At 43.4% G+C, this 288,358-nt stretch overlaps 4 protein-coding genes across 4 annotated transcripts; all 4 read right to left on the minus strand.

Annotated features, from left to right (window-relative positions):
• Positions 1-111,213: 111,213 nt before the first annotated feature.
• On the minus strand, positions 111,214-225,376 carry col12a1b (collagen, type XII, alpha 1b; the record flags this gene model as incomplete). Its single annotated transcript, XM_084150766.1, has 81 exons — positions 111,214-112,095; positions 113,574-113,744; positions 115,263-115,331; positions 116,292-116,477; positions 116,598-116,664; positions 116,768-116,803; positions 116,925-116,996; positions 119,089-119,142; positions 119,254-119,307; positions 120,611-120,664; positions 121,213-121,308; positions 121,726-121,779; positions 122,233-122,319; positions 123,970-124,047; positions 124,349-124,507; positions 130,690-130,799; positions 131,396-131,538; positions 134,900-135,038; positions 135,293-135,331; positions 135,466-135,630; positions 135,795-135,938; positions 136,269-136,392; positions 136,574-136,713; positions 137,516-137,590; positions 137,691-137,843; positions 139,064-139,180; positions 139,359-139,511; positions 139,935-140,054; positions 145,463-145,592; positions 146,359-146,501; positions 148,398-148,527; positions 150,006-150,148; positions 156,440-156,569; positions 156,978-157,117; positions 157,239-157,368; positions 157,545-157,684; positions 157,920-158,049; positions 158,169-158,308; positions 158,681-158,810; positions 159,012-159,151; positions 161,147-161,276; positions 162,073-162,212; positions 165,578-165,707; positions 165,825-165,967; positions 166,322-166,451; positions 166,578-166,720; positions 167,014-167,137; positions 167,334-167,473; positions 167,973-168,102; positions 168,337-168,476; positions 168,685-168,814; positions 177,488-177,627; positions 178,260-178,280; positions 178,426-178,558; positions 178,878-179,017; positions 181,200-181,329; positions 184,737-184,873; positions 185,056-185,185; positions 189,720-189,865; positions 191,720-191,852; positions 192,907-193,049; positions 194,116-194,262; positions 195,382-195,546; positions 195,821-195,940; positions 196,111-196,260; positions 199,103-199,227; positions 199,361-199,553; positions 199,971-200,237; positions 201,687-201,956; positions 207,003-207,275; positions 208,451-208,726; positions 208,836-209,114; positions 210,789-211,391; positions 211,515-211,805; positions 211,958-212,131; positions 217,163-217,327; positions 217,516-217,779; positions 219,507-219,566; positions 220,234-220,377; positions 220,633-220,749; positions 225,307-225,376. The coding sequence occupies 81 exons, from the start codon at positions 225,374-225,376 to the stop codon at positions 112,019-112,021; spliced, it is 11,448 nt and encodes a 3,815-aa protein (XP_084006892.1). The 3' UTR covers positions 111,214-112,018.
• Positions 225,377-235,145: 9,769 nt separating this feature from the next.
• LOC311108301 (cytochrome c oxidase subunit 7A2, mitochondrial-like) lies at positions 235,146-237,132 on the minus strand. The gene is made up of 4 exons (XM_084150928.1): positions 237,064-237,132; positions 236,627-236,716; positions 235,526-235,610; positions 235,146-235,376 (listed from the first exon to the last, which is right to left on the minus strand). The coding sequence occupies exons 1-4, from the start codon at positions 237,079-237,081 to the stop codon at positions 235,318-235,320; spliced, it is 252 nt and encodes an 83-aa protein (XP_084007054.1). The 5' UTR covers positions 237,082-237,132; the 3' UTR covers positions 235,146-235,317.
• Positions 237,133-237,374: 242 nt separating this feature from the next.
• LOC311108777 (cell cycle control protein 50A-like) lies at positions 237,375-241,734 on the minus strand. The gene is made up of 7 exons (XM_084151521.1): positions 241,256-241,734; positions 240,371-240,490; positions 239,885-239,992; positions 239,594-239,681; positions 239,364-239,507; positions 239,040-239,246; positions 237,375-238,561 (listed from the first exon to the last, which is right to left on the minus strand). The coding sequence occupies exons 1-7, from the start codon at positions 241,487-241,489 to the stop codon at positions 238,368-238,370; spliced, it is 1,095 nt and encodes a 364-aa protein (XP_084007647.1). The 5' UTR covers positions 241,490-241,734; the 3' UTR covers positions 237,375-238,367.
• Positions 241,735-255,574: 13,840 nt separating this feature from the next.
• On the minus strand, positions 255,575-272,580 carry LOC311108594 (filamin-A-interacting protein 1-like; the record flags this gene model as incomplete). Its single annotated transcript, XM_084151249.1, has 5 exons — positions 255,575-257,545; positions 258,622-261,460; positions 270,333-270,511; positions 270,810-270,986; positions 272,266-272,580. 5 exons carry the CDS (start codon positions 272,578-272,580, stop codon positions 257,345-257,347), a joined length of 3,711 nt encoding a protein of 1,236 aa, XP_084007375.1. The 3' UTR covers positions 255,575-257,344.
• Between the last annotated feature and the right edge of the window lie 15,778 nt (positions 272,581-288,358).

Here is a 288,358-nt window from a genome sequence, read left to right on the forward strand (position 1 = left end):
CTTGGGACATTTTGAGTATCTGGTTATGCCTTTTGGTTTGTCTAATGCCCCTGCTGTTTTTCAGGCACTAGTGAATGATGTCCTTCGGGACATGTTGAATCGTTTTGTTTATCTGGATGATATCCTGATTTACTCAAAGTCCTCCCAGGAACATGAACTGCATGTGCGCCAGGTGTTGCAAAGGTTGTTGGAAAACAAACTATTTGTGAAGATGGAGAAATGTGAATTTCATGTGTCTGAAACCTCTTTTTTGGGTTACATAATAGCTCAGGGGGAGTTGCGGATGGACCCAGCTAAGATCTCTGCTGTCACGGACTGGCCAGCCCCCTCCACCCGCAAACAACTTCAACGATTCCTGGGGTTTGCGAACTTCTACAGGAGGTTCATCAAAGACTACAGCCGCATTGCTGCGCCACTCACCGCTCTCACCTCCATCTCACTACCGTTCGCTTGGAATGAAGGGGCCGAATCAGCGTTCAAAGAGCTGAAACATCACTTTGCCTCGGCTCCCATTCTGATGCAGCCTGACCCTGACCGCCAGTTTGTCATGGAGGTGGACGCATCCGACACTGGGGTAGGTGCGGTGTTGTCACTACGTTCACCTGAAGATAACAAACTGCATCCCTGTGCTTTTCTTTCACGAAAACTTTCTCAGGCAGAGAGGAATTATGATGTTTGCAATCGTGAACTGCTCGCCGTTAAGCTGGCTCTCGAGGAGTGGCAGCATTGGTTGGAGGGGGCGGAACAACCCTTCATCGTTTGGACGGATCATAAAAATCTTGCATACATCCAGTCAGCGAAGCAGCTCAATCCCCGTCAAGCCAGGTGGGCACTATTTTTTGGTAGATTCAATTTTTCCCTGTCTTACCGTCCTGGGTCACGCAACGTCAAGCCTGACGCCCTGTCTCGTGTTCATTCTGCTGTTGATACTGGTAGTAACCCTGAAACCATCTTGCCTCCTACCTGGAGTATTGCTGCCATTACATGTGACATCGAAGGGATTGTTAGACAGGCTCAACATCTACAAGCTGACCCTGGGAGCGGTCCTCCTAACCGGTTGTTTGTCCCTGAGTCTGTTCGCTCCCAGGTACTTCAGTGGGCTCACTCGTCTCCCCTTATCTGTCACCCTGGAGTTACTCGGACCCTTGACTTTTTGCGACGGAAGTTCTGGTGGCCCAGGATGGAGGCGGACACTCGAGCCTTCATTGCTGCTTGTACGGTATGTGCACGAAGTAAGAACTCCACCCAGGCCAGCGCTGGTCATCTACAACCTCTGCTAATACCCAGCCGTCCCTGGTCCCACATTGCATTGGATTTTGTCACTGGACTTCCCCCCTCGTCTGGAAAGACTGTCATTCTTACTGTAATTGATCGTTTTTCTAAGTTTGCTCATTTTTTGGCCCTACCTAAACTGCCCACTGCCAGAGAAACTGCTGATATTTTGGTTGAATATGTGTTCCGCTCTCATGGTCTACCCACTGATATTGTCTCTGACAGGGGTCCCCAGTTTGTCTCCCAGGTATGGAAAGCTTTCTGTAAAGCTTTGGGCATCACATCCAGCCTGTCCTCTGTATATCACCCCCAGACCAACGGGCAAGCCGAGAGAGCGAACCAGGAGATGGAGACCGCTCTCCGCTGTGTCACAGGGTCTAACCCTGGGTCATGGAGCTCCATGCTCCCCTGGGTGGAATATGCTCATAACACCTTGACTAACGCTTCCTCTGGTTTGTCTCCCTTTCTGTGTGCTCTTGTTTATCAACCTCCCCTGTTCCCTTCTCAAGAGAGGGAACTGGAGGTACCCTCGGTGCAGTCCCACATGCGCCGCTGCTTCAAGGTCTGGAGGAAGGCCAGGGTAGCTCTGTCCCGAGCTTCGTCGTACATGCAGAGGCAAGCCAACCGTCACCGGTCCCAGGCTCCCGGTTACTCTCCTGGTCAAGAGGTATGGCTTAAGTCACGTGATCTTCCATTAAAAGTGGAATCTAAGAAGATGGCGCCGCGTTTTATAGGACCGTTTAAAATACTGTCTATTGTTAACCCCTGCGCGGTTAAACTACAGCTTCCTGCCTCCCTACGGGTTCATTCCACTTTTCATGTGTCCCAGATTAAGCCTGTGTCTGTTAGCCCTCTGTGCCCGCCCTCTCGTCCCCCTCCTCCGCCCAGGGTCGTGGGTGGGGGTCCTGTCTACACTGTCCGGCGACTTCTGGATGTTCGCCGTCGTGGTTTCCAGTACCTGGTGGATTGGGAGGGTTATGGTCCTGAGGAACGTTCCTGGGTTCCCAGGAGCTTCATTGTGGATCCTGCTCTGGTCCGTGATTTTCATCGGTTACATCCTGATAAACCCTGTCGGCCTTCGGGTGGCGTCCGTAGAGGGGGGGGGGTACTGTTAGGCCTACTGCTGCTAGGTAGCTCTCTCTCTCTGCTCTCCCCCTCCCCTCTGTCTGTTCTTAATTGCAGGAGTGAAGTCTGGTGTGCGGGAGTCAGGGTTCCAGCTGTAGCTCATTCACCATAATCACCTCAGCCTTAAAGACCCGGTCAAACTTGCCACTCATCGTCAGATCATAGTCAAGACGACCATGTTAGTCTCGCTGCTGACTCAACCTGCTTGTTTTCACTTTTTGGCCGGTTCTATTTATATTTCTCCTGTGCCACAGATTATTGGAACCTGACTCCTGCCTCCGCTTCACTCCTGCCACCACCATCCTGCTTTCCACTACTGGACCTGACATTTGGACTCACCACGGACACTAGGACGTTACGGTACCACTCCTGCTCAGAACCCTGGATCTGTTACCCTCCCTGTAGACCTGGACTTGCTCTTCCCCTATTTTTGGAAACCTGGACAATTTAACTTTGAAATAAACCTTCTCTGGCTCGGTGTAGTTGTCTGCATTTGGGTTCATATTCAGTTTAAATCGTGACAGATTTAACATCAAAGTCCTCTAACCTAATCTTTTATAATGTCTATCAAACACTAAGGGACTCCAACCCACTTCCTTTTATGATGATTTAACGCCAAAGGCCTTTAACCTAATCTTTTATAATGCCTATCAAGCATTAAGAGCCTCAAACCCACTCATTCATCCTCTGTTGTTTTTTGAATCACAGCACCATTTTTTTCCTTCTAATTTGATATTCTCCTTACATCCCTTTACATAACTCAATACCACTCATCTTTCCCCCTCAAAAAATATTGAATTTTAATGTTATTTTCAGCTCAGCTTTACCACAGATAAGCAGATTTTAACACAATCCGGAAAATAAAGTCTGCTTACCTGTTGGTTCGGCCGTCAACTGTATCCTGTTCGTTAGATGCCAATTGTTATGATGAGTTCTCTGGTATCAAGGAATTCAGGATGCAAGAAGATAATTAAACACTTATAATACTGTATGATATGCCATTTAGCAGACGCTTTTATCCAAAGCGACTTAGTGTGTTCGATCCCCGGGACCACCCATACGTAAAAATGTATGCACACATTACTATGTGTGCATACATTTTTGCGCATGGGTGGTCCCGGGGATCGAACCCACTACCCTGGCGTTACAAGCGCTATGCTCTACCAATTGAGCTACAGAGGACCACTTAGATGGAGAGTTGATACAATGTATTTAATAATACGGTACCGGATTCAACATAGCGAGCTGCACGTGAGTTTCCGAATGCTAGACAAAAAACATCTCTCTGTTTATATACTTCATGTTAAACAAGTCTTCACCAACATCTGATAACCATCATTGTACACTCCCCACCCTGATGGTATCAGCTTGTACCCCAGGCAGGACATTCCATCAGGTACTTATTCTAAGATGAACACCAGTGGGTCCCCCAGACCTCCTGGCATCCAGACTCTGTGGCACCAAGAGTGACCTATACTAATGGATTGACCTCGTTCCTACAACCCTGTAGAAACACGTCATATCAATCAGTTACCTTTGCATTCTTGGGTACAGGAACAATGGTGGCCATCTTGAAGCATGTGGGCACAGCAGACTGGGATAGGGAGAGATTGAATATGTCCGTAAACACACCAGCCAGCTGCTCTGAGGACGCAGCTAGGAATGTCGTCTGGGCCGGCAGCCTTGCGAGGTTAACACGTTTAAATGTCTTACTCACGTCGGCCATGTTTTTACAAACAGCGCCGGAGAAGATGGCTGCCGTTTTACAGCCCTCTAACCATTTGTACTATTATGTGTGTTTTTCCGCGTTATTTGTAATATATTTTGTACATAATGTTTCTGCCATCGTCTCTTAAAACCAAAAAGAGCTTCTGGATATCAGGACAGCGATTACTCACCTCGTATTGGACGAAGATTTTTTCTTCAACGAGGCGGCCGCGAAGGATATCATACAGACACCCGACAAGGCCCAAATCCCTGTCATTCGCGTGAGGAAGAGACGGAGATATCGTGGACGTAGATCGGGGTGCCTTGTAAGGATCCGACGGCGAGCGAGTAAACTGCCTCTTCCATCAATCCTATTAGCCAATCTTCAATCACTGGATAACAAATTGGATGACCTAAGATTACGGTTATCCTACCAACGGGACATTAAAAACTGTAATATCCTATGTTTCACCGAGTCGTGGCTGAACGACGACAATGATAACATACAGCTAGCGGGCTATACGCTACATCGGCAGGATAGAACGGCTGACTCCGGTAAGACAAGGGGTGGCGGTCTGTGTATATTTGTAAACAACAGCTGGTGCACAAAATCAAATACTAAGGAAGTCTCGAGGTTTTGCTCGCCTGAGGTAGAGTATCTTATGATAAGCTGTAGACCACATTATTTACCAAGAGAGTTTTCATCTATATTTTTCATAGCTGTCTATTTACCACCACAAACCAATGCTGGCATTAAGATTGCACTGAATGAGTTGTACAAGGCCATAAATCAACAGGAAAACGCTCATCCAGATGCAGCGCTCCTAGTGGCCGGGGACTTTAATGCAGGGAAACTTAAATCCGTTCTACCTAAATGTTAAATGTGCAACCAGAAGAAAAAAAACTCTAGACCACCTTTACTCCACACACAGAGACGCATACAAAGCTCTCCCTCGCCCTCCATTTGGCAAATCTGACCATAACTCTATCCTCCTGATTCCTGCTTATAAGCAAAAACTAAAGCAGGAAGCACTAGCGACTCGGTTAATAAAAAAGTGGTCAGATGACGCAGATGCTAAGCTACAGGACTGTTTTGCTAGCACAGACTGGAACATGTTCCAGGATTCATCAGACAGCATTGAGGAGTACACCACATCAGTCACTGACTTCATCAATAAGTGCATCGATGATGTCATCCCCACAGTGACCGTACGTACATACCCCAACCAGAAGCCATGGATTACAGGAAACATCCGCACTGAGCTAAAGGGTAGAGCTGCCGCTTTCAAGGAATGGGACTCTAACCCGGACGCTTATAAGAAATCCCGCTATGCCCTCCGACGAACCATCAAACAGGCAAAGAGTCAATACAGGGCTAAGATTGAATCGTACTACACTGGCTCTGACGCTCGTCGGATGTGGCAGGGCTTGAAAACTATTACAGACTACAAAGGGAAGCACAGCCGCGAGCTGCCCAGTGACACAAGCCTACCAGACGAGCTAAACCACTTCTATGCTCGCTTCGAGGCAAGCAACACTGAAGCATGCATGAGAGCACCAGCTGTTCCGGATGACTATGTGATCACGCTCTCCGTAGCCGATATGAGTAAGACTTTTAAGCAGGTCAACATTCACAAGGCCGCAGGGCCAGACGGATTACCAGGACGTGTACTCCGAGCATGTGCTGACCAACTGGCAAGTGTCTTCACTGACATTTTCAACATGTCCCTGACTGAGTCTGTAATACCAACATGTTTCAAGCAGACCACCATAGTCCCCGTGCCCAAGGACTCTAAGATAACCTGCCTAAATGACTACCGACCCGTAGCACTGACGTCTGTAGCCTGAAGTGCTTTGAAAGGCTGGTCATGGCTCACATCAACAGCATTATCCCAGAAACCCTAGACCCACTCCAATTTGCATACCGCCCCAACAGATCCACAGATGATGCAATCTCTATTGCACTCCACACTGCCCTTTCCCACCTGGACAAGAGGAACACCTACGTGAGAATTCTATTCATTGACTACAGCTCAGCATTCAACACCATATTGCCCTCTAAGCTCATCACTAAGCTAAGGATCCTGAGACTAAACACCTCCCTCTGCAACTGGATCCTGGACTTCCTGACGGGCCGCCCCCAGGTGGTAAGGGTAGGTAACAACACATCTGCCACACTGATCCTCAACACGGGGGCCCCTCAGGGGTGCGTGCTCAGTCCCCTCCTGTACTCTCTGTTCACCCATGACTGCATGGCCAGGCACGACTCCAACACCATCATTAAGTTTGCCGACGACACAACAGTGGTAGGCCTGATCACCGACAACGATGAGACAGCCTATAGGGAGGAGGTCAGAGACCTGGCCGTGTGGTGCCAGGACAACAACCTCTCCCTCAACGTGACCAAGACAAAGGAGATGATTGTGGACTACAGGAAAAAAAAGAGGACTGAGCACGCCCCCATTCTCATCGACGGGGCTGTAGTGGAACAGGTTGAGAGCTTCAAGTTCCTTGGTGTCCACATCACCAACGAACTATCATGGTCCAAACACACCAAGACAGTCGTGAAGAGGGCACGACAAAGCCTATTCCCCCTCAGGAGACTAAAAAGATTTGGCATGGGTCCTCAGATCCTCAAAAAATTCTACAGCTGCACCATCGAGAGCATCCTGACTGGTTGCATCACCGCCTGGTATGGCAACTGCTTGGCCTCCGACCGCAAGGCACTACAGAGGGTAGTGCGTACGGCCCAGTACATCACTGGGGCCAAGCTTCCTGCCATCCAGGACCTCTATACCAGGCGGTGTCAGAGGAAGGCCCTCAAAATTGTCAAAGACTCCAGCCACCCTAGTCATAGACTGTTCTCCCTGCTACCGCACGGCAAGCGGTACCGGAGTGCCAAGTCTAGGTCCAAAAGACTTCTCAACAGCTTCTACCCCCAAGCCATAAGACTCCTGAACAGCTAATCATGGCTACCCGGACTATTTGCACTGCCCCCCCACCCCATCCTTTTTACGCTGCTGCTACTCTGTTAATTATTTATGCATAGTCACTTTAACTCTACCCACATGTACATATTACTTCAACTATCTCAACTAGCCGGTGCCCCCACACATTGACTCTGCTCCGGTACCCCCCTGTATATATAGCCTCCCTACTGTTATTTTATTTTACTTCTGCTCTTTTTTTCTCAACACTTTTTTAGTTGTTGTTTTTATTTTTTTGTTAAAAATAAAAGCACTGTTGGTTAGGGGCTGTAAGTAAGCATTTCACTGTAATGTCTGCACCTGTTGTATTCGGCGCATGTGACCAATACAATTTGATTTGATTTGAGAAGGAGAGCCCACAGTTCTTGGTAGCTGGCCGCGTCGGTGGCACTGTGTTATCCTCAAAGCGGGCAAAGACCTTGTTTAGCTTGTCTGGCAGCAAGACGTCGGTGACCGCGACGTGGCTGGTTTTCCTATTGTAGTCCGTGATTGTCTGTAGACCCTGTAGACCCGTCTCGTGTCTGAGCCGTTGAATTGCGACTCCACTTTGTCTCTATACTGATGTTTTGCCTGTTTTTTTTGCCTTGCGGAGGGAACGATCACTCTGTTTGTATTCTGCCTTATTCCCCGTCACTTTGCCATGGTTAAATGCGGTGGTTCGTGCTGTCAGTCGTGCTGTCATACATGCCCCTTTAGATCAAGACCATTACATGTCTTGAGGTAATGTAACACTTCATAAATGACTTGAACATTGACCTATTACAGAAGCTTTGAAAGAGAACCCTCTCCATGAGGTAATATCTGATGAATGAACGTGACTGATATGGCTGATTCTAAGTCGCAGTTAAAATCTCTCATCTGGAAGGACTTCAAATGATTCACTTTCAAAATCTGCTTTTCATGATCATTTTAAGTGGCATAGGTTGAAAAATGAAATTATTTTCAAAGTGAAGAATATTACAGCATTTATGCAAAAACATTTAGTTGCATTACTCTACCCGTGACCCCAGAATAGTTAACTCTGGCATCCAAAGATATGCCATAACATCATGCCACACTGAAATGCAGCTGTTAAATGAGTTCAAATGAACGTGGATAGTCATGGAATAACATAATCAGTAATGGGAGTCTGCCTTCCCTACAGCATAATCATTTTTCCTCAGCAGTGGTGGAAAACACATTTATTGTAAACATTTAAATTACAACAAATTAGTAAGAAGTGAAACATGACAACAATACTCCCACAATCATATGATTAGACAGGTAGACAAATGTGCAATGCATGTACACACAAAGCAGGCATTTTATTACCCTAGGACCTTGTAGTGTTTGATGCCAGCTACATCTACATTTGGGGTTTTCCAATTGCTATAGAGCCTTGGAATACTTTCCAACCCAGCTACGTAAACATTGCTCAATTCTATTTTCCACTCATTAAAAGCATTATAACTTTAGTGTCACTGCAAATCTACACATGATGGTACACTAGAGATAAAGTTCACACAGGGACGATAGATTGTAAACTACCGTCAACTGCCGTGAGCATGTCCATCCATGTGTTTTATAATTAGGTGAATGTGTCCTTTGGGGTTTCATAAAACTGAGTCCTATTTCATGCTATGATAGATGTATGTATTTGAGCAGTAACAGTTCCTCACTTTTGGTGTATTAAACTCAGCAGGTAGTGGGCTGATACACAGAAGGTTCAGAGGCATGTTCACAAACCCACAAGTCTAGAATATTATGGTGTAACTGTTCAACCATGTTGTATCCAGCTGTCCTGATTTTCTTTTGCATATCTACAATTCTCCGTCAACAGGATTATATTGCCATATAGGAATACCCCCAGAACCTTTGGACTGTAAATGACCCGGGGAAATACACACTTAGGCTGAATCTAGACTGCACCGTGATTATTAGCCTAGCCCTAGGGCTAGCAAGTAATTCCATTCTTGTTTCTCAAAAGGTAAACCATAACAAAATGTCTCCCAGATGTGCGCTAGAATTCAGAGACAAATAAAAGCCTGCTCACATGGCCGTGGATATAGCATGCTAGCTCATTGTTGTCATTGTATACATTAGGACAGATTGATAGCAGCCACAGCCCGTTCACAGTAAAAGGCACGGCACAGTGAGAGTGTGTAAAGCTTTCTCTACAGTTTCGTCAGAGATATAAATGAGGACTGGAATGTCTGAGACTGTGGGTGGTCTATAACCTTGGAAGCTCCTCTACATTATCTTTCCCATTCAGCATGCACAACTTTATATAAAAGGATCATACATTTCTTTGCGGCTTAAATGTTCCCAAAACTTGGCTTGGAGATTTATCCCTCATCCCAGACTCAGTATTCCCATTGAGTGTGTAGTGGTAATGAATTTCCAGACAATGACTGCTACTTTATGGCAGGAATGTGAGGGGCTATGTCGAGAGTGAAGGACAAATGGAAAGATGCAGAAAATATTAAACCAAACACCGAAATATTACAGAACATTCACTGACAAACATAATTTCACATGACACGGATAGGAAACTGTCAAATAAATCTATATGACGACTAGCCTATAGCTATATTGTGGCTAATGTTACCGTGAATGCACCCCTGGAGGACATTTGAATTGTGTGTCATGGGAAAGATGTAGACTTGGGTTCAAATACTGTTGAAAACTCAAAAACTATTTTGCTTTATCCTGCCTGGAGTGCGAGATGGGCGGGGTGTTGTGTGACTATTTTATTGGTTCACCAATCAATCAATCAATCAATCAATCAATCAATCAAGCCCAACTAAAGTATTTGAAATTATTTTGAATAGTATTTGAACTGATGTCTGTGTAAAGTGCTGTGTAAAGGTTAGCGTATGTTTCAAGTGTGCCTATCTGAGTAGATTGAGGTGTATGAGCCTTTAGCTCAGTACGGATGTTGCCTGTAATCCATGGCTTCTGTTTAGGATATGTACATACGGTCACTGTGGAGGACGACGTCGTTGATGCACTTTATAATGAAGCCGGTGACTGATGTGGTAAACTCCTCAACGCCATCGGAAGAATCCCGGAACATATTCCAGTCTGTGCTAGCAAAACAGTCCTGTAGCTTAGCATCCGCTTCCGGATTGAGCGTGTCACTGGTACTTCCTGTTTGAATTTTTCCTTGTAAGCAGGAATCAGAAGGATAGAGTTATGGTCAGATTGGCAGAGGGCGAGGGAGAGCTTAGTATGTGTCTCTGTGTGTGGAGTTGACCATGACAATTTACAGTCTAAGGTGACACCAAGAAGTTTAGTCTCCTCAATTGCTCAACAGCCACACCATTCATTACCAGATTCAGCTGAGGTCTAGAACTTAGTGAATGATTTGTACCATATTCAATGCTTTTAGTTTTAGATATGTTCAGGACTAGTTTATTACTAACCACCCATTCCAAGACTGACTGCAACTCTTTGTTTAGGGTTCCGGTGATTTCACTAGCTGTGGTTGCTGACGTGTATAATGTTGAATCATCAGCGTACATAGACACACAGGCTTTGTTTAATGCTAGTTGTAGATCATTAGTAAAAATAGAAAACAGTAAAGGTCCAAGAGACCTGCCTTGCGTAATACCACATTTTACATGTTTTACATTAGAGAATTTTCTATTAAAGAAAACTCTGTGTTCGATTGGCTAGATAGCTCTCAACCCATGATATGGCAGAGGATGTAAAACCATACACATACATTTAGCCAATAACAGATTATTGTCAATAATATCAAAGGCTGCACTGAAGTCTAACAATACAGCTACCACAATCTTCTTATTATCCATTTCTTTCTTCCAATCATCAGTCATTTGTGTCAGTGCAGTACATGTTGAGTGCCCTTCTCTATAAGCATGCTGAAAGTCTGTTGTTAATTTATTCACAGAAAAAAAGCATTGTATCTGGTCAAACACACATTTTTGCTAAGAGCCAGCAGTAAGCTGATTGGTCGGCTGTTAGAACCTTTACCATTCTTGGGTAGCAGAATGACTTTAGCTTCCCTCCAGGTCTGAGGACAAACACTTTCCTCCAGACTCAGATTAAAGATATGACAAACAGGAGTGAAAATATAGTCCCCTACAATCCTCAGTAGCTTTCCATCTAAATTGTCAGTACCAGGTGGTTTCTCATTACTGATGGACAGCAAAACATTTTCCACCTCTCCCACACTAACTTTACAGAATAAAAAATTACAATGCTTTTCTTTCATTATTAGGTATTTTATGCATGATGGCTCACAGTTTGTTGTTGGCATTTCATGCCTGAGTTTGCTAATGTTGGCAATGAAATAGTCATACAAATAATTTGCAATAGCATTTTTGGGGGGAGGGTATGATATTTGTGCGTCTGTAACTTTCTCACTCATCATTATTCACGATTCATTCAGGACTATCCGTAATCATGGTAGCATCCACATTAATGTAGAAATGTTTAGAAACATATTCTATTCTTATTTATAATAAAAGTGACTCCAAAATGACACAATTAATTATTTACCATTCATTTCTATTGGGCATAAAATAATCTGAAACACAACCAAAACAAACAGCAAATGCATCCAACAAGTTTGTAGAGTCACAAGCTTGAAGTAATCATTGCATGCTAGAGATATAGGACCAAATAGTAAACGTTTGACTACTCTAATACACAAACATACTGTACACTGTAGATTCACAGACAGTGCTGATGTTGTTTATCGTGGACTTACAGTTACTTGTCATCTTTTTGCAGTCCTGTTTCATGACATCAAGCTCTCCCTGGGAGAAATGCAAACTGTTCTTAAGGTCATAGACATCTATGGTGAGATCGTCCATTCTTTTGTTTGTTGTATCCACAAATATTTGGACAAAGCTCTTGAAGCTATTCTCCTGCTGTTGTAACAGCTCCTTATATTTTTGTTGGTGTGAAAGATCTTTCACCAGTGCTAGAGAAACACTGTCCTCTGCAGCTTTAGGTAGCATGGTAGCAGCGTCGGCTGGTCCATGTTAGGCAGTACGCAGCAGGAAATACAGCATCATGCCTGGGACACTTCCGCAGTCCCAGGTTGGTCCCAGCCACAAGGGCTGTGTTCAAGCTGTTTGTGGAAAACCCTACTAGCTTGATAGCTACCAACTAGGCTAGTAGCTAGCTACGCCAAATATCTTCAGACGTTTTGGTCTGGCAGGATCCCGGGACAGATAGTAGCAGTCACAGCAACTGAGGCTAACCGCGTCGCAGGATCCAAAATCAACAAGCATATCAAACAAACTTTGCGAGGAAACACTGTCACAACTTTACATAAACAACAAACCAAGCTCTCTCGTTCAGCGTTTTGTCGTTCTGTGTGGTTCTGGTTCATGGCATACATAGGAGGACAGCAACAGTACTGACAGAACTGTGTGTGTGATGTGTGTGTGTGTAGACACATATTAATCTTGACAGAGATGTAGATACTGTACAGATGTAGGATCTTAATTTGATCATTCTTTTGGGTATTACTTTATTTGGATAGTCCATCTATAGATGCTCTACAGACTATCAGTAACATTTCAACTAACTATCTGCTAACCCTAACCCTAGCCCTAACCCTAACCTTAACCCTTATCTTAACCCTAAACTCAACCCTTACCCTAGCCCTAACCCTAACCCTAACCTTAACCCTAACCCTAACCCTAACCCTAACCTTTATTCTAAACCTAACCCTAACCCTTACCGTAACCTTACCAACAGTTTCTTATAAACAGATAGTTTGATGATGGTATGACCATCTACAGATGGACTATCCAGACTATCCAAATAAAGTGTGACCCTCTTTTGATGCTGAGAATTTTCCTGCACAGGAAATGCAAACTTGTATTGAAGGTTTAAAAAGTTTGTAATTTCCACTTTAAATTATCAGACTTGATTTGCCCTAATGAAAAATTGATCAACCCCTACACAAAATGTTCATTAATTATAATCCACATAATAATTCACATTTCCTGTTGCTGCAGGATTATTTTCCTGCTGTAGCAAACTGGCTCAAATTAAAGATCCTATATCTGTATGCATAACTCTATAACTGTTTGAAGAACTATGGCCATGAAGAACTATCGGCTCAGCTCTGCTCTGCAGTCTCATCAGGAAGGGACGAACTCTGAGGCTCGGGGTCAAACTAGAGGAGGAGACTGCTTGGAAGAGCTTAACGGCACAATTCATGACCGGATCACAGATGTTCAGTTTATCAAAACCCCCAAAAGAAGCTGGAATTGTGAGAGAGCAAACTATTTTATGAGGCAAGTATTGTAGTAGTGAAGGAAAATTATTCATACAAGTAAATGGGGTAAATATGAGAAATTACTGAATACAATCAATTACAGATACTCCATTATTGTGAGCATACTGCTGGTCTGGTGGCATTACCGGCAGGATAACCTGTGTAGAAAGCTACTATCTGATTCAGCTACGTGGCAGAACAGAACACACAGAGGAAGGAGGAGCAGGGCTGGTTTATAAACCCTCAGGAATGTGGAGTATGCTGGGGGGAAAACAGGCAGTGGTGACTAGACCGAAGCATGGTCAGAAGGGAGGGTTTGGGTAACTTCAGCCATTAGAGTTTTTGGCCTTATTTGTACCCTAACGCCTCAACATGTTTGCAAAGTTCAGAGATCAGAAAGGTCACCCGGTTTGCTAGGTCTCACACAAATGGATTGGGACTGGATGTGTCAAATGAACTACAAAAAAACTTTTTTGGCTTTATATGACATGAATGATTAAAGATCAACAAACAATCTGGGTAAACCTTTTTTTGCTGGGATTTTCTGCTGGGATTATGCAGGAATTACAGTATAATTGGTTACTTGTACTGTTATTACATTCATATTACAGATGTATAAGGGTTAGACTAGTGTGAGATAAACCAGGGCCTGTGTTCATAAAGCATCTCAGAGTAGGAGTCCTGATCTAGGATCAGGTCCTCTATGTTCGTGTAATCATGTGATCCCAGATCAGCAATCCTACTCTGAGATTCTTTGTGACTACGGACCATGATCCTATTCCTTTTTCATAGTTCAGTTCTGTAGTAACTACAACATGCACAGAGCCTGTAGTAGAATGCAGTGCGTCTCAGATGCTTTATGTGCTTAAACCCTCCAATCATGGCAGTCAGAGGAAGAATGCTGATTGAGATGTGTCTCTGTCACTCTAGTGTCTTCCGCTCAGAGCTACCTGTAGGTGTCAGTATAGCTCTCTGCTGGGGCTCCTTTAGTTGCGATGAGGGTTTGCGATAGAGCTGCTAAATATTGCTTTAACACATGATATAATTTCAAGGCTTTTTCTTTTTCCCCCCTCTCAGCCCTACTTCCCAGATCCCACTCCTCCCCACTCTCTTGGTCCACAATGCAGAACATTTTGACAGGCACACAGACGAGAGGAGGATATTTTTCCACTACCACATTTCACCTCAGGGCGACCGCGTCTGGAAACACAATATCCCCAAAGAGGTAATCTGTCAGAACGAGCAACATGCGCCCAACACCGCTGCAGTGCCAGTGATCCCAGTCTGGAGTGCACCTATGCTGCTAAAAACAGGCGCTAAGCACATTACTGAAGTGGCGGCAGAATGAACTCCGGCACCAGGATGTCTTTGTGTCTGTAACAGTGTCTCGTGAATCTGTGTGTGTGTGTGTGTGTGTGTGTGTGTAATCTAAACATCTCTTTCTGATCTGTTACAGATGATAGCTATATATTTGAATTACAGACATTTTCCATACCTTTCCATGAAAAAGGTCTAGAAATAACCTAGGATTGTCCATGTGAAAATTACTACTGTTTTGTTGTATCATTTCCTATACGGAAAAGGGTGGCACTGGAAAAAGGTGGAGGGTATGAAAGATTAAATACTTCACACAATGTGTAACCTCATGGAAAAAGCATTTTGGATGGATGGGTTATGGTGGTGATATAAAGGATTTGTTTTAATCATTTGCATACTTTCAGGGATATGCAAATGATTAAACAATTCTCACTATTTCTTTTAATGTGGAAATGCTTCCATTGGTAGTTAAGATTACTGCTCCAAATGCGTCACTGGTCTCTTCCCCTGAGAAGCCCAGCCAAATACACCTCCTTCCCGCCCACCCGGCTGACAGACACACACACGTTCGCGCATCCAAGCACGCGCGCACGCACACAGAATATGTGGAAACTTGTATTGAACTGACAAGCTCAATTTGTTCTTTATTTTCCACTGCTGTGGGGCACAGTGGGAAGGTAGGTCAGGATGATTAATGGGGTTTGTGACAGTGGCTCATCTCATTGCCCTCTCAACAGCAGCATGGATCCACAGGCAGGCATATCTGGGAGTTGCGCCCAAAACTTGAACTAAATGAATTTAGAACCGATAACATATTTTTTCTTGTAGTGAAGCTCAAGCTTGTTTCTTACCTGACACACTTATCCAGGAGGCATTATTAAGGCAACATCAGATAACTGAGTTACTGACACGGTGACTCTTGCCCCAAAGGGAGTTATTTGTTATTAAGTTTACTAATAGATTACATAGCCGCAGGAAGATGTGTTATCATTGAGGATTTTCACGTGGTTAAATTGTCATGGCGTGATTTACTTTACCCTCCTTAAGGCTACTGTTCTCAGCGTGATGAAAGAAAATATTCATAGAGAAGCTTGGGCATCTGTAGACACAACAACGCATGCCTTTAAACAACCACACATAAAACTGGGATCCTGAGCTGGTTTATGTTAGTGGAGGCATAAGACTGTCTTGCACACTAAGTTGGAACTGTGCCCCAAATAGCACCCTATTGCCTATAGTGCACTACTTTTGACCAGAGCTCAATGGACCATAGCCGCGGGAAATATAATTAATAATAATTAAAAAATATATGTTAACAAATTCACAAAAGTAGTACACTGGGCCTTTACTAGTCCTTTATTAGCAGACCGATATAGCCGTCGGTAGCGATATAGCCGTCTGTAGCGATACAGCCGTCTGTAGCGATATAGCCGTCTGTAGCAATATAGCCGTCTGTAGCGACGATATAGCCGTCTGTAGCAATATAGCCGTCTGTAGCAATATAGCCGTTTTTTCGCAGCACCATCCCCCGCAAACTACTTCCTGCGGCTATGCAATGGACCCTGGTCAAAAGTAGTGCACTACATAGGTAATAGGATGCCATTTGGGATGCATACACTGCTTTGGACCACCACTGTGAACCCACCTCATGGGCTGGGCTCATCAAAGGAGCATCAGACATTTCCCCTCCCCACAACACTCTTTCTTCCATGCTCCCCACAACACTCTTTCCATCATGCTCCCCACAACACTCTTTCCTCCATGCTCCCCACTACACTCTTTTTTCCATTCTCCACAGGCTGGAAGTCAGCACTTCTTCCTTTGTGAACATTTGTTACAAAGTGTTCCTGGGGGCTGTTTTCCTCCTGCTGTTCCCAATGCACAACAACCCCAATTAACTTAGTTGTTTCATTGTTTCCTTCCCTTTACTTCACCCCTCGTGTCTTTTGTTACACCATCTGCAGAGTGATTTGGGGTAACTGCTCCCCCACATCCTAACTGGCAACTTCATTAGCTTCCCCTCTTCATTTAGCATGTGCTAACAATTTCCTTTTCTGGCATTATGGATTTTCAAACCCATTTGTTCCTGTGGTGTTTTGTTTTCAAAATGAGTTGACTTAATTTTAATCTTAATCTGAAGCCTTTTAAAAGGGTTCTCAAGTGAAGTGCATTGTCTTTAGTTTTTTGTTGTTGCTATAAGGCAGAATTGTGGAAATCTGTGAATGAGATTTAGTTTTGTTGGCACCATAGTATAACACTATACAGAACCAGTAATATATGGTACAACACATACATAAGGATGGTCAACCCCTACCACAGTCTTCTCCTCAGTCACAGGCCGATTCTGGAGATTTCAAGACAACATATTGGTGAATGGTGTAAGAACGGTACTTCTTGCTTGGTGTTCTCTTTTACCTTTTTAACAAGATTTTCAATCAACTTTATCATTCCATTAAATAAACCCATAGTAAACATTCTACTAAACTAGCAACAAACACATGATAAATATTAGCCTGAAGTTTTTTACATGATTCAGACTAGCCTCCCATGATGTCACTACCCCTATTAAAGACCATCGAGTCACAGAGATAATTGCTTTTCAATTTGGGTGAGAAACATTTCCAATAAGACAGTTTACAGCATTCTTTTATTTGAGTGTGATAGTTATTTTAAGATTTTGTGGTAAATACGTCATCTACAGTGATTAACATAGACCTTGTATACAACCACTTCATACAAGGCTAATTACTATTTTGAAAGACACTGGAACCTTGATAGGAGAAACCTACCTCAGACGCCAAATGTCTGTTAGGTCAATGTTCTTGACGAAGATAATTATGATTTGACTTGACCTCCTCTAACCTCAGAGGTGCTCTTTCTAACTGGAGGGGCAGTTTGAGGAGGATCTCATAACCCCAGGCAGATACACACACTTCATCATGCTCTGGCGTATGTATGGCAAGTTATTAACACCACCAACACCTGCAGGTCCCTGGAGGCTGGCTTCGGCTGACCTCTTAGCCGTGATTTCGGGGCTGCTACTGCAGAGAGAGAGCCTCTATTGATGCTCAGAGCATGGAAACTGGGAAAGTGGATCTGATGGTAGCATCTGCATCTGCCCTCTCTCAACAACCTCCCTCTCTGGCCAAATGGGCTTTCTTGGAACACTACACATTTTAATGTTATAATGAAATTTTACTGAGGGCCTGCTGAGGGCTTGGACAATTGGGGATAATTAGTGATAGTTAGCGGAGTAAAGGTTTATGTGAACAATGATGTCATTCCTCACTTGAAATAACAACATGAGACTATCAGGGTCAAAGGTAGTGCACTATATAGGGAATAGAGTGCCATTTGGGATGCATCCAGAGTAAAGGGGCACTGATATTTGTTGAGGCTGGAAAACAGAATAAGCAGGCTAATGTGAGCTCTTTGCTAGATTCTTTGCCCAGAGGGAGACGAGATAAAGCCAAAGTCCTAAACTCATTGAGACAATTATCCTGACAGCTACTTAATTTCTTTCTAATTATCCTCTTTATATTAATAATTTATTCAAATATCGCTACTTACTGTCAATGTCTGCTTTGTTTAGTCTAAGATGTTGTATATATCATACCGATACTTTTTGAATTAATGAGAACAATAAAATGTCTGTCTGTCTGTCTGTCTGTCTTGACTTCAATCATACAAACTAAAGTTGGCCTCATTCCATATGTATTGCTGTCAAGAAGCACCTGTGGATTCCACTTAATTTATCTTACTAAGTGAATTATGCTGTGGTTGAGGAGTTCCTTTCAGTAGCCATCAACTAGATTGATGGTCATTACAAATTATGTGTTTGTGATCCAGTGTTCCCATGCAGCATGTGGTTCACACCTGGGGGCAGTAAAGGCCATATCCACTTAAACCTCTTACAGTGGCTTGCGAAAGTATTCACCCCCCTTGGCATTTTTCCTATTTTGTTGCCTTACAACCTGGAATTAAAATGGATTTTGGGGGGGGGTTGTATAATTTGATTTACGCAACATGCCTACCACTTTGAAGATGCAAAATATGTTTTCTTGTGAAACAAACAAGAAATAATACAAAAAAACAGAAAATTTGAGCGTGCATAACTATTTACCTAGCTTTACAGCTCCTTCAGGGTTATCTTTGGTCTCTTTGTTGCCTCTCTGATTAATGCCCTCCTTGCCTGGTCCGTGAATTTGGTGGGCAGCCCTCTCTTGGCAGGTTTGTTGTGGTGCTATATTCTTTAAATTTTTTAATAATGGATTTAATGGTGCTCTGTGGGATGTTCAAAGTTTCAGATATTTTTTTATAACCCAACCCTGATCTGTACTTCTCCACAACTTTGTCCCTGACCTGTTTGGAGAACTCCTTGGTCTTCATGGTGCCGCTTGCTTGGTGGTGCCCCTTGCTTAGTGGTGTTGCAGACTCTGGGGCCTTTCAGAACAGGTGTATATATACTGAGATCATGTGACAGATCATGTGACACTTAGATTGCACACAGATGGACTTTATTTAACTAATTATGTGACTTCTGAAGGTAATTGGTTGCACCAGATCTTATTTAGGGGCTTCATAGCAAACGGGGTGAATACATATGCACACACCACTTTTCCGTTATAAATTTTTTAGAATTTTTTGAAACAAGTTATTTTTTTCATTTCACTTCACCAGTTTGGACTATTTTGTGTATGTCCATTACATGAAATCCAAATAAAAATCAATTTCAATTACAGGTTGTAATGCAACAAAATAGGAAAAACGCCAAGGGGGATGAATACTTTTAATTGAGCTGTTCCTGGCTAATATGTTTCTAGTGTTTCTAGTGTTTTCATGATAATTACATGTCCATGTTATTGATGATAGCAAGACTGTGGCTTCATGGTCATTTTAACAGTAGGAATGCTTTAGATTTGAAAGGTCATGCATGTACATAATTACTCTTGTACATAAACGATCAAACAAAAGCACATATTTTGGGTATATATCATTCACTGATCGCATGAACACATTTGATCAATTAAATTAAACTGTTTTGATGGATAAAAGCAAGATGTTAGCACAAGATGTTAACACAAGATGTTTGCACAAACTCGTTTGCCCTTTGAAGTGTTTTCACAGATTTGTCTTGCCTCAAGATGGGTGTGTTACAACATACTAGCCACACCACGTAGACATAAATAGCCCAAAAGTCCTGTAAGAGCAGTCAGTTGACAGTTAACCATAGTAGTTGTGCAGTTATACACTGAGTATACCAAACATTAGGAACACCTTCCTAATATTGCGTTGCACCCCCTTTTGCCCTCAGAACATCCTCAATTCGTCGGGGCATGGACTCTACAAGGTGTCGAAAGTGTTCCACAGGGATGCTGTCCCATGTTGACTCCAATGCTTCCCACAGTTGTGTCAAGTTGGCTGGATGTCCTTTGGGTGGTAGACCATTCTTGATACACACAGGAAACTGTTGAGCGTGAAAAACCCAGCAGTGCTGCAGTTCTTGACACAAACCGGTGCACCTGGCACCTACTACCATAGCCCGTTCAAAGGCACTTAAATCTTTGTCTTCCCCATTCACCCTCTGAATGGCACACATACACAATGTCTGAATTGTCTCAAGGCTTACAAATCCTTATTTAGAGACAATACAAGGCAGTATCCACTGTTTGAAGGTGACACAGGGCTGAGAGGAGAGACTTTCCTGTAAATGCTTAGCTCAGTGGCGGGAAAAGGAGTGGAGATGAACTCATGGCCTCACTTCACATCACAAATGGCCTACTTTTGACCAGGGCCCACAGGGAATAGGGTGTCATTTGTGACACACACATACTAGTGCTGTTAGGAGTGATCCACATGCACACTAGCCTTCAGTACCGTTCCCATTCCCTGTCAAATGGAGAACCTTAGCTGTGGGGTCTTTCATCTTTAGCAAATCAACAATTGTTTATGTGAAATAATACATAAACAGAGTTCAGAGACACTTGACCATTACTTATCTATTATATGTTGTACATGGTATTCTATTTTAATCAATGAATAGGCATACACACAGTTTCTGATGGTTCAAGGGGCTTTGGTCATGTGGCCTCGTCAACTAACAGATAAACTGATCTTCTCTTTCTCTTCCTTGTGTAGTTCTCAATTTTGACCCAGCTTTTTGGATCTGGGTTTTCACAACTCAGCACGTACAGCATATGTCTCTATTTCAAATCAAATCAAATTATATTTGTCACATGCACCGAATACAACAGGTGTAGGTAGACCTTACAGTGAAATGTTTACTTACAAGCCCTTAACCAACAATGCAGTTTTAAGAAAGAATACCTAAAAAATAAAAAATAAATAAAAATATGTAACATTTACCTTGGCTATGAGAATTCCTGTCTGCAATAAAGACATGAGACATTCAAGTCCAGATAGTAGTAATAATAATAATAATAATATGCCATTTAGCAGACGCTTTTATCCAAAGCGACTTACAGTCATGTGTGCATACATTTTTACGTATGGGTGGTCCCGGGGATCGAACCCACTACCCTGGCGTTACAAGCGCCATGCTCTACCAATTGAGCTACAGAGGACCACGGATATGCACACACACTCCTCCAAAACCGCCCAGCTGACACTAGCGTTGAGGTAAAAAACCTCCCTGCAGATTATAGAGATGTCTTACACCAGAGAGGTTTTCAATATATCAACCAGTTATATTACTGTATACAAGACAACGTTCTCTACAGGATAACAACAGGAACTATGGAAGATGATTCCCTGCATGAATGATTTCCCATTTCAGGCAGAATACGAAATGTGGGGCCGATGTTATTTGTCGTAAAATGTATGTTGTAAAAATAATCTCTGTATGACAGGTTGGACAAATGCCTTGTTCCACTGACAGACTTCAGGTTATTAAGTAAAAGTTATTACAGTTTATATCAATAACATTGGTCTGTCTATTTGATGGACAGATTATTTCATAGACCAGACAGTGTGTAGTCATCCGAGTCAAGTTTCCACAGCCTCTTCCCGACTTGGGTATTTCTTATTTTGATCAAGAAGCTTAATCTCTTCAATACTTGCTCTATGCTTGTGCCAGCTAGCAGGATTGCATCCACCCCCTTCGTTTTTTTATTCTTTACAGAATGTTTTCAATGGAGTTTAATGAAGAGGGATCAGTGATTCATATGACTGCTGACTGATTATAGCATCTGTTACGCTTCAGGTATCATGGTGTGCGTTAACAGGGTGTGTGATAGCAGGGTGTGTGATAACATGGTGTGCGTTAACAGGGTGTGCGTTAGCAGGGTGTGTGATAGCAGGGTGTGTGATAACAGGGTGTGCGTTAACAGGGTGTGCGTTAGCAGGGTGTGTGATAGCAGGGTGTGTGATAACAGGGTGTGTAATAACATGGTGTGTGATAACAGAGTGTGTGATAACAGGGTGTGTGATAACAGGGTGTGTGATATCAGGGTGTGTGAGCAATCCTCATCAGAACCTATATACACTACGTAATGTATTGACCTGCTAACACTAAACTCTACTGGACATCAACGTAAACAACCATTTGTTCAGAGAAATCAGGATTGATGTACTACTTTTGTGTTCTCTGTATGTCAATAGCAGCTGAGACAAGGTACAATAATTTCCCCCAACAATTAACACGTTGTTTACAGACTGTTGGCCTCCATGAAGGTCTCTTACTAATCAGTAATTATAGTGTAAACATAAACGCTAGTAAGAATTCTGGGACCGGGTCTAATTGATCTTGAATGTCAAGGAGTGGAGATGAGCTGAAGCAGATTAACTCATGGCCTCACATCACATCACAAATGGCAACCTATTCTCTATATAGTGCACTACTTTTGACCAGGGCCCATAGGGAATAGGGTGCCATTTGGGACACAAACATACTAGTGTTGCTGTCTGGCCCTTCCCTCCTAGCCCTTGGACATCCCCATGCTTTAAGAGCAGCTGTAACATGCGCACACGCATGCACACACACACACACGCACACATACACACGCACACACACACATATGTACGCACACACACACATGCACGTATGCACATGCACACACATGCACACACGTATGCACACGCACACACGCGCACACACACACACACACACACACACACACACACACACACACACTGCAGGATCTCCCCAAGGGTATCCTCCACCACCGTACTAGCGCAGTTTGGTGCTTCAGCTGTCATCACTTATTCTGTTAAACACAATGGGCTAAATGAGAGGAAAGGGAGGAAAGTGAGTGCACCCCATGCTGTTTTCCCCCTTTGGTGTGTGAAATATAATTTGTTCTCCTCCTTTCATCTCACCAGATGTGAGAGGAGAAGGTTCAAGTGGGGTAAGGAAGACTGCATTGCTGCGGAATTTGGTGTTTTGTGGAAAGGCTATACACCTGTGTGTTTTTTAGGTGTGTTTGCGTTCAAGCACAAACAAGCACAGAAGTGCCACACAGAAAAGCTTAACTGAGCTTCATGCAGCACGGACTATCTCAATGATCCATTTCACTGTCAACACGAAAGTTAACCGAAGTAGAGAAAATGGAAGAGTTGGGGGCTTACAAAACAAAAGGCTTAAGATTTGCAGAGGAACAGAGGGAATGAAACATTGAGCAGTAAAAAACACAGTATAAAAAAATACTATTTCATTGCTGATGGAAAATGTTTATTATATTTTAATATAGTGACATGCAAAAGGAATGCAGAGGCCTCCTGTATGACAAATGGAAATACTTGGTTTGAATCAATAATGAAGCATAATTGAAAGGGTTACCCATTAAACAGATTGATATATTGGTGTTGTGGAGACCACAGTGGATTTTTAGAGGAGCGATCAATGGGGTTAACAATGACAGAGCTGTTGTTGCCAGAATGAGTGACTGTGGAAAGTTCTACACAGCCCATAATTAGAGGGGGGTCCTCCTTTTACCTGGGTCACATCCAATGTAAACACTGCAGCCTAACATCACTCACTCCATAAGCACATTGACTACTGCATTTTGGTCATTGAGGGAGGAAAAAGGACTGTGTTTTCGTCAGGTTAAACTGCAACTTTGAGGTACTATGTCTGTCAGCAGCATACATGTTTCATATAGAAGTAAAGAATGTCTCCATCTTTTTCATGACTGTACTTTAGTGAATGTTTTGCCCTTGACTCCTGTGAAATGTCTGTTTCCTTGCGTTATTTGAAATGTTAGAACTTCATTGAATTCAAAATGAATGTAATTCAGGTGTAATCTACACCTAACAATTGTAGTGTCTTCAGCAAGAGGCTTTACAGAAGCTTAACACAAATGATTAAATGTTACATAATATGTATACACAGATCCCACTTGGCACAGAAGTCAGTTCAACGTCTAGTTTTGATTTACATTTTGTTGAGTTGTCAACTATTGTGAATTCAACGTGAAATCAACAAAAAATCTCACCATATGATGATCGTGGACTTCAGGAAACAGCAGAGGGTGCTGCAGTGGAGAAGGTGGAAAGCTTCAAGTTCCTTGGCGTACACATCACTGACTAACTGAAATGGTCCACCCACACAGACAGTGTGGTGAAGAAGGCGCAACAGAGCCTCTTCAACCGCAGGGGGCTGAAGAAATGTGTCTTGGCACCTAAAACCCTCACAAACCTTTACAGATGCACAATTGAGAGCCTCCAGTCAGGCTGTATCACCGCCTGGTACGGCAACTGCACCGCCCGCAACCGCAGGGCTCTCCAACACATTACAACACCCGATGTCACAGGAAGGCCAAAAAGATAACCAAGGACATCAACCACCCGAGACAATGCCTGTTCAACCCGTTATCCTCCAGAAGGCAAGGTCAGTACAGGTGCATCAAAGCTGGGACCGAGAGACTGAAAAACAGCTTCTATTTCATCAGACTGTTAAATAGTCATCACTAGGACATTAAAGGCTGCTTCCTATAGACATAGACTAGAAATCAATGGCCACTTTAAGAAATGGAACACTAGTCACTTTAATAATGTTTACATATCTTGCATTACTCATCTCATATGTATATACTGTATTCTATACTATTCTACTGTATATTAGTCCATTCCGCTCAGTCATTGCTCATCCATATATGTATATATTCTTAATTCCATTCCTTACTTAGATTTGTGTGTATTGGGTATATGTTGTGAAATTGTTAGATATTACTTGTTAGATATTACTGCACTGTCGGAGCTAGAAGCACAAGCATTTTGCTACACTCACAATTATATCTGCTAAACACGTGTATGTGACCAATAAAATTTGATTTCATTTGATTTAGGTGAAATGTTAAGTGAAAAAAATACGAAATGCCCTTAAGTTGATTTTCCCGGACTCTTGGAAACAATGTTGATTCAACCAGTATTTGCCCAGTGGGATATTATATATGTTATGGCAGAAAGAGAGGAGATTGTATAGTATAGTATAGGCATGTTAAGATAACTTTTCAAATGTCGCTGTATGTATGTATGTAAGTATGTACAGTGAGGGAAAAAAGTATTTGATCCCCTGTTGATTTTGTACGTTTGCCCACTGACAAAGAAATGATCAGTCTATAATTTTAATGATTTTTGAACAATGAGAGACAAAATAACAACAAAAAAATCCAGAAAAACGCATGTCAAAAATGTTACAAATTGATTTGTATTTTAATGAGGGAAATAAGTATTTGACCCCCTCTCAATCAGAAAGATTTCTGGCTCCCAGGTGTCTTTTAGACAGGTAACGAGCTGAGATTAGGAGCACACTCTTAAAGGGAGTGCTCCTAATCTCAGCTTGTTACCTGTATAAAAGATACCTGTCCACAGAAGCAATCAATCAATCAGATTCCAAACTCTCCATCATGGCCAACACCAAAGAGCTCTCCAAGGATGTGAGGGACAAGATTGTAGACCTACACAAGGCTGGAATGGGCTACAAGACCATCGCCAAGCAGCTTGGTGAGAAGGTGACAACAGTTGTTGCAATTATTCGCAAATGGAAGAAACACAAAATAACTGTCAATCTCCCTCGGCCTGGGGCTCCATGCAAGATCTCACCTCGTGGAGTTGCAATGATCATGAGGTTAAGTTCCTTTCCTGAGGATGGCTCACCCCTCACAGTTCTGGGTGACTTTAACCTCCCTACGTCTACCTTTGACTAATTTCTCTCTGCCTCCTTCTTTCCACTCCTCTCCTCTTTTGACCTCACCCTCTCACCGTCCCCCCCTACTCACAAGGCAGGCAATACGCATGACCTCATCTTTACTAGATGCTGTTCTTCTACTAATCTCACTGCAACTCCCCTCCATGTCTCTGACCACTACTTTGTATCCTTTTCTCTCTCGCTTTGCTCCAACACTACTCACTCTGCCTCTACTCAGATGGTAATCCGCTGTCGCAACCTTCGCTCTCTCTCTCCCGCTACTCTCTCCTCTTCCATCCTATCATCTCTTCCCTCTGCTCAATCCTTCTCCCTCCAATCTCCTGATTCTGCCTCCTCAACCCTCCTCTCCTCCCTTTCTGCATCCTTTGACTCTCTATGTCCCCTATCCTCCCGGCCGGCTCGGTCCTCCCCTCCTGCTCCGTGGCTTGACGACTCATTGCGAGCTCACAGAACAGGGCTCCGGAACTGGAGGAAAACTAGACTCCATGCGGACCTGGCATCTTTTCACTCCCTCCTCTCTACATTTTCTTCATCTGTTTCTGCTGCTAAAGCCACTTTCTACCACTCTAAATTCCAAGCATCTGCCTCTAACCCTAGGAAGCTCTTTGCCACCTTCTCCTCCCTGCTGAATCCTCCTCCCCCTCCCCCCTCCTCCCTCTCTGTGGATGACTTCATCAACCATTTTGAATAGAAGGTTGACGACATCCGATCCTCGTTTGTCAAGTCAAATGACACTGCTGGTCCTGCTCACACTGTCCTACCCTATGCTTTGACTTCTTTCTCCCCTCTCTCTCCAGATGAAATCTTACGACTTGTGACGGCCGGCCGCCCAACAACCTGCCCGCTTGACCCTATCCCCTCCTCTCTTCTCCAGACCATTTCCGGTGACCTTCTCCCTTACCTCACCTCGCTCATCAACTCATCCTTGACCGCTGGCTATGTCCCTTCCGTCTTCAAGAGAGCGAGAGTTGCACCCCTTCTCAAAAAACCTACACTCGATCCCTCCGATGTCAACAACTACAGACCAGTATCCCTTCTTTCTTTTCTCTCCAAAACTCTTGAACGTGCCGTCTTTAGCCAACTCTCTTGCTATCTCTCTCAGAATTACCTTCTTGATCCAAACCAGTCAGGTTTCAAGACTGGTCATTCAACTGAGACTGCACTTCTCTGTGTCACGGAGGCTCTCCGCACTGCTAAAGCTAACTCTCTCTCCTCTGCTCTTGTCCTTCTAGACCTGTCTGCTGCATTTGATACTGTGAACCATCAGATCCTCCTCTCCACCCTCTCCGAGTTGGGCATCTCCGGCGCGGCTCACTCCTGGATTGCGTCCTACCTGACAGGCCGCTACCAAGTGGCGTGGCGAGAATCTGTCTCCGCACCACGTGCTCTCACCACTGGTGTCCCCCAGGGCTCAGTTCTAGGCCCTCTCCTATTCTCGCTATACACCAAGTCACTTGGCTCTGTCATATCCTCACATGGCCTCTCCTATCATTGCTACGCAGACGACACACAACTAATCTTCTCCTTTCCCCCTTCTGATAACCAGGTGGCGAATCGCATCTCTGCATGTCTGGCAGACATATCAGTGTGGATGAGGGATCACCACCTCAAGCTGAACCTCGGCAAGACGGAGCTGCTCTTCCTCCCGGGGAAGGAATGCCCGTTCCATGATCTCGCCATCACGGTTGACAACTCCGTTGTGTCCTCCTCCCAGAGTGCAAAGAGCCTTGGTGTGACCCTGAACAACACCCTGTCGTTCTCCGCTAACATCAAGGCGGTGACCCGATCCTGCAGGTTCATGCTCTACAACATTCGGAGAGTACGACCCTGCCTTACACAGGAAGCGGCACAGGTCCTAATCTAGGCACTTGTCATCTCCCGTCTGGATTACTGCAACTCGCTGTTGGCTGGGCTCCCTGCCTGTGCCAATAAACCCCTACAACTCATCCAGAATGCCGCAGCCCGTCTGGTGTTCAAACTTCCCAAGTTCTCTCACGTCACCCCGCTCCTCCGCACACTCCACTGGCTTCCAGTTGAAGCTCGCATCTGCTACAAGACCATGGCGCTTGCCTACGGAGCTGTGAGGGGAATGGCACCTCCTTACCTTCAGGTTCTGATCAGTCCCTACACCGAAACGAGGGCATTGCGTTCATCCACCTCTGGCCTGCTGGCCCCCCTACCTCCGCGGAAGCACAGTTCCCGCTCAGCCCAGTCAAAACTGTTCCACTCACCACCTTCTGGAGACACTTGAAACCCCACCTCTTTAAGGAATACCTGGGATAGGATAAAGTAATCCTTCTACCCCCCCCCCCCCCCCCTTACCCCACCCCTAAAAAAATATATATATACAGTGGGGAGAACAAGTATTTGATACACTGCCGATTTTGCAGGTTTTCCTACTTACAAAGCATGTAGAGGTCTGTAATTTTGATCATAGGTACACTTCAACTGTAAGAGACGGAATCTAAAACAAAAATCCAGAAAATCACATTGTATGATTTTTAAGTAATTAATTTGCATTTTATTGCATGACATAAGTATTTGATACATCAGAAAAGCAGAACTTAATATTTGGTACAGAAACCTTTGTTTGCAATTACAGAGATCATACGTTTCCTGTAGGTCTTGACCAGGTTTGCACACACTGCAGCAGGGATTTTGGCCCACTCCTCCATACAGACCTTCTCCAGATCCTTCAGGTTTCGGGGCTGTCGCTGGGCAATACGGACTTTCAGCTCCCTCCAAAGATTTTCTATTGGGTTCAGGTCTGGAGACTGGCTAGGCCACTCCAGGACCTTGAGATGCTTCTTACGGAGCCACTCCTTAGTTGCCCTGGCTGTGTGTTTCGGGTCGTTGTTATGCTGGAAGACCCAGCCATGACCCATCTTCAATGCTCTTACTGAGGGAAGGAGGTTGTTGGCCAAGATCTCGCGATACATGGCCCCATCCATCCTCCCCTCAATACGGTGCAGTCGTCCTGTCCCCTTTGCAGAAAAGCATCCCCAAAGAATGCTGTTTCCACCTCCATGCTTCACGGTTGGGATGGTGTTCTTGGGGTTGTACTCATCCTTCTTCTTCCTCCAAACACGGCGAGTGGAGTTTAGACCAAAAAGCTCTATTTTTGTCTCATCAGACCACATGACCTTCTCCCATTCCTCCTCTGGATCATCCAGATGGTCATTGGCAAACTTCAGACGGGCCTGGACATGCGCTGGCTTGAGCAGGGGGACCTTGCGTGCGCTGCAGGATTTTAATCCATGACGGCGAAGTGTGTTACTAATGGTTTTCTTTGAGACTGTGGTCCCAGCTCTCTTCAGGTCATTGACCAGGTCCTGCCGTGTAGTTCTGGGCTGATCCCTCACCTTCCTCATGATCATTGATGCCCCACGAGGTGAGATCTTGCATGGAGCCCCAGACCGAGGGTGATTGACCGTCATCTTGAACTTCTTCCATTTTCGAATAATTGCACCAACAGTTGTTGCCTTCTCACCAAGCTGCTTGCCTATTGTCCTGTAGCCCATCTCAGCCTTGTGCAGGTCTACAATTTTATCCCTGATGTCCTTACACAGCTCTCTGGTCTTGGCCATTGTGGAGAGGTTGGAGTCTGTTTGATTGAGTGTGTGGACAGGTGTCTTTTATACAGGTAACGAGTTCAAACAGGTGCAGTTAATACAGGTAATGAGTGGAGAACAGGAGGGCTTCTTAAACAAAAACTAACAGGTCTGTGAGAGCCGGAATTCTTACTGGTTGGTAGGTGATCAAATACTTATGTCATGCAATAAAATGCAAATTAATTACTTAAAAATCATACAATGTGATTTTCTGGATTTTTGTTTTAGATTCCGTCTCTCACAGTTGAAGTGTACCTATGATCAAAATTACAGTCCTCTACATGCTTTGTAAGTAGGAAAACCTGCAAAATCGGCAGTGTATCAAATACTTGTTCTCCCCACTGTATATATATATATATATATATATATATATATATATATATATATATATATATATATATATATATTGTAAAGTGGTTATCCCACTGGCTATGAGGTGAATGCACCAATTTGTAAGTCGCTCTGGATAAGAGCGTCTGCTAAATTATGTAAATGTAATGAGAACGGTGAGGAATCAGCCCAGAACTACACGGGAGGATCTTGTCAATGATCTCAAGGCAGCTGGGACCATAGTCACCAAGAAAACAATTGATAACACACTACGCCGTGAAGGACTGAAATCCTGCAGCGCCCGCAAGGTTCCCCTGCTCAAGAAAGCACATATACAGGCCCGTCTGAAGTTTGCCATCTGAATGATTCAGAGGAGAACTGGGTGAAGGTGTTATGGTCAGATGAGACCAAAATCAACTCAACTCGCCATGTTTGGAGGAGGAGGAATACTGCCTATGACCCCAAGAACACCATCCCCACCGTCAAACATGGAGGTGGAAATATTATGCTTTGGGGGGGGGGGGGGGGGGGGGTTTCTGCTAAGGGGACAGGACAACTTCACCGCATCAAAGGGACGATGGACGGGGCCATGTACCGTCAAATCTTGGGTGAGAACCTCCTTCCCTCAGCCAGGGCATTGAAAATGGGTCGTGGATGGGTATTCCAGCATGACAATGACCCAAAACACACGACCAAGGCAACAAAGGAGTAGCTCAAGAAGAAGCACATTCAGGTCCTGGAGTGGCCTAGCCAGTCTGCAGACCTTAATCCCATAGAAAATCTGTGGAGGAAGCTGAAGGTTAGAGTTGCCAAACGTCAGCCTCGAAACCTTAATGACTTGGAGAAGATCTACAAAGAGGAGTGGGACAAAATCCCTCCTGAGATGTGTGCAAACCTGGTGGCCAACTACAAGAAACGTCTGACCTCTGTGATTGCCAACAAGGGTTTTGCCACCAAGTACTAAGTCATGTTTTGCAGAGGGGTCAAATACTTATTTCCCTCATTAAAATGCAAATCAATTTATAACATTTTTTACATGCGTTTTTCTGGATTTTGTTGTTGTTATTCTGTCTCTCACTGTTCAAATAAACCTACCATTAAAATTATAGACTGATCATGTCTTTGTCAGTGGGCAAACGTACAAAATCAGCAGGGGATCAAATACTTTTTTCCCTCACTGTATGTATATTTGTATGTAGTATCTGGCTGACATGGGTGGCACACCATCTGGACCTGTGGGGTTGAAGAGGTAATGGAAACAGGGCTAATGTCAGTACAGGGGGAGAGCTGCCTGCTGAAGCCCATGTCCCAATCAAGAGAAATGTAACCCAAAGAAAAAAGACCAAGCCATAAGGGATCCATTAAGCTTTATGTGCTTGTTTGTATAATTTCAAGAAGTGAACAAACAGAAGAATGTGAAGAATTCATTACCCCGGCTTGTTAAACAAAGATAATCTAATGCTTTGTACAGGTAGTACTATTCACAATCGACCACAATGCCTTGGGCCGCGAGCTGACGATGTCCAATCAGAGATTGGGATTGGTGATGTCATACCACAAAGAGTGGTCTGTCACGCTCCCATCAAGCCACAGGCTCTCTTGGTTGGTTATTCAAGCGCTTATTTAATGAACTCATCAACCTGATTGCTGGATGACTTGTCATTGGTTACATTCATTTAGCTGTCCATGGTATTAAAAGGATGCCTGTGAAACCACTGCTGGCAGTGCAATATTGCATGAAGTCGCGGTAATGTTTGGAGTTGAGCAGCCTCCTCCAGCACGAGCCTGGAGACAATGTTGTAGATGTGGTTCTCCACTTTTCTGATATTCATCTTGGGAGGGCATGCTCTATACATCCATTAACCTTTTACTGTAGTGGGCTAAATCAGGGTCACAGAGAGTGTTTCTTGGTAGTCTTAAACAAATCTACTTTGGAACAAAAGTGTACACCTCGCACACATGGTTATGGGCTTAAAAAAAACGAAGGCGCCTGTACCAGATATAGAGTTGAAATGTATTACATTTTGAGTTTGCATTCCATTATTACACTTTATATACACAGAACACAATAACATAACAAAACTGTTTGACATAGAAACACTGGATTTTCAGTGTTTAAAAAATACAATTGTTTATTAATCATGAAATTATGAAAAATATCATTCCATCCATGAGGCCACTAGAGGGCGATTTGGTCATTTGACTGCAGGAAAGTGCTACTAGGCTAGTATCACATTTCCATATAAACCTGTATCAGACCTGAATCACATACATCTGAAGTCCATCACAGTATCATTCTCTGAAGTAATGTACAATAAACTTTATCTGATGGTGATAGCACAACAAAGCCCATGCCCCAGCATTCAAGACAAAGGAATATGTTGAATATTGAGTTGTCTTTTTTTTTCAACAAAGACCTCAGTCTTTCTTACATTTGCATCAGCATTAATCTTTTGAGGTTTCAAACTCCATTATAGCCAACAGCATTAGCACAGACATAGTTGACACCTGTCAAATGTGTAGCCAATGTATTAAGACATTTTACATTTTAAAGAGGAACTGTTATAATGGCATACCTCCTATGTGTCTGCTTTGCTTTGTTGTAGTACATCCCAGTTGCCACATAACAAGTTATTCCTGAACAATGAACCCATCAGTCTGACTGTCTGCCTATTCCAGTCATTCTCTTTTGAATGTTTTGGCTCTGAGAACAATTGAACAAAACAAAACATGCCGTCAAAATTCATACTTAAAGCCATGTTACCTCAAATTGAATTTACACCAACCGGAGGATGCTGTTGTTGCCACATTCTTACTTCATAATGCTCAGTAGTTGGGTTTTTCATTACAATGTGCATTGTCTCAATGGAAATGAATCAGCATGAAGCTGGCAGAATCCAAACTGTTTTAATATATAATTTAAAATTAGAGAATAGGTTTCCTTTTGTAACAGCTAGTAAATCGGGATGGTCTTTCTTTAAGTGCCAGACGTCGAACTCAAAACAGACTGTACACCTTGTTCCAGACGCTCTTGTGCAATGTTTGTTTTTGTTTGTTTGTTTGCTACCTTATTTACGGTGGTTCAACTTATGATAGCCAGTGGGACAACCACCTTTTCTTTTTTTTTCTTTTTTTTTTTATGGGGGGTGGGGGAAGAAGGATTACTTTATACTATTCCAGGTATTCCTTAAAGAGGTAGGGTTTCAAGTGTCTCCGGAAGGTGGTCAGTGACTCCGCTGTCCTGGCGTAGTGGGGGAGCTTGTTCCACCATCGGGGTGCCAGAGCAGCGAATAGCTTTGACTGGGCTGAGCGAGAACTGTGCTTCCGTAGAGGTAGGGGAGCTAGCAGGCCAGAGGTGGATGAACGTAGTGCCCTCGTTTGGGTGTAGGGTCTGATCAGAGCCTCAAGGTAAGGAGGTGCCGTTCCCCTCACAGCTCCGTAGGCAAGCACCATGGTCTTGTAGTAGATGCGAGCCTCAACTGGAAGCCAGTGGAGTGTGCGGAGGAGCGGGGTGATGTGAGAGAACTTGGGAAGGTTGAACACCAGACGGGCTGCAGCGTTCTGGATAAGTTGTAGGGGTTTAATGGCACAGGCAGGGAGCCCAGCCAACAGCGAGTTGCAGTAATCCAGATGGGAGAAGCCTGGATTAGGACCTGTGCCGCTTTCTGTGTAAGGTAGGGTCGTACTCTGCAAATGTTGTAGAGCATGAACCTGCAGGATCGGGTCACCGCTTTGATGTTATCAGAGAACGACAGGGTGTTGTCCAGGGTCAAGCCAAGGTTCTTTGCACTCTGGGAGGAGGACACAATGGAGTTGTCAACCCTGATGGCGAGATCATGGAGCGGGCAGTCCTTCCCCGGGAGGAAGAGCAGCTCCGTCTTGCCGAGGTTCAGCTTGAGGTGGTGATCCGACATCCACACTGATATGTCTGCCAGACATGCAGAGATGCGATTCGCCACCTGTTTATCAGAAGAAAATTAATTGTGTGTCGTCTGCGTAGCAATGATAGGAAATCAATCAATTAATCAGCCACCTGTAGCTAACATGCATTTGGAATATGGGGAAAAACATATTTGGAAGAAAAAAAAACTCTCAGCTTGTGTCTTCTACCTTTCTAGAATGACAAAACATAAAAGGAAATATATATATATATATATATATATAGTGGCGTACCGCAGGTTAGCCACCAGGGGGAGACTCGTCGAGGCCTGGTGTCAGACAGAGTCTACATCACGCAGCGATGGCTCCCTCTGCTGGACATGGCTCTCCGGCCAGGACTAATTGGGGCTGATTATGGTTGGTGAGTAATCAAGGGGCTGATTGCTCACCAGCTGGACGAGTTCCATAAATCTGCCAGAAGGGCAGCACACTGGGTTGGGGACTGGGGAAGAGAAGTTACTCCCGTATAGACATACTCAGTACAAGAGACAACAGGGGGAGCTCGGTTTTGTTCCCCACAGGATACAACAAGACCCCGGAGCCCAGAAGATGACATGGAGGAGACCTACAGTAAGGGAAAAAAGTATTTGATCCCCTGCTGATTTTGTACGTTTGCCCACTGACAAAGAAATGATCAGTCTATAATTTTAATGGTAGGTTTATTTGAACAGTTAGAGACATAATAACAACAAAAAAATCCAGAAAAAACGCATGTAAAAAATGTTATAAATTGGTTTGCATTTGAATGAGGGAAATAACTATTTGACCCCCTCTCAATCAGAAAGATTTCTGGCTCCCAGATGTCTTTTATACAGGTAACGAGCTGAGATTAGGAGCACACTCTTAAAGGGAGTGCTCCTAATCTCAGTTTGTTACCTGTATAAAAGACACCTGTCCACAGAAGCAATCAATCAATCAGATTCCAAACTCTCCACCATGGCCAAGACCAAAGAGCTCTCCAAGGATGTCAGGGACAAGATTGTAGACCTACACAAGGCTGGAATGGGCTACAAGACCATCGCCGTGAAGGACTGAAATCCTGCAGCGCCCGCAAGGTCCCCCTGCTCAAGAAAGCACATATACATGCCCGTCTGAAGTTTGCCAATGAACATCTGAATGATTCAGAGGAGAACTGGGTGAAAGTGTTGTGTCAGATGAGACCAAAATGGAGCTCTTTGGCATCAACTCAACTCGCAGTGTTTGGAGGAGGATGAATGCTACCTATGACCCAAAGAACACCATCCCCACCGTCAAACATGGAGGTGGAAACATTATGCGTTGGGGGTGTTTTTCTGCTAAGGGGACAGGACAAATTCACTGCATCAAAGGGACGATGGACAGGGCCATGTACCGTCAAATCTTGGGTGAGAACCTCCTTCCCTCAGCCAGGGCATTGAAAATGGGTCGTGGATGGGTATTCCAGCATGACAATGACCCAAAACACACGGCCAAGGCAACAAAGGAGTGGCTCAAGAAGAAGCACATTCAGGTCCTGGAGTGGCCTAGCCAGTCTCCAGACCTTAATCCCATAGAAAATCTGTGGAGGGAGCTGAAGGTTAGAGTTGCCAAACGTCAGCCTCGACACCGTAATGACTTGGAGAAGATCTGCAAAGAGGAGTGGGACAAAATCCCTCCTGAGATGTGTGCAAACCTGGTGGCCAACTACAAGAAACGTCTGACCTCTGTGATTGCCAACAAGGGTTTTGCCACCAAGTACTAAGTCATGTTTTGCAGAGGGGTCAAATACTTATTTCCCTCATTAAAATGCAAATCAATTTATAACATTTTTGACATGCGTTTTTCTGGATTTGTTTGTTGTTATTCTGTCTTTCACTGTTCAAATAAACTTCCCATTAAAATTATAGACTGATCAAGTCTTTGTCAGTGGGCAAATGTACAAAATCAGCAGGGGATCAAATACTTTTTTCCCTCACTGTATTATTTTCTCTTTGTTTATTATTTAAATAAACACCTTTGAAACCAAGCTAATACAATCCTGTCCATGTCTGATCTGTGTAAACGTCAAGACCAAACCCCCTGGTCTGCCACAAGTGGTGGAGAATGCGGGAATTCTGATAATAACGTGGTCAGATCAGAGTTGACATTCACGCAGCATCAGCATGGACGAGTTGATAGCTCAGTTCGTCCGGGCCCAAATAGCACAACAGTTGGTTCAGGAACGAACACTGGAGGAACAGCTGCTACAAAATGTCAGCCTCGTTGAGGAAATCAGGATGCTACAAGGAGTAGCGCCTACTGAATCACATCCAAACCAGTTTTTAATCAAGCTAACGGAGGACGACATCGAAACACACCTCTGCACGTTTGAACGGAAAGCGCTACGGGAAGGTTGGCCAAAGCCGAAGTGGGCAAGTCTGCTGGCCCCGTTCCTGTCTGAGAACGCCCAAAAGGCGTATTGGGACCTTAACGACAAACAGGCGGCTAACTACGATGGTCTCAAACAGGAGATATTCAGCCTCTGCGGGTATAGCCTGGCCCATCGGGCCCAACTGGTCCACGACTTGAGGTTCGTGGCCGACGCCTCCCCCCGAGCCCAGATGAGCGACCTACTATGCATCACCATGGCATGGCTCCTAACAGACGTATCCACCCTCTCCATCATAGACAAAGTGGTCATGGATTGCTTCTTACGGGCGCTACCCCACGACATCAAGAGGGCAGCGAGTCTACGAGCACCCCAGACCTTGGAGGACCAAGTCGGGGACCCATTCGAGGGGACGGAAGGACACCTCCACCACCATATACACCGAACAGACAGTCAGCGGGGCCAAAGGGCTGCAAACCCCAGGAGAGACGGCTGGGGGAGAGCCGACCCGCCGCCGCCGACCCCAGGTAGATGGAGACCAAAGGAGGTGTTTTGAGTGTGGTGCCCGGGGGCACCTTGCATGGATTTGCCTGGCTCGAGAGGAGTCGATGCCATCAGCGAGTCCCAGAGGTGAGGTGGGCCACGCACTGAACTACGTCACACACCACAAACCCTCGGCAACCATGGTCCAGGTGAAAGTCGACGGACACGACACTGAAGCTCCATTGGACTGTGGGAGTGTGGTTACGTCCATAGCCACGAGCCTGCTGGCCCAGGGGACTGAACGTGGTGGGGAGATGTCCGTTTCCTGTGTCCACTGTGACACCAAGTGGTATCCGACCGTACAGGCCAACATCGTGATGCCACAAGGGAGCTGCCAGATGATGGTGGGTGCCGTACTGGAGTTGTCGGTACCCCTCCTCGTGGGACGAGATTGTCCACTGTTCGCGGCACTGTGGAGGCATGAGCTGAGAAAAAAGGTACGAGCCGGCGGGAGACGAGAGCGAGGACGACCTGTCGCCTGCGCGGCCCGGAAGCAAGTGGTTGACGAATCTGTATCTATGGGTCCGGAGTCGGAGTCCAAGGGGGCGCCGGAACCTGACCCCCCCCCCCCTGGTGAACAACTGGAGGAGGAGCCCATCCTCCCTCTCATCGATTTCGAGGGACCAGACGAGACACCCGCCATGGGCCAACTGAGAGGACAGTTTGGACTTGAAAGCCGCCGCAGCCCAAGTGATAGTGGTGGATGGCCAGCTACTTCCGGGGGTGAGTGACTGGCGATACCCCCATTTCCAAATCAAGAATTACCTTTTGTATCAGGTGTCGCGCCAACAGGGGTAACTTCGAGAGGTACTATTGCTGCCCCGACGGTATGTGGGAACCGTTCTTCAGCTGGCCCACACCCATCTGTTGGGGGCGCACCTGGGAATGGAGAAGACCCGGGAACGGATCACCGCCCAGTTCCACCGGCTCGGGATGAGGAGGGCCGTGGAAGACTATTGTCGCAGCTGCCCGGAGTGTCAAATCACTGCCCCAAAAGCACACTTCCAAAACCCGCTGGTCCCCCTACCGATCATCGGGGTGCCCTTTGAATTCATTGCCATGGACATAGTGGGACCTCTGGTAAAAACGGCACGAGGATACCGGTACATCCTGGTAATAGTAGATTATGCCACCCGGTATCCCGAGGCCATTCCCCTAAGGGCAGCGGTCTCAAAGGGAATCGCCCGGGAGCTGTTCCACCTCTTTAGCCGGGTGGTCATCCCGAACGAGATCCTGACCGACGAAGGTACCGAGTTTATGTCCCTCTTAATAAAAGATTTGTGTGCTCTCCTGCAGATCAAGCAGATCCGGACCTCTGTCTTTCACCCGCAGACAGATGGGCTCGTCGAGCGGTTTAATAAAATGCTCAAACAAATGCTGCGGAAAGTTATAGAGCAGGACGGGAAGAACTGGTACCAGCTACTACCCCACCTAATGTTCTCTGTCCAAGAAGTGCCCCAGTCATCCACCGGGTTTCCCCTTTCGAACTCCTCTATGGGAGGAGGTCATGCGGCCTACTGGACCTCACCAGGAGGTGTGGGAAGCCCAGCCGACCCACTTACGCAGCGTGGTAGAACACGTGGAGGCGATGAGGGAGCGGATGACAGCCATATGGCCAGTGGTAAGGGAACATATGGAGAAGGCCCAACGCGCCCAAGCCCAGGTCTACAATCGGGGAACCCAGCCCCGAGAATTCGAGGTGGGAGACAAGATGCTGGTCTTAATCCCCATGGCAAAAGGTAAGTTCCTGGCAACATGGCACAGGCCGTACAAGGTGATAGAGAAGCGGGGACACGTCAATTAACGCATAAGGCAGCCGGGGAGATGGAAACCCCAACAGATTTACCACATTAACCTATTGAAGAGGTGGCGCAAGAGGACAGCCTTTGCCGTTTTATGGTCGGGACCCAGGACGCCAACGGTACCAGTGGAGGTCCCGAGCAATGAGGACCTCGACCCGGCCCAGAAGCAAACGCTCCGGGAGCTCATCAATCAGAACACGGCGGTGTTCTCCGAGAAGCCGGGCCGCATGACCCTCATTGAACACCACGTCCGCACCCGGCCCGGAGAAACGATACGAAAGAGGAAGGAAGCCTGTGAAGCAGGAAGTGGAGGATATGCTGAGGATGGGGGTCATCGAAGAGTCATGGAGCAGCCCCATTGTGTTGGTGCCCAAACCGGACAGTAGCCTGCGCTTCTGTAATGACTTCCAGGCTGTGAACGACATTAGCTTGTTTAACGCCTACCCCATGCCGAGGGTGGACGAGCTCATCGACCGATTTGGAAAGGCCCAGTACATCAGCACCCTCGACCTGACCAAAGGATATTGGCAGGTACCGTTGGCAGCCTCCTCCTGGGAGAGGATGGCGTTTTCGACACCGGACAGCTTATATCAGTACCAGGTGCTCCCATTCGGTCTCCACGGAGCCCCACCCACGTTCCAGCACCTGATGGACTGAGTCCTCTGACCCCACCAACAGTACGCAGCGGCCTATTTGGATGACATCATCCACAGGCAAGGTTGGGAAGAGCACCTGACGCGCCTCCAGGCGGTGCTGGACGCGCTCAGGCAAGCTGGGTTGACAGCGAACCCCAAGAAATGGAAGCTAGCATTCGAGGAGGTGGAGTACCTGGGGTATTTGATCGGATGAGAGAACGTCAAGCCCCAGGAGAGGAAGGTCCACGCGGTACGTGACTGGCCCGTTCCACGCACCAAGACACAGGTCAAGTCCTTCCTGGGACTGGCAGGATACTACAGCTGGTTTATCCCCAACTTTGCGGCTATAGCCTCTCCCCTTACCGATCTAACCAGGGCCTGCCACCCGAAAAAAGTTAAATGGATGGGCGAGACCGAAGCGGCGTTCAGGTGCCTGAAGGAAGCGCTGGGCTCCCATCCGATTCTCGTAACGCCTGATTTCCAGGTACCGATGTTGGTCCAGATGGACGCATCGACACGGGACTAGGGGCCCTCCTGTCCACGGTACACGATGGAGAGGAGCACCCCATCATGTACATAAGCCTAAAGCTGATACCCAGAGAAAAAAAGTACTTGATTGTTGAGAAAGAGTGTCTAGCGGTGAAGTGGGCACTAGACACTCTCAAGTATTACCTGTTGGTCACGCACTTCACCCTGGTCACGGACCATGCTCCCCTGGTCTGGATGGCCAGGGGAAGGGACACGATCGGTTCACGAGGTGGTTCTTGTCCCTTCAACGCTTCTCTTTTTCTGTTGTGCACAGGTCAGGGGTGAAGCATGAGAACGCGGATGCCCTATCGAGAAGGGAGAAATACGTCGCACTGACGACAGCCCCCTCCCCGACAGAGCTGCGGGTGTGGCGTACTGCAGGTTAGCCACCAGGGAGAGACTCATCTAGGCCTGGTGACAGACGGAGTCTACATCACGCAGCGATGGCTCCCTCTGCTGGACGTGGCTCTCCGGCCAGGACTAATTGGGGCTGATTATGGTTGGTGAGTAATCAAGGGGCTGATTGCTCACCAGCTGGACGAGTCCCATAAATCTGCCAGAAGGGCAGCACACGGGGTTGGGGACTGGGGAAGAGAGGTTACTCCCGTATAGTCGTGCGCAGTACCAGAGATAACGGAGGGAGCTCGGTTTTGTTCCCAACAGGATACAGCAAGACCCCGGAGCCCAGAAGACGGTATCCCGGAGGAGGTCTCCTGGAGGAGACCTATTCTTTTCTCTTTGTTTATTATTTAAATAAACACCCTTGAAACCAAGCTAATACAATTCTGTCCGTGTCTGATCTGTGTAAACGTCTTGACCAAACCCCATGGTCTGCCAAAATATATATATTTAATCAATTTTACATCTAAAAGCATGGTTTCAATCAAGGATTGGGGAGTTGCTTACAGAACTAGACACAGCATCTCCAATATTTGTGAATCAGAGAATGGCTTATACGTAACTCTTAACTTATACAGCGTATACAGTAGGCCCTATGTGTTGAATACGTTGCATTGAATTAATTCCATGTCATCAAAGGCTATATGCTTTGTCAAGACTGCAACATCAGCTCACCCAGTTTGCTAACAGACATCTGTGCTTAGTGAAAAATAACCTTGGCAACCTGGCAGCATCTAACTCAACGAGAGATAAACAGTACCGTATGGAAGGACAGAGACACATAAAAGACTTCTCTCTGTTATTTTCTTTAAATGTAGCATCAGAGTATTATATTATATAATAATATAATAATATACAGTATTATTATCATAATTAGGATGGACAGTCTCTTTTACCAGCTTTCAAACTATGCCAGGATCAATTAATTAAAGGTATATCTCTTTGGCATCAAGCTATTTTTTTCTGTCGGACAGCGGAGGACCTATCCTTGAAAAGCTGCCAGTATCAACTGCTCTCAGAGTGCTCTTCAGCTACAGATGTAGGATCTTAATTTGATCACCCGGTTGCAGGATAACTTTCATGGAATGCAGGAAATGTACAAGTTGTAGTGTATTTGAGGTTTAAAAAGTATTTTGAAGTTTGTAATTTCTACTTTGAAATTTCCGACTTGATTTTCCCTTACGGAAAATGTATCAACCCCTACAAAAATGTCCATTAATTATAATCCACTTAATAATTCACATTTCCTGTTACTGCAGGATTATTTTCCTGCTGTAGCAAACTGGCTCAAATTAATATCCTACATCTGTAATGCGGATGCACAGCACTATTGCGGTATCCTCGACCTTTAGCGTCACTCACTACCTGAACCTGCTCACTCACCCATTCTCTCACACACATTCAAGATATTACTACACACTTGTGGCCGTCAGTCTAACTCTTATCTGTTTCATCTCCTTCAGTACCTCTCTGTCAATCAGGTCTGCTCAGGTTATTCATACACATGTCCCATGGTAGACATTTGCAACATAAGACCTGTCTCACACTGACATCTGGAATCCATGTACAGGCTCTTTATGCCAGAGAACATATGCAATACAATTCTCCTCCTACTTAATGTATTTTTATTTGCATAAGACAACTGAAAAAAATATGACTGAAGTGCAATGAAAGTTAGCCGACCATAAAATACATGAATTTCCCCAAGACAATAAGTATTTTGATTAAATTGTACTTCTCCGGTATTCTTAATGTAAGACTATCATATAGTTCTGAGTTTGGAGATTTGACATGTAAAAACTGACAGCACATCTGTAAACCCTTTCTATGGTAAGAAAAACAGCTTTGTTTCACCCTGAAGGAATGTGACCATTTTCCCCTCTTCTTCCTCTAACGCTGTCAGCCATTTAAAGAATCTTCGCCCCGTCTGATGCCGCTTACTGAAGAGTGAAGGGCTCATTATCAGAATGCAGGCCTATTTAGTGCACTATTTTTGACCAGGGTCCATATGGCTCTGGTCAAAAGTAGTGCACTTTATAGGAAATAGGGTGCCATTTGGGACGTGTCCTAAGAGTACAGGAAATTGTGCTGGACTGGTCCATGACTTGGCATCATTTCACAACCATGACAGGGCAAACCTTCCTGTCTCTCCCTGACGGGGGCAGCTACAGGGCGTCAAGGCTGAAGGTGTTTCCTCTGATCGGGGTCAGAACAGGCCACCCTGTCACTGCACTGGAGTCAGTTGAACAGTAATCAGTCAGACTGTGTCCCAAACTGGTCAAAAGTAGTGCACCATATTGGGAAGAGGGTGCCATTTAGGAAGCACTCTCAGACTGACGTGTCCGCTCCATCATAGACACATGTGGCTCCTACCATATGTAACCTCACGACAGGGTTTAGAAGTGGCGGGAGACAGAATAAGATGTCTACGGGGTGATTAATAACTCGATCTCTCAGACTCTGTAAAGCTGTCTGCAGCCTTATGGAGCCAGTGCAATCTGATTTGCATCAATATCAAGTTGGACCTTGTAGGTTTTTTGAAAGCTCTTCAGTGTTCTGGTAGGTGGAGGGCTGAGTAGGATGCAGGAGGTAGGAGATAGGAGGTACAGTATGACTTGTGATGCAGTGGGTAGGAAATCAGTAGGTGGTGCAATTTCCTTTGCTTTACGGTATCCACTAGAGTGGAGTATCATTGTAACAAACCTATCAAAGGTCTCTTTGATTAATTAATAATATTTATGCGAGACCCTAGACAGAATATTTTCCTTGGCATTGTAGTAGATTATTAATCAATGATAAATCAGATTTTTATCCCAGTGCTTAATGTCATAAATATGCATCATGTCATGAATATGAATTTTCCACTTTCCACACAAATCACACGTCGATTAAAAAAGTAACTTATTTTGGAAACCACACACTTTTGTAGCTAGAATGTATTTCAAGGTGTAACTTCCATACAGAAAAGCACCTTATCGTGATTGGTATGATTTTGGAAAGGTTTTACAATCATTCATTGAATCTGACAATCCATAAGGAATGATTTATGTTGATGAGAGCGCCTGGAGCAAATAAGCTGCTTCCTTTGGAGATATAATATGTATTCATATGACCATGTAACTATATTATAAACCCTCCAAACCAATCCACAACATCGAACAGCCTTGCGTGGGGACATTGTTAACAACAGTACCAGTTACCAGTTCTCTGCCGGAGCATGGCAGTAAAAGCTACCTCTCTCTCTCTCTCTCTCTCTCTCTCTCTCTCTCTCTCTCTCTCTCTCTCTCTCTCTCTCTCTCTCTCTCTCTCTCTCTCTCTCTCTCTCTCTCTCTCTCTCTGTCTCTCTGTCTCTCTCTCTCTCTCTCTCTCCATTATAATGTATGTACATGGGAAGGCACTACCCATTTGGCAAATGTGCTGAAATAATGGCCATAAAATGTTGTTTTCAATTACGTTTCAATCAAAGAACACAAATATTCAGCTAAACATGCAATAAAAATGCAGACATAGGTGCTGTCAGACAGAAGCATTATAAATAGAAACATAAACTTAAAGTCTTGTGTTATAAAAAAAACCTGGAGTTATTAGAGGCTAAAACTTAGTTAAATATAGAAGTCTCACATGAGGAGACCCACTGAATAGGGATGTAGACTGGGTATGGTTTCTCTCCAGGGGTTGAGACTGAGAAATAGCCATTTGTAGACCCAGATGCGTGTGTTTACAACCTCATTAGGAATACTTTTGAAGGCAACATTTCTTTACAGACTAAAGACAATACAAACCACAGGCTGCTGTTTTCCACTGACAAAATCAGAAAAATATTTATCTCTATTGAGTAGTCCATTAATTAGTTTCCTATATTCAAAGAACAATGTCACTGTGCAGCTGTTGGTAGTCTGCAAACAGAATGTAATTTGATGTATTAGTAGAGGTACTTCATACCCATGTTATAGGTTGTACACAGATCTGTCTGCTATGACGGTCCCATTGAAATCAGATAAAATGAGACCATGACCATGACAGTGTAAGGTTTAGTTAAGGAAATGTGTACCAATGTTGTACAAGAGCTGTGAAGTTGTGTAAACACGACAGCTGTTCTGCAAATGAGAACCGTACGTCTCATCTCTTGATCCCGACCCTGTGCTCACCACATTAAAGGGGGAGGTGTATCTGCAGAGCCTGAATCTCTCAGTGCACCCAGTGTCCCTCTGACATGAATTACCTTCCCTTGATTAAGTGTTGTGTCAAAGTCATTACCACAACTATCCAGCAATCAATTTCTCAACAGGATGAAATGTGGCCACTGTTGTGCAGAGCAGACACGGTTTAGAGGAACACATGCAGAACACAGCTCACCAACAGGCGCAATGAAGGTCTGGTAACCTTTTGTTTGTAACTTTACACCCTAATTATGCATGTAGAGGCTGGAATGGTAGGCCTGTGAACTATAAAGTATGCCATGAAGTACACTTTTGAGCCCCATAGGTAGGTAACATGATGCTGTTCCTGGTCTGAAAAGTCCTAGCCTCGGGTTAGTGGGCTAATTTAATTTCCATCCTTGCAGACAATATAGAAAAAACACAACTCAATTTGTATTCAAAACCTACAGGCTGGTAAACCATGAGTAACCTGTGACATTCGCAAGGGGTTATGTCACTCTCTCCAGCATAATGGCTAAGTCAGGAGACTTGTTTTGGGTCTGGGGGCGCTCTGCTGAACAGAGACAAAATAAATGGTGACAAATGTGTTCATCTTCAAACCCAGACCACATGTAGACTTACCTTTGACTGTTACAGTACCCCCCAAACTGCAGGGATCTGCTCTCAAAGGCAACCTAAGTCACCTTTATTCCCACATCTGCACTCTCCCCAATGGCTCAAATCAAATTATATCAAATCAAAGTTTATTGGTCACATACACAGATTAGCAGGTGTTATAGCGGGTGCTGCAAAATGCTTATGTTACTAGCTCCTAACAATGCAGTAAAATGTCAGTCGGGGTGGCAATCCATACCAGGTGGTGTCTGGATCCATAGTATTTTACTGGTGGTGTCTGGATCCATAGTATTTTACTGGTGGTGTCTGGATCCATAGTATTTTACTGCTATAAATCTGAATCAACACGTCAATGTGTCCATGGCCCTGTGACCTGTCACCTGACACATTGCCATCAAAGCTTTGGATAAAAAAGTGGCTGTGGGTTACACATCATGGGAGGAAATACACTGATACTCATAAACCATCTTCTTCTCTTCCAAAGCTTTACCTGCCTGTGGCCTCCAAAATCTCTTACTTGCTTTGTAACCTTATACCTTTTGAGGATTGATTTCCAAACTTTGTTCAAATGTGTGGCAGTCGTTTTGCTATATGTCCAATGATTTAACATTTAATTTAAGAGCAAGCATAGTATGTATCATAAGTTTATATGGCAGATATATGATGTATAGAATGTATTAGCAATCTAAATCTCAGTCAGACTATGCTGGCTATACTGGAATCCATATAAATGTGAACATTTGCGTATAGCTTATCTGCACATTTTATTCACTTCTCCGTAATTATTCCAATATAGGTGTGATGTATGCAAACATGAGGAAGCTTCTGTGCTGTTGAACTTACTGCATGTGGTACTTCAGACATCAATACTCATACACTTGACAACACTTCACATGCCAAAAAAAGATTTAAAGATTTGTCAAATACACAGCGTGACAGCATAACTGCTCCAGGCATTATCTGACCTTATCTGGGTGGAGGGTTAGATCTGAGGCCTAGTGCAGCCTCGCCCATTAGCCTAGTCAAACCACCACTGCGCCTCCCGAGTGGCGCAGTGGTCTAAGGCACTGCATCGCAGCGCTAGCTGTGCCACTAGAGATCCTGGTTCGTCCAGGGTATGGGAGGGAATGGCCGGCAGGGATGTAGCTCAGTTGGTAGAGCATGGCGTTTGCAACGCCAGGGTTGTGGGTTCGATTCCCACGGGGGGCCAGTATAAAAAACGTAATAATAATAATAATGTATGCACTCACTAACTGTAAGTCGCTCTGGATAAGAGTGTCTGCTAAATATGTAAAATGTAAATAATGTTGACTGTGGAAAACATATATACAAATACAAACTACCTCTAATAAAACAGTAATTCCTTTAAACAAAGACAACACTTTCCTTTTATGAACATTTGTTCATTTAATTTCATATTTATTTGTTGTGGGTACCTCTGGCTCAGACACTTGTTTTATGTGGAAAATTATCCATTCCGCTTTTCACAACTTTCATCAAAACTCATTTTTATTTCCCCCTTCATTATCCAGGATTGACTTTAACTACGCCAGGTGGCTGGGACAGCCTGCGATTGTGGACTGGAAGGACCAAACCTCAACCACCACGGCTCAAAATACAGTATCTTTCATTTGCATATCACTGACCTAATCCACTTTCGAAGTCAAAGCAATGAGTAGGATCAATTTCGAGTCTGTCAAATTTAGTTGCTTACAGTATATGGCGTATGTACAGTACCAGTCAAAAGTTTGGACACACCTACTCATTCCAGGGTTTTTCTTTATTTTTACTATTTTCTACATTATAGAATAATAGTGAAGACATCAAAACTATGAAATAACACATATGGAATCATGTAGTAACCAAAAAAGTGTTAAACAAATCAAAATATACTTTACATTTGAGATTCTTCAAAGTAACCACCCTTTGCCTTGATGACAGCTTTGCACACTCTTGGCATTTCTCTCAACCAGCTTCATGAGGTAGTCACCTGGAATGCATTTCAATTGACAGGTGTGCCTTGTTAAAAGTTAATTTGTGGAATTTCTTTCATTCTTAATGCGTTTGAGCCAATCAGTTGTGTTGTGACAAGGTGGGGGTGGTATACAGAAGATAGCCCTATTTGGTAAAAGACCATGTCCATATTATGGCAAGAACAGCTCAAATAAGCAAAGAGAAACGACAGTCCATCATTACTTTAAGACATGAAGGTCAGTCAATCCGGAAAATGTCAAGAACTTTGTGAAAGTTTCTTCAAGTGCAGTCGCAAAAACCATCAAGCGCTATGATGAAACTGGCTCTCATGAGGACCGCCACAGGAAAGGAAGACCCAGAGTTACCTCTGCTGCAGAGGAGAAGTTCATTAGAGTTACCAGCCTCAGATTGCAGCACAAATAAATAGACACATCTCAACATCAACTGTTCAGAGGAGACTGCGTGAATCAGGCCTTCATCGTCGAATTGCTGCAAAGAAACCACTACTAAAGGACACCAATAAGAAGAAGAGACTGGCTTGGGCCAAGAAACATGAGCAATGGACATTAGCCCGATGGAAATCTGTCATTTGGTCTGTTGAGTCCAAATTTGAGATTTCTGGTTCCAACCATCGTGTCTTTGTGAGTCGCAGAGTAGGTGAACGGATGATCTCTGCATTTGTGGTTCCCATCCTGAAGCATGGAGGAGGAGGTGTGATGGTGTGGGGGTGCTTTGCTGGTGACACTGTCAGGGATTTATTTAGAATTCAAGGCACACTTAACCAGCATGGCTACCATAGCATTCTGCAGCGAATGAGATGGTTTGGGATGAGTTGGACCGCAGAGTGAAGGAAAACCAGCCAACAAGTACTCAGCACATGTGGGAACTCCTTCAAGACTGTTGGAAAAGCATTCCTCATGAAGCTGTTTGAGAGAATGCCAAGAGTGTGCAAAGCTGTCATCAAGGCAAAGGGTGGCTACTTTGAAGAATCTCAAATATAAAATATATTTTGATTTGTTTAACACTTTTTTGGTTACTACATGATTCCATATGTGTTATTTCATAGTTTTGATGTATTCGCTATTATTCTACAAAGTAGAAAATAGTAAACATTTAAGAAAAACCCTGGAATGAGTAGGTGTGTCCAAACTTTTGACTGGTACTGTAAAAACAATATATATTTGGATTAAATCAGTTTTACAGTATCTTTATAAACTTATAATATTGTGCTTAACATTTACATAATACATTTGAGGAATTTAACAGACGCTCTTATCCAGAGCGACTTATCATTAGTGCATTCACCTCAAGATAGCTAGGTGAGACAACTGCATATCAAAGTCATAGCAAGTACATTTTCATTTTCCTTCAATAAAGTACTTAGCAAAGTCAGTGTTAGATGTCCTTCAAACCATGCTGCTGTAGGTGTTAAACCTAGAGATATCCCTTAAAGGACAGATTTGTGTATAAAAATGTTTCTGAGACGCCATAATTCAATTCTGACATGCTATAAAAATGTAAAAGTACTCCTAAGTATGAGTTATTTAATGTTTGGGTAATTGTCTTGACATTTAAATTGGAATGGGAATTTTCTAGTTACGCAATTACATACGTGCCAATTAAATCAGTCCATCTCTATGCAACAGGCAGAAACAAACACTGATTAGGCCAATGAACTCAATAGATTGTCAATGCTGATTTATGGTCACAGATCATTTCATAAGCTCTCATTTCCAATGCTCCTTCTGTTACAGAGCTTGTATAGTGTCATATATCCATTGGAGCGACTTTTCAGTTATTTTGTAAAACTAATCTATCATGTCGGATTGATATGAACAATGTGTTAGTTCTGTAGAATACAGCTAATGAGAAAAACTGACCTCATCCTTTAGTCAACGGCTCATATGGAAGTGGAAAGGGTGTAAATAAAATATGGGACATGAAGCTGGTCTTGTGTCCTATCATACCTGCCATAAATCTGTCTAAGCTTAAGAGTAATTATACAGTAATACAAGCAGATAAACATTTTTTTATCTTTGGAAAATGCTAGTTAACCTCTATAACGTTCCTGTTTAATGTACCGAAGTTACATGATCCTTACCTCACTCCACTTAAACGTCTCAGGACACAGGCGCTGAGTTGAACTGTCCCTACAGGTCTGTTTAGAAACTCTCCTCCTACAGGTCAAAGGAGATTCAAATATTAAAGTATACGTTCCCTAAGGCCTTTTCTTATTGCCTGGAGATGGTGTTGATAAGAGGTGTCCATCCTCATTAGACATGAACCATTCCAAAGTCACCTCTGGCTCGGTTGAGACCTCTGCTGTTGTTAAGTTAAAGAAAAGTGTTTAGGTTTTCTTTTGCTGTTAAAGAATACTGAGGGCTTGTCTGGGCAGCCTGGAAACTGACTTCCTATTAAACACTTGAAGACATTTCAAACATCAATATACTGTACCCCTTGCATGGTTCCGAAAGCTGATAATATAATGGATAGTGAACTTGCTGTACATATTTGATTCATAGACTGCCATAAATTTAACTATGGCTGCTCTGTTCAAATCAACTATGGCAGCCATGAAAAACTAAGATAAAGAATCACTGTATAGTATACTCCAGTATATATTTTGTTTTATATTTCATACTCAAGTAAAAGTCTGATGAAAGGCATTATTTTATTTATTTTATGCATGTAAAAGTCCTGACCGGTATTTGTGGGTAGATGCAAGTAGGGGTACAGTAAACATTTTAAAAAGTCATCAACCTTTAGCTTATTCAATCTGTCCTTGAAGCATTAATTACAAGTCCTTGAGGAGAGAATTTAGCTGACGAAGCAGTCAACTGGAAAGTCCATGATTATATATTTTATATCTTGACATTGTACTAAAAGCCTGTGGATCTCTATACCAAACTTAAGTAAGTTACAGTATATACTTGTATTTCAGTTCTGAATTGGCATGAAAATACCCAAAATAGCAGCAAAGGATACATTAGAATTTTAGCTGGTAAAGTTCTTAAAGGTCAAGGTCCTATACAGTAAAGCCACATAATGAGGTTTGGAGGAGCACCTTGATAGATCTTTGGTGGATTAAAACATTGTGCGTATATTGTACTATGGAAATGTCTCCATGTCTTCCTGTCTTTGATGTTACAGGCAATAAAAGGATGCCTGGGAAAGGGGAAATAAAGTTTGATGGACCATGTTGACTCTTTGAGGACCTCTCAACCACTGTGAAGAATATTGGCAGTTCACATGAGGAAGAGCTCAAATTGGATTTCATTCATTTTAGAGATCGACCAGGAAAGGCTGGATTTGTTCAAAAACTAAAATAATTGGTACATGTGAAAAACCAGCAGCTGGACAAAATGTAAACATTCTGTCCTGAATGCAAATAAGCATCCCATTGGCTGACAAAGAGATGTCTGTTAAAAGAAATGATGAGAAAAAGTGACAGCAAATCAGATGTCCGTTTGAGAGAGTTCAGTTTGAGAAAGTTTTGTAGATTCCAGCGATAATCAGATCATGGATGCTAATTCTAAAACTATAAGTAGTTATAAGACTTCTCAAACAGGTGAAGTCAGTAAGCTTCACCACGAGCCCCGTATTATTGTGGCCTATGGTGACATCCAGGGCACATTCCAGTTCATCTTTATTGCAGTCATGTTGCGCAGACTATCAGACCTCACAGATCTATCTAAGCAGAGAGATTTAATTGTCCACAGGTGCAATTGAAAAAAAAACAATGTATTGTGGCCTACATGCAAGCTCCAAGTCCTAGGCAACTGATTTCCTTCCATTTCCACTCTGGTTGTTGATTATCTATAATTATTGTTTGGTCTGGGAAGTTTGCGAAATTTCCTGACAATGGTTAGGGCAGAATGACCAGACACGTCAGTCTAACCAAACCAATGGCGTGCTCCATGCAAGTCTCTATTTGCCTTTGAAGCTGATTCATTCAAGAGATTGGTTAACATGATTCTTAGTAAGCAAATCCAAAACAAAAGTGTCTAGTCTGTACTTGATACATTTTCCATGGCAGTCACATGGCATGAGAAATAACAGTCATACGGCGTCCATATTACAACAGCCTGAGACTAAGGCTGTCCAAATATGGACACTGTACAGCCCTAAGCTTTGCTTTTGTTTTATATTTTTCCAAAACCTCACAGGATTTAATTATAAAATTGCTCCCTTACATTTCCTGACCACTTATATTTTAAACTTGACAGATAATCATCTTTAAAGGTGCAGACTGTATAACATTTCCAACTGCAATGCACTTCCGTCCTTGTTTTTTTTACATACTTATGTACTTATATGCAGTTGTCATCCCCTACACATGCTGCAGCAATCTACAGCTAGATGTTAAAATAAATAACAATGTACATGTGTCTGCCAAAACCATATTAGAATGTCCAATAACAGTGGTGAGTCACGTGGCATTCAGTCAACAAAGGATATGAGAAAATTGTGAATTGGATGTGAGAATTACGTAATGACAGATACAGTTTGAAGCATGTAATGGTTTTAAATTCTACCTTACATATTGGCACGGTTGCACCTGTTGAATTCTGATCACTTTCAAGTTTTAAGAAAGATGTCCTTTGGACAGGCACCCAATTCATACATGTAATTATTTTTCTTATGTTGAAACACACACACACACACACACACATGCACGTATGCACACGCAAACACACACACACACGCACACACGCACACACACTGCAGGATCTCCCCAAGGGTATCCTCCACCACCGTACTAGCGCAGTTTGGTGCTTCAGCTGTCATCACTTATTCTGTTAAACACAATGGGCTAAATGAGAGGAAAGGGAGGAAAGTGAGTGCACCCCTATTATGTTATTGCACAGCATGCTCTGTGATGCCCCCTTTGCACATCATGAGAGACAGAGCTCTAAGCCTACATCTTGTTTGAATATACGGTACCTTTGATCTGATCTTCCTTGATGTTTCTAATCATGATTTAAAATGGAATCTTTGCAATGTGTGATTGACAGTGTCCATGTACAGTACATGTGGGATGTTTCACTGAAAAATTGAACAAAATGAGATTTCTTCAGTAAAAACTAATATTAAAACCAACTTCAAACTGCCAGACAACTGTTATACTTGACAGGTGGTACTGTGACATCAAACTTGGAAATGGTGTCAAAACATGACTGAAATTACATTGCCTACTGTTGGATCTGTGTACAAAAAAGTTTATATTTTTCTTTCCTTCTCTGGCACCACTGCATATGAAGTGCTTTCTGTCTCCTGAGTGTTAATGAAGGCTTCAGAGCCTCCAGGGGTTCAGTGGAGGGGGGAAGTCTAACACTATTGTGGTCTTCCAAGCGGCAGTGCTTAACTGAACCTGAGAATTTACCTCCATATCGTTGTCTAGACAGGAGCAGGAAGTAGAAATGTGAGTGTGTTCTAGAAGAGACCATTATTTATGAGGCATCTGTTCCGCCTCATACCCATATTCAGTTGAGAAAACAGTTCAGTGTATGAAAAGCATCCATGTTCCAGAAAGGAACAGAACAAAGTAGTTTTGATGTGTCATACCCACCCAGACTACCCTGAAGTATAGATTCATTCACATTTTAATGGTAAACAAATTAGCTTGTAATTCCATACACTTGGTCGGACGTATGCCAATCAGGGTAGATATACGGAAGTCCAAAAAAGTCTCCATAATTCTGTGTTAATAATCCTTGTCCTTTTTCTATGGCTGATATTTGTGTGATGATGTCATTCGCGTTGTTGCATCTACATGCTAAATAAGGTTAAGAATGGTGTAGAACGGAAAAACATGAATGGCGACTGAATCATAGCAATGGCTGAACATTCATATCCCCTTCATTAGGGAATGTGACCCTTCCTTCTGCTGCTGTTGAAGAGTTAGTCACTCTGTTCCATAGGCTTCCTCTTCGCCACATATGCTCAGAATTAGTGAGCTGGCAAGACCCCCAATCTGAAATCTTCCCTCTGATGGATGCGGCCAGGAAGACTTTTACTCATCCACTGCTGACAGATTTTAGTGGAAAATCTGTGTCCTGTTATGTAGTAAAAAATACTCACATCAAACCTGGACCTCTTTTTCTGCTTCACACTAAAATAAGTTGGTCCCCAGTCACAACAATCACAGTGTGCCTGAAATGTGGGCATTCATCCCTGTAGTACTAGTTATCTCACAGGTGATAATGGGATTATTGTGTGTGTGTGTCTGTGTGTGTGTGTGTGTGTGTGTGTGTGTGTGTGTGTGTGTGTGTGTGTGTGTGTGTGTCATTCTAACTCAGTAAGGCTTGAATGAAAGTAGTTCCCCACTTTGCTCTGAGTTTGCACTGGTCACTTCATGAGCTCCTCCAACACTTGTTCCAAGTCTAGTAAACGGAGGACTACTAGACTTTTTTTGGGAAACGAGTGCTGTACATCATCCAGGTATTACATTTACATTTACATTTACGTCATTTAGCAGACGCTCTTATCCAGAGCGACTTAGGTATGGCAGTGTATCATTCACAAGACCCCCCAGACATCTCTGTATGAGCCAGTGTAATTTTTCTGGTGCGTTATAGAGCCCAAAGGACATTCTTTCAAACTCAAACAAACCTAGAGGTGTGGTAAAGGCGGTTTTCGCCCGGTCTTTGGACCCCACTTCCACCTGGCAGTATCGACTAGCATCATCTAATACGGAGTACCACTGGGATGGTTTGAGGCAGGTAAGTGATTCCTCCATTCGGAAGGCGCCAAGCTGACAACACGGGCAGTCCCTCGTAAAGTATGATCGCTAGTTCATGCAAGTTCTTGCCATATCAATTAATTAAATCACTGCAATAAAATGTTCACAGCACATTGTACAATGGTGAAGATGGAGATGCAATATGATGTCATACACTGTAGAGACTAGAGCAGGGCTCTCCAGCCCTGTTCCTGGAGAGCTACCGTCCTGTAGGTTTTCGCTCCAGCCCTGTTCCTGGAGAGCTACCGTCCTGTAGGTTTTCGCTCCAAAACCTAATCTAGTGCACCTGATTCTAATGATTAGCTTGTTGATAAACTGAATTAGGTTAGTTACAACTGGAGTTTGATTGAAAACCTACTGGAGGGTAGCTCTCCAGGAACAGGGTTGGAGAGCCCTGGGCCTCGTTTCCCAGTTGCGATGTAACTTAAGCATTATGATGATCGTACCAGATGCATCGCTATATATGAGCCAACTTCTTAAGAGTGTTTCCCAAACAAGCACATACAGAGAATGTTCACTAAATGCGTCGTTAGAAACTACAGTATGTGTTGATATGAATAGGATCAAAAGAAAAGCAGTGCTGCTCTCAGATCAGCTTTCTCCATTCAAATCTTACCTTAACATTATAATTACAATTATTCCACAATACTGACGATGGATCAGCTACTAGATAGATATTACCACTTATGGCTGCAAACAGGCTACTGAGGCGGCTTATAATGCCTCTGTAGCTCAGCTGGTAGAGCACGGCGCTTGTAACGCTAAGGTAGTGGGTTCGATCCCCGGGACCACCCATACACAAAGAAAAATGTATGCACGCATGACTGTAAGTCGCTTTGGATAAAAGCATCTGCTAAATGGCATATTATATTATTATTATATTATAAAGCACTGAATCACAGATTGGGCATATCGTTGCGTACATGTTGTCACACATCATGAAACACATTGAGGCAAAAATTACAGACAGTAGCCTAGTTGCAAAATAGAACATTATTATTTTTAATTTTTTTATATGATTGAAATAGCTTATATAGGCCCATGTTTATTATGGACCCTTAAAATAAAGTGTTACCTGTATCTTTTAATGCAGTCATCTCGGTTTTCATTTGAAGCATCATTTTATCCTTCTCTTGTTTGTAACAATTGTAAATACTTTGGCAACTTTGTACTTGTAGTGAACTTCGTTTTAAAGTTATCCGCAGTCACAGTCAGACAGATTGCCTAAACATCTTAATCCTATGTTTAGCGGAGATCTTCTGTGAATAAAGTGACGCGGAAGGGCAAAAAAGCATCTAACGATGCACTTTGGCTGCTCTAAGAGTGGTCTGGATCATTTGTAGGTGTGCAAAGGTTTTTAAGAGCCACGTTTCTAACGAAGGCTCTGGGAAACACCTCGGCTACTAAAGATACATCGTAAGAAGGTTCTAACGATGATCTTAACACTACGAAGGTTCTGGGAAACGAGGTCCTGGACTAGAGACTACACCTTCTTAGGCATTAGGACTATATGCCTTGAGCTGTAATCTACATCTTTAATAGAGTAGTATCATGTATGCACTTATGTGTTCATCAAAATGGTAACATAGCAACAGCTATGGAATATCTGGTGGAATAATTTTATTGAGCTCTGTATGAGTTTGTTGCAGTTGTCCAACACCTCTCACATTTCAGAATAATCATATAAAGAGTATCTAACTGTGTCTAAATTATCATATAAAGAGTCTCTAACTGTGTGGTCAAATAGAATGGCAAAACACTAATGTGATTTTGCAATATAGAAAGTGGGAACAATCTTCCAAGGTAGAACTAGATTGGAAGTATATTAGTCATGCAGCGTTTAACAGCGTTTAACAGGTAACATGGTTTTCGGGTTTATTTGGGAAGTTTGGTTTCTATGGAAAGTTTACTTTTATTGAAGCTGTTCTCCAAAAGGGCACGTGGATGGATGTGTTCTGTGCCTGGATTTATGTCGCTGTTTATGTGGAACTTCGATCCTGCTGTTAAAAACCTGATCCAATTATTCCGTCACTCCAAGCAGCAGCACCAACCATGCTGTATATTTGCTCAGCAATTGTGTAGACTTCACATGCATACATACAGTACAGTAGTTAAATAATCAGTAGTTAAATAGTGACGAGTCGATGACTACTACTGCACAGTATATTGAAAGTAAGAGGTCGTAAGAAAAATAAAATGTTATTCCATGAATGCTCCAGCTTTCCAGGGTTAAGGGGAGGTGAATAAAACCATCTCTCATTGTTTTATAGATCTGAGCAAAAGAAAGGGTAGGGGATTTTCAGTACCTCCAGGATTCTAATAGGGGGGAGGCAATTAATCTGGTGGAATGTCCCCCAAGTGCAGACCTCATAAAAGTATGTCATAAAAACAACATCAATATGAAATGTCTTAAAACGTATAGTTGGATGCACGACTACAGGACATGATGTTTGGCACACCGTAAAGCAACACTTTTTTCCATAGAAGCAAAGGAGAAAGAGCTTGAACTTCTAATACTCTAACTGTCTGGGTTTGCCATGGAAACTAACTAGGAATTGATTTTATGACCCCAATGTTTCCTGATTAATTATTCTTAACTACTAGTGGTTCAATTGACCTGTAGCTCTAGGTATATACACTGAGTATACTAAACATTTTCCCATGACAGACTGACCAGGTGAATCCAGGTAAAAGTTACGATCCCTTATTGATATCATTTGTAAAATCCACTTATTTTGAATTTGAATATGACTGTCGATATTGTGTCAGTGACTTCCATTATCCCTAAATCAGTACAGTATATCCAGTTATACTGTACTCTGAATTGTGGTGCCTTTAATTACATAATATTTTCCCATATCATAACTACAGTGGCAGGATATAATTTAGACTGATTAGCCACAGTGTTGTTTTTGTTTTATGACCTGTGTTAAGAGTCAGCTTGTTCAAGTTCTCGATCAAAATCCATTAAAATATATGGCATGGTACATTAGAACATTTTACAGCTCGTAAAAACATATTTTGTGTTTTCCAGTACGTTAAATCTTTGTGTTACCAACACTTTTGTAAATGAAATTAGCCTTTTTTTTAAACGGGAGGATTTTCTTCAGCATCTTATACTATTGACGTTTTGGCTTCTGTGCATATGTAAGTGTGATCCTGTCACTACATTAATCCTAACAATGGTCGAATAAAACACTGCCAGATGGCTTAACAGAAACCATTAGGCATAGTTTGGACGTGGAATCTATGGTGATCAGTTGCTTTTGGAAGTTGGTTGATAACCAACATTTAAATCCCTCTAGATCAAGTCAACTGTTACAAGGTTGATTGAGTTTAAATATATCACAGGAATTGACACCATGAGTGCAGACTCGTGCCCCAAGGGACCTGTCCGTCAATCCCAATGACATCAACAAGAGATCCTCTTAAACTTCAATCTAGATCATCCTGGAGCAGTGGGGCTTGACTGACACCTTGTCAGACTCTTCATCTCTTCATGACATCCTTGTAGCTCATCCGTCTAGGTTTGCTACGTGACAGTAATCACTCGTGGACAGAGATTGATGTAAAAATACCGTAGAATCTGTCGGGAATGGAATGGGATGCGTGGGAGAACATGTAGCAATAGTTCCAGTGTTTGGGTTTTTTGTCACTGGTTATTTGGACATATCATGATTTCGCCGGTGTTAGCATCTTTCGAATTTCGTCAGGGTAGTGGACATTCAGCCCGTAACTTGCAAAGAGAGAGGGTGGAGCTCCTCGTTCTGGTTCCACTCCTTGTCCTAGCATCTCTTAATCCCTTCTCTAAAACAAGTATGGACGAAGGTGAGACTTTAGTTCCGGGTTGAGATTACATGACAGAGACTACTTGTTTGCACTTTATCTATAGCATCAAGGCTAAAGTTGTGTCCCAAATAGCACCCTAATCCCTATTTAGTGCACTTATTTTTACCAATGAAACAAGTGGAGAGAAACCACAGTGGTGTAGCTAGTCCTCAGTAAGTGCTCACCACCCACCAGGCAGTCTACCCCCCAGCCTGGACCCCAGTGGAAAAGTAGGAATTGATAAGCACTTTCAGAGGCCACAGGACACAGGCACCACACAGAGCATAGAGCTCTTTTATGACCCCTCTGACACGACACACAGACGCCAGGGCTGTTAGTAAATTTGACGCCTTAGCTAGTAAACACTAACCCCAAAAATGATCTCACAGTAAAATGTGCCTTATTAGATTCATTGGATATGACAAAGGCAATTAATGAAAAGTGTCTCCAGATTTAAAGAAAAATGTGGTTTAATTAACAGTGGTGACAATTATGTGTGAGGAGGAACCTGTTGTTATTGAGCTAATTCAGAAGTGGTGGACCACGAGTAAGAGGCGTATTTGTTAACCTCAAAATTCCAAAGAAATTATAGCCTAAATCTGCAAACGATCTCCCAAGTAACTCTTGTGCTAAACACATGTTGAAGGCATTTGGCAAACCTGCCGTTGAATAGCTCCTATTAAACAAATTGTGAAATCCAGTGTTAGTCCCAATTTAAACCATAACGGGAGCCACAGTTTAACCCCTGCCCTCGCCAGGCTTTGTTAAAAAAACGTTGGTCTGAATTATTCTTCAACTGTTTTATTCCATCTAAATAAATGCAAGGGTGAGACAAATGTCCTTTAATTTGTAATGGTTTCCCACAAATGATGGGCAAAGAATGGCAGCGGCATATGCATTACCTGCATCAGACACAATACGCCCCGAGCATTAAGTCATTCAGTCTGGCTTCTCTGCATCAATCCTAACAAAGGCAAAGACATCTGCTTTGCTGTATTGAAATCAGTTGGAAAGACCAGGCAGCGTGATGGGGGATTCCATCTCTCAGAGCAGTCTATTCATTACAGAAGTAAATATTTCCACTGACATCATGTCCACTTTCAACACAGAAAGACATCATATCCACTTTCAATGCAGAAAGACATCATATCCACTTTCAACGCAGAAAGACATCATGTCCACTTTCAACACAGAAAAACATCATATCCACTTTCAACGCAGAAAGACATCATGTCCACTTTCAACACAGAAAGACATCATGTCCACTTTCAACGCAGAAAGACATCATGTCCACTTTCAACACAGAAAGACATCATGTCCACTTTCAACACAGAAAGACATCATATCCACTTTCAACGCAGAAAGACATCATGTCCACTTTCAACACAGAAAGACATCATGTCCACTTTCAACACAGAAAGCGTAAAGCTGATGGATTTGCTCCTGTTCCATGGCACGGAGATCTCGCCTGATCGGGGTCACTTACGGCCTCAATCACAACCAGCTGTTGGGCTGTGGGCACACAATGCAGAAAGTTACCTTTGCCATACTTGTACCTTGTCCCCCAAATAACACCATCCCTCTACCACATGGAAACTGCTTTTAATTCATTGCTCATCATACACTCTTGGCACTTTTTAGTAGCCAAGTTTTTACACACACCAATGTCGTCTTTCATAGTGATAGTGTTAACCTTTTTTACTGCAGTGGACTAAATCAGGGTTACACAGAGTGTTTCTTGGTAGTCTTCAATAAATCTACTTTGAAACAAAAGTATACACCTCACACATATGGTTATGGAATTTCAAAAAAATAAAACACCCATACTATGTCATATAGAGTTGAAATGTATTACATTTTGAGTTTGCATCCCATTATTACACTTTATATACACAGAACACAAAAATATAATAAAACTGTTTAACATAGAAACACCTTATATAGACAGGTGTGTGCCTTTCCAAATCATGTCCAATCAATTGAATTTACTACTAGTGAACTACAATCAAGTTGTAGAAACATTGCAAGGATGATCAACATCTCAAGGATGAGCTCAATTTCGAGTCTCATAGCAAAGGGTCTGAATACTTATGTAAATAAGGTTTCTATTTTTAATACATTTGCAAAAATTTCTAAAAACCTGTTTTCGCTTTGTCATTATGGAGTATTGTGAGTAGATTGATGAAAAAAATAATTTAATCAATTTTAGAATAAGGCTGTGATGTAACAAAATGTGGAAAAAGTCAACAGATTTGAATACTTTCCGAATGCACTGTAAATGTCTCTACCAGGGACAACATTGTATTCATTTGATGCTAAAGCTGATTAAGTGACCATCAGCAAAACCTATGATGGCTACCCATCCACATCGCTCCAGCCAAATGCCACGCCCACTAATGTTTCTTCTCCACAATGAGTCTGGATTTGATATCCTTCCTGATGACTTCTCGAATGCGAACACATTCAAACCGTTCTGATTGGTCCCAGAATTCGATGGGTTGGGCCAGAGCCTGAACACACGTGGGTAAAGCGCGTTTCGGAAATAGTCATTGGCTTTGATATGCTGATTGGGTAGATACAGTGGGGGAAAAAAGTATTTAGTCAGCCACCAATTGTGAAAGTTCTCCCACTTAAAAAGATGAGAGAGGCCTGTAATTTTCATCATAGGTACACGTCAACTATGACAGACAAATTTAGAATTTTTTTCTCCAGAAAATCACATTGTAGGATTTTTTATGAATTTATTTGCAAATGATAGTGGAAAATAAGTATTTGGTCACCTACAAACAAGCAAGATTTCTGGCTCTCACAGACCTGTAACTTCTTCTTTAAGAGGCTCCTCTGTCCTCCACTCGTTACCTGTATTAATGGCACCTGTTTGAACTTATTATCAGTATAAAAGACACCTGTCCACAACCTCAAACAGTCACACTCCAAACTCCACTATGGCAAAGACCAAAGAGCTGTCAAAATGACACCAGAAACAAAATTGTAGACCTGCACCAGGCTGGGAAGACTGAATCTGCAATAGGTAAGCAGCTTGGTTTGAAGAAATCAACTGTGGGAGCAATTATTAGGAAATGGAAGACATACAAGACCACTGATAATCTCCCTCGATCTGGGGCTCCACGCAAGATCTCACCTCGTGGGGTCAAAATGATCACAAGAACGGTGAGCAAAAATCCCAGAACCACACAGGGGGACCTAGTGAATGACCTGCAGAGAGCTGGGACCAAAGTAACAAAGCCTACCATCAGTAACACACTACGCCGCCAGGGACTCAAATCCTGCAGTGCCAGACGTGTCCCCCTGCTTAAGCCAGTACATGTCCAGGCCCGTCTGAAGTTTGCTAGAGTGCATTTGGATGATCCAGAAGAGGATTGGGAGAATGTCATATGGTCAGATGAAACCAAAATATAACTTTTTGGTAAAAACTCAACTCGTCGTGTTTGGAGGACAAAGAATGCTGAGTTGCATCCAAAGAACACCATACCTACTGTGAAGCATGGGGTGGAAACATCATGCTTTGGGGCTGTTTTTCTGCGAAGGGACCAGGACGATTGCTCCGTGTAAAGGAAAGAATGAATGGGGCCATGTATCGTGAGATTTTGAGTGAAAACCTCCTTCCATCAGCAAGGGCATTGAAGAGGAAACGTGGCTGGGTCTTTCAGCATGACAATGATCCCAAACACACCGCCCGGGCAACGAAGGAGTGGCTTCGTAAGAAGCATTTCAAGGTCCTGGAGTGGCCTAGCCAGTCTCCAGATCTCAACCCCATAGAAAATCTTTGGAGGGAGTTGAAAGTCCGTGTTGCCCAGCGACAGCCCCAAAACATCACTGCTCTAGAGGAGATCTGCATGGAGGAATGGGCCAAAATACCAGCAACAGTGTGTGAAAACCTTGTGAAGACTTACAGAAAACGTTTGACCTGTGTCATTGCCAACAAAGGGTATATAACAAAGTATTGAGAAACTTTTGTTATTGACCAAATACTTATTTTCCACCATAATTTGCAAATAAATTCATTAAAAATTCTACAATGTGGTTTTCTGGATTTTTTCCCCTCATTTTGTCTGTCATAGTTGACGTGTATCTATGATGAAAATTACAGGCCTCTCTCATCTTTTTAAGTGGGAGAACTTGCACAATGGGTGGCTGACTAAATACTTTTTTTCCCCACTGTATGATCCAGTTGCTGATGACTTATTTTGTACAATGCCCTTCACTTTGACTTCAGCAGAAACAACTTCTATGATGGCAGTCTGACTGAATGTAAGGTATGTAGCTAGAGATTGATCGAGCAGTGGAGTTAAATGCAGCATGCAGGGCCTACTCAATAATTACAGGATGCCTACTAGAGCTTGAAATCTGAGTGAAAATTAATTCCTGTCCCGTTTTGTTTTGTCAATTTTTTCCGCGTACTATCCAGATCCCGCAACAGTTCTATAACCCCAACAACTTTCCTGTCCATCCTGAAAAAAACACTCCCGTCCTGTGGTCCTTTTAACTTCCTCTGTTAGCTGCTAGTCTGTCTGTCCCCCTTCCCTGCACTCTGCTGCATGTGAGTTTCCATAGCAATGGCCACGTTTTGGGCTAGCTACTTTTTGTTGCCTGCCCAGCTAATAGAGGTAATATAATTGTTTAAGTAGTGATTGAAGACTGAAGAACGTGTTGCTGTTGGGAGGAGCAGCAGGGGCGAAAAAACATTCCAAACCAAGTCCTTCTAAAACTGCTTATAACACAAAAACGACTCAGTTTTAAATAATTCCTGTACTGCCTGTTCCTGTGGACTGATGATCCTCCTGTCCCGTTCCTGTCCTGGACTTGACTCTAGAACTTGTACTCCAGTTCCTGCAGAAATCCTGTGGGACCCGCAAGACACACAGGAGTCCTATTCCCATCAACCTCTAATGTCTACACTTGACCCTATTATGTACGTACATTTTATCTACTTCAGTTTGACCTATAAAAATGATGACAACATGCAGCTCTAGTCAAACTGCATGAAGTCACCTCATTCCACTTTATAAATGGCGGACGGAAAGCGTTAACACTACCTACTCAAACCTGACAGGTGTGAAGGTGCAACAAACTGAACAATGTCAGACATCAGTGTGTGTGTGTGTGCGTGCATGTGTTTGTGTGCACGTGTGTGTTCAAACAAGTTCAGACCAGACCAAAATAGTCACGTTTGGCTCTCACCAGCTAGCGGTCTGCATCTCTTTGACTCATCTGGCTGATAGTGATGAGGATGTTTATTCTCTGTGTAAATAACAAAGGATAATAATTAATTTCATTGTGTGAACACACAGGTCTTCTAAATAGAGCCATCTGCCTCTAAAACAACAGTTGACCATTTGCTGTGTTTTCTCTGAGAAATACTGGTAACAACAAGCAGATAGACCAGAGCAACAGGTAGGTTTCTAATGACAATAACATTTAGGCTAGACAATCCAAGTAAAATCTGTTACTACATGTAACAATTTTATGCCATGTTCAAGACTGTTGTGCGTCCCAGATGGCACCCTATACCCTATACAGTGCAGTACTCTTGATCAGACCCTATGGGCGCTGGTCAAAAGTAGTGCACTATTTGGGGAACAGGGTGCCATTTGGGATACAACCTAGAAGTTTCACGCCCATTAAAAGAAGATGCACAATGCCTCTGTTCAAGACCATCTTCAAATTAAAACATTAAAAACCAATTTTGGGGTGTAAACCTAGTCGATGGTAAACGGTGAATGTAACTGCAGCACACAGTGCAGTGCCATGCTCTAAATCCGCTCCAGAGATTCCAGTTGCTAACAGGCTAGGCTAGCTAACAGGCTAGGCTAACAGGCAAGCTAACGGGTTATACTACCCAAAAGGCTAGCTAACAGGCTAGCTAGCTAACAGACAAGCTAACAGAATGGGCTAGCTAACAGGTAAGCTAACAGGTGTTTTCCTGGGACTAGGAGACTAGTTGGGATCGAGGGAAAGAAGAACGGAGCAAAGTACAGAGAGATCTTTGATGAAAACCTGCTCCAGAGCGAACAGGACCAACAAGACAGCAACCCTAAACACACAGCCAAGACAATGCAGGAGTGGCTTCGGGACAAGTCTCTGAATGTCTTTGAGTAGCCCAGCCAGAGCCCCAACTTGAACCCGATCGAACATCTCTGGAGAGACCTGAAAATAGCTGTGTAGTGATGCTCCCATCCAACCTGACAGAACTTGAGAGGATCTGCAGAGAAGAATGGGAGAAACTCCCCAAATACAGGTGTGCCAAGCTTGTAGCGTCATGCCCAAGAAGACTCGAGGCTGTAATCTCAGCCAAAGGTGCTTCAACAAAGTACTGAGTAAAGGGTCTGAATACTTATGCAAATGTGATATTTCCGTTTTTTGGGGGATATAAATCTGACAAAAAATGTTTTTCTTTTTTTTCTTCAATATGGGGTATTGTGTGTAGATTGATGAGGGAATAAAACTATTTAATCAATTTTAGAATAAGGCTGTAAAGCAGGGTTCTTCAATTCCGGTCCTGGAGGGCCGAAACACTTCTGTTTTTTATTTCTACCTGGTAGTTAATTGCACTCACCTGGTGTCCCAGGTCTGAATTAGCCCCTGATTAGAAGGAGAGGATGAAAAACAGAGGTGTTTCGGCCCTCCAGGACCGGAATTGAAGAACCCTGCTGTAAAGTAACAAAATGTGGAAAAAGTCAAGGGGTCTGAATAATTTCTGAATGCGCTGTACGTATGTATACCGGGAGAATTTACACAAGATCAGCTTAGAATGATATACAGCAGTAGATATATTAGAGTAAGCTATGTCAAGTGTATAAATACATATGTGGTGTGTACAGTATAAACAGTATAACTCAAATACAATGCAAAATAGTAGAAATATGATGAGCTACGTCGGTGATGCAGTATTTAAATACACAGCGTGAAACAGGAAGTGACCAGTGGTTCAATGTCTCTATAGCATGGGATGGCAGTGTTGGCTGGGTGTGTGTGTGAGTGTGTATAAGAGTGTAATAGATTGTGTGTGTGTTTTGTGTGAGTGTGCTTCACCTGGTAGTCAGCCAGTGATGTTCAACAGTCTGATGGCCTGGTAATAGAACCTGTTCAACAGTCTGATGGCCTGGTAATAGAAGCTGTTCAACATTCTGATGGCCTGGTAATAAAAGCTGTTCAACAGTCTGATGGCCTGGTATTAGAAGATGTTCAACAGTCTGATGGCCTGGTAATAGAACCTGTTCAACAGTCTGATGGCCTGGTAATAGAGCTGTTCAACATTCTGATGGCCTGGTAATAGAAGCTGTTCAACAGTCTGATGGCCTGGTAATAGAAGCTGTTCAACAGTCTGATGGCCTGGTAATATAAGCTGTTCAACAGTCTAATGGCCTGGTAATATAACCTGTTCAACAGTCTGATGGCCTGGTTATAGAACCTGTTGAACAGTCTGATGGCCTGGTAATAGAAGCTGTTGAACAGACGGATGGCCTGGTAATAGAAGCTGTTCAACAGTCTGATGGCCTGGTAATAGAAGCTGTTCAACAGTCTGATGGCCTGGTAATAGAAGCTGTTCAACAGTCTGATGGTCTGGTAATAGAAGCTGTTCAACAGTCTGATGGCCTGGTAATAGAAGCTGTTCAACAGTCTGATGGTCTGGTAGTAGAACCTGTTCAACAGTGTGATGGCCTGGTAATAGAGCTGTTCAACAGTCTGATGGCCTGGTAATAGAACCTGTTGAACAGTCTGATGGTCTGGTAATAAAAGCTGTTCAACAAGTCTGATGGCCTGGTGTTAGAAGCTGTTCAACAGTCTGATGGCTTGGTAATAGAAGCTGTTCAACAGTCTGATGGCCTTGTAATATAAGCTGTTCAACAGTCTGATGGCCTGGTGATAGAAGCTGTTCAACAGTCTGATGGCTTGGTAATAGAAGCTGTTCAACAGTCTGATGGCCTTGTAATATAAGCTGTTCCCAACAGTCTGATGGCCTGTTTATAGAACCTGTTCAGCAGTCTGATGGCCTGGTAGTAGAAGCTGTTCAACAGTCTGATGGCCTGGCAATAGAAGCTGTTGAACAGTCTGATGGCTTGGTAATAGAAGCTGTTCAACAGTCTGATGGCCTGGTAGTAGAAGCTGTTCAACAGTCTGATGGCCTGGTAATAGAGCTGTTCAACATTCTGATGGCCTGGTAATAGAACCTGTTGAACAGTCTGATGGTCTGGTAATAAAAGCTGTTCAACAGTCTAATGGCCTGGTAATATAACCTGTTCAACAGTCTGATGGCCTGGTAATTGAAGCTGTTCAACAGTCTGATGGCCTGGTAATAGAACCTGTTCAACAGTCTGATGGCCTTGTAATATAAGCTGTTCAACAGTCTGATGGCCTGGTGATAGAAGCTGTTCAACAGTCTGATGGCTTGGTAATAGAAGCTGTTCAACAGTCTGATGGCCTTGTAATATAAGCTGTTCCCAACAGTCTGATGGCCTGGTTATAGAACCTGTTCAGCAGTCTGATGGCCTGGTAGTAGAAGCTGTTGAACAGTCTGATGGCCTGGCAATAGAAGCTGTTGAACAGTTTGATGGTCTGGTAGTAGAAGCTGTTCAACAGTCTGATGGCCTGGCAATAGTCAACAGTCTGATGGCCTGGTAATATAAGCTTTTCAACAGTCTGATGGCCTGGTAATATAAGCTGTTCAACAGTCTGATTGCCTGGTAATAGAAGCTGTTCAACAGTCTGATTTACATTTTAGTCATTTAGCAGACGCTCTTATCCAGTGAATGCATACATGTTCTTTTTATTTAATTTTTTATACTGGCCCCCCGTGGGAAACGAACCCACATCCCTGCCGGCCAAACCCTCCCCACCTTGGACGATGCTGGACCAATTGTGCACCGCCCATGGATCTCCCGGTCGCGGCCGGCTGCGACAGAGCCTGTCACACTGGTATTTACTATTGGTCTGTGTCAGCAAAGTTCAAAGCCATATAAAACTGAAAATGCTGTACTAATCAATACTTTGTAGAGCCACCTTTTGCAGCAATTACAGCTGCAAGTCTCCTGGGGTATGTCTCTATAAGCTTGGCACATCTGGCCACTGGGATTTTTGCCCATTCTCCAAGGCAAAACTGCTCCAGCTCCTTCAAGATGGATGGGTTCCGCTGGTGTACAGCAATCTTTAAGTCATACCACAGATTCTCAATCAGATTGAAGTCTGGGCTTTGACTAGGCCATTCCAAGACATGTAAATGTTTCCCCTTAAACCATTCAGTGTTGTTTTAGCAGTATGCTTAGGGTCATTTTCCTGCTGGAAGGTGAACCTCCGTCCCAGTCTCAAATCTCTGGAAGACTGAAACATGTTTCCCTCAAGAATTTCCCTGTATTTAGTGCCATCCATCATTCCTTCAATTCTGACCAGTTTCCCAGTCCCTGCCGATGAAAAACATCCCCACAGCATGATGCTGCCACCACCATGCTTCACTGTGGGGATGGTGTTCTCGGGTTGATGAGAGGTGTTGGGTTTGCGCCAGACATAGCGTTTTCCTTGATGGCCAAAAAGCTCAATTTTAGTCTCATTTGACCATAGTACCTTCTTCCATATATTTGGGGAGTCTCCCATATGCCTTTTGGCAAACACCAAACGTGTTTGCTTATTTTTTTCTTTAAGCAATGGCTTTTTTCTGGCCACTCTTCCGTAAAGCCCAGCTCTGTGGAGTGTATGGCTTAAAGTGGTCCTATGGACAGATACTCCAATCTCCATTGTGGAGCTTTGCAGCTCCTTCAGGGTTATCTTTGGTCTCTTTGTTGCCTCTCTGATTAATGCCCTCCTTGCCTGGTCCGTGAGTTTTGGTGGGCGGCCCTCTCTTGGCAGGTTTGTTGTGGTGCCATATTCGTTAATTTTTTAAATAATGGATTTAATGGTGCTCCGTGGGATATTCAAAGTTTCTGATATTTTTTTATAACCCAACCCTGATCTGTACTTCTCCACAACTTTGTCCCTGACCTGTTTGGAGAGCTCCTTGGTCTTTGTGGTGCCGCTTGCTTGGTGGTGCCACTTGCTTAGTGGTGTTGCAGACTCTGGGACCTTTCAGAACAGGTGTATATATACTGAGATCATGTGACACTTAGATTGCACACAGGTGGACTTTATTTAAATAATTATGTGACTTCTGAAGGTAATTGGTTGCACCAGATCTTATTTAGGGGCTTCATAGCAAAGGGGGTGAATACATATGCACGCACCACTTTTCCGTTATTTATTTTTTAGAATTTTTTGAAACAAGTAATTGTTTTCATTTCAATTCACCAATTTGGACTATTTTGTGTATGTCCATTACATGAAATCCAAATAGAAATCCATTTAAATTACAGGTTGTAATGCAACAAAATAGGAATAATACCAAGGGGGATGAATACTTTTGCAAGGCACTGGCTATAAGGTGAATGCACCTATTTGTAAGTCGCTCTGGATAAGAGCGTCTGCTAAATGACGTAAATGTAAATGTAAATGATATAAGTGAAAGAAGTCACTACTTCATTATCGATGATGTATCATGTTTGTAGTCTTTTTTTGTAACCTTTTAAATGCATGTTACCGCTTTTGGTACGCTTTTGGTATTTGTAAAGTACAATAAAAATGCATTTTGACCAAATATATTGTAGTGGCAGCAGCCTATTAGAATACTTGGAGCTGTGGCTTGTTAGGGCCGTGGCTTTGTATTAGTGGTTTTTGGCCTCCCATGACATTATGTTGTGTGCTTTGACTAAAGGTTAAGCTTGTACACAGCTTGTTCTGCAGTCTAAATGATACTGACATAAGTGCATGTGATACCAAAGAGCCTACTAACGTTTTTTGTTAAGACAGTAACCATTTTGTTACAATATGATATGGCAATTTTTTTTTATTTTTGCCAAACATTTTAATTAAACAACATATTTCTTACAAATGAAAATGCATGTTGGAATATATTTCACAAATATATTGGTAAATACATATATTGAAATATATCCTAAAACGGTTCTTAAATGTATTTTTTCCCTGATGCATTTAATATATTGTGATATACATTTTACATAAATGTCTGTATCTAAAATAAATTATGCATTATTTGGCCAATTTTATATATTTCACATGTATCCTAAAAAATGTATCAAAACATATATTGTAAATGTATTTATTTTTCATATGGGAAGTCATGTATGTGGATGATTATAATTTTTGAAAGGAAATTAAGTTAATGGCAAAGAGATGAGGATCTGTGATGTCTATATCTTGTAGTTCTTAGACATATTTTGACATCTTAAGTTCCCTCATATTTAGTTTTAAGTTGCAGAATGGCCAGGTGAAACAAAATATTAAACATTTGCCAAATGATGTTTTTTTAAATGTGTTTTATACATTTTAAATACATTCCAACATAATTCCGGAATGTAATTAAAACGTATCTATAAAGTTATGTAAAATGTACAGGTAACTGCCAAAATAATGGAAACACTTGGGTGAATTAGTGATACAAAATATATATTGAAAACAGGTGCTTCCACAAAGGTGTGGTTCCTGAAGTAATCAAGCAATTAACATCCCATCATGCTTAGTGTCATGTATAAAAATGCTGGGCATGGGCATTATTTTGGCTATCATGGCTATGCCCCCATCGGATGACAATGCCCCCATCCACAGGGCACAACTGGTCACTGAATGGTTTGATGAGCATGAAAATGATGTAACCCATATGCCATGGTCTCAGTCACGAGATCTCAACCCAATTGAACACTTATGGGAGATTCTGGAGCAGCGCCTGAGAGTGTTTTCCCCCACCATCAACAGAACACCAAATTATGAAATTTGTCGTGGAAGAATGGTTTCGTATCCCTCCAATAGAGTTCCAGACACTTGTAGAATCTATGCATACTGTAGGTGCATTGAAGCTGTTCTGGCTCGGGGTGGCCCAACACCCTATTAAGACACTTTATGTTGGTGTTTCCTTTAAATACATTCTGAAATACATTAAAGAATCTATTATAGAATTAAAAAAATTGCACTAACATGCATTTCAATGAATCAATCAAATCAATCAAATTGTATTTGTAACATACTTCGTAAACAGGTGTAAACTAAGAGTGAAATGCTTACTTATGGGTCTTTTCCCAACAATACAGAGTTAAAGATAAAGATACAACAAAAATAGAAGTAGTGACATCAGGAATAAATACACAGTGAATAACGAATAACAATCACGAGTAAAAATACAGGGAGAACCAGTACCAAGTCGATGTGCAGGGTTATGAGGTAATTGAGGTATAATATGTAGGGGTAAAGTGACTTGGCAACAGGATAGGTAATAGACAGAAGCAGCAGCGTATGTGGTGAGTGTGAAAGTGTGTGTGTGAGTGTGTACCTGGCATCAGTATGCATGTTATGTGTGTGTGGGAGTATGTAGTGTGTGTGTGGGCGTATGTAGTGTGTGTGTATGTGTTGGGGTGTCAGTGTACAGTGCATTCGGAAAGTATTCAGACCACTTGACTTTTTCCACATTTTGTTACGTCATAGCCTTATTCTAAAATTGATTAAATAGTTTTTTTCCCCTCATCAATCTACACACAATACCCCATAATGAAAAGCAAAAACAGGTTTATCACATTTACATAAGTATTCAGACCCTTTACTCGTTGAAGCACCTTTGGCAGCGATTACAGCCTTGAGTCGTCTTGGGTACGATGCTACAAGCTTGTCACACTTGTATTTGGGGAGTTTCTTCCATTCTTCTCTGCAGATCCTCTCAAGCTCTGTCAGGTTGGATGGGGAGCGTCGCTGCACAGCTTTTTTCAGGTTTCTCCAGAGATGTTCGATCGGGTTCAAGTCCAGACTCTGGCTGGGCCACTCAAAGACATCTCCTGAAGCCACTCCTGCGTTGTCTTGGCTGTGTGCTTAGGGTCGTTGTCCTGTTGGATGGTGAACCTTCGCCCCAGTATGAGGTCCTGAGCGCTCTGGAGCAGGTTTTCATCAAGGAGCTCTCTGTACTTTGCTCCGTTCATCTTTCCCTCGATCCTGACTAGTCTCCCACTCCCTGCCGCTGAAAAACATCCCCACAGCATGATGCTGGCACCACAAAGCTTCCCAGTAGGGATGGTGTCAGGTTTCGTCCAGACGTGACGCTTGGCATTCAGGCCAAAGAGTTCAATCTTGGTTTCATCTGACCAGAGAATCTTGTTTCTCATGGTCTGAGAGTCCTTTATGTGACTTTTGGCAAACTCCAAGCGGGCTGCCATGTGCATTTTACTGAGGAGTGGCTTCCGTCTGGTCACTCTACCATAAAGGCCTGATTGGTGGAGTGCTGCAGAGATGGTTGTCCTTCTGGAAGGTTCTCCCATCTCCACAGAGGAACTCTGGACTCAGTTAGAGTGACCAGCGGGTTCTTGGTCACCTCCCTAACCAAGGCCCTTCCCCGCCGATTGCTCAGTTTGGCCGGGCGGCCAGCTCTAGGAATAGTCTTGGTGGTTCCAAACTTCTTCCAATTAAGAATGATGGAGGCCACTGTGTTCTTGGGGACCTTCAATGCTGCATAAATGTTTTGGTACCCTTCCCCAGATCTGTGCCTCGACACAATCCTGTCTTGGAGCTCTACAGACAATTCCTTCGACCTCATGGCTTGGTTTTTGCTCTGACATGCACTGTCAACTGTGGGATCTTATAAAGACAGGTGTGTGCCTTTCCAAATAATGTCCAATCAATTGAATTTACCACAAGTGTAACTCCAATCAAGTTGTAGAAACATCTTAAGGATGATCAATGGAAACAGGATGCACCTGAGCTCAATTTCGTGTCTCATAGCAAAGGGTCTGAATACTTATGTAAATAAGGTATTTCTGTTTTTTATTTTTAATACATTTGCTAACATTTCTAAAAAACTGTTTTCGCTTTGTCATTATGGGGTATTGTGTGTAGACTGATGAGGAAAAATTCAATTTTAGAATAAGGCTGTAACGTAACAAAGTGGAAAAAGTGAAGGGGTCTGAATACTCTCTGATTGTACTGTGTGTACAGCTCCTTCAGAAAGTATTCATACACCTTGACCTGCTCCACATTTTGTTATGCAGCCTGAATTCAAAATGTATTAAATATATATTTTTTTCTCACTAATCTATACACAATACCCCATAATGACAAAGTGAAAACTAGTCCACTCAGGAACATTCAATGTCATCTTGTTAAGCAACTCCAGTGTATATTTGGCCTTGTGTTTTAGGTTATTGTCTTGCTGAAAGGTATATTTGTCTCCCAGTGTCTGTTGGAAAGCAGACTGAACCAGGTTTTCCTCTAGGATATTAACAGTGCTTAGCTCTATTCCATTGATTTTTATATTTTAAAAAAACTCCCTAGTCCTTGACAAGCATACCTATGACATGATGCAACCACCACCATGCTTGAAAATATGAAGAGTGGTACTCATTGATGTATTTTGTTGGATTTTCCTGAAACATAATGCTTTCTATTCAGGACATAATGTTCATTACTATGCCAAATTCTTTGCCGTTTTACTTCAGTACCTTACTGTAAAAAGGATGCATGTTTTGGAATATTTGTATTCTGTACAGGCTTCTTTCTTTTCACTCTGTCAATTAGGTTAGTATTGTGGAGTAACTACAATGTTGTTGATCCATCCTCAGTTTTCTCCTATCACAGCCATTAAACTCTGTAACTGTTTTAAAGTCACCATTGGCCTCATGGTGAAATCCCTGAGCGGTTTCCTTCCTCTCCGGCAACTGAGTTAGTGACTGGTGTATTGATATGCCATACAATGTGTCATTAATAACTTCACCATCCTCCAAAGGAGATGTAATGTCTGCTTTTTTTTTTTTACCCATCTACCAATAGGTGGCCTTCTTTGCGAGGCATTGGAAAACCTACCTGGTCTTCATGGTTGAATCTGTGTTTGAAATTCCCTGCGAGAGACCTTACAGATAATTGTATGCATGGGGTACAGAGATTAGGTAGTCATTCAAAAAGAATGTTAAAGACTATTATTGCACACAGAGTCCATGCAACTTATTATGTGACTTGTTAAGCACATTTTTACTCCTGAACTTATTTAGGCATGCCATAACAAAGAGATTATTGACTCAAGACATTTCAGATTTTCATTTTTAATTCATTTGCAAAAATGTCTAAAAACATAAACATAAAACTTTGACATTAATGGGTATTGTGTGTAGGCCAGTGACACAAAATCTCAATTTAATCAATTTTAAATTCAGTCTTTAACACAACCAAATTTAACACAATTGCAGGTAGTCCGGGTAGCCATTTGATTAGCTATTTAGCAGTCTTTTTTATGCATTTAAATGACTACAAAAATGACTACAAACATAATACATTATCGGAAATGTAGTGACTCCATGTCTTCCATGTGCATACAGTGTCTTCGGAAAGTATTCAGACCCCTTGACTTTTTCCACATTTTGTTACGTTACAGCCTTATTCTAAAATGGATTTTAAAAGAAAATCCTAAGCAATCTACACACAATACCCCTTAATGACAAAGCGAAAACAGGTTTTTAGAAATTTTTGCAAATTTGTTACAAATGAAAAACAGCAATACATTATTTACATAAGTATTCAGACCCTTTGCTATGAGACTCGAAATTGAGCACAGGTGCATCCTGTTTCCATTGATCATCATTTCTACAACTTGATTGGCCGTCAATGTAAATAAGAATTTGTTCTTAACTGACTTACCTAGTTAAATAAAGGTGAAATAAAAAATAAAAAATTGGAGTCCACCTGTGGTAAATTCAATTGATTGGACATGATTTGGAAAGGCACACACCTGTCTATATAAGGTCCCACAGTTGACAGTGCATCAGAGCAAAAGCCAAGCCATGAGGTCGAAGCAATTGTCCGTAGAGCACAGGATTGTACCGGGGCACAGGAAGGGTACCAAAAGATGTCTACAGCAAAAGGTCCCCAAGAGTACAGTGGCCTCCATCATTCTTAAATGGAAGAAGTTTGGAACCACCAAGACTCTTCCTGGAGCTGGCTGCCCGGCCAAACTGAGCAATCGGGGGAGAAGGGCCTTGGTCAGGGAGGTGACCAAGAACCCGCTGGTCACTCTAACTGAGTCCAGAGTTCCTCTGTGGAGATGGGAGAACCTTCCAGAAGGACAACCATCTCTGCAGCACTCCACCAATCAGGCCTTTATGGTAGAGTGACCAGACTGGGGCGATGGTTCACCTTCCAACAGGACAACAACTCTAAGCACACAGCCAAGACAACGCAGAAGTGGCTTCGGGACAAGTCTCTGAATGTCCTTGAGTGGCCCAGCCAGAGCCCGGACTTGAACCCGATCGAACATCTCTGGAGCTGTGCAGCAACGCTCCCCATCCAACCTGACAGAGCTTGAGAGGATCTGCAGAGAAGAATGGGAGAAACTCCCCAAATACAGGTGTGCCAAGCTTGTAGCATCATACCCAAGAAGACTCAATGCTGTAATCACTGCCAAAGGTGCTTCAACAAAGTACTGAGTAAAGGGTCTGAATACTGAATACTTTTTAAATTTATAAATTAGTGAAAATGTATATTAACCTGTTTTTTGCTTTGTCATTATGGGGTATTGTTTGTAGATTGATGAGGGAAAAAATGTTTTAGAATAAGGCTGTAACGTAACAAAATGTGGAAAAAGTAAAGGGGTCTGAATACTTCCCGAAGGCACTGTATGACAAATAAACAAACAAACTTGACGAGAGCATTGCAACCAATGTCCAATGGGCAGAACATCATTTGTGCTGGGTCGTTCCACGAAATGCGTGCCTTTTTTCGTCCTCTTGATTTGTTAAGTAGAAAGTATGCATCAATATTCAATTTTAAGTATGTTATATGAAATGAAGTGCCCGTTAATATAGACCACATGGAGAAATCAATAAATCTGATTTTCTATTTGAATAAAGACTTGCTAAAGTACCAAAATTCTGCATTTTGACATGTGCGTCCGTGTACCCTATGTGACTTCTAGAAAGATTTTAACCCACTAACCATGAAAAACACTCCAAGTTGTCATAATCATTGTAAAGCCCTAGTTATTTCATTGCTTTGACAAAGTTATTTCTGAAGATTGTTATTTATTTCATGTGAGTAGTGATTCATTTACATTTCTCCCTCATTTTAAGGTCAACCCTGTTACATGAACTGAACTCTTGTTTCAATATGGAAAAACTATTCCTTTTTAAATATTTATTTCAATAGAAACATTGAACATCTAATAGTCAAATCATAGTGTAAAAGCAGGTGAGCTGGTTTTATTCCTTTTGGCCATTTTCTGGTGTTTTGTGGCGAACAACTGAGCGGGTCGAGCATAACACGTCAATCTGTGCTCATAGATAGACAGGCTAGAATTTTTTTGTGAATCTTGCATTCAATTGCCTCCCCTGTTGCACACAACACGTTTCCATTCCCCTGTCACAAAGGGATTCATAGCTGATTTAATTAGTAATTACCAGTTGGAGGGTCGTTCAAGTGGATTCTTTCCTGATGTGGTAAATTGTCCCTTGGTTACGAACATATCCTAACACCGCTAACATCCACTTTAGAGCAGTATAATTGGAACTCATTGGAAGCACAATACGCAGACCTACACTTTGACATATTGTGGAGCGTTATACGATCTATAGCTTTTGTTTAAATTGCTAAAATGAGAATAAGAATAAAAACAGTTTTTCATTATTTTATTATGCTGAAGAGAGGCACTGTTTTGTAACCTCTTGAGATGGGAAAACTAGTTTTTTATTATTTAACATGTGCTCTTTATGACAGAATGTAAACATTTTGTGAAATCCAAAAAATTAAATACTCACCATCACAATTTAAAGCTACAATATGTAACTTTTTGGGCGACCCGACCAAATTCACATAGAAATGTGAGTTATAGATATTTAATTCCCATTGAAAGCAACTCTAAGAAGTGTTAGATCTGTTCTATGTGTGCTATTTCTATGCTTCCCGTTCTGAAGTTTAGTTTTTGCGGTTTTGTACACCAGCTTCAAACAGCTGAATATACAATATTTTTGCTTATCGAAAATATATTTCACAGCAGTTTAGATGGTGCAATGATTCTCTACACAATGACTGCTTGTTTTGTCACATAAACTGAAATTAGGCGAACTATTCGAATATCAGCAACCAGGAAATGGCGGAGCAATTTCTACATAGTGCATCTTTAAATTATATCCCTGCCAAAGTTTTGGCTTGGTGGCCCAAAAAATGATCTCCATTGATCAATACGTAAAGAGTAATTTAAGAAGCCGAATTAGTGTCACAACTTCTCCTTGTTCGGGCAGGCTTCGGCGCTCGTCGTCACCGGCCTTCTAGCCACTACCGCTCCTCATCTCATCATTCCATTTGTTTTGTCTTGTTTTTACACACACCTGGTTCATATCCCCTCATCAGTACCTGTATAAGTATTCCCTCTGCCCCGTCACGAATGTCGGTGGAATGCGGTAGGCCAGAGTCAAGCGCAGGACACAGAATGAGATGAAGAACCACTTTACTGAGTAGTAAAGAAATACAAGCAAAAACCTCCAACAACAAGGGAGGAGCAAACCCGCTCACAAAATGACACTCGTACAAGCAAATAAACACACACCACACAGTGGACGGGAACAGGTTAAACAGGGAAGACAAACTAACATAATGGGGAACAGGTGTGCAACAACAGACAACAATCAAATGAACATAGAAACATATAACATAGAGCGGCAGCATCTAGTACTCCGGTGACGACGAACACCGAAGCCTGCCTGAGCCAGAAGGAAGGGCAGTCTCTGCAGAATCCGTGACAGCCCCCCATGTCTTTGTGTGTGATTGTTTATTGTGGAGGTGACGATAGCGCGGTGGAGCTTTATATATTTGTATCATCGGGATATTCACCCGTGTGCTTTGTTTTCTCAAGTGCGCCGTTATACCGCACTGTAGTGTTTTACACATTGCTGAGTACCACTGTACTTGCCGAATAAACCATTTATTCTGTGAATTACCCTCCTGCGCCAGACTCCATCCAAATCACCCGCTACAATTAGGAACCACATTGGTCACCATGTAGACTAGATGTCATAGCCATGCATTTCTGGAATATTGTCAGGCATTACCTGCATTTGAGCAAAGATGCAAATGTATCTACATGTATTTGAAATATATTTTACGTGACGTTAAATATATTGAAATGTATTTTCTTCTCGTATGGGACCATTGAAACATGTGCCCTCTTGGAGTTCACTACCTCCATCCTGTCACGATCGTCGGATATAGAGGACCAAGGCGCAGCGTGGAAGGTGAACATACTTATTTATTAAATGATACACGAACAAAACAACAAATCGATACGTGACGTCCACAGGTGCAAAACACAAACCAACACGGAACAAGATCCCACCAACACTGTGGGAAAACCACCTGACTAAATATGGTCCCAATCAGAGACAACCAGCAACAGCTGATACTCGTTGCCTCTGATTGAGAACCACTCTGGCCAACATAGATATACAAAACTAGACTAGACACAACGAGCACAAAACATAAACTCTACACACCCTGGCTCAACTTAAAAGAGTCCCTAGAGCCAGGGCGTGACACATCCTCTCCCAAGTTAATAGCTGATCTGACAAGATTGGATAGGTGAAAGTGTTTAGTTGGAAACCATTCTTTTTCTGGGCCAATTCCATCAGATCAGTGATCACTTAAGGGAATGAAGGATATCGGCCCATTGCGTTTTCAAAGTATTCAAAGAGGGCCATAATTTCAGATATGACACCTTTTGAAGAATAACTCAACCATAACTTAAGCTTTAATACAGAATGGTAACATCTGTTATTTCTTTCTGACTCTTACAACCCTTCTAAATTAGCATCCTGTAGCTGCTTTCAAACAGCTGTGATTTTTCCACTGCTATGAAAACTTAACAAAGACGTTGGCCATGAAAACATAGCGGTGAAGGTTGTCAAACCAAAGACAACAAACCCACAAACTTTTCCCAACCGTTTCAGTCCTTGCATGGAACCAATAAATAATGGAATACCAGGAGGTTATCATATTCTGAGCTCACAGCAGCTGTCTGCTCACCACCACTAGAGGATAAATCTGCCACTCTAGGGAGGTCTGAAGCCTTTGGCAGGAAAGGAAATGTGGATTATGATGAACCATTGTTGTTGTTTGTTTTCTCAGAGACACCATATATAGTAGCAAGAAAAGCTTTTTAATAGCAAAAAATGCTTTCAGTTGCGAAGCACACAGCCAAAACATTCTGTACCGATGAATGCTATCTTCCCAGAAATGTTTTGTGAACAGCAGGTCATGACATGAAATTAACACTTGTGATGTTCTATCGATTCCTGGGGTCATTTAATATGTATCTGAGCTATATGCCGTTCTAGCAGACAGAAATACAGCCTGTATTATGAGATTTGTATTTCTGCCTGCTTGAATTTACGAATAGTTCAGATACACATGAAAACATGTAATGACTCTGGGAATTGATAGAACATCGCTTAGAGATGCACAAAAACAATATAACATTCAAAATGGGTGAATCTTTCCTTTAATTAGGCCTACTGTTAACTTCATGTCATGACCTGCTGCTCACAAAACATCTCTTGGAGGATGGCATGCATCAGTAGAGAATGTTTTGGCTGTGGGCTTGTGGGTCTTGTAGTAAACAAATATTGATCAAGAGACTTCATTCTCTTTATAAACTCAATTCAGTCTTATATTCAGTCCTCAATATCAAACTGAATCCCTCTTTTGGGTGTGGCAAGGTTTCGCTGGGAGGCAGTGTAGTTCTCCCTACAGTGTGTGCTTTTATGTCAGGCCTCATATCATGGACCAAACCCAACTGTTGAGAGCCAGGCGATCCTAATACTCAATTGATGTCCGCTGACTCATTGGATGAAGCCTTACAACTGTTTGACTGGTACATGACCTGTGTGCTTTGAAAAAAGAACATTGAGTCATTGATTGACATTATCATTAATCTGTGATGACTGTATTAGGCCACATTTTGTTACTGCAGACATACACAAAAACAACTGAAATCAAAGCAGCTCTGTGTCTCCAAACCCTGTGGGCACAGTGGGAGGGAAGGTGCTTTTGGTCCGCAAAAAGCAGAAAAAAGTTGTCTTTAAACCCTCAACTTGTCACTTTGGAGCTTAAGACACCTTACAGTATCAACATGTCCAAGGAACGTGTGGGTCCTGCTCCCACCGAGGAGATTAAGCACGAGCCACTGTCTAATGGGTCTTGACCTCTGAAGTTCCTCAGCACAGTGACCTACTTGTTGTGTGTATGTACTGACACGTATGTGTAACTGATAGATGCACACACACACACACACACACACACACACACACACACACACACACACACACACACACACACACACACACACACACACACACACACACACACTACATGTTAATGTTTTTAAATGCATGTAAATTGTAAAGTATTTTGTCTGTAATGTCTTGTTCGTTATGTGTCGGACTCCAGTAAGACTAACTGTCACCATTGGCACTGGCGAATGGGGATCCTGATAAAATAAAATCCAAAACAGTAACTGTGGGGTAACTGTGGGGCTGGGTAAGGAAAACTATTTTCTAAGACAACATCATTATATTATATTCTAGAATACCAAGCATCGAATGGTTTATTTATTGTTTCGTTTTCATTAGCATCGTCAGAATGTATGGAAATACATAGCTGTGGGTCATTAATATGATGCGTTGTATTGGGCAAGAGGACAGATCTGATCCAGTAATTGGACATTCATGCGAAGAGTGTAAGTAGAAACAGAGCTAGAGATGCTGTGAGGTGAAACTGTGCCATTTCTGTTCTAATCTGAGATGTTGTTCACTGTGAGCCTGGAGGGTCAAATGAAAAGTTGGGATGAAACCAAAGACATCTGCTGAAACCTGGCTCTGCATCATCATCGAGTCACTACAGTGAACTTCTAAATGTGGACCACATGGCCATCAGTGTGTGTAGGTGAGTGGGTAAACATGGCAGAGACGGAAGGTGGGTGGGAGATGAGAAAGATGGACTGCCAACGCAAATAAACCACAGTACAATATTCACTGTGCTCCACTTTATAAATGAAAGAACTATTGAAATTGACGATGCAGTGATGAAGGCCTACTCTATACAGGGGGAAAAAATCAGTTTGGTACAGTATTTCAGACATTAGCTGAAGGGCAAGTGAGTGTGAGCATTCCAATGACCCTGAAGAACCTTGAAATCCTCACTCAACAAAGACCCTGCCAAGAGTGGAGAAAAGGGACAAGTACCTCTCAGGGACTGTGGTGTGTCAAATGAAGTCCTCACCTACCAATGAAGACATTGGAAATACCCTCTAGGTATTTAATGGTAATTAAAATTATATTTAACACTAAAATTCCATGAAAATGATAGAATGACAAACTCAGTGGTGTAAAGTACTTAAATAAAAATACTTTAAAGTAGTTTTTTGGGGTATCTGTACTTTACTTTACTATTAATATTTTTGACAACTTTTACTTTTACTTCACTACATTCGTATAGAAAATTATGTACTTTTTACTCAATAAATTTTCCCTGACACCCAAAAGTACTCGTTACATTTTGAATGCTTAGCAAGATAGAACATGGTCCAATTCACACACTTATCAAGAGGACATCCCTGGTCATCCCTACTGCCTCTGATCTGGCGGACTCACTAAACACAAATGCTTCATTTGTAAATTATGTCTGAGTGTTGGAAATTATGCCTACTGGTTTGCTTAATATATGTCATTAGAAATGACTTATACTTTTACTTTTACTTTTGATACTTAAGTACATTTTAGTAATTACAATTACTTTTGATACTTAAGTATATTTAAAACCAAATACCTTTAGACTTTTACTCAAGTTGTCACGATTTCCGCCGAGGCTGCCTCCCCTCCTTGTTCGGGCAGGCTTCGGCGTTCGTCGTCACCGGCTTACTAGCCACTGCCGCTCCATTATTCATCATTCCATTTGTCTTGTCTTGTCAATCACACACACCTGGTTCTTATCCCCTCATTAGTCCGTGTATAAGTGTTCCCTCTGCCCCCCTTGTCCTTGTGGGTGATGAGCGACTAAATGACCACCTCATTGGGCGGGGGATTGCGCGATAAACCTTTGGGTAGACGCTGTACCTCCCAGGAGTCATGTGTACCCACTGTCGCAGGCTGAAACGGAGGCTATGGAAACATACGTCACCGAGTCCCTGGGCCAGGGGTATATACATCCCTCCACTTCACCCGCCTCCTCAAGTTTCTTCTTTGTGAAGAAGCAAGACGGCGGTCTGCACCCGTGCATTGATTATTGATCACTGAACAAGGAAACAATAAGATTTAGTTATCCTCTCCCCCTCATTCCTTCAGTGATTGAGTCAATGCATGGGGCGCGCTTCTTCACTAAACTAAACTAGATCTCAGCAGTGCATACAACCTGGTGCGCGTTCGGGAGGGGGATGAGTGGAAGACAGCATTCAGCACAACCACGGGGCATTATGAATACCTGGTGATGCCCTACGGTTTGATGAATACTCCATCCGTCTTCCAGTCCTTTGTGAACGAGGTGTTTCGGGACATGCTTGGTCGCGGTGTGGTGGTCTACATCGATGACATCCTGGTGTATTCCACTACGCGTGCTGAGCATGTGTCCCTGGTTCGCAAAGTGCTGGCCCGACTGTTGAAAAAATGACCTTTATGCCAAGGCAGAGCTCCCGATCACCAACGTCGTAGTTCTGCTCCGCCGGGCTGAGCTTCTTAGTGAAGAAGGCACTGTATGTTTTTCCAGCAGTCCGTCTCCTTCCTCGGATACCGCATTACCACCTCAGGTGTGGAGATGGAGGGAGATCGCATTTCAGCCGTGCGTAATTGGCCGACTCCAACCACGGTTAAGGAGGTGCAGCGATTCCTTGGCTTTGCCAACTACCATCGGAGGTTTATCCGGGGCTTTGGCAAGGTCGCAGCTCCCATTACATCCCTGTTGAAGGGTGGGCCGTCCCGGCTCCTTTGGTCTGCTGAGGCTGACCTGGCCTTCAGGAGACTGCGGGGTCTGTTCACCTCAGCACCAGTACTGGCTCACCCCGATCCATCACTACCGTTTGTAGTGGAGGTGGATGCGTCCGAGGTAGTGATAGGCGCTGTCCTATCCCAACGCTCGGGCACGCCACCCAATCTCCGCCCCTGTGCCTTCTTCACTAAGAAGCTCAGCCCAGCGGAGCAGAACTACGACGTTGGTGATCGGGAGCTGTTGGCTGTTGTCCGAGCTTTGACCGTGTGGAGGCATTGGCTCGAAGGGGCGAAACACCCTTTCCTTGTCTGGACGGACCACCGTAACCTGGAGTACATCCGGGCAGCAAAGAGGCTGAATCCTCGCCAGGCCAGGTGGGCCCTATTCTTCACCCGGTTTGATTTTAGACTGTCATACATTCAGGGTACGAAGAAGGGTACGCAGCTGGGCTGCGGTTCGTGCCTGCTCTTATCCGTGATTGTCTGATCTTCTGGACACACATGTCACCCTCCTCTGGTCACCCAGGTATCGGTCGTACAGTGCGCTGCCTGATCGGAAAGTACTGGTGGCCTACCTTGGCTAAGGACGTGAGGGTGTACGTCTCCTCCTGCTCGGTGTGCGCCCAGAGTAAGGCACCTAGGCACCTCCCTGTGGGTAAGTTACAACCTTTACCAGTTCCACAACGACCATGGTCTCACCTTAGTGTTGATTTCTTGACTGATCTTCCCCACTCCCAAGGTAACACCACCATCCTGGTCGTTGTGGACCGCTTTTCCAAGTCCTGCCGCCTCCTTCCTCTGCCCGGTCTCCCCACAGCCCTGCAGACTGCGGAGGCCCTGTTTACTCACGTCTTCCGGCACTACGGGGTGCCAGAGGATATAGTGTCCGACCGAGGTCCCCAGTTCACGTCCAAGGTTTGGAAGGCATTCATGGATCGTCTGGAGGTCTCGGTCAGCCTGACCTCTGGGTTCCACCCCGTGTCAAATGGGCAGGTGGAACAGATAAATCAGGATGTGGGTAGGTTCCTGCGGTCCTACTGCCAGGACCGGCCGGGGGAGTGGTCAGTGTTCTTGCCATGGGCAGAATATGCCCAGAACTCTCTCCGCCACTCCTCTACTAACCTAACGCCATTCCAATGTGTTTTAGGTTACCAACCGGTTCTGGCACCATGGCACCAGAGCCAGACCGAGGCTCTTGTGGTGGATGACTGGTTTCGGCACGCGGAGGAGACGTGGGACGCTGCCCACGTTCACCTCCAGCATGCAGTGCATCGTCAGAAGGCCAACGCTGACCGTCACCGCAGTGAGGACCCAGTCTTTGTACCGGGGGATCGGGTCTGGCTCTCGACCTGGAACCTGCCCCTCCGCCTGCCCTGCCAGAAGCTGAGCCCGCAGTTTGTGGGGCCATTCAAAGTCCTGAGGAGAATCAACGAGGTCACTTATAGGTTATTACTTCCCCCTGATTACCATATTAACCCCTCGTTTCATGTGTCTCTCCTCAGGCCGGTGGTGGTTGGTCCACTCCAGGAGTCTGAGGTGCGGGAGGTTCCTCCACCTCCTCTGGACATTGAGGGGGCCCCGGCGTACTCTGTCCGTTCCATCCTGGATTCGAGGTGTCGGGTGGGGGGGCTTCAGTACCTCGTGGAGTGGGAAGGGTACGGTCCGGAGGAATGGTGCTGGGTTCCGGTGAGGGATATCCGTGATCCCTCCCTGTTGGGGGATTTCCACCGTCGCCATCCGGCTCGCCCTGCTCCGCGTCCTCCTGGCCGTCCCGGACGTATAAGTGTTCCCTCTGCCCCCCTTGTCCTTGTGGGTAATTGTTTATTTGTAAGAGTAGTGTAGCTCGGTGGAGCTACTTGTACTTTGTTATTGCCGGGGTAGATATTTCCCCTGTGCCTGTTATTGTTGGAGCTACCGTTACCTTGTATTGCCAGGGTAGATTTTCCCCTGTGCCTGTTTTGTTTGTCGCTATCCAGCGCTATTTGTGTACAACGGAATAAACTCTGCATTCGGTGATTACCCTCCTGCGCCTGACTCCTTCAATCACACTCATCACACAAGTAGTATTCTACTGGGTGACTTTCACTTTTACTTGAGTCATTTTCTATTAAGGTATCTTTACTTTTACTTAAGTATGACAATTGTGTACTTTTTCCACCACTGGACAAACTAAATAAATATGTAGGCTATAGCAGCCTATACATGTACAGTTGAAGTCGGAAGTTTACATACACTTAAGTTGGAGTCATTAAAACTAGTTTTTCAACCACTCCACAAATGTCTTGTTAACAAACTATAGTTCTGGCAAGTCTGTTAGGACATCTACTTTGTGTATGACACAAGTAATTTTTCCAACAATTGTTTACAGACAGATTATTTCACTTATAATTCACTGTATCACAATTCCAGTGGGTCAGAAGTTTACATACACTAAGTTGACTGTGCCTTTAAACAGCTTGGAGAATTCCAGAAAATGATGTCATGGCTTTAGAAGCTTCTGATAGGCTAATTGACATCATTTGAGTCAATTGGAGATGTGCCTGTGGATGTATTTTAAGACGTACCTTCAAACTCAGTGCGTCTTTGCTTGACATCATGGGAAAATCTAAAGAAATCAGCCAAGACCTCAGAAAAGAAATTGTAGACCTCCACAAGTCTGGTTCATCCTTGGGAACAATTTCCAAATGCCTGAAGGTACCACGTTCATCTATACAAAAAATAGTACGCAAGTATAAACACCATGGGACCACGCAGCCGTCATACCGCTCAGGAAGGAGACGCGTTCTGTCTCCTAGAGATGAACATACTTTGGTGCGAAAAGTGCAGATCAATCCCAGAACAACAGCAAAGGACCTTGTGAAGATGCTGGAGGAAACAGGTACCAAAGTATCTATATCCACAGTAAAACGAGTCCTATATCGACATAACCTGAAAGGCTGCTCAGCAAGGAAGAAGCCACTGCTCCAAAACCGCCATAGAAAAGCCAGACTACGGTATGCAACTGCACATGGGGACAAAGATCATATTTTTTGGAGAAATGTCCTCTGGTCTGATGAAACAAAAATATAACTGTTTGGCCATAATGACCATCGTTATGTTTGGAGGAAAAAGGGGGTTGCTTGCAAGCCGAAGAACACCATCCCAACCATGAAGCACAGGGGTGGCAGCATCATGCTGTGGGGGGGCTTTGCTGCAGGAGGAACTGGTGCACTTCACAAAATAGATGGCATCATGTGGAAGGAAAATTATGTGGATATATTGAAGCAACATCTCAAGACATCAGTCAGGAAGTTAAAGCTTGGTCGCAAATGGGTCTTCCAAATGGACAATGACCCCAAGCATACTTCAAAAGTTGTGGCAAAATGGCTTAAGGACAACAAAGTCAAGGTATTGGAGTGGCCATCACAAAGCCCTGACCTCAATCCTATAGAAAATGTGTGGGCAGAACTGAAAAGTGTGTGCGAGCAAGGAGGCCTACAAACCTGACTCAGTTACTCCAGCTCTGTCAGGAGGAATGGGCCAAAATTCACCCAACTTATTTTGGGAAGCTTGTGGAAGGCTACCCGAAACGTTTGACCCAAGTTAAACAATTTAAAGGCAATGCTACCAAATACTAATTGAGTGTATGTAAACTTCTGACCCACTGGGAATGTGATGAATGAAATAAAAGCTCTCTCTCTACTATTATTCTGACATTTCACATTCTTAAAATAAAGTGGTGATCATAACTGACCTAAAACAGGGAATGTTTACTAGGATTAAATGTCAGAATTGTGAAAAACTGAGTTTAAATGTATTTGGCTAAGGTGTATGTAAACTTCCGACTTCAACTGTATTTTCTAACCATACACTGTGATAACTCGTAGGATTTAGAACAATGCACAGACAAGTAAGTGTCTTGTATGGTCAATATTCCTGTCAAGTCAGAATCCTTCAGATCACCCTTTGTAGCCTATGTTCATTTCTTTTCCAGGAATCAGTTGCAGTCAGTTACTGCAGTCAGTGAGTCCCAAAGCAGTGAGCCAAGCATTCACTTCCGCCTCCACTGGTGATTCACTCAGTTCATTAATCAGAGTGAAATGGACTTGGGCTCACTCAGTTAGCCGGGCCCCAGAACCCCCTCTATAACATGAACATCTGTCCAGACTCTATTATTCACCCCATTAGCTTCATCAGTGAATGATACCCAGCTACTGACTCTTTGGAAGGTGGTGGGCCCCTTACTTTCTGGCAGTTATGATGAATCAGCGGCTGACTACTATCCCCCACCAAGTGGCTTTGTGAAATTGCCGTTCCTCAAAACCATGGTGCTTCTCAATACGCAAACTCCCAATATCTTACTATAGGGTCTCAAAAGCATGAGATAGAGAGGAACTAAAAACTATTGGATGACCAATGATTGTCTGAAGCCAAATGTACTAAATGGCATAAGTCATAAAGCATGATGTTTCTCATTAACTTTTCTGGGTGACGCACGTTTTAACGACAAAGAAACAGAATCATTTAATCTTGAGCCTTTAGGAACTTTAGGGTGGCGAATGTTATATTTTTTGCATATTGCTTAAAACGTCAGAAGTTCAAACGATGATCTGTATTCACTTTGACATGTTAACCCTTTGTAGCCTATGAGCATGGTGTTTGCAACGCCAGGGTTGTGGGTTCGATTCCCACGGGGGGCCAGTATGAAAAATATATAAAATAATGTATGCACTCACTAACTGTAAGTCGCTCTGGATAAGAGCGTCTGCTAAATGACTAAAATGTAAATGTAAATGTTAACCCTTTCTCACAAATCAACATCAATCTTTCCACAGCTCAACAGTGGTTCACTGCAGATAAACACTATTATTTCCTCAGGATAGGGCGGCATTCTTGCCAATGCCATAAATCTAGTTGTGGTGAAGTATGGGAAAGAAAGGAATATAAAGATAGTATAGATCCCTGTTAAGTCCATGTTCCTCATGTAGTCTGTATGTGCCCTTAGGTCTTGTATGAGTTACAATCAGGAGACAAGTAGCATCCCTGGAACTGTACAGCAATTAATCACATTTCTGACATTGGTCATTTTTTTGCTGAGAAGGATGTCATTCTAATGTGTTACAACATTCATGCTTTATTAAAGAAACTATAACTTTAATGTTATGCCAAAGTATAACCAATGATGTTGTAATATACTACGTCATGTCTACATTTCCTAAGTACATGTACATCAAGTATTATTATTAAAGGAACATAAAATTACTAGATTTGTGTCAAGCCAATGATGATATAAACTATATATATAGAGAGAGAGACAGAGAGGGGGGGGGGGGGGGGGGGGGGGCTTCCATTACTGTCCCTCACAATGCTCAACCCACTTCAGGAAACATTCTTCAGGAAACAAACCACTGGCTGAACTCTCCTCTCCAAGGGGTGAAGAGTACAAACCGTCACATTTGGTTTTCATCAGTGAATCATATGCTTTGATTCCTTGAATTACTGTTCGTGAACAGTTGGTGAAAATCATATTTCTGTTAATAAGCAGTAATAAAATAAGAGTTACAAATATTTTTGTTTGAAATGGAACCTGACAATGTACAATCAATATTGGATGCAGAGAACCGCTACTGGTAAGTGTTATTGTACTGTACCTTCACCTCAAAGACCCAGACGGAGATGACGCGTCACTCTCTGTCTTTCCACCAATATAATATAAAATCATTAATGGGTGATATTTAAAGTCAATTGGGTAATATAATATGGTTTGAAAGGTGTAGCAATTCTGAGCCTTGGATTGATTACGTATACTTTTACCTTAACATCCCCATGACTCTTCAGGTACTGACATTTCATGATTCAGTTACAGACTGAAAGATAATCAGGACCAGTAGCTGACTGTCTTTCTTTATGAGTTTCTTTATGAGTTTATTTTGGTTTACTGCTCATCCAGGGGTAATACAGCAGCTAAAGTGCATGTAGAAATTAAACAACTAAGGAACTAAAACCCAAATTGTTAAAAGCTTGTGTATTTTGTCTATTACCATTTATTGCCCTGGCATATTATGAGGGAACATTTTCAGATACTTTGCATTCCTGAGTGATTATGTTGCACAGACTTAAAATTGACATTACATAAACTTATGGTAAACACCCTGTACGTATTTCCCTCAGAATATCTGGTTAAATTGATTTCATTACAATGGAGTCATACATTTTACATTGACATTAGTTTCCATAAAATAAGCCTGGTGGACCGACCCTCTTTGAATGGCACTAGCTCTGGAAGTTTAACCTCACCAGGACCCAGGACCTGTGTTATTGTTGCTTGATACAATTTCACTGTTTGTTGAGTGAACTGCTGCAGGCTATTATGGTAGCTTAAATGGCATCACACTTTAAACAAACCATGAAAATACAGTACATAATGAGAAAAACTCCTGTGCTTGTTTGACTACCTTAACCTCAGCATTTCAGCACAAATGTGTTCTATAAACTAGGTACTAACTGCTGAGTGCTGAGACACCACACTTTTATTATCAAAGGCTGTCATTGTTCTACATATTATTTCACGATTTCATTTTAATTATATTATTGAGATGACTAAATTAACTTAAGTGACTGTGTCTGCAATCCTTGAATATTATGAAGTCAAGTTTTAGAGAGACATTTTAATGTCAGCCTCTCAATTAGCTGGAGACACAAGTTGGGATGATTATTAGAATTTAATTAAATATCAAGTAATGTCTATTCCTGGGTGTTGATATAGAAATTACACCATGAATGGCTTAAAAAATATATCACAGCTCTTCTTGTGCTTGGCAATGTTTCCATGAGAATCTTAGTACCTATACTGAACAAAAATAGAAATGCAACATGCAACAATTTCAACGATTTTACTGAGTTACAGTTCATAGAAAGAAAGAAATCAATTGAAATAAATTCATTAGGCCCTAATCTATGGATTTTACATGACTGGGCAGGGGCGTAGCCATGAGTGGGCCTGGGAGGGCATAGGCCCGCCCACTTGGGAGCCAGGTCCACCCACTGGGGAGCCAGGCCCAGCCAATAAGAATGAGTTTTTCCCCACAAAAGGGCTTTATTACCCACAGAAATACTCCTGAGCACCCCCCTCCCCATCCTCAGACGATCCCGCAGGTTAAGAAGCCGGATGTGGAAATCCTGGGCTGGTGTGGTTACAAGTAGTCTGCGATTGTGAGGCCGGTTGGGTGTACTTCCAAATTCTCTAAAACAACATTGCAGGCAGCTTATGGTAGAGAAATGAACATTCAATTATCTGGCAACAGCTCTGTTGGACATTCCTGCAGTCAGCATGCCAATTGCACGCTCCCTCAAAACTTGAGACATCTGTGGCATTGTGTTGTGTGACAAAACAGCACATTTTAGAGTGGCCTTTTATTGTCCCCAGCACAAGGTGCACCTGTGTAATGATCATGCTGTTTAATTAGTTTCTTGATATGCCACACCTGTCAGGTGGATGGATTATCTTGGCAAAGGAGCATTATGGGTTTTGGAAGGAACATTCATTTTAAAGTGTTTTTTCACTCTTTTCTAAAACAATATTACCACTTGAATCTGAAGCCATTTAAAGACAACACAGAAGTTTATTTTCACTTAAAAAAGACATGATTGAAATAAGGCCTGACATTACCTAGGGAGGACTGGGGCATTGTAAAAGTCTGTCAGGAATGGAAGCCAAGTCATGTAAATATTATCTTATCCTTTAAAGGGGGCAATTGACTACTTAGTAATCAGTGTTTCCACTGGCAATGTACTTTATATCCATGGGAGTCTTGTCCTCAGATTTCATTGTCCTCCTCCTAGGTAAGTCTGAGACAAATACTAGTAGGCCAGGCAGGCCTACATACTCTAAATACCTCTGTTCTCTCACTGCGCTCTAACTGACTGAATTGGATGGTCATATTTTGTTCCATTGCTATCGTACCATTCATAATATAAATTCAACCAAATATGAAAAATATAACCATAACTCAACACTGGCTAGCCACATGCATGGCTGTTCTGAATCTTGCCTTAGCAATTCCAATTCCAAGCGATTCCAATTCATAGTGGATTAGTCTATACACTGTTGGTTACCCTTAAAGGAACATAAAAAAAAAAATCTACTTCATATTCATGATCTCCAGCACCACCCCAACATCAACATATGTGAAAATAGCTAGTTTCAATGTTCAGTATTTAAAAATATAGAGGAAGATAAGCGTTTCCAATTACATAAAATGTCCCTTTAAGAGTAAGCATATGTCCATAAAAAAATATGGCTTTACCTGAACCCTCTTTTCAGAGTGACACTGATTATTCTATATTCTATAATTATTCCATCCACACCACAGTGCTTCATAATATAGGGATTGTTTCCACTTTTCATCGTTACCAGACCTTCCATTCAGCATAACTATATATTTCAGTCCAATATGTGTCACCTGGCCTCCATCTGCCCTGTGCTAATAGGCCTGTATTACTAAACATGATTAATTAAAGCTATAACACTAATACAGTGCTAATGAGGAGTGTGTGTCTTATGGCAACAGCACTGCAGTTCTCACACAAAGGCTGATGTCATGACTCTATTACCCAGATCAATCAGGAAGCAACAGCCTGGGTCTCATTTGGGAGGAAATGTTATTATTTATTAGTCACATCAGGAAGTAGCTGGAAGTGGAACTTCTTCACTCAGTGGTTAAAGATGTCAAAATTCGCCTCAAATTAGCCAATGTCTTCCTGTCACCATGACAACTAATGATGTTATTAACACAGAACTTGGGCTTGCAGCAGGCTTCCCATGTCTTGTCTCTGTCTTGGCTTGAATGGATCTCTGAAATCTCCAGATGAATAGGAGTGTTTCTGCTCTTGTTCTGCTCATACTGGGAAAGGGAGAAACACACGGGCTGTTTCAGGCACTTAAAAATCAAATATGTTGAAAACAGAGTTGCCCAGTTATCATTGGACTGCAGGGAGACCCAGAGGGATTGGAGAGCTCCAACACTTGGATGTTGGCTGTAGGGGTCCACTAGGAAATCGATTCCCATGATAAAAAATCCCTGTTCACTCACAGCTGGCCATGCATGATGTGACTGTATTAGCATCAGGAAGCTGCCACAGAGTCAATGTGAAATTGTTAATGTGTTCGGAGTGTAATGATGCACAGGAGACCATTGCATAATGGACATTACATGAGCCCTGCAGTGGATGAGGAATTGCTCAGAACCCCATCAAGTCGCTCTGGATAAGAGCGTCTGCTAAATGATGAAAATGTAAATGTAAAGTCTCTCATCATGTTGTGGAGAGCCTTAGAATCAATGACCTTTCACTAGTAAAACACATAGCAGGTCTTTTATAGCCATTAGCGGTTGGACAAAAGATGATCATCAAACGTGGCACTGTATTCCCTGCTAGGGGCTGCATTAAGTAATATCTTTGACCAAACACATTATGTATGAATGGCCATTTTATGTCAGAACATCAACATTGTGAGGGCAGGAAAACAAAAGGCCTTGATCTAGCATTTAAACATGTTGTTAACGTACAATCCTTTATAGGGTGATGCTTAGCCTACAACTTGGGAGTGGGGACTTGTGGTGGGTGGGAGCGAATTTGTTAATTTGATGAGGTGTTCATTTAATGTGTTAATCATTATTTTCAAAGTATTAATCTACATTCAGTGTCATTAATTGTAATGTGGTCATGCCAGTCTAAGTGCAGATTATAATGTATGAAATGCCTTGGGTCATACGGAAGACAATTCATGCAAAACATGATTTCTTTGTTTGTATTTGCATTTTAGGGGCATGAATCTGCTTCCATAGGCCCATAGGTTCAATGTACATGAAATGAGTCAACAAAAGTGTCTCAAACTGTTTTCCTAATAAACACAGGACTAAATGTGTTTGCCTGAGATGTGGAGATTAGTGAAATGGAGAGCAGACCCTGCTAGTTGGGGCAATCTGCCAATGCCCCATCTGTGCCCTAGCCCACTGAGGCCACCAAGGTGTAAGGGTTGGTGTGAGGTGTGACCCAGGTGCGGTGCAGGATAGACAGTAGGCAGATATGGTGAAACAAGGATCTTTACTGGTGGTACCAAAACCAGGATACAAAATAACGGACTTGTCACAATAAAATAAAGGAGGAGCAAATTGGTCTCCAAAAACAGGCTGACAGCAAACATACAAAATACTAACTACGACTGAAAACAACAATGAAACAGGGAGAACCCTTCTCAAGTACCTGTACATACGTCTCGCGATCAGACACTGATTAATAATGTTTGGAATCGAGAAACCAGCAGAGAAAACAGAGCAAGGGAACACAGGGAAGTAAAGGCATAAATACACAGAAGAACAGGTAGACACAGGTGATACCAACAGGATAATGATTAACCCAGACTGTGAGTGAGGAGGTGCCGAAGGTTGTCGGAGGATGAAACTCCGGAACTGCGACCCCCTCCTGTAACACTAAGGGCACAGTCTCAGGGCACAATGGAGGGAGAATGGCTCACATGCAGAGACAGGAATGAGTAAACAAAGACATAAAACTCTTAATGGACAACAACACATTCAGAACGCCTGTCCCTAAAGAATGAACTTTTTTTCACAGGGGTGTTGATTTGAATATTTTTATGTTGACATTTTACAGACACTCTTATCCAGAGCAACTTACAGTAGTGAGCATATACATTTCTGTACTTTTTTTGTATTGTTCCCACATAGGAATCGAACCTACAACCCTGACATTGAAAGCGCCATGCCTTACCAATGGCGGCTTCTTGTACCAAACCAACCCAGTCTGTGACAAACAGTACCAGTCTAAAGTTTGGACACGTACTCATTCAAGGGGTTTTCTTTATTTTTACTATTTTCTACATTGTAGAATAATAGTGAAGACATCAAAACTATGAAATAACACATATGGAATCATGTAGTAACCAAAAAAGTGTTAAACAAATCAAAATATATTTTATATTTGAGATTCTTGAAATAGCCACCCTTTGCCTTGATGACAGCTTTTCACACTCTTGGCATTCTCTCAACCAGCTTCACCTGGAATGCTTTTCCAACAGTCTTGAAGGAGTTCCCACATATGCTGAGCACTTGTTGGGTGCTTTTCCTACACTCTGCCGTCCGACTCATCCCAAACCATCTCAATTGGGTTGAGGTCGGGGGATTGTGGAGACCAGCTTACTCGAAGAAATGAAGGCTATTTTATGCGAGAAATTGCCAAGAAACTGAAGAACAGCGCAAACTGGCTCTAACCAGAATAGAAAGAGGAGTGGGAGGCCCCGGTGCACAACTGAGCAAGAGGACAAATACATTAGAGTGTCTAGTTTGAGAAACAGGCGCCTCACAGGTCCTCACCTGGCAGCTTCATTAAATAGTACCCGCAAAACACAGGTCTCAACGTCAACAGTGAAGAGGCGACTCTGGGATGCTGACTTTCTAGGCAGAGTTGCAAAGAAAAAGCCATATCTCAGACTGCCCATCTTAATCTTTTATTTTTATTGGCCAGTCTGAGATATGGCTTTTTCTTTGCAACTCTGCCTAGAAGGTCAGCATCCCGGAGTTGCCTCTTCACTGTTGACGTTGAGACTGGTGTTTTGCAGGTACTATTTAATGAAGCTGCCAAACTTTTGAACGGTAGTGTACATGAAGGCAGGGTAAAGTGACTAGGCATCAGGATAGCTAATAATAAGAGTAAAATAACGAACAGAGTAGCAGAAGCTAATTATGAGTGTAAAGTGTGTGTGTGATGTGTATGTATGAGTGTGTGTGTTATGTGTGTGTGTGCGAATGTAGTGTATGTGAATGTGTGTGGGTTTTGTGTGGGAGTGTCAATGTAGTGTGTGTGAGTGAGTGTGTATATGGTGTGTATATATAGTCTAATGAGTGTGTGTAGGGTCAGTGCAAATAGAGTCAGTGCAGATAGTTCGGGTACCATTAATTGACTATTTAGCAGTCTGGCTAACTTGGGGGTAGAAGCTGTCTCAGAGCCTGTTGGTCGAGAGCCAGACGGTAGCAGAGTGAACAGTCTATGGCTTGGGTGGTTGGAGACTTTGGGAATTTTTCGGGCCTTCCTCTGACACAGCCTGAAATAGAGGTCCTGGATGGCAGGGAGCTCGGCCCCAGTGATGTACTGGGCTGTCCACACCACCCTCTGTAGTGCTTTGCGGTCAAAGGCGGTTCATTTGCCATACCAAGCGGTGATGCAGCCAGTCAACATGCTCTTGATGGTGCAGCTGTATAACTTTTTGAGGATCCGACGGGCGGCAGGTAGCCTAGCGGTTAAGAGTGTTGGGTCAGTAACCGAAAGGTTGCTGGTTTGAATGCCTGAGCCTACTAGGTGAAAAATCTGTCGTTGTGCCCTTGAGCAAGGCGCTTAACCCTAATTGCTCATGTAAATCAATCTGTATAAGAGCGTCTGTTAAATGACTGAAAATGTAAATGTCAAATCTTTTCCACCTCCTGGGGGGGGGAAAAGGCGCTGCCGTGCCCTCTTCACGACTGTGCGGGCGTATGTGGACCATGTTAAGTCCTTAGTGATGTGGACACCAAGGAACTTGAAGCTGTGTATTTGTGACATGTCTGTAGACTTCATACATTGCATTCCATTTGAACATGCAAAGACCGGGCAGTCTAGATATCTATCGTATCCATTTTAGGACATCATCAACTGAGGATGTCCTAAAAGTAATGCCTTACAATTGGTCATTTCATAGGACAATGAGGTCACTTGAATGACCGAACACATGAGCATGGTCCAAGCCTTTGATGACATGGGCCGGATCATGCTCAAACACCTTTTATTGCAATTGGTTGAAGCTTTTTAGAAAGAAGATATGTTAGCATGGCCCTTATTCCAGCAGATGTGTTTAAACACATCGGAGGTGCATTCTTGTCACACCACGAACATAAAAACTTTCTTACACGCTAGAGAGAATGATGTCCCATTTGTTTATTTTACCGAAATGAACAGAGCTGAAGGAAAGCTTGCATAAAAAAAAAATGATATTGTTTATATATTGTAGATAAGTGAAAAGTAGGCCTATACTGATCACTTGCTTTCACCTATATCTAAGTTGTTTGAACCTGTGACACAAGAACATACATCAGTGATGCAGCAGAACTTGTATATTTGCTCCCGGAGGACCTAGTCAAACACAGGGTTTGATCTCCATGTGTGATGAATTCTTTACTGTGACAGTGACATAATTAACAGGCTGTAAATGGTTCTTGTTAATCTCACACTGGTCTTATGAAGCGACTGGGACTTGAAACACATCCCAAATGGCACCCTATTCCCTATATAGTGCACTACTTTTGACCAGAGCGCTATAGGCCCTGGTCAAAAGTAGTGAACTTTAAAGGGAATAGGGTGTCATTTGGGAAGTAGCCTTGATCTTTACACAGAGCCACAGAGGAGCGGAGACGGAGACATGCTTTGCTTGCACAGAGACATTTTGATATGTCCTCAACACATCTTGAGCTTAAGAGGCAGACAGTGAAACAGCAGCAAACTTAATTTAGCCCCATAATTACCATAGATGGGACTCCACTTCAAAGACACTCCCAAATCACACCCTATTTTATACTTTTAACCAAGGGCCCATAGGGAATAGGGTGCCATTTGGGACACGGCCATACTAATAGGCATTCCTAACGAGCAACAGGGATTACTACTGCTGTGTATGTGTTGAAGCTGTTCTCAATAATCAAACAGACTATAAATAATAATCAAATTACTTACTGCTTGTTAGTTGTTTGTTAATTTTCTCCTGCCCCTCTCTGACAGGTCCAGATTGCAGACTCCTTCTTAACATAAATGCTGTTCTGTGTGCATTAAATTATCAGATGAGGACCATCACATTTGTTAGTACTCATAAGAAATATGTGAACAATGTACACTGCAGTTAAATAAAGAAGCACGTCTCTATCTGTGATTGAAAGGAGGTAGGTCCCTCTTTAATCCAATGTCTGTGGATGTGTGAGCAAGCTTTTTTTTATTTTAGCAAAAAGCAATGAATATCAGGATTTTAATATAGATGATATGAAATATTTTCTGACTTCTGAGTCTTTCCAGTTGAGACATCCTCACTGCATCCATCACACAGCTTAACCTTGTCATCATTGTTCTCATGGCTAAAATGAACAACTTTTCTCAGTAGCAATGTGCCACTGAAATCGACAAAACAGTCCTTGTTTAAAAACCCATAATATATGTATACTGCCAATGGAATCTTTGCTAATGAGCACAGTGACCATTGTCCCATTGCCTGCATAAGAGATGCTAATGTACCTAAATCCCACCCATGCATTATTACAAAGAGACATTTGGGAATTTTAATGAGCAACAGTTCATGTCTGATCTGGGGTTGTGTGACTGGGAGATTGTGTCATCTATCTCTGACTCTGATCATGCCCTAAATTGTTTTACTTCTCTGTTTAACACTGTTGCAGATAAACATGCGGCGTATAAAAAACTATGAGTAAACGATAGATCAAACCCTTGGTTCACACATGAATTGTCAGAAAAATTACAGGAAATAAATTTAGCTTGGGCTTAAGCTACATTGACTGATAGTACGTCGGACTGGCTGTCCTTCAGACATTTGAGAAATAAAAGCAAAGTCAACATACTTCTTGAACTGTGTATCTGAGAATGATGGGAATCGAGCGATTTTCTAGAAAGTAGTCAGAACTCTGAAACAAAACTCTGATGGTGTCAAGTCTAGTCTACTGGATATTACAAAATGTGTACCACAGGGGGTCATCTTGGGACCTGTTCTCTTTACTATTTATATAATTCATATTGGTCTATCTGTTAAAATTGTAATATGAATCTGCCCCAACTGTTGACCAGGCTATGTTAGAGCTGCAATCTGACCTTGTTGCTTTACAGAAAGCCCTGGTTGGTTTAAAACGTGTACTTAATGCAGGAAATACTAAATATATGTTGTTCTCTAATTCCCACAAAAAAATTCAGATGGACTACATAATTGATTTATTCATTGGATGGTTCTCCCATCGATTGGGTTCTCGCCTATAAATATCTGGGCATTTGGATTGACAAAAAACATACGGATAAGCTAGTTAAAAACTATGATTGTGGGCTTCTTTTTTAGAAATAGATCTTGCCTCTCAACTTTCCTGCCAGTTCATGACCATGGTGACTATTGTGACACCATTCTGTATCAAGAAGTTGTCTGGTCCTCATTAAAGTCCCGGAGATCACTTCGTTATTCCCTTTTTGTTTACAAACCTCTACTACACAAGCTTCTGACTTACCTAACTTTGCTGTTAAAATGTAAAAACATGAGATACCAAACCCATTCACAAGGTTGGTTAACTCTTGAGGTTCATCGGGTCTCCACCAAACTAGGTAAATCCGCTTTTAATTTTAAAATACCTCATTGCCAGAACCAACTACAAAATACATTATATATTTTATTTTTTATAATTGCACAGTGCCTTGCAAAATTATTCATTCCCCTTGGCATTTTTTTCCCTATTTTGTTGCATACACAAAATAGTCCAAATTGGTGAAGTAAAATAAAACATTCAAATTTTTTTTTTACAGAAAAGTGGTGCATGCATACGTATTTACCCCCTTTGCTATGAAGCCCCTAAATAAGATATGGTGCAACCAATTACCTTCAGAAGTCACATAATTAGTTAAATAAAGTCCACCTGTGTGCAATCTAAGTGTCACATGATCTGTCACATGATCTCAGTATATATACACCTGTTCTGAAAGGTCCCAGAGTCTGCAACACCACTAAGCAAGGGGCACCACCAAGCAAATGGCACCATGAAGACCAAGGAGCTCTCCAAACAGGTCAGGGACAAAGTTGTGGAGAAGTACAGATCAGGGTTGGGTTATAAAAAAATATCAGAAACTTTGAACATCCCACGGAGCACCATTAAATCCATTATAAAAAAATTGAAAGAATATGGCACCACAACACACCTGCCAAGAGAGGGCCGCCCACCAAAACTCACGGACTAGGCAAGGAGGGCATTAATCAGAGAGGCAACAAAGAGACCAAAGATAACCCTGAAGGAGCTGCAAAGCTCCACAGCGGAGATTGGAGTATCTGTCCATAGGACCACTTTAAGCCGTACACTCCACAGAGCTGGGCTTTATGGAAGAGTGGCCAGAAAAAAGCCATTGCTTAAAGAAAAAAATAAGCAAACACGTTTGGTGTTTGCCAAAAGGCATGTGGGAGACTCCCCAAACATATGGAAGAAGGTACTCTGGTCAGATGAGACTAAAATTGAGCTTTTTGGCCATCAAGGAAAACGCTATGTCTGGCGCAAACCAACACCTCTCATCACCCCATGAACACCATCATGCTGTGGGGATGTTTTTCATCGGCAGGGACTGGGAAACTGGTCAGAATTTAAGGAATGATGGATGGCGCTAAATACAGGGAAATTCTTGAGGGAAACTTGTTTCAGTCTTCCAGAGATTTGAGACTGTGACGGAGGTTCACCTTCCAGCAGAACAATGACCCTAAGCATACTGCTAAACAACACTTGAGTGGTTTAAGGGGAAACATTTAAATGTCTTGAAACGGCCTAGTCAAAGGCCAGACCTCAGCTCCACTTGAAGGAGCTGGAGCAGTTTTGCCTTTATTTTATTTTGCATCTTCAAAGTATCTGTATTTGTATTTATTATTTATTTATTTATTTATTTATTAAGGATCCCCATTAGCTGCTGCCAAGGCAGCAGCTACTCTTGCTGGGGTCCTGCAACATTAAGGCAGTTATATATAATTTAAAATATTACATGACATTATATTTCATAACACTTTACCCAATACATTTAGTGTGTTCCCTCAGGCCACTACTCCACTATAACATATTTACAATACAACATCCATGTGTAGAGTGAGTGTCTATGTGTATGTGTGTATGTACCTGTGTGTGTGTCTCTCTTTTTACCTGTTTTTTAAATCTGATTCTACTGCTTGCATCAGTTACCTGGAATAGAGTTCCATGTAGTCATGGCTCTATGTAGTACTGTGCGCCTCCCATAGTCCTTTCTGGACTTGGGGACTGTGAAGAGACCTCTGGTGGCATGTCTTGTGGGGTATGCATGGGTGTCCGAACAGACAGCTCGGTACATTCAGCTCGTCGACACCTCTCACAAAAACAAGCAGTGATGAAGTCAATCTCTCTTCCACTCTGAGCCAGGAGAGACTGACATGCAAGTCATCAATGTTAGCTCTCCGTGTACCTTTAAGGGCCAGCCGTGCTGCCATGTTCTGAGCCAACTGCAATTTTCGCAAGTCCCTCTTTGTGGCACCTGACCACACTACTGAACAGTAGTCTAGGTGCGACAAAACTAGGGCCTGTAGGACCTGCCTTGTTGATAGTGTTGTTAAGAAGGCAGAGCAGTGCTTAATTATGGACATACATCTCCCCATCTTAGCTACTGTTGTATCAATATGCTTTGACCATGACAGTCTACAATCCAGGGTTACTCCAAGCAGTTTAGTCACCTCAACTTGCTCAATTTCCACATTATTCATTACGAGATGTAGTTGAGGTTTAGGGTTTAGTGAATGATTTGACCCAAGTACAATGCTTTTAGTTTTGGAAATATTCAGGACTAACTTATTCTCCATGCAAGATCTCACCTCGTGGAGTTGCAATGATCATGAGAACGGTGTGGAATCAGCCCAGAAATACACAGGAGGATCTTGTCAATGACCTCAAGGCAGCTGGGACCATAGTCACCAAGAAAACAATTGGTAACACACTACGCCATGAAGGACTGAAATCCTGCAGCGCCCGCAAGGTCCCCCTGCTCAAGAAAGCACATTTACAGGGCCATCTGAAGTTTGCCAATGAACATCTGAATGATTCAGAGGAGAACTGGGTGAAAGTGTTGTGGTCAGATGAGACCAAAATGGAGCTCTTTGGCATCAACTCAACTCGCCGTGTTTGGAGGAGGAGGAATGCTGCCTATGACCTCAAGAACACCATCCCCACCGTCAAACATGGAGGTGGAAACATTATGCTTTGGGAGTGTTTTTCTGCTATGGGGACAGGACAACTTCACCGCATCAAAGGGACGATGGACGGGGCCATGTACCTTCAAATCTTGGGTGAGAACCTCCTTCCCTCAGCCAGGGCATTGAAAATGGGCCGTGGATGGGTATTCCAGCATGTCAATGACCCAAAACACACGGTCAAGGCAACAAAGGAGTGGCTCAAAAAGAAGCACATTAAGGTCCTGGAGTGGCCTAGCCAGTCTCCAGACCTTAATCCCATAGAAAATCTGTGGAGGGAGCTGAAGGTTCGAGTTGCCAAACGTCAGCCTCGAAACCTTAATGACTTAGAGAAGATCTGCAAAGAGGAGTGGAACAAAATCCCTCCTGAGATGTGTGCAAACCTGGTGGCCAACTACAAGAAACGTCTGACCTCTGTGATTGCCAACAAGGGTTTTGCCACCAAGTACTAAGTCATGTTATGCAGAGGGGTCAAATACTTATTTCCCTCATTAAAATGCAAATCAATTTATAAAATTTTTGACATGCGTTTTTCTGGATTTTTTTGTTGTTATTCTGTCTCTCACTGTTCAAATAAACATTATAGACTGATCATGTCTTTGTCAGTGGGCAAACGTACAAAATCAGCAGGGGATCAAATACTTTTTTCCTTCACTGTATGCAGGGCTCCCTTGTGAAAGAGACCCTGGTCTCAATGGTGGCAAATCCTGCGCATGCCTTTCCTACGCACTTCTCAGTTGTTTGTACTCAGACTTACCTTATGCAGGTACATAACGGGCTTTACAGGGGTGGTTCCCTTGCGCACACTGAATACATTTAATTCAACCGCTGAAAACCCACTTGCTGGCCAGCAGATTTTCTTGTGGAGTTTTCATTCAATAGGGTTTTCAGAACATTTATCTAAAGCCATCCCTTTAAATTTGGTGTACCATTAATTAGAATTTTCTCGACAGACTCACAAGAATATATGGAGAGAATGGTTCAGAATAATAGGGATCAATGAAAGAAAGCCATGTAAATACACACATATTCGTCTTCTTTTCAGCACCAATTGGTAGATTTAAAAAATACTCTAGTCTTGTATATTATTTAGTGTTAGGAAAGTATTTATGAATAATTGTAAAAAACACAAAATATATTGGTGAATCAAAAATACAGTGGTTTGATTCATCCTGAAAGATGCCATACTCAGGGGTTAAACAGTAGTCCTATAAATCGACCCTAATAATCCTCACTAATCATGGAACTGTGATGACAACGGTCCAGTCATTATGAACCGTGTCCCAGGCTCCAGGTTTAAACTGCTACATATGCTCTGTGTTCCATATTGATTCAAATAGGCTACATGTCCCAAATTATTGCACAACTTGTAATACGTTAGCTTAATATGATCCACTATTGATAGCGATCCTCAGGAACAACTACACGAACATGACAGAGGAAAGAACAGTAAACTAACGATGTAATGGAAGGATTCAAAATGTAAGGAAACTAACACTAAAGTCAATGACAGTTATACATGTATTTGGGTATAACTGACAGTGGCTACCGATAGTGGCTAATATTTAACACAATGCACATTTTCTTTAATACAGTGAAAAGTCTGGGCATATAATTAAAACATTCTAGAAATCATAAATCAACTCGGTAGGTTTGGCGCTATACTGTCATTTGCACATGGCTACAGAAGTCTATAGCTTGGGTCTCCAAATTTCATCCCAAGTTATAAGCCTAGAATTTCATAAACTTCACTGTGGAAATGGTGATACATTATATTGATATGCTTCAGTTTGCTGGCATATGACTGGTTTCACATTTGCCTCCAGGAATCATAAGATAAAATAGATCTAAAATAATTGTCATTTATATTTACAATCCCCTTATCCAAACGGCTTACTTATTTACCTAGCTCTTATCAATAGCTTTTATCAATTTGTAAATTACAGACCATATTCATTGTGTCATTGGGCGTAAAGGTGGTGGAATTATGAGGGAATAAAGTCAAGGTCAGAATATGGCATGTCTGTAGAAACACCTCCGCCACACCTTCATTTACCTTCATATCGCTTGATGGTCTTTGTGACTGCACTTGAAGAAACTTTAAAAGTTCTTGAGATTTTCCAGATTGACTGACCTTCATGTCTTAAAGTAATGATGGACTGTAATTTCTCTTTGCTTATTTGAGCTGTTCTTGACATAATATGGACTTGGTCTTTTACCAAAGTCTTCTTACCACCCCTACCTTGTCACAACACAACTGATTGGCTCAAACGTATTAAGAAGGAAAGAAATTCCACAAATAAACTTTTAAGAAGGCACACCTGTTAATTGAAATGCATTCCAGGTGACTACCTCATTGTCAAAGGCTGATGTGTATGCGGTGGTGAAGTCAGGCGCAGGACACAGAGGATAAGTAAAGACGACTTTACTCGAACACTAAATACGCATGAAATAAACGTCTCCAACACTGGAGGGAAAAACACCATATGCGTAAATGACACAAGAGTATAACACCGACACAATGCATCCAAGACATGCGGACAATCGATGGCCCAGGAAGGAGATGGACTCCTGGAAAAACAGACATTTCTCTGCCTTGACATACAAGTCATGCTCCAACAGCCTACCCAACACTCGACGCACCAGGGCTACATGCTTGGCTCGTGTAGAAGAGTAAACTAGAATGTCGTCAATATACACCACTACACCCTGCCCATGCAAATCCCGGAAGATCTCGTCCACAAAGGATTGGAAGACTGAAGGAGCATTCATTAACCCGTATGGCATGACGAGATACTCCGGGATTTGCATGGGCAGGGTGTAGTGGTGTATATTGACGACATTCTAGTTTACTCTTCTACGCGAGCCGAGCATTTAGCCCTGGTGCGTCGAGTGTTGGGTAGACCCCTCCTCGGTCCCGGATATCCTGCGCCAGTGCCACGTGCTGTAGTGCCAGAACGAGTGCACAGCCCTGTACGTCCTGTGCTGATGCCTCACACATATTGTGTGGAAATAGTCATTCAGCCAGGACGGGTTGTGTCAGCTCTCCGCCCCAGACCTCCAGTCCGTCTCCACAGTCCAGCCCGGCCTGTTCCTGTCCCTCGCACCAAGCCTGTGGTGCGCGTCGCCAGCCCGGTCCGGCCCGTTCCTGCTCCCCGCACCAAGCCAGTGGTGCGCGTCGCCAGCCCGGTCCGGCCTGTTTCTGTCCCTCGCACCAAGCCTGTGGTGCGCGTCGCCAGCCCGGTCCGGCCTGTTCCTGTCCCTCGCACCAAGCCTGTGGTGCGCGTCGCCAGCCCGGTCCGGCCTGTTCCTGCCCCTCGCACCAAACCAGTGGTGCGCGTCGCCAGCCCGGTCCGGCCTGTTCCTGCCCCTCGCACCAAACCAGTGGTGCGCGTCGCCAGCCCGGTCCGGCCTGTTCCTGTCCCTAGCACCAAGCCTGTGGTGCGCGTCGCCAGCCCGGTCCGGCCTGTTCCTGCTCCCCGCACCAAGCCTGTGGTGCGCGTCGCCAGCCCGGTCCGGCCTGTTCCTGCCCCTCGCACCAAACCAGTGGTGCGCGTCGCCAGCCCGCTCCGGCCTGTTCCTGCCCCTCGCACCAAACCAGTGGTGCGCGTCGCCAGCCCGGTCCGGCCTGTTCCTGTCCCTCGCACCAAGCCTGTGGTGCGTGTCGCCAGCCCGGTCCGGCCTGTTCCTGCTCCCCGCACCAAGCCAGTGGTGCGCGTCATCAGCCGGTCCGGCCCGTTCCTGCTCCCCGCACCAAGCCAGTGGTGCGCGTCGTCAGCCCGGTCCGGCCCGTTCCTGCTCCCCGCACCAAGCCAGTGGAGCGCGTCGTCAGCCAGGTCCGGCCCCTTCCTGCTCCCCGCACCAAGCCAGTGGTGCGCGTCGTCAGTCCGGCACGGTCCGTGCCTGTTCCACCGGTCAGCTGCTCCACTCCGGAGCCAGAGCAATCCGCTCCACCGGTGTCCAGTCCAGCTCCGGCCAGCGGGGCCAGACCAGACCAGGGGCTCTACGGGGGAGGGGTACTCCGCGCCTTTGGGGAGGGGTACTGTCACGCCCTGGCTCGGGGGACTCTTAAATGTTGAGCCAGGGTGTGGAGTTTCTGTTACATTTTCTATGCTTTTGTTCTAGATCGTTTATATCTATGTTGGCCAGGGTGGTTCCCAATCAGAGACAGCTGTAGCTCGTGGTCTCTGATTGGGGACCATACTTAGGCAGCCTTTTGGCATGTTAGTTTTGTGGGATCTTGTTCCGAAAGGTTTGTGTTGTAACCTAGGACTTCACGTATCGTTTGTTTATTGTTTTGGTTCGTGTTGTGTACACAAATAAAGTATGTACGCTTATCACGCTGCGCCTTGGTCCGCTTCATCTGTCAACGATCGTGACACTCATGAAGCTGGTTTTGAGAATACCAAGCGTGTGCAAAGCTGTCATCAAGGCAAAGGGTGACTACTTTGAAGAATCTCAAACATAAAATATATTTTGATTTGTTTAACACTTTTTTGATTCCATGTGTGTTATTTCATAGTTTTGATGTCTTCACTATTATTCTACAATTTAGAAAATAGTGAAAATAAAGGAAAAACCTGGAATGAGTAGGTGTGTCCAAACTTTTGACTGGTACTGTATGTCTCCTACAATGATGACCAGTAATTGTTGCTATTTGTGTTAACAGCTTCTTCCCAGTGACTCATCATCAACAAAATAGCTACTTATTTGACATGCATAAGTGGTCGTCATGCACTCGTAACTATTATTCAAGCATACTTTTCTACTCAGGCAAACTACCATCAAGACAGTCATAGGTGAGCAACATCTCAATATTTGCATATTTGGACATGTGTTGTAGGGGCACAGCATTTTCCCAGATATAGAAAAAAACGGTGTTTGGAGTGTCACAAAAATACATGTTTTAGAGAACTGTTAATAATTTGTCTTCTCATGTTTATTTTATGATCAGTTGTTTCCAGGATGTTCTGCTTCCTCTCACCACTTCATTGAATAATGGCTAGCTACATAAAAACCATAATCCAATTTAATGTTTCAATGGCTTTACTGTGGTTGAATGGCTAAACTTTCGTCATTTTCAACCTTATGTGCTTGGTCACAGAGAAGAGAACCAGCAAATGAAATGTATTTCTAAATAATGACGAGAAGTGATGTAAGAATGAGATGAAGTCAATTTCAAAGTTTTTTAAATAATTATATAATTCCATATATAGGAAAATGTACTTGGTGGCTGATTTGATACAGGTCATGCATGTTGTAGCCGAACAATAGGAATAAATCTGACCATTTATTGCTTCACTCCTAAACAACATTGATATACACTGAGTGTACAAAACATTAGGAAAACCTTCCTAATATTGAGTTGCCCCTTTTCCCCTCAGAACAGTCTAAATTCGTCGGGGCATGGACTCTACAAGGTGTCGAAGCATTTCACAGGGATGCTGGTCCTTGTTGACTCCAATGCTTCCCACAGTTGGGTCAAGTTGGCTGGATGTCCTTTGGGTGGTGGACCATTCTTGATAAACACGGGAAACGGTTGAGCGTGAAAAACCCAGCAGCGCTGCAGTTCTTGACACACTCAAACCGTTGCGCCTGGCACCTACAGTGAGGGGAAAAGTATTTGATTGTCTATGTGTGCCATTCAGAGGGTGAATGGGCAAGGCAAAATATTTAAGTGCCTTTGAACAGGGTAGTACAGTGAGGGAAAAAAGTATTTGATCCCATGCTGATTTTGTAAGTTTGCCCACTGACAAAGAAACGATCAGTCTATACATTTAATGGTAGGTTTATTTGAACAGTGAGAGACAGAATAACAACAAAAAAATCCAGAAAAACGCATGTAAAAAATGTTATAAATTGATTTGCATTTTAATGAGGGAAATAAGTATTTGACCCCTCTGCAAAACATGACTTTGTACTTGGTGGCAAAACCCTTGTTGGCAATCACAGAGGTCAGACGTTTCTTGTAGTTGGCCACCAGGTTTGCACACATCTCAGGAGGGATTTTGTCCCACTCCTCTTTGCAGATCTTCTCCAAGTCATTAAGGTTTCGAGGCTGATGTTTGGCAACTGGAACCTTCAGCTCCCTCCACAGATTTTCTATGGGATTAAGGTCTGGAGACTGGCTAGGCCACTCCAGGACCTTAATGTGCTTCTTCTTGAGCCACTCCTTTGTTGCCTTGGCTGTATGTTTTGGGTCATTGTCATGCTGGAATACCCATCCATGACCCATTTTCAATGCCCTGGCTGAGGGAAGGAGGTTCTCACCCAAGATTTGACGGTACATGGCCCCGTCCATCCTCCCTTTAATGCGGTGAAGTTGTCCTGTCCCACCTCCATGTTTGATGGTGGGGATGGTGTTCTTGAGGTCATAGGCAGCATTCCTCCTCCTCCAAACACGGCGAGTTGAGTTGATGCCAAAGAGCTCAATTTTGGTCTCATCTGACCATAACACTTTCACCCAGTTCTCCTCTGAATCATTCAGATGTTCATTGGCAAACTTCAGACGGGCATGTATATATGCTTTCTTGAGCAGGGGGACCTTGCGGGCACTGCAGGATTTCAGTCTTTCACAGCGTAGTGTGTTACCAATTGTTTTCATGGTGACTATGGTCCCAGCTTCCTTGAGATCATTGACAAGATCCTCCCGTGTAGTTATGGGCTGATTCCTCACCGTTCTCATGATCATTGCAACTCCACGAGGTGAGATCTTGCATGGAACCCCAGGCCGAGGGAGATTGACAGTTCTTTTGTGTTTCTTCCATTTGCGAATAGTCGCACCAACTGTTGTCACCTTCTCACCAAGCTGCTTGGCGATGGTCTTGTAGCCCATTCCAGCCTTGTGTAGGTCTACAATCTTGTCCCTGACATCCTTGGAGAGCTCTTTGGTCTTGGCCATGGTGGAGAGTTTGGAATCTGATTGATTGATTGCTTCTGTGGACAGGTGTCTTTTATACAGGTAACAAACTGAGATTAGGAGCACTCCCTTTAAGAGTGTGCTCCTAATCTCAGCTCGTTACCTGTATAAAAGACACCTGGGAGCCAGAAATCTTTCTGATTGAGAGGGGGTCAAATACTTATTTCCCTCATTAAAATGCTAAACAATTTATAACATTTTTGACATGCGTTTTTCTGGATTTTGTTGTTGTTATTCTGTCTCTCACTGTTCAAATAAACCTACCATTAAATGTATAGACTGATCATTTCTTTGTCAGTGGGCAAACTTACAAAATCAGTAGGGGATCAAATACTTTTTTCCCTAACTGTACTACCCCGTTCAAAGGCACTTAAATATTTTGTCTTGCCCATTCACCCTCTGAATGGCACACATAGACAATCAATGTCTCAATTGTCTAAAGGCTTCAAAATCCTTCTTTAACCTGTCTCCTCCCATTCATCTACACTGATTGAACAGATCATAGCTTTCACCTGGATTCACCTGGTCAGTCTATGTCATGGGAACATGACATAGAACATGACATAGACTGACCAGGTGAATCAAGGTGAACGTGATGATCCCTTATTGATTTCACCTGTTAAATCCATTTCAATCAGTATAGATGAAGGGGAGGAGACAGGTTAAAGAAGGAATTTTAAGCCTTGAGATAATTGAGTCATGGATGAATGGCACACACACACAATATTTAAGTGCCTTTGTACGGGGTATGGTAGTAGGTGCCAGGCGCACCGGTTTGGGAAGCATTGGAATCAACATAAGCCAGTATCCCTGTGGAACACTTTCAACACCTTGTAGAGTGCGGGCCCCGACTAAATGAAGCTGTTCTGAGGGCAACAGGGGATGCAACTCAATATTAGGAATGTGTTCCTAATGTTTTGTACACTCAGTGTACATTGCCCTATACATTTCTGGCTATAATACTTCTATATGAAAAATGGGATCGTCATTGACTTTTGCCCTCTTTTAAAGCAAAACTCACACACAATACCTTCTTTGAGGAACATGATAAATGTAACCATGTAGTAATGGAACATGATGTCATCGACCTAGTGAGACACTAGAGATTGTCTTCGGGTGGAACTCAAGACACAGGGCTGTATAAATATCATGCCTAACTAGAACGTCTTAATTGAAGCCCTGTCTCTTCTTAAACGATTTACGGTCTGTTGTTGTAATGTTGGCTGAATGCTAAATGACTGAGCCTTACTAAGCATCTACTGTAAAACTGAGAGAAAATCTGACTGCTGAACAATGTAATTCTGTACTTTATTTGTCAACAAGCGGTATCTAGAGACATTGTAGATGAGAAATGTGGAGTCAGGGGAGAAAGGTTTAGAGTCCTTTTCATTCATCCCACTGAGAACATGTGCCACAAAATGTAATGTTTAAAACCAATTTTGGAGTCTTACTGTAAGTTTTTGGCACTCCAACAGTGCATGAACAGCTATGTTATCATCATCATATGTGGAGATTGTGAATACATGTAGGATTTAAGCTACGATGACGGCATGCAAGCTTATATATAATTGCAATGAGGCTGAGAGGGATTTTGACGTAAACACAAAAAGGTTATCTTTTCCAAGTATACATTATCTAGCATGTGTACCCTGGATACACTAAAACATCCCCTTGTACAGTAAGGATTACAGTCTGTTTCAAAATGCCCATAAACAGTATTTAAAGCTTAATTGAGACTAAACTTTGATCTATACTTGTTTATGGTGTATACAATACCATCTTGTTTTACTCTTCCATAACACGCAACAGTGAAATCAGATTTTACCAAGTAATTTAGTACGCTCCAATATTATGATGGTCTAACAACCAGTTTGATGGCACTGCACAGCTTATTACTGTGTAAACGTATGATTTACTGTATGGATAATTGCACAGTTGACATTAATTTTCACTTGACTTTCTCTGGAAAACAACTGTAGCTGCATGTTTTGAAGGAGCATCTCATACCACATCTTAAACACTCATATTTGCTCTCTCCTGTGTCTCTCTCTCTCTCCTCTCTCTCCTCTCTCTCTCTCTATGTGATGCCATCTGTGTATGGATCCTGTCACCGATTCCAATAGAACTGAGGTGACACCATGTAATTTGGAGAAAGAGCCAATGCTCCAGAACCAAGCTGAGTTATTCTGTTCCTTTGAACTCCAGGTGCTCATCCTTTCTCTGATTCTGCATGAGGATTCCTTAATTGGAATGGGAGCAAACAGAGGAGAAGGAGAAAGGAAGGAGGGGATACCTCATCATAACAGGTATGTGATCATATCGGTGCTATCAGGAAATGGAGTGGCTGCTCAAGGAACACCTCACGTTGTGCAGACGAGCCCCTCTGCCAGAGTAACATCTCCTAGATGCTGCTGCCTCTTTCCATGAGGTCATTCCTGGCCAGGGAGATTCTGTGAGTTTATAGTTCTGCTAAGTGCCTCAAAAAGCCAGACAGAAGATTGGGTTTTATTCCACTTCACAGCAACATATAAACAATGGTCTGCACCATGTTGAAAGCTGCTCTCCTTTGACTCTTTATGGTTTGTCCCAAAACGTTAGCTTCTTTGCTAAAAGCATTCAGGTGAAATCGTATGGATTCAATATTGTTTTTCACACATGACCGGGTGAAGGAAGGTAACTCCATGCTTTGTTCATTCCTCCGTCCACACACTCAGGCCATGTGATACGAAAGTATTCATCACTTTGAAACAGATTCAACTGCTCGAGCCCTGCGTGTATTCAACGCTAAAGTGCCGAAGCGCCATTAATCAGAGAAGTCCACACTGATAAATGAGGCTTCACGTTAAAGTGTTTGATTATACTCTGCAGATGTGAGAGGCATGAGCGCCAGTTGCAGACCCCACAGTCCACCAGACACTAGACTGCATCCCAGAAGGCTCCATATTCCCTATATAGTGTACTACTTTTCACCAGAGCCCTATGGGCCCTGGTCAAAGGTAGTGCACCAGAAAGGAAATAGGGTGCCATTTGGGACGCACACAGTGCACCAGGAATGGTTTGCAAATGTGCAAAAGGCTGCTCTTTCATCTGGCCTGGCGTCTGTGAGACAACGTGCTGCACTCAGCCAGAGCACTTGTGCCAATAGTATCGGCTCTGACCCCAAAAGGTGAGTCACCCCTGGCTTTGAGAGGTGGACTACTTTTTATAGGCAGTAATCTTATGCATCTATAACATAACATGCATCAATAACACAACAATGATGACACACTCTTTTCCTATCATGTAGTGCTTACAATGTGATGACAGAACGACGATAAATCACCACTACTTCAAGGATCAAGGATACTGTTTAAACAATTGGGATTTGACGTCCAATCGTCCCTTTGATGAACTTTTAGTTGGGCGGTTCAAGAAGAGGTCACATTATATTTGTTTTATACTCATCTATCAGAGAAAATGGTGACTTGAAACTATTTCTGCTGGGAATCTGTTTTTAATTTTACCACCATCAAAGAGCAGCATCTTAATCTCCATGCCTCTCTAAGGAAAATCATGGATTCACTTCAAAGGCTCATTATTGATAAGAGTGGTACGCTGAGGAGCAAGGACATTCTTCATCCCTCCCTGCTCATCCCTTTTCAATTAAATACCAAAACTGTGCTGATGAAAAATGCCAGAGCTGCATATAGACGTAGTGAACTTCCTTAAATCTTTTCAGTGTATCCTTAGGAACGTGCTTTTTAGTTTAATAAAATGGCTCCATCTGTTTGAACTAAATCTAATTTAATTGAATTTATTTGGGTAAAAGACATACAACAAAATGTACAACGTGGATCCAGAGGATAGCACTTAAAATAATGAATGAAAATATTATTTTCCTCGATGGGAAAAACAATAGCCTAACAATAGCCTAATGGATTTCTACCTAAATCTGAACTCTTCATTGTCATCTCTCATCCATGCTATCTAACCATCAGATATACCTGGGACACATTGCAACCAGTACAAAACCTTCCAGTTGCTCAGCTTAAGTACCTACATGCGTTGAAGTTGATAGCAACAAGTAGCTTGTGTGATTCATAGTTCATACCAAGTAAAATGTATGTTCAAACTAAAATGAAATAATCTCCAAAGCAGTTAAGCCAGAGCTGACGATGAGGTGTTTGTTTCCATGTAGTTGACAGGTTATGACCTGATGATTGTAGCTTATACAGACTTGTGAGTCTGACTTGTGTACTTAGCAATTATGATATCAGAGGGGGAAAAAGTGGTGCGCAAATGCCATGTAAAAGTGAATGCTGCTCAGTAGCATGCTAATTATCTCTTGACTACATTTACATTATTTAGCAGACGCTCTTATCCAGAGCGACTTACAGGAGCAATTAGGGTTAAGTGCCTTGCTTAAGGGCACATCGACAGATTTTTCACCTAGTCTGCTCGGGGATTAGAACCAGCGACCTTTTCGGTTACTAGCACAACGCTCTTACCCACTAAGATTCTTTGTATCTGTTCCTGGACCCCTTCTTCCTTCCATGTTTCCATCTCAGGGCAAAGAAGTATCTATCTGCTAAACTTGTCCTTTCGTTCCAAATTTCTTATCAGACACGTATTCTCTGTTCATTTGTCAGGAAAAACATGGTTAGAAATGCGTAACTTAATGTTCAAGAGGCAACTTCTACAGTAACTGAACATTGAAACTTGCTGCCATTTTCTCTCTGTCGTCTTTTGCTTTGTTCACGCTAAACCACTCCTCTCATGACCTTTGTCTTCCAGTTGTACCAATCAAAATAGCTCTGCTTTCAGGGCATCCAATAAAAATGTGTTAACAGCATCTGGCCCTCAAGGCAGATCTGCCCCCAGTTCATTACAGTTTCCTAGATTTGATTGTTGTGGATGTATTAAATCATACCCCTGAAAAACTATCCATTTCCAAATCATATATTTTTCTGCTGTGAAATAATGATTGACACGAGAGAACATTTTCAGTAGTTTTATTGAAAAATGCCTCTTCTGTTTCAGAAATAAATAAGAAAATAAGGCTGTGGAATTCACAATTTGCAGTTAAAACATGAAGCAGCAATACCATATCCATAGTCTTGCACACAAATTCCAACTGCATTCGATATTGATAAAACAACAATGATAACAACTATATTCTGATTAAAAAACATACTAAATATACACCACAGACATGCAACTTTTGGTAAAATCAGCTGTGAGTTGATATAAGAAAACTGATAAATATTTAGTCTAAAGATACAAAATGGAAGCCATGTTTAACTGCAGTACTGAAGATGAAAACTTTAGGTGGATGGTGAACAAGTGAAAGAGAGGGCAAAAGTATCAAATAGGAATAAAACAACATCTGATAATCAGACATTTTAGGTGAACCATGATTGAAAAGAGAAGCGTTTTTCGTAGGATGCCCCAACACTGTGTGAACAAACATTTGCATTGCCCAACACTGCAATTTGATAAACACTTAATGCAGATATGTTACAAGCAAAAGACACAATAGGAAAAGACAGCAAGCTCACAGATTGTCATGGAATAATTTCTAGGATTTTGTTTCCCCCTCCCCCAACAAAAGATGAATTCACATATGATTTATGGTACTTCCAAATATAGATGAGGTATCAAACCGCTTTTTAGTGAAATGTGCATAGCCCTTAATGACACCATATGTGAACAAAACAACAAAAACCACAAGAAGAACCAAAAATAACCTCCTCTTTTATGACGCTATCCTTTTGGATTCCTTTCTTGATAGTGACCTCTTTCAACGCTCATTTTGTGAGTCATCTTCTTCTTCAGGTATTGGGACTACGTAGGTTTCAGGCTCAGGTGAATATGGCTCTGGTTGGAAATAGTGTTTTATGCCGATTGAACATTAGTTTAATTTGAAGAGTATGTCTCAACATGCACAAAATGAATTGTTGTGTTATATTTTATTTTCAGGCTTGGACATGCAGTATACTGGTGAAATGACACAATTGAGTGGACATGGCCATATACAGATAGGTTGTGATTTTCAAGGGCACTGATAGAAAGGGTTTGTAAATGTAAAATGTAAACAATTTAGTGCATCTTCTAAATCTGTGTGATGTTAGCATTTCAATGTTAGTACAGTTTGAGTGGTGGTAGGTGGGTTAAATCATTTAACAGAATCATCATTGCCATTTGCTGCAACTCATTCATTTACAAAATATCGCACAAAATATTAAAAATCTAGTAACTCTAGCACCAGCCTATTCATACGTTGTGTGATGTTATTCCTCAGAACATAACAGAGGTAACCAGCTGGTAGTGGTAGAATATCCATTAATACTACATCAAAATAAAGAAATGGGAAACAGAAAAATTTATGAATGACGATTCTTAGAATGCTCCTACTGTGTACATAAAGAGAAAGACTACCCTCAGGGGGACATGGTACGATATGGCCCTGAGCAGTCTGTGTGTGTGTAGGCTAAAGAAACATCACTTGTGGGGACGTGGTAGAAAAAGAGGCATTCATGTTGGCATTCAGCAAGCAGCAGGTTACAAGGCAAAAGTGTAACTACAGATGTTAAAACTAAATTTAGTGGATGTGTTTCAAACATCATTTACGAGGCACCATTAGTTTATTTACAGATAACACCTCAAGAGTAACAATATTAATGTTGCTGAAGTTGTTGTTTCTCTCTGCTACAAAATCCAACCTGGTTAGTGTTTCTGTTTGTTTTTGTTTGTTTATTTGTATATGGTCCTCCACCCGATAGAAGGTCTTTCTCTGTTCGTTCTTTGGCTTCAAGATGCAAACAGACCACTACGTTGTTACCATCACCGATGCTTGTTTGTTCTAGTTGCTCTACAATGTTGTTAGTACCAGTCCTCCTTCTTCTTGTCTTTCTCAACATAGTTTGTTAATATTATCCTTTGGTGGTTATCCTCAAACAGCTCTAGAGCTCTAGAGCACGTGAGCAAGTATCTCAGTAAGAGGAATTCAAAGTGAAAGCAGCACAGGCGATTTAGAAAGTTTACTATGGTGAACCTGAAATAAGGTCAAACAGGGTGTTAGTCTTCAGTTGGTATGGGAATATTTACTTTCTCTCCTAATGTTAACAAATCAATTATCACAATTTATATATAGTCGTTTCTGGAATATATCAATTTTGTCATCAGTCTATACTGTACTTATGTTATGTAGCAACTATGTAATAACTATGTAGCAACTATGTTGTAACTATGTAGTAACTATGTAGTAACTACTCATGCTTTTAACTCATGTTTCATGCTTCGGCCTCATGCAGTCATTGAAGAGGTCATGTCCATCTACCTTTCCAGTTACATACCTCGGTATCCTTGTCCATTGTAAGGAATGCCGACACACTGGGAGGAGTCACAGTAGCCAGGAGTGCCAGGTTGGCCCCTAATACCTGCAAAACCTTGGCGCCCAGGAGGACCGCGGGGCCCGGTGGAGCCTGCAGGGCCTGGAGGGCCGGTCCGTGTCTCGCCTGCTGGGCCTGAGAGAGAAAAAATCACAACCAACCAATCAGAACGCATCTGAGTGTCATCACCCTGTGACATCAGTGGGAACTTTAAGAGTAGTAACTGTTTCTGCCACAACAGCTTGGAACATTCAATAAAAAAAAGGAAAAACTGAAGCTGAAGGAAAAACCTGGATTCATTCGTTGAACCTTTTTCCCTCCTCTGTTTCGTCTAGACGTTTATGAAAGCTTGGAATTTTCCCCCTAACTCTCTCAGAGTCTTTCATCCATGCTCCTCTAAGTCCTTTAAGCATGTGTTGTGAATGAGGCCACAAGAAGAAGACCTCAGCACATCCATCTGATTAGCCCCTGAACAACCACTCACCATCAGCTAGCTTCCCCAGTAATCTGGGCAATTCCTTTTCCCCGATTTAAGACCATTTTCCACAAGTCTTGACCTTGTAGACCTAAGTAAATTGCATGTTTTTTCCCCAAGCTCCCCTTGTTGTAGACCAGGCTTCTGGAAGCCCAGTGCATTATAGTTAAACATGCTGCATTACAGTGGAAGTGGATGGCTGGATGGCTGTATTAGCTACAGCTGTATTGCTACTCTACAGCCCCTGGCAGGATGAGCTCATGTTATTGTTGGATGTCCTGATAGGCAGTTTGGCTAGAGTCTAATGATTCTGCATTACAGGGTTAAACCAAAGGGAATCTTTGGTTTCAGTACACAATCTATGATCTCAGTCAGCACACTGGGCATATCAGTAACAGCTTGTAATGACCGTGGTACTGCTCAAGCCATTAGAACGGATGGAGAGTGTCTAAGGAGAGCTCATTCTGAAATATCTGGTGACTATATCCAGAAAGTTTGATGTCGCTTATCTGTTTGGTACAGATAAGTCACACACATAAACCTCTCTCACTCTTTTGGTTTTCACATTTGCAACTGTAACTGCTCTCCTTTGCTTTCACTCTGAACTGGCACTTTTCGAACCATGAGGTGTCATAGAGTTCAGATGTGTCCTATCTTCAGGTGCAGCAATTAATGTTTACCCCAGTGTGAATGGAGCATTTATTTCAACATCTGTGCATACGAGCGCCTCACACACAAAGGCAACGTAAATCCCCTAGAAGGCAGTGTTTAACTGGGAAAACGCCGGACAGCAGCGTTGATAATTTATTAAGCACAGCTGGCCTAGCACAGCTACAGGCAACACCTCTGAGCTGAGCTGTAGCCTGTAGTTACTGCAAGGCAGATTTTAACTGGGAGGAATGGTTCAATTCACAGTGACACACCCAAGCTTACAATGAGAGATGTGGTGAGAAATTACTCCCATTACTGTAGCTAAAGTAAAGTAACAATTGATTTCCCCAGATTCAAACAAAATAATATGACGCCATGAGAATCACGTGGAGGGATTAAGTTTACTGAATGAGCACCCTCATGAAAGGGGGTGGGTATTGCTATTAAGACTCGGATATGATGCGATCCAGGACAAAGGAGGAATGGATTGTTGTGGATCTGGAGCGGAAATGTTGTGTGAAACTAACCAGGTGGTCCTCTTTGTCCTCTCTGTCCCACTCCTGGTGTTCCCTGATCACCTTTCTCTCCTGAAGGGCCTGAGAAACAAACAACCAGAATCACTGACAGCAGACAAAGACTGGGACACACTCAAAGAGAAAAGCCTAATGCAAACATTATGACTGCACAGGAAGTGAAATATTAATGAAGCTTGCAGGGGGAAAAAAAGATAGACATTTCCCAAGCCACTGAAAACAGTCTAAGACAGGCCTACGGAAAGACACACAGAAATACAGACAGAACCACTGAGACGTATGGAATATGTTGTGAAGATGAGACCTTGGACAAGTCCATGAAGGCTTCATGCCATTGCTAAGACAGTAGTAAGACAGAATGGCTTGTCTATGGAAAAATGTCCAGTCTTTGTTCCAACTGTGACAATATGATTGATTCTCTTCTGATTCCACACAGCAAGGCACTCTAGTTAGGCCTACTGATATTGAACAGCTAGGTCAGCGGTGGAGGGCTGTGTGTCTGCTGGTTTTGCTATTTCCTTTGTTATTTCCTTTCAATGTGTGTCCACTTAAGACCTAGACAACCAGGTGAGAGGAGTTCCTAACTACAGGGGAGGAGAGAGAACCCGCAGACACACAGCCCTCCAGGAATTTAGTTTGACACTCCTGAGCTTGATCTATTGACAAACAGCTTTATTAGTCAACATAAAGACCTATTGACAAACAACTGTATTAGTCAACATATAGACCTATTGACAAACAGCTTTATTAGTCAACATAAAGACCTATTGACAAACAACTTTATTAGTCAACATAAAGACCTATTGACAAACAACTGTATTAGTCAACATATATACCTATTGACAAACAGCTTTATTAGTCAACATAAAGACCTATTGACAAACAACTTTATTAGTCAACATATAGACCTATTAACAAACAGCTTTATTAGCCAAAATATAGACCTATTGACAAACAGCTTTATTAGTCAACATAGGGGAATTCTTGGGCTCTTGGCAGTCATGGAAATGCGGGATGACGTACCTCTCTCTCCTTGCGGGCCAGGTTGTCCAGGACTTCCTGGGAATCCATTCCTGCCTGTCTGTCCGGGCTCTCCACGGGGACCCTGGTTACCGCTGGGCCCTGGGGGTCCGGAGGGACCTGGGTTGTTGCTGCTACGGTAACCGCTGGGAATCTGGTTCAGCATCGAATTTACTCTACTCATTTGTCCTAAAAGTAGACATTGAAAAGGTAACAGACATTTAATGAAATGCAGACTCTGTTAGGACTTTGATTTCACTGTAATGGCAGAACTAATTCTGAATGTAGTGCTAAAAAAGGCCCACTCACCGTTAACTATCTGCTCACACACTTGTCTGGCAATGGATCGCATCATGTTCTGAGGAGCAAAGTCGCCCTAGAAACAAACAGAGAGGTAGGCTTGGTGATGAATATACATGATTTACTGAGATTAACTGAGGTTAAAAACTTGAAGATAGACCCTAGGTGATGTTACTCACTCTCTCTCCTCTGTCCCCTTTCATACCATTGGCTCCCTGAATTAACAGAAGAATACAAGGCCCGTACATCTCACTGTATGATGCAACAACTTCGCCTTTCCGTGGTTTGCATGAAATAGAGAACTGTATTATGAAATTTGGTGAGATATATGCTTACCGAAACACCTTTGTCACCAGACTTTCCTGGTTTTCCTGAAGCCCCAGGCATTCCAGGAGATCCGGGAGGTCCCTGAATAGTGACAAGCACAAAATAACCAATCAGAAACATGTATTGCACCATGCACTTTAAGAGACCACAATGGAAATGTACTTTATTGTGTTATCCCTGTCAATGTACTGGGTTACTGTGTGTATGTCTTTTTTTTTATTGGCAAATAAAATCAATCAATCAGTCAATACAGAAAACACAAACAAAGGAAACCAATCAGATACAGTGACACAAACAAAGGAACCAATCAGATACAGCGACACAAACAAAGTAACCAATCAGATACAGTGACACAAACAAAGGAATCAATCGAGAGCCTCCTGACTGGTTGCATCACCGCCTGGTATGGCAACTGCTCGGCCACCTACGGCAAGGCACTACACAGGGTAGTGCGTACGGCCCAGTACATCACTGGGGCCAACCTTTTGCCATCCTGGACCTCTATACCAGGCGGTGTCAGAGGAAGGCCCTAAAAATTGTCAAAGACTCCAGACACCCTAGTCATAGACTGTTCTCTCTGCTACCACACGACAAGCGGTACCGGAGCGCCAAGTCTAGGTCCAAGAGGCTTCTAAACAACTTCTAGCCCCAAGCCATAAGACTCCTGAACATCTAATCAAATGGCTACCCAGACTAAACAGCTTCTATACATGTAATGGACATACACAAAATAGTCCAAATTGGTGAAGTGAAATGAAAAAATGTCACATGATCTGCCACATGATCTCAGTATATATACACCTGTTCTGAAAGGCCCCAGAGTCTGCAACACCACTAAGCAAGGGGCACCACCAAGCAAGCGGCACCACGGAGACCAAGGAGCTCTCCAAACAGGTCAGGGACAAAGTTGTGGAGAAGTACAGATCAGGGTTGGGTTATAAAAGAATATCCGAAACATTGAACATCCCACGGAGCACCATTAAATCCATTATTAAAAAATTTAAAGAATATGGCACCACAACAAACCTGCCAAGAGAGGGCCACCCACCAAACTCACAGACCATGCAAGGAGGGCATTAATCAGAGAGGCAAAAAAGAGACCAAAGATAACCCTGAAGGAGCTGCAAAGCTCCACAGCGGAGATTAGAATATCTGTCCATAGGACCACTTTAAGCCGTACACTCCACAGAGCTGGGCTTTACAGAAGAGTGGCCAGAAAAAAAGCCATTGCTTTAAGACAAAAATAAGCAAACACGTTTGGTGTTCTCCAAAAGGCATGTGGGAGAATCCCCAAACATATGGAAGAAGGTACTCTGGTCAGATGAGACTAAAATTGAGCTTTTTGGCCATCAAGGAAAACGCTATGTCTGGCGCAAACCCAACACCTCTCATCACCCCGAGAACACCATCCCCACAGTGAAGCATGGTGGTACACCAGCGGAACCCATCCAACTTGAAGGAGCTGGAGCAGTTTTGCCTTGAAGAATGGGCAAAGATCCCAGTGGCCAGATGTGCCAAGCTTATAGAGACATACCCCAAGAGACTTGCAGCTGTAATTGCTGCAAAAGGTGGCAAGGTGGGGGGGGGGGGGGGGGGGTGAATAGTTATGCACGCTCAAGTTTTCTGTTTTTTGTCTTATTTCTTGTTTGTTTCACAAGAAAAATATTTTGCATCTTCAAAGTGGTAGGCATGTTGTGTAAATCAAAAGATACAAACCCCAAAAAAATCCATTTTAATTCCAGGTTATAAGGCAACAAAATAGGAAAAATGCCAAGTGTGGTAAATACTATTGTTATTTTACCGCTGCTCTTTAATTATTTGTTACTTTTATTTCTTATTATTGTTTTATTTAATGTTTTTTTGTTTTGTTTTTTGGTATTCTTTCTTAAAATTGCATTGTTGGTTAAGGGCTTGTAAGTAAGCATTTCACTGTAAGGTCTACACCTGTTGTATTCGGCGCATGTGACAAATAAAATTTGATTTGATCAGATACAGTGACACAAACAAAGGAACCAATCAGATACAGCGACACAAACAAAACAACCAATCAGATTACATTCAAGAGATTTATGGTCTGTCTTTACTATGGTTTAGGAGAGTATGAGCTTGATAGTGAAATTGGTACACAGTAAATATATTTATTTCTCTCTCTGAATATTTTGTCTGAACATACCATTGGTCCTGTTGGGCCTCTGGATCCGGCCTGTCCCTCCTTTCCTTGGGGACCCTGCATTTGCAACACACAAACAATAGAGTTAAACAAGTTATTGAGATGACAGGATGAAGTACATTAGGCCTAGACATTGTGTGATCATTAGACAATGGCCTATTGACTCACCCTAGGTCCAGCAGGTCCAATTGGGCCGATGGTCCCAGCTACCCCAGGTGGACCCTGGGGAAAAAATACAGAAACACAGCCCACTTCAGAGCTGGACTTTTTTTTCTCACAGCCCACGTTAACACAGGTCACCTACCTTTGAGCAACCAACTCAAACCAGTTTGTTTCACCACCAGTTTTCCGTGTGTCAGACAGTAAATCTCCATTTTATTTCACGTTTGCTCTGAAACCCTGCTCACTTTTTTATTGTCAATCCTCTCTCGCCTTTGATGCTTTGGCATAAGATTTACAGGGAACATAATATATTCCAGATCCATTTTATTGGCCATTATAAAACAGGGCTGCGTACTCTGCAAGTCATTAAATGCATGTTGCTACAGCATCTGTTCTAGCATAGTCACCTGCAAACACTACCCACAATCAATTTGGGGATGGATTCACCAAGGCTTTTATCTTGGAATCAATCATTATCTTACACTGGGTAATTCATTCTCCATGGTCTTGCGGCATGAACACAGCTGCATTAATTCCGAACTGAGGTTTAGTTTATTTTATACGGGGAGGGTGGGGGCTTGGTTCCTAAATCAGAATTGACTCGGCATTGAAATACTCTGAGTTTTCTAGTAGACATCTTTTAGACACGCTTCTCTTCTCTTTTTTTAATCTATAAATAAAAGAAGTGGGCTATTTCTAGAAATACAAAGACGCCATTTTATATATGAGGACTGGAGGGGCTATTTGTTAGTGGCGTTGTCGGTCTAATGGAGACCATCTCGGAGGATCTCTAAAATGCAGACATCTGAGGACACATGGAAGTGCATTGTTGTTGTGTAGAAAGTCACAAGCTAAGCCTGGAAATCATTGAATGTTGTCAATATTGATTAAATAGAAGAGCCAGCTTCGTTATGTGAGCAGATGGTCATTTCCCATGATGTTCTGTGTAGCTATGCCATCTATCATAGATGGTTGGTACGTTATAAAATATAGCCTCCATGAAACCAGATTTTTTATTCTTACATTTTTTTATCACCTCATCAGCTTTTTATGCACCATAGTACAACAACCGACACAAGGAGGAAGGCCAAATGTGGACGGCCTAACTAGAAGCCTCTGGTTAAGAGGAATTGTATACCAGGGTGATTGGTTTTCCAATCACTTAAGAGAGATTAAATCCAAATTCGGGAATCTCAACCTGTTGTTAGTTACTGCCTCTTTGTGAGTCCTCCTCATATGAAATATTGTCTGTGGCTTGCCACGTGGAGAGAAGCCAGAGTAGTAGCATATCTGTACCCCGTGAATTATCTCTGGTTTCCTGTTCTAAAACACAGCTGGGGCCACAAGCCAAAGCCGCACTCACTTTCTGTCCAGGTAGCCCAGAATCACCAGCTTCGCCTTTCGGTCCTTGGCGGCCCTGAAACAGCGGAGGGAGAAACCCATTCACACTCAGTGGATAACATAATAGTGCCTCTTAATTCAACACATGCTAACCTGGGTGACAGTTATAATAAAAATATCTGCCAATCTGTCTTTGTGTAACCCAAGATAAACACACTATGATGAGAGTTGTGTGCGGGATGTGTGGAAGTATATTGGTGATGTCCAAACAGGCCATTGTTAATGAGACATTTCTCTTGAGTTTGGGTGCGTTTCAGAGAAGGAAATCCCAGTGGTGATTTATGTAGCTGCATTGAGATTAGGCTGGTTTAAAGGCCTCAGATATCACGTTTAGCCCCAGACATGAAGGAATGCAGGCTCAACAGGCCCTGGCCACAATTACTCCGCAGCTTGTAAATTCCTTACATAATAAATGGCCGAAATGATCCCTATTTGGTGTGTGGAGTCATCGTGGGATTTACGTTTAACTGTTGTAAACGAGCTATGTGCAGCAGTGACTGGGGAGAGGGGAGTGTGTGTAGGAGTGTGTGAGTGTGGTGTGTTTAGTGGGAGAGAGAGACTCACGGCTTCTCCTGGAATAGACAGCCCGCTAGGTCCTTGAGGCCCGGGCAGACCCATAGGTCCTGGCAATCCTGTATCTCCACGCGGTCCAATTGGACCCTATCAGAGAAACAAAGACAAGAGGTAAGAATGAATTAGACCTGGAAAGAATGTTGCTATTGATATCTCCAGACTGAGAGTAGTAGCGCAGTCAAATGCTACTGTTGCAATCTGTGGAAGAAGGCACCAGAAACCGTGGAATGCCTGCACTGTCAAACCGAGCCTCACTCAATTTCGAGAAGACATTCCCAATAAGTGAATTCAGATGTGTTTCTTCCACATCAAAGCCATGAAATTGTAAACAGTTCTCAGTTTTCATCAAGAGCAGAAAAATATTTAAAGGACAGAATATTCCACATTCTCCAAACTGTGTCAAACACCTTGACCACTTTATGACTGCCGTCGGTTATGACTTTAAAAGGTAACCCTGCAGCCCTAAAGAGGGAATCTGAGAGGTGAGGTTAGTGAGGTACTTACAGCCGGGCCAGTCTCCCCTCTTTCACCCCGGGGACCTTTGCTACCGGGTGCGCCCTGGGGAAGGAAAAGCATTTGTCAAGTCAACACAGTGAGAGAGAGGAGTGTCCAGAAATCCAGACCCAGAGCGACATCTGTCAGGATGCTGTCAGGATGGATGCTCCCTCCCTGGGGGCTCCATAGGTATAATATGCAGACTACTGTAGTTTCCTTCTGGTTTGCCCTTTTAAAAACAAATAAAGGCCCATTTTTATTGTACATTGTACAGTCGGTGCTGCATAATTAATGTGTTTCAGAGTGATATGTACAGTCATAAATAAGAATGTGTCAAAAATATCATTTTCGATCGGCAGATCAAGGAGATCACTAGAACCCCCTGGCCTGCAGCAGAGATAGGGAAGGAGTGTGCATCCAAAATGGCACCCTGTTCGCTACATAGTGCACTATTTTCTATCAGAGCCTAGGTAATAGGGTGCCGTTTGAGATGCAGATGTAGAGGATGTGTCTTACCACTGCCCCCTGTGGTCCCTGGGGTCCTGTGCTCTCTGAGGTGCATGTGCAGGCTTTGGGGAGGGACGGGCACTTGGACTCCTCTCTCTGATAGGGAAAGGAAACAGACAGGCACAGTACGGCTGTGAGCTGAGATAACTGGAAGGAGTTGGCCTAAAGCACAGACCCAGTCCTCTGTGAGTCTGCAGAGATGCTGATTAAGCTGCAGGTACTCCTCTCAGCCAGTCTCATGTACGCAGACTTACAGACTTCATGACTGTAAGTCTCTCTGGGTAAGAACGTCTGCTAAACGACAGAAATGTAATGTAAATGTAAACTGAGGCAGGGTCAAGAGGTTACAGGATAATATGGCTTATTTGGATTGATTATATGTTATTAGTACCAGTAGTATTGTACATGTCAAGGAAGACAGTACAAGAGATGAAGTACATGCTCTCTAGTTGAGAGCAATATTTCAATAGAACAACTCAATCAGACAGCTGTTTTCATGCAACGATCCTGTGGACATTGGACATCATGAGCTTCCAGGAAGCCCATTGTTGAAAGTCCTACCCACAAGACATAAAATACATATTTTTTTTACATTCTGGGTGTCCAACCAACAGTGATCGTGGGGTTCTTAAAACAAAAGCTGCTTTTATTTGTTGAAACAGAGGCGTGTTCATGGATATCTCTGGTTGGACTAAAGTGAGAAAGTCCAGATCGAACAGGGACATTGAGGCATAGGACCCAGGGTCAAAACACCAGAGCCTGCAGTACAGTACATTAAAAACACCACGTAAAACGTGTAACGAGAGTTGATGTTGACAATGTCTTGACAGTTCGGCATTGTTTGTTGTTTGATTTGCGTATTGTTGAAGGCTGTTCATAGTTGTGATGCCTTTACAGTTGATAACCGTTGCTTCTCCGCTCTGGGGCAGCTGGGAAGGGTAACTGCAAATCAGTGACACACTCTCCTTGACAAAAGGTGTTTGAAGCTGCAGTTGGGCTATTTAAACACAGTCATTGTCCTATATTAACTGTCAGGACAGGAGACCATAATTATAGCACAGTCTAATTCATGTGCTTCACAAACATCCATTGGGAGTCTTCCAAGAGTTGGAATAATTTAAGAAGAAAAAACAGGTGGCTTAAAGTTTTCCTGTTCTATATAGACTGAATGACTAACTTTCCTTTTCCGCTGCCAGAAATGTACTTTGCACTGAGGCACGTTTTCACTCAGTGTTGTCTTTGACATATTAGATAGGACAACTGCATAGGGGTGGTAGAGTCAAGTGCTAATCATGCCAAGCTTTGCTGCTATCGCTTTTCCATAGGTTGAGTGAAATGTACTGAGCTCCCTGTCTGCACACTATTTGACCGTTGGGAAAATCAGATTTCTTCTTCATGTGTTCAGGATGATGTAAGCATGTCCTAAAGAGATGTGGGATGGATATGCATTTGTTAACAGCCATGTTAAAAGATGAGACAAGCAACAAGCATTAGAAGCATGTGTCTAATACGCACGTGCACACGCATATTCATGCTTGTTTTGCGTCTGTTAAGTTGTACCGCCCGCCTCTCCACTCCAGGGAGATCCAGATGTAGGGTGAAGTTGTCCCTAGACGCTGATCTGGGATACATTTTGCATTTCCCTCACTAATGGCCTACGGTTAGGATTGGCGGAGAGGAAGCTGATCCTAGATCTGTACCTAGGGAAAACTTCAGCGGAGGTCCACTGAGGCTGCTCTTACTCACCATAGATGGAAGGTCACAGCATCTGTCTCTGCTTGTCCAGCCCAGGTTGCACACAATATCGAACATCTGGAGCTGGAACTGTGGAACAAGAAAAAAAGGAAAACAGTGTTAGTTACATGTGTCTTTGATACTTCCTCGTCATCCAAAAATACCAAGTAAGAAAACAAGGAGAGCGTGCAGACAGCGAGCCCACAGAGCATCAGATAAGGATAACTAAGGCACACTCCACTTGGGGTGCACTATGTTGGAGACAGTAAGCTTCAAGGCTTCCTCCTGTCACAACAGCACTCAGATACACAGGGGTACTATAACTGACTTGCTTGTAGGCTGCTAGGGCTGTAGGTCCATATGCTTTGATGTTGTATGACAGTTCACTTACAGTTGCAGTTTTCCCTTTGGAGCCGATGGACTTGGACATTTTGCCTAGAACTTGATAGCCATCCGTGGATGTTTTTCCAGCCTCCTTAATCTCCTTGTCCGCCACTTCTTGGCAGTCGAGGTTCAGCTTGACTTTGGTGGGGGAAACAAGGATGTGGAGCTGTAGAGAGAAAAGATTGAGAGTTGTTACATTCTTCGTCCAGGACATACTTTCGTCTAGGACCATCTGCTTTCTATCTTGAAACTCTAAAAATCATTGGGTTATCTGGGGTTGACAATAGAGCACAGATACACAGGGTGTATGTGGATGTGTTATTTCCTCTCATTGATGTGGTGTTCACTGACTCCCTCCAAAAGAGGTAGACCAGAAAAAAATAATAAGAGCACGCCACACGATTTCAACACATTCTGATAGCTAACACTGTAAGTTCTAAGGATGTACAGTGTCCTAAAAGTGTTCTCAGGATAAGATACATTATTATGGTTAAAAAAGTAATCTGTATTAATGTATTAACTGTTAATTACATATATTAGTCATATAGCATGTAATATCATCAGTAAGATGAATCTGGTGTGGTAAAACACAGTAGGAAATACCAGATCAGCTGTTTTCAGCAGAAAATGCTTGCCCAACAATTTATAGAGCACCGTCATCCATTCATCTGTCTCATTTACTTGTGGTGATGGGGTTAAAGTGTTTGTGGAGTACACCAAGGATGATTCTTTCCACCACTATGTTTCACAGAGTCAATGTATGCACTATGTTGCTATTTTTTACTCAGATCGACCTCACCACATCTTCTGATGATGTAGTTTTGTGGTGTGCCATAAGAAGTGCTCCCTTTTACTCTCTCCCTCTATTGCCAAGCTTTCAGAGGCTAGCTGCTGTTCTGGGGAGTTCATTCACATTCTTACTTAGCAGGCAACATGCTACTGTACCAAGCCATGGAGTCAGTCCCAGAGATTTGGCAACCACATGCGGTTTCATTCACTGTGGTCAAACATCGTTGGAAATGTACAGGATTCTTCCGGGAGAGCGAGCAGACAGACAGTGGAGCACGCTCAGCAATTTATGGAAACTGTGAGTCTGTTTTGGACAGCAAGAGGGTAAATATATACCCTAAGAAAGCAACTTGGAGAAATTATGAACTCCACAAGAGGAAATGACATCATCAGACAGCGCTCTATACAGCCTCAGACAGTCTCCAGTTCAGTTTAAGCCCAGTTAGCACATAACATTCTGAGAATCATATGTTTCTTAGCACTTGGTCAGAGCGTGGTTGTCCTATGGTTATTTTGCATACAACCTTCCCACAACTTTCTGGCAATGGTGCAGGATAGTTTCTTGGCTTTGAAACATTCTCAGCACAGTTAAGGAACTTGACAATTTTATTTTATTTTGTTGGTATTTCATTACTTTAACAGAACGTTTCCTAGAAGTTCAAACATGGTTACATTTCATTTCAATGTTGGTAATAATAATAATAATAATAATATGCCATTTAGCAGACGCTTTTATCCAAAGCGACTTACATGTTCTATGAACGTTCTCCAACTGGTTTGACATTGGGGATGTTTTCAAATAGTTTAGAGAATGTGAAGAAACAACGTTCTTCTGTGTGAATTTCAGTCCTTCAGCATAGCGGTTCCTACAGGTTCACTCATGGTTTATTTAAAGTCAGGTTCTCAAATTGTTCTGAGAACATTAAGAAAACTTTCCAACGTTGTAAGAATGTTATTTAAAAACATAAATTCTGTTCTCAGAACGTTAAGAAAACCTTCAGTAAAATCCACAACAAAACTTTAGTAACGTTCAGAGAACGTTCTTAGAATGTTATTTAAAAACATATATATTCTGTTCTCAGCATCAACAAAACTCTCTATATCCTCTATCTTGTTAAGTGTGTTTTTAAGTGTCTTGTTAAGTGTGTTGGCCGCGCCCACTAATTGGCCACAGCTGATCTTAATGAGTGCTTGTTTCCTTTGAAATGGGGTCTGTTTGAATTGGTCCTAATGAACAGCTTTGTATGCGTAAAAAAACATGGCATGCTAGCTCCATCCTGGTGGTGCAGTGGACTAATTCCATAGATAGACAACAGAAGATTATAGGTTTGAATCTCACTGATGCTGTGTCACAATAAAAAAAATAATGTTTGCATGATTAATGCCTAAGGAAATTAATTTCCATGTGTCCTATCTGTGCTTGGAGTTCAAAAAAGTTAACCCCAAATAAGCTAGCAGTGTTAGTAGCCCTTTCCTGCAGTCAAATGATCTCATGGGTGGAATGGTATTAATATTCTTAATAATTTCATAATTAATACACTTTTTTTTTTTTTTTATGCAGAAAATCAGGTGTTTCTACATCAAACAGTTTAGTTATATTTCATACTTCTGTGATGTATATAAAGTGTAATATTAAACTCAAAATGTAATACATTTCAATTCTATATCTGACATGGTACAGGTGTCTTCTTTTTTTAAGCCCATAATCATGTGTGTGAGGTGTATCCTTTTGTTTCAAAGTAGATTTGTTTAATACTACCAAGAAACACTGTGTGACCCTGATTTATCCCACTGCATTAACAGTCTTATTGAAACATTCACTAAAGGTTTTTAGGTTAATAAAACTTCCCAGGAAAACTTTCAAGGAACCAGAGTAAAACGTTCTCAGAACCTCCCTGCAACCCCCCCCCCCCCCCCCCCCCAAAGAAAAACCCCAACACTTTCAGTTTTACTGGTCAGGAAAGGTATGGCTTCGTTCCCAGATCCAATGAGAAACCAAAAAAGTATGTTCCCACAACTTCCAAGGAACCATATGTACTAGCTGGGAGACCTCTGAGTTAGAAACTATGACTGAGCGATTCAAACAGAGCAATACAACAAATCATTTTGTGACCAATAAAAATCTGATAGTTTAACCTGCAGAAAAGAGATGCCAAGAAGCTATAATGACCAAAAGGTAAACCCTTGGTCAAGGTTTCCCTATCTTGGTAAAAATGTGGTGTGCAGCAAGCAGCACAGTTAAAGATGGCATTCCCTCTAAGCTCACTGACGTGACGTCCACGTTACAGGTTTCCCTTGACCTCCGGTCAGTCACTGGGACAGATTACACGGCACCTCCCTATGCCAGACCTTCTACCGTCCAAGTATGATCATGTCCTCTCTCTCTCTCTCTCGGACCTCATGCTCACCATCGTCTAAAGCGTATTAGTCTCTTCATACATACGTCTTGGGGGTTCTCTATCCATTTGGACTATATACTGTACAGATGTAGGATCTTAATTTGAGCCAGTTTACTAGAGCAGGAAAATAATCCTGCAGCAACAGGAAATGTGAATAATTATGTGGATTACAATTAATGGACATTTTTGATACAGGGAAAATCAAGCCTTTTTAAACCTAAAATACACTACAAGTTTTAAATGTCCTGCAACAGGGTGATCAAATTAAGATCCTACATCTGTATGGTTTTCCTTTTGTTCATTGAGTTAAGCTTCCATGAAATCCATATGCCTTTGTTTGAGTATTGTTTGGTATGATAGGCATAAGACTGTTATTATATTTTCCAAACACAAGACAATGTTTTTCGATAATGAATTAAACCCTTGAAACGTTGATGTTGAATGGTGAAAAGCAGAGTCAAGCTGTTAGGGTATGTCAACACTCATTTATCATCTTTATAGACATTCATATTTGCATGATTCCTAACAACTATCAATCATGGTCTAAGTAACTGCTTTAGAGTTTGAATCCTGTGTCTGCTAAACCTACTGTAAACTTACCTAATCTCGGTTGAAAGAGAGGGTTACTGGCGAGAGAACCAAGCACTCAAACTGTAATCCGAGAAGGGCATCTAGAGAAGGTTTATACAGTAGTAGCAGTGAGGTTTTTTTTTACTGGTTGATAGAATGGTATTGTATTTCAACCAAATATACCCACAGGAGGCTGCGAATTCCTTCAGAATCCTCACAGGATTTGTCCTGTTGAGTAGAGCACGTCTGTTAAACCCATTTTAGGGAGTTTTGGATCGTCGCCGGTAACTAAGACCATTCAAACACTGAGTTAGCTCTTTCCTGACTGATTAGATGGATGTAAATCAGCCTTGCGTTGAAGCAGTGCAACCCGGTTGTTTAGAAGCAGAAAGCCTTCCTCAGCACACAACACTTTCATAATCCTGCCAGAGATGGCTAAGAAAACAAATCAGGACATCAATCAAATAAGGGAGTGAGAGTCTGGGTTCAAGCTAGCCTTTCTAAATCATGTTTGTTTATGCTGCATATGCTGGAAGCAGGGATGGAGAAGTGCGTTCTATAAGTCACTAGCTCTGTAACTGACAGTCATCTACCTCTTAAAAATACATGTGCAATTTGCCACTCTGCAAAATAAAGTGTCAACCTCTCCACTGACTGAGTGAAAATTACAAGTGAAAAGCGCTTACACTAATCAATCCCAGCTCATTAATGTCTGTTTATCTGTCTGTCTGTCTGTCTGTCTGTCTGTCTGTCTGTCTGTCTGTCTGACTGTCTGGCTGTCTGACTGTGAGAGTCACTGTGAGAAGTGTGGTTGAGGTCCTGTCCCCAGTGAGAGCAGTAAACCGCCTAGTCTCCTGTCATGTTCCATCCAGTAAAGGAGACATGCCCGGGGAGACAGACAGGCTTTGCCACTGATTGAAGCTGTGGCCAGTATCAGCTCTATCTGGCATATGCTCTCACTCTGGGACAGATACAGCATGTACACAACCCTGCTGGAACACTGGGACAGATACAGCATGTACACAACCCTGCTGGAACACTTGGACAGATACAGCATGTACACAACCCTGCTGGAACACTGGGACAGATACAGCATATAGGCCTACACAACCCTGCTGGAACACTGGGACAGATACAGCATGTACACAACCCTGCTGGAACACTGGGACAGATACAGCATGTACACAACCCTGCTGGAACACTGGGACAGATACAGCATGTACACAACCCTGCTGGAACACTGGGACAGATACAGCATGTACACAACCCTGCTGGAACACTGGGACAGATACAGCATGTACACAACCCTGCTGGAACACTGGGACAGATACAGCATATAGGCCTACACAACCCTGCTGGAACACTTGGACAGATGCAGCAGACAATCGTGCTGGAAGGTGAACCACAGAACAGAGTCACCTACCCAACAGCAGCAGCAAGAATTCCCCTGCGTTTAGCTACCAGTGGCAACAGAGGCAATACTAGGCCTGCATCCAACATCCAGGCAGAGAAACAGCAGCAGTGCCGAGAGAGAGAGAGAGAGAGAGAGAGAGAGAGAGAGAGAGAGAGAGAGAGAGAGAGAGAGAGAGAGAGAGAGAGAGAGAGAGAGACTCCCCCTAGCCTGGCATTCCACTCCCTCTCTGATGTCATTGTTTAATAGCTATAGCAGTGACCCAATATTTTCCAGACTAGCTCGCCAGCAGTGACTAGCAGTGCCTTTTAATGGTCTCCCCAAAAATACTTCTATTGAAAATGTGCAATAGGGTTGTCCACACCACCATCCCCTGCAGTACGTCATGTCCACAGCCCCTATGAGCACCCTGCTCTGACCTTATGGTAAAGGACGCATTCCCGCTGTTAGGAAAACTGCAGTAGAGGGGAGTGCTTCCTTATAGCTCTTAATACACAGACGGTCTACTACTCTCTGCCTATAGTCAATCTTTAGTGGTCTCTCTTCCTTTAGGCTACAACTCAGTTACTGAACTTAATGCTAATCCAAGTGATCAAATATGCCAACACCGCTGAATTCTCTGCCCCACTAGTTCCTCTTGGAAACCAACAACCAAGGAATTGGAATTTGGTCAACCTCCAACCTATGTGGAGTTGGACCTGGACCAAACATGACCACTTCAGCTTAGCATGAACCAGCCATTTGATTATCTTTAAAGTCAAAACAAACTGATAGAAGATCAATTGCCACTTCTATCTCTTGATTACTTTGAGAGGTTTTGATCACCATCAATAACAACAATCCATGCATCATGTAACATTGGGGTTTTACAATTTACAGCCAAAGACCATCTGTTTGCATATGCAGACATTTTTCAGCACACATCTGTAGCTGTATTGGAGGTACACCTCCTGTAATATATAACATATTTGGAATGCCAGGTATCCCTTCTCGGTGTCTGTATATCCTCGGGACATGCCAAGCTTACCGCAAGAACAAAGGAGCCAGCTGTGATTGATGTACCACACCTCCAATCTAGTTGCCAGGCCCAGGATGTTATATAATCCAGCCATTGACTTCACTACACCCAATATATTCCACCAATCCCAACAGCTACGCAGACAGGCAGTCAGTGATTACCTTGTGGAAGCTTCCATGGAAGATTCTCTTCACTTGATCATTGTCGAATGTGACCCTCTGGATCTCCCCCCTCGTATCCTTGTTATAATACGATATAGTTTGGCTAGAAGCTGAAAAGAGAAAAAAACAATTAGCGAGAGAAAGAAAGAGGTTACAGATAGCTCTCCAACGTCGCATTAGGACTTGGTGTCATGCAAAGCTCCTAAACTAGAAACAGGACTCCACCATCATCAATGGGCAGTTTATCATAAAGCACAAACAGATATGCTTTGTGATAGCTACATCATAAAACAACATGGTTGGGGCTTTACAAAGGCCAGCTGAAGATAGCTAGTACAGGATGCTGGATGTTGGAGGAGGCTGCGTATGGTTACTGAGGGAGACCAATGCAGCCCTGGCCTCTAGAGCCCATTACAATCCTTTCACTGATCCCATGAGAGGATATCATACAGAACCACAGAAAGATATCTACAGCTGCTGGATATCTTCTCCTCACACAACACATTTGGCAGCGTCCCAAATGGCACCCTATTCCTTATGTAGTGCACTACTTTTGACCAGGGCCCACTGTGTAGGGAACAAGGTGCCATTTGGGATGCAGCCCCAGTAACCTCTTGTCACCCTTATTGTAACCCTCCATCCTCAACTCCTTCAAATCCACAACCCCAACCATTCAACACAAGTCAAAGAGGCTAGAAAGCCTTACGATCGATGGTGACCCCGACTTCAGGCTTGTCGTCCTTGGTGGACACCTGCCAGATGTCGAAGGCCTCGGTGGGCGTGTCCGGGAGGAGACGGAACATCATGATGATGGTATAGGAGTGAGGTAGTCCGTCAGGGTGGATCTCTCTGTTCAAACCCCCACACAACCCCAACAATTAGACTGACCATTCAAAAACTACAAAATCAACTTACCATCAATATACATTATATATGTGATGGGATGTATAGACATTATGGACAGTATGTGGATAGAATATATAGTATATCTGAAGAATACGTGGATAGAATAGCATATGTACAGCAATAGTTGAATAGGATGGACTTGACTAGAATACAGTATATACATATGAAATGGATAAAACAGTATTACTCTATGCTTATGTAGCACTGTGATATGGATGATGTTGTTCCTTAGAGTAAAAAACAGAGGTAAAACTATGTGGAAGGTTAAGCTGACTGGGGATATTTGATAGGCCTACTGTGCGACTGATAAAGCGCTTAGAGATGTATGATGTAGGAGATAGACAGTGGAGTTGGATGTCTCTACGCTACGTGTGTCACGGTTTCGGCCGAGGCTGCTCCTCTTCCTTGTTCGGGCGGACTTCGGCGGTCGTCGTCTCCGGAGTACTAGCTGCCACCGTTCGATGTTTTTTGTTCTTTTGGTTTTGTCTGTGCATAACACCTGTCCCTTATTTGTGTCTTGATTATTCTCCTTATTTAGTTGGTTTGTTTGGGGCAGGTGTTATGCGTGATTGTTATTGTCAGTTTGCCTCCGAGTAGTTCTCTCTCTCGTTTATTTAGTAATTTCGAGAGTTCGCACTGCGTGCGCCTTTTCTTGTTTTTCCGCACTGTGTGTTGTGCGTAATTGTTCGTGCCGCCCGGTTGGGTTGGCGACTCATTTTCCCGTGTTGGGATATATATATACTAAAGTCCGTTGAAGAACCTCCTTGTCCCTGCGCTTGATTCCTGCACTACATCCACACTCAACACTCTGACAGAATCACGCATCATCATGGAATCAGCAGGAGCGACCGCGCCGACCGCCGATCTGGACGAACGGCTTCGTGGTCAGGAGGACCGTATGAACCAGGTGTGTCACGCCCTGGATAGGGTGATGACCACCCTACACCGATGGGAGACCAGCGGGGTGCCCACACCTCCAACCACCGACCCAGCTCCAGCGGTCAGCCCTCAGGGTACATCTCCGGAACCCAGTGGGATTCGGCTCTCGCTCCCGAGGGCGTACGACGGCTCCACCGCCGGGTGTCAAGGGTTCCTGCTGCAGGTGGAGCTCTACCTCGCCACCGTCCACCCGGCGCCCTCGGGACACGAGAGCGTCTCAGCCCTCATCTCCTGTCTCACCGGCAAGGCGTTGGAGTGGGCCAACGCCGAGTGGAGGAGAATGGACGCCGCAACCACGAACTATGCGGAGTTCTCCCGCCGCTTCCGTGCTGTATTCGACCATCCACCAGAGGGGAAGGCGGCGGGGGAGCGTCTGTTCTACCTCCGACAGGGGATGAGGAGCGCACAGGACTTTGCCTTGGAGTTCCGGACCCTAGCGGCTGACGCAGGGTGGAATGAGCGGGCCCATATCGACCATTTCCGCTGCAGCCTCCGGGAGGACGTCCAGCGAGAGTTGGCGTGCAGGGACACGTCGTTGACGTTCGACCAGCTGGTCGACATGGCCATCCGGCTGGATACCCTGCTCGCCACCCGTGGGCGTCCCGGAGGGGGGGGTCTGCCCATTCCACTCTCCAGCACCTCTGAGCCTAGCCCGATGGAGCTCGGAGGTGCTGGCGCTAGGGAACGCAGGAGGAGGAGCCCGAGGGGACCCGGCCCTTGCACCAACTGTGGTCGTGGAGGGCACACTGCGGCTAGGTGCTGGGGCGGGTCCTCCAGGGGAGGAGATGGCAGGTCTAGCATTGGGGGGGGGGTCTTCAATATCTCGTGGAGTGGGAGGGGTACGGTCCGGAGGAGCGGTGCTGGGTGCCAAGGAGGGACGTGCTAGACCAGTCCCTACTGACCGATTTCCATCGGGGTCATCCTGCGCGCCCTGCTCCGCGTCGTCCGGGTCGTCCTCGAGCTCCGGGTCGGCGCACGGCTGGAGCCGCGCGTCAAGGGGGGGGTACTGTCACGGTTTCGGCCGAGGCTGCTCCTCTTCCTTGTTCGGGCGGACTTCGGCGGTCGTCGTCTCCGGAGTACTAGCTGCCACCGTTCGATGTTTTTTGTTCTTTTGGTTTTGTCTGTGCATAACACCTGTCCCTTATTTGTGTCTTGATTATTCTCCTTATTTAGTTGGTTTGTTTGGGGCAGGTGTTATGCGTGATTGTTATTGTCAGTTTGCCTCCGAGTAGTTCTCTCTCTCGTTTATTTAGTAATTTCGAGAGTTCGCACTGCGTGCGCCTTTTCTTGTTTTTCCGCACTGTGTGTTGTGCGTAATTGTTCGTGCCGCCCGGTTGGGTTGGCGACTCATTTTCCCGTGTTGGGATATATATATACTAAAGTCCGTTGAAGAACCTCCTTGTCCCTGCGCTTGATTCCTGCACTACATCCACACTCAACACTCTGACAACGTGGGCTGAGTGAAACCAACAGTATGCCAGAACTTCAGATTGAACTAGATCACTTCTTAACACTTAACAGGATGTCGTAAATCTATTGACCTAGTTTAGAGGGGAAAGGGCTCTAACAGTCTGTCTGAACATAGTTGGGCAAGACGTGTCATGTTAGTGGCCCGGGCTATCTCCAAGTGCCAAACAGACGTTTATACTGTTTTTACAGGATGGCAAAGACCCATAAAAAGGTAACGTTAGAAAACATGTCATTTTTTAACAGTTGCCTCCCTGCATTGACCTCCATGTCCTCAGTCTTCCTCGACTTGAGCGTAGACAAGCTTTCAGTCTAAGAATATCATTATAATCTGAACAAACAGTATTAGGGTTGCGAAATTCCAGCAACTTCCTGGAATCTTCTGTATAAAAAGTATTGATGTTGTTATTCTGCAGACCAAATGCTACTGGAGGTGCTGCTTTCCTTCAAAGGTCGATCAAGCCATGACAAGGTCAGCTACAGCATATGGAATGATTAGAGAACATATTAACAAATCGTTCTCAGCTAAGTATGGTTTTGAGCTAATGTTTTCCAGCATGGTTGCCTTAGGGCATTTTATTGACATGTAATTCACCAGAGATCCACAGCAAGTGCTGGCAGGCTTTGTGCTGCAACTCAATTATCCCTTAAATCCATTAGCTCAAAAAAGCAGTGCAGACATACAACCACAAGATGTAGAATTGACCAATCCAAGCCAGAGACGATGGTAGATTTGCAAAATTCTGGCAACTTTCACAAAATGCACAGGTTATCCAGAAATCCTGGTTGGATTATTATTCCCTCCTGATTCCTGGAATCCTCAAACCTGGAATACCTGGGACTTTTTTGGGAAAATACCAGATTTTTCTAATCCAAGACAATGGTATCTCAGACTCACGTGGTGGGCTGGGTCAGGAAGGAGTTCTTATGGAGTCTGTAGGCTGTGTAGCTGTTGAAGGAGCCAGGTTCCATAGACACTCCCTTGATATAGCCATAGGTCTTCTCTGTCAGGTTGAACGCCTCCAGCATTCTGAAACCTAGAGCACAAGGTAAATAAGTCTTATTAAGTTCCAGGAGGTTCTATGAAGTTAAAGGAAGTTATAAGATGTTCTAGAAAGTTATAGGAAGTTCTAAGAAGTTCTAGAAAGTTCTAATAAGTTCTAGGAAGTTCTAAGACGTTGTAAGAAGTTCTAGAAATTCCTCATATACAATAATGAGGAAATAATGCATGCTGTTTCTGCAGTTGGTTCTAATTTGGGATGCACATAATTAATAATCTGAGCATACTTACCAGGTGATGTGAATCCGTTCAGGTAGATCAGGGGACAAGCTGTGAAGATAATATCAAAGATTAGCAACAGTTTCATTTGTTTCTAGAGTTTATTTTCATGGGAGATAAATGAATCGCTAACTGATAAATACTTTAAGTGTTATCCAACAAAAATAAAGACCTAAAAAGCTTACATGATGTTGCTGTTTCGCAAATGAAGGTCACAAGGTTGTCTTGGATAGTTGCAAAAGCATCAAAGTCGTCCACAATGAAGATGTGTCTGTCACTTGGCTTGCTACCAATGTTCTGCAGCTCAGCATAATCCACATCGGCAACACCAACCACAAACACACTGTAACCTGGAGGGGGAACACATTCACACACTCAGATAACCAACTATGTGTATTGGTGATTCTAATAAATTACAGATTGTGGATACTTCAATGACAACATAAATAACACAAGCGTTGTGGTTGATGGTTTGACTGGAAGATTCCTGTTTAGCAAACTCAGTAACCCTTACCAGCATGCTGCAGTGCGGCAGCGTTTCTCTTAACTTCATCCTGAGAACGACCGTCTGTGACAGCTACCACGACCTTGGGGACATTCCTCCTCATTCCATTTTCGGACGTGAATACCTTCTCCTTGACATGCTTCAGAGCAACACCTGATCAAGAACAAAGATAGGTCGATGAAAATTATAATTGAATTAGTCTGATATCAGATAACATTGAATAGACAACTATGTCTAATCAGTGGATGGATCTATAAAGAATAAGCATGTTTGGCTTGCATCCAATGAAACGTTAGCCTGAATGCCAGTCTGTTTGTGCTATAATGCCAACTCCTTGTCACTCATTGTCATGCCAGTGACACTAATGGATTTGTTAAGAGCAGAAACAGATCTGGGACCAGGCTCATGAAATGTGTTGGTGTCCATTGTAACGTTTACAACCTGAGACTAGTTGGTGGGTGCTGGGTTTGGGAAGAGGCTCACCGGTCTTAGTGTTTCCTCCTCTGTACTGAATGAGTTGTAGAGCAGCGAGAGCGCTGCCCTTGTCCGAGTAAGTGTTCAGCCTGAACTCTGTCTTTGCTTCGTCGCTGTACTGAACGAACGACACCTGTTTCCAAAGTAAACAGACATGAGCATTACGAGGAGTTGTAGTATGATGTCATAGCGTACCTGGTATTCTATGTAGTATGTTATGCTAAAACTATCAGCTATCACCAAGTTGACTAACAATTATAGTCTTACAACATGCTTTTACCACGATTTACAGCTCTATTTACAGCACTACACACCTGCATTCCCGTCGATCCGATGACGTCGAAGGCTCCAATCATGCTGAAGACGAACTGCACCACTTTCCGGAAGCTCTGTTCTCCGATACTCCACGAGCCGTCGATAAGGAACACCACATCTGCCTTGGCACCTTTGCACACTGAGGCAGAAGAAAAACAACTCAATGAACTGCACTAGATAGATTCCATGGCAGGCCTCAGACTCTGGGCTGCCTGCAACACCAGGACCGATAACAGAGAACGGCATCATAATTAGAGTCGACAACCTCGAAAATAAAAATGTCTGCAGGAATCTGAAAAACAAAACCATCAAGGAAAACAATGACATAATGAAGCTGTACATAGCAATTATTGGTTTAATTGATCATACGTTCCTGAAAAAAAGGAACACAACCAGAAACATTTGGTCACCATAAGGGCTGGAAATGAACTGCTCTTTAATGGCTTTCTCGCTTAGTACAAAAAAAGGAGTTGGCAAAACACAAGATACTGTCTGCCTGATGTGGTACAGCACATTTCTTTATCTATCGCAATCCCCATCCTCCAAGTCTGAGTCCATAAACAAGTTTTACACAATACCTTATCAAACAAACAGCTTCTTTGGATACCTATTTCTTTAAAGCTGATACCTGGTTTGGGGCTCAAATATTCCATAGCATTGGTGGATGTAGTGCTGTGTGGTTCTGTGTGGTTCAGCATGGTTCTGTGTGGTTCTGTGTGGTTCAGTATGGTTCTGTGTGGTTCTGTGTGGTTCAGTATGGTTCTGTGTTGTTCTGTGTGGTTCAGTGTGGTTCTGTGTGGTTCTGTGTGGTTCAGTATGGTTCTGTGTGGTTCTGTGTGGTTCCGTGTGGTTCTGTGTGGTTCTGTGTGGTTCTGTGTGGTTCTGTGTGGTCGGTCCTGTGTCATTATGGATGTGGTGGATATGGTGCCATTTCTGCTTACCTGCCCATGCAGGGGGGATGGTAGGAGGTGGTGGAGGAGTGGGGGGTAGTGTTGGCGCTTCAGTAGGCTTGACCACTTTAACAAAGAGACAACAAAGTATAAGTAAACATAAACAAAAATGGACAATTCACAAAACACCACTTAAAGTAACGTTTTGAAGACTCAAGATACTCACAGGTTCTCTCCTTGGTGCTGACTCCGGGGCCCTCCAGGTTAGGGGTCTGAACAAACACGGTGGCACTGTAGAGAGCGTCCGGGGAGAGACCCTCGAAGCAGTACTGGCTCTGAGCTGCAGTGATGGTGATCTCCTGCTGACCTTTACTGGAGGCTAGACAGAGACAACACAAAGAGAAATATGAGACATGTTGAGAAGAGAAACATGTTGACATGTGTTGACTGCCGAGGCTGCTGCCTGAAACGTTGCTCCTCATAAAAATCACAGGTCTTCTCTGAGTACGCAAACAAGAGTTAATGGCATTCAGCTGGGGCTATTTGACAGTTCTGCGGTTAAACAATAATGTCAAAATACATGTAATATCTGTGTTATCACTCTACAAATTCAATATGAATTGTTTTGGGGAAAATGCAGAAAGATTTTCTAAATGTTGTGTTTTTGGTCTAATGAACCATGAGACCAAGACAATGGCCTTTTAAACTGTAATTATCCCCTCATTCACCTCTCCTAGGCTGACCCTTTCTGCTGAAGGCTCCCATAGGCATTGCTTAGTCATTTTTGGTCAGAGACGTGTGCCATGATCCTCGCTCCTCTACCACTGTTTGCATTCCACTTCAGACAAACTATTGCTGACTTGGAAGCTCTGTCTATATCTGATGCATCTTTAAAAGGTTGCTAGTTTCTCAAAACCTGGGGACTGTTTACCTTCGGGGACTGTTTACCTTCGGGGAGTGCTTTCTGCAGCAGCTGTCTTTCTCACACAAGCAAAGCCTGCTTTAGTTTGGAAATGTGCCTTGGGTAATGACTACCATGTCAATATTGAAATCCTTGCGATACTGCTTCATGTTTTTAACAGTTTATACCCCGGGTCTATGTGTGAATATGAAACTGATTGATTCAAAGGCAGACAGAAGTTAAAATGAAGTAATCTTTTCAGACAGAGACACAATTAAAACTTGGTTGTCGTATGCTTTCAGAAAACGCCACATCATGCATTCTCCTTTGAGGGATAAACACAGGGGAGGGCTAAGCATAAACAGTCGTGTGAATGTCTAGACTCAGTCTCAACACGCAGCACAGTGCCATTCCAATGTTCTGAACACAGAGGAGGGTGTGGCTCTGATCCGTGGAGGATCTATAGCATCTCTGGCTAGTGACTGACTAACATCAACCACATCATGTGTTGATGTCCCTTCAACATTCTCCTTTGTGGCTCCAGATTTTTAAATAAGGGAAGCATATACTCAATTGTAATGCAGCAATTTTTCAGGGTAGAAAAAGTATCTCATCTATCCAAGCTTAAAGGTGCAATCTGCTTCTAATGGTTGGCTGAAACAAGAACTCAGGATTGTGGCTTTAAGATTGAGACTTACGGTCCAGAGGGTTGAGCTTGATCCTGTAGGAAGTGGCAGCCCTGTGAGGACTCCACTTGATGCAGAACTTGTCGAAGCCAACATTGTAGGTCTCGATGTTGGTGACGTTCAGGTAGACTGTGGAGCAGAACACAAGAAGAATAGTCTCAGAGTGACTTCAAGACTGAGGCTACAGTGGACCCTGGTCAAAAGTACTCCACTATGTAGGGAATAGGGTGCCATTTGGGACTAAGCATGTATTCAGGTTAACATTGATGTTCAAACAAGGTGATATTTCTGTTATTCAAATACATACGTGTTGTTCCCTGTCCTTCGAGGGCCCCACTCATGCCAGCGCCATACTGGGAAAACACTTTGACATCGTAGGTGGTGCCAGGGAGCAGGTTCTGGAGGGTGTATGAGGTCACGTCACCCACGAACACATCCAAGCTCTTACTCTGATCTTCTTCTGCAGGCAAAACACAACACAATCTCTACTTTAACAACAGCAAAAGTACAACACAAACTCTACTCATAAAGGGAGGAGAGGAGAGGAGAGGAGAGGAGAGGAGAGGAGAGGAGAGGAGAGGAGAGGAGAGGAGAGGAGAGGAGAGGAGAGGAGAGGAGAGGAGAGGAGAGGAGAGGTATGCTCTAAACCTGAAATCATCTCACTTGAAATGTAAAGGTGTGGCATGCAAATTATTCTGCATCATTACTTATTAATTGTTGTCAATAAACTTTTTGTACTAGAAAGTGTGGTTGGTTGATATGGACAATGAAATATAAAACCCTGCATGACAAAACATGATATTGAGAAGTCCTGTAACTCAGGGTGTTATGGGTCCCTTCTCATGACTGCACAGACGTGGCCCAGAGTCTGATGTCATCTCACCCGCAGGAGTGTAGACCAGCTTGTATCCGAGCACCGGAGACGGCGAGGGGTCCCAGGCCACACGGAAGCGGGTGTACCACTCGTCCGAGATGCGCAGACTCAAGGGCTCCAGCAGGCCGACTATAACAGAGGCACAGCACCAGCAGAGAGAGCAGACACATGTCAACATTCAATCAGTCACGGCCAATACTCCCAACAACAAGTGAGGCCATGACCCCACTTCCAGGCTAGCTAGCCCCCAGTGCCGTATCTCACCACATTACCATTACATAGCCTGGGCTCCAAGTCTACAGCAGCCACTGTTGTTTTTCCTCCTCCTCTGTTTACGAAGACTATTATGAGTGGGGGGGGGGGGGGTAGATCAGCTTTAATATTGCAGATAGATTGTAACTTCCATCAATGTAATTGTCTGCATCACTTCCAATCCCCCATATTTGTTTTCTCTCGCATATACAGTGAGGGAAAAAAGTATTTGATCCCCTGCTGATTTTGTACGTTTGCCCACTGACAAAGAAATGATCAGTCTATAATTTTAATGGTAGGTTTATTTGAACAGTGAGAGACAGAATAACAACAAAAAAATCCAGAAAAACGCATGTCAAAAATGTTATAAATTAATTTGCATTTTAATGAGGGAAATAAGTATTTGAACCCCTCTCAATCAGAAAGATTTCAGGCTCCCAGGTGTCTTTTTATACAGGTAACGAGCTGAGATTAGGAGCACACTCTTAAAGGGAGTGCTCCTAATCTCAGTTTGTTACCTGTATAAAAGACACCTGTCCACAGAAGCAATCAATCAATCAGATTCCAAACTCTCCACCATGGCCAAGACCAAAGAGCTCTCCAAGGATGTCAGGGACAAGATTGTAGACCTACACAAGGCTGGAATGGGCTACAAGACCATCGCCAAGCAGCTTGGTGAGAAGGTGACAACAGTTGGTGCGATTATTCGCAAATGGAAGAAACACAAAAGAACTGTCAATCTCCCTCGACCTGGGGCTCCATGCAAGATCTCACCTCGTGGAGTTGCAATGATCATGAGAACGGTGAGGAATCAGCCCAGAACTACACGGGAGGATCTTGTCAATGATCGCAAGGCAGCTTGGACCATAGTCACCAAGAAAACAATTGGTAACACACTATGCCGTGAAGGACTGAAATCCTGGAGCGCCCGCAAGGTCCCCCTGCTCAAGAAAGCACATATACAGGCCCGTCTGAAGTTTGCCAATGAACATCTGAATGATTCAGAGGAGAACTGGGTGAAAGTGTTGTGGTCAGATGAGACCAAAATCGAGCTCTTTGGCATTAACTCAACTAGCCGTGTTTGGAGGAGGAGGAATGCTGCCTATGACCCCAAGAACACCATCCCCACCGTCAAACATGGAGGTGGAAACATTATGCTTTGGGGGTGTTTTTCTGCTAAGGGGACAGGACAACTTCACCGCATCAAAGGGACGATGGACGGGGCCATGTACCGTCAAATCTTGGGTGAGAACCTCCTTCCCTCAGCCAGGGCATTGAAAATGGATCGTGGATGGGTATTCCAGCATGACAATGACCCAAAACACACGGCCAAGGCAACAAAGGAGTGGCTCAAGAAGAAGCACATTAAGGTCCTGGAGTGGCCTAGCCAGTCTCCAGACCTTAATCCCATAGAAAATCTGTGGAGGGAGCTGAAGGTTCGAGTTGCCAAACGTCAGCCTCGAAACCTTAATGACTTGGAGAAGATCAGCAAAGAGGAGTGGAAAAAAATCCCTCCTGAGATGTCTGCAAACCTGGTGGCCAACTACAAGAAACGTCTGACCTCTGTGATTGCCAACAAGGGTTTTGCCACCAAGTACTAAGTCATGTTTTGCAGAGGGGTCAAATACTTATTTCCCTCATTAAAATGCAAATCAATATATAAAATTTTTGACCTACATTTTTCTGGATTTTTTAGTTGTTATTCTGTTTCTCACTATTCAAATAAACCTACCATTAAAATTATAGACTGATCATGTCTTTGTCAGTGGGCAAATGGACAAAATCAGCAGGGGATCAAATACTTTTTTCCCTCACTGTATATATATATATATATATATATATATATATATATATATATATATATATATATATATATTATATATATTTATACATACACATATACAGTGGGGAAAAAAAGTATTTAGTCAGCCACCAATTGTGCAAGTTCTCCCACTTAAAAAGATGAGAGAGGCCTGTAATTTTCATCATAGGTACACGTCAACTATGACAGACAAATTGAGAAAAAAAAATCCAGAAAATCACATTGTAGGATTTTTAATGCATTTATTTGCAAATTATGGTGGAAAATAAGTATTTGGTCACCTACAAACAATCAAGATTTCTGGCTCTCACAGACCTGTAACTTCTTCTTTAAGAGGCTCCTCTGTCCTCCACTCGTTACCTGTATTAATGGCACCTGTTTGAACTTGTTATCAGTATAAAAGACACCTGTCCACAACCTCAAACAGTCACACTCCAAACTCCACTATGGCCAAGACCAAAGAGCTGTCAAAGGACACCAGAAACAAAATGGTAGACCTGCACCAGGCTGGGAAGACTGAATCTGCAATAGGTAAGCAGCTTGGTTTGAAGAAATCAACTGTGGGAGCAATTATTAGGAAATGGAAGACATACAAGACCACTGATAATCTCCCTCGATCTGGGGCTCCACGCAAGATCTCACCCCGTGGGGTCAAAATGATCACAAGAACGGTGAGCAAAAATCCCAGAACCACACGGGGGGACCTAGTGAATGACCTGCAGAGAGCTGGGACCAAAGTAACAAAGCCTACCATCAGTAACACACTACGCCGCCAGGGACTCAAATACTGCAGTGGCAGACGTGTCCCCCTGCTTAAGCCAGTACGTGTCCAGGCCCGTCTGAAGTTTGCTAGAGTGCATTTGGATGATCCAGAAGAGGATTGGGAGAATGTCATATGGTCAGATGAAACCAAAATAGAACTTTTTGGTAAAAACTCAACTCGTCGTGTTTGGAGGACAAAGAATGCTGAGTTGCATCCAAAGAACACCATTCCTACTGTGAAGCATGTGGGTGGAAACATCATGCTTTGGGGCTGTTTTTCTGCAAAGGGACCAGGACGACTGATCCGTGTAAAGGAAAGAATGAATGGGGCCATGTATCGTGAGATTTTGAGTGAAAACCTCCTTCCATCAGCAAGGGCATTGAAGATGAAACGTGGCTGGGTCTTTCAGCATGACAATGATCCCAAACACACCGCCCGGGCAACGAAGGAGTGGCTTCGTAAGAAGCATTTCAAGGTCCTGGAGTGGCCTAGCCAGTCTCCAGATCTCAACCCCATAGAAAATCTTTGGAGGGAGTTGAAAGTCCGTGTTGCCCAGCGACAGCCCCAAAACATCACTGCTCTAGAGGAGATCTGCATGGAGGAATGGGCCAAAATACCAGCAACAGTGTGTGAAAACCTTGTGAAGACTTACAGAAAACGTTTGACCTGTGTCATTGCCAACAAAGGGTATATAACAAAGTATTGAGAAACTTTTGTTATTGACCAAATACTTATTTTCCACCATAATTTGCAAATAAATTCATTAAAAATCCTACAATGTGATTTTCTGGATTTTTTTTTCTCATTTTGTCTGTCATAGTTGACGTGTACCTATGATGCAAATTACAGGCCTCTCTCATCTTTTTAAGTGGGAGAACTTGCACAATTGGTGGCTGACTAAATACTTTTTTTCCCCACTGTATACATATATATACGCATATACATATATACATACATATCCTTTAAAATATATATATTTCCCTTTATTACTTTCCAACCCCACCATTCCTTCCCTAATTGGAGTAAACTAGTGAACAACAACGCTTAGGCCTCTACTTCATGCTTATACATACTATATACATTTTATGGACACAGTCAATAATTATATTTTGTTTGTTTTTACTCCTGAACTTCCTCCGATCATTTTCATGATGTCCATCTGGTATGCTTCTATATGTCATATCTTTCTAACTGTGCTCTTTCACAAAAGCTAACAATATATAACCTATATACTTATTATGGACACAGCATGTCTTACATTAGTTATCTTGTTGTTATTAGTTGTTGTTATTGGTCCCATCCTTCAGCTCCATTCAACACCTCCCATCTATCTCTTAACCATCCATATTGGATTTCTATTTGCCATATATTTTTCAACTGTACTGTGATGTTTTACAAAAGTTCTGAACCTTTCTATTCTCATTGTTTCTACAGTTTGTGAATTGAAAATAAACATTTTTGCTAAAAGTATTATTATATTATTGATCGATTGACTATGACTTTTCAGATCATCTGCAGGGTCAGCTCCATGCAAATATTGCAATCCTTCAGCCATTCTTGGACCTGTGTCCAGAAACAAGCTTCAAATGGACAGTACCAAAACAAATGATCTAATGATTCTGTCTCTTCACAGCCAAATCTGCAGAGCTGGGAAGATTGTATCCCCCATACAAATAACATTCTATTGGTAGCAAGAATTTTATATAATCATTTAAATTGAAAAATTCAAAGTTTTGAATCCGGCGTCGTTTTGCGTATCAGTTCATAAACACTATGCCATGGAATCGGTACATCAAAAATCTCTTCCCAACTATTTTGCAATCTATATGGGACGGCTGTCAATCTTTTGGTCCTTAAATGAAACTGGTAAACTTTTTTATTTATCACAATTTTCTTTAACCAATTATGTTCTTTAATGCAAGGCCGACAGACAAGTTCCTTACTTTTTCCTCCTTCCACTTTCCTCTTCCATTTTTGTGGTAATGCTGCAATTATTTGGTTGTAATTTTGGGTAGAGCAGACATTTCCATATGTTTTTGTTAGCTGCATGTGCGACATAACTCCACCATTCCTAACGATAATATAATTTATGAAGATTATACCTTTTTTAAACATTTTCTCAAAGAATAACGTTTTTTTATCAATTAGTATATTTGAGTTTAACCACAATATTTGTTGCAATATTTGTTCTGTCATTTCTGGAGGATTAAATTGAAATTGCAACCAACTTTCTATGGCTTGTTTTAGAAATAGTGATTTTTTGGGATATTATTTCCTTTTCAAATACCTGAAAGTGAGTTTCATGGTCTTGCTGAGGGAGCTTAACTGGGTAGTGGGTAGGTTGGTTTGCGTGGGTGGTGACAACCCATTGAAGCGAGGCCCATCCACAGTGGTGCTTCTGTTCAAGCCAAGACATAAAGTTTCTATTGTTTGTGTAACTCGGGGCTTATGTTCACCAGTCGTTGAGCTTTCCTAGTTGCCTCTACTGTGTATTCCCAATCTTACGAACTCTTCAAACTGATTTTTTTTGGGAATCGGTTGGATATAGCATGGCTCTTGTAAGTATTTTCCACTCCTGTGCATAGTTCTCACTCCCAGCTCAGCTCATCAGGCTTGGAAATTCTGTCCAGCTAGCTGGACCGTCATGTGTACAGTATACTAGACTGAACACTTCCCGAACACTTTTCCTAACTGCGTTACCTGTGCGTCCGGGCCCGTTCAGAGATGGCCCTGCTCCATCAGCATAGATGGCTTCCACAGTAATGCTGTAGGGAGTGTCAGGAAGCAGGTTCTGCAGGATGGCATTGTTTCTGTTGCCAGGAACAACTGTCTGTGAGGAAAAGTACCACAGAGAACTCAGTTAGTTCATTTTAAAAAATGGCTTCACAACACACACAAAGGATCATAATTATGGAATGACTTATGGAAGCTAAGTGTTAATTCTAGGCTAACTCCTACATCACTGCAGCAGAGGTAAAAGAAGGCTATTAATGAAAGTTCCTTGTCCTCTTGGAACACTGGAGGATTAGCTCTAGTGACTTTTCATTTATAACTCAGTGCTAAAGGACTCATTCATTTTTCTCTCGTATAGAAGCATTTGTTATGTCACACAACGGCTGCCTTACTAGGGAATAATGATGCAGTGCTGCTATGCTGCCCTAAAGTGCTCCAGCTCTGTGTGTAAAGTCATTAATAATCCAAGGTAATGTAACAAAATGTTTCCAGTGATAATGTTGATCTAACTGAGCCTTTAATTCGTCTTATTAATCAGCAGTTATTTGCTGACACTGAAGTATGACTTTGTAGGCCTACAGTGCTTTGGCAGTAGTAACACATTGAACAGTAAGTGTGGAGGAGTGTATTTGATTTGCCACTCAGCCAAATATAATATATATATATAATTATAATATAAAAAGAGACATGTTTAGGTCATGAACTCACTCGTCTCTCGAGTCAACCTCAAAGTTCCCTGCTACGTGAAAGTCTGTCGAGAGACACTATGGATGCGTACCAAATGGCACCCTATTCCCTATATAGTGCACTCCTTTGGACCAGAGCCCTGTGGGTGCCATTTGGGATCCAACCTATGAACTCACAAACTCAGTGATGGGGTCTCCTGTGGTGGGGGCGTAGGCGATCTTGTATTGCTGCACCAGGCCCTCCGCGTGGTCCCAGACGATGGTAAGAGTATTGGTGGTGGCATCAAACACCCGCAGGTTCCTAGGTCCAACACGGGGTACTGCAACAGCAACAATACTGGGTTACACTCAAACACATGTACCTAGCAACGCTGCACACCCCATGATCCTCAAAAAGCCACTGTACATATCTACCACAATTACCTCATACCCCAGCACATCGACTAGGTACTGGTACCCCATGTATATAGCGAACGTATCTTTACTCATTGTGTATTTCAAATCAAATAAAATAAAATTTTATTTGTCACATGCGCCGAATACAACAGGTGTAGACCTTACCGTGAAATGCTTACTTACAAGCCCTTAACCAACAATTTTTTGGGCCGTCCTCTGACACGCCTAGTATATAGGTCCTGGATGGCAGGAAGCTTGGCCCCAGTGATGTACTGGGCTGTACGCACTACCCTCTGTAACGCCTTAAGGTCGGATGCCGAGCAGTTGCCATACCAGGCGGTGATGCAACCAGTCAGGATGCTCTCGATGGTGCAGCTGTATAACTTTTTGAGGATCTGGGGACCCATGCCAAATCTTTTCAGTCTCCTGAGGAGGAAATCTCGTTGTCGTGCCCTCTTCACGACTTTCTTGGTGTGTTTGGACCATGATAGTTTGTTGGTGATGTGGACACCAAGGAACTTGAAACTCTCGACCCGCTCCACTACAGCCACGTCGATGTGAATGGGGGCGTGTTCAGCCCTCCTTTTCCTGTAGTTTACGATCATCTCATTTGTCTTGCTCACGTTGAGGGAGAGGTTGTTGTCCTGGCACCACACTGCCAGGTCTCTGACCTCCTCCCTATAGGCTGTCTCGTCGTTGTCGGTGATCAGGCCTACCACCGTTGTTTCGTCAGCAAACTTAATGATGGTGTTGGAGTCGTGCTTGGCCATGCAGTCCTGGGTGAACAGGGCGTACAGAAGGGGACTAAGCACGCACCCCTGAGGGGCCTCCGTGTTGAGAATCAGCATGGCAGATGTGTTGTTGCCTACCCTTACCACCTGGGGGCGGCCCGTCAGGAAGTCCAGGATCCAGTTGCAAAGGGATATGTTCAGTCCCAGGGTCCTTAGCTTAGTAATGAGCTTTCTGGGCACTATGGTGTTGAACGCTGAGCTGTAGTCAATGAACAGCATTCTCACATAGGTGTTCCTTTTGTCCAGGTGGGAAAGGGCAGTGTGGAGTGCGATTGAGATTGCGTAATCTGTGGATCTGTTGGGGTGGTATGTGAATTGGAGTGGGTCTAGGGTTTCCGGGATGATGGTTTTGATGTGAGCCATGACCAGCCTTTCAAAGCACTTCATGGCTACCGACATGGGTGCTACGGGGCGGTAGTCATTTAGGCAGGTTACCTTTGCTTTCTTGGGCACAGGGACTATGATGGTCTGCTTGAAACATGTAGGTATTATAGACTCGGTCAGGGAGAGGTTGAAAATGTCAGTGAAGACACTTTTCAGTTGGTCCACGCATGCTCTGAGTACACATCCTGGTAATCCGTCTGGCCCCGCGGCCTTGTGAATGTTGACCTGTTTAAAGGTCTTGCTCATATCGGCTACAGAGAGCGTGATCACACAGTCATCCGGAACAGCTGGTGCACTCATGCATGCTTCAGTGTTGCTTGCCTCGAAGCGAGCATAAAAGGCATTTATCCCGTCTGGTAGGCTCGCGTTACTGGGCAGCAGGGAATGCAAATAGTCTGCATAGCCATTTGATTGATTAGCTGTTCAGGAGTCTTATAGTATAAGCAAGTATGTGTGGAAGCATGAGTAACACTCATGTAACACTCATGAGTCGAGAGTATCAATGTAAACAAGAGTTGCATGAGTAAGTAGTATCAATGTAAACAGGAGTCGCATGAGTCAGTAGTATCAATGTAAACAAGAGTCGCATGAGTCAGTAGTATCAGTGTAAACAACAAAGTCAGATTGATTTGATTCAAGTCTTACATGTTTTGCCGTCTCCCTTCACTGGTGGGCTCTCCCCGTCCGCATACAGAGCCAGGACGCTGATCGAGTACGGCGTGTCGGGAATGAGCGAATCCAGGAACGCGTTGTTGATGTTTCCCGGGACCAGGACCTTTGGAGAGGTCATGAGACATAAATCACAATGATGGCTTCCCAGAGAGGAAGATTGGTTTGCATCCCAAATGGAACCCTATTCCCTATTTAGAGCACTACGTTTGGCCATGGCCCATAGGGCTCTGGTCAAACATAGTATTGGGAGTCATTTGGGATGCACCCTTGAAGAAGGATTCTTATTAAAATGACCTTTTTCATGCATTACATACTGTTCTGGCACTGCTAACGTACATAATGAGCTCACTGTTAATCCCTGCTAGTGTCTTCTTGGAGGGAGCCTAGTGCCAAAGGTTAACATGAAGTACTAACAAAGCCCTGAAGAGGTTTAAAATGCTAAGAAGTGATTGATAAACAAATTAGTGTATTGAAGCATCCATCGTCCAGTAAATGCAAAGACGTAACCAACACCATGAGACCAGTGCTCTGTCATTGGACAGGCCTCAATGTGCATCTATCTCACCCCTGTTTCTAACAACAGTGGAGCCCAGTCTCGTCATATCACCAGGGTCATCACTGTCACTACCCAGCACATTATCTATTAGCTTGTCTGGGGGATGGCCATTACATCACGCTAAACACAGCTGCTCTTTAAAGTAGTCTACCTTCATCTAAAGCTTATCTGAGGATTAAACTGAAAATCTCCTAGTTGAAAGAGTGATGAACAAGACATGCAGGTAGCTGAGGTATATGCTAATGTATATTTTCTGTGAAAACCACTCAATGGAGCCTGATTGAGAATAGACAAGAGGTTAGCTGAGCTGGCGAATGCTTTGGTAAAAAAAACCTGTCTCTTAGCATGAGGCATTTTTAAGGCCTACTGCTGCATCAAAGAACATTCTAATAAAAACAGCCTCATTATCCTCCAACCAAGGCCTTATGCCCTCCAAAACTTCAAACGTAAGAATGTTCATCTATGTCTATCGCAGATGTGCATGTGCACATTTTCCGAACTCCTAGTGGTACAGTAAAAGCTGTTTGTAGGCCAATTAGCTCTATCTTTCTCCTGTAATCCAAGATATGTGCATCGCATCAGTGCATAAAATCAATGCTGATAGACAGAGAATTAAAAGCCCAAAAGTCTGGATTTCCCCATTAGCCTAATGAACACCAACCTCATTACTAAGGGAATGCCATCTGTGAGGCTTCTACACAGACTTCCTAACAAACTCTTCGAGAGAGGGTTTTCGATATATTCATCAAACGTAGAGCCCAGCAACCCTACTCTACACTTTTATTGCTTAAGTGGACTTTCCCTTTCCCTCTGAGTGGTCTGAGCAGGGACAGTGAACGTGCCTCCCCTCTTAATATAATGACAGGCTCTGGTTAAAAGTGGAGAGAGATCGTTTTTATGTCCCAAATGGCACCCTATTCCCTATATAGTGCACTACTTTTCACCAGAGTCCTATGGGTCCTGGTCAAAAGTAGGGCACTACATAGGGAATATGGTGCTATTTGGGATGCAGCTAGTGAACTTACTGTCTCAGCGGGTCTGTCTCCAGACAGAGGTGCATAGACGATGCGGTACTGCTGCACCTGGCCAGAGGCGGGCTCCCAGCGCACGTTCAGGCTGTTGGTGGTGGGGTTGTAGACCTGGATGTTCTTAGGAGGGGTTCGTGGAACTGGGGGTCAAAGAGGGTAAGAGAAAGTCAAAAGTGGAGAGGGCAATTATATATACACCAATTGCTATGTTGACTTAACAACCTAACAACAACCTCATAAACACAAAACAACAACTCTGATTTTACTCTACAAACAACAACTCTGATTTTAATCTACAAACAACAATTCTGATTTTACTCTACAAACAACAACTCTGATTTTACTCTACAATGCCTTACTTAGAAAGCTTGTCCATTCAAAGACAACTAGCTAAGTAAAGATACCACAGAAAAATGTGAGAATGAATAGACTGCTACGTTTCAAACAGGACGTAGTTCAGTAAAAGCATGGAGGGAGGGGGGACTCAAATACTGAGGGAAGCAGTCTCCAGTAACCAAATGATTTTATAGTGTCTATGTGAAGAGAATGTACAGAGAAGTAGCATAGTTTGGGTTTATGCAAAAGGCTCTTAACTTCCCTTTTAAACTAAAACAGATGTGCATATTCCTCTGGCATTCAGCACGTTAGCCCAATAAAGCTTAGATGCAGTAGGTAGACTCCTTATTCATAAGTAAAAACATTCCAAGTAGAACCTGTTCATCCAACAGCGAGGTTCATTCTATACTAAACACATGCATATGGTGTGTTTAGGAAGATTAGTCTGTCAAACATACAGTATCTTCCCATTTGGCCGGGCATCAGATATGAATCAACAATCATAAATGATGATGGCGCCGGAGAAGATGGCTGCCGTTTTACAGCCCTCTAACCAATTGTACTATTATGTGTGTTTTTTCGCGTTATTTGTAATTTATTCTGTACATAATGTTTCTGCCATCGTCTCTTATAACCAAAAAGAGTTTCTGGATCTCAGGACAGCGATTACTCACCTCGTATTGGACGAAGATTTTTTATTCAACGAGGCGGCCGCAAAGGATATCCTACAGACACCCGACAAGGACCAAATCCCCATCATTCGCAAGAGAAAGAGACGGAGATATCGTGGACGTAGGTCGGGGTGCCTCGTAAGGATCTGACGGCGTGCGAGTAAACTGCCTCTTCCATCAATCCTATTAGCCAATCTTCAATCATTGGAAAATAAATTAGATGACCTACGATTACGCTTATCCTACCAACGGGACATAAAAAACTGTAATATCTTATGTTTCACTGAGTCGTGGCTGAACGACGACATGGACAACATACAGCTAGCGGGCTATACGCTACATCGGCAGGATAGAACGGCTGACTCCGGTAAGACAAGGGGTGGCGGTCTGTGTATATTTGTAAACAACAGCTGGTGCACAAAATCAAATCCTAAGGAAGTCTCGAGGTTTTGCTCGCCTGAGGTAGAGTACCTTATGATAAGCTGTAGACCACACTATTTACCAAGAGAGTTTTTAACTATATTTTTCATAGCTGTCTATTTACCACCACAAACCAATGCTGGCATTAAGATTGCACTCAATGAGCTTTATAAGGCCATAACTAAACAGGAAAACGCTCATCCAGAGGCAGCGCTCCTAGTGGCTGGGGACTTTAAAGCAGGGAAACTTAAATCCGTTCTACAGTGGGGAAAAAAGTATATAGTCAGCCACCAATTGTGCAAGTTCTCCCACTTAAAAAGATGAGAGAGGCCTGTAATTTTCATCATAGGTACACGTCAACTATGACAGACAAATTGAGAGAAAAAAATTCCAGAAAATCACATTGTAGGATTTTTAATGAATTTATTTGCAAATTATGGTGGAAAATAAATATTTGGTCACCTACAAACAAGCAAGATTTCTGGCTCTCACAGACCTGTAACTTCTTCTTTAAGAGGCTCCTCTGTCCTCCACTCGTTACCTGTATTAATGGCACCTGTTTGAACTTTTTATCAGTATAAAAAACACATATCCACAACCTCAAACAGTCACACTCCAAACTCCACTATGGCCAAGACCAAAGAGCTGTCAAAGGACACCAGAAACAAAATTGTAGACCTGCACCAGGCTGGGAAGACTGAATCTGCAATAGGTAAGCAGCTTGGTTTGAAGAAATCAACTGTGGGAACAATTATTAGGAAATGGAAGACATACAAGGCCACTGATAATCTCCCTCGATCTGGGGCTCCACGCAAGATCTCACCCCGTGGGGTCAAAATGATCACAAGAACGGTGAGCAAAAATCCCAGAACCACACGGGGGGACCTAGTGAATGACCTGCAGAGAGCTGGGACCAAAGTAACAAAGCCTACCATCAGTAACACACTACGCCGCCAGGGACTCAAATCCTGCAGTGCAAGATGTGTCCCCCTGCTTAAGCCAGTACATGTCCAGGCCCGTCTGAAGTTTGCTAGAGTGCATTTGGATGATCCAGAAGAGGATTGGGAGAATGTCATATGGTCAGATGAAACCAAAATATAACTTTTTGGTAAAAACTCAACTCGTCGTGTTTGGAGGACAAAGAATGCTGAGTTGCATCCAAAGAACACCATACCTACTGTGAAGCATGGGGGTGGAAACATCATTCTTTGGGGCTGTTTTTCTGCAAAGGGACCAGGACGACTGATCCGTGTAAAGGAAAGAATGAATGGGGCCATGTATCGTGAGATTTTGAGTGAAAACCTCCTTCCATCAGCAAGGGCATTGAAGATGAAACGTGGCTGGGTCTTTCAGCATGACAATGGTCCCAAACACACCGCCCGGGCAATGAAGGAGTGGCTTCGTAAGAAGCATTTCAAGGACCTGGAGTGGCCTAGCCAGTCTCCAGATCACAACCCCATAGAAAATCTTTGGATGGAGTTGAAAGTCTGTGTTGCCCAGCGACAGCCCCAAAACATCACTGCTCTAGAGGAGATCTGCATTGAGGAATGGGCCAAAATACCAGCAACAGTGTGTGAAAACCTTGTGAAGACTTACAGAAAACGTTTGACCTGTGTCATTGCCAACAAAGGGTATATAACAAATATTGAGAAACTTTTGTTATTGACCAAATACTTATTTTCCAACATAATTTGCAAATAAATTCATTAAAAATTCTACAATGTGATTTTCTGGATTTTTTTTCTCATTTTGTCTGTCATAGTTGACGTGTACGTATGATGAAAATTACAGGCCTCTCTCATCTTTTTAAGTGGGAGAACTTGCACAATTGGTGGCTGACTAAATACTTTTTTTCCCCACTGTACCTCATTTCTACAAGCATGTTAAATGTGCAATCAGAGGAAAAACAACTCTAGACCACCTTTACTCCACACACAGAGACGCATACAAAGCTCTCCCTCGCCCTCCATTTGGCAAATCTGTCCATAACTCTATCCTCCTTATTCCTGCTTATAAGCAAAAAATAAAACAGGAAGCACCAGTGACTCGGTTAATAAAAAAGTGGTCAGATGACGCAGATGCTAAGCTACAGGACTGTTTTGCTACCACAGACTGGAACATGTTCCGGGATTCTTCAGATAGCATTGAGGAGTACACCACATCAGTCACTGGCTTCATCAATAAGTGCATCGATGACGTCGTCCCCACTGTGACCGTACGTACATACCCCAACCAGATGCCATGGATTACAGGCAACATCCGCACTGAGCTAAAGGGTAGAGCTGCCGCTTTCAAGGAGCGGGACTCTAACCCGGATGCTTCTAAGAAATCCTGCTATGCCCTCCGACAAACCATCAACCAGGCAAAGAGTCAATACAGGACTAAGATTGAATCGTACTACACCGGCTCTGACGCTCGTCAGATGTGGCAGGGTTTGAAAACTATTACAGACTACAAAGGGAAGCACAGCCGCGAGCTGCCCAGTGACACAAGCCTACCAGACGAGCTAAACCACTTCTATGCTCACTTCGAGGCAAGCAACACTGAAGCATGCATGAGAGCACCAGCTGTTCCGGATGACTATGTGATCACGCTCTCCGTAGCCGATGTGAGTAAGACTTTTAAGCAGGTCAACATTCACAAGGCCGCAGGGCCAGACGGATTACCAGGACGTGTACTCCAAGCATGTGCAGACCAACTAGCAAGTGTCTTCACCGACATTTTCAACATGTCCCTGACTGAGTCTGTAATAACAACATGTTTCATGCAGACCACCATAGTCCCCGTGCCCAAGGACACTAAGATAACCTGCCTAAATGACTACCGACCCGTAGCACTGACGTCTGTAGCCATGAAGTGCTTTGAAAGGCTGGTCATGGCTCACATCAACACCATTATCCCAGAAACCCTAGACCCACTCCAATTTGCATACTGCCCCAACAGATCCACAGATGATGCAATCTCTATTGCACTCCACACTGCCCTTTCCCACCTGGACAAGAGGAACACCTACGTGAGAATGCTATTCATTGACTACAGCTCAGTGTTCAACACCATAGTGCCCTCAAAGCTCATCACTAAGCTAAGGATCCTGGGACTAAACACCTCCCTCTGCAACTGGATCCTGGACTTCCTGACGGGCCACCCCCAGGTGGTAAGGGTAGGTAACAACACATCTCACAAGCGGTACCAGAGCGCCAAGTCTAGGTCCAAAAGGCTTCTCAACAGCTTCTACCCCCAAGCCATAAGCCAGGGTTGTGGGTTCGATAAAATAATGTATGTGCTAACTGTAAGTCGCTCTGGATAAGAGCGTCTGCTAAATGACTAAAATGTAAATGTAAATAAGACTCCTGAACAGCTAATCATGGCTACCCGGACTATTTGCACCTCCACCCCATCTTTTTACGCTGCTGCTACTCTGTTTTTATTTATGCATAGTCACTTTAACTCTACCCACATGTACATATTACCTCAACTAGCCGGTGCCACCGCACATTGACTCTGCACAGGTACCCCCCTGTATATAGCCTCCCTACTTTATTTCTCAACACTTTTTTGTTGTTGTTGTTTTATTTTTGTTGTCATTTTCATTGTTGGTTAAGGGCTGTAAGAAAGCATTTCACGGTAATGTCTACACCTGTTGTATTCGGCGCATGTGGCAAATAAAATTTGATTTGATTTTAAATCTGTGTCTCTGAAACTGACAAGGACTTAGCGAGTATAAAAAGAATGCTTGACTCCCATTGGACGTTTTCGTATTAGCTTTGCACAATCAACGGAGTCTCTGGAACCCCCTGTGGAATCATTATGCACCATATGCTCTGTAATACTGATATGCTCCACTAGAATCACAGCTTTCCAATTCACTTCTCTGGGGTGGATTTCTGCTGACTGCACATGGCAAACCATTTGAGCAGAAACAAAATCGATGCACACAGCAGGGTATAAAAACACAGACACAGGCAGGGCAACCCAACCAGCAATTATTATTATTATTATTATTGTTATTATTATGGTGAGATAAACTACCCCTTTGTTCCATCTAAAAGTTATGGGGGAAGGGGGTTGTGCAAATGCTATCTGGTTCAGAGATTTGAATACAGAATGTTCGATTTGCACTCAGTTTTGTTAAACGTTGACCTTACATTTACATTTACATCATTTAGCAGACGCTCTTATCCAGAGCGACTTACAAATTGGTGCATTCAACTTATGATAGCCAGTGGGACAACCACCTTTTTTTTATTTTTATATATATATATATATATTTTTTTTAATGGGGGGTGGGGGAATTACTTTATACTTTTCCAGGTATTCCTTAAAGAGGTAGGGTTTCAAGTGTCTCCGGAAGGTGGTCAGTGACTCCGCTGTCCTGGCGTCGTGGGGGAGCTTGTTCCACCATTGGGGTGCCAGAGCAGCGAATAGCTTTGACTGGGCTGAGCGGGAACTGTGCTTCCGTAGAGGTAGGGGAGCTATCAGGCCAAAGGTGGATGAACGTAGTGCCCTCGTTTGGGTGTAGGGTCTGATCAGAGCCTGAAGGTAAGGAGGTGCCGTTCCCCTCACAGCTCCGTAGGCAAGCACCATGGTCTTGTAGTAGATGCGAGCCTCAACTGGAAGGCAGTGGAGTGTGCGGAGGAGCGGGGTGACATGAGAGAACTTGGGAAGGTTGAACACCAGACGGGCTGCAGCGTTCTGGATAAGTTGTAGGGGTTTAATGGCACAGGCAGGGAGCCCAGCCAACAGCGAGTTGCAGTAATCCAAGCGGGAGCCTGGATTAGGACCTGTGCCTCTTTCTTACAGCCCTTAATAACAATGTTTCCCTATGAGGGTATGTATTATCCTGAGACCTATCTACCGGTATCTTGATATCTGAGTTCAAACTTTGGAAAAACCGAACAGGCTCCAAATTTGAGATGCCACTGAATCAAACCAACTGAAAAGAGCACGTCTTTATCCCGATGAAAACAAAATGGATGATTGGAATTTCGTTTGTTGATAACTTACGTGTCTTTCCAGTCTCTGACTGGCGCAGGCCCTCTCCCTCGGGGTAGACGGGGACCACGGTGACGGTGTACGGCGTGTCTGAGAGAAGGTTCCTCAGGATGGTATTGGTGGTGCCACCAGACACTTGCTCCTGTTCACAGAGAGGTGTTTTTGAGTTGCATCAGTGTTTATACCATAGATTGGATGAATCCTATGGCATCCATATTAGGAAGTCGTCAGACTTTAGGTATATAAATTCATTTTTATTTTTAAAAAAGTATTTATAATTTTTGTACTTTTTCTCCCCAATTTCATGATTATGATCTTGTCTCATCGCTGCAAATCCCCAATGGGCTCAGGAAAGGCGAAGGTCGAGTCATGCGTCCTCCGAGACATGACCCGCCAAGCCGCGCTTTTTAACACCCACTCCCTTAACCTGGAAGCCAGCTACAGGTATATAAATTCCTAATATGGATGCCGTAGTCGACTCAAATCTGATTGGTCAAGAGATTCCCTGTGCAGCATCAGAAGTTAAGGCATGGATAGTTGGTGGTCTTACCATGTCCTCGGCTCCGCCAGAGGCAGGGACGTAGAAGAGGCGGTACTGGCGCACGTTGCCCTCCGCTGGCTCCCAGCGCACCTTGAGGGAGCTAGTAGAGGGGTCGGTGACCTGCAGGTTCTTCACCCCGCCCAACGCCTCTGACAAGACACAAAACAAAAAGTTTAGCATCAAATCACTTATTCCATTTTGTAACACTTTTTTCTTTCTTCACTGTACTCATTGTCCCTGTATTTTCTATTTTGTTCAGTCATGACTTACTTGTCTTTCCATTTTCAGAATTTCTCTTCCCTTCAATATCGCCGTACATAGGCACCAATGTCACCTTGTACAATGTGTCTGGCACAAGATTCCGCAGAACGGTGTTGGTTGACATCCCAGAAACCGTAGTCTGTGAAAAATTGTTATCAGATTAGCAAAAATGTTAAGTAAAACCACCCTACTAAAGATAAAGAGGTAGCTTATTCAAGTATTCAACCTACATGTTTACAGTGCTCAAAGTGATCAGTTTAGTGAGTCTTCAAATATCGCTTCTATACCGTATGAGAGAAAGTGTTGTTTTTGTACCTTGAGTTCAGGTCCTCCTGCTAGCGGGGCGTAGATGACAGTGTACTGGCGCACATCCCCCTCAGCTGGCTCCCAGCGTACCCTCAGGGAGTTGGTTGTCGGGTCAGTCACCTGCAGGTTCTTCACTCCACCCAAAGGCTCTGAGGAAGAAGAAGACACACATCAACATCACTCCAAGTAAATGTCAACACTAATGTCCTTAAGCCGTTACTGAGTAACATTTAGTCTGATATGGAAGCATACAGCTGTAATATGGGATATGGAAGCTTGTAGCTGTCAAAAAGCTGTCATTTCAAAATGAAACATTTTGACAGCTATATGCTTCCATAGTATGGGTTTCATGAACTAAAGTAAGTATTGAAATGCTTCACTCACTTGTCTTTCCCATCTCAGACTGCAGTATGCCCTCCACGTCTGGGTAGACTGGGACAACAGACACATTGTATTGGGTATCAGACTCCAGGTTACGCAGGATAAGGTTGGTGGTGCCCCCTGAGACTTGCTCCTGTTCAGGGCAAAGTGAAGATCAATGTTAGCACTGTATGACAATTACACAACCTGATTATAGTGTAAACATGACTGGGTTGACAGTAAAAGGAATGGAGAGATTAATAGGAGACGTACCATTTGCTCCTTCCCATCTGGCTGGGCCACATAGAAGACCTTGTAGTTGCGCACGTTACCGACAGCCGGGTCCCAGCGAACAGACAGACTGTTGATGGTGGGGTCGATGACCTTCAAGTTCTTCACTCCCCCCAAAGGGTCTGAGGCAGAGGAGACAATGTTATAGCATCACACTTACTGTACGAGCTGTTTGAACAAGTAGCAGACACATTTTGTTTTTAAGAATAAAAAATATATGTTTTTATTGTCACATACACTAGATAGGTGTAGTAAAATGTGTTGTTTTACAGGGTCAGCCATAGTAGTAAGGCGCCCCAGGCGTAAATTAGGGTTAAGTGCCTTGCTCAAGGGCACATTGACAGATTTTTCACCTTGTCGGCTCAGGTATTCAAACAAGCAACTTTTTGGTTACTAGCCAAACGCTCTAACCGCTAGGCTACCTGCCACCCTTATCATTTCATTTCACCCTGTCATTTCAACTCATTTAATTTCACCCTGTCATTTCAACTCACTTGTCTTTCCATTCTGAGACCTAGAGAGACCCTCCATCTCATGGTAGACAGGCACCACTGTCACAGTGTATTCCGTATCTGGATTCAGTTCCTTCAGAACAGTGGTGGTCGTTGTTCCAGACACCTGGTCCTGTTCAAGAAAGAAGAAGAAAGAATATCGGTCAGAATCAGAAAGCAATGTTGACTAGCTTTAGGGGAATACAACAGTCGAGGCTTGTGTCAAATGAGGGCCTCATTGTAATGAATTTCACCCTCCACCAGCCTCCATTGGAATAGACCATTCTCAGAGAATTAGGAGGGGTGTTGTGTTGGTGAGACTACCGGGACGTACCACGTCCTGCTCCCCGCCTGCAGTTGGGATGTAGACAACGATGTACTCGCGCACATTCCCCTCAGCTGCGTCCCAGCGCACGTTCAGGGTGCTGGTGGTGGGTTCAATGACCTGCAGGTTCTTCACGAAGCCCAGGGGCTCTGAGCACCAAGAGGAAACAGAGTAGCTTAGCCATCACGTTGATTTGAAAACCATTATATAGATTGTATGTCTGCAGATGAGCTAATATATTAATCTCTTACACTGTACAATTTGCCAGTGATAATCACTGGTCAATGACAGCACCATGTGCAATAATTAAGTGATACTGCCCGAGAAGCCGGTGTTTGGAGGATATATTGGCACAGGTGTTGAACCGTGCCAATATATCCTCCAAACACTGGCTTCGAGGGCATTATCTTTTTTATACAATGGGTTACCAACATATTCAAATATTTTGATGAATTTATTCATACTATTTCATCCTTCCACAAGATATAGTCCCGACACAAATGTAGGGTTGCTACCCAAGCCGGCTGGTCGTTCATTCTATCGGTTCGCTTGCCAGAGACGCGACCCAGTCATTGAGTCTTTTTCTTCTAAATCTATGGACGTGACAATTGTTTGTTCTAAATGTTCCATTGATGGCTGGCAACGTTCTTATCCCTTGCTTGCTAGCTAGCCAACTTCAGCTAACACAATCACGTCAAAGAGTGCAGCCAGAATAACGGCAAAGTAGCTGCATTTGCGTTTGTTTAAGCGCTTTTCTAGTGAATTTATTTGGGATATATCCATAACAATGAGCTAATGAGGAGCAATTTCTCCTGGCATAGAAAATTAGCTCTCTCGCCAGGACACTGTTCAGAGGAGCTAGCAAACTACACAGCTAACACAATTACAGCAAATTAGCTGCATTTCGTGTTTTCTATTGGCATTTCTTTGTATACAATATATCCATACAAATTATGCTGATTCAACTGGCTGAGAAAAGCGGCCAGGCTGTCTGTCTCGTCCCGACTCCCGACACATTCATTACTATTGGACAGCTGGAGATCGAATTTCAATATTGAAACAATGTTGCAAATATTGGAGAGACAGGCAGCAAGGTTAATACAAATCTCTGCTGTTGAAAACCAAATGCTAGTCTAAAATAACTGGGACATAATGTGGAGATCAAGTTTATAAATTGCCTGGCTGGGATGATGAGACAGTGGATTGTGCAGTGAGATGGAACAGAGTAAATAGGCATTTTAACATCATAGCCTTAGCCTGTGGTAACTTGTTGAATAGACACCAGCAGGAACGCAGTTTTAACCATCCAGGATTAGACCCACCTGTTATATAAAACCAGATAACGGGACAGTTGGAAAAGATATCGGGACAGTTGGAAAAGATATCGGAACCCCTTGCAAGTTTGCCTTCTCGTCAGGTCACTCGTCGACACTGACTGTTAATTAAGGAGATCGCATTGCATATCAAACACTAGGTTAGAAGCTAGCTAAATAGTTTGTCGCTAGCAAACCTGCGAATGTGTCAACTGAATAAAAAAATATCAGTTGCTAAAAACAGCTGGTCAAACTAGAACATGTGGGAGGATTTGCAGCATAGCGGCGGAGGGGACAAATTAATGTTCATCACTCACTACGTTAGGTCATCAGCTGCTCCAAGAAAATATGTCTCTGCATAAACAAATCTGTGCTAGCTAAGTTTTTTCCTCGTTGGACCTGCGTTTACAATGTATCCAATTTCAGTTTGTGTGGTTGTTGGTTTAGCTTTCTGTAACTTTGTAGCAAGTACGGTCTGCATATGTAGGTGCATATTGCATCATGATTGCAAGGTGTCCCGATATCTTTTCCAACTGTCCCGTTATCTGGTTTTAATGTCCATTCTAGAATGTCCTTCCATTCTGGAATGCCCTTCTGATTGGCTGGAAGGGCATTCTAGAATGGACATTAAAACCAGATAACGGGACAGTTGGAAAATATATCGGGACAGTTGGAAAATATATCGGGACAGTTTGAAAAGATATCTGGACACATTGCAATCATGATGCAATATGCAGGCCGTTCTTGCTACATATGCAGGCCGTACTAGCTACAAAGTTACAGAAAGCTATTGTATTCAACAATGCTGTGGTATAAGTCGTCGTTACTCACTTGTTGTTCCATCCTTGGCCTGGGTCTGACCATCTCCCTCGGGGTACACTGGCAGCACAGTGACTGTGTATTGTGTGTTAGGTGAGAGGCTCTTCAGAACTGTGGTGGTTGTGCTCTCTGAGACTTGCTCCTACAAAGTAGAGATAGATGGTGTCACACCAACAGCAGCTCCAACAGACATACTGGAACACTATGGCTGCATCCCAAAGGACACCCTATTCCTCACATAGAGCACTACTTTGGACCTGAGCTGGTTAAAAGTAGTGCATTATATAAGGAATAGGTTGCCATTTTGGATGCAGATGGTATCTCATACACCAGATCCACAAGATAAGGCTCATGTACCACAGTTGTTCTGTGGTCTGTAATACTACATGAACTACACTTCTACTGCTCCAATTTATCTCACCCTTATGTGGAGTTTATTTTGATGGGAGGTTTGATTGAGAGTGAAAGCTATGGCATGCACCACACGGAACAGGCCAATTCTAAACAGATTAACCAAACAATACTTTAGAGGATCTTGTTCCACATAAGTGGGCAAAACCAAAAAGTCAATTGCATTATAGTTGTGATCACAGAGCTATTTCACAGTCTGTTAGCGCCCACCCAGCCTGAACTCCATCACCGCTAGGCTACAACAGCACGGCGGCATGACACTTTGCTGCTGCCTCTCATCATGCTTACCACAGCAGACTAACCGCTAACGCTAAGTCCTTAACGTTCACTCCTCAACGCTAACTTCTCAAGTCGGGCTGACGAAATCCCCACTCCACAAAGTACGGCATGGAATGAAACACAATTCTTTCTTCCCACAGGATTGGAAGCCATTGTGTTAGGCTGGCACAAATGTCACATCACGTGTCAGTGTTGAGTAATAGGCCAATGGAGAGGCAGTGTGGTTAACAGTACAGTAGAATACTCACAATGATCTCAAGGCCTCCTGCGACGGGAGTGTAGATTATTTTGTAGCCCTGCACGTTGCCGTCGGCCGCGTCCCAGCTGGCGGTGAGGGTGGTGTGGGTAGGGTTGGTGACCTGCAGATTGGTCACTCCACCCAAAGGCACTGGGGAAAAAAATAACATGACTTTAAGTATGGTATTATGATTATGTGATTATTGGGGGAAATCAAGTAAACCATTATTTTATGTTTCTCCGTTTATATTTCCAATGTTCCCAAGGTTTTGCTCGCCTGAGGTAGAGTATCTCATGATAAGCTGTAGACCACACTATTTACCAAGAGAGTTTTCAACTATATTTTTCGTAGCTGTCTATATACCACCACAAACCAATGCTGGCACTAAGACTGCACTCAATGAGTTGTATAAGGCCATAACTAAACAGGAAAACGCTCATCCAGAGGCAGCGCTCCTAGTGGCCGGGGACTTTAATGCAAGGAAACTTAAATCCATTCTACCTAATTTCTACCAGCATGTTAAATGTGCAACCAGAGGAAGAAAAACTCTAGACCACCTTTACTCCACACACAGAGACGCATACAAAGCTCTCCCTCGCCCTCCATTTGGCAAATCTGACCATAACTCTATCCTCCTGATTCCTGCTTATAAGCAAAAACTAAAGCAGGAAGCACCAGTGACTTGGTTAATAAAAAAGTGGTCAGATGACGCAGATGCTAAGCTACAGGACTGTTTTGCTAGCACAGACTGGAATATGTTCCGGGATCCTTCAGATAGCATTGAGGAGTACGCCACATCAGTCACTGGCTTCATCAATAAGTGCATCGATGACGTCGTCCCCACAGTGACCGTACGTACATACCCCAACCAGAAGCCATGGATTACAGGCAACATCCGCACTGAGCTAAAGGCTAGAGCTGCAGCTTTCAAGGAGCGGGACTCTAACCCGGACGCTTATAAGAAATCTTGCTATGCCCTCCGACGAACCATCAAACAGGCAAAGAGTCAATACAGGACTAAGACTGAATCGTACTACACAGACTCTGACGCTCGTCGGATGTGGCAGGGCTTGAAAACTATTACAAACTACAAAGGGAAGCACAGCCGCGAGCTTCCCAGTGACACAAGCCTACCAGACGAGCTAAATCACTTCTATGCTCGCTTCGAGGCAAGCAACACTGAAGCATGCATGAGAGCACCAGCTGTTCCGGATGACTATGTGATCACGCTCTCTGTAGCCGATGTGAGTAAGACTTTTAAGCAGGTCAACATTCACAAGGCCGCAGGGCCAGACGGATTACCAGGACGTGTACTCCGAGCATGTGCTGACCAACTGGCAAGTGTCTTCACTGACATTTTCAACATGTCCCTGACTGAGTCTGTAATACCAACATGTTTCAAGCAGACCACCATAGTCCCTGTGCCCAAGGACACTCAGATAACCTGCCTAAATGACTACCGACCCGTAGCACTCACGTCTGTAGCCATGAAGTGCTTTGAAAGGCTGGTCATGGCTCACATCAACACCATTATCCCAGAAACCCTAGACCCACTCCAATTTGCATACCGCCCCAACAGATCCACAGATGATGCAATCTCTATTGCACTCCACACTGCCCTTTCCACCTGGACAAGAGGAACACCTACGTGAGAATGCTATTCATTGACTACAGCTCAGCGTTCAACACCATAGTGCCCTCAAAGCTCATCACTAAGCTAAGGATCCTGGGACTAAACACCTCCCCCTGCAACTGGATCCTGGACTTCCTGACGGGCCGCCCCCAGGTGGTAAGGGTAGGTAACAACACATCTGCCACGCTGATCCTCAACACGGGGGCCCCTCAGGGGTGCGTGCTCAGTCCCCTCCTGTACTCCCTGTTCACCCATGACTGCATGGCCAGGCACGACTCCAACACCATCATTACGTTTGCAGACGACACAACAGCCTGATCACTGACAACGATGAAACAGCCTATAGGGAGGAGGTCAGAGACCTGGCCGTGTGGTGCCAGGATAACAACCTCTACCTCAACGTGATCAAAACAAAGGAGATGATTGTGGACTGAGCACGCCCCCATTCTCATCGATGGGGCTGTAGTGGAACAGGTTAAGAGCTTCAAGTTCCTTGGTGTCCACATCACCAACAAACTATCATGGTCCAAGCACACCAAGACAGTCGTGAAGAGGGCACGACAAAGCCTATTCCCCCTCGGGAGACTGAAAAGATTTGGCATGCGTCCTCAGCTCCTCTAAAAGTTATACAGCTGCACCATCGAGAGCATCCTGACTGGTTGCATCACCGCCTGGTATGGCAACTGCTCGGCCTCCGACCGCAAGGCACTACAGAGGGTAGTGCGTACGGCCCAGTACATCACTGGGGCCAAGCTTCCTGCCATCCAGGACCTCTATACCAGGCGGTGTCAGAGGAAGGACCTCAAAATTGTCAAGCCACCCTAGTCATAGACTGTTCTCTCTGCTACCGCACGGCAAGCGGTACCGGAGTGCCAAGTCTAGTTCCAAAAGGCTTCTCAACAGCTTCTACCCCCAAGCCATAAGACTCCTGAACAGCTAATCATGGCTACCCGGACAATTTGCACTGCCCCCCGACCCCCACCCCGTCCCCCTTTTTTACTATGCTACTACTCTGTTTATTATTTATGCATAGTCACTTTAACTCTACCCACATGTACATATTACCTCAATTACCTCGACTAGCCGATGCCCCCCCACATTGACTCTGCACCGGTACCCCCTGTAAGGGATCGGGGGTTGGCTGGGTCTAGACAGAGTCTGACACTTCCCCGATCTACAGAGAGGGGGAGTCATCAGACTCGATCTGGTTCACCTGAGTTCTGAGCACACCTGTCCGTAATTAGGGTAGGATATAAGGTGTGCTCAGAAGTTCAGTCGGTGCGAGGTATTGTTCCATTGTGACTTGCTAAGCGTTTTGTTCCGAGAGAGAGAGAGAGAGTTTGTTGTTTTTTGATTACCCGTGTATCCGACCTGTGCCTTGTTGTTTGACTCCCCGAATTGCTTAATCCTCTGCTTGTCTACCCCAGTGATTACCGTCCTCTGATCCTGTGCCTGTGCCCCCGACTACGACTAAGCCCGCTCCCTTGGTACCTCTGCCTGTCTCTGCCTGGCCGGTTTTGACCACAGCCCGCCCGACCACGATTAAGCTATTCCCTTGTCTGTACTCAATAAAGCATCGCTATTCTGCGATTGGATCTTACCACTCTGTCCGAGTATTCATTACACCCCCCTGTATATAGCCTCCCTACTGTTATTTTATTTTACTGCTGCTCTTTAGTTATTTGCTTTTATTTTTTTTGCTTAACACCTTTTTTATTTGTTTTACTTTGCATTGTTGGTTAAGGGCTTGTAAGTAAGCATTTCACTGTAATGTCTACACCTGTTGTATTCGGCGCATGTGGCAAATAACATTTGATTTGATTTGATTTGAAATCACCTTTCGAGATTGCATACTACCACTTCATTTGACATTGCTACTTACGTGTCTTTCCATTCTCAGCCTGCCGTTTCCCCTCTCTGACGGGGTAGATAGGTAGCACTGATATTGTGTAAGGTGTGTCAGGCTTGAGGTTCCTCAGAACGATGGTGGTGGTGCTTCCAGGTACTTGCTCCTGTTTACAAGCAGGTGGAAAGTGATTTTAATTAGATGACTGATTACAGATTAAATGCTTTATCGAAGTGTATTAGCTTAAGGCTATTTATGAGGTCATAAGGTGAAAGAGACCTACCATTTCCTCTGGTGTTCCTCCAGCCACAGGGGCAAAGAAGATCTTGTACTGACGCACAGCTCCGTCCGCTGGGTCCCAGTCCACCTTCAGAGAAGTCATGGTGGGTTCAGTCACCTTCAGGTTTTTCACTCCACCCAACGGTCCTGGTGAGGAAAACAACAAAATATAGAAAACCTGTTCTATGTCCAGTAGAACTCTCTTATCTCATTGATAATCATCTTACATTGCAAACTCAGTTTACAGAAGGTTATTGCTACCAAAAAAAAGAAAGAAAATTGTTATTTTGTGGCAGCAATGACATTCTACACTTCCATACCGTACAGACTAAGTTCTCTTAAAAGGACAATACAAAAAGTGAATACAAATACACACTATACAGTGGGTACTAATGACAATTTATGCAATTCATGGAAGTTATGCTTGGTCTGGCATCTGAGGCGTACTGCGAACATGGAAGTGCGTATTGGAATGATTGCTTCGATGTCAGCCAGTCTTACTTGTCTTTCCGTTCTCAGACTGCCTCCTGCCCTCTGTCTCTGCGAAGACAGGCACCAGTGACACAGTGTAGAGGGTGTCTGTCAGGAGGCCTCTCAAGACAGTACTGGTGGCAGTGGCAGCTACAGTTTCCTAAAGATTATACAAACACAACCAAACTATTAACCTCTGTCCACTCCCAACACACCCACAATTAATTTTATGGCACACAATGTGGAAACAACACTTTCTACACTGTCAGCTACAGCAGAATCCTACCATTGCCTCAGCAGCTCCACCGGCAGCAGGTACATAGAAGACTTTGTACTCTTTGACTTTCCCGTCGGCTGGCTCCCAGCGCACGTTCAGGGTGGTCATGGTGGGGTTGATCACCTGCAGGTTCTTCACTCCACCAAGAGGCCCTGAGGAAGAAGACACATCAACATCACTCCAAGTAAATGGCGTCAATATCCTCAAGCCGTTACTGAGTCGAACTGATTCAATATGAATGCATATAGCTGTTTTCAAAATTGAATTTTGACAGCTATATTAAAGCTGTACCAAACAAGGCTTAAATATGGGGCTGTCACTTTCAATGATTGAACTTGGTATTGCATGGAATTAAAATCCACTAATGAAGAGCTATCCTCACTATTGATGATACTCTGAAATGATCCATTTCTCCGTCCCTCATCCCAATGTCAGCCTGTCTTACTTGTCTTTCCGTTCTCAGACATTTTCTTGCCGTCTCCCACGTTGTAGACAGGCACCACTGAAACGGTGTAGATGGTGTCTGGTGTGAGGCCCTTCAGAACGGTGTTGGTCCCAGCCACAGTCTCCTTACATTACACGTGCACAATACAACTATTAACACCTGCCCACTCCCAACTTAACAATAACTAATGTTATATAAATCACAAAATATGACAAGCAACTATATTCCGTCAAACAGGAGTGTATAAGGATTATGAGTACAATGGTACTCATACCCTTGAAAGTAACCACACTTTCTACACTGTCAGTTACCAGTCCTACCATGCTCTCAGCTCCACCGGCAGCAGGCACATAGATGACTTTGTACTCTTTCACTTTCCCCTCGGCCGCCTCCCATTTCACATTCAGTGTGACCATGGTGGGGTTGGTTACCTGCAGGTTCTTCACTCCATCAAGAGGCTCTGGACACACCAACCAGGGATATAATAATATAACTTTATACTGATTGACAGTACTTATTAAATTACTATCTCAAAGTACTTAATAAATTGCTATATTATCTTATGTTAACTTATCTTATCTTATGGAGTTTGTATGAAGTTCAAATCCAGCAATAAAGAGTTATCCTCTCCATTGATGGAACTAATGTCTTTTAAGAAGGCCATTATTCAGTCCCTGAAACTTTATACTGATTGAACATAGCATTGCAAGGAGTCTGTATGAAGTTTAAATACAGACTCAATGGAGAGGTATCCTCTGCATTGGTGGTTATTTATGGATGTATGGATTTACTCCATAAATCAGCTTTTAAGAAGGCCATTAGTCAGTCCCTGAAACGTTATACTGATTTAACTAATGTCTTTTAAGAAGGCCATTAGTCAGTCCCTGAAAAGATCACTTAATAAGTGATCTTTAGAAGATCTTTAAAGATCTTTAGACTTAGCTGTCAGACAGTCTTACTTGTCTTTCCGTTTTCAGACTGTTTCTGTCCATCTCTCACTTCGTAGACAGGCACCAGTGAGACGGTGTAGAGGGTGTCTGGAAGGAGGCCTTTCAGAACAGTGGTGGTGGCAGTGGCAGCTACAGTCTCCTTTACGTTACACAAACACATCACAACTATTAACGTCTGCCTACTACCAACATGCCTATACAACTCTGTTTGACTGAAGATAGTTGTTTGCCATATTGTGTGATTCATAAAACAAACAACTTCAAACAATACATTAATACGCTATTTCTCATTTAATTTTGGGATGTGAATTGTTGGAATATTTTTTTACACAGTCAGCCAACAGTAAGCTGAGAGACTTCCTGCCAGTCCTACCATGCTCTCATCTCCACCGGCAGCAGGTACATAGATGACTTTGTATTCTTTCACTTTCCCGTCGGCCGCCTCCCATTTCACATTCAGGGTGGTCATAGTGGGGTTGGTCACCTGCAGGTTCTTCACTCCACCAAGAGGCTCTGGATTAAACCATACAGTGCTTTAATATGGGGTTTTAAACATTTTACTTTACATTGAGTGAACTGAAATCAAAATACTGTACAAAAGAGTTATCTGCTTCATTGGTTGTACTCTAAAATTATACATCTATTAGGAGAATGTTGTAGGTGGTTTCTGGTCTTTTATAGGTCTGGTGGTTCCAGAGTTCCTGTTGTCAGGGCCACTTACTGGTCTTTCCTTGGCCTGAGATGTCTTTGGCCTCTCCGCTGGGGTAGATAGCTGCCACGGTGACAGAGTAGGGAGTGTCAGGTATCAGCTTCTGGAGGATTACACTGTTCTTCTTTCCTCCCACCTGGGTCTGTTTGGGGGACAACAACAAAGTCAGAGGCTTTTCTTTGTCTCTGGGAGGAGAAGTGAAGTGAGAACATCTCACATCGATGTTAAAACAGTAATTTATTAGAACAGGGTGACAGATGGATGACAAGTTACACTCTTTTAATGGTTAGGGCTGTCCTCTCACCGAAGACGTGGATGTTAATTAAGGCAGCCCTCCGCACCTCTCTGATTCAGAACGGTTGGGTTAAACGCGGAAGACACATTTCAGTTGAATGCATTCAGTTGTACAACTGACTAGGTATCCCCCTTTCCCTTTCCTCAGCTCAGAGACAAAAAGCCCTGAAGTTCATTAGCTCACCACTGGGCACAAACTGGTGAAATCAACATTGTTTCAACGTAATTTGTCACCGTATTGTGACGTGGAATCTATGTGGAAAATACATTGCATTTGAAAAAAGTAATCAACGTTTGTTTTGAGGGTGAAATTTCAACCACAGCATTATGTCATCATGGTAACCAATTTTCAACATTGACAAACCTTGTATAAATATGTTGAATTTGTACCTTTGAAACAACGTCAGATCTTCAACGTATAAGAAAAAAACAATAGGCTGGGTAGCACCTCCTACTGGAGAGTTGATCTATCTACAGCTACCTTTTGGTCTCCCATCAATGGTTTTAACCAAGCCCAGCTTAGCTTTGATATTTGTCACCGACTGTTACCGATGTGCTATCGTGAGAATAATTATTGAGAAATCTCCACTTAATAGATTCTCTGTTGCTATCAAAGTCATTTCCAAAGGGTAGATCTAACAGAGCAAATTAAATGTAACCATACTTTATCAATCATATATCAATCATATAGGCCTATTTAGGCCTATCTATTGTTTGGAAAGTCATCAACGGCTATTGTATGAATTCAACCTGGGATTCAACTAAACATAGACAATACTGTACATACAGGCCTAGGGTTTCAATCTTTGGTTAATTTAGTTTTTTTTTTTTACACTTTAAAAATGTGAATTAAAGAATATGACTAAATGAAGTCAAACTGTATTTAAAGTGCCTTTAAAGTTTGATTTGATTTATTCCTACTAATGAAGTTTTCCTTCAAAATTGTTGCTCAAAGCTGTGCGCATAGTGGATGTTTAAGCACCACAATAGAGACAGACCGCGCTACCGAGAGCGTGTGTGCGTGTTGTATGTTGCGCTTAAAAGGGTCTGTGCGGTGAAGAAATGGAGATGTAATTAATGGCATCAAAACAATTAACGCCATTAAAAATGCAACGCATTAACACATTATTAACAATAAATAAATAAAATATCTAACATTGTATTCCCATTTGAACTTTGTTGTGCTTTTAAATGGTTGAAAGTGCAGTGATAACACATTTACGTGACAACTAAACCAAAAATTATACATTGATTTTCCATTGGAATTTGGTTGTGCTTTTAGATGGTTGAAAGCATAGCGATACCACATTGAGAATTCAACAAACTTTTGACTGTCTTTTTTGAGTGGGTGAAAATAAGTTGTAATCTCATTGATGAACGTATCAACCAAATATTACCCAATTGGGGCGGTTGGGGCCAAGCAGAGTTCTTCAACACTGTCACAGGGAAGCCATCCAAACATGACCAATGTAAACTCTAAAGCTCTTACATCAATTTTTACTTTTACGAGGCTGTGGAGCATGAACACGGTTTCTCCCCGAGCCCAGGGAACTCTCTATAAATCAGCCAATAACTTTCCCCTCATTTCAGTCTAGCAGAAACAAAACCAGTGTTCCCCAAGGATGAATTATTTACCCAAAGCCATTTGTGTGAACAGAGTTGCTCATTCAAACACCTTATACAAAGAACAATTGCCTTTCTTTCACTACTCTGTTCATAAACTAGTAGTGTATAAAGGGAAGATTCATTGGTCTTGAGGGACACTAGACATCATGGAAGAACAATTTCGTAATACTACAAGCCAATGTTTTAAATGTATCCTGTCATTTGGAACTACAGATGTAGGATCTTACTTTGAGCACTCTTTTGTTGCTGCGAATTTTCCTGCACCGCAGGAAATACAGATGAGCTTTGTGATTTACATAAATTCACAGAAAATTCGCACTAACACACGGTTATATTAACAGCATTACACTTTTCATTTAACCAATTTTTTCCCAGCTAATAGCCTAACCACCGATCAAGCAACATTATGGACTAAACGGTCAAATCCTGTCGCTGCAAGATTATTTTGTTGCGACAATACTGGTCAAATTAAGATCCTACAACTGTACAGTAAGCAACATCTATCAATGGCATGAAACGTTATAGCCACAGAGTGGACGACATACAATAGATGTTCCATTGTATTTGCTTATGTCTGACATATTCATTTAGCAGATCACCTAAACTACACATCCACTTTTTGTATTTCGACATCACTATACCATTATATAAGAGACAGGCACTTGAGGGTCCCAAGAGTGAATGTCATGCCTGGCGTATATGGCTTATGTTAAATCAAAGTCTGTAGACCACAACATCACAACAGCAGTATGTCTCCATACTGTTTTAAGTGTACAGCGATACTATAGTATAATTACAATGATGTGCTATGATGGGATTAGATAGACATGCAACAGCTCTGTCCCATGGTGTCATGTTGAAATCACAGTTTAGAGAACTGATACAATGTTTGGGGTAACCTGTCATAACTTCTCAGACACTTAAAACATTTTTAACCAACCAAATTCTTTTCATATATGCGCATCGTCTACCGAAAGACTAAAAAAAATGTATTTCCTAACAATTTCCATCGCTGATCACATTGAAGTTAGGAATGTGGGCTTGGCTGCCAGATACAGACCTCCTTTAAGTACACAAACAGACTGGATAGGAGGACAAAGTCATAATCCTAATGTCAAACTAACAATGTGGAGGAAGACAAAATAGCCTGCCGTTACTACTCACTACTCTTGTCAGTGGGGAGGACACCACTTGTGGATCCCAAGAGGAAAGGGACTTCATATTACAATAAACCAATTCAGAAATGCTTCAGTACTTTTATGCGAACGGAATTAGCCATTTGTCTTTAAAGGTCTAATGCAGCCATTTTTATTTCAATATCAAATCATTTCTCGGTAACAATTAAGTACCTTACTGTGATTGTTTTCAATTAAATTAGTAAAAAAGGGAAAAAAATATCTTCTTAGCAAAGAGCAATTTCTCAAGCAAGAATTTTGCTAGGATTGTCTGGGAGTGGTCTGAGTGGGGAGGGGAAAACTAGCTGTTATTGGCAGAGAGGTTTGGAACTCTCTTATCGGACTATAAACTCCATCCCACCACAACAGGCTGGCATTTCATGCAGACTTTTGAAACTGCTCTTACACTAAAAGGGCATTATATAAAAATCAAGTTTTTTTACTGCACTGGGAAGTACTTACGGTTTCATCATTGGGGTTAAACTAGCTCAGGCACGTTGGAGAAAACCTCAACCAGATACCGGCACATTACACTGGTAACAACTAACGTCACTCTATATTGTAGGTAAGTGAACTGAGAGATATCATACTGTCACGACTTCCGCTGAAGCTGCCTCCTCTCCTTGTTCGGGCAGGCTTCAGCGTTCGTCATCACCGGCCTTCTAGCCACTGCCGCTTCTCATCTCATCATTCCATTTGTTTTGTCTTGTTTTTACACACACCTGGTTCATATCCCCTCATCAGTCCCTGTATAAGTATTCCCTCTGTCTTTGTGTGTGATTGTTTCCATGTGGACGTGTCGATAGCTCGGTGGATCTTTATGTACTTTTTCACCGGGAAATTCACCTGTGTGTTTTGTTTTCCCCAGTGCGCCGTTAAGCCGCACTGTAGTTGTTTTACGCATTCATGCGAACCGCTGTATTGGCCAAATAAACCATTATTTTGTGATTTACACCTCCTGCGTCTGACTCCGTCCAAATCACCCGCTACAGAATCACACACCCAACAGTATGGAATCAGTGGAGAATGTGCCTGGAGTTGTTGAGCGGGTCCGGGAGCATTCCAACATGTTAGCCAGCTTGGGCGAAGCGATGGATCGGGTTCTCCAGGTCGTCCAGCGCCTGGAGAGGAGAGGACCCAACCCTGCGGAACCAGCTGAGCGACCGGATCCAGCCACCCACACCCCAGCACCCAGAGGTATTCGCTTGTCTCGACCGAGGGAATACGACGGGACAGCGGCCCGCTGCCAGGGTTTCCTCCTGCAGCTGGACCTCTATTTCACCATAATCAGCCCGGCTCCATCGGATCGGGAGAAGGTGTCCGCCCTCGTCTCCTGCCTCTCGGGGAAAGCCCTGGAGTGGGCCAACGCGGTCTGGAGTGAAGGAGGAGACGCATTGGACAACTACGGAGAGTTCGCTTGCCTCTTCCGGGCAGTCTTCAATCATCCCCCGAAGGAAGAGAGGCGGGCGAGCGTCTAGTCAATCTGAGGCAGGGGACGAGGACCGCGCAAGACTTTGACCTGGAGTTTAGAACTCTAGCAGCTGGGTCCAGGTGGAACGAGCGGGCCCTCATCGACCACTTCCGATGCAGCCTGCATGAGGACGTCCGAAGGGAGCTAGCCTACCGGGATACCACGTTGACCTTCAACCAACTGGTGGACATGGCCATCCGGTTGGACAACCTGCTGGCTTCGAGAGAACGTCCTGAAGGGGCCTGCCCGTTTCACCCCCCTTCAACCCGGATCACGGGTGGTGCAGCGATCCGGGAGAACAGAGAACGACAGATTCAGTGTCACTCTTTTGGCAAAAGAGGACATTCTGCTGCATGATGTCGTCAGAGTTCTTCTGGTTCTGGAGGCGGCAGGCAGGGCACTCTCGTGTCACCCTAGGTAGCACAAACCCACACTCGTTCAGAGCCCACTGCTGTGCATTTCACCATCCATGTCAACTTCCCTGATTATACGGTAGTTCCCCAGTGTAAGGCGCTGGTAGATTCATGCGCAGCTGGGAACTTTATGGACAGGTCTTTAGCTCTTAGTTTACGTATTACATTGGTTCCGCTGTCCATTCCATTGCCCATCAAAGCACTTGACAGTCGACCATTAGGGTCAGGTTTTGTTAGGGAGGTTACAGCACCAGTCACTATGATTACACAGGAGACCCATAGGGAGCAATTCACCTTTCATATTGAGTCCCCTGATTTCCCTGTTGTGTTGGGCCTTCCCTGGCTAGTACTACACGACCCCACCTTTTCATGGCCGCAGAGGGTTCTCACGGGGTGGTCGCAAGAGTGTCAGGGTAGGTGTCTAGCTGTTTCCGTTGGTGCGACCATGGTGGAAAGTCCAGACACTACCTCCACAGTGCGCATTCACCCCGAATACCTCGACTTGGCCCATCGGGCGGGGGGTTGCGCAATAAACCTCCGGTTAGACGCTGTGCCTCCCAGGAGTCATGTATATCCCCTGTCGCAGGCTGAAATTGAGGCTATAGAGACATACGTCTCCGAGTCCCTGCGTCAGGGGTTCATACATCCCTCCACTTCACCCGCCTCCTCAAGTTTATTTTTCGTGAAGAAGAAAGACGGGGGTCTGCGCCCTTGCATTGATTACCGTGCACTTAATCAAACTACCATTCGCTATAGTTACCCTCTACCCCTCATCTCCTCTGTTATCAAATCAATGCATGGGGCATGATTCTTCACGAAATTAGATCTCAGGAGTGCGTACAAACTGGTGCGTGTCCGGGAAGGGGACGAGTGGAAGACAGCATTTGAAAACCTGGTGATGCCATACGGGTTGATGAATGCTCCATCAGTCTTCCAGTCCTTTGTGAATGAGGTGTTTCGGGACATGCTTGGTCGCAGTGTGGTGGTCTACATCGATGACATCCTGGTGTATTCCGCTACGCGCACCGAGCATGTGTCCCTGGTTCGCAGAGTGCTGGGCCGACTGTTGGAGCATGACCTGTATGCCAAGGCAGAAAAGTGTCTGTTCTTCCAACAATCCGTCTCCTTCCTTGGATACCACATCACCACCTCAGGTGTGGAGAGGGAGGGAGACCGCATTTCAGCCATGCGTAATTGGCCGACTCCAACCATGGTAAAGGAGGTGCAGCGCTTCATTGGCTTTGCCAATTACTATCGGAGGTTTATCCGGGGCTTTGGCAAGGTCGCAGCTCCCATCACCTCTCTGTTGAAGGGTGGGCCGTCCCTGCTCCGCTGGTCTGCTGAGGCTGACAGGGCTTTCAGTAACCTGAGGGCTCTGTTCACCTCAGCCCCGGTACTGGCCCATCCTGATCCATCATTGCCGTTCGTAGTGGAGATGGATGCGTCCGAGGTAGGGGTAGGCGCTGGCCTATCCCAACGCTCGGGCACGCCACCCAAGCTCCGCCCCTGTGCCTTCTTCTCTAAGAAGCTCAGCCCGGCGGAGCAGAACTATGCCGTTGGTGATCGGGAGCTGTTGGCTGTTGTCAGAGCCCTGACAGCTTGGAGGCACTGGCTCCAGGGGGCGAAACACCCTTTCCTCGTCTGGACTGACCACCGTAACCTGGAGTACATCCAGGCAGCGAAGAGGCTGAATCCTTGCGGTTTGATTTCACGCTGTCCTATATACCAGGCACAAAGAACATGAAGGCAGACGCACTGTCACGGCTGTACGACACAGAGGAGAGGCCCATAGACAACACCCCCATACTCCCGGCCTCCTGCATTGTGGCGCCGGTGGTGTGGGTGGTGGACGTGGACATAGAGCAGGCATAATGCACAGAGCCATTTCCACCTCAGTGCCAAGCTGGGCTGCGGTACGTGTCGTCTAGTGTCCGTGATCATCTTATCTATTGGGCAAACAGGTCCCCCTTCTCTGGTCACCCAGGCATCGGCCGTACAGTGCGCTGCCTGACCGGGAAGTACTGGTGGCCTACCTTGGCTAAGGACGTGAGGGTGTATGTCTCCTCCTGCTCGGTGTGCGCCCAGAGTAAGGCACCTAGGCACCTTCCAGCGGGTAAGTTACATCCCTTACCAGTTGGGGCCATTGTCCCACTTATCAATTGACTTTCTAACTGATCTTCCCCTCTCTCAAGGTAACACCACCATCCTGGTCATTGTGGACCGCTTCTCTAAAGCCTGCCGCCTCCTTCCTGCCGCCTCCTTCCTCTGCACGGCCCTGCAAACTGCGGAAGCCCTGTTTACTCACGTCTTCCTGCACTACGGGGTGCCAGAGGACATAGTGTCTGACCGGGGTCCCCAGTTTATGTCTAGGGTCTGGAAGGCGTTCATGGAACGTCTGGGGGTGTCGGTCAGCCTGACCTCTGGGTTTCACCCCAAATCTAATGGGCAGGTGGAACGGGTGAATCAGGATGTGGGTAGGTTCCTGCAGTCCTACTGCCAGGACCGGCCGGGGGAGTGGTCAGTGTTCTTGCCATGGGCCGAATATGCCCAGAACTCTCTCCGCCACTCCTCCACTAACCTATCAACATTTCAATGTGTTTTAGGGTATCAGCCGGTCCTGGCACCATGGCATCAGAGCCAGACTGAGGCTCCTGCGGCGGACGACTGGTTTCGGCGCGCAGAGGAGACGTGGAACGCCGCCGACGTCCATCTCCAGCACGCCGTGCGTCACCAGAAAGCCAACGCTGACCGCCACCGCAGTGAGGCCCCGGTCTTTGTACCGGGTGATTGGGTCTGGCTCTCGACCCGGAACCTGCCCCTCCTCCTGCCCTGCCGGAAGCTGAGCCCGCGGTTTGTGGGGCCGTTCAAAGTCCTGAGGAGAGTTAACAAGGTTACGTATAGGTTGCTGCTCCCTCCTGATTACCGTATTAACCCCTCATTTCACGTCTCTCCCCTCAGGCCAGTGGTGGCTGGTCCAAACCAGGAGTCTGAGGTGCGGGAGGTCCCTCCGCCCCCTCTGGACATCGAGGGGGCCCCGGCATACTCCGTCCGTTCCATCCTGGATTCGAGGCGTCGGGTGGGGGGCTTTCAGTACCTTGTGGAGTGGGAGGGGTACGGTCCGGTGGAGCGGTGCTGGGTCCCGGTGAAGGATGTCCTCGAACCCTTCCTGTTGTGGCATTTCCACCGTTGCCATCCGGCTCGCCCTGCTCCGCGTCCTCCTGGCCGTCCCTGAGGCCGGTGTCGGCACGCTGCTGGAGCTGCGCGTCAAGGGGGGGGGTACAGTCACGACTTCCTCCGAAGCTGCCTCCTCTCCTTGTTCGGGCAGGCTTCAGCGTTCGTCATCACCGGCCTTCTAGCCACTGCCGCTTCTCATCTCATCATTCCATTTGTTTTGTCTTGTTTTTACACACACCTGGTTCATATCCCCTCATCAGTCCCTGTATAAGTATTCCCTCTGCCCCCCATGTCTTTGTGTGTGATTGTTTCCATGTGGACGTGTCGATAGCTCGGTGGATCTTTATGTACTTTATCACCGGGAAATTCACCTGTGTGTTTTGTTTTCCCCAGTGCGCCGTTAAGCCGCACTGTAGTTGTTTTACGCATTGCTGCGAACCGCTGTATTGGCAGAATAACCATTGTTCTGTGATTTACACCTCCGTCCAAATCACCCGCTATACATACCCAGAGGGCAAAGGATTTAGAGGTTAGTTCTGGGTCGCCATTACTTATCAGTTACTCACAATACACTCATAGCCATTGCAAAACAGTCTGGGAATTGTTAACAGATTACTTCAAATGTTTTCAAGAAACTACTGGAGGGTGTGTGTTGTACTTACAGAGAGAGCTTTGCCTCCAGCCACAGGTTGGAAAGAGATCTTGTAGTTCTGGACGGGGCCTGGGGCATGGTCCCACTTCACTGTCAGAGTGACCGTGGTCGCATTGAACACCTGCAAGTTCTGCGGAGGTCCAGTTGGAGCTAGGAACACATTACAATCAATACACTGACCCAAGACAGTGGTGGTTTATATAAAATGGCTGCAGGGCACATTAGACAGCCTTTACCAATCCTCCATGATCACATGGGGTTCAGGAGGCTGGATGAAGCAATGATGATGAGGATAGGGGGTGAGATGATGAGAACACATGATTTGGTGACGAGAACACATGATTTAGTGATGAAGTACATTTAAACGACACGATGGAGAGTGAAGCAGCCAGTAAGGTTACTGTACTATATGGCACATGCATTTCCAATGATGGGGATATTGATGAGGAATGACATTGTGACATGATGAGGATTGACATTAACGACACGAGGAACGACAATGTTATGACATGAAAAATGACATTAATTAAATGACATGAGAAATTATATTATGACAAATGGTTGACAATAAGGTGTCTGTGGTGGAACATTCGGCCGCTGCCGGGTCAGTAGTCACACGTTTGCATTTGCTGCTCTTTCAAGGCACAGCAATGCACATGCAGATTTATTTTATAAAAGTGTGTTTTCCATCAACAACACTTTAATTATTGTTCGCATTACCATTATAATCATAATCATGAACATTACAACGACAATGTCCTTCTACGTTTCAAATAACATACCAGGTGTAGTCATCTTTAACACTGGAAAAAGAAAACGTTAAGAGAACAACAGGGGAAGAACAAGGTTATTTCAATACGCTGTGGACCACATCTGTGGTCTAAATTTAAAACATGAATGTAATTGATAGGAGGATGAGAGAGGAGAAGAACAGAAGGGTGAACCTACATGTGCGCTGACTGCCAATCAGGTCCTCGCTCTCTGACTCGTCTGGGTAGATGGCCGTGACGGTGACATCATACAGGGTGTCCGGGTCCAGGTTCTCCAGATTATGTGACGTTTCATCACTGTTCAGGATAGCCTGGAGAGATGGATGGAGAGAGAGCGGGGGAACAGGTAGAGGGGGACAGCGAAAGAGAGAGAGTGGTGGGCAGAACAAGACGAAGAGAGAGGGAGACGGAAAGAGAGGGAGAAATAGAGAGGGAGACAGAGAGAGGGAGACAGAGAGAGAGGGAGAGATAGAGAGGGAGAGAGGGAGACAGAGAGAGGGAGACAGAGAGAGAGGGAGAGATAGAGAGGGAGAGAGGGAGAGATAGAGAGCATAAACGGTCCCAGTCCACTCTATAGCAGTAAATAGACCAGAATCACCAATCACCATCGGCTGGAGTAGATCAACATACATATTGGAAGTTGTTCTCTCCCTTCTTGGTCCAGCCGATTCGGTAGAGGGCCACGTCTGGGGCCCCGTGTTCCCATGTGGCCCTGAATGAGGTCTGGGTCACCTCGGACAACTTCAGGTTCTGCGGGGCAGGAACAACATCTGTACACATGGACGGAGATGTGAGAGAGGGAGACGTGATTATTATGAGGAAGTCCTGAGAGATGAGGCAAGGCCATTTCATTCGTCAGAGGGGCTGTGAACCATGTGAGGAACGTTTTAGCTGTGAGTCCATTTTATAGATCAATGGCCAACAAACAGGTTTTGTGTGTGTGTGTGTGTGTGTGTGTGTGTGTGTGTGTGTGTGTGTGTGTGTGTGTGTGTGTGTGTGTGTGTGTGTGTGTGTGTGTGTGTGTGTGTGTGTGTGTGTGTGTGTGTGTGCGTATATGTGTGTGTGTGTGTGTGTGTGTGTGTGTGTGTGTGTGTGTGTGTGTGTGTGTGTGTGTGTGTGTGTGTGGAAAACAACATTTCCTCAAATCATCTGGGATTAATGATGAACAAGGCCCCATGCAGTGAGCGATAGCAGACTCGCACACAAACACACAAAGTTTGTAGGCCCATATACAATTAACTAGACTCACACACACACACACACATACATACATACAGCCTCAGAGAACAGTGACTTGATGTTTGGGCTTAATCTAGAAAGACGAATGACTGAAGAAGAGGCTAAATCCAAGGAGGGCCTGCAGACTCAACTCTCACCATCCAGACACACTCATACAGTGGGTATAGAAAGTCACCACCCCCTTTCAAAGTGTTCACCTTTTGTTGCCTTACAGCCTGAAATGAAAACACATCAAATTAGACTTTTTCCGGCTTTATTTACTTAGAATTGCAATTGCAAACTTGCTGAGGTATAACCAGTTACCCTTCCAGATCACAAATCAAGCTAATTGGCTTCCATCTGTGATAAATTGTAGTGACTTTGATTAGTTCCGAATAAAAGCAGTTGTTCATAGAGGACTCCACTGCTTAGTAGTGCAATTCAATGCAAAGAATCCACTATGGACGGAAAGGTACTTTCAAATGATCTACGAGATAAAGGGGATGGATATACAAATATTTCAAAGGCTTTGCCTATCCCTCGGAGCACAGTTAAGACCATTATTAAGAAGTGGAAGGCGTATGGCCCCACCCAGACCCTGCATAGATCAGGCCGTCCCTCCAAACTGGATGACCGGGCAAGGAGGAGACTGATCAGAGAGGCTACCAAGAAGCCAATGGCGACATTGAAGGAGCTTCAGGCCTTTATGGCAAAGACTGGTCAATGTGTGTATGTGACCACAATATCACAAGCGCTCCACAAATCTGGCCTCTATGGGAGGGTGGCAAGAAAAAAACCACTCCTCAAAAAAAGCCACATCAAGTCTCGTTTGAGCTTTGCCAAAAAGCACATTGTAGATTCCGAGGCCAAGTGGCAAAAGGTGCTGTGGTCAGATGAGACCAAAATTTAACTTTTTGGCCTGAACGCAAAACGATATGTCTGGCGAAAACCCATTACATCTTTCCACCCGAAGAACACCATGCCTACAGTAAAGCACGGTGGTGGCAGCATCCTGTTGTGGGGGTGTTTCTTTTCAGCAGGGCCTGGAGCACTTGTCAGGATAGAAGGGAAAATGGACAATGCAAAATACCAACAGATTCTTGAGGAGAACCTGCAGCCCTCTGCCAGGAAGTTGAAAATGGGAAGATGGTTCACGTTTCAACATGACAATGACCCAAAGCACACCGCCAAAGCAACCGTACAGTGGCTGAAGGACAAGAAGGTGAATGTCCTTGAGTGGCCTAGTCAGAGCCCCGACCTAAATCCCATCGAATCTGTGGAATGACTTGAAGAGTGCAGTCCATGAGCGGTCACCATGCAATTTGACTGAGCTTGAACAATTCTGCAAGGAAGAATGTGCAAATATTGCACAGACTACATGTGCAAAGTTAGTAAAGACGTATTCAAAGAGACTCATGGCTGTAATTCAAGCAAAAGGTGGTTCCACCAAGTATTAACTCAGGGGGGTGTGCACTTATCCAAATAGGGTATTTTACTGTTTTACTTTAAATTAATTTTCAGAGTTTTTTAGATAAAATTTTTTCACTTGGATATTGTGGGTTACTACTGTGTGTAAATAAAGCCGGAAAAAGTCTGATTTTATGTGTTTTCATTTCAGGCTGTAAGGCAACAAAAGGTGAACATTTTGAAAGGGGGTGGTGACTTTCTATACCCACTGTATATCTAGTCTACAGCTCATCAGCCAAATGATAAATCACACAAACGGTTGTTTACCTGTAATGGCTTGTCCAAGCATTGGGTTTCCAACACCTGCGTCGTAAACTGGGGTGACAGCAACATCGTACTCAGATTGAGAGATGAGGTTGGCAAGAGGCAGGGATGTTATATCGCCATTGACTTCAACCTGGCAGAAAGGAGATATAAGGATAATGATTTTAGGAACAACAAACAATTAACAATATTATTTTTGCTGAAGAACTAGCATGAACTAGCACTACTAACATGAACATACAGTTGAAGTCGGAAGTTTACATACACTTAGGTTGGAGTCATTAAAACTATTTTTTCAACCACTCCACTAATTTCTTGTTAACAAACTAAAGTTTTGGCAAGTAGGTTAGGACATCTACTTTATGCATGACACAAGTAATTTTGACACACAATTCCAGTGGGTCAGAAGTTTACATACACTAAGTTGACTGTGCCTTTAAACAGCTTGGAAAATTCCAGAAAATGATGTCATGGCTTTAGCAGCTTCTGATAGGCTAATTGACATAATTTGAGTCAAGTGGAGGTGTACCTGTGGATGTATTTAAAGGCTTACCTTCAAACTCAGTGCCTCTTTGCTTGATATAATGGGAAAATCAAAAGAAATCAGCCAAGTCATACCGCTCAGGAAGGAGACGCGTTCTGTCTCCTAGAGATGAACATACTTTGGTGCGAAAAGTGCAAATCAATCCCAGAACAACAGCAAAGGACCTTGTGAAGATGCTGTAGGAAACAGGTACAAATGTATCTATATCCACAGTAAAACGAGTCCTATATCGACATAACCTGAAAGGCCGCTCAGCAAGGAAGAAGCCACTGCTCCAAAACCGACATAAAAAAGCCAGACGGCAACTGCACATGGGGACAAAGATCGTACTTTTTGGAGAAATGTCCTCCGGTCTGATGAAACAAAAATATAACTGTTTGGCCATAATGACCATTGTTATGTTTGGAGGAAAAAGGGGGTTCCTTGCAAGCCGAAGAAAACCATCCCAACCGTGAAGCACGGGGGTGGCAGCATCATGCTGTGGGGGTGCTTTGCTGCAGGAGGGACTGGTGCACTTCACAAAATAGATGGCAACATGAGGAAGGAAAATTATGTGGATATATTGAAGCAACATCTCAAGACATTAGTCAGGAAGTTAAAGCTTGGTCGCAAATGTGTCTTCCAAATGGACAATGACCCCAAGCATACTTCCAAAGTTGTGGGAAAATGGCTTAAGGACAACAAAGTCAAGGTATTGGAGTGGCCATCTCAAAGCCCTGACCTCAATACTATAGAAAATGTGTGGGTAGAACTGAAAAAGCGTGTGCGAGCAAGGAGGCCTACAAACCTGACTCAGTTACACCAGCTCTGTCAGGAGGAATGGGCCAAAATTCACCCAACTTATTGAGGGAAGCTTGTGGAAGGCTACCCGAAATGTTTGACCCAAGTTAAACAATTTAAAGGTAATGCAACCAAATACTAATTGAGTGTATTTAAACTTCTGACCCACTGGGAATGTGATGAAAGAAATAAAAGCTGAAATAAATCATTCTCTCTACTATTATTCTGACATTTCACATTCTTAAAATAAAGTGGTGATCCTAAATGACCTAAAACAGGGAATTTTTACTAGGATGAAATGTCAGGAATTGTGAAAAACTGAGTTTAACTGTATTTGGCTAAGGTGTATGTAAACTTCCGACTACAACTGTAAACTATGATTTGTGGTATTATTATAGCATTTACAGACAAATCTTGACAACTGTAGCATTTTGAACATTGATGTTAACCAATAAAACGTTAGGAGTTGTTGGGGTGCTGGGGTGTTGGGGGGGTGGGGTGTTGGGGGGGTGCTGGGGTGCTGGGGGCTGGGGTGCTGGGGTGTTGGGGGGGGTGCTGGGGTATTGGGGTGTTGGGGGTGGGGTGTTGGGGGGGTGGGGTGTTGGGGTGCTGGGATGTTGGGGTTGGGGTGTTGGGGGGCTGGGGTGTTGGGGGGTGCTGGGGTGTTGGGGTGCTGGGGTGTTGGGGGGGTGCTGGGGAGCTGGGGTGTTGGGGGTGGGGTGTTTGGGGGGTGCTGGGGTGTTGGGGTGCTGGGGTTTTGGGGTGCTGTGGTGCTGGGGTGTTGTGGTGTTGGGGGGGTGCTGGGGTGCTGGGGCGCTGGGGCGTTGGGGGGGTGCTGGAGTGCTGGGGTGCTGGTGTGTTGGGGTGCTGGGGTGTTGGAGTGCTGGGGTGTTGGGGTGCTGGGGTGTTGGGGGGGGGGGTGTTGGGGTGTTGGAGTGCTGGGATGTTGGGGTGCTGGGGTGTTGGGGGGGTGTTGGGGTGTTGGGCTGCTGCTGGGGTGCTGGGTGCTGGGGCCAGGGTCTTCTCTGACTGCCAGTAGGCTTCTTTCACCATGTCATCCTGGCCTAGCCTGCCCATGGAGTCAAGATCCCAGTCTACTGAAAGGTTCTGCTACTATAACACCCTGTGACATCAATGACTTGTGACTTTCCCTTAATAAACGCTGTCCCCTATTTAGGGGACTTTGAGCGGTTCTGGACCGTTTCCGACCAACATTTTTGTGTACAGAGCGCTCAGTGAACGGCGCGACATCAATTGTTGTGCACTTCGTGACAGCGCTGGTTGTCTCGCTTCGCATGCCGTTCTCCGCTCTCATCTGAGATGCAGTATATGAGCATAGGCAGTGACACGTCACATTTTCTGGCCTATCCAGACAAAGGATCGAACTCCCAAGGAGATGAAGCTCGCAGCTTCACTTACAATCTGGCTTTTGAAACATATGAAAATGAATATCTCAGATGGATTTAGAGCTCTCAACATGAAATAATACTCAATAATTTAATAGAATTGAAACAAGACCACTTTTTCTTGGTCACAGAGGGGCAAAAGCTGAATTTTGTAATGAGTCAGCAGGCATGTGAATGGCATCTGTGCATCGCTCAGAGGATGCTGGGCAGAAAATGCTCTGTCATCATGAAATGGTGGCAATATGGTACAGTCACTAGGTATGATCATATTTATTTATTATTTAAGAAAGGTGAAATATTATAGTAAGTCGTTTATAATTTGATTGTTACTATATTTAGAAAGCATTTAAATCATTTCAAGCCCTAATCCCCACTTTTGAAAAATATAATATATCATTTTTTATTTTATTTTATCATATTTGTACTGTGTACTTGAGCTTGTGTCCTCAAAAGTGACTACACCTCAGAAATGTATAACCTTTTTTACCAGAAAGGTGAGATTTGAATATTTCTGGCAGTGTAAGCATCACTAGGTATTGTTTATGGCCCTATCATGATAAATAATTACTTTTTGGTATGTCTATTTAGGTGGAAATCTACATTTTGACATTATATTTAACAGGGGTATCAGAGGATGAGTCCCAAACGAGGCCCTATCCCCTTTATAGCCCATACAGCTCTGGTCAAAAGTAGTGCACTATGGAGGGAACAGGGTGCCATTTGGGACGCACACAGAAAGAACATAGAGTTCCTCACTAACACTTTCTCCATGACGTCAGTGTGTAAATGTTTGGTGTTAGTTTGTGTCACCTCTTTGAGCTCTCCGTCATCTGGCTTGTAAGTGATGATGTACTTGAGGACTTTCCCCGGGGAGGCGTCCCATCTGAGCTTCATGGTGCTATGGGTGACAGCAGTGATCCGCAGCTCACCCGATGGTGGCAAGGGTACTGGGGAAGAAGAATGACAGAGAAAGGGATAGAGAGGGAGAAAAGAGAGAGTGTGAGAGGGGGGCAGGGGAATGAAATTGAGTGAGTCTTAGAAACATCTGTATTGTGAGGTAGAACACAGTTTTAGAGAGAGAGAGAAAGAAATAGAGAAAGAGAGAGAGAGAGAGATCAGGGGAACATACATGTGACTCCTTGGTCCACGAGGGGGTCGCTGGCAGCCTCTCTATGCAGGGCAAACAGGGAGAGTGTATACGCTGTGTTGGTGATAAGCTCCTCCAGCTGAACATCATTCACATCTGCCCCAACTCGTATCTGAACAGCAGGGGAGAAAAGAGAGGGGGAAGAAGGGGAGGGGGAGAAGGGGGGGGGGGGAGAAGGTGAGAGGAGGAGAAGGGGAGAGGGGGAGAGGGGGAGAAGGGGAGAGGGTGAGAAGGGAGAAGGGGAGAGGGGGCGATGGGGAGAGGGGAGAAGGGGAGAGTGGGAGAAAGGGAGAAGGGGAGAGGGGAGAAGGGGAGAAGGGGAGAGGGGGAGGGGGGAGGGGTAGAGGGGGAGAAGGGAAGAGGTAGTGGGGGAGAAGGGGAGAAGGGGAGAGGGGGAGAGGGGGAGAAGGGGAGAGGGGGAGAGGGGGAGAAGGGGAGAGGGGGAGGGGTAGTGGGGGGAAGGGGAGAAGGGGAGAAGGGGAGAGGGGGAGAGGGGGAGAAGGGGAGGGGTAGTGGGGGGAAGGGGAGAAGGGGAGAGGGGGAGAGGGGTAAAGGGGAGGGGTAGTGGGGGGAAGGGGAGAAGGGGAGAGGGGGAGAGGGTGAGAAGGGGAGAAGGGGAGAGGGGGAGAGGGGGAGAAAGGGAGGGGTAGTGGGGGAGAAGGGGAGGGGTAGTGGGGGAGAAGGGGAGAAGGGGAGAGGGGGAGAAGGGGAGGGGTAGTGGGGGAGAAGGGGAGAAGGGGAGAGGGGGAGAAGGGGAGGGGTAGTGGGGGAGAACGGGAGAAGGGGAGAGGGGGAGAAGGGGAGAGGGGGAGAAGGGGAGACCAGGCCGGACGATAGAGGGGAACAAAACAACAAGAAAGGACTTGTCAAGAGGATACCTTCTGAACACCTGGTTCACAGCACTAACTAACACCTGGTTCACAGCATTAACTAACACCCTGTTCACAGCACTAACTAACACCTGGTTCACAGCATTAACTAACACCCTGTTCACAGCACTAACTAACACCTGGTTCACAGCATTAACTAACACCTGGTTCACAGCACTAACTAACACCCTGTTCACAGCACTAACTAACACCTGGTTCACAGCACTAACTAACACCCTGTTCACAGCATTAACTAACACCTGGTTCACAGCATTAACTAACACCCTGTTCACAGCACTAACTAACACCTGGTTCACAGCACTAACTAACTCCTGGTTCACAGCACTAACTAACACCTGGTTCACAGCATTAACTAACACCTGGTTCACAGCACTAACTAACACCCTGTTCACAGCACTAACTAACACCTGGTTCACAGCACTAACTAACACCCTGTTCACAGCATTAACTAACACCTGGTTCACAGCATTAACTAACACCTGGTTCACAGCATTAACTAACACCTGGTTCACAGCACTAACTAACACCCTGTTCACAGCACTAACTAACACCTGGTTCACAGCACTAACTAACACCCTGTTCACAGCACTAACTAACTCCTGGTTCACAGCACTAACTAACACCTGGTTCACAGCACTAACTAACACCCTGTTCACAGCACTAACTAACACCTGGTTCACAGCACTAACTAACACCCTGTTCACAGCATTAACTAACACCTGGTTCACAGCATTAACTAACACCTGGTTCACAGCATTAACTAACACCTGGTTCACAGCACTAACTAACACCCTGTTCACAGCACTAACTAACACCTGGTTCACAGCACTAACTAACACCCTGTTCACAGCACTAACTAACTCCTGGTTCACAGCACTAACTAACACCTGGTTCACAGCACTAACTAACACCCTGTTCACAGCACTAACTAACTCCTGGTTCACAGCACTAACTAACACCTGGTTCACAGCATTAACTAACACCTGGTTCACAGCATTAACTAACACCTGGTTCACAGCATTAACTAACACCTGGTTCACAGCACTAACTAACACCCTGTTCACAGCACTAACTAACACCTGGTTCACAGCACTAACTAACACCCTGTTCACAGCATTAACTAACACCTGGTTCACAGCATTAACTAACACCTGGTTCACAGCACTAACTAACACCCTGTTCACAGCACTAACTAACACCTGGTTCACAGCACTAACTAACACCCTGTTCACAGCACTAACTAACTCCTGGTTCACAGCACTAACTAACACCTGGTTCACAGCATTAACTAACACCTGGTTCACAGCACTAACTAACACCTGGTTCACAGCACTAACTAACACCTGGTTCACAGCACTAACTAACACCTGGTTCACAGCACTAACTAACTCCTGGTTCACAGCACTAACTAACACCTGGTTCACAGCATTAACTAACACCTGGTTCACCGCATTAACTAACACCTGGTTCACAGCACTAACTAACACCCTGTTCACAGCACTAACACCTGGTTCACAGCACTAACTAACACCCTGTTCACAGCATTAACTAACACCTGGTTCACAGCATTAACTAACACCTGGTTCACAGCATTAACTAACACCTGGTTCACAGCACTAACTAACACCCTGTTCACAGCACTAACTAACACCTGGTTCACAGCACTAACTAACACCCTGTTCACAGCACTAACTAACTCCTGGTTCACAGCACTAACTAACACCTGGTTCACAGCACTCACTAACACCTGGTTCACAGCACTAACTAACTCCTGGTTCACAGCACTAACTAACACCTGGTTCACAGCATTAACTAACACCTGGTTCACAGCATTAACTAACACCTGGTTCACAGCATTAACTAACACCTGGTTCACAGCACTAACTAACACCCTGTTCACAGCACTAACTAACACCTGGTTCACAGCACTAACTAACACCCTGTTCACAGCATTAACTAACACCTGGTTCACAGCACTAACTAACACCCTGTTCACAGCATTAACTAACACCCTGTTCACAGCACTAACTAACACCTGGTTCACAGCACTAACTAACACCCTGTTCACAGCACTAACTAACTCCTGGTTCACAGCACTAACTAACACCTGGTTCACAGCATTAACTAACACCTGGTTCACAGCACTAACTAACACCTGGTTCACAGCACTAACTAACACCTGGTTCACAGCACTAACTAACACCCTGTTCACAGCACTAACTAACACCTGGTTCACAGCACTAACTAACACCTGGTTCACAGCATTAACTAACACCTGGTTCACAGCACTAACTAATACCCTGTTCACAGCAATAACTAACTCCTGGTTCACAGCACTAACTAACACCTGGTTCACAGCATTAACTAACACCTGGTTCACAGCATTAACTAACACCTGGTTCACAGCATTAACTAACACCTGGTTCACAGCACTAACTAACACCCTGTTCACAGCACTAACTAACACCTGGTTCACAGCACTAACTAACACCCTGTTCACAGCATTAACTAACACCTGGTTCACAGCACTAACTAACACCCTGTTCACAGCATTAACTAACACCCTGTTCACAGCACTAACTAACACCTGGTTCACAGCACTAACTAACACCCTGTTCACAGCACTAACTAACTCCTGGTTCACAGCACTAACTAACACCTGGTTCACAGCATTAACTAACACCTGGTTCACAGCACTAACTAACACCTGGTTCACAGCACTAACTAACACCTGGTTCACAGCACTAACTAACACCCTGTTCACAGCACTAACTAACACCTGGTTCACAGCACTAACTAACACCTGGTTCACAGCATTAACTAACACCTGGTTCACAGCACTAACTAATACCCTGTTCACAGCAATAACTAACTCCTGGTTCACAGCACTAACTAACAACTGGTTCACAGCACTAACTAACACCCTGTTCACAGCACTAACTAACTCCTGGTTCACAGCACTAACTAACAACTGGGACGTGTGTGTCTCCTGGGGTATGCCTGCCTTGCTGCCTTCAGTCCACACTGAAATTCCTCTAAAGGCTACACTACTGCTTGCCAGCCCTCACAGAAGCCTGCAGTTCAAAATATACAGCATCTGTTGAGATTTTGTTTTTTAATACTGTATATCATCTCTATGACTTCACTGGTGAAAAAAGCTGCACAGGGCCAGCATGAGCTAATCCTTCTCATTACCCTCTGTGTCCAAAGGGACTGTTTTTTGTAGACCTTGCCTGAACATCACTGTAAAAGTCCACTTCCTGCTCTGTGCAGTAATCATCACATTACCATCTGGAATGAGTAAGGCCCCACTAGCAGAGGCCTTGACTACCCTGCCTTGTGGAAATGCTGAACATGTAAATGGAATGCCTATCCAACGTCCAACCTCCACTCGTGAGTTTGTGAGTGAGTGAGTGAGTGAGTGAGTGAGTGAGTGAGTGAGTGAGTAAGTGAGTGTGTGAGTGAGTGAGTGAGTGAGTGTGTGAGTGAGTCAGTGAGTTTGTGAGTGAGTGATTGAGTAAGTGAGTGTGTGAGTGAGTGTGTGAGTAAGTGAGTGAGTGAGTGAGTGAGTGAGGGAGTGTGTCAGTGAGTGAGTGAGTGAGTGAGTGAGTGAGTGTGTGAGTGAGGGTGTGAGTGAGTGAGTGAATGAGTGAGAGTGTGTGTGTGTGTGTGAGTGAGTGAGTGAGTGAGTGAGTGAGTGAGTGAGTGAGTGAGTGAGTGAGAGAGTGAGTGAGAGTGTGTGTGTGTCCTACTCACCTCTTTCTCCACAGTGGGCACAGTGGCATTGATGGCTCTGTAGAACAGCATGTAGCCTGTCGCCCCTTCAGCCTTCTCCCACTTCACCCTAAACGTGGTCATGGTCTCATCGTACACAGTCAACTTTATCACCCCGGGCAGTGGCACTGTGGAGCGTGAAGAGTAAACACACAGTTAGTTACCGCCTAACTACTAGTATAGAGACATCCTCAACCACAGTTACCAGTAACTACTAGTGTAGAGACATCCTCAACCACACAGTTAGTTACCACTAACTACTAGTGTAGAGACATCCTCAACCACACAGTTAGTTACCACTAACTACTAGTGTAGGGACATCCACAACCACACAGGTAGTTACCACTAACTACTAGTGTAGAGACATCCTCAACCACACAGTTAGTTACCACTAACTACTAGTGTAGAGACATCCTCAACCACACAGTTAGTTACCACTAACTACTAGTGTAGAGACATCCTCAACCACACAGTTAGTTACCACTAACTACTAGTGTAGGGACATCCACAACCACACAGGTAGTTACCGCCTAACTACTAGTGTAGAGACATCCTCAACCACAGTTACCACTAACTAGTAGTGTAGGGACATCCACAACCACACAGTTAGATACCACTAACTACTAGTGTAGAGACATCCTCAACCACACAGTTAGTTACCACTAACTACTAGTGTAGAGACATCCTCAACCACAGTTACCACTAACTACTAGTGTAGGGACATCCACAACCACACAGGTAGTTACCGCCTAACTACTAGTGTAGAGACATCCTCAACCACAGTTACCACTAACTACTAGTGTAGGGACATCCACAACCACACAGTTAGTTACCACTAACTACTAGTGTAGAGACATCATCAACCACAGTTACCACTAACTACTAGTGTAGAGACATCCTCAACCACAGTTACCACTAACTAGTAGTGTAGAGACATCCTCAACCACAGTTACCACTAACTACTAGTGTAGAGACATCCTCAACCACAGTTACCACTAACTACTAGTGTAGAGACATCCTCAACCACAGTTACCACTAACTACTAGTCTACGGACCTCCAAAACACAACCCAGTCACCCACATCACATCCAGCTTCTGTGTTTATGGCAGAAGCATGATGATCCTACACACAGTGTTAGTTTAAAATGACAAATAAAGGAAACCGCAAGTGATCTAACACTACTGTTGTGGTGTCCAAGTCGCGGGCTACAAAACAATAACCATGCTTTATGACAGTGAGAAATATCTTATAACGTCCACCATAAAAATCTAATGGACTCATTTCTAAAAGTGACAACGTCCACTATATCGCACAAATGGAGCAATGAAAGTGGTCAGCTCTTTGTACTTAACCATCATGTGGAATTATGTCAGTTTTCTTAAGACACTCTTAATAAGGCCAAGAATGAGAGAATGATGGTTATTGTCCCCATAAGAAACCTCCACTTCTGCATTTTCTAACGGGAAACCCTATGGGAACTTGTTGTTGTTGTTGCTTAACACTTTACTGCCACCAATCAGACCCAATATATCCCTGGTTGTGTAAATGAGCTTGTTTAATAGGCCTACAAGAGCAATATAAACAAGTTCCATCCATGTCTAACCCATTTAAAACAGTGTACTGAGCATGGCGGGGCAGGGGATGTTGTTTATTTCAACATCGTATATCGTAATGAAACAAATGCGCTCCCACAACAGTGGAACTCATAAGAGCTGCGATGCTATCCCCACATTAAAGTGGGCAACCGAACAGCATCTTTGTGAAACTCATCTCAATCCACTTCCTGTCTATCACTGTAGCGCTTGTTATATCATTCGACATCCAAATAAGGCTATTGGATTAGCTGAACCTGGACACCTTTCCAGGAGGTGATTTCAAGGTTTACTGGGTAATTGGGAGGAGGTTGTGTGAGGAAACGGACGAAAAGGAAGACAAACAGAGAGGAGAGGAGGCAAGGGAGCAGAACAGCTGCAACACTCACAGGTGGTTTCAGTGCCCTTCAGCGGCTCTGCGCTGGTCTCCTCTCCGGTCACAGAGAAGACGTTGACCACGTACTCGGTCAGAGGGGTCAGCTTGGTCAGGACCACGGTGGTGACCGTCCCATCGACAATCATCTGAAGAGAGAGAAAAAAGGCATAGTCTTTATGCAGGAAAGCTCAAAATCCAAGTATATTCAACAGGAGGTAGACCAGAAGATAGATGGCAACCTCAAGTCACCCCTCTGTACTGCTGTCTGCCCAGGAGTTTCAAATTCGTCATGGGATAATATTTTAAATACAGCAGGTCAAAATCAAATGTTCCAACTAATACGGCACATGTTTAGGAAACCCAAAACAAAACTAACATCTTCTCGCACACATACTCTCTCTTCTAAGTGTCAGAAGGCTATCCAAAAGAACGGAGCACATATCAGCAAATTGAAAGTGAAATCTGATTTATTTGTGTGAATAAGTGTTTTGGGGTCCAATGCAAGCATTCAAAATGAAGGAGAATGGATGGATGGCCAGGATTATCTTTTCCAGCAGGAAGAGTTATGCAACAAGACTAAACTAACTGGGTCTAGTCTAAGGTTGAGGCCTGGTGGAAACTCTTTGGTCTTCCTTTCAGACAGGGCTCACTAGAACCACCCAAACCCTGACCAGGGCCAATGAAAGCACAATGCATGGAATAGACCCAGTCCTGTATTCATAAGGACATAAGTGACAGAAGGTTAAGTGTAACTGAATGCAGGTCTGCCTCAGCCACTGTGGAACACTTCTCAATGCTGAGAAGAAAGCCAGATGACTTGAGCTTTATCTGACTGAATCAGATCCACATGAAATGGATCGACCGACGATGGCAACTAGGTGGATTTAAGCAAACATTTTACACTGGATACACTTGATAACTGTGAAATCTCCAGCGAGGCTGCATATAGGGCAGTTCCTCCATCAGAAACTCCTGGATAAACCGGAGACCGCTTTCAAAGTGACCCGATCACCTCATGGCAAGATGAAACATGGAGGTCTGAGAGAGGAATTCAGACCAAAAGGAATCATTCAGCCAATTCTCTGTCATATCCAAACCAGGTGTGACTATGAATAGCTGATGCTCTTAAAATGCTATGACCTTGGAGAGGTGAGGTGATTGAGTTGAGGGGAGGTACAGTACTGTAGGCTATAGGTTTACCTGTTCAGTGATTCCTCCCACCACGGGCATGTAGTCGATGCGGTACTTTTCCACGGGACCTTCGGGCGCCGTCCAGGTGGCACGGAATGAGTGGTGGGTCACCTCGGAGGTCACCAGGTTAGTGGGCGGCTCCAGGCCTCCTCCTGGTCGAAGAGCAGAGGAAATGTGAGCCGACACGTCAAATATTTCACACACTCAATTCTCCAACCACAAATCTGTCCCTTTCACCTCTGCCTCACTGACACAGGGCTGTTAGGGCTGTTTCTATAGCAGGTTGACGTTTATTGTCATGAATTTTGCCTTGGAGGCAGAACTGAGCAATTTCCGCTAGCTGGGCCAGCTGCAAAATCAAAATTGGCTATATCGTAAAAATTCATGAAAACAAACATTTGCTTTTTGGTCTTAATTTAAGGTTAGGGTTAGGCATTAGGGTTAGCAGTGTGGCTAAGTTTAGGGTTAGGTTATAAATCAGATTTTATGACTTTGTGTCAAGATTTATTACAATAAATGCAAACCTGCATTTCTATACATCACAATTTTGATAACACACTTAAAAAAATAATAAATATCCATCCCCATGTAGTAAATCACTATTGTGTCTCCTCGTAAATTTGATTTAAGGACAAGAGTGTGTCCAAAAAACCTAAGTTTCCATCAACTGGTTGGACCTTATGTAACTTAAGGCAAGAAACAAAATTTATCAAGTGTGTTAGGCAAACTAGTGACAGTTTCGAGGCAATATCCAAAAGTGTTGGCGTTCGTTCTGTCTTTTCATTGGCTCGTCTCATCAATCATGCTGTTCTTATTGCTATTCTCTATCTGCTATGCTAATCCATTTATTCAACTGATGAAAAATATCAGTACAGCTTTTTCTGGCTTACAGGTTAAATGGCTTTTTAATGTATTTTCCTTGCCATCTGATCCCATCTTAAATTAGAAATACCCCTAAACCCCTAAATGCTGTACCAAGTACAATACCTAGCTTGACTTAGCAGCATACAAATAACTAACCATTTGAAGTTAGCAACATTTTGAGTTGAGCATTGTTTCAATATGTTTCTTTCATTGATTGGGAGAGAATGAGAGAGAGAGAGAGAGAGAGAGAGAGAGAGAGAGAGAGAGAGAGAGAGAGAGAGAGAGAGAGAGAGAGAGAGAGAGAGAGAGAGAGAGAGAGAGAGAGAGAGAGAGAGAGAGAGAATAAGAACTTACCTGGACCCTTCACACTGTTACAGAGGTTGATGGTGAGCTCATCCACTATATCCAGCAGAAAGGAGAAATCATTCACGTTGTACATGTGAATCTCATCCGGGTCTGAGGCAATGGACCTCAACTCATTCTCATCAGCATTCTTCACACCTAGAAGCCACATAACACCACAATATTCACTTCTGTTGGGATCATGACAAAATAGACTAAACTGTCCTCTGTTTATGATACAATCACAACATGAAAATCTGTTTATTGTAAAATGTCTGTGAAATTGAGGAGAGGACTGTGGATCTGTCTCCGTCCGTTAGTACATTCATACGTTCATCACATGCGATATCCCAGACACCACTAGCCCGATTTTGACGAAACGTGGGTGAATGATGTGTCTTGCCATAGTGATCCGGCATTTACAAAATATAACAAGCGATTGAAAATGCTAACTCTGAAAGGTAACGCCCCTCACCCCCTTTGACCTAAAGTCATGAAATTCAGTACATAGGTCCCTCTACCTTAAGGTCCACCATGATGGATTTTCCGCCATTTAGAATTGTGTGAAAAACACTTAAAACGCTACTCCTCTGGCACCGAATGACCGATCTGCACAAAACTCTCAACGCAATATTTTTCAGACTAGTACCTACAACAACATTGACCAATAAACATTAACGTGGGTGTGGTCCGGCACATTAATGCATATAAATCAGTCAAGGATATTCGTATTGTAACAAAATTTGGTACACATGTTGCAAACACTGTCAAGACACAACAGATGCGAGAACATTCATATTGACCACACAGTGGCGCCATAACGGGCACATGTTTATATCTCTTGATCTGTTTGAGTGATGAAATTTGGCATACATACTCAGGAATATGAGTCTAGCAAACGCATGCGATATCTCCGACACCACTGGCTCGATTTTGATTACACTTGGGTGAATGATGCATCTTGCTATAGAGATCCGGCATTTACAAAATTTAACTGATTGGCCCAAGGGGGGGCATTATAGTAATCAATGTACGTACATTAGTCACACGCAATATCTCAGACACCACTGGCCCGATTTTAATTAAACTTGGGTGAATGATGCGTCTTGCCATAGAGATCCGTCATTTACAAAATTACACTGATTGGCCCAAGGGGGGCGCTGCATCATTCTTGGCGGATGACATGTTTACTGTTGCCTTGTTTGACATGGTCACAAACTTTGATGGTGAACTGAAACATGCAATGTTGTTGGGTTATACACTAGGAGGGTCACTCACCGATGGCGTAGAGCTCGATGTTCTCATCCCTCAGCACCTGGGAGTTGGTGATAATTTCATCCTGCGACTTGCCGTCAGTGATGAGCACACCGATCTTGCGCGAGTCTTTACGCAATCCCACGTTGGGCTTGAAGTTGTTCTGGAGGATGTAGTTCAAGGCCATACCTACAGAGATATTAGAGGGAATGTTTCATGTTAAGTTAAGTTGACTTGAGTTAAAGATGCACTCCAGGATCTTAAGCACAACAAATTCGTAAAATATGGTATGAATTAGATTCGTAACATATCATGTGAATCGCAAAAACAAAAAGGACGTAACATATCATACGCAATGGATGACGTAGTACTACTGTCTGAAATTAGACTAATGTTTGAGAGTGCATCTTTAAGTTAAACAGATGACAGTTGGTAGTTGTCCCTTTATTTCATAATATGTCACCTGTCATGGTGTTTCCCCCTTTGTATGGCAGGTCAGCCACAGCTTTGAGCAGCCCGTCACGGGTTGGGTGGGCATTCAGATGCCACTCAGTCTTGGGGTCTCCACTGTACTGAACCATACCTGGAGAGAACAAACAGAACACAGTATGACACCAGCGTGATTGATCAGCATCCAACATTCATTTCCCTTCCCAGTACCAAGTCCAGATCAAACTTAAAGAGATTGAGCTGGGTGATGAACCTATGCCATCATACACATCACCAATGGGATTTGATCAAAATAAAGATTACCGATCATGACTCTCTCAGGGCCGATGTCAAATACACCAACAATGCGAGCGATGAAGGCACGGATGGTTTTGAAGTTGAGACGGCCAATACTCCATGAGCCATCGACCAGTAGGATGATGTCAGCCTTGGCCTGGCTTTTACACTTGGCTTCTGTAAGGGGTGGAGGAGAGGGCTGTGAGAGGGAGGCCTGATACCATGGACATCCATGTAGTGTGATAAATGAGAGGATGTGTGTCAGAAGGGACGAGCAGCCAAAGAACAACAGAATAATATAAATACTTTCAGACAGACATGCACAAACAAAATACGCACAACAAATACAGAGATGAACAACAAGCATGAGTCAGAAAGACATCACTAAAATCCCAGTAACACACTAACATCAAATGTTTTTATCTACAATAAACATGTTTAGCTACAACACGTTTTGCAGCAGTATTGTTCTCTTGCAGAGGGGATGAACTCTTTCTTTCCCCTTGGGTCTTCTTCTTTTTGTCTTCTTCTTCTATCTTCTTCTTCTTCTGTGTCAATCCTGTTGTCCATCCACGAGGCCTTTTTGTGGCCTGCAGCCTTCTTGATGTACTGTATGTGGGGCAGTCATTGGGTTTGTCCCCTGCCCTGAACAACAAGACCACCCCTGCTGACAGATGAGATACAACAGACTCCTCCTCTCTCCCAGAGGTACTGCACATTCCTGCTGTGCTCGCTATTTGCTACACCAGACACCTGTGGGGGCGAAAGAGGGTTGCTGCTTGCTCGTCCTGCAGCCGAGCAAAAAGACCCAGATGCACCGAGTCGTTTGGACACTGAGCTATGCAATCTGCCACCGTGTCTGCAAATTGAAAAAAGGTTAGAAGAGAAAACAATTATTTACCCACTTTCTTTATTGCAACATGGAGGAACAGATGCTTGACGATGTGTGGGGGATCGCCCCTTGTAAAATGTATATCTGATTATATATGGAACCAATTTGTTTGAGTTATACCACACTGGTAAACAAAGCACTTTGTTGTAAGCTTAATGTAAGTCTCGGAGACATTCATCAACAAAACCACATGTCATCAACTGAGACAGTGTACACTGTCTGAGAGGCATCTGATCAAAAACAGATGACACTGACTGTTGTTTAGAATGCATCAGAGGATACAGTGTCACATTAAGCAAATACATAAAGCAAATAGATGAATCTATCTACTTTGACTGGCTAGTATGTGGTCATTTACAGGAATGATTCATTCCCTAGTCTGTTTATAGTGTAATCCAGTGGTGTAAAGTACTTAAGTACTTTACTATTTATATGTTCTACAACTTTTACTTTTACTTCACTACAATCCTAAAGAAAATAATGTACTTTTTACTCCATACATTTTCCCTGACACGTTACATTTTCAATGCTTAGCAGGACAGGAAAATGGCAGACTCACTAAACACAAATGCTTCATTTGTAAATGATGTCTGAGTGTTAGAGTGTGCCCCTGTCTATCAGTAAATTAAAAAATCAAGAAGATTGTTCTGTCTGGTTTGCTTAATATAAGGAATTTATACTTTGGGTACTTAAGTATATTTTAGCAATTACATTTACTTTTGATACTTAAGTATATTTAAAACCAAATACTTTTAGACTTTTACTCAAGTAGTATTTTACTGGGTGACTTTCACTTTTACTTGAGTCATTTTATATTAAGGTATCTTTACTTTTACTCAAATATGACAATTGGATACTTTTTCCACCGCTGGTGTCATCCTAGTTTTAATTGGCTCTACCACATACAGTCGCTGTTGCTATGGATACAAACATACTGTACAGTACGCAGCAGGCTATACCACCCTCTGAGCCAGGAAGAAGAAAAACCCAATTCCACCCTATAACCACACTAGCTTGGTCATTATTAAACACTAGGGCCAAACTACTGCAGTAGTTTTAGTGTGAGCGGTGAACGCCTATGGTGTGTATGTGTGTGTGTGTAAGACTGTGTGTGTGTGTGTGTGTGTGTGTGTGAAAGAGAGAGAGAGAGAGAGACCAAGGTTTGGTCTGGGTGCATGGTGGACTAGAACAGCCCTTGCTCTGCTTGATGCGGTGGGCAGTGTTGTCAGTGTGTCTGCTCCCCATTACTGAAACGAATTTCTGCCCAGGGTCACCGGCTCTCTCTCTGGGGTCTTATATGAGAAACATAACATTTTCCTAGCCGCATGCAGTTCTGTTCCACGGCAGCCCGGCCAGCACTGCATACTCTCCTGGTTGTAAAACATCTCTAATTGCAAGCAGAGAAACGTTTTACCATTATGCGAACTTTTTTTGCGATGGAAAAAATTTAAAAATTAACTTTTGCATGTCAAGAAGTATTAGGGATGAATCAATATGGCTGCTGGGCCAATTGGGCACGGTGATGAGAAATCTCAGCAACATAATAGGTTTGGCATGCTGAACATTTGTGGGTGGGGGGTGTAACCTGACTAATCATTCACTGGCACTGGAGCAAGAAAAAAGAGGTCAAAACACCCATAAAGTGAATCATAAAAATATTATAATGTCCCACTTATCAATACACTCCATCACAGTCTTAAGATGATATGAGGCAGAAAGGCCCATTGAAGCCAAACAGCTATACATTATTAGTACTCATTACAATCAATGTCTGTGTAATGTGTAATGTTATTCTAATGGTTGTGATGATGATTAGTTTAGACCATCTCATAGTTCAAAAGTGGGATAATTAGTGTCATGTCTCTCATAGTGGGAAGACTACTCCTCGTGAGGGTGGGAACAGAGATGGGCTGTGGCTGGGACGCTGTGTGTCTGTGGTTTGGTCTGTGGGTCTATCGGAGTGGCTGTTCTGTGGCTGCATCCCATTTGGCTCCCTATTCCCTATATAGTCCACTGCTCTGGTCAAAAGTAGTGCACTATGTAGGGAGTAGGGTGTCATTTGGGACGCAGCCTATGTCTGTATCTGTGTATGATTGTCGGTTATGTTATGGTATTGTAAGGTTTTACCGTTCCAAGGTTCCAATGGCACTTCGGGTGCGTCGGAGAGGGTAGTCTTCTCCTCTCCAGCCAGTGCTGCAGAGTGGCCTCCATCAAACATTCCAAACACAGTCACAGAGTACTTTGTTCCGGCCCTGATGAGATGGAGAGATGAGATTTAAAGTTACTTTTATCCTCACAATGTTGTATGTAACCGTCTAAGAATGTCAGATCAATGTCACAACACTGACAACTTCCTGTCTGAAGATAGAACTTCCTGTGTCTCACCTGAGCTCCTCTAGCACCACCGTGTTGTCATAGGGCCCAACCAGCAGCTCTCCCAGGTTGATATCATCACCACTGGGGTGGAAGGTGACCTTGTAGCCACGCACATCTCCAGGAGCTGGGTCCCAGGAGACTCTGAAACTGTTCTTGCCGGGCTCTGAGGTCTGTAGGTTTCTGGGAGCTTTGTAAGGTGACACTACAAGAGGACAGACAAACAGAGAAACCATATCAGTTCAAATTCATGGGAGAAAAGTCATAACGTCATAACTTCAACTTCGGCAATGCTAGTCTTTTTTCATTGAGATCAGCCAACACACATTCCAGTCAGTTTCTCATTAGTCCATAATACAAGTATTAAGTCCTAGCCTGCGTCCCAAATTGCAGCTTATTCCCTTTAGGGAATAGGGAATAGGGAATAGGGTGCCATTCCAGTGTCTTAGAACCGAATGTCATGCCATGTGTTAGTGGTAAGCTCTCTATATGTGTGTATTAACCAAGTGTCTGAGGTTTTGTTAGTGAAAAGACACCTGCCCCACCTACAATATTCCCATAGTGTGTCCCGCAGCGCCCTACTGTCTCTCATATCATGGGGTTGAATTATGGACCAACGTACGTGTCGTTCCTACTCCTTGCCTTGCTTTTCCTTCTCCCCGCTTGTAGATGGGGTGCACCGTGATGCCATAGGTGGTCATGGGCGTCAGGCGCTTCAGCACGGTGGAGGTGGAGGTGCCGGGAACCTTAGCGACCATCTCTTTGCCCCCAGCAGTGGGCACATAGGTCACCCGGTAGTTGATGACTTTACCCGGCGCGGCCATCCACGTTACCTTCATGCTTCGCTCGGTCTCATCGGACACATTAAGCGCCTTAGCAGAAGCAGACACTGAGGACAGAGAGGAGGGCAATGTTTCATAAAACATCTACTCTCCGATACGTAGCGAGGATGTTGAGAAAAATTATCTAAAAGAGAGTTAGACTCTTATCCCCAAATCTGGTAATCTTAACTTACCCCATTCTGAATAGAGCTACGCTCCATTTACCATGTCATAAGGTCTATATGTTCCACCATTTCTGAATGCAACAATAGTCAAACCACAATCCTTCCAAACACTTAATGATCCCAGGAAAGAATGTCAGACCGCTAGACTCGTTCACTGGGAGGACAGTTATTGGCCTCCAACTTCTCAATGTATTGCTTGACCTGAATGGACCTGTGACACTGTTACCGGAGATCCATTGGTTCCGCTGTGCAAACGTAATGAGGTAAGCACGGATATGAAAGAGGCGAGGTCTCCTGAGAATGTTTCAACAATGTTTTCTGTTCGAAATGTGCTTGACTTGGCCTGCCAGAGTCAATAAACTAAATGGCTTTCCATATCTACATGTGTCTATTCAAACCATCACACTGGTTCCTCAAGTGTTAGAGGACATTTCCATCAATGTGATTTCCCATGTGTGCATGAGTAGGATAGGGGGATGTGTGGTCGATTTGAGCCTGTCTAAATTCTGCTCCCACACACCCTAACAGGCAGAATACAGGACATATTACACCATGCGCTGCACACATGCATCATTTTTTTTTCTAAGTTTTCTTAGATTCTAGAACACATAATGCATCATAACTGTCACCACCTCAGTTTCCCACTGTAGACCACAGCTTAAAAGGGCGTCTTAGAAATGGCCTTTTCCCATAAAACCCGACACCAAGACCAAAGGGTTTCAGAGAGTGATGATGATGAGCACTGGGATGGAATTTCTTCATCTTTTAGACATTTTTTTCCTTATCATCTTGACACTGGTATACCATAGTGTCGGTGCATGAAAAATGATGTGATGGCCCGATGAGAGTTTCAAACTGTTCTACAGAGCTACAAAACCCTTCAAGTACACCTCCAAACCTTCGCAACTAACAACACCACTTCAGTGAATGTTTGTCTGCATCCCAAATAACACCATATTCCCTACTTAGCGCATTACTTTTGACCAGAAACATATGGGCCTTGGTCAAAAGTAGTGCATTATATGGGGAATAGGGTGCATTTGGGACACAACCATTGTGTTCACCTCTGACATCTAACACTGAGAGCTTTCCCTGCCAGACTAAGTCAGTGGCACAGATCAAGGAGATGCAGCAGGAAGTTGAGCCAGCACTTGCCCAAGGATTCTGAGGGGTTGGGCGGGCAGAGTTAGAGAGAGAACTGATCGGTCTTCAGCATAAACTGACGAGGCAGATGCTGGCTAACCAAGGAAGTAATCACATTACGTTTGTCATTTTGAGTAATCCAATGGATTACGTTACGAACAGAGGATGATGTGTAATAAAGAGTGGTACCATCAGTGGTCTCCTGTCCAGTCAGCGGGCCTCCGTCTCCTCTGCCATAGGCGGCCACAACAGACACCTGGTAGAGGGTCTCAGGGATAAGGCCCTCCAGCACGGTGTTGGTGACGTCTCCAGGGACCGTCTTCTCCCCTGACTCATCACTGTACATGGACTTCCAGCGGATTCTGTACATCTTCACGTTCCCAAGGGCAGCCGTCCAAGACGCAGCGAAGCTGGTGTCCGTCACGTCGCTGGTGACAAGGTCCTTGGGGGAGCCCAGCTCTGAAACAAACATGGAGGAAAACAGATCATATTTCTGGGTAAGGATTTGGGAGAGGATACAGGATACAGTGATTGGTTGCTGATAATCAATGAACGTATCAACACGCTATCTGGATAGGCACTTCTCAGTAAAGGAAGAGAACGTACTCAACTCTAAATCCTCTTGCGTAAACAAGTAAAAAGGGTGCTTAGAACCCAAAATCGTATGCACTTCAGTGCATTTGTCTGGGTGCGTCTTGACTAATTGACGCAGAGAGGACAGCAGAGTTTGTATAATTTTTTTGTTGCAATGTTTGTATATCGTTGTGTTCTAAATTTGTTTGACTGTCTTTGTCTAACAGTGTATCAGTGTGTTGTTACTTGAAATATTTTGTGTTGTCCCGTGTGGCCCAGTTGGTAGAGCATGGCGCTTGCAACGCCAGGGTTGTGGGTTCGATTCTCACGGGGGACAAGTAAGAAAATGTAGGCACTCGCTCTGGATAAGAGCATCTGCTAAATGACTAAGATGTGTTTTTTGTGGACCCTGGGAAGAGTAGCTGCTGCTTCTGCAAAAGCTAATGGGGATCCAAATAAACAAATAGTAATCTACCCAGACAGAGAGACCACACAGTAATCTACCCAGACAGAGAGACCACACAGTAATCTACCCAGACAGAGAGACCACACAGTAATCTACCCAGACAGAGAGACCACACAGTAATCTACCCAGACAGAGAGACCACACAGTAATCTACCCAGACAGAGAGACCACACAGTAATCTACCCAGACAGAGAGACCACACAGTAATCTACCCAGACAGAGAGACCACACAGTAATCTACCCAGACAGAGAGACCACACAGTAATCTACCCAGACAGAGAGACCACATAGTAATCTACCCAGACAGAGAGACCACACAGTAATCTACCCAGACAGAGAGACCACACAGTAATCTACCCAGACAGAGAGACCACACAGTAATCTACCTAGACAGAGAGACCACACAGTAATCTACCCAGACAGAGAGACCACACAGTAATCTACCCAGACAGAGAGACCACACAATAATCTACCCAGACAGAGAGACCACATAGTAATCTACCCAGACAGAGACCACACAATAATCTACCCAGACAGAGAGACCACACAGTACTCTACCCAGACAGAGAGATAAAACTGTAATCTACCCAGACAGAGAGATAAAACAGTAATCTACCCAGACAGAGAGATAAAACAGTAATCTACCCAGACAGAGAGATAAAACAGTAATCTACCCAGGCAGTGAGATAAAACAGTAATCTACCCAGACAGAGAGACCACGCAATCATCAAACCCTCTGTTTGGTTCATAGTGGGTTGGTTCCGAGACAGACTCTAGAATAATTCCAGGATAGCACAGAGCACAGCTCCTGGTGGATATTTACTGGTAAGACACATGATCAATCTGACCATGCCACCACAAGTACATCAAGCTGATTCTGACTCAAATCCATTTGCCTTCTGTTGTTCAGTCTTACCACTGAAACCAAATGAGCTAACCGATAAATGAAAACGTCTGGTTCCCTGTGTATATGTATCCTCTTTCATATTGAAACATAAACATATACTTCAGGGGGAAATAAATACGTATTTTTTTCTGACTCAAAATCATATGGCGAGCGAAATTAACTTTAAGCATGTTTTTAATTTTATAGATCAACAAGTAAACTGTGTCTGAGTTCAGGACAAGTCTTTCCAACTGCCATGCCAGAAGTAATCTATCAAACATAATATTCTTCTGAAGCAACCCATTCCAGTCCTGGCTAAATTCTAATTTCCTTAATTTTACTGCACGTAATGCCTCTGCCCACATGGGCAGGCTCTCCGTCTCCACCACAGAGACATAGCAGCCTCTATTAGCTGGGACTTCTCCACTGCCATTTTTCTATCTGTGGACAGGCTCATTTTTTCAACATCTGGGAGAGAGTCTGGAGGTTTTTTCTAAATCACAGGCCACAGACAGCTCTCGCATGGAATCTGGCGCTCGGAAGTCCGACCTGAAACCCACTCAACCCCATTTTTCCACCGCCCATCATGAGGCAAAACTGAACAAAACTACAGTAAATTCAACACCCCCTCCTCTAGGCTTTGACATGTGCTGTCTCCCTTTCTGTCCCTAGCACTCTCTATTTCTCTCTCACCCTCTCTCGCTTCCTTTCTTTTAAACACTATACTTAACCTTTCCATTTCTCTACAAAGACTCTCCACTACATTGGCTTGGAATATTTTCTGAATAAACAACTATGTGATTTTATGGCTGCCTGCATAACATTGAATAACAATGTTAAGCCACTCAAATTAATCAATTGTTGAAACGTAACAAAATATACACACTATTGTTCTGTTCTAGTTTATCTTCCCCTCCCTATTGCCTCCCAACATCAAGCAGGATTGATTTTGTTCAGGCCTTTGACATTTCAAATAGCCTTGAAATTTCAAGCACGTTGCAATGTCCTACGCTCAAGACAAAACTCGATCCTAGGGATAAAATCTACCGTGCGTTCGCATCCAGCACTAATACTATTAAGCCAAAAGAGTCTAAAGTTCAGTACCACAGTCAGAATAAACTGTACTTTTTTTTTAAACGTTTGAACCTTGGGATCATGTTCTTTAGACCCTGGTCCAATGGAAGGGAGAGTGCAGGTGCTGAAAAGCAGTGCAGTCTGCCCACTGCCTGTTTGTCTTAATGACATCCCTAAGGGTCAGACAACAGCAGCTTGAACCCTTTATAAACTCTGACAAATGCCAGATACAAATGTGGGATCTTAATTTGAGCCAGTTTGCTACAGCAGGAAACAGGACATTTGAATTATTATGTGGATTATACAGTAATTAATTGTAGGAGTTGATCCATTTTTCGTAAGGGAAAATCAAGTCTGAAGTTTCAAAGTGGAAATTACAAACTTCAGAAACATTTCTAAACGTCAAATACACTACATGTTTTACATTTCCTGCATTGCAGGAAAGTTCTACTGCAACAGAGTGATCAAATTAAGATCCCACATCTGTAGGAGAGGGGCCAAGGGGGGAACCATTCAGCCCAACGAGAGGGGGGATTCTCAGGGCTATGTCCTGAGGGAGGACACAGCTATACAACTACTACTAACTACAGAGCCTGAGTCACAGTAAGAGTAAACCACCTCTTGACTTAACCTGTAACCTTTATGATCGTCATTGATTCAATTCCCATGATGCCTCTCTTTGGTTCTTTTTGATTCCCAGCACAGTCTTGGCTCCCCATCATCACCCCTCCCTGATGGAAGTGGATGGTGAGTGCTCAGTATGGAGGCAGCCAGCATACAAGCAGCTTTGAAGGCTTTTCACAGGTAACACTTTCCATATGCCTCCTCTTTCTTTAACATTCATCATCTCATCACCTTTCATTTGTTTTGTTACAATTATTCTGTCCTCCTCCTGCCACATCAACAGATTGAATTAGAGGGGAAATGCACAGTATGCTCACTCAATTGATCTCCTTGGTGTGAGAATAGAAGGAATGTGAACTCCAGGTCATCTAGACTGTCATCGTTTCCCCAAAAGCGACTTGAGGTGAGCTGTGCTGGAGTGCCTTCCTCGACAAACTGGAGGCTCCACAGAAACGGCCACCAGCATAGGCAGGCCTAGGGCATGTCACGCCATACTGTATATAGTGCACTACTTTTGACCAGTGCCCTATGGGGCCCATGGTCAAAAGTAGTGCTCTATATAGGGAATAGGGTACCATTTGGGACGCAGACCGAGGACCCCTTGAGGGCCTGACAAATAATTTAAAAATACATTTTACATTTTTTAGCAGACGCTCTTATCCAGAGCAACTTACAGAAGTGAGCACATACATTTTCATTCGTACTGGTCCCCCATGGGACTCGAACCCACAACCCTGCCGTTGCAAACGCCATGCTCTACCAATTGAGCCACACATGACCGTAGTTTCTCCTTAGTGGTTTAGTCCCTAGCCTCCCAGTGGAACCCAGCACAAAGTGTTCAGTGTGTGTCGGCTTGGTGGAGTGAAAGCAGAGAGAGTCCTGTACACTATGTCAACGAACTAACTAACTCAGAGATTTTGCTACTCTATGTCCCTCAGGGGAGAAGACAATCAGCCTAGCCTCCATGACAGGCTGAGACGCATTCTGGTACCAGGAGCCATTCCCAATCACACCGGCAGCACCAAGTCAAGGACCAGTCAAATATGCACCATTGTTCAAAGCCTGGGGAAGGAATGCTGGCTAAAGTCAAGCTCTTGGCATTTTTTAATGAATGTAAAAGGAATGGATACAGTGGAAAAGGCGAAAGGCTGAGATTTTCACAGTACACAACTCTTTTGTTCCTGCCTACTGTACTGTATGCGTGACTGTTGCAAAAACAGTCTAATAGAGCCTAATGGTTCTGCTTCATGTCAGCTCTGTTGCCACTTCAAAGTCCATTCCATTGAAAGTGGGCCACGGTAAAGAACTAGGTCTGCACCACTCCTTGCCCTCAGAAGTGCAACAGAAGAACACAGTTATTGCAGACAAGAATATTAAATTACAGGCAAGCCCTCACAAACAAGGTACAGGGTTAGAGGAGAGAAGAATGACTTCATACCCCCCCCCCCCCCCACCCCCCATAGGAGAACCAGATAGCTGACTCCGCTCTCTCTCTCTCTCTGTTTGTTTACTATTGCTGTCTGTCTAAAGAGACAACTTTTTGAAGAATCTCTCTGAGAACTGAAAGAGGAGCAACTCATAACTTTGCCATAACTCTGAAAATGAATGCCATGTTTTTATTCAAGGCACCAGTCATTGATTCAGGTATAGACCCAGGTTTTGTCATAGTACAGTTAATAGCGCTAAAGGAGCTGAGTTTTAGGCCTCACTACACTACTGTGTTGTTGACTCTTAAGGCTGGTTCCCCAGACCCAGATTAAGCCTATCCTCCTGGAGGATCATGGTCAATGGAGAAAATCCATAACAAATGGTTTCAGTCAGAAACCAGCCCTTACAGTCCAATAACAATGTACCTATTTTGGGAAGTCTCTGTTCTGCTTACCTTCCAGTGTGGTTCCTTTCCCTTTCAGAGGGTCTCCTAGGCCAGAGGAGTAGCGTGCGCTGACGGCCAGGTCGTACTCAGTGCCAGGCTGCAGGTTCTTCAGGAGGGCGTTGGTGTTCTCTCCCTTCACTGACACCTCCTTCCACTCGCCACCTGCCGACGGATGGAAATTGATGCGGTACTGGAGGACGCGGCCCGGTGCCGCCGCCCACGACAGCTTCATGGTGGACATAGTCTCGTCGAAGACCCGCAGGTCACGTGGAGATCCCTGCCCTAAAAGAGAAGAGGCGGTAAAAGCCACGCTGTCAATGAGGAGTCAATCAAGGTTGACGTTGTTGGGCACAGTGTAGGTTCTGGCATATGACCAATTAAACCTCCCGTTGTCCTAGGGTCAAAATGACCCGCCACTGTGTTGAACCAACTTTATTTAATTTTTTATATTTTTTGGATCATTTGTGAGAAGGAGGCAGTGATACTTTCTTTAAAGTCTCACTGCCTCCTTCTCACAAATGATCCCCAAAATATAAAAATTAAATAAAGTTGGTTCAACACAGTGGCGGGTCATTTTGACCCTAGGACAACGGGAGGGTTAACTCAGGTGTCTGTTACTACACTAGACAGATTGGAAAGACCACACGTTTTCATTAATGCAAGTCTCAAGTAATATAAAGGTTTTTGGAAACGCACACAGTGAAAAGCACAACAAGGGTATCATTGAAAAGAAGATTGAGGAATGTCAGCTGGGTGCTGGATGCCAAAGAGCCACAGGCTGGGATACGTTCTATCCTTTAAACAGCTGCTTCATTTAAAGGAGCTGGAACTGCTTTGAGTGCTGATAATCACTGAGAAGAGTGTGGTTGCCGTGGTGAATAGGAGTAACTTTTTATTTTTATTTTTCCGTCAGCCTCCCTTGCTCCTTTGGCTCCAGCGCTGTAAACTCCTGCATTACTGAGCAACAGTTCACCACAAATAATCAGAGACCTCTGGTATGTATCGAAAAATACCTCCTTAGAGGCCAACCCCTTTGTGATTTCTTCCATTGACTTCCCGACAAAATATTATGACATAGTAAGATTGGGTGGAATATTAGCTCTGTAGAACATAAAGTCGAAAAAAGTATCACTGGTTTGAAGCAATAGGCATCCATGTTCACACCCCTTGATGCTAAGTGTAACCGAGTTTGATTCGTAGCATCACTCCCCAGCTTGAAATGTATCAAATAGCTAGCGTAATTGTCTAAGAAGTTGTCAAGCGGGCGGTCATGTTTGTTAGCAATCGGGCTAATGCTAGTTAGCAACTTTCTTCAAACTAAACCCAGATACATAAAAATGGTATCCACAAATTCATATGACTCTGAGGAAGTAGATAAAGGGCCTCATTGCCAAAATCCTGAACTATCCCTTTAAGCAAGCACAGTGTGACTGTTACATAAGCAGATGCCTAGTCACCTTCTTTGGTGGTGCCATCGATCTGCCTCTCTCCGCCAGTGCCTGACTGGTACTCTGCAGCCACCGTCACACGGTACGTCGTTAAGGGGTTGAGCTCTGGCAACACGATGGTGGTCTCTTGGCCGACGGTGGCCTTCTCTAGTCTCGCGCTGTCGCCCCTGACTGGTACATAGGTCAGACGGTACCGTACCACCGCTCCTGGTGCCGCCTCCCACGACACCCGGAAACTCTCTGTCGTTTCCTCGGAAACCCTCAGGTTACGCACTGGTCCTTGTTCTATGACAAAGATATTGGGGTTAGAGGTCATACAAATATTAAAACAGAAGTTATGGCATTGGCATCAAAATATTTCTCTGTTGGTATCTGTTGGTCTGATGGTACTGACCATCTAGTGTGGTCTCGAATCCATTCAGAGGGAAGCTGGCTCCTTGGGCGTACTGGGCGAAGACGCTGACCTCGTAGAGGGTGACGGGCGTGAGGTGAGGCAGCAGAGCGGTGAACGTGTCCCCTGGCACGGACATGGACACAAAGTCCCCGTTGGTGTCAGCAGCCGGTCTGAACTGGATCAGGTAGGACAGGACGTTGAGGTCATCGTTCTCCCAGGTAGCTCTGAAGCTCCTGGCAGCCACCTCAGAGAATGTTAATGACCTCGGTGGCAGTAAGCCTTGAGGAGATAGAAGATGACTAAACATTAGGTCACAACATCCAGGATGCGTCCCAAATGCCACTTTAATTCCTGTGTCCATATTTGCACCCCATAGGGCTCTGGTCAAAAGTAGTGGCCTGTATAGGGAAAAGGGTGCCATTTGGGACGGAACCTCAATAACACTCAAACATGATCTATATTCCATTAGTGAAAATCCCTGTATTGTTTTCTATGTTTACGGTACTCCATGTTGCACTCACTAACTGTAAGTTGCTCTGGATAAGAGCGTCTGCTAAATGACTAAAATGTAAAATGTAAATGATGTCATAATAGATTATTATATAAGGATTATATCACGGGTAATCAAACCTTGTGTGAGTTGCACAATATACTGGCAGAGCTGAATGCCTTTCAGCCATGTACTGCGTGGTGACTAATATTTGGCATTATATTTCCACATGGGAGTCCTCTTACTAACCCTGAGAGAGCAAGAGGTTGTGTGTAACACATTGCTAAACAGAAGACGACAACTTTGGAAAAGGGTATTGTGACACAACAGAAGTAATTGCAAGCATATGCTGTATACACTCATAGTATTTTATCTTCTATTTCTCAGTTCAAGGACCATCAAGACCAAGGTAGAGTGGAGAATTGTCCAAAAAGGAGCAGTTGATAAAAATTTGATTGACTAATACCGTGTAAAAAAAGCACAATTTAAAGGTGAAAGATTCTGCCATAATTCATCAAATGAGCCAAGTATATGATATTTCAAAACATGGTTATTTGTTCAAAATCAAGAAATCAAAGACCTGAAAACTGACCAATGTTTTGGATGTAAGTTATACATTAGAAACCTTCTCATTGCCTACTGCCATATGGAGCTGTGTGATACTGTGCCAGGTGGAAACTTTACATTCATCTGTTAATATACAGTGTATCCCACCCTGGTGTAAATAGGTTGGCATATGAATCATAAGGAACAAGATACATTGCCTACTGTAATTCAAAGAATGCTAGCACTTACTTTAGTATTGCAAAAATACTTTATCTAGGTCACTTCCATAAACATCTTAGACTTCGGTAAGATTGGGCGCTGGGCCATTATCTACTATGAGAATCTATGGCATGCACAAATGTCCCCAATATTTATTGTTTGCAAGATATTCTCATTGGCTAAGGAATTTCACTTACTTCCTGTGTAAACCATTAGCTTGTAGGGCTGGGAATTGCCAGGGACGTCACGATACGATATTATCACTATACGATATGTATTGCGATTTTCACGATTCTCATGATTCTATATGTATTGCGATCCGATACTGTGAATTTATTGTGATTAAGTGTTCCAAACATATTGTTCACCATATGTATGCTGCAGAGGGACAAGAGACAGTCATGAGAAAACAAGTTCTGATCAGTCATGGAAATAAGTGCTGAAAACAAATTAGCTCCCTATTTAAAAAGAAGATGGAGAACAAGTTTTGGTGCAGGTAGAGCCAACTAGCGCAAAAATAATATTGCGATATTGTCAAAACAATACGATACGATATATTGTAAAAAAAATTATCCCGATATGTAACTCTATAATTTCTTTATTGCATCACTATTAGCTTGACTTGAGTACACTTGGCGAGGGTTTACTGACTAACAACAATGGCCCCATCATGCTGATATAGAGAGGGTACTACTCACTTCTCTTCTTGATGTTGAGGAGCTCCTGCTCGATCCTCAGGCAGATGGACTGGGTGAGCTCCTTGGAGATCCTCTGGAAAGCATCAAAGTCCTCCACGGTGTACACATGGGTCTCCACGGGCTCGTTAGCAATGGCTTCCAGCTCAGACCTCACGGCATCCTTCACGCCCACGGCAAAGATCTCCACGTCCGCTTTCTTTAGCTTGGTGGCCGGGTCCTTGAAGGAGTCGGATGACTTCCCGTCTGTGATGAGGATGGTGACGCGGGGCACGTTCGGCCGTGATCCTCGGTTAGCTAAGAAGACCTTCTCCCTGACGTAGGTCATGGCCCGGCCGGTGTTGGTGGAGCCGCCGCGGTAGGGGAAAGTCCGGACCGCCTTGACCACAGCGCTCAGGTCGCGGTGGGTGTTCAGGTAGAACTCAGTGTGAGCGTCCCTGCTGTACTGAACCAAGCTGATCTGAATCTTGTCTGGTCCAATGTCAAAGGAGTTCACCAGCACCTCCAGGAAAGATCTGACTTTAGCGAAGTTGGACAGTCCGATACTGTATGAGCCGTCGACCAGAATGACAACGTCGGCTTGCACGTCCACTCCAAGAGAACATTCTAGAAGAGGACACAAAAACATCTGTCATGTCATGACAAAATCATACACTGAATGACTATAACAATGACTGACATATTCTTTACAAAAAGACCAAAGGATGTATTTTTGTAGAGTATACTCACCAAGGGACACCTTGACTGGCTCAGTCTTCTCCATGGCCATGATGGGCTCGCTGGGCATGAGGCCCTTGAGGGCAAACAGGTTGATCTGGTACTCTGTGTCTGGAGAAAGGCCCATAACTGTCGCTGAGGTCTGGCTGGGGCTTACGTATAGCTCCTGGCGCTTGCTGCCGGCCATCATGGGGATCAGCTGGATCTTGTAACCCGACACGTCTCCAAAGGAAGCGTCCCATGTCACCCTCATAGACTTGGAGGCCACCTCTACTACTTGGAGGTTTGATGCTGGTTCAATAACTGTAAATAAACAACCCCCAAAACAAAATCAAGACAGAAGTTTGTTAGAAAATAATCCTCCTCTCCCCAGATGGAAATGTTTTGATCATCCATCTTCGAAGTTATCCATGCCAAAACCACTTCCAACATTCAAGTCGTAAAACTGCATTTACCTTCCTCTCCACTGACGAGCGAGTTGAGTTGATCATCCACCCCCGAGCACACATTGGTAATGAGCTCTTTCTGCACATCCTTGATAAGGTCAAAGTTGAGGACGTTATAGACGTGGGTCCTGTAGGGGGTCGAAGCCATTTGTTTCAGCTCCTCCTCATCTGCTCCTTTGATCCCTAAATTGGACAAAGAACCAAAAAAGTGGTGTAAAATGTATATGGTCTCATAAAAGCTGAGGGAAATGTTCCATATCCCCATTGTAATTCTGATCTCCTGCCCCTTTCAGAAGGTTTACTCATTCATAGATAAGAGTCAACACCTATAAAACCCCAATAAAGTCATCCCTATAAAGTCAATGGCGGCACATGAAAATTATTTAGAATTGTTGCATAGTTTCTCAGGTTCGAGAGCTATAAATGCTGAGTAAAACAAGTGATCTATAAATATATGAAATTAAGCAGGAGGTCTCTCCTTCTTTTCCACATTTAAGAAGAACCAGCTGGATTCACTATGGAACATATAGCGATGTCATGACTTTAGCTGGAAAGAATGACAACATGGGCAAAATGTTGAAAACCCATGTGATACCATTCTAGCTGGTAAGTTTCTTTGTTTTCTTCCTTTCCTTTGTGATATGAATACTTCAACTTACTCTCATGACTATAGAATACATATAGACAGGATTATTAGTATTTACAAACTGGGTGGTTCGAGCCCTGAATGCTGATTGGTTGACAGCTGTGGTATATCAGACCGTATACCATGGGTATGACAAAACAAATAATTGTACTGCTGTAAATACGGTAACCAGTTTAAATAGCAATAAGGCACCTTGGGGGTTTGTGGTATATAGCCAATATACCACAGGTAAGGGCTGTGTCAAGGCACTCCGCGTTGCGTCGCGCATAAGAACAGCCCTTATCAAATCAAATGTTATTTGCCACAAGCGCCAAATACAACAGGTGTTGTATTACATTACAGTGAAATGCTTACTTACAAGCCCTTAACCAACAATGCATTTTTTAAAGATTCTTTTTTTTTAAAGTGTTAAGTAAAAAAAAAAAAATATATATATATATATATATAACTAAAGAGCAGCAGTAAAATAAAATAACAGTAGGGAGGCTATATACAGGGGGGTACCGGTGCAGAGTCAATGTGCGGGGGCACTGGCTAGTCGAGGTAATTGAGGTAATAAGTACAGTGAGGGAAAAAAGTATTTGATCCCCTGCTGATTTTGTACGTTTGCCCACTGACAAAGACATGATCAGTCTATAATTTTAATGGTAGGTTTATTTGAACAGTGAGAGACAGAATAGCAACAACAAAAAATCCAGAAGAATGCATGTCAAAAATGTTATCAATTGATTTGCATTTTAATGAGGGAAATAAGTATTTGACCCCTCTGCAAAACATGACTTAGTACTTGGTGGCAAAACCCTTGTTGGCAATCACAGAGGTCAGACGTTTCTTGTAGTTGGACACCAGGTTTGCACACATCTCAGGAGGGATTTTGTCCCACTCCTCTTTGCAGATCTTCTCCAAGTCATTAAGGTTTCGAGGCTGACGTTTGGCAACTCGAACCTTCAGCTACCTCCACAGATTTTCCACTCCAGGACCTTAATGTGCTTCTTCTTGAGCCACTCCTTTGTTGCATTGGCCGTGTGTTTCGGGTCATTGTCATGCTGGAATGCCCATCCACGACCCATTTTCAATGACCTGGCTGAGGGAAGGAGGTTCTCACCCAAGATTTGACGGTACATGGCCCCGTCCATCGTCCCTTTGATGCGGTGAAGTTGTCCTGTCCCCTTAGCAGAAAAACACCCCCAAAGCATAATGTTTCCACCTCCATGTTTGACGGTGGGAATGGTGTTCTTGGGGTCATAGGCAGCATTCCTCCTCCTCCAAACATGGCGAGTTGAATTGATGCCAAAGAGCTCGATTTTGGTCTCATCTGACCACAACACTTTCACCCAGTTCTCCTCTGAATCATTCAGATGTTCATTGGCAAACTTCAGACGGGCCTGTATATGTGCTTTCTTGAGCAGGGGGACCTTGCGGGCACTGCAGGATTTCAGTCCTTCACGGCGTAGTGTGTTACCAATTGTTTTCTTGGTGACTATGGTCCCAGCTGCCTTGAGATCATTGACAAGATCCTCCCATGTAGTTCTGGGCTTTCCTCACCGTTCTCATGATTATTGCAACACCATGAGGTGAGATCTTGCATGGAGCCCCAGGCCGAGGGAGATTGACAGTTCTTTTGTGTTTCTTCCATTTGCGAATAATCGCACCAACTGTTGTCATCCTTCTCACCAAGCTGCTTGGCAATGGTCTTGTAGCCTATTCCAACCTTGTGTAGGTCTACAATCTTGTCCCTAACATCCTTGGAGAGCTCTTTGGTCTTGGCCATGGTGGAGAGTTTGGAATCTGATTGATTGATTGCTTCTGTGGACAGGTGTCTTTTATACAGGTAACAAACTGAGATTAGGAGCACTCCCTTTAAGAGTGTGCTCCTAATCTCAGCTCGTTACCTGTATAAAAGACACCTGGGAGCCAGAAATCTTTCTGATTGAGAGGGGGTCAAATACTTATTTCCCTCATTAAAATGCAAATCAATTTATAAAATTTTTGACATGCGTTTTTCTGGATTTTTTTGTTGTTATTCTGTCTCTCACTGTTCAAATAAACCTACCATTAAAATTATAGACTGATCATTTCTTTGTCAGTGGACAAACGTACAAAATCAGCAGGGGATCAAATACTTTTTTCCCTCACTGTACATGTGGGTAGAGATAAAGTGACTATGCATTAATAATAAACAGAGTAGCAGCAGTGTAAAAGAGGGGGGTGGGGGTGGGGGCATTGCAAATAGTCAGGGTGGCCATGATTAGCTGTTCAGGAGTCTTATGGCTTGGGGGTAGAAGCTGTTGAGAAGCCTTTTGGACCTAGACTTGGCGCTCCAGAACCGCTTGCCCTGCGGTAGCAGAGAAAACAGTCTATGACTAGGGTGGCTGGAGTCTTTGACAATTTTGAGGGCCTTCCTCTGACACCGCCTGGTATAGAGGTCCTGGATGGCAGGAAGCTTGGCCCCAGTGATGTACTGGGCCGTACGCACTACCCTCTGTAGTGCCTTGCGGTCGGAGGCCAAGCAGTTGCCATGCCAGGTGGTGATGCAACCAGTCAGGATGCTCTCGATGGTGCAGCTGTAGACCTTTTTGAGGATCTGAGGACCCATGCCAAATCTTTTCAGTCTCCTGAGGGGGAATAGGCTTTGTCGTGCCCTCTTCACGACTGTCTTGGTGTGTTTGGACCATGATAGTTTGTTGGTGATGTGGACACCAAGGAACTTGAAGCTCTCAACCTGTTCCACTACAACCCCGTCGATGAGAATGGGGGCGTGCTCAGTCCTCTTTTTTTTCCTGTAGTCGTCAATCATCTCCTTTGTCTTGATCACGTTGAGGGAGAGGTTGTTATCCTGGCACCACACGGCCAGGTCTCGGACCTCCTCCCTATAGGCTGTCTCATCATTGTTGGTGATCAGGCCTACCACTGTTGTGTCATCAGCAAACTTAATGATGGTGTTGGAGTCGTGCCTGGCCATGCAGTCATGGGTGAACAGGGAGTACAGGAGGGGACGGAGCACGCACCCCTGAGGGGCCCTGTGTTGAGGATCAGCGTGGCAAATGTGTTGTTACCTACCCTTACCACCTGGGGGTGGCCCATCAGGAAGTCCAGGATCCAGTTGCAGAAGGAGGTGTTTAGTCCCAGGATCCTTAGCTTAGTGATGAGCTTTGAGGGCACTATGGTGTTGAACGCTGAGCTGTAGTCAATGAACAGCATTCTCACGTAGGTGTTCCTCTTGTCCAGGTGGGAAAGGGCAGTGTGGAGTGCAATAGAGATTGCATCATCTGTGGATTTGTTGGGAGTTGGAGTGGGTCTAGGGTTTCTGGGATAATGGTGTTGATGTGAGCCATGACCAGCCTTTCAAAGCACTTCATGGCTACAGACGTGAGTTCTATGGGTCAGTAGTCATTTAGGCAGGTTATCTTAGTGTCCTTGGGCACAGGGACTATGGTGGTCTGCTTGAAACATGTTGGTATTACAGACTCAGTCAGGGACATGTTGAAAATGTCAGTGAAGACACTTGCCAGTTGGTCAGCACATGCTCAGAGTACACGTCCTGGTAATCCGTCTGGCCCTGCGGCCTTGTGAATGTTGACCTGCTTAAAAGTCTTACTCGCATCGGCTACGGAGAGCGTGATCACATAGTCTCCCGGAACAGCTGGTGCTCTCATGCATGCTTCAGTGTTGCTTGCCTCGAAGCGAGCATAGAAGTGATTTAGCTCGTCTGGTAGGCTTGTGTCACTGGGAAGCTCGCAGCTGTGCTTCCCTTTGTAGTCTGTAATAGTTTTCAAGCCCTGCCACATCCGAAAAGTGTCAGAGCTGGTGTAGTACGATTCAATCTTAGTCCGGTATTGACTCTTTGCCTGTTTGATGGTTCGTCGGAGGGCATAGCGGGATTTCTTATAAACGTCTGGGTTAGAGTCCCGCTCCTTGAAAGTGGCAGCTCTAGCCTTTAGCTCAGTGCGGATGTTGCCTGTAATCCATGGCTTCTGGTTGGAGTATGTATGTACGGTCACTGTGGGGACGACATCATCGATGCATTTATTGATGAAGCCAGTGACTGATGTGGTGTACTCCTCAATGCTATCTGAAGAATCCCGGAACATATTCCAGTCTGTGCTAGCAAAACAGTCCTGTAGCTTAGCATCTGCGTCCTCTGACCACTTTTTTATAAACCGAGTCACTGGTGCTTCCTGCTTTAGTTTTTGCTTATAAGCAGGAATCAGGAGGATAGAGTTATGGTCAGATTTGCCAAATGGAGGGCGAGGGAGAGCTTTGTATGTGTCTCTGTGTGTGGAGTAAAGGTGGTCTAGAGTTTTTTTTCCCTCTGGTTGCACATTTAACATGCTGGTAGAAATTAGTTAGAACGGATTTAGTTAGAAAGTCCCCGGCCACTAGGAGCGCTGCCTCTGGATGAGCGTTTTCCTGTTTACTTATGGCCTTATACAGCTCATTGAGTGCAATCTTAATGCCAGCATTAGCCGTGGTATATTGGCCATATACCACACCTCCTCTGGCCTTATTGCTTAAATGTAACACATCAACAGGGTTAGATGATTGAAAGGTAGCCTGTAGTCACATACCCAATGTGAAGATCTCCACCCCCATGTTCTTGAGTTTCTTGGCGATCGCTTCCACAGGGTCTTGAGACATCCCGTCTGTGATAATCATGGCCACCTTGGGAAAGCCTTTCCTGGCACCATTTGCCTCAGTGAATGTGTTTTTCAGCAGATAGTCCATGGCCTCACCTATAACACAGTGGCATGACACCCCTTTCAGTTATTACATTGTTAATTTGATTCACTCTACCAAACGCAGAGAGTTATTAATGAAGAACTACAGCTTTGTCAGTTAGTATTATGCTAGAGGTAATGATATGATGATGTATTGTACAAGAGTGTGTAACAAGGTACTGTACATGGGACGTGTTAGGTACCTGTCATGGTGTTGCCACCCATGTAAGGCAGTGTGTTGATGGCTCTGAGAAGTTCGCCCCGTTTCATGTGCTGGTTGAGGTTAAACTCTGTCCTGGTATCAGTATGGTACTGGACCACACCTACCCTGGTCTTGTCCTCCCCAATCTCAAAGGCTCCCACCATGGTAGAGATGAAGCTACGGATGTATTTAAAGTGGTCTCTTCCAACGTTCCATGAACCATCAACCAGGAACACCAGATCTGCGATGGCACTGAAAGAGCACTCTGAGAGAGAGGAGGAGTGGTAGAGGAGAGGAGCGGAGGAGAAAGGGAAAGGAAAATAAAGAAATTTAGAAAAATGGAAGAGGTAAATGATTTGACCTGAAGACAAAATGTTGTCCCAGAAGCCATATCATTGACCAAAGAAAAACGTAAAGTGTGCTGTTGGTCAAATATATACTGAGTGTACAAAACATTAGGAACACCGGCTCTTTCCATGACATAGACTGACCAGGTGAATCCAGGTGAAAGCTATGATCCCTTATTGATGTCACTTGTTAACTCCACTTCAATCCGTATAGATGAAGGGGAAGAGACAGGTTAAAGAAGGATTTTGAAGCCTTGAGACAATTGAGACATGGATTGTGTATGTGTGCCATTCAGAGGGTGAATGGGCAAGACAAAAGATTGAAGTGCCTTTGAACAGGGTATGGTAGTAAGTGCCAGGTGCACCGGTTTGAGTGTGTCAAGAACTGCAATGGGGCTGTGTTTTTCACACTCAACAGTTTCGCATGTGTATCAAGAATGGTCCACCACCCAAAGGCCAACTTGACACAACTGTGGGAAGCATTGTAGTCAACATGGGCCAGCATTCCTGTGGAACGCTTTCGACACCTTGTAGTCCATGCCCCGATGAATTGAGGCAGTTCTGTGGTCAAAAGTGAACAGTAAAAGTAGCCTCCGGGGAAAAACTGCAGTCCAGCATTTTTCCCCCTTTGCTAAATGCGTAACGTTATTGTATGACGAAAACTACCCTCTTAACACTTGTGTACTACACAGGAACTATGGAATATCAATTAAATATGTCTTATTGGCTAATGCAAATGCTCAGATATGACCCTAAGATGATGAAAAATGAATGCAATGAAAATTATTATGTTATTGCCATCCTTTTTGACAGAATACCATTGTCACTACCAAAATCAGACTTTTGTTTAACAGGTTGGAGGACATAGACCACCTGCACTAGACCAGAGGACGGTGTTAGGGATAGTGGCATCAACAGATCTAGTGCAGTCGACAATAATCTTATTGATGTACTTAACTTGTGCAAACTATTTGGGTGGTACTTTGAGATAGAAGCCCTCATAGTGGGTAGTCTTTGGGTGTGTCCCAAATGGCGGCCTATTCCCTGTGTAGTGTACTACTTTTGACCAGAGCCACAATAGGTGCTCCTTTGGGAACACTACGTAAGGTACAGTGAGTGAATAGCTTTGGTTTCCCTGGAGGATATTTTCGAGCTCTGTCTTCTGGATATGAATAAAGTCTGAGAGAGAGGTTTTCCCAAGCAGCAGTAAGCGCGCATCATCTGTAGGGAGGCCACAGTGCTATTGTAAAGAGATGTATCTGTAATGGTTTCCACTTCTCTCAGCCTGGCTGTCTCAGGGCCGGGCAGGCTACAGTACTCTTCAGCACCAGCACCAGAGGCCCTGCCTCCTGAAACAGCTGTTAGCTCCACACCCCTGACCACCACACTGAGCATGTGCAAACTCCCTCACTTGGCATGATTGACAGCCTGGCTCTATGACAGGCAGCTTACCAACTTAATTGCCAATATTTTTCTAGATTTATATAGAATAACGTGTGGAAACGCCCTCCAATGGCTGTTGACCATACACCAATGGAAAGAGCCCAGGCGCAGTACGAGAAATAAAAAAGATTGTAGCCTATGAACCAACTGGAAAATGTGAACTGTTTAGTGTCAGAAAAAGCCAAGGAGGCGATGGACTTACTGACGGAGTCTGTGACCTGTGGTTTCCTGGGACCTCCTTGCACTGTGCCACTTGATTGGACTGAAACACAAGATGAAATCATATAAAACGTGAGTCAAACAAACTACTGTACTTAACCATAAGCACAACTCCCTAATGAGAGTGAATGAATCATCTAGTAGCATGAAACATTTTTTAAATAAACATATTGTCAAATGTATACATCAATTATTTGATGTGGGTGTCTTTAATAACATCAAATCCACTTGCGGTCACAACGAGCAGGCAAGCAGCCGGTTCCCAAATTATAATGGACTAATGCAATTAGTTCCGGCAATTCTCTCAGTAATCTCTAAAGACCCTAAATGGGATGCTTAGGACTGTAGCATCAGACCTAAGGGCCGGTGCCAAAGAGGCTTCCCCATGAAGCAGTGCATATTACATTACAGCATACTCTAACCACTGTTAGACTTGGGAGGTGGGGTTGCCTGTTAGGACCTATGAATTGTTATTCCTCTCTCTATACAGTCTGAATCATTCATCATTAGACTAAATAAGAAGCTGGGGGTGCGTCCCAAATGGCACCCTATTCCCTATGTAGTGCACTACTTTTGACCAGGGCCAATAGGGAATATGGTGCCATTTTGGACGCAACCTGGGTGTCTGGGTATCGCTAAGTGACTCACTTCATTCACCAGTAGTCTACATAAGATAATACATATACCAGATGTGATGGTAAGTGACTCACTTGTGAGCTGTCCTGAGGTGGGCAAACTTTGCTCTGATCCAGAGTATGAGATGATTGTTACTACATAGTCCATGTCTGGAGTGAGGTCTGTGATGGATGTCTTAGTGGCTGTGGCAGGGAGGGTTAAATCTTTTGTCGGTTTGTCTATTGAAATAACAAAGTACCAAGTTAGGAATGAAGGGTTATAGAGAATGAATATAGCAACGTATACCTTAGCACTCTTAGGCTTTGAGTGCAGTAAATGTTTAATTGTGGTGGATCCCATAATGAATTGGTCAGAACAGTAATTTGAGGTGTTTTGTTGTGTCAATGGCAGTGATTGCTTGTTGTAAACTACACAGGTAATGTTGCAGTAAAGGCAGTAAAGTTGAGAGAGATGCAGCAATACAGACCACACACCTGTGTCTGAGGCCACCTGTATCCTGAATCCCTCTATCCATGTTAACGGTGCTTTCCATGTCATTTGTACTGTGTTCTCATTTAAAATCTTAAATCTCAAGTCTGAAGGTGGTTCAACTGCGAAAAGAAAAAGTAGCCAATGTTAATTCCAGCATTTGCTAAATAAGTGTATATATGATCAAACACAAGGTGTAGGTAGCTCATATCCCAACGATTAACACTTCAAGGTTGAAGTTATCCTGTTCATTGTTGGGGCAAACAGCAAGAGGTGACAATAACGACAACAGACATAACATTTGAGACTCGAGCAGCCATTTTGGAGAAAAATGACATTCGTTTGAGCTGTCCGGCCATGCTTGTCCGAACACAGTCAACAACTCAAGCACATATAGTGACGAGACGACAAAAGGTGGCAAGAAAATATCCAAGGGCACAATTTATTTTTATTTTTATACATTGACCAACTAACATCTTGCATGCTGATAAGGTCAACCCAACTCATGCCTAAACTGAGTCGACCGACAAAAACATACACCTTCCATAAAACTTGTGGCATTGATTTTACAATGGAGTCTTCTCATACCTTGTATACCATGGTTGTGTAAAGGCCTGCATGCAGACATACATAGACTTCAGTACATTGTTTCTTTTGATTGACCCATGTGTATGACTCCCATCCATTGCAAACCTCTTAAAAGAATACACAATGTGCTTTAAGACGCTTGTGTACATCTTTTCCAACCTCTCTAGTACTAAGTAGTGAGAATCCACAATGGATTTATTTAATTTTAAAACAAATCAAATAGACAAGCCAAACAAACCATAAATGTGATTGGTCACAGTGAATGGACTGTCTGAAGATCATGCACTTGTACATGAAAAGTTGTTTGTAACAACTTATGGAACCGGACAAAAGTTTCCATGTACAAGACGGACCAGAGAACATATTTGAGAAATATTTTTAAATGATATTCGTCTGTTGGGGGATGGGGTAAATTAACGTTATTTTGTCATAATAGCCTAAGAGTGTTATGAAGAGTAAAGTCTTAAGCAGCCTATATTATAATAACAGAATGTCTAAAAAGAACGTCTAAAACCACAAGTAAAGTAAATAAGACTACCGTATGTGTAGTGGTTAACGGTGATGAATTATGAAATCTGCTTGTTGATTAACTTTAACAAGATAGTCTATCAGTGCATAGAGGTGCATATCAGGGTTAGTATAGGATTATAGTCTATATGGGTATTTTAAATAGGGAAGCCTGTAGGGATCAAGAATATCATTCTAAAATATTGTTGAAAAGCCATGTCTCGGGACAAATTGAATGCAAAGTTGCATAGCAATTGACCTGAGTGAAGCTTGTCCAGTACAGGATATCAAAAATGAGAACCACCAACCTGGCAGATCAACTCAAGGGCCATGGTCTGCTCCTTCTCTGTTTCCAAATGGGCCCATCATAACTATATAGTACTACTCACATTGTCCTCCTTAAGAAGTTCTTAATTAAAACACTTATGAACACAAACTCACACACACATACCACAAGCAAGTCCTGCAGGCTCTAGTTTTGTCTTATCTTGATTATTGTCCAGTCGTGTGTTAGAGTGCTGCAAGGAAAGACCTAGTTAAGCTGCAGCTGGCCCAGAACAGAGTGGCACGTCTTGCTCTTCATTGTAATCAGAGGGCTAATATTAGTATTATGCATGCCAGTCTCTCTTGGCTAAGAGTTGAGGAGAGGCTGACTGCATCACTTCCTTTTACAAGAAACATTCATGTGTTGAAAATTCCTAATTGTTTGCACAGTCAACTTACACACAGCTCTGACACACTTACCCCACCAGACATGCCACCAGGGGTCTTTTCACAGTCCCCAAATCCAGAACAAATTCAAGAACGCATACAGTATTATATAGAGCCATTATTGCATGGAACTCCCTTCCATCTCATATTGCTCAAATGAACAGCAAACCTGGTTTCAAAAAACAGATAAAGCAACACCTCACGGCACAATGCCTTTCCCCTATTTGACCTAGATAGTTTGTGTGTATGTATTGATATGTAGGCTACGTGTGCCTTTTTTTATTTATGTAGTTCTGTCCTCGAGCTGTTCTTGTCTATTAATGTTCTGTATTATGTCATGTTTCATATTTTGTGTGGACCCCAGGAAGAGTAGCTGCTGCTTTCGCAACAGCTTATGGGGATCCTAATAAAACACCAAAAAATACCAAATACCCACACACAACACACACACATCATCTCAATGATGAGCGAAAAGTTCATGGTCACACTTTATTTGGATTGTCCAAACAGTCCATCAACAGATTATTTGTTGATGAACAACTGTTTGCCAAGTTTACGGTTAGGGTTAGAATACGGGTTAGGGTAAGGATTAAGGTTAGGGTTAGGATAAGGGTTAGGGTAAGGATTAAGGTTAGGGTTAGGTTTAGAATAAGGTTTAGGGTAAGGATTAAGGTTAGGGTTAGGTTTAGGATAAGGGTTAGGGTAAGGATTAAGGTTAGGGTTAGGTTTAGAATAAGGTTTAGGGTAAGGATTAAGGTTAGGGTTAGGTTTAGAACAAGGGTTAGGGTAAGGATTAAGGTTAGGGTTAGGTTTAGAATAAGGTTTAGGGTAAGGATTAAGGTTAGGGTTAGGTTTAGGATAAGGGTTAAGGTAAGGATTAAGGTTAGGGTTAGGTTTAGGATAAGGTTTAGGGTAAGGATTAAGGTTAGGGTTAGGTTTAGAATAAGGTTTAGGGTAAGGATTAAGGTTAGGGTTAGGTTTAGAACAAGGGTTAGGGTAAGGATTAAGGTTAGGGTTAGGATAAGGGTTAGTAGAGACTTTAAATGTTACTGATAGTCTGTAGAGCATCTACAGATGGACTATCCAAATAAAGTGTTACCAAGTTCATGTCAATGATAAGATAAAAAGTGTTTTAGTTTTGTTGCTGTTATGACTCTTTCTCTTCATGTATGGTTTCTCCAAGTAGGTCAAGATTTTGGAACATACCAAAAGAGAGGCCTTCTCTTAAAAAGTATGATATGCTAACAGAATATTTTACATTTTATAGTCTGATTGACCTCTGTAATCTGCAGTCTATATGGTCTCGGGAGCTTCAGAAGAATGTTCTTTCTCAGTCTAACAGTTTCTGGAAAATAATGTTAGAGACACTCATATTTTCTCTTTCCGTTTCATCAGAGAAAAAAAGAACACGAGAAGGACAATTGGTTTCAAGCCACGTTTGTCTCCAAATTAAAGTGGAGACATACAATCGAGTTCTCGGTTAATTTGGAAAAATTGTTACATCATGGTTATAGCTTATCTATACGTCCCTTATGGGTAAAACATTTTTTACCTAGTTCCTCTATCATGACCTAGTTCCTCTATCATGACCTAGTTCCTTTATCATGACCTAGTTCCTTTATCATTACCTAGTTCCTCTATCATGACCTAGTTCCTTTATCATGACCTAGTTCCTTTATCATGACCTAGTTCCTCTATCATGACCTAGTTCCTTTATCATTACCTAGTTCCTTTATCATGACCTAGTTCCTTTATCATGACCTAGTTCCTCTATCATGACCTAGTTCCTTTATCATTACCTAGTTCCTCTATCATGACCTAGTTCCTTTATCATGACCTAGTTCCTTTATCATGACCTAGTTCCTTTATCATGACCTAGTTCCTTTATCAGTGCCTAGTTCCTTTATCAGTGCCTAGTTCCTTTATCATTACCTAGTTTCATTATCATTGCCTAGTTTCTTTATCATTACCTGGTTCCTGTATCATTACCTAGTTATTTTATCATTGCCTAGTTCGTTTATCATTACCTAGTTCCATTATCGTTAACTACTTCCTTTATCATTACCTTGTTCCTTTAGGCTACTTCATTTTAGTACAGCTGAAATTCTTCCCTTCCCCAGAGAGGTACTGTAGGCATACTAGAGAAACTAAGACAGAAATTCCTATTAAAAATATCAAGCAAGTGCCCCTCCTAGCGTAAGAAAGACTTCACTGCAACTATCCATGCTTAGGTGAGTCGGCCTGTCACTAATTTCCAGACCACTATGATGGGGCCTGTTCCACTTTGAACTTATAGATTTAAATTTTTTATTTTAAACGCACTTTTTGATTGGAAAATATTATTTTGCATTCCTCAAACTGTTTCAATATCCTACCCTAAACTACTTGTTTGAGTCAATTCAACCTGTCACAATGAATAGACAGACAAAATGTGTTCAAACGACATTTGAAATAGCCAACCTATACAAACACAACAAAAATACAAGAATCCATAGGCCTACCGATGAATCCATAGGTCTACCGACGAAATAGGCCTATAGGCCTACATGAGATACAAATAATGTAGACATTTCTTTCAGCAAACATTTATTAATAAAATAAAATAAAATGTATTGGTGAAAGTATTTAGCTCTTCATTTCACCATGAAGAGCTAAAGAACCGAGACCATTAGCTACAGTCAGAGAAAGAGAGATGGGGGGAGAAAGAGAAAGAGAGAGAGAGAGAGAGAGAGAGAGAGAGAGAGAGAGAGAGAGAGAGAGAGAGAGAGAGAGACGGGGAGTCTGCACATTTTCATTCAGTTGTGTTTAATTAACAGTAGAAATAATTGGAGGTGAGGAGGAAAGAAAGGATGGCGGATGAGGGATAACTTTACCTTGGGCCTCGACGGAGGATAGTAGTACTGCAAGGAAGGCAGCCGCTGCCAGAGACAGCCTTATCTTCATTTTGACTCTCTTTATCTCTCTGGTTCAGCAGAACATGAATGAGGCTACAAAGGGAACGGGCAATTACGCATGCATCTCAGCAATGCTCCATCATTCCATATTGTAACTTTACCACTAGCATCAAACATTGAAATGTCATTTAATCCCAAATAAACTATAGATGTGTCATATAGCTAGTGCATTCAAAGACAAGGGAAAGACAATTGAACATCTAAACGGCATTGTCTTATCATATTGTTCCAACTTAAACAGGCATTAAACAAATCGTTAAAAATAATCACTATCAACTTTTAATGCAAAGCTGCAAATCGAAAATGGTCTCTTCTACACTTTTCTATGGGATAAGCGCCTTCCTGCAGTAGCCTATCTGATCAAAAAGGGTGTCCCCGTTGAGTCAAGACTTGCCTTGAAGAATGCGTTAGAATTGATGGAGATGGGAGTAGGCTAGAGCATGACTCAAAAGCTATAAACTATCTAACATGTACAAACTATATGAAAACCCCACCCGTGCCATTCAGGTGTCTCCAAGCACAAAATCCAGATGCAGGCTATATTTTAATGGCCATAACTCTGCTGCTGATAGAGCAATCGATTCTAAAAACTTGACCGTCATTATCTAGCATTGCATATTAATAGAAGTGCAATATCGAACACTACCAGTCCTAAGTGATAAATGTTTCCTTTCTTCTCAAATTAAATTCTAATTTACATCACACATTAGGAATTAACCTGCATGTTCAAACCGCGAAGAATATTCCAACACCGACCTATGCCCAATGCCCATGAGTCCAAGGCGCACAGCATTTATGTCATGGTTGACAGGCTACAATTATGGGCAATAATTAATTTCAAACCAACTTAACACAAAGACACATTAACACAAACGAACAATAGGCAAATAATAACAATTCTGCGCACAATATTGGGATAGCCTACTTCCCTGGTCTCCAGATGAGCATAACTCATCTCACTTTACCTCTCAGATAGCCTAAACAGTAGTCCAACCCATAATTCCATATTCAGTTAATTCATTACTGACCTGTGGAAATGAAGTTGTGTTGTCCCTCGTTTGATTTCAGAATACAAAAACAGTAAAGCCTCTTTGGATATGACCCTTCTGGTAATGATGGATAAAGGTTTAACCGGAGGAGAATCAATAGCCTAAGCACAGACGAAAACTCACTTCTCCTCTTGCGGAGGTCCCAGATCAGAAGCCTTTTTCCAAGTGGGAAGACTCTCTACACAATCTGCTACTTAATAGGGGGCTGTTCCCAACTCTCCCTTTACTATCGTAAGCTCTTACGACACTCAGCAAGCGTGGAACCCTGCCACGGATTGATAAATGCAGCCTCTCAACGTGTGGGGATATACATTTGGAAACTTAGCATAGTTTTCTGCATTCCTTTGCAATGATGCTTCTCGATGTGCTCTATCCACAAGTCCATAGCATCTGCGTTTGGAAACCAGGAGATGTGTTGTTACTGGCAGCTGTTTAGCCGGTTTTTTTAGACAATGGAACAATAGAAAAATCTTCAACAGTCCATTTATTCAGTGACCGACTTAAGAATCCGTAGGCCTAACTATGTCCTTTTAATTTAATGGGATTTATGTCAGTAGATGAATATTTATAAACGTATTGTTATGTTATTGAAGTATTTAATAGGTCTTTGGATTCCACTCAGAAAATGTAAATACATTCTTAACACAGTATAATCATAATTATACAGGCAAGGCACGAGGAAAGGGTGATGCTTTCTGTCCTGATTCCTTCTTCAAAGTTAAATAAAAAGTTAATCCATAAACCTATAAACTGAAATGGCAAAACCGAGATAAAACAGTCATTTTGGCCTGCCTATTGAAAATAGGCTATTGGAGCAGCCTAATCCATCCTCATCTATCAAATACGTAGGCTATAGATTATATCCCTACAGATCATTTGAAAGAAGAAAAACAGTTTCAACTGAACTTTTATTCATAAAACGTGTTAATTAAATTAAAAACAGAGATAAAAATCACGTCAACTTTTTCAGATGACAGAATTCAGTTTACTGAGCATCCGCCTATCATGTGAGACCCAATCAATTCCCTTGAAGACATAGCCCTCTAGTGGCTCAAGAGGCAGAACGCGTATGAGAAAGTCCTGCATCGCTGGTTCCTTGAGCATTAGGCCTAGTTCATTCAGATAAAGCTGGGTTAAAAAAACGTTACAAACATTTCCACAAATGTCTGATGACTAAAATGGACACTTTTTATGAGCTATACACGTTGTAAGATGTGCACGCATAGCGTATCAAATCACCAACAAAAAAGTAAACAATATTGAGTAAATTGCATCTCATTACATTTTCCCATGATCTAGATTTCTGTGTAGAGTTCAAGAGACATTCCAAAATAGGAGCGTCATATTCTAATCGTAGATATACTAATTTCTTAACAAAGTATAATTTGATGACAACATTAAGACTGCCCTTGGCTTAATGTGTCCTCCTTGGTTTCTAATAATAAGGTACTAATCTCCTTTAAAGCCAGTCTGTGCAAAAGTGGGGAATGCGTGGTCACATATAGAATATAAATTACATTGTATTACTACTGCAAACACCAGTGTTTTTCCCATTGTAATGTTAAAATAACCATTGGAACTGGAGCTTAATGGTACTCTTTGATGGTGTTTATAATGAGATCTGTTGTGGTCAAAAGTTTTGAAAATGACACAAATACTAATTTTTTACATTTTCAGTCATTTAGCAGACACTCTAATCCAGAGCGATTTACAGTTAGTGAGTGCATACATTTTCATACTGGCCCCCGGTGGGAATCGAACCCACAACCCTGGCGTTGCAAGCGCTATGCTCTACCAACTGAGCTACAAAGGAGGCTGCCTCAGCCCGCTGCCTCAGTTTTGATAATGGCAATTTGCATATACTCCAGAATGTCATGAAGAGTGATCAGATTAATTGCAATTAATTGCAAAGTCCCTCTTTGCCATGAAAATAAACGTAATCCCCAAAAAACATGTCCACTGCATTTCAGCCCCGCCACAAAAGGACCAGCTGACATCATGTCAGTGATTCTCTCGTTAACACAGGTGAGAGTGTTGAAGAAGACAATGCTGGAGATCACTCTGTCATGCTGATTGAGTTAGAATAACAGACTGGAAGCTTTAAAAGGAGGGTGGTGCTTGAAATCATTGTTCTTCCTCTGTTAATCATGGTTACCTGCAAGGAAACACGTGCCGTCATCATTGCTTTGCATAAAAAGGGCTTCACAGGCAAGGATATTGCTGCTAGTAAGATTGCACCTAAATCAACCATTTATCGGATCATCAAGAACTTCAAGGAGAGAGGTTCAATTGTTGTGAAGAAGGCGTCAGGACGCCCAAGAAAGTCCAGCAAGCGCCAGGACCGTCTCCTAAAGTTGATTCAGCTGTGGGATCGGGGCACCACCAGTACAGAGCTTGCCCAGGAATGGCAGCAGGCAGGTGTGAGTGCATCTGCACACACAGTGAGGCAAATACTTTTTGGAGGATGGCCTGGTGTCAAGAAGGGCAGCAAAGAAGCCACTTCTCTCCAGGAAAGACATCAGGGACAGACTGATATTCTGAAAAAGGTACAGGGATTGGACTGCTGAGGACTGGGGTAAAGTCATTTTCTCTGATGAATCCCCTTTCCGATTGTTTGGGGCATCCGGAAAACACCTTGTCCGGAGAAGACAAGGTGAGCGCTACCATCAGTCCTGTGTCATGCCAACAGTAAAGCATCCTGAGACCATTAATGTGTGGGGTTGCTTCTCAGCCAAGGGAGTTGGCTCACTCACAATTTTGCCTAAGAACACAGCCATGAGTAAAGAATTGTACCAACACATCCTCCGAGTGCAACTTCTCCCAACCATCCAAGAACAGTTTGGTGATGAACAATGCCTTTTCCAGCATGATGGAGCACCTTGCCATAAGGCAAAAGTGATAACTAAGTGGCTTGGGGAACAAAACATCGCCATTTTGGGTCCATGGCCAGGAAACTCCCCAGACCTTAATCCCATTGAGAACTTGTGGTCGATCCTCAAGAGACAGGTGGACAAACAAAAACCCACATATTCTGACAAACTCCAAGCATTGATTATGCAAGAATGTGCTGCCATCAGTCAGGATGTGGCCCATAAGTTAATTGACAGCATGCCAGGGCGGTTTGCAGAGGTCTTGAAAAAGAAGGGTCAACACTGCAAATATTGACTCTTTGCATAAACTTAATATAATTGTCAATAAAAGCCTTTGACACATATGGAATGCTTGTAATTATACTTCAGTATACCATAGTAACATCTGACAAAAATATCTCAACACTGAAGCAGCGAACTTTGTGAAGACCAATACTTGTGTCATTCTCAAAACTGTATGTATATCAATTCAGGAATCTAGTAAAGACTAGATTCATTTCCATTTACAGCACTTAACAGGTTTCCATCTAATCGTTTAATGCTAAAGTAGCCTACATGTCGGATAAAAAATGTAATGACAAGCCTGATGGAAACAGAAGAATTTAAACTTTCCAAATGTCGACAAAACTAAATACGCTAGACAAGGTTGGATCTTTTTTTGTCGATAAAATGAATTATGTTGGTGGAAACGCTTTTATGCGCAAATATGTATATAATAACCACCATATCGACGTAAACTTGGAGTCACGCGATAACATGTTGTGTGGTCCACTATGATTCCTCGAGAAACCATGCAGTTTATTAGTCTACAGATTAAATAAAGTTCACAGGGTGGTGAAGTCTTATTCTGGTGACATGATAATCGAGGTTTGGCTGCCGTTTGAAAAATGAAAATTATCTCGCTCTTTTGTCCATAATAATAATAATCTCATTATGCAGTCTATACCTGCGCTCTAGCCGACAGCGCGCAGATAGGGCTGTTGAGAGAGCACGCGCCAATACCAGAGCTATATAACAAAACATGTTGTGAGAGAACCATCAGTAGATTTGAAAATGCGATGGGAGCCCATTTAACTTGTATATTTTATTTAACGCATTAGGTATTTTTAGGTATTTTTATGTGCAATAAGTCATCACGCAACACGTTAATTTGATGGAAACACATATCTGCTAATCATTCCCATCATGAGAATGTAATTAGTAGCAAACCAGACATGAACAAGATTAGCTATGTTTCCATTAACTTGTCCAGGGATTTTTTGTCGACATTTGGAAAGTACGCATGGAAAATATTGCCTGGTAGGGTGCGTCGCCATTTAACTATCTTGTGTCGATAAAAACAGCTGGACGTAATGACGTCACACCCCGTAATGACGACACGGTCCCTCCCTACCTTCAAGCTCACAAATTGTTTATTCAGTTTAGTTTAAGGACACAACATAACAAATGTCAGTCACGCTGCGGGTGGCCATCCTATGTCCTCCGACCACAGAACAAATGCCATCATTTTCTGTTCATTTCCCTATGTTTCTACATGTTGAATCACCACGGTTCGTCGCCACACAGCTGGTGATCTACTTCACAAAGCCGCACACGGCCAACAATCGTTTTTTTATATATATATATTTTTTTACATTTTAGTCATTTAGCAGACGCTCTTATCCAGAGCGACTTATAGTTAGTGAGTGCATACATTTTAATACTGGCCCCCCGTGGGAAACGAACCCACAACCCTGGCTATGGTGTGTACTGTACTTAAAATACACATTTACACACATACAAAATGAAGGACTAATGACACTTTGTTATGAGAGGCATATTTAATCATCCTCAGTTACCATAAATAAATATTGATCCCATGAACATGAAACAGAAACCCTAACCCTGTGGACATGGAGACAACGTTTTACAACTAACAGGGTGTCATGTAGAACAAGTGAGCCCAGGAGCTGGAGTCACTCCTTCTTGAGGAAAGCTGCACAAACCAGTTCATATATGACATACTTGTATTACATTTTTTTATTTAACTAGTTAAGTCAGCTAAGAACAAATTATTATTTACAATAACGTCCTACCCCGGCCAAACCCGGACGACGCTGGGCCAATCGTGCGCCGCCCTGTGGGAAGCCCAATCACGGCCAGATTGTGATACAGCACTGGAATCGAACCAGGGTCTGCAATGACGCCTCTAGCACTGAGATGCAGTACCTTACACAGCTGCGCCACTTCGCAGATCCTGCAATAGTAATATGAGGTTATTACTAATTAAATAGTCTTATTACGAAGGTATTGAGCAACTTAAAGCGGTAATGTACAACCAGAATAAATCGTGTCTACATGGATTTTTTTTGGCTACTGGAGTAGCCTATTCCATCCTCATCAATTAAATACGTAGGCTATAAGTTATAGCCCTACAGATAATTTGGAAAAATAACAACTTTTTCAACTGAACGTTTTATTAATAATTAACGTGTTGATGAAAACAGAGATAAGTCACATGTCAACTTTTTCAGACGACAGAATTCAGTTTCCCGACCATCGGCCTATCAAATCAATTCCCTTGAAGACATAGCCCTCTAGCGGCTCAAGAGGAAAAATGCACGTGCAAAATTACTTAATTCTGATAAAATTCGTTTACATTTTTAACTAATATTTCATAAATGTGTGATGACAAAATTGAAACTTTTTATCTGCTATACACAATGTAAGATGTGCACGCATAGCGTTTCAAATCACCAACAAAAAAGTAAACAATATTGAGCAAATTGCATCTCATGACATTTTCCCATGATCTAGTCCGGCTTTCTGTAGGCTAGAGCTCAAGGGACATTCCAAAATAGGAGCGTCATTCTAATCATAGATATACTCATTTCTGTACAATGTATCATTTGATGACAACATTAACACTGCCCTTGGCCTAATGTGCCCTTGGTTTGTAATGATAAGGTACTAATCTTACAGACTAGCTTTAAAGCAGCCAGACTGCAAAAGTGGGGAATGCTTGGTCACATGTAGAAGATAAATTAAATTGTATTACAACTTAAGCAAATAACAAAGTGTTTTACCATTGCAATGTTAAAATAAACCATTGAAATTGGATCTTAATGGTACTCTTTGATGGTGTTTATAATAAGATCTGTGTATGTACAGTGCATTCAGAAAGTATTCAGACCCCTTGACCTACTTTATCCACATTTTGTTCCGTTACAGCCTTATTCTAAAATGGATTAAACGGATTTTTCCTCATCTACACATAATACCCCAAAATGACAAAGCAAAAACAGGTTATACATTTTTGCTAATTTATTAAAAACAAAAATATCACATTGACATAAATATTCAGACCCTTTACTCAGTACTTTGTTGAAGCACCTTTGGCAGCGATTACAGCCTTGAGTCTTCTTGGGTATGACGCTACAAGCTTGGCACTCCTGTATTTGGGGAGTTTCCCCCATTCTTCTCTGCAGATCCACGCTCTGTCAGGTTGGATGGGGAGCGTCGCTGCACAGCTATTTTCAGGTCTCTCCAGAGATGTTCGATCGGGTTTAAGTCCGGGCTCTGGCTGGGCCACTCAAGGACATTCAGAGACTTGTCCCGAAGCCACTCCTGTGTTGTCTTGTTGGAAGTTGAACCTTCGCCCCAGTCTGAGGTCCTGTGCGCTCTGGAGCAGGTTTTCATCAAGGATCTCTCTGTACTTTGCTCCATTCCATCTTTCCCTCGATCCTGACTAGTCTCCCAGTCCCTGCCGCTGAAAAACATCCCCACAACCTGAGGCTGCCACCACCGTGGTTCACCGTAGGGATGGTGCAAGGTTACATCCAGACGGGACGCTTGGCATTCAGGCCAAAGAGTTCAATCTTGGTTTCATCAGACCAGAGAATCTTGTTCCTCATGATCTGAGAGTCTTTAGGTGCCTTTTGGCAAACTCCAAGCGGGCTGTCATGTGACTTTTACTGAGGAGTGGCTTCCGTCTGGCCACTCTACCATAAAGGCCTGATTGGTGGAGTGCTGCAGAGATGGTTGTCCTTCTGGAATGTTCTCCCATCTCAACAGAGGAACTCTGGAGCTCTGTCAGAGTGACCATCAGGTTCTTGGTCACCTCCCTGACCAAGGCCTTCTCCCCCAATTGCTCAGTTTGGCCGGGCGGCCAGCTCTAGGAAGAGTCTTGGTGGTTCCAAACTTCTTCCATTTATGAATGATGGAGGCCACTGTGTTCTTGGGGACCTTCAGTGCTGCAGACATTTTTTGGTACCCTTCCCCAGATCTGTGCCTCGACACAATTCTGTCTCTGAGCTCTAGGGACAATTTGTTCGACCTCATGGCTTGGTTTTTGCTCTGACATGCACTGTCAACAGTGGGACCTTATATTGACAGGTGTGTGCCTTTCCAAATCATGTCCAATCAATTTAATTTACCACAGGTAAATTGTACAAACATCAAGTTGTAGAAACATCAAGGATGATCAATGGAAACAGAATGTAGCTGAGCTCAATTTTGAGTCTCATAGCAAAGGGTCTGAATACTTATGTAAGTAAGGTATTTGTTGTCTCCCGAGTGGCGCAGTGGTCTAAGGCACTGCATCGCAGTGCTAGCTGTGCCACTAGAGATCATGGTTCGAATCCAGGCTCTGTCGTAGCCGGCCGCGACCGGGAGACCCATGGGGCGGCGCACAATTGGCCCAGGGTAGGGGAGGGAATGGCCGGCAGGGATGTAGCTCAGTTGGTAGAGCATGGCGTTTGCAACGCCAGGGTTGTGGGTTCAATTCCCATGGGGGGACAGTATGAAAATAAAATAAAAAATGTATGCACTAACTGTAAGTCGCTCTGGATAAGAGCGTCTGCTAAATGACTAAAATGTAAATGTATTTCAGTTTATTTTTAATACATTTGCAAACATCTCTAAAAACCTGTTTTCGCTTTTTCATTATGGGGTACTGTGCGTAGATTGAGGGGAAAAAATAATGTAATCAATTTTAGAATAAGGCTCTAACGAAAATTTTGAAAAAGTCAAGGGGTCTGAATACTTTCCGAATGTACTGTATATCCACTCAGGAAACTTCTAAAGAAACTATTAATTTCCATTTACAGCACTGGTAATAATTCCCATAATGACAATCTCATTAGTAGCAAACCAGACATGAACAACATTGTTAAATGGGCAGCAGATTGCCTAGCGGTTAAGAGCGTTGAGCATAATTGAAAGGTTGCTGGTTTGAATCCCTGTGCCCACGAGGTGAATCATCTGTCGATATGCCCTTGAGCAAGGCACTTAACCCTAATTGCTCCTGTATGTGGTGCTGGATAAGAGCGTCTGCTAAATGACCAAACTGTTAACATCTTTCTTCCTCTGCCGTTGAGACAACCAGATGTAGGCTACCACCAACATTCCTCTATATACAGTCTACACTGGTGTTCCCCAACTGGCAGCCCATGGGCCAAATATGTCCCGCACGGTTTAATTTTGGTCCCACAAATTGAGCTAAATATTTTAATTGTTGGACAAAAAAACAAACATTAAAAGCACCAGGAAAACACCTCCAAATTATTTTAATTTTGGAAATCTCTTCCCAAGTATTCCCACGCATAAACAGATGTGATCGTATACAAATGTAAGCAAGGTTTGAAATGATTGTTTTAGTCAAATAATATATATATTATTTGACTGCTTACATCTTCTGTTCGTTTCCAGACGATTCTACATGTTGAATCACCACCATTCATCGCCACACAACAGGTGATCTACTTCACACAGCAGCACACAGCCAACGTTCGTTATGGTGTGCCCCTTACTTAAAATATACATTTACACACATACAAAAAGAAGGACTAATGACACTTCATTATGAGAGGCATATTTAATCATCCTCAGTTACCATAAATAAATAAATATTGATCCCATGAACATGAAACAGAAACCATTATGACAGGACAAATCAACCCCCTGAGGACATGGAGACAACTTTTTACAACTAACAGGGTGTTTTGTAGCACACGTCAGCCCAGGAGCTGGAGTCACTCCTTCTTCTTAGGGAAAGCTGCACAAACCAGTTCATATATGACATATGCAGATCCTGCAATGAAATGTAAGATGTTATTACTAATTAAATAAATAGTGTTATTACAAAAAGGTATTGAGCAACAATGTGGTAATGTACAACCAGACTAAACCAAGAACTTGTGTCAACATGGATTGGTTGCCATTGAGTCCATCTGTACTCACCCAGAATAGTGAGTGCCATTGTTGTTCTGTACAGGATAGCATCACTGACACCACCTTTCAAATGAATTGGAATCCCATTGTCCTCCTGGTGAAGAAAAATATACTGTATCAAACTCATGCAATGCACAGCAACATACAGTATAAGCATCATAACAATAACAATGCCTAACCGTGAACTTTAACACCTTCTCACAAAGCATAGGTTGTTGATTCTGCTCATCACAATTCTTTAGTGTCACATTCCTGATAGAAACACATTAACACCAGAGAATACATTAACATAAAACACTGGCGGCCCACTGGTGTGGGGGTAAGTCTCAAGGGAAAAGCACCACTTGAGTGGAAATCGACTTACTTGAATTTATCTTTTCATCTCCTAGTGGAGCAAAGGGCCCCAACGGTGCATCTCCAGAGAACTCTGTTCTGGTTGGTTGAGTGGTCATTAATGCCCTCAAATTGACCATTCTAACCACAGAATGCAACACGTACATTCCAGCAATCACAATGTATTATTTACAGCAAGATCTGCACCGTGTTTTAGAAAGCATTTAAAACAACAGTTTGCACAATCACTTATTGAAAAGCAGCCAATGATGAAGCAGAGGCATCACTCTCCCCTGATCAGTTACCAGTGGTAAATTGAGTCAGACATGGCTTTCTCATCTATCTCACAACATTGACGCTGTCCCAAATGGCACCCTTTTCCCTATTTAGTGCTCTACTTTTGACGAGGGCCCATAGGGCTCTGGTCAAAAGTAGTGCACTATAGATGTAAAGAGAATTGGTTGCCATTTGGGACATATTTATTGACTGTTCTCAGTTTACACACAGCATGCAAAGCAGTAACTCCAACCCAGTGAGCTTCTGTCAATCAGATATACTTATCAGTCAACTATATGTAACTCAGGCTTCATATGAGCGGAACTACAAGTGGGCAGGTGGACATGTCACCAGTCATCAAAACCTAAATATCACATTGTCAACATTGAATTCAAGTTACATTTTCCTTGACATTAAACTAAAATTCGAAGAGTAGGTTTTAACGTCATGTTAAGGACATTGCCTATTGGAGCCGTCAGCCATATAAACCCTGTCAATTACCTGGTAATGCTTCTGCTTCTGTGGGACCTTGTTTTCCACCTGCCTGCGGGCGCTGCTGCTCAGCGTCCGCCGCGAAACATGCTGAAGCGCCTGTCATATAACGAAAAAGAGGCATCAATTTCAAGCTCATTGACACTGTACAGTTTGAGATATTTTAAGATCAGCGCTGGATTGGAATAGGTCGCTGTCTATCTGGGTATTTAACCAAGTTCATTTGCCATAAACACAGGTAAAGTATAACACTTTTAGTAGATAGTAAGCTTGCTAACAGTACCGGTAAAATTGCTAGCTAGTAGCCACTACCGGTCATCCCATGACCGCTAAAGGCTAGTGATGCTACCCTCGTATTCTAGCATGCATAAAAACAGTCAGACCGATGCCGTTGAATACAGATATTAACAAAAACGAATCAAAACATTACTAAATCGATATCTTACTTGAATGTGTCGGTACATCTTCTCCCCACGTCAGTCGTAGTACAAGGACACCGGAAGACCACATTTCCGCTAGTTTCTTCTTTGGAGGATTTACTGACGCGTCATAAAAAGATGTGCATACTGCCACATACTGGGCAGGAGTGTGAACTTGTTGAATAACCAAGCGAAGATTAGCTACCGTCTCTGGGCTATAACTGCACCGCCAAGTGTCTCAAGATTCAAACATTATATTAAGTATACATTCACTTTTTCAATTTTGCAACAGAGGGAAAACTCCAACAATTTGCAAATAAAATTCTGGTTAACATGAGTTGTCCAGATATTATTTTATTTGTCAAGCAACAGGCATATAATCTCCAGGTAACAGGTAATTGGGAACTCATGTGCAAACATATTTCACCAATCTGCAACAATCTTAGTAAGAAAATAAATAAGGATGTTCTTCCTGTTTGTGTTCTTGCCTACTCCATTGCCAAGCCAAACATGTTTTACATAACGGGTTTGCAAGAAAGCAGAAACAGACTGGCACCCAGGCTACATGAATGGAGCTTTGGTCCCTGAAAACCTTGAAATTGACAATTTTCCTTTGCGGTATGTTACTTAAACTTGAGTCAAGCTCTGCATATTTTAGGCAGCTGAACAGATTTAACATACATACATACACTGAGAAAATAAGTACTAAAGTACATTGAAAACATTGCAAGCATTCCATTACACTTGACCTGAAAATTTGTGCACATCCTTGTGCAATCTATAGAGACCTATCTGTAGTGTAAACAGAAAAGAAATGTGCCTCAAACTACGGTACTGTATGTAACAACAACAACATACGTGTATGAACCAACAGCCTTGACTCTTGAAGGAATTCCACATTTAGCCTAACGGACTGTTCCAATTTGCTTGACCGTATTCAAACATGATTTTAAATAATTTATTCATAAAGAAGTAAACTAATAAACATCTATGACTGACATACACATATTTCTGCATTAAAACTGTACTATCTGCACATCGATGTAGCGTCATTACATTTCAACTTAGTGCCAATACAACATCTTGACATCAAAACTTACGTAACTGCATAGCTTTCTGACCATGAAAAATAAATACGAGAGAACTTCTACTTTATCGGAACTCTCCCCCTGACGTCTTTGCTCTTCCAATACTTGCACAGTACTTTTGACAAGCAGGTCATTCTTACACACAGTACACGAGCCAGACACGAGACCACCAGTGCTTGTAATTAGCCACTGGTTACACCCATGCCTCCGCTAGCCAGCATGCAACATACATACAAGACGTCTTTAGTTAGGGATGTCAGCAGTGTTGTTGCGGCTGCCATATTTGTGGTGGATGATGAGGAGGACCACTCCCAGGAAGAAGCAGACGGAGCCCACAGTGATGTAAGCGATGCCCAAGAAAGGGTTCTTGCCCCCCATCCAGGAGATGGTGCTCAGGATCACACGCTTCCGGCCCTCAAAGCTACGAACAGGATAGTCTAGGATCAACTCATTAAGGAAGACTCATATGCTCAACTTCAGACCCATTTAACATTTGACTTACAAAATAACTCTAGCAACAACGATATTAAAAGGGAGTGGCTCCTGATCCGTGACTGGATCTTGTATTTCTGAGGCTCAGACAGAAAATATATGGTCACGGATCAAGAGCCCACTGCCATCTTAAAAACGTATCATACAATAACAATGTGGACTGATATTATATCATTTGTAGTCTATATTAGTGGAAACAACAAAGAAAGACAGTATTCGTCATCACCCAGCTGGTGATACCTATTGTTATAACAAGTGAAGGAACAGCCCCCTACTGAACACGGCCCAACATTGACCTGGTCTGTCTGAACTATTATGTCAATGACTGTTTTGAACATTCCTATTACATCACAAGCTATCATTCCACAAACCCAAACTTCCTGTACAGCTGTATCATTTGAACAGCTGTCAGTGAAAGGATACTGTAGGTGACTTCCAGGGTGTAGTTGCCACGGGGAAGAGTCGGCGTCATGTTGTTCTTCTTCTGGATAATACGGTACAGCTTACGGAAGGTGGGGAGGGCAGCTGTGCGCATCCACACAATGAAGTCCTCATTGATGAAGCCATTATTCTCAGCGTCTGTGTCTAGTTCATAGACAGGCTTGCGCCAGTTGATCGGCTTGGTTGTACCTGGGTGAGGAAATTATAGTGAGATTCCTAAGAAAAACACAGTGAGATTCCTAGGAAAAACACAGTGAGATTCTTTATCCACTTCAATAGTAACAATTCTGCTGAGTGCTTGCTCACCTTGAAAAGCACTTGTGAGGTTGGGGTTGCCTCCTGGATTCCTGAACTTCACATGCTTGTCTGTCCACCAAGCAATCCCCTTCTTCATCAGAGGAATTTGGATTCTTGTGCCATTAGGGTCAATGTAATACAGATCCAAAGTGTCTGTGAGGAAAGAGATCATGAATAAACAGAGCTGCTCTTATTGCAATTATTGTAATGATGGTCTAAAAAGGACATAACTGTCTTACCGTTAAACATGCTGTTGGCGATGGCACCACAGGGAGCAATTGGCATTTTTTCATTGCGAGCATAGGGCTCACACTCCTTACTAGGGTTCTGTGGACATTGCAAGCAGACATGTAACGTTAGATCATTGCACAGAACATACTGACATCTTGCCAATATGATGGATATGTCAGATAACTGAAGATGTAAAATTGTTGATGATCAGTCAAAAGTCATTGCAGAGATTCAGGAATGCAGTGTGAAAATCATGTTATATTTGGCACGGAACCCTGTTCAAAAGGCATAATATGTACCATTAGAGAGGTGGTGTCACCATTCAGTTGGCTGTCATCCCTGGACTTGACATAGCGCCGGTGATTTTGGTAGAAGTTGGACAGGCCATAATACATGAATACATTGCTCTGTTGAGACAAAATTCAATTCAATGTTCATGATGATCACATTTCAAATTCAGAAACATATACCACCACCAACTGAGAGAACTTGAGACATCATCTACGTCCCAAATGGCCCTTGGCCAAAAGTAGTGCACTACATAGGGCAGTGGTTCCCAACCAGGGGTACTAGGACCCCTGCGGGTACTTAACCTTTCAACAGGGGGTACTTGAGAAGACTGATGAGACCCTAGGCCTACTGGTAAAATGCACAAGGGGGTAATTCAGAGGTACTCCGGGCAGAGCAAAATTCAGTTGGTGGTATAGTAACCGGAAAAGGTTGGTAACCACTGACATAGTGTATAGGTTGCTATTTGGGATGCAGACATCACGCTTCATACTTACTTCAAAAGGCTGTTCCAGAGAGAAGGGCAGTGCACAGGTGCATGGTCTTGTGCTGTTCCAACTAAAGCTCTGGGAGCAGTTGAAGCATGGGCTGGACATGTCAGTCCCAGTATAATCAATCTGTAATGACATGTGTAAATCCAAACAGCATTTCCAAATGGCTGGCAATCTTCTGCTTAACATTATTTCAAATGGTGCACCTGTGACCTGGCATCAAATACAGTACATTAGCCAGCAGATTCCGAGCCTACAGTTACGCTTGTTTACACTGAGATGCACTGGGGTCGGAATGCAATCATGGTTAGATTAAGTTAAGACACCGGGCCAATCAGCTCCTTTGTAGTTCAACACGTGACATGACATTTCATAATGGCAGCTATGGCTACTGCTAGCTAGCATGAAGACGAAAAGGGCAGTATTTCAATCTTCTCCATATATCAGTTTGGATGTAGGTACAATTTGGATACAGTGGCACATCCCATCCCATCCCTGCATTGAGGTACATTTTCCGACCCATATCTCCAGAAGGCTCCGCAGTGTCTTAATCTAACCATGATTGTGTTCTCACCCCAGTCCAGCTCAGTGAGAACAAGCATAAAGCGGTAGGGTCGGAATCTGTTGCCTACAAATACATATACCATGGTCGAATGGCCTTTGTAGGACTTGTTTGTGTTTAGGCTATATTTTCTATTGATACCTATCATCATGAGAAACAACAGGAAGTGTGTAAAAAGTAGCTTTTTTGTTTTTTGGGGGCGGGATTGGGCTTCCCCAGACACCTGTCCCATCCCCCTCCCTAGTACTACAGGTGCCCCATCCCTTCCTCTTGTACTTATTGAGTACAGTAGCCAGCTAGCTAAGGATCCCGGATAGCATGGGCCTTACCTCGAACTCCTTGATGTTGTTTGACGTGACGTAGAGGCCGATACCAATGGGAATGAAGATGAGACCGATAACGAAGAAAGCTGGAAGAACTGTGCCCGCTGTCAGGATGGGTTGCCAAGCAGGTAATCGTTGTTGTTTAAACGCTGTGTTATCGGGCTTTTTATTCTGGATGGTCCCACCGCCAGGTACGGCGACGTGACCGTCTTCTTCCTTCGCGTTGTAGCTCGACGCCATTATGGCTTCTATTCTAAAATAAAACAACCTGCAGTTGCAGCTATTATAGCGAGTCTCCCTGAAGCTGAAGAAGCTAACGATTTAGCCGAGACAAGTATGAGAACGCTCTGATAAATAAGGTATAATTGTGCTCGTTTTCTATAGGTTATTTCGCAAGATCACTCATTTTAATGAAAAATAGCTAACCCAGCGTTACGAACAGCCAAGTCAGGAAGTGTTTTCATTTTTACATACGTGATGACATCATCAAATATGATGAACGTTTCACCAGTGACACAATCTGATCATTCAATATCATAAACTTTAGCTAATATCTTTGGAGAATTTCAAAGCCAATAATATAATTGTAATTCTAATTAATTTAATAATATATGTTTTTGTTTTTCCAAATAAATTGATGTTGAACATTCTCGTGACCTGAATTGACCAAAACCATGGTCTTGATTTGTCTACTTGGAGATCCAATGATGAATTCTCAAATAATGACAAACAACCATTTGAATATTCAGGTTTATTGAGGCAAACAAATAACCAGCTGATATAGCATACATAGGTCATCCTTGGACAACTGTGCCTGATTACCTGGATTTATATCATAAATTACCTTTTAGGGCATATTATCTAGACTGTGTGTATGCTATCAAAGGCACACAATGCTCTGTTATCCATGTAGTTCACTTTTAAAAAATACACCCTATTGCCATGGTCAACTGATGGTGTACTGTAGCATGTTTTTATCTGCTTTATAGTAATGCATAGGCTATTAATCCAATCTTAGTCTCTTAATAATACAAATAATTTGGTGGGTGCTTATATTTGTCCTATTTTACACATGTACAAGTGTGTATTAATACGCATGTGTGAATTGGAATTGTGTTTTTTGCAGATCCCAACTCTCCCTGAGACACCCTCGGAGAGTGGGGTCAAAGCCAGGGTCTCTTTTCACAGACGCCATGCGCCATGAGTCTGGCAAACCGAGACTGATTCTAGCAAGTGATGAACTCATCATATAGGTCAGTCTAACATAGACAATGTTAGGGTAGGCGGTGTTTTTCTGCATTTTTTTATTTATTTTTACATCTAGAATTATTTAGCAAAATTCCTATCATGCTTCTAAGAATTGTAATAAAAACACAGTGCACTCCTGATCTGAGGTTAGCCATTCGATAATCTTGAAGTGGCTTTTTTAGGTTATCCTCATACACACAAAATAGTGGGAATAAACATGTTACTGTATACAGTGAGGGAAAAAAGTATTTGATCCCCTGCTGATTTTGTACGTTTGCCTACTGACAAAGACATGATCAGTCTATAATTTTAATGGTAGGTTTATTTGAACAGTGAGAGACAGAATAACAACAAAAAATCCAGAAAAACGCATGTCAAAAATGTTATAAATTGATTTGCATTTTAATGAGGGAAATAAGTATTTGACCCCTCTGCAAAACATGACTTAGTACTTGGTGGCAAAACCCTTGTTGGCAATCACAGAGGTCAGACGTTTCTTGTAGTTGGCCAGCAGGTTTGCACACATCTCAGGAGGGATTTTGTTCCACTCCTCTTTGCAGATCTTCTCCAAGTCATTAAGGTTTCGAGGCTGACATTTGGCAACTCGAACCTTCAGCTCCCTCCACAGATTTTCTATGGGATTAAGGTCTGGAGACTGGCTAGGCCACTCCAGGACCTTAATGTGCTTCTTCTTGAGCCACTCCTTTGTTGCCTTGGCCGTGTGTTTTGGGTCATTGTAATGCTGGAATACCCATCCACAACCCATTTTCAATGCCCTGGGTGAGGGAAGGAGGTTCTCACCCAAGATTTGAAGGTACATGGCCCCGTCCATCGTCCCTTTGATGCAGTGAAGTTGTCCTGTCCCCTTAGCAGAAAAACACCCTCAAAGCATAATGTTTCCACCTCCATGTTTGATGGTGTGGATGGTGATCTTGGGGTCATAGGCAGCATTCCTCCTCCTCCAAACACGGCGAGTTGAGTTGATGCCAAAGAGCTCCATTTTGGTCTCATCTGACCACAACACTTTCACCCAGTTCTCCTCTGAATCATTCAGATGTTCATTGGCAAAATTCAGAAGGGCATGTATATGTGCTTTCTTGAGCAGGGGGACCTTGCGGGTGCTGCAGGATTTCAGTCCTTCACGGCGTAGTGTGTTACCAATTGTTTTCTTGGTGACTATGGTCCCAGCTGCCTTGAGATCATTGACAAGATCCTCCCGTGTAGTTCTGGGCTGATTCCTCACCATTCTCATGATCATTGCAACTCCACGAGGTAAAATCTTGCATGGAGCCCCAGGCCGAGGGAGATTGACAGTTCTTTTGTGTTTCTTCCATTTGCGAATAATCGCACCAACTGTTGTCACTGTCACACCCTGGTGCTGGGACTCATTATTGTTTATCCAGGGTGTGTGCAGTCTATGTGTTTATGTTCTAGGTTGGGTGTCTAGGTTGTTGTTTTTCTAGGTTTGTTCAATGACTCCCAATCGGAGGTAACGAGTGTCAGCTGTTCGGCTCGTTATCTCTGATTGGGAGCCATATTTATTCTGTATGTTTTCCTGTGGGGTTGGTGGGTTAATGTTTCTTGGTTACATGTTCCGTATGTCAGTGATTTGTAACTTGAGAACTTCACGTATCGTCTTTTGTTTTGTTTTCGTGAGTACGTTTATTAATAAATTATGTTCACTCGCAACGCTGCGCTTTGGTCCGCTTCCTCATTGGTAGACGATCGTGACAGAAAAACCCACCACAAGAGGACCAAGCGGCGTAACAAGCGGCAACAGGACCTACCTACGCAGGATTTATGGGAGCCTCCTAAGGACTTTTGGACATGGGAGGAGATACGGGCTGGAAAGGGTCCTTGGGCACAACCAGAGGAGTACCACCGCCCTCGTGAAGAGCTGGAGGCAGCTGCAGCCGAGAGGAGGTGGTATGAGGAGGCAGCGCGGAGTCGAGGCTGGAAGCCCGTGGTTACTCCCCAAAAATTTCTTGGGGGGGGGCTAAAAGGGAGTGTGGCGAAGGCAGGTAGGAGACCTGCGCCTACTCCCTGGACTGACCGTGGAGAGCGGGAGTACGGGCAGACACCATGTTACGCAGTAGAGCGCATGGTGTCTCCTGTACGCAGGCATAGCCCGGTGCGGTACATTCCAGCTCCTCGTATCGGCCGGGCTAGATTGAGTGTTGAGCCGGATGTCATGAGGCCGGCCCCACGCAGCAGGCCACCAATGCGTCTCCTCGGGCCGGCTTACATGGCACCAGCCCTACGTATGGTTTCCCCGGTTCGCCCACATAGCCCGGTGCGGGTTATTCCTCCTTCCCGTACTGGTCGGGCGACGGGGAGCATACAACCAGGTAGGGTTGGGCAGGCTCAGTGCTCAAGGGAGCCAGTACGCCTGCACGGTCCGGTATTTCCGGCGCCACCTCCCCGCTCCAGCCCAGTACCACCAGTGCCTACACCACGCACCGAGCCTCCTGTGTGTTCCCAGAGTCCTGTGCGTCCTGTTGCTGCTCCCCGCACTAGCCCTGAGATGCGTGTCCTCAGCCCGGGACCACCAGTTCCGGCACCACGCACTAGGACTTATGTGCGTCCCCAGGGTCCTGCATGCCCTGTTGCTGCTCCCCGCACTAGCCCTGAGATGCGTGTCCTCAGCCCGGGACCACCAGTTCCGGCACCACGCACTAGGACTTATGTGCGTCCCCAGGGTCCTGCATGCCCTGTTGCTTCTCCCCGCACTAGCCCTGAGATGCGTATCCTCAGCCCGGTACCTCCTGTTCCGGCACCACGCACCAGGCCTACGATGCGCCTCAGACGGCCAGAGTCTGCCGTCTGCCCAACGGGGCCTGAACTGTCCGTCTGCCCAACGCCGTCTGAACTGCCCGTCTGCCCAACGGCGCCTGAACTGCCCGTCTGCCCAACGCCGTCTGAACTGTCCGTCTGCCAAGCGCCGCAGGAGCTGCCCGTCTGCCATGAGCCTGCAAAGCCGCCCGTCTGCCATGAGCCTACAGAGCCGTCCGCCAGACCGGAGCCGCTAGAGCTCTCCGCCAGACAGGAGCAGCCAGAGCCTTCCGCCAGACAGGATCAGCCAGAGCCTTCCGCCAGACAGGATCAGCCAGAGCCTTCCGCCAGACAGGATCAGCCAGAGCCTTCCGCCAGACAGGATCAGCCAGAGCCGTCCAGCCGGGATCCGCCAGAGCCGTCCAGCCGGGATCCGCCAGAGCCGTCCAGCCGGGATCCGCCAGAGCCGTCCAGCCGGGATCCGCCAGAGCCGTCCAGCCGGGATCCGCCAGAGCCGTCCAGCCGGGATCCGCCAGAGCCGTCCAGCCGGGATCCGCCAGAGCCGTCCAGCCGGGATCCGCCAGAGCCGACCAGCCAGGATTCGCCATTCAGCCTGGTACTGCCCCTTAGTCCGGTACTGCCCCTTAGTCCGGTACTGCCCCTTAGTCAGGTGCTGCCCCTTAAACCGGTGGGGGTCATTTGGAGGAGGCTACATAAGCGGGAAGTGACTATGGTGGGGTGGTGGTCTAGGCCGGAGCCAGAACCGCCACCGAGGAGGTATGCCCGCCCAGCCCTCCCCTGTTTGGGGTTTTGAGGCGCGGTCGCAGTCCGCGCCTTTAGGGGGGGGTACTGTCACACCCTGGTGCTGGGACTCATTATTGTTTATCCAGGGTGTGTGCAGTCTATGTGTTTATGTTCTAGGTTGGGTGTCTAGGTTGTTGTTTTTCTAGGTTTGTTCAATGACTCCCAATCGGAGGTAACGAGTGTCAGCTGTTCGGCTCGTTATCTCTGATTGGGAGCCATATTTATTCTGTATGTTTTCCTGTGGGGTTGGTGGGTTAATGTTTCTTGGTTACATGTTCCGTATGTCAGTGATTTGTAACTTGAGAACTTCACGTATCGTCTTTTGTTTTGTTTTCGTGAGTACGTTTATTAATAAATTATGTTCACTCGCAACGCTGCGCTTTGGTCCGCTTCCTCATTGGTAGACGATCGTGACAGTCACCTTCTCACCAAGCTGCTTGGCGATGGTCTTGTAGCCCATTCCAGCCTTGTGTAGGTCTACAATCTTGTCCCTGACATCCTTGGAGAGCTCTTTGGTCTTGGCCATGATGGAGAGTTTGGAATCTGATTGATTGATTGCTTCTGTGGACAGGTGTCTTTTATACAGGTAAAAAAAACGGAGATTAGGAGCACTCCCTTTAAGAGTGTGCTCCTAATCTCAGCTCGTTACCTGTATAAAAGACACCTGGGAGCCAGAAATCTTTCTGATTTAGAGGGGGTCAAATACTTATTTCCCTCATTAAAATGCTAATCAATTTATAAAAAAATTTACATGCGTTTTTCTGGATTTTTTGTTGTTATTCTCTCTCTCTCACTGTTCAAATAAACCTACCATTAAAATTATACACTGATAATTTCTTCGTCAGTGGGCAAACATACAAAATCAGCAGGGGATCAAATACTTTTTTCCCTCTCTGTACATTTGGTGTGACCAGTATTGTGTTTCTATCACACATACAGTATATAGTGTACACTGAACAAAAATTTAAATGCAACATGCAACAATTAAAAATATTTTACTGAGTTACAGTTCATATAAGGAAAGCAGTCAGTTGAAATGAATTAATTAGGTCCAATTAATCTATGGATTTCACATGACTGGGAATACACAGATACTTTTAAAAAATACACAGATACCTTTAAAAATACACAGATACCTTTAAAAATAAAGGTATTGGCAGGATCAGAAAACCAGTCAGTATCTGGTGTGACCACCGTTTGTCTCATGCAGCGCAACACATCTCCTTCGCATAGAGTTGATCAGAATGTTGATTGTGGAATGTTGTCCCACTCCTCTTCAATGGCTGTGCAATGTTGCTGGATATTGGCGGGAACTGGAACACGCTGTCGTACATGTTAATCCAGAGCATCCCAAACATGCTCAATTGGTGACATGTCTGGTGAGTATGCAGGCCATGGAAGAACTGCAACATTTTCAGCTTCCAGGAATTGTGTACAGATCCTTGCGACATGGGGCTGCGCATTACCATGCTGAAACATGAGGTGATGGCGACGGATGAATGGCACGACAATGGGCCTCAGGTACTTGACACAGTATCTGAATTGTGTTCGTTGTCCGTAGCTTATGCCTGCCCATGCCATAACCCCACCGCCACCATGGGGCACTCTGTTCACAACGTTGACATCAGCAAACCCCTCGCCCACACGATGCCATACACACTGTCTGCCATCTGCCCAGTACAGTTGAAACTGGGATTGATCCGTGAAGAGCACACTGCCAGTGGCCATCGATGGTGAGCATTTGCCCACTGAAGTCGGTTACGACGCTGAACTTTAGTCAGGTCAAGTCCCTGGTGAGGACAACGAGCACGCAGATGAGATGGTTTCTGACAGTTTGTGCAGAAATTCTTCGGTTGTGCAAACCCACAGTTTCATCAGCTGTCCGGGTGGCTGGTCTCAGATGATCCCGCAGGTGAATAAGCTGGATATGGAGGTCCTGGGCTGACGTGGTTACATGTGGTCTGTGGTTGTGAGGCCGGTTGGATGTACTGCCAAATTCTCTAAAACGACGTTGGAGGCGGCTTATTGTAGAGAAATGAACATACATTTATCTGACAACAGCTGTGGTGGACATTCCTACAGTCAGCATGCCAATTGCATGCTCCCTCAAAACTTGAAACATCTGTGGCATTGTGTTGTGTGACAAAACTGCACATTTTAGAGTGGCATTTTATTGTCCCCAGCACAATGCTGCACCTGTGTAATGATCATGCTGTTTAATTAGCTTCTTGGATGGAATATCTTGGCAAAGGAGAAATGCTCACTAACAGGGATGTAAACACATTAGTGCACAATAAGCTTTTTGTGCATATGGAACATTTCTTGGATCTTTTATTTCAGTTCATGAAACATGGGACCAAAACTTTACATGTTGCGTTTATATTTTTGTTCAGTACATTTCCCCCATTGTACATCATCCTGTTAAATTGTTTCTCTAATTTGTTTTTATTCATCAATCTCTACACATAGTTATAATGTAGCTTATTATATAGCTTATGAAGCGTTTATAGTATAGTCTATCGTGTTTAGCTCCTGTGTACATACTGTATGTGGATTGTGTAAATTCTGCGTCTGTATTTTTTGTCTGTCCATTTACTGTCTGTAACTCTGTAGCAGCACCATTTCACCGAGTCAAATTCCTGTACATGGAAATGTATTTGGCGAATAAAGGTGATTCTTCTTTAGCACTGCTGTGAATATCTATCAACACCATCACAATAAAATATCTGTCTTCTAAACAAATAACTGACCCACTGCCCCTCCTCAGGGATGTTAGCTTAGGCATCTGGGAGATTCACTTCTTACTCTTCTTAAGTGAATCTTAGCCATGTATCGTTCCTCACATACAAACCGCTGCAGAGTTAGCTCTGATCCAGGGTGTTACGTGTGGCTTGAGTCAAGCCTTCCATTGAAGAAGGGTCAAGCCACACGTAACACCCTGGACCAAAGCTACTGTAGAGTACACTTTGCATACCTCCTAAACAACTCCATGTGGCCCTACTTCGCAAAGTGTGATGTAAGCCAGAATCCAGTGGTAATGCTATCAGAAAACCCACAGAATTGAAAATAGAGCCTTGTTAGGTGCTCCCGAGGTTAGAAATCATCTCCATGACAGTCTGCTAAGTGCTGACTGTCTATTTGCTGATCGTTGTTTGACAGTTGGCCATATGGTTGCAGTGCAGGCCACTTGTCAGAGAAGGTGAAGGAAGTTCCACATCACTGTCTCATCTGGGCTCAACTATCACATGGTGCACAACATTTCCTGTGGGGACAAGAAATCATTAAAAGAACCATGAGTGATACTGTGCCATTGTATCCTCACTCAGACCAACCAGTGAATACATGAGGGTCATTACTGTGTGCCCCCAGGCTTGGAGGGAAGCAAAAGTCATTCCGCTACCTAAGAATAGTAAAGCCCCCTTTACTGACTCAAATAGCTGACCAATCAGCCTGTTACCAACCCTTGGTAAACTTTAGGGAAAAATTGTGTTTGACCAGATACAATGCTATTTTACAGTAAACAAATTGAGAACAAACGTTCAGCATGCTTATAGGGAAGGACATTCAACAAGTACCGCACTTACACAAATGACTGATGATTGGCTGAGATAAATTGATGATAAAAAGATTGTGGGGGCTGTTTAGTTAGACTTCAGTGTGGCTTTTTACATTATCAATCATAGTCTGCTGCTGGAAAAACATATGTGTTATGGCTTTACACCCCCTGCTATATTGTGGACAAAGAGTTACCTGTCTAACAGAACACAGAGGGTGTTCTTTAATGGAAGCCTCTCCAACATAATCCAGGTAGAATCAGGAATTCCCCGGGGCAGCTGTCTAGGGCCATTACTTTTTTCAATCTTTACTAATGACATACCACTGGCTTTGAGTAAAGCCAGTGTGTCTATGTATGCGGATGACTCAACACTATACATGTCAGCTAATACAGCGACTGAAATCACTGCAACACTTAACAAAGAGTTGCAGTTAGTTTCAGAGTGGGTGGCAAGGAATAAGTTAGTCCTAAATATTTCTAAAACTAAAAGCATTGTTTTTGGGACAAATCATTCACAAAACCCTAAACCTCAATTAAATGTTGTAATAAATAATGTGGAAATTGAGCAAGTTGAGGTGACTAAACTGCTTGGAGTAACCCATGATTGTAAACTGTCATGGTCAAAACATATTGATACAACAGTAGCTAAGATGGGGAGAGGTTTGTCCATAATAAAGCGCTGCTCTACCTTCTTAACAGCACTTTCAACAAGGCAGGTCCTACAGGCCCTAGTTTTGTCGCACCTGGACTACTGTTCAGTCGTGTGGTCAGGTGCCACAAAAAGGGACTTAGGAAAATTGCAATTGGCTCAGAACAGGGCAGCACGGCTGGCCCTTGGATGTACACAGAGAGCTAATATTAATAATATGCATGTCAATCTCTCCTGGCTCAAAGTGGAGGAGAGATTGACTTCATCACTACTTGTATTTATGAGAGGTATTGACATGTTGAATGCACCGAGCTGTCTGAACTACTGGCGCACAGCTCGGACACCCATGCATACCCCACAAGACATGCCACCAGAGGTCTCTTCACAGTCCCTAAGTCCAGAACAGACTATGGGAGGCGCACAGTACTACATAGAGCCATGACTACATGGAACTCTATTCCACATCAAGTAATTGATGCAAGCAGTAAAATGAGATTTTTTAAAACAGATTAAAAAACACTTTATGGAACAGCAGGGACTGTGAAGCAACACAAACATAGGCACAGACACATGCATACACACACATACACATGGATTTTGAACCGTAGATATGTGGTAGTGGTGGAGTAGGGGCCTGAGGGCACACAGTGTGTTGTGAATTTTGTGAATGTATTGTACAGTTTTTAAAATTGTATAAACTGCCTTAATATTGCTGGACCCCAGGAAGAGTATGGGGGTCCATAATAAATACAAATACAAATACTCAAATAGAGGTAAGGGTTGCATCCCAAATGGCACCCTATTCCCTTTATAATGTACTACTTTTGACCAAGGCCCATAGGGTTCTGGTCAAAAGTTGTGCACTATATAGGGAATAGGGTGCCATTTGGGACACAGAAGACAAGGACAGAGTCCTCTGTCAAACTACTGATACTATTATTTTGAAAACATTAATGATTCTTTGTGTGCAGAATGTTATCATTAGATTCATCCACACACACACTTTATTCCACTAAAATCTTAGTCAAACAACCCCAGGGAAGTGAAGGCAGTCAAACAACCCCAGGGAAGTGAAGGCAGTCAAACAACCCCAGGGAAGTGAAGGCAGTCAAACAACCCCAGGGAAGTGAAGGCAGGCGACAATTTGCAGGATCAGGATGCATCTGAGTGAAAGTGGAATTCACTTGTTGTGAATCTGTGTTTCAGCTAACTCATGTTTACTGTCCCAGGCCTGGTTTCCAGATGCTTCTCTTCGCAGGGAGACCCTACATTAACCCATCACCACCTTCTCTTCTCTATGGCTGCGTCCCAAATGGCATCCTATTCCCTATATAGTGCACTAGTTTTGACCAGGGCCCATAGGAGTCTGGTCAAAAACAGTGCACTATATAGGGAAATTGGTGCCATTTGGGACGCAGACTATTTCCATTGGGTCTGGTACCCATCTCCCTCCTCCTGTAGCCCTGCTTTACTGAATATTCAGGTATGCCCTCCCATGCACCATGACATCAGCAAGTTTTTTTCTTATTTTGCCTCATTTCACTTCAGTAAACCTTTGTTCATCCGCTCATTAGGATAGGAGGATGTGTTCTCATGGGAGCAGTAGTCTCTGGTTTTTGTTATCGCTTTGTAGAGCGGGAGTCTGCTTGTTAGAAATAAGTATTTCTTAATTGCTCTAGAGGGTATGTTTAATCAATTGGTGCATGGCTATGAGAGCATCACCACCCTGTGTTGAATTTCTTCTCTGTCTGGATCCAGACCTGTGACCTGCCTTCCCTCAGCACTTCCTTTTCACATCCTTGTTTAAATACTTTTTGGAACAGGAGCCATTTGGAGGAAATACTGTAGGCCTTGATGGTCGCTAGCCAAATGTAGTGGACCTTATTGTAAGTCCATAGTCCAGGTAAAAATTAATTATTTACCATATAAATAACATTGCATTTAGTCATCAGATCAGAAAGACTGCTTCATAATTTTTTACTCTCCAATTTAGCGTTTTCAGATTGAGCTGTACATATTTGTCCAGAGGAGGGAACTATAGATCAACATCAGAACATCATATCATCTTGTGACAGGCTACATAGGGACAAATGCTGGAAGCTAAAGTATGATGATGCAATGCATCTGACTCAAACATGACTTGATAATTCAATGACAAGGCTACACCTTACAGTCTGGGTGCTCTTGAAGCAGAAAACATAAATGTAAGAATGAAAACTATATTGTATAGAGATATAGAATCTCCTCTGTGTCCTGAATAGACAACAAGCTCCTTTTTTTTAGATCTAACCCTGAGATAATGCGGTACACAACACATTTCCCCTCCATCCATCAATCCCTTCCAGAAAGAGTTATACATAAGGACTAGATCATATCAAGAACCTGGGCCAAAACATTAACAGTTTCTTCCTGTTTTCACTCTATTGGTCTTTCACCCTCACTGTGGGTGTGTCCCAAATAGCACCCTATTGCCTTGCCAATACTTCAACGGTGAGGTACTTGGCAACCTATTCTCTACATAGTGCACTATTTTTGAACAGAGTCCATTGGCAGTGCTTCATTTGAGTCATTGTCCTGTTGTGTGTTGGGTCATTGTCCTGTTGAAAAACAAATGATAGTCCCACTAAGCGCAAACCAGATGGGATGGCGTATCGCTGCAGAATGATGTGGTAGCCATGTTGGTTAAGTGGGAAGCACACATGCAGAGATCATCTGTTCACCTACTCTGCGTCTCACAAAGACACAACGGTTGGAACCAAAAATCTCAAATTTGGACTTATCAGACCAAAGGACAGATTTCCACCGGTCTAATGTCCATTGCTCTTGTTTCTTGGCCCAAGCAAGTCTCTTCTTATTATTGGTGTCCTTTAGTAGTGGTTTCTTTGCAGCAATTCGACCATGAAGTCCTGATTCACGCAGTCTCCTCTGAACAGTTGATGTTGAGATGTGTCTGTTACTTGAACTCTGTGAAGCATTTATTTGGGCTGCAATTTCTGAGGCTGGTAACTCTAATGAACTTATCCTCTGCAGCAGAGGTAACTCTGGGGCTTCCTTTCCTGTGGCAGTCCTCATGAGAGCCAGTTTCATCATAGCGCTTGAAGGTTTTTGCGACTTCACTTGAAGAAACGTTCAAAGTTCTTGAAATGTTCCGGATTGACTGACCTTCATGTCTTAAAGTAATGATGGACTGTCGTTTCTCTTTGCTTATTTGAGCTGTTCTTGCCATAATATGGACTTGGTCTTTTACCAAATAGGGCTATCTTCTGTATATCAACCCTACCTTGTCACAACACAACTGATTGGCTGAAACGCATTAAGAAGGAAAGAAATTCCACAAATTAACTTTTAACAAGGCACACCTGTTAATTGAAATGCATTCCAGGTGACTACCTCATGAAGTAGTGACTACTACGTAGTGACTACTACGAGTGGCGCAGTGGTCTAAGGCACTGCATCACAGTGCTAGCTGTGCCACTAGAGATCCTGGTTCGAATCCAGGCTCTGTCGTAGCCGGCCGCGACCGGGAGACCCATGGGGCGGTGCACAATTGGCCCAGGGTAGGGGAGGGAATGGCTGGCAGGGAGGTAGCTCAGTTGGTAGAGCATGGCGTTTGCAACGCCAGGGTTGTGGGTTCGTTTCCCACGGGGGGCCAGTATAAAAAATAAAATCAAAAGGATAATAATGTATGCACTCACTAACTGTAAGTCGCTCTGGATAAGAGCGTCTGCTAAATGACTCAAATGTAAATGTAATGAAGCTGGTTGAGAGAATGCCAAGAGTGTGCAAAGCTGTCATCAAGGCAAAGGTTAGCTACTTTGAAGAATCTCAAATATATTTTGATTTGTTTAACACTTTTTTGCTTACTACATGATTCCATATGTGTTATTTCATATTTTTGATGTCTTCACTATTATTCTACAATGTAGAAAATAGTAAAAATAGAGAAAAACCCTTGAATGAGTAGGTGTGTCCAAACCTTTGACTAGTACTGTGTACATATAAAAATCATACAGTGGACACCTAAGCCTATAGGCCTTTGCATGCAATACCCTGATACATTTAGTGGTCAAATCTCTAACAGCTGAACCGTGAGGTGGAAAAGTATTGTTTTAGGAAAGTAGCCTTATGAAGATTTTTGAATATTCACATGAAAATCTATCGCCAATTGGATGGAAACCTAGCTATAGACACCCAAACACTCTGGTAATGCGCTAGTCCAATGTCACGTTGATTATGCCTGCACATCATGGTTCACCAGCAGCCCCAAACATCTAAAGAATAAACTACAGACCAGCCAAAACAAGCTTGTAAGAATTGTACTTAAACTCCCCCCTCATACTTATCTGGAGGTTGAGAATTGTTTTGTCTCTATCTCTGTAATGTGTCTGTATCTATGTAATTGTATATGTATTTATTACAAATAATAATAGCGATCACAATGGAAATAAGTCCCCGACTTTATTATGCAATCCCGGTCACTTAAACAAATATTTGTGTGTATATATGTATTTTTTTTTACTGACAAATAAAATATATCAATCAATCCAAAGTGTGCAGCGGCCAATTTGTTACAAAACACCAAAAAGTTTAATGACATTCTGAGATTGTCAAGTCTTCGATCCTGGGTAAGCCTACAAGGTAGGGAGGGATGTATGTTCTGTTTGTCCAGATTGACACAGTCTATTTATTGTGGTGTTAAAAATGCAACCTAGGATATTGAAGTGCCCGAAGTCGGTATAGTTTGTTTCTTGGTTGTGTGGTGGATTGGCACAGAAACCTGTTGGTGGAAAATTTGTTGCATATATTTTATATAATTACAAATATGGCATCCAAATGTAGAAAATCGGATTTCCCCCTAGCTGATTAGTGTCTGCAGCCGGCTCTGATCGTAGTGTAATGAAACATGCAGGGAGAGTGAGCTCGTCTGTGGTGGTCGGCGAACCCTCAACCTTCTGGCCCGTAGCCCTGCGTGGCATCAACTGTGCCACAAAAGCATGCTGAAGTGGCAAAGTCAATATCCATGTTTATAAACACAGGGTCGCTACAGTTATTGTTATTTGTGGTTGTAAACATTATATTTAGTTAATTGTATGATTCTATGAGAGGGGAGGGTGTTAAATTTATTTTCCAGTACAAGGGGAGGGTCATGTGAAAACATTTTTTACTTTAGGGAGGGGGGTGCATTTTGTTTTTTAATGACACCTTGAGTTGGACCAGCCCCTCCCACCCAGTAAATTTCGAACATGCAAGATTACAGATGAAGAGTTTATTTTTGCTTTTGCTTAGTATTCTCTAACATGCTGTAAGCCATTTTACAGAGCAGTCACAGAGATAGATCGAGGACTCATCATGGATGTAACCCGTTTTAGCATGGACATTGCCATTGAGGGCTTCCACCATGCTTGCGCCATTTTACAGTAGTCAAAGTAGTCAACTGGGTGAGGATTTCAATGGGTTGTAGCCTCGATGGCGCTGCCCATGCTGTCACAGACGCTATAATGGCACAGATATAAAGATGAGTCCTCTATGAGAGCAGTATGGATCAAACACTATGGAAGGTTTTCTGATCGTTACTCTCCTGCTTTCACAAAATTATTTATTTAGTGAACATCAAGAAGATTTTGCATTGTAATATCGCAACATGAATAATATAAACAAACAACAGTCATACTTTATTCCAAAGAAAAATACTTAATTTTTTTGTGCCACAAATTTGTGTTGTTGATGACTGATCAAAAGGTATTTTACACACGAAGCTACCGTTTTCCGAAACCTCCATAAGAAATGGTGAAACAAAAAGAATATTAAAGGCCCAGTGCAGTCAAAAATGTGACTATCCTGTGTTTTATATATATTTCCACACTATGAGGTTGAAATAATACTGTGAATATGATGATAATGCCCTTTTAGTGTAATTAGTCAAACTTTCAGTTTTCCTCTCCCCATTCAGACCATTCCCACAAATTCTTGCTTGAGAAATTGCCCTTTGCTAAGAAGCTATTTTTGTTTATTTTTGCCCATTTTAATTGAAAACAATCACAGTAAGGTACTTAATTGTTACCCAGAAATGATTTGATATTGAGATAAAAATGGCTGCATTAGACCTTTAACAACATGAATTATGGAACAAAAAATATCAACAACTCTCAGTGTGACAACAAGCCTGATGAGGGATTAATAACATTGTGTCAATCAAAACAAAAAGCATTGCATTCTGGGTAGATTAAAACATGCATGGAAATGCATTCTGGTCAACATGCCACACAGCCTGATCGAAATCAACATGAATATAAAAATATTTTTGGAAAACATAACTACAATACAATCTCATTTCAATGTGCTTTGCCCCAGTGTTTGAAAAGTTGAAAAGGGACATGTACAGTGCTATGAAAAAGTATTTGCGCAGCTGGGTCATGCAGCAAGACAATGATCCAAAACACACAATCAAGTCTACATGAAAATTGCTAAAAAGCAACAAATTGGATGTTTTGGAATGGCCTAGTCAAAGTCCAGACCTAATCCCAATTGAGATGTTGTGGCAGGACTTGAAACGAGCAGTTCATGCTTGAAAACCCACACGTCACTGAGTTAAAGCAGTTCTGCATGGAAGAGTGTGCCAAAATTCCTCCACAGCGACGTGAGAGACTGATCAACAACTACAGGAAGCATTTGGTTGGAGTCATTGCAGCTAAAGGTGGCACAACCAGTTATTGAGTGTAAGGGGGCAATTACTTTTTTTCACACAGGGGAATTAGGTGTTGCATAACTTTGTTTATGAAATAAATATGTAATTGTTGTGTTATTTGTTCGCTTATGTTCCCTTTATCTAATATTAGGTTTTGGTTGAAGATCTGATAACATTCAGTATCACAAATATGCAAAAGTAGAGAAAATTAGAAAGGGGGCAAATACTTTTTCATAGCACTGTATGTGTGTCTGTGATAGAGCTATTGTGTGTTTTCTGTGTTCCTGTGTGTATTTGTTTTTGGCCGGCAACAGACTGGTCAGAATTTAATCATGGGTGACTCTGAGTCCATAGATAGATAGTGGGGGTAGCATGTGGCCCTCAGCACTTCCCTCCCCCTGAGGAGGTAGAGCTGCAGACTGTCGACCTCCTCAGTTCAATTTTCATTGACTGGCGCTCGGTTCGCGACTCTAACCGTGTCACAGTGGACACGCCTGTCACAACTGCCTTGCCTGTTTTCATACCTTTTGGCATAGGGATTCGTGTGGCCGCGGCCCGAGATGACTGCACATCCGCCCCGGGCTGAAAGGAATCACACAAAGTAAGACAAAAGCACAGACAGAAAAGGTTTTTTCAAGTATTATTATCATAGTATCATAGACAAGCACAATAGCAACAACAACAACAATTTACTTTGTGTACATTTGGTGGAAGCAAATTCAAGCTGGCAAGCTATATACTTGTTGCTGTGAGACCACTGTTTTGTCATACATGTAAATTAAAGAAATACATTCACACCGATTCAAGAGGGATGACAAGAGTTGGCCATCTTGGATATTGATTTTGATTAGAATTGCAATAGAATTGAAGTGTTACATTTCTTATCTTTCAAAAAGCTTCCATCCATAAAGAGCTTATTTAAATCTAGCTGTATTAAATGCCACAGTGTTACCATAGTTACCATAGCTCACCTCACCCTTCACAGCATTAGGAAAGTGCATTTCAAAGCTAGCATCCCAAAAATAGTTTAGGTTGAATTAACAGAACTTGGGATAATATATTATACACTACAGTAAGCTGGTGTTATTGGTGATGAGCAGGTAAGCCCACTTTAGTAGTCAAACATCCAAATTGGTCATCACTGGTCCATTTTGGGTTAAAAGGAAGGAACATGTCAGTTTGTGCCAGTAGAAACAGGTGTGTCAAAACAAGGCCCTTTGAGAGTGGCCTTCTAAGTTGGGGATATGCATGTCAATTCATTCCGGTGTTAGTATTGGTAATATGTAATATAAGAAGTGTATTTATTTTGGTATACCTGGAAAGAGTGCTATCTAGGGAGCAGACCCCACCTGATATCATTTTGAAACATTTAAGAAGCAACTGAAATATAGAAGATTGGATATCATTTAGATTTTTTTATCTGAAAAGAAAGTCACATAATTGAACATACATACTTTATTACTAACAATGGAATAGAATGTACTTAGCCTACCAGCTGTAAATGGTTACATCCAATCAATTTCTAAATTGTGCAATAAAAAGTCTCTCTGTTAGTGAGACAGCCCTTGTTCAAATCATCATAGAAAGGGACAGAGAGAGAGATAGACGGCAGAATGAATAGAGGGTTTATGTAAATATACTAGATTTTGAATACTCACCACAGACTGAGTTGGCCTGGAGAGGGCAGAGGTGATGGGGGTGATGGTGATGCTGCTGGTCAATTTGCTGGGCGTGGTCTTCCCAGGCACGGTGGTGTTGTTGGGGTGACGCGGGGAGCGCAGCACCGTATCCGTCGGTGCCTCCTTGCTCTCTGTGCTCACACTAAGGGGCCTGACTGTCACTGTGGGGCTGCTACTGCTGCGGTTCGATGGCCTCTTGAACTGAGCTCCCAGGTGGATGTGGATCTTGTTGTCCTCTGTGGTGGTGATGATACTGGCGTTGGGGTTGTAGTTTCTGACAGGCGAGGGCACTGTCTGCTTCTCTGGGGTCACCTTGAACACAGCCCGGCCCATGGTGCTCATGTCATGGGGCTCAGGGGAGGCGGAGGCAAAGGCCTCTGCCACTGGAGTGGTTTTCACTGTGATGATGGGGACGGGGAAGAGGGGTCTGTTCGAGTCTGAGTAGGAGGAACCCTTACTCCTGTCTGGGGACTTGGCCCTGGAGATGGTGGTGATGGTGACTGGAGACTTGCACCGCTCAGGCCCCCCCATCATGCCCTCACCTGGCTTGCTCTTTGAGGACACAGTGGTGGGCTTGGGAACAATGGTGATGCGGGGCCTCTGAAGGCCCAGGGTGGGGATGATGGTGGCGCTGGAGAAGAAGTCCTCAGCACGAGGGCCGGTGATCTTCAAGGAGGCAGTGCTTTTCTCGTGATCGGGGGTCACTCGGATGTGCAGAGGCTGGCCTGGCTTTTGGGACATGGTCAGCTCGGGTGGATGAGGCGAAGATTTCCCGTTAACCTGAGGGGTTGGGGTCTTCTCTGGGGTGGTCTGAGTGATTGTCACCGCATCATTCTTTTTCATCCAGGGTATCCAAGATTTTCTCATGCCCAGATCGGTGGCTGCAGGGGGGTAGCGCTCCAGCACGGTTGCAGGCTTCTTTAGACCCCTCTGCCTCAGGTTGCTCATGATATGGTTCTCCTCCAGGACAGATTTCCTGATGAATACTGCAGGTGTGTCCTCCTCAGCCAGCTCATTGATCACCACGTCTGTTTGCACTGCGGTGGAGGTGACTGGGACGTCTACTATCCTCCTCCCATTCATACTGGGACGCAAGGCGCGGCTGTAGCGCTTGGTGACCTCCAGCTCTTTGGTGAGGTTGACCACTTCCTGGCTCAGGTTCTTCTTCTTGTCCTCCTCCTCCAGGAACCTCTGCTGGAGGAGGGAGTAGTCCACCTGCAGCTGGGAGAGCTGGTCCTCCTTGTTCATCAGCTCGTGGATCTTCTCTTTGAGGGCCTGGACGTCTGCCTGCAGGTCTCTGGTTCTGGCCTCTTCTATTTTGCAGCGCATCCTCAACTCAGCCTCCTGGCTCACTGCCTCTCCCTTCTCTATGGCCTTGTTCATGGCAGTCTGACTCTTCATCTCATCCAGCAGCTGAGCGAGGGCATTGGCCTTGTCCTGCTCCGTTCGGAACTTCTTCTCCAGTAATTCGTACTCGTCCTCTGTCTTCATCAGGTCACCTTCCACCACCTCTAGCTGTTTAAGGTGGTTTTTGAGTCTTTCGATTTCCTGCGTTAGCTCCTTGACTTTGTTGTGCTCGTCTAGGGATATCTTGTCCTTATTAGCTCTGCTTTTTAATGATTCTCTTTCTGCCTCCTCTAGCCCCTTCATCCGATTTTTCATCACGCCGACCTTGAAGCTAAGATCCCTGCATTTTTCCTCTTCACTTGCGAGTTTCGTTTTCAGTTCATCTTTCTCTTTAGTAAGAAACGTCACTTTTACCTCCATTTCTGATTTCAGTCGGAGGAATTTTTTGCTCTCCTCAATCAACTTTTCTGTGACCTCCATAACCTTACCCTGCTCAGTTTTGAACATCTTATTTAAATCGTCGCTCTTTAGCTCCTCCTGTTTAATTCTCTCAGTCATGTTCTTCCTCTCATCCACTAGTATCACTGTAAATGACTTCAGCTTCATCAGGTCATCCTTTAGGGCCATCTCTGCTTTCTCAAGTCTCGACTCAGAGTTCTCCAGTTCTTTCATATGGTTTTTCACTGTGTCCAGCTCACCAGCTAAGTCCTTTGCCAGTCCTTTCTCTCTTGCTATGTTAATATGGAGTGTTGCACACTCTGATTTGCTCGTGTTGAAAGCCCCCTCCAGTTTCTCCAGCTCCACCATTCTCTTCTGCAGTTTCTCCACCTCCAGCCTCAGCTCCCGGCCGGTGGTCTCCTCATCCTGTAGCCTCTTCCTCAGCTCCCTGGCCTGGCTCTCCGTCTTGGTGATCTCCTCGTCCTTGCCCTCCATCTCCAGGACTCTCTTGCGCAGTGTCTCCAGCTCCGCCATTAAGCTGGAGTTTCCACACTCACCCTTACTGATCTTGTCCCTCAGCTCCAGGAGGTCTACCTCTGACTTCTGCAGTGCCTTGTTGCTCTCCTCCAGCTCCTCGATCCTGTGGGCCAGGCCTGCCAGCTTCAGGCGGAGCTGGCGGCTCTGGGACTCCTGGTTGGCCAGCTTGGCAGTCATCGCCTCACGCTCCTGGGTGAACTTGGCGGCTTTGCACTCTAGCTCCGCCTCGAGTTTGAGGACCTTCTGGCTGTCCTCCTTGGCGTTGCCGCTGACAGCGACCAGTCGGTGTTCTCTCTCCTGGAGCTCGCTGCTGAGGTCCTGGACCTTCTGGCTCTGCTGGTCGATCTGCTCGATGTGGAGCTGCCGCTCGTCCACCAGCATAAGGACAAAGGACTTGAGTTTGACCAGCTCCTCACGGACCTTCTCTAGCCTCCTGCTCTGATCCTTGTCTTTACGAGCCTGGTACACCTTCTCCTGCTCCAGCAGCCTCTTTAATCTGGGAGAGGGAGAGAGAAAGTGACAGAGAGAGAGGGAGTGAGCGAGATATGAAGTGTGATTGAAATTGTAATTCTCTATTTGAGATTTTGCACCTGATGTAATAATGATTGATCCCCCTCTATATTAAGACACTGTGAAACTTTGTATATACTAAATTGTAATTACATCCACAGGAACAGTGTACAGGAGCACTGTAGTTACCTACTGCTACATAGTACTTACAACTATTGAACCTATTTGAGTTTGTAAAGTACAAATACAAAATAAACATTAACAGAATGAATGAAAAAAGTATTCTAACTCTTATCATTTCTCACAAATCTCCAAAGTTGACCAACATTCAAAACATTTATTTGTGATAGGTAGCATGTGAGACACTGAATTGAACTATACTGTATAGATTGTCCTGTTAGTGTGCACTTGCACATCTCTGTAGTTCCCAGATTAGAGGAGCCTGACCAGACTCAGAATGAGTTCCTTACCCCCAGCCCAGAGCCCCGTGGGCAGTGGTGGGAGCTGGGATGGGAGTCAGGCAAGCAGAAGAGATGGCAAAGGCATGATAGGAGAGGGAACAAAGGAGGGAGGGAGGGTAGATTAGAAGCCTGAACCCTCATGTGATTCTCCCCAACAGGGGTAACCCGTAACCCTGCACTTCACACCGAGCAAAGTACCACAACATCAGAGATATGCTAGCTAAACTATAAAAACACAACCATTGTCCTTAATGTGGCACACTGCCAACCTAGGGACACCGAGTGAACCTTAACGGAATAATGTTAGTAGATGTTTAACTAATCTCTGTGGGAGTCTCTCTGTCCAACTGCTATAGAGAGAGTCTGCTGCCTGCAACAGGTCCCCTCCATATGGTGGACACACTAGAAACTCATTATAATCAGGAGTCCTGCACATCATTGTCCTTTGTTGAAGCCTGTTACTTTGCATTACAAACATTCTCCCTGCATGGCGCGTTACCCAAATCGACCAGGAGCCGGTCTAACAACAATGATAGCAGCCAGATTGTGCTGTTTTCTTAAAGTTTCAACTGCTCAAACTCTCAGACTTACCAACTGCTAGTCAGGAGGGATGAATAGCAGGTAGGTCCATGCCTAGTGTGTTTTGGATAGTGCAGGAGCTGAGCTGTATGCAGGCAGGCAGGCAGGCATGCAGGAGGCGGCCCTCTCTCACAGGGTCATGAGAGGGCCCCCACTCCACAGGGACTTAGCCATCACATTCCAAACATGTCATCAATGGACAATGAAAGGTGAATGTTGTGTAAAACTAGCCCTGCTCCACTAGCGGGTGGTGATGTCATCCCTCCTCCCATTTATGGCACAGAATGGTGCTGCCCTTGTTTGGGCACAGAGGAGGAGCCCAAGCCAGGGGGGAAGGCTTTCTCTCTCTCTCTCTCTCTCTCTCTCTCTCTCTCTCTCTCTCTCTCTCTCTCTCTCTCTCTCTCTCTCTCTCTCTCTCTCTCTCTCTCTCTCTCTCTCTCTCTCTCTCTCTCTCTCTCTCTCTCTCTCTCTCTCTCTCTCTCTCTCTCTGTCTCTGTCTCTGTCTCTGTCTCTCTCTCTCTGTCTCTCTCTCTCTCTCTCTCTCTCTCTCTCTCTCTCTCCTCCAACAGAGAAGGGGAATTGTATTTGTGAGAAATACAGTAGATTTGCAGCAGCTTTTTAGACCAGAGGTAAAGTGATACTAAGTTAGCAGAGTGTCTTTCCACTTCCCATACAAATCAAATCAAATCAAATGTTGGCCACATGCGCTGAATACAACAGGTGCAGACATTACAGTGAAATGCTTACTTACAGCCCTTAACCAACAGTGCATTTCTTTTTAACAAAAAAAGTAAAAATAAACAACAACAAAAAAAGTGTTGAGAAAAAAAGAGCAGAAGTAAAATAAAATAACAGTAGGGAGGCTATATATACAGGGGGGTACCGGTGCAGAGTCAATGTGCGGGGGCACCAGCTAGTTGAGGTAGTTGAAGTAATATGTACATGTGGGCAAGCTGGTGTCTTGCCTGACCCAATTGTCTCTTGTATGTCATGTGTTTCCATAGAAACAAGGCAACAAGGGGAAAATGTTGTTTTGGGGAGAACAATGTCACACTAGTGCCAGACTCTCTAGTTCATAATCTTCTGTCCCTTGAATGCAAAGGGAAGCAAATTGGTAGAACCAAATCCAAATGTCTATCTGTGTAGGATGCTACTGCTACATCCATAGTACACAGTGTAATTAATAGATGCCAGATCCCAAGGTCGGATAAAAGTAGAGTTTTTTCTAAATGGAGTGAATTTGCTCCACCAGAAGCCCAATGCGGCTGAGAGTAAGTTTAAGTAGCCTTGTCCGAGCCAGAAAGACTCCTGCCCTATGGGCCAAGCTCCTGTTTCTGTAGTGTAAGGCAGCTTGATGAACAAATACACCCCCTGGACAGAACGCTAGTCTGTCGCAGGAATGTTGCAGATATTTGCAGCACTGCAATGCTCTCACCATTAAAGCACATACAGGATCTCTCACCCACACTACAGCTCCTGGCTGGGGAGCAACACTTGTGGTCTTGTTCAAGTGGAATCATACAAATACCACACAGACGATGTCACTGGTCATATGAATCCTAAAACCTGCGTCACGAGGCCAAGGGTGGCCTTCAACACAATCTGCCTGGCAGCTGTCGAGCAGAAAAGGCTCCAGATTAAAGGCAATACAGGAATTAACTGTTGCATGACTCACCGCAAATATGTACCATTAGCTACCACTGCATTTCAGGTGAGAGGAATTATACAACAAGGCTACTTCAAGGTATCCAGAGAATCTTACTGAGGAGACCATGTTTGCATTCCAAATGGCACCCTATTCCCTTTATAGTACACTACTTATGACTAATATTGTTGTGCTACAAGATACTCCCTGGATACCCCCATTCTCAGTGGTGATGGTAGTGTTTATGGTGGCATTATGAATAAGTCCTTTAGCGGATGACCAGCGTTTTTCCTGGTGGTCTGGGCTATTCATAGCCATGCTGTTGACAGAGGCCTATCAGTGAGGTCTAGCAGAGATGGTCGAAACCTCCCATACCACATGTCTGTGGCCAAAGCCAAGCCCACAGGAGAGACTAAACTAATGTCACACCAATTACTATAACGATCACAATTACTATAAAAAAAACTTTGAACAGAAAGGAAGAAGTCACATTTGAAAATAACTACTCTACTCTATAGGGAGAATTTTTTCCTCTGGGAAGGAATCATCTTGTCCGATTTTTGTTTCAGTTTAAAGTAATACATTTGGAAAACAGAGACGGCCATATCACTACATTTTAATTTAGGGAAATCATATCTTTCTTGTAAGAATAACTACTGACAGAAAGACCTGATAGAAAGGTAGTGGGTTCGATCCCCGGGACCATCCATACACAAACATTTATGCACGCATGACTGTACGTCGCTTTGGATAAAAGCGTCTGCTAAATGGCATATTATTATTATTATAAAAGGAGTGGGGGTAGTGGGAGAGGTTCCAAACAAAGACCACCTAATTGGCCTGGCAGGCAGAGTTTTTTCTCTCTCTATCTCTCTCACTCTCTCCGTCTCTTTCTCTCGCTCTCTTTCATTGTCTCGCTCTCTGTCTCTGTGTGTGTGCTGACTTGCATCCTTTCACAGGTGCTCAGGGTTGTCCAGTCTATGACATCACCTACAGTGAGTGAATCTCCGAGGTGACTGCAGCTGGAAGGAATGTGTTATCACATGTTGCTGAGAGAGCGGGGGAGGGGGACGACGGGGAGGCGCGGAGGGGAGAGGGGTCATCGGTGAGGGGTGGGGGTGATGGGGCAACTGCAAATCTGTGCGTCAGAGAGCACAAGACAAGAGCATGTAAGTATCTAGTTTGCAATATACAGACTCCCACAGACAAAGCACACATTTATAAAGCCTTATGCTGCTTTACAAAATCTTTCAAAACTCGAGGGAGAGAGAAAACCAGAGATGGACATCTGCTCACCAAATGAGTAATGATTTTGAGGTGACATCATGTTTGGAGATGGAGTATAATCATTTTCATGCATTTGAATCGTACAGAGGCAGAGGTCACTAGTCTGTCATTTCACATGTTGCTGAATGTGACCCACTCAAACCAAATACGAATATAAACCCCCCCAAATGTATTATTTCAACATTTAATATTTGTAACACTCCCTCTAAGACTCCATCCACATAAACCTAGCTAAATGTATGGTTGTCGATCAGTTTGTTGTTCTCAGCCTGCTGAAAGGGATACTTTGTGATTTTGAGGCCCTTTAACTACTTCTCTAGAGTCAAATGAACTTGTGGATACCATTTTTATGTCCAGTATGAAGGAAGGTAGTTTTGCGAGCCAATGCTAACTAGCTATGGGTATCTGCTAGCATGCTGGCCGTTTCAACAGGGTAATTAGACTCTGTATAGTCATGGGCTGTCTTCTCCACGGTACATCCAACAGCCTGTGAAACCTGTGTGAATTTGTTCACTAGTTCACTGAACCAGCCACACTACATGTCCTCAATGCAGAAAAACAAGGCAGTTCTCAGGTTGAGCAAAGGTGGGGTACTAGGATTTCAAGGGCATTCCTCAAAATCATTAAGTAATGTGAAGCCCTACCTGACTATGCAGAGGTGAATTGGGTCCATGGAAACATTGGATGCGCCCCAAATAGCACCTTGTTCCTTATATAGCGCACTTCTTTTGACCAGAGCCCTATGCACTACTTTTGACCAGGGCCCATAGGGCTCTGGTCAAAAGTAGTGCACTATGTAGGGAATAGGGTGCCATTCTGGACGCACACATTACTTCACTGGGCTGTGTGTCTGAAAAACAGAGTGTATGCCGGGAAGCGGCTGTGTCTGAGTGAGTTTTACCCTGGCATTTACTGTCTGGCAGTGTGGGTAACATCCTCTTGTCTTCTCATCTATTTCTCACAGACAGAGATAGAAATGTCTCACCACTGCAGCGGTGGACTTAGTGATTTGGAGGCCCCAGGCAGAGGCCAGTCTGAGGATCCACCTCAGGATTTATAGTAAAGACATGTAATTTAACTGTAAAAAGTGTATTACCTATTAATGTGCCATGAACACAAACAGTCATGATGTTTTCATCTGATTGTCAAACAAATCACTTCAAAAATTACCTTGTCACGTTCATCCAAAATAATTCCAGCATCTGAACAGTACATTGTGCACCCGCCAACTTTCCTTTAATCAGCAAGTGACTGAAACTACACTGAATCAACGTTGTGAACAGAGTGCCCCATGGTGGTGGTGGGGTTATGGTATGGGCAGGCATAAGGTACGGACAATGAACACAATTGCATTTTATCGATGGCAATTTGAATGCACAGAGATACCGTAATGAGATCCTGAGGCCCATTGTCGTACCGTTCATCCGCCGCCATCACCTAATTTTTTAAAGGTATCTGGGACCAACAGATGCATATCTGTATTCCCATTCTCATGTGAAATCCATAGATTGGGGCCTAATTTATTTATTTCAATTGACTGATTTCCTTACATGAACTGTAACTCCTTTGCAATTGTTGCATGTTGTCACCGAAGACAGCATCCAAGCAAGCAAAACAGCGCCCCTCTGTCTTACTATATGTAGCCCATGTATCTGATGATGTCTGGCCAAAAATAGTATGACATGCCATAATATTTTTGGCCAGACAGCTTCATACATGTCCTCTGCCTCGACGACGATGGCAGTATTCTCAGCAGCACCTGTCTTTTTACTAAAGAAATGCATATTGTGTCCCCCTAGAGTCTAAGGGCCCGGGGCTGGGTTTCGACTAAGCTAACATATGGAATTGTTTTAAGATGGTCATACCAATGATAATTTAGCTATTTGATTTTCTATTTTTTAGTAACCCTGCAGGTATAAAAACACACACACACACACATATATATATTATTTGATGAAACACTGCTATTAGCCCATAGAAAATAATTTAATAACAGATGCATACATGCAAAAACAGATGTAATCAAAAGGAAGTATGTTTTGAAGTGTCTGTCCTACATCTGAGAGATATAAGAAAGCCCCCAAAAATATGTATACCTTTTACGTGGAAATGCGCTATTCACTCCCATATATTTTTCGGGCTGGTACTGGGTTACCTTCAGACGAGTCTCGTGGCACTTATAGGGATCGTAGAGCAGATCGTGTTCGTAAGATTCTCATCTTTCCAGAGAGGGGTCATATTTGTGTGTAGCCCAAACCGTTCGGACGCTACAGATGTTTTCGTGAAAAGACCGATTTTCAGGATGTCTCCTGGTCTGACAAACACCACTGTAGCTCGGCCACCTTCCACCACAGATTCATTTTGATGTGAATGTTTAATTTTAATTTTTTTTATGCCTTGAGCGGAGCCAGCACATGAGGCCCCTTGATGATGTGAGGCCTGAGGTAATTGCCTATTCTGTCTAATGGCAAGTCAGCCAGTGCACCACTGAAGGAGCATGTATGTATTTGCATGTACGGAAATGTCATGAACAATATGTGAGAAACATATGAACAATAGGCAATTAAATAATAAAGTACAAGGTCATTCATTTTAGAAAATTATAATTGACAGAAATTATTTGCATACACAGCGTTTAATTTGGCAATCCAGGGCAGCTTTTCTCTAATGGAAGAAGACATACACAACACTATTTGTTCCTCAAATAGGAACTGGGCCATCCATCTGATCCTTACGTAAACCCGCTAGTCAATAAGCATGCAACCCACTGTCAAAACACCACCATATTTTCATGTTGTGAGTAAACGGTTCAGTGAGGCATGATGAGGCCTTTCCATTGGGGAGTGTTTTACACCTGGAGTAGTTGTGCATAGCGCTGTAGTGTTCTGATGGTGAGGGGCTATTCATCGCCATGCATTATCAGATAGACAGATCCCTGCTCTGGGTTTTATCAGATTACTCAGATTACTGATTTCAGTTGAATGCATTCAGTTGTGCAACTGACTAAGTATCCTCCTTCCCCTTTCCCTTCTGTACATAGGTGATGATGTCAGTGGTTCTGTCCTGACTTGCAGGTCTTTAAGTCTGCATCCCAAATGGCACCCTATTCCCTACACAGTGCACTACTTTTAACCAGAGCCCTGGTCAAATGTAGTGCACTACATGCTAAATGGCATATTATTATTATTATTTACATTCAGAACAGGGTACCACTGAGGCACTGTACTGGGGGCCAGGTTAGATTGACATCTGGATTCCACCTCTGTTATGAGCCTCATCAATTCCACCTGGGAGCATCATGCCGGTATTGGATTTTTAAAATCTCTTCTACATCTTCTTGTTTTAAAGTAACTGTCCAGTGTTTCCAGATTTCTATGAAATATTACCTATAATTAATTACCATATGGGTGAAATAGTTTTCCTTCCAAAAAATGATATTTAAGTATGTTAAAAAGCAGCTTTTCTGTGTTGGAATGGTGTTGGCGTACCCTAACAACAGAATGGTGTGGGCGTATACCGGTCATAAAAAATATTCATGCGAGTAGACCGCTGATTGGCCAGCTCATCCTCCTCCGGTTTGTTTCAGATACAATTTTTCTATGTTTTTTTATATATTTTTTTTAATTTGTGCTTTGGCCACAAATACGAGTATAGGATGGGTCAACAACATTATTTGGGTATGAGTTAACAGAACATTAACTTTTAAAAGTGAGATTTTCACTGGACAGTTACTTTAAATCCATAGCCAAAAACACAATTGGTCTCACAATAGGATAAGTGTATTGGATGGGGAATAACAGCTTTTTATCTATAAAGGTAAATGGGTGTGTCATTAATATAACATCAACGCCATTAGAAAAGTAATCTATGTAATATTGCCATAATACTGTAAATCATAGTTATAGTAACATATACTTCACTATGTCAGTACCTCTTCTATATGGTGTGTTCAATGACAATGGTTTCGTCATGGCTCTCCAACCCTGTTGCTGGAGAATCGGGTTAGTTACAACTGGGGTTGGAGAGAACCTACAGGAGGCTAGCTCTCCAGGAACAGGGTTGGAGAGCTTGGCACTGCCTGATCCTGGTGTGTCATTTTCTATTCATCACTCTGTTGACTGTTCACCCTTATCAACAGAGCCTTGCAGGGCCCCTTAGGGCCTCTTTCCAGCCCTTTGAGGGGTTCACTTGCTTGGGTGTCTTTGAAGCTGCCTCTGTCTCATGTACAGATTTGTCCCTCACTCTTTGTCCGGTATTGCTTGGGCAGAACTGCTTGATGGGGACTGTGTGTGTGTGTGTGTGTGTGTGTGTGTGTGTGTGTGTGTGTGTGTGTGTTTCTTTTGGTTTTACTATCCACGTGGGGAACAGAAGTCCTCGTGTAGCTCAGTTGGTAGAGCATGGCGCTTGCAACGCCAGGGTTGTTGGTTCGATTCCCACGGGGGGCCAGTATGAAAAAATTAATAAAAAACTGTATGCACTCTGGATAAGAGCGTCTGCTAAATGACTAAAATGTAAAATGTAAATGTAAAACAAGGAAAATCCTGACAAGTGGGGACATTTTGCCGGTCCACACAAGGAAAAAAACTAGGTTGGGGTTAGGGTTAGGGAAGTAGGATTTGGAATGGTGTGTATGTGAGTGTGTGTGAGACTGAGAGAGCTGCTGTAGCATGGCATCAGAGCAGAGGGCTGTGGTGTGTGACGGTGTGATAGTGACGCCAACCCTCTCCTACCATGGCTGAGATTGATTTCTCTTTGATCCCTCATCATGTCCTGTTTCTCAACGTCCCTGTGACACACAACCAATTCTGTAGTAAACATGATGTACGTACTCTCATGGAATGAGATAGGAACAGGCAACTCTCACACACGCACACGCCTCCCCTCACCTCTCCCTCTCCTGTTCCAGTAGGTTGGTGAAGTCATCACTCTTGTTCATGAAGTCGGTGTGTTTGCGTTTCTCATTGTCCAGCTCGTTAACCGTGCGGCGGTGACACTTCTCAGCCAGCAGCAGCTGCTCCAGCATACGCCGGTACGTCTCACGATGCTTGTCTTCCAGCCGGTCCAACTGATCAACATATTAGAGGGTTTTCAATGACAACCACCATGGTTTCGTCCCAAATTGCACCCTAATCCCGATATAGTGCACTACTTTTGACCAGGGCCCATATGGTCAAAAGTAGTGCACTAATTAGGGAATAGGGTGCCGTATGAGGCACACACAATGTCTGACTCATTCATACACTGGTATCTATCCAATATATTCATTAAACATTGACCTCTTTATTAACACAGGGTAGCTAATGGCTAGCTATATATAATCTATATTCATGTTGATATACATTTCTATAGTGGCACTGCCTCACCTCTTGCATGGGCATCTGGTAAACGTCGTCCCCTAGCGTTGTAGTGTTGTTGGTCAGTAGGCTGTCTCTCTGCAGGGCCTGGAGGGGTTTGGTGGGGGCAGCTGAGCCATAATGGGCCTCCAGGGCTTCGGGTTGGGTACGCTCTGACTTCAGCATGTGGATGATATCTTCTCTGGCCTACACACACGAGGAGCAGGGGGACACGTTAGGTCTCCTAAGAACCATTTACACAGAGAGACAAAGACCTTCTTTTTACTTTTACCTTCTTTATTCTAGATGACAATTAAACCACTTCAAACTGACATATGTGGCTTTGTTATTGTGATTAGTGATTGAGGTTGTAGTTAAAAAAATAAAAATGGTTTATGAGCTGTCAGAACGGTTGGAGAATATCCAGGGGAAACCATATACAATAATTTTGAAGTATGATCATCATATTGAAATGACCCCATGGTGGGGTAGCTATTGAAAATAAACAGTACATTTATGGTGAGTTTTCCCGCACTGTGATCTCAACTCTCCCCACAGGGCGGTGCTGTTCTCATCAGATAGACCCCTGAGTGTCTCCTTTCATACAAATGAAATGTTCATAACCCAGGCTGTTTCTCAAATGGCACCCTATTCCCTATGTAGTGCACAACTTTTGACCAGAGCCCAGTCGGAACAGAGTTATACAACAATACCATTCTTTATCTCACTCCTTAAACTGTTAATAGAGAGTTTAATTATCGTCATACCATTGTACTGGAATATCATTAGCAAGTCATTTAGATAGTATGAACAAAACCATTCTTCAGTGTGGATAAGACATTCAGAGCATGTTGGATTTCAACATTTCAACATGTTCAGGGTTAGATTTCAACATACGGTATAGTACCCCAAGTTGCAACTTTGGAAAGTCATCAATACAGCCAAACAAATCAGCTGGATGGAGAGAGGGTTGAGGATAGACCTGATAGCAGCAGCAGCCCGCTCTCCCTGGAGGTTTGTTTAGAAATGGAACTCAATTAAGAAAATAATTAGCAGCAGGCTTAACACTGGACAGCCCCTAGTGGTCTCTGCTTCCTGCTCATCGGGACCTGCAGAGTGGGGCAGGGTTGGAAGGGACCAGAGTTAATGGCTGCTGACACTGAGGTTGACTCACCAGCAGTGAGACAGTAGGATGACTCCTGGTTACACTAACATGTCAAGCCTGACACTGAGAAGATGAGATGTTACCACCTGCCAAATATAACACAAACCACTGACCACAATGTTAGCAGTTAGCACACAGCAGCACAGTGTGGAGAAACTCTCTGTGTGCATCCCAAATGGCACCCTATTCCCTATATAGTGCACTACTTTTTTTTTTACCAGAGAACTATAAAGGGAGTAGGCTGCCATTTGGGATGCATTCAATGTTAGAAGTTACAGTAGCTAGCACACAGCAGCACAGTGTCAGTGGAGAACCTCTCACCTGCACCTCTCCCTCCATGACCCCCAGCAGACGGAGCAAGTCCTCCTCAGAGAGATCCGTCACCCCTGCTGCATTATGTTGTCCTCTGCTGCTCTCTGGGGTTCTCTGGGGCCTTTTCACTGTTCCAGGCACCACCGTCTGGATCTTCCCCTCTTTCTGTTTCTCCGCTCGCTGGACTTTCATTTTCATTTTTCTCTTCATCAGCTCTGGTGTGTTCTCCTCCTCCTCTTTGGTGAAGGCTTTGGTGGGCTGGGTAACCTGGTTTATCTGTCCGTCATCTGGGCCGTCCATGGCTGTGCTGCTCCTGGACCGCATTCTCACCTGCAGGGGGAAGACGGACAACAGGGATTCTGAATCCACAGCCCAAATAGAATATGGGCAATTCCACAGTAACGGATGTGCGCTTTGTCTCCGTTTTTTTTACTTTCAAATGTATGCCAAACAAAAACCATTGATATCACATTTTAACAAACCATACAACTCTATGCACAAGGACTACTTTCAACAATTTCCACAGACATTTTTACAAAAACTAATTTAGTGGAAGAACTGTGCAGAGCAAACATTGGTAACGGAATTACGGTAAAATCTCCCTCAGGGTTTTATGCAACAACGTTTTCCAAAAAATGGGACATGGCACCTTGAGTTTGAAAAAATATATTTTGGTTATTGAATTACAGTAAGTGAAGTGGATTTACACTCGGTAACGGAATTACGGTAACAGAATGACATCATGGGTCCCTGATCTGTACTACACAGAAATACATAATGTCATTCTCCTCATGTTTCACAAGTTTGGATATCACAGCAGAGCAGAGCAGGGTAATGTAGAGTTCAGTACAGTGCAGTAGAGTACAGTAGAGTAGAGTTCAGTAGAGTTCAGTAGAGTAGAGTTCAGTACAGTAGAGTTCAGTAGAGTTCAGTACAGTAGAGTTCAGTACAGTAGAGTTCAGTAGAGTTCAGTACAGTAGAGTTCAGTAGAGTAGAGTAGAGTTCAGTAGAGTTCAGTACAGTAGAGTTCAGTACAGTACAATACTCTACTTTTCGTTACTTTACTGTGCACTGTGCTCTGTCACTGTGCTGTACTGTACTGTACTCAGTACTGTATTGTACTGTACTCTACTGTGGTCTACTCACTGTACTGTACTGTGCTATCCAAACTTGTGAAACATCAGTCTATGATAGGTATAGTTTTGGTCCCAGACATCAAGCCAGGGTGAACTGACAAAATGTCAACCAAATTTCAACATCCATGGACGTCCGCTGTCGGCTGGTGCTCAGTGGGTGAGGATGCTGGTTACAGTAAATGGAAAGAGAGGGGGCTCATGGATAGGTCTCAGTAAGAACTGAGAGAGGTGACATTAACTTGAGAAAGAGAGGGAGAGAGGGAGAGCGACAGAGAGGTAGAGACAGAGAGAGAGAGAGAGACAGAGGCAGAGCGGGGTTGTCAGACAGGGTGTTTCAGCACTCTTGGTTTGACCACCAGACTTCTTGTTTCATTAACATTTTTTATTTTATTTTTTTGATATCCATGTTTTTATTTTCTACTGTTCTTCGATTCTTTATCTTTGTACTTAAAAATATACATAATAATAAATAATAAATAGTTATTATCTCTGCAGAGCAACATAATCATGTAACAATATTTAATGACAAATAATATGCCATGAATTCTTAAACTAGCATAAAAACTTGGATACATATTCTCTGACCATTAATTCTGTGGGGTTGTATCTCATGATATGTTTTGAGCAGGTTGAAAGTGTTGCTAATATATCTCAGTAGAGATCTCCTTCAGCCATACAATGCCAAATCAAATGTTATTTAAACAAAAGGTGTAGACTAACAGTGAAATGCTTACTTAAGGGCAGTTCCCAACAATGCATAGAGAAATAATAGAAAAGTAACACACGTAATAATAAAAGTAATAATAAATACACAATGAGTAACGATAATTTGGCTATATACACAGGGTACCAGTACCAAGTCGATGTGCAGGGGTACGAGGTAATTGAAGTCGATATGTACATATAACTAGGAATAAAATTACGGATAATAAACAGTAGAGCAGCATATGTGATGAGACAAAAAAGTGAGTGCAAAAAGGGTCAATGCAGATAGTCTGGGTAGCTATTTGTTTAACTATTTAGCAGTCTCATGGTTTGGGGGTAGAAGCTGTTCAGGGTCCTGTTGGTCCCAGACTTGGTGCACTGGTACCGCTTACTGTGCGGTAGCAGAGAGAACAGTCTACAACTTGGGTGGCTGGGGTTTTTGACAGTTTTTAGGGCCTTCCTCTGACACCGCCTGGTATACCATTTTTAGGGCCTTCCTCTGACTGGTATAGAGGTCCTGGAAGGCAGGGAGCTCGGCCCCAGTGATGTACTGGGCCATACGCACTATCCTCTGTACCCCCTTGCGGTCGGATGCCAAGCAGTTACCATACCAAGCGGTGATGCAGCCAGTCAAGATGCTCTCAATGGTGCAGCTGTATAACATTTTGAGGATCTGAGGCCCATGGCAAATCTTTTTTGCCTCTTGAGGGGGAAGAGGTGTTGTCGTGCCCTCTTCACGACTGTGTTGGTGTGTGTGGACTACGATAGATCCTTAGTGATGTGGACACCGAGGAACTTGAAGCTCTCGACCCCCTCCACTACAGCCCAGTCGATGTGAATGGGGGACAATAAGAACGCTTGTACAAGAGAACAAATTAACTTTATGTAATCTCAGCCACATTCAAGTATGACCTCAAGACTTTTAATCAATAGCAGAAATGCAGCATATTCACAGTATTTCCCCTGTGATCTCACATACTCTCTCTCACCTCTGACTAATGCTCTGTGTCATTCCTGCTGTACTCCCAAAGTGCATAGTATTTCATACTTCTCCCTTTTTCTGTTTCTTAAATTGCTGTTTTTGGTGTGGGACCTAACCCAGGGAGTGAGAATGGTCTAGAAGAATGTTCTCATGGGGACTTTTAACAACATCTGGAACCAAATTAATATTATGAGGCAAGTAGCTATAATAGCAACTGTGTTCTTCTAACCTGGATAAACTAATATATTCAGTGTGATGTTAATACATCAAAAAACACGTGACCTTGAATGGTAGGCTATATAAACCAATTTATACCAATACAGGACTGTCATGACTTTACAGTATTCTAGTGTAATTCTAATCTCCTTCACCAGACACTTCCCTGCTATGCGCAATTGGCCTGGGGACAAGGTTAGTGTAATTGTAACTACAGTATATGTAGTGGGTTAGTTACTGCTTTTACTGCTACTTGTACACTCTGCACTCCGTACTCATAATCAAAGAGAAATGAGGACATTTCCTGGCCAAGAGCTCTCGGCCCCCAACTGTGCCAGCCAAGTCAGATCCATTGTTTCCATTGTCCTAGAATCTAGAGAGCCAGAGACACGCTTTCCATCATCTCACACCAGGGAGCTGGGCTACAGAATGCCTGGCCTGGCTGGCCTTGTTTGGACATTGATCCGACCAGTGTGTTTGTTGTGTCTCTGTAATGAGAGTCTAAGGAATGAGTCAGCTTCAGAAGCATCATTATCTCTGTGTATCAGAGGCTACATGCTGCAAAAATGCGGATCACGCAATATACTCTTAACAGATGGGCAATTTTGATTGAATTTGGATGATAAATAGATGAAAAGCTCTTGTTTTAATCAAAATAATCAGCTCTCATATCGGGAGTGGTGCTTTGGGACAATGCCAGGGATGATGATTCCACATCATCAACACAACAGCCCAGACAGCAGACACAGACACAGGGGATCCATAACCCGCGGTGGGAAAGAACACGATGAGGCCATTTCATCTGAATGGGGCCAAAGTGCCCCAAGTTTGCACAGTCTCGGATGAAAGCAACGTGTGACTCAGACTGAGAGAATCTTTTCAGCGAAATAGTAGCAGCCACTTTAGAGCTGGGTGTTATTAGTAGTTGTTTCAGGGGAGAAGCTAAGCACTCCCGCGGGTACAACCATGGAGCTGTCTGAATTTTGAGTGTCAGTTTGATTCTAACCAAATTAAGAAATGTGTAAAGAAAAATAAAGCTAAGACAAGCTATGGGTAACAGCAGGCAAAATATTACATTGGGGTGTTTACCTAATGGTTCTGTATCGAATATCTAAAACAGGCTCTGGGGAAAGGGTGGCAATATTTACGATGTTATTCTGAAGTTGCTTCAAACCATATGAAGTCACTCACTATAATTTACATGTTCTCCTCTGTCTCATGCCCACCCTTCAATAACAATGAAGTTAGAACAGAAAATAAAAATTGTATTTGCTGTTGTTCACAACTTGTATTCCACCTATAAATGTGGATTCACAGGCAAAATTAAACGGTAGCCTAATAAACAAACCCTCACTATAAACATGATGACGATATTAACATGGTATCAGTTCACAAATTAGAATCCAGTCTGAGACATGTAAACAACTTTCCCTCATTAGGGTATATCACACATAGAAATTAGCAACACTGAATTATCATGAAGAGCAGCTTCAGCTCTTAAAGTTATTTCTGGAGATGTTATCATGCCAGGCTGGTCTCCCCAATTTACACTTGAGCCTTGATAAAAACTGGGACAGCTGTGGCCCATAGCTGACGGTACAGCATTGCAGGAAATGTTTAACTTGCAGTGTATTTGAGGTTTAAAAAGGCTTCTGAAGTTTGTCATTTTCACTTTGACATTTCAGACTTGATTTTCCCTTAACCCCTACAAAAATGTCCATGAATTATAATCCACATAATAATTACAGGATTATTTTCAGGATTGCAGGATTATTTTCCTGCTGTAGAAAACTGGCTCAAATTAAGATCCTATATCTGTATGTGAATTCTCTGCCCCTGAAAAGAGGGAGGTAAGTAAGAACAGGACCCCTATTTGTGAGCTGGACCTTGGGCTGGGCGGCATGCACAGCTGTCTGCTGGTGAAGTTTTCTGTAAGTATTTATAGTGGACCCATCCCTCCACTTGTGCAGTGGGACCCAGAAGGGGAAACTACAAAAGACTATCACTTTATAAGCCATCAGCATTCTAAACAGATGACAATACTTTTACTCCACAGCTGTAGGTCTCACACACACCAGCCACCAGTTGTAAATAAATCTTCGCTGCTGCTTGTCAGACTGGGATGCATTGCACACATGATCACACAGTTGCTAACTCACTAATTCGTTCCTATGATTCTCTGCACACATTTTTCAAGATTTATGCTACATCCTCTGATATTCAAAGACCTCTGCTATTTATAGAAACAAAATGGTGGATAATGATAGGACTTCTAGGCTTCTCTCACACTCACATTCCTCCATGGGCATGTGGACAGTGCAGCTAATCTGGAAAACAGACTGGCGGTGTGGGCCAAGGCAGTCCTGTTGTCAGACAACTCATTTCAAATCTATTATTTGACTAATTTTGTTCCTGTATAGCAGAGGAGGCTGGTGGGAGGAGCAATAGGAGGACAGGCTCATTGTAATGGCTGGAATGGAATAAATGGCACGGTATCAAACACATCAAACATATGGAAACCACCATTTATTCCATTCCAGCCATTACAATGAGCCTGCCCTCCTGCAGCTCCTCCCACCAGCCTCCTCTGCTGTATAGTTACAGTGGAAGATGTAATGCCTTGTCTGGTGCAATCAGGGCTACTTGTGGACAGTCACAAAACCAATACTGCCTAATGACTGAGGCTACTGAGGGCTAAATAAAGGGAGAGTAATCAACGTGATGATGAAGTCCAGGTGCACGTAATGATGGTGCCTGGACCGGTGGTTAGTAGACTGCCGATGTCGACCGCTGGAGAGGGAGTAGGCATGACAGACAGGTGCTGGCAGCTGTCCAAATCCTCCCCACTTCAATTTGTAGCTATTCAAAAAATGCCTTTGAAATGGAATTCGATTCAGCCATGCATGCGACTGAAGACTCCCAATGTGACTAAATATGGGAAAAGGTACATTGATTGTGGAGAGACTTTATTTTGAAGACCTAAAATCCAATCCTGTTGCAGTAACTCATTCAGAGTGACAGGAAGAAAAAGCAGCGTAACCAGAGTTAGAGGCGTAACTGACCATACACTTGCCATAGCTATACTCCTCTGACAATATTACTGGTGACAATATGCTGAGTAGATTTCACCCCATTTCCAAAAGCAAAATATTATGTTGTGGTCGTCTTGACAACCCTGTATGGGGTACACAGTAGAGAGAGCTGTGTTTAACATCAGAACTTCATAGAGCTTTGCACTTCATTTATCAGATGATTAAGTGAGCTCTCTCTGGGAGTCTGCTTTGCACCACACTGTATTCATGAGTTCAGCTGCCATTGTCAGTAAGTACCACTGCCAGCGGGGGGGAACAATCCAAACAAAACTATTAAAACTAAAACAAAGTTACGATAAGTCACTTCTAATGAGAACACAGCTCGATTGGAACCCCCATGACTCTGTGCAGAGATACTGTACATTCCAAACCCTGGTCACCTCGGGGTAGACTGTGATTAGCTACAGTATATCATTATTCAGTCTCCCTCTGTGAGACGCATATCACTGAGAGTTTATAGGTTCAAGAGGAGGTCACTCTGTCTGTTCAATGTCGCAACTCTCTGTAAATGCAGTGGAAAGCAGTCACTTCCTGAAGTCTCCTACCATTGCTACCTACCATCCCAGGACCCAGACAACCTTGTGACCAAAGGTCAGGTTGGGTCACGGGTTACTGTGGGTCCAGACCAGGGTGGTAAAACAAAACTCTGTGAAACTCTGTACAGGAAGGAAAACTGTCTCCATTGGTTCAGACTAGGGCTGTGGTGGTCACAAAATGTCTTCAGCCAGTGATTGTCAAGCAAATAACTGTTGGTCTCACGGTAATGTAATGTTAATTAACATAAACACATTTAGCATCTCCTGGCTTCCACACATAGCCTTTAAGCCACTGATGCAGACCTTTGGAACATCTACATTTTAAAAAGTCTAATAAATCCATGTAATATAGCCTACACCTTCACAATAAATCCATTATTTATTTTAGACAGGTCTAAAGAAGCATGATATGAAGAAAATGTAGTCTATTTCAGAAGAACAGAATAGCATACTCTGCGTTGTCCTTATGTTAGGTCCTGATCTGGCTATGCCAAATGGCTGTAGGCTACACTAGTTCATTTAGCAGACAAGATTTGCTTAGAATTCCGTAGCATTATTTTATAGTATTTTATAGTATGAAGAACACAACTGAACAAAGCTGAATAAAATAGAAAGGATATTTTCTCCAAACGATTTGAGGGAGTGCGCACATGCGGCTATTCTGTGTTGAGCGGTTAACAATGAAATTGGTATTCCTATATGCTTAATTTAGACGTATTCATGTAACTTTAGTTGTTCTACAAACGTTGGGCTATATGTTTTGATTTTTAATACATTATAAGGCTGCACGATGTGACTCTAATGATAATTTGAAAAAAGTAGCTTGAAAGGCATGATCTCTGCTTTGTTTTTTGCGCAGGCTGTACACACTACATCAGTCACTCATTCACAATTTGACAAGCACTTGATAATGCTTAGAATTTCACGGCGGCATCCCTTTGTGTGGCCGTAATGCACCCTAAAAAAATCCAGGCCTTTTGCGGCCAGTGGCCTTTGTGCCATTCTCCCTGAGTGCTGCGCGCTCTGAATCACCTCTCACACACATGGCTCTCCGTCACGTGATCTGGTCCTTCTCACAGGCTACAAGTGGAGACAGACACATCGGGACTCAACCGCGCGTGTCCTTATCCAATTCCGAAGATATTGGAAGAACTGTCCACATTTACTTTTCGTCAGCCAACAAGATGAGTAGACCTAACGAACAGCAAAAGCACTAGCCTATGTCCATCTACTATCCCCCATTGTACAAAAGTTGACCTATTCTAGTCTGTGCGAGAAATAAATATCAGAACGTTTAGCTTAAATGTTGATAAACTATTAGGCTATTTCTTCACATTATAAGTGCAGCAATGAGCACATGGTAGTAGGCTATAAGTGCGAATGTTCCATTAGCGGAAAACACCATTATCAAAAGTGACTGCAAATGCAATTATGAATGTAATGCTTTTATTATAAAGGTGCATTTTTATGGTGAAAATGTTATTTCCCAAACTTGAAACTCACACGCTGCTTATGTATGCCAATTAGGCTCTACACCCCTTTTAAAGCAGATTAATGTGCTTAATTTTAAGAAGTTATTTGGCCACTTTAGTTGTGATACAAACCTTATCAAAACATATAGGCCTATGGGCTAGGATACATGAGGTGTGCGACTATGATTTGAAAACGTCGCAAAAAAAGGCATGGTTTCTTATGCTGGGCATCATTCATAAGTGATAATATCATTCACAAGTGATAGGCTAATATTGTCACCCATCAGACTATTCTTGATTGAATCTTGTCATAGTCTATAGAAATGTTGCACAACATGAGCTCATGGACTCTCATTAAGTGTTTGATTAGATTTTCGATAACATTTGCATTGATGTCAGAGTGATTAGAGGGACAACAGAGTGCTGAGTTCCAGGTAGTTAGCAAGTTTGGTAGGCTACTAATGACCATCAGCAGCATCAGAGCTTGGAGACGCCTAATTACAGTGACTAAATGGTCACGTGGAATTTGACTGCCTTTATGACTCGTGACCGCCGGTGTGGCGGTAATACAGTCACCACAACAGCCCTAGTTCAGACACACATCTGAGACCAAAGTTATAGCCTGTGTAAATAGAACAGCATTGTCATCTGGTTATATGCATCTGGTTAGGTTACATATTCCACAACGCCATGTACTGTATCATTTAATAATGCTATGGTTTGTTATGTGGTATCACACTAAATAAAAATGTCCAGACCACTGATATACATTTTACTAAACCTCTGTGGACAGTTTACCACTGTGTAAATGTAACTCTGCAGACCTCAACACACTGCACTGTACAATGATATAGTCCACTATTAATATTGAGCATTTACTGCCTGAAGTGCTGACGTATACAGTGGACTGAGAGTAAAATATCACTGGGTCTGGGTCAGGTTCCAATCTGTAGTATTTCATGCAGATTAAATAAATAGATCTTAATCTCACCTCGTTACTGACAACTTCCCCCCTGGCCCGTGGCACGTGCAGAACCCACCTGCTAGTGTCGGACCCCCACATACACTCATACATATAGTACACCTCTATCACGATCTGTAGGGCTTCCAACACTGGAGTTGGACAGAATGTATTCTTACTCTTATCAGAAAAGCAAAGGGGAAGATTAACTTCTACCGGATCGGTGTCCCGTATACGGGAAGGTTGAGCTAACGTGTGCTAATTTGATTAGCATAACTGTTGTAAGTAACAGCAAACTTTCCAGGACATAGACGTCTTATATGGGCAGAAATCTTACATTCTTGTTAATCGAACTGCACTGTCCAATTTACAGTTGCTATTACAGTGAAAAAACACCATGCTATTGTTTGAGGAGAGTGCACAACAATAAAAAACGTATCACGGCAACTGGTTTGATACATTCACCTCTGAAGGTAAATAATGTACTTACATTCAGTAATCTTGCTCTGATTTGTCATCCTAATGGTCCCAGAGATAAAATGTAGCATAGTTTTGTTTGTTAAAATCTATTTTTATATTCAAATGTAGGAACTGGGTTCTACAGTTTGAACCCCTGCTGTCTCTGGCTCCACACCCACCCTGCCCGGCCATCTAGATGTGTGAAAGTTAGTGTATAAGCTAATGATCCATCATGTATGACATTCCTGGGAGTGTGTAAACTTACATTTTGTATTACCATATGATTTTTGTATGTTCTCTATAGTTACTGTATGTACTTGAAAATGTATCAATTGACCAATTCGGCACATTTGGGCAGACTTGATACAAAATAGTCCAGTATTGCAATGCTTCACTGGATCAATCCGAAACTCTGCACACACACTGCTGCCATCTAGTGGCCAAAATCTAAATTGCGCCTAAATATTATATTGTGGCCTTTCTCTTTCATTTCAAAGATGATGGATAAAAAAATTTGAAAAACTGAAAACGCATGTTTTTGTGTTTGTATTATCTTTTACCAGACCTAATGTGTTATATTCTCCTACATTAATTTTACATTTCCACAACCTTCAAAGTGTTTCCTTTCAAACGGTATCAAGAATATGCATATCCTTGCTTCAGGTCCTGAGCTACAGGCAGTTAGATTTGGGTATGTCATTTTAGGCAAAAATTGAAAAAAAGGGTCCGATCCTTAAGAGGTTAAATGGTTCCTGAAATGTCAGGGTTATCAAGATAGCTTCCTTCTACAGTGCTCATTCAAATTATAAGGCTATCTGGTAGTCTGAGTCACAGAAGAGACTTATGTGATTCATATAGTGAGTAGAGTGATTTTGTTGTATATTTGAGTCGATGATCCGCATCCTTTGGTAACATTACATTACATAATTATCTGCCACCTTACAAGGGTATCTGAAGTCAGACAACGAGTGAGCAGCAGGGTTCATGGAAAGGCTGATATAAAAATAGAAATCAGACTCTTGACCAAGTTGAATGCTAGAAACAACAAGAAGCCATGCCAGGGGTTTTAGCAGGAATCAGTTTGACCATGACTTGATTTCCCTAACATCATCATGCCTCTCCTCTCACAATCCAATTCAATTTTCAGTCAATCATCAGTGAAAATGAATGAGCAAAAGATATTGCAGGTCTGTATCTATCTTCGCAAGCCTATGTGCTAAGGCCTAATCAGTGGCTATGGGTCCAGCAAACTGACATCAGTGGCCAGCTGCAGTCCTCTCTCAAGCTGGCCAGTCTCAAATGCCTTTCTAGTGGAATGACGATGAAGTCACTTCCCTCATAAAGCGAGAGACGAAGAGACAGCTACGAGGGAGAGGGAGGGAGAGGGAGGGAGGGAGAGTGAGGGAGGGAGAGTGAGGGAGGGAGAGAGAGAGGGTGAGAGAGAGGAAAGTGTGTGAGCGGGGTGGGGTGGGGGGGGGGTTTGGATTAATGCTGACTGTGTGTATTTTATTCTTTTGGCATTTACAGCCTATTTTCTACTAAGCATGAAACGCTCAACTATTTGGTTGTCATCAGTTTCCCAGCAAACACATGCTGTCATAACCTCAGGGCCAATGGGGTGACGACAAAATTCTTGCAAGATAAAAAAAGACAGCTCACAAAATTGTCTGTAGGTAGATCAGACGTATCTTACAGTAAATATAACACTTTTTCTATATAACATGCTAATAAGGCTTTATATTAGTAAAGGTGAGTTGAAAGATTTGTTATATTCTGAACACAAATTACAAATGGTCCCTCATTCGGGTGAAAATACACACAGTACAGCGGCTCTTACAAAGCTGAATTTAATCAGCTGACCTGCTATAATTTCAAGGACTTTGATTCCCTTTGTTAGGAGCAGTCCAATAGCAAGGGCTAGAAATGATTCTGTGTTGCTTCAGATGCAGCTGTTCAAGCTGATAATGAGTGAAGAATCCAGAGACGTTGCGTGAGGCCAGCACCACTCCAAATCGCTCTGTGTGTATGTGTGCGTGTCTCTGTGTGTGCACTTGTGTGTGTGTGTGTGTCTGCATGTGTCTGTGTGTGTGTGTGTCTGCGTGTGTGTGTCTTGGTCCTGCTGTCCATCCCATGTACCACACCTTCAGCTCTTCAGTGTGTAGGCAGGCTGGATGATTTCACGAAGGGTGGGCTGATATGGAATGTTAAATAGCATGGTGGTAATGCATTGCTTCCCTTGGTCATTTTCTGTGAGGAACACCCTTGAGGGATGTAAAATCACCCACAGCATTTTGCTGACAAGGGGTTATTCACTCAAACGATCACATCAGTCATCTCCATTCAACATTCCTGAGATATTTTTTTTAATGAAGTGCACATACTGATCTCTGACAGACAGAGATAATATAGTAATATTTCACTGGTCTATGACAGAAAAGATAATATAGTAATATTTCACTGCTCTGACAGACAGAGATAATATAGTAATATTTCACTGGTCTTTGACAGACAGAGATAATATAGTAATATTTCACTGGTCTATGACAGAAAAGATAATATAGTAATATTTCACTGCTCTGACAGACAGAGATAATATAGTAATATTTCACTGGTCTTTGACAGACAGAGATAATATAGTAATATTTCACTGCTCTGACAAACAGAGATAATATAGTAGTATTTCACTGGTCTCTGACAGACAGAGATACTATAGTAATATTTCACTGGTCTCTGACAGACAGAGATAATATAGTAATATTTCACTGGTCTATGACAGAAAAGATAATATAGTAATATTTCACTGCTCTGACAGACAGAGATAATATAGTAATATTTCACTGGTCTTTGACAGACAGAGATAATATAGTAATATTTCACTGCTCTGACAAACAGAGATAATATAGTAGTATTTCACTGGTCTCTGACAGACAGAGATACTATAGTAATATTTCACTGGTCTCTGACAGACAGAGATAATATAGTAATATTTCATTGTAATCTCCTATCATCTGGTAAGAAGGCAAATGTAATCCATCTCTCTCTAGTCCCTTATTTTGTTGTCATGGAAACAGAGGTGCTGTTGTTATGAAACCAAACATGAGGACCTGCACTGCTGTTTCCATCACTGGAAGATTGCTGAGCTGAATTAGCTAAGTGATCTCATGGTTCACTGTCTTATCACTTGGGCTTTTGCTGCCAGTGAAGTGATGCCACAGACACACAGTAAAGCAGATGCCAGAGAAACTTACAAGACCACAAGGGAATGCAGTATGACAATCTGAGTTCTAGACAGACTGGAGGAGTGGAGAGGCGTCCACAGGCAGTCATTTAGTTGCGCATACATAATACCCATTAACTACGTGTCAGTAATATGTCCAGGAAGGTACACTCCATTAAAATAATTCCAGCTTGTTAATGGAGATTAAGGAGGAAGTATAAAAGTGTCCAGAATAGTATCCTTATAAATTACCCAAAAAATGATATCCTTATAAATTGCCCTCTGAGAAATGGTCATTTCTATGCAACAGGATCTCACTATGTCTTCAATTGTTCTGAACGCTATTGGCACTGTCAACAATATTTCAAAACCAACTGACCTATGAGCTGTCTATTACTAATGACAGTATATGTTTTAACCCTTGTTCATCCCCCACATAACACACAGGATTTATGTGTGGAGTTCCTATCGCCGATGACAATGATGTGATGACGCAACGCCACTGAAGCCCTCCCTAATCCACATGAACAGCAGACATTTATTGTATCATCACAGAGGGAAAACTCTTTTGATCTGATTCAAAATAACTTACAATAAAAACTGTGGAAAAAGTTATTAATGAAACGTTCCTTAGTCCGCCTAGGGATGTATGGTACCACAGGCTGGCGGAGCCCACATCATATATAATATATGCCATTTAGCCGATGCTTTTATCCAAAGCGACTTAGAGTCATGTGTGCATACATTTTACGTATGGGTGGCCCTGGGAATCAAACACACAACCCTTGGCATTGCAAGCGCCATGCTCTACCGACTGAGCCACACAGGACCACTGGCTGCCACTGGAGTAACAGAAGGGGCGAGGCAGCTCCACTGTTTACTGTGTGCTTCAAACAGAGGGGGCTCTCATGGAAGCTCTTATCAGAATAAAGCGTTTTGGGGACAGCTATTGTTTTCACATGGGAAAACGTCTAAGTGGAGAGACAAGATATTATCTGTCTGTGTAATGTATGTCTCCTTAGGTTAAGAAGGAGGGATATTCTTGAACACTAATTACTTCAATTTAACTTGTTCAAAGTTCAACTTTCATGCAACTAGAACACGTTTGATATGTTCCAACTATTGCAGGGGTTGGCAGCAGGTGGCCCGCGGGCCAAAAACCGGCCTGCGAGCGATTTTTCGTTTTTGGTCATAAAATATTGAAATCACCAGGAATTCAGCTAAAAATGAGTTTCCTTGAGGAAATCTGTTCACCACTTATTCCCACGAATAAAAAAGAGATGTGATCATATCTCAACGTAATCAAGATATGAAATTATTATATTTGAAAACACAATCTTTTTCTGGGCTTAGTTGTGGTCAATTTGCAGTGTACAAATTATTATAATTATGTTCCGGCCCCCCGACCATCCACTCCGACAAAAATCGTCCCGCCGCTGAATCTAGTTGCTTACCCCTGAACTATTGTCACAGACACTACTTTATCATTGCATCATTTTCTCTCTACTCTGTTTTGTTACTCTGCTATTAGTACATTTAAGATATCCTCTAGAGAGAGAGGGAGCTAAAGCTTTCTTCTGGTAAAAGATGTAATCAATTAACCTCCTAATGTACCATTTCCTGAATTGAACCTGGACCGGATGTCAGAGCAAGAGGCAACAAAACTAATGTTCTTTCCCAACTCACTGATTCACAATGTGTTCCACACTGACCCATTCATGACTGGGTCAACCTCTACACACATGGGTTAGTGGATGTTATCTAGAATTAATAAATTCTGAACCATGGAGTGAAACAGAAACGGCATGTACAGTTGAAGCCGGAAGTTTACATACACTTAGGTTGGAGTCATTAAAACTCGTTTTTCAAGCACTCCACAAATTTCTTTTTAACAAACTATAATTTTGGCAAGTCGGTTAGGACATCTACTTTGTGCATGACACAAGTAATTTTTCCAACAATTGTTTACAGACAGATTATTTCACTTATAATTCACATACACTAAATTCACTGTGCCTTTAAACAGCTTGGAAAATTCCAGAAAATTATGTCATGGCTTTAGAAGCTTCTGGTAGGCTAATTGACATCATTTGAGTCAATTGGAGGTGTACCTGTGGATGTATTTCAAGGCCTACCTTCAAACTCAGTGCCTCTTTGCTTGACATCATGGGAAAATCAAAAGAAATCAGCCAAGACCTCAGAAAAAATATTGTAGACCTCCACAAGTCTGGTTCATCCTTGGGAGTAATTTCCAAATGCCTGAAGGTAACACGTTCATCTGTACAAACAATAGTACGCAAGTATAAACACCATGGGACCATGCAGCCGTCATACCGCTCAGGAAGGAGACGCGTTCTGTCTCCTAGAGATGAACGTAATTTGGTGCGAAAAGTGCAAATCAATCCCAGAACAACTGCAAAGGACCTTGTGAAGAAACAGGTACAAAAGTATCTATATCCACAGTAAAACGAGTCCTATATCGACATAACCTGAAAGGCCGCTCAGCAAGGAAGAAGCCACTGCTCCAAAACCGCCATTAAAAAACCAGACTACGGTTTGCAACTGCACATGGTGACAAAGATCATACTTTTTGGAGAAATGTCCTCTGGTCTGATGAAACAAAAATAGAACTGTTTGGCCATAATGACCATCGTTATGTTTGGAGGAAAAAGGGGAAGGCTTGCAAGCCGAAGAACACCATCCCAACCATGAAGCACGTGGGTGGCAGCATCATGCTGTGGGGGTGCTTTGCTACAGGAGGGACTGGTGCACTTCACAAAATAGATGGCATCATGAGGAAGGAAAATTATGTGGATATATTGAAGCAACATCTCAAGACATCAGTCTTCCAAATGGACAATGACCCCAAGTATACTTCCAAAGTTGTGGCAAAATGGCTTAAGGACAACAAAGTCAAGGTATTGGAGTGGCATCACAAAGCCCTGACCTCAATCCTATAGAAGATTTGTGGGCAGAACTGAAAAAGCGTGTGCGAGCAAGGAGGCCTACAAACCTGACTCAGTTACACTAGCTCTGTCAGGAGGAATGGGCCAAAATTCACCCAACTTATTGTGGGAAGCTTGTGGAAGGCTACACGAAACGTTTGACCCAAGTTAAACAATTTAAAGGCAATGCTACCAATTGAGTGTATGTAAACTTCTGACCCACTGGGAATGTGATGAAAGAAATAAAAGCTGAAATAAATCATTCTCTCTACTATTATTCTGACATTTCACATTCTTAAAATAAAGTGGTGATCCTAACTGACCTAAGACAGGGAAGTTTTACTAGGATTAAATGTCATGAATTGTGAAAAACTGAGTTTA

The sequence above is a fragment of the Coregonus lavaretus genome (assembly GCF_964263955.1).
Source record: "Coregonus lavaretus genome assembly, chromosome: 33".
Taxonomy (NCBI): domain Eukaryota; kingdom Metazoa; phylum Chordata; class Actinopteri; order Salmoniformes; family Salmonidae; genus Coregonus; species Coregonus lavaretus.

Excerpts from the sequence above, each read along its gene's own strand:
- LOC311108777 (XM_084151521.1), bottom strand. The coding sequence starts at position 241,489 with ATGGCGTCGAGCTACAACGCGAAGGAAGAAGACGGTCACGTCGCCGTA. Across the intron at positions 240,491-241,255 it reads ACAACATCAAGGAGTTCGAG|ATTGATTATACTGGGACTGA; the intron begins GTAAGGCCCATG and ends ATGTCATTACAG. Across the intron at positions 239,508-239,593 it reads CGCCAACAGCATGTTTAACG|ACACTTTGGATCTGTATTAC; the intron begins GTAAGACAGTTA and ends CTTTCCTCACAG.
- LOC311108301 (XM_084150928.1), bottom strand. Across the intron at positions 235,611-236,626 it reads AGAAGCAGAAGCATTACCAG|GAGGACAATGGGATTCCAAT; the intron begins GTAATTGACAGG and ends TTTCTTCACCAG. Across the intron at positions 235,377-235,525 it reads AATGGCACTCACTATTCTGG|GATCTGCATATGTCATATAT; the intron begins GTGAGTACAGAT and ends ATTTCATTGCAG.